The sequence below is a fragment of the Acinonyx jubatus genome, chromosome B1 (genome assembly GCF_027475565.1).
Source record: "Acinonyx jubatus isolate Ajub_Pintada_27869175 chromosome B1, VMU_Ajub_asm_v1.0, whole genome shotgun sequence".
Taxonomy (NCBI): Eukaryota; Metazoa; Chordata; class Mammalia; order Carnivora; family Felidae; genus Acinonyx; species Acinonyx jubatus.
The window spans coordinates 7,196,359-7,484,716 of record NC_069382.1 but is presented as its reverse complement, the minus strand read 5'-3'; the positions used below and the strand labels follow the sequence as shown (position 1 = coordinate 7,484,716).

The 288,358-nt window shown below is 40.6% G+C and overlaps 4 protein-coding genes and 2 long non-coding RNA genes across 18 annotated transcripts; 2 read left to right on the top strand and 4 right to left on the bottom strand.

Moving 5' to 3' along the window:
• Window positions 1–57,447: 57,447 nt before the first annotated feature.
• Window positions 57,448–69,770, bottom strand: SPCS3 (signal peptidase complex subunit 3). Its single transcript, XM_027077049.2, has 5 exons — window positions 69,488–69,770; window positions 67,949–68,022; window positions 65,592–65,668; window positions 61,983–62,098; window positions 57,448–61,043 (listed from the first exon to the last, which is right to left on the bottom strand). The coding sequence occupies exons 1-5, from the start codon at window positions 69,628–69,630 to the stop codon at window positions 60,911–60,913; spliced, it is 543 nt and encodes a 180-aa protein (XP_026932850.1). The 5' UTR covers window positions 69,631–69,770; the 3' UTR covers window positions 57,448–60,910.
• A 35,527-nt stretch (window positions 69,771–105,297) lies between these two features.
• On the top strand, window positions 105,298–161,227 carry ASB5 (ankyrin repeat and SOCS box containing 5). 5 transcript variants are annotated; one of them, XR_008295800.1, is made up of 9 exons: window positions 105,298–105,627; window positions 148,128–148,207; window positions 150,389–150,496; window positions 151,806–151,956; window positions 152,119–152,253; window positions 154,451–154,642; window positions 155,912–156,045; window positions 160,140–160,210; window positions 160,510–161,227. XR_008295800.1 is itself a non-coding variant. In XM_015074193.3 (7 exons), exons 1-7 carry the CDS (start codon window positions 105,432–105,434, stop codon window positions 156,037–156,039), a joined length of 990 nt encoding a protein of 329 aa, XP_014929679.1. In that variant the 5' UTR covers window positions 105,304–105,431; the 3' UTR covers window positions 156,040–156,076. The 5 variants fall into 5 exon arrangements, 4 of the variants coding, with proteins under 4 accessions (XP_014929679.1, XP_014929681.1, XP_014929680.1 ...); XM_015074193.3 differs by lacking the exons at window positions 160,140–160,210; window positions 160,510–161,227 and having other exon boundaries at window positions 105,304–105,627; window positions 155,912–156,076; XM_015074195.3 differs by lacking the exons at window positions 105,298–105,627; window positions 160,140–160,210; window positions 160,510–161,227 and adding an exon at window positions 126,745–130,472 and having other exon boundaries at window positions 155,912–156,076.
• On the bottom strand, window positions 109,450–116,632 carry LOC113604619 (uncharacterized). Its single transcript, XR_003426586.2, has 3 exons — window positions 116,434–116,632; window positions 113,067–113,165; window positions 109,450–111,153 (listed from the first exon to the last, which is right to left on the bottom strand). It is a non-coding gene; the product is annotated as an uncharacterized LOC113604619 (long non-coding RNA).
• Window positions 117,877–144,150, bottom strand: LOC113604618 (uncharacterized). 3 transcript variants are annotated; one of them, XR_008295802.1, is made up of 6 exons: window positions 143,563–144,150; window positions 141,837–141,900; window positions 140,337–140,405; window positions 137,506–137,767; window positions 132,762–132,804; window positions 117,877–120,682 (listed from the first exon to the last, which is right to left on the bottom strand). It is a non-coding gene; the product is annotated as an uncharacterized LOC113604618 (long non-coding RNA). The 3 variants fall into 3 exon arrangements; XR_008295801.1 differs by lacking the exons at window positions 117,877–120,682; window positions 132,762–132,804 and adding an exon at window positions 136,147–137,157 and having other exon boundaries at window positions 137,506–137,684; window positions 143,563–144,147; XR_003426584.2 differs by lacking the exons at window positions 117,877–120,682; window positions 132,762–132,804 and adding an exon at window positions 136,147–137,157 and having other exon boundaries at window positions 143,563–144,146.
• Window positions 161,228–163,611: 2,384 nt separating the features above from the next.
• On the top strand, window positions 163,612–176,015 carry SPATA4 (spermatogenesis associated 4). Of its 5 annotated transcripts, none has more exons than XM_053216252.1 (8): window positions 163,612–163,873; window positions 164,717–164,846; window positions 165,203–165,321; window positions 165,427–165,647; window positions 172,782–172,898; window positions 174,184–174,273; window positions 174,597–174,665; window positions 175,779–176,015. In XM_053216252.1, the coding sequence occupies exons 1-7, from the start codon at window positions 163,656–163,658 to the stop codon at window positions 174,617–174,619; spliced, it is 918 nt and encodes a 305-aa protein (XP_053072227.1). In that variant the 5' UTR covers window positions 163,612–163,655; the 3' UTR covers window positions 174,620–174,665; window positions 175,779–176,015. The 5 variants fall into 5 exon arrangements, with proteins under 5 accessions (XP_053072227.1, XP_014929665.3, XP_026932844.2 ...); XM_053216253.1 differs by having other exon boundaries at window positions 163,613–163,873; window positions 174,196–174,273; XM_015074179.3 differs by lacking the exon at window positions 174,597–174,665 and having other exon boundaries at window positions 174,196–174,273; window positions 175,777–176,015.
• A 995-nt stretch (window positions 176,016–177,010) lies between these two features.
• WDR17 (WD repeat domain 17) lies at window positions 177,011–287,488 on the bottom strand. 3 transcript variants are annotated; one of them, XM_027077033.2, is made up of 32 exons: window positions 287,437–287,488; window positions 263,531–263,616; window positions 261,102–261,224; window positions 248,382–248,510; window positions 240,294–240,477; window positions 235,917–236,147; window positions 230,556–230,807; window positions 228,496–228,618; window positions 225,710–225,894; window positions 223,520–223,688; window positions 220,842–220,933; window positions 218,526–218,608; window positions 216,815–216,901; window positions 211,409–211,573; window positions 209,278–209,480; window positions 208,146–208,295; window positions 207,928–208,058; window positions 207,500–207,625; window positions 206,329–206,484; window positions 203,464–203,528; window positions 200,630–200,762; window positions 199,759–199,850; window positions 198,604–198,703; window positions 197,647–197,786; window positions 195,179–195,199; window positions 192,718–192,829; window positions 189,432–189,573; window positions 189,052–189,154; window positions 187,906–188,007; window positions 183,875–183,973; window positions 183,362–183,557; window positions 177,011–181,239 (listed from the first exon to the last, which is right to left on the bottom strand). In XM_027077033.2, exons 3-32 carry the CDS (start codon window positions 261,165–261,167, stop codon window positions 181,120–181,122), a joined length of 3,957 nt encoding a protein of 1,318 aa, XP_026932834.2. In that variant the 5' UTR covers window positions 261,168–261,224; window positions 263,531–263,616; window positions 287,437–287,488; the 3' UTR covers window positions 177,011–181,119. The 3 variants fall into 3 exon arrangements, with proteins under 3 accessions (XP_026932834.2, XP_026932835.2, XP_026932837.2); XM_027077034.2 differs by having other exon boundaries at window positions 183,374–183,557; window positions 287,437–287,487; XM_027077036.2 differs by lacking the exon at window positions 195,179–195,199 and having other exon boundaries at window positions 183,374–183,557; window positions 287,437–287,486.
• Between the last annotated feature and the right edge of the window lie 870 nt (window positions 287,489–288,358).

Sequence of the window (288,358 nt, the reverse complement as noted above, 5' to 3'; positions counted from 1 at the left end):
ACACATATTTGGAGGTAAAAAAAAAAAAAAGTAAAAAAAAGTGTGTACTCAGGGGTTATTAAAAAAAATACTGACATGTCCTACAATCAAATAAAAGGATACATCTTACAAAATCATGTTCTGCTTTCCCTTATTTTATTCTGAAATAAGTATCTAAATGCCTTCCACATATTTCCATGGTGATTTTTAACTGTTTTTATAGTGTTTATCCTCAATCCTTTATCATTTTTTGTGACTAAGCTATTTAAAATCACTTTAGATGTGGCAAGTTAATCTGGCTATCAGACGAAAGCCCACCATGTCTCGTGTATCTTGAAAGTGAGATGTCAAGTAAGAATATCAGTCCTAAGTATTGTCAAGCCTAGAAAATTGGTGCCTCACTGTCTGTACCTTATGTCAACTCAGGCTGAACATAATGACCTTGATACATGGAGTGAGACAGAGATCCAGGGAAGAAGAAGGAGTTCCTGAGAAACAGAGCCATGTCCTTAATCAAAGCCCTTACAATACTGAAATACAGTAAGAGTCATGAAACCACACAGATATGTCCCTGGCATACCACATGACAGTAAGCCACTTTGGTGATGTTTTAAATTAGGGACTTCAAAGAAATCTACAAAATCTACAATCACAGCCAGTTTACCAAGCGTCACACTTTTAAATTGAAAGTTGCTAAGACTCCTTGTATTTTAGTGAAATCATGTGGGTTAAGAGCTTCATAAATTGTAAACGAAAGTATATTTTATAGTTATTTTTAATACTCTCCTTTGAGTTTTAAAGTTAAATTTGTATGTACATCTTTATATCCTGCAGCAGAAATACAGTTTATAGTATACTATAAATGGCATTCTAGAAGGTAATTAGTTGAAGACATGATCTATTTTAACCGTAATGAATAACAGTTCATTACATTTTTTTCCTTTGGAAAAAATACGTAAATCAACTACGATATTAATGATTGGCTACTTTTACCTGAGAATATATTTCAGTGGCAACTATATTCATATCAATCTAGCTTATTTTAGCTTAAGTTAAAACTAATTAAATTAATTTAGTTGGTGTGAATTAGGCTACGATCAGTTTGTGCTGGTGAAGTGCTGTCTCATGGGTGAAGACTTTCTCTTCCTAAATAATGGTTTGGGTTCAATGTCAACACACAGGAGTGAGTCACAGCATGCTAACCCACGAGAGATATGTCACATAATGTTAGACCATCATTTTACAGACAGCAAACACAAACCTGGAAATTAAACTCTTTCCCCAAAGCCACATCCAGTGAAAATAAACTGCCAGAGCTCCGTAGAGGGAAACCCGGAGATCAAGATCTTTCTGAGGGCCATCGGAGATTTCACCTAACGCTTCCTGCTAGGGCAGAGCATGCCAACTTTGGCTGAGAGTGACGACCGCATGGGGATTCTGGTCATCATGCAGATTCGAATTCAGTAGGTCCTAGAGGGGGCCAGTTCTTAAATGATGGAGGTGCCCCTGATCTGTGGAACACACTTTTTAAGGGCCAGGCCCAGGGTCAAAGACAAGGAAATTCTCTATCCTCTTTCCCGAATTTTCTGGATTCCCCCCAGCTCCCATACTTCTGAGCAGCAGGTCAGTAAAGGCACAACTTTTACAGCCTGAACACAGAAAACCTTTGAAAAGGAGGAATTGGATTGACTTTAAAGGGGTCGCCAAAAGAAGACTGGACATTTCCAATATTTGTCTTCTCTAGGAAGAGAATGTTTCTATTCTTTGATCTGCCAAGATTAAAAATTTACTCAGGCATGGAAGATGCTATGAGGATACATAGCTACAACTGAACAAATCCTTTCCCGTAGCTGTTTCCAAGTAGGAATGAACACCTGAAATATTTAATTCACACAATTCCATTGGATGGCCTTTTCAGAGTCTTGCTACTGTAAATACAAAAGTAATACCCATTAGGCTAATTCTTTAAAATGTGTCCTGAAAATCCGTTGTTAAACCCTCCTCAAGCCTGTACATACAGTTGTTCTGTTCCTAGAATCAAAGTGCTTATATAGTGAAGCTACTAAGGTAAATAATTTAATTTTAGATTAATGAAATGTGTGTATTTTCTCAAACAAGATACAAATCTGACGTTACAATGGCAGTAATATGGAAATACTTTAAGTAGTTATAGCAAAAATACCTTGTAACCCATGTAAAAGAAATTTTAACTGTACACATAATTTCACGAAAATTTGCTGCCCCTTTACCTTATCAAGTCTACATGTTCAACAGCGGGAAAGTCACATGAATGTCTCTGAATGTTGGCCTTTTCAATTTACATGAACAGTATTCAAAATGCAGAAGAATGGCAGGAAGTCCTCACAGATTCAGCATTTGGTGTCTATGAAAGCAGACACGTTTGGCAATCACTCCTTTGAGCCTTCATGTCTGAGCAACCATGAGGTGTTCCTTTTTCACTTAAGTCATTAAGAATCTATTACACTAGGGCATTTTAGAAATGGGAAATTAGGAATCATTTTCTTTGCAAGCGGCAATAAAAGGAAAATAGTTGATTGCTGTTGATTAAAGAATCCGTAATAAAAAAATGTTTTCCCCTTCTTTCAAAAAGTGGTATCTAGGGGCGCCTGGGTGGCGCAGTCGGTTAAGCGTCCGACTTCAGCCAGGTCACGATCTCGCGGTCCGGGAGTTCGAGCCCCGCGTCAGGCTCTGGGCTGATGGCTCAGAGCCTGGAGCCTGTTTCCGATTCTGTGTCTCCCTCTCTCTCTGCCCCTCCCCCGTTCATGCTCTGTCTCTCTCTGTCCCAAAAATAAAATAAACGTTGAAAAAAAATCATTTAAAAAAGTGGTATCTATCTCAAAGAGATACTGCAGGCAGGCAGCACGGGTAAAGAAGGTCACTTGCTAGGCTTTTGTTTAATGTTTATTTATTTTTGAGAGAGAAAGAGAGAGAGAGAGAGCACGCACAAGAGGAGAAGGGGCAGAGACAGAGAACGAGACACAGAATCCAAAGCAGGTTCCAGACTCCGAGCTGTCAGCACGGAGCCTGATGCAGGGCTCGAACTCACAAACAGTGAGATCATGACCTGAGTCAAAGTTGGACAGTTAACCGACTGAGCCACCCAGGCGCCCCTATTCTTCTTTTCATTTTTTTTAAATGTTTATTTATTTTTGAGAGAGACAGAGGGCACAAGTGGGGAAGGGGCAGAGAGAGAGAGGGAGACACAGAGTCCAAAGCATCGCTTGCTAGACTTTTACTTGAGACATGAATCCGATACAGTTACAGCCACCAGCTTTAAAAGTTACACACAACTGGGGCACCTGGGTGGCTCAGTCGGTTAAGTGTCTGACTTTGGCTCAGGTCATGATCTCTCAATTCGGTAGTTCAAGCCCCACATCAGGCTCTGCAGAGCCTGGAGCCTGTTTTGGATTCTGTGTCTCCCTCTCTCTCTCTACCCCTCCCCACACTGTGCTCTAGCTCTCTCTCTCTCAAAAATAAACAAACATTTAAAAAAAAATTTTTTTAAGTCACATGCAATCCCCTAAACATACACTGATTGCATTAAGTTCAACCTAACATGAAACTTGGTAAGTACAAATTGAAAAGAAAGGTATACACTTCTACCAAAAAAATAGCATACAAAAGCTAGACAAAATATCTATCAGAAAGTCTCTATTTTCTGATACCAGAAGGGCCCAAAAAACTTTGAAGGAGACTAAAAACACCACAGTGCCCGCTTTAAGATATTCTGTTGAGGTAGAACAATTTATGGAGGGACGCCTGGGTGGCTCCGTGAGTTAGGTGGCCAACTCTTGGTTTTGGCTCAGGTCACGAGCTCGTGGTTCCTGAGTTCGAGCCCCACATTGACCTCCACGCTGACAGTGTGGAGCCTGCTTGGGATTCTCTCTCTCTCCCTGTCTCTTTGCCCCTCCTTCTTTCATTCTCTCTCTCTCTCTCTCTCTCTCTCTCTTTCTCTCTCTCAAGAAATAAACTTATGGGGGGGGTAGGGGAGAGGGGAAAGTAGGTGATGGACATTGAGAAGGACAGCTGTAGGGATGAGCACTGGGTGTTGTATGGAAACCAATTTGACAATAAGTTATATTTAATATAAAAAGAGGGGAAAAATAAACTTAAAAAAACAATTTATGGAGAGAAAACATAAAATAAATATATTGTCTCAATTATCAATGACCACATAACAAACTACCACAAATTATGTGGCCTATAGCAACAGCTGTTTTATCCAATCCTCAGAATTATGTGAGTCGGGAATTTGGGTGGACTCAGATGGCAGGGGTTTTTTCCCCCAGGTTTACTGAAATATAATTGACATACGGCACTGTGTAGATTTCAGGGGTGCAGTATACTTCCTTGGGTGATATAGATCATGAAATAATCACCACGGTAAGTTTACTTAACATTCACCTTCTCATAAAGATACAAAAAAAAAAAGATTCCTTGTAATGAGATTCAGGATTTGCCGTCTCCTCCTCTTACATACCCTGCAGCACTGTGACCTGTGAGCATCATGCTGTGTGTTACACCCCCAGGGCCTACTTACTTTATAGCCCGTAGTCTGTGCCTTTTGGCCACCTTCCTCCTAGACCCCCTTCCCTAACCCACCACATCTAGTAACCACAAATCTGATCTTTTTTACATGAATTGGGGGGGGGGGTTGTGTGTAGATTTTTCTCCCTTTTGCTTTTTTCTGACATTCCACAAACAGGTGAGGTCATGAGGTGTTTCTCTGTCTGACTTACTTCACTTTGCATAATGTCCTCAAGGTCCATCCAAGTTGTTGCAAATGGCAGGATTTCCTCCTTTTTATGGCTGAATAGTATCCCATTGTGTATGTGTACCACATTTTCTTTCTGCATTCATCCATCAGTGGACACTTAGGCTGTTTCTAGGCCTTGGCTACTGTAAATAATGCTGCCCTGAACATGCGGGTGTAGACAGCTCTCTGACATAGTGTTTTCCCTGGCTTCAGATCTAATCCCAGAAGCAGAATTACTGGATAATACGGTCGTTCTTTTTTTAACGTTTTTGAGGAACCTCCATACTGCTTTCCATAGTGGCTGAAACAATTTACATTCCCACCAACAGAGCTCGGACGTTCCTTTTGTCCACAGCCTCGCCAATACTGGCCACCTGTTATCTTCTTGAGACTAGCCATCCTCACAGGTGCGAGGCAGTATGTCATTTTGGTTTTGACCTGCATTTCCCTGGTGACCGATGATGTCCAGCATCTTTTCATGTACCTGCTGACTGTTCACATACCTTCTTCAGCTGCCAGGTCCTCTCCTGGTCTCAGCCGAGGAGCTCCTGGAGATCTAGCTGCTCACGGGGTCGGAAACGGCCTACCCTACGTATGTGGCGGTGGATGGAGTCTGTGAGCTGGGCCTGTCACTCCACGTGGTGTCTCCTCCCCGAGAAAACCATTCGAGGCTTCTTCATACGGCTCTTCTCAGGATTTAAAGAAGTCAGAAGCAGCAGTCAGAGTTCTGCACCCTCAGCTTAAAAGTGACAGGATACTTCTGCCTCACTCTTCAGATGAGAGCAAGGCGCAGGGCGAGTGCAGAGCCAAAGGGCAGGAAAACAGGTTCCACCTCTTGACAGAAGGAGGGACGATGTCCTATTGCAAAGGGGCTTGTACCCAGGGATGGGGGCAACGACCACGTTCATCTTTTCAAGCATCTAGTAGTTACATGTTCAAGCAAATACGTCAGAAGAAAGCGTGACACCGGGTCGGACTACAAAGATGGCAAGAAGTCCCTGAAGCAGCCCCAGAAGTAGGCCAAAGAGGTGGATGAGGAAGATGAGGCACTCCAGCAGAAACAGAAAGAGGAGAAGAAGAAACTGGAGGAATTCAGAGCAAAGCCTCAGGGGAAGGGCCCCTGGCTCTGGGTGGAATTGAGAAATCTGGCAACTGCTAGCGGGAACGCAAACTGGGGCAGCCACTCTGGAAAACAGTATGGAGATTCCTCAAAACACTAAAAATAGAACTACCCTATGACCCAGCAACTGCACTACTAGGCACTTATCCACGGGATACAGGTGTGCTGTTTTGAAGGGACACATGCACCCCCCCCCATGTTTATAGCAGCACTATCAACAATAGCCAAAGTATGGAAAGACCCCCAATGTCCATCGATGGATGAATAAAGAAGACGTGGTATATATACACAATGGAGTATTACTCGGCAATCAAAAAGAATGAAATCTTGCCATTTGCAACTAGGTGGATGGAACTGGAGGGTATTATGCTAAGTGAAATTAGTCAGAGAAAGACAAGTATCATAGGACTTCACTCATATGAGGACGTTAAGAGACAAAACAGATGAACATAAGGGAAGGGAAACAAAAATAATATAAAAACGGGGAGGGGGACAAAACAGAAGAGGCTCACAAATATGGAGAACAAACAGAGGGTTACTGGAAGGGGTTGTGGGAGGGGGGACGGGCTAAATGGGTAAGGGGCATTAAGGAATCTACTCCTGAAATCACTGTTGCACCATATGCTAACTTGGATGTAAATTAAAAAATTAAATTAAATTAAGGTGCCTGGGTGGCTCAGTCGTTTAAGCATCGACTTTGGCTCAGGTCATGATCTTATGGTTTGTGGGTCTGAGCCCCACCTTGGGCTCTGTGCTGACAGCTTAGAGCCTGGAGCCTGCTTCGGATTCTGTGTCTCCCTCTCTCTCTGCTTCTCCCCTGCTCACGCTCTCTCTCTCTCTCAAAAATAAATAAATATTAAATTTAAAATATAAATTAAATTAAATTAAATTAAATTAAAAAAAGAAATCTGGTAAAAGGTAAGATGTTCCTTGTGCCTGGGGCAATGGTGACCCATAGTTCCTTTTTTTTTTTTAATGATTCTTTTTTTTTTTAATGTTTATTTTTGAAAGACAGAGACAGAGCACAAGCAGGGGAGAGGCAGAGAGAGAGGGAGACACAGAATCTGAAGCAGGCTCCAGGCTTTGAGCCGTCAGCACAGAGCCCAAGGCGGGGCTGGAACCCACAAGCCATGAGATCATTACCTGAGCCAAAGTCAGATGCTTAACCGACTGAGCCACCCAGGCTCCCGGATGCGTATTTCAACTCCTGTTTAAATATCTGGATTCCTGCCACCACACCTGTTGCCACCTAGAGCTAGAATGCAGTGCTGTCTTGGATCCTGTTGTACACTTAAGAATAAATTTTGTAAAAGATAAATACATTTTAAAAGGACAAGAAAAAAAGAAAGCATGATGCTATGATTTATTATAAGAAATATATATTTGGTCTTACAGATACAGAATTCCTGACACTCTTGGAATGTCTTCGGAGGAGCTTGATAAAGCTGTCTTTTGTTGCGTTAATGAGCTGATAGGGTGGGGGGAGTGCTTTAGGATGGGGGCTGGTTACCAGGGGAACCATCCCAGGGATCAGAGGGCTGGCACTTTCAGCCCTACCCCCGACCTCTGGAAAGGCAGAGGCACTAGAGATCGAGTTTAATCAGCAAGGAACATTTAATTAATCATGCCTAGGTAAGGAAGCCTCCAGAAAAAGGACGAGGCCCCAAGAGCTTGCCATTACTGAACACGTGGAGATTCAGGGAGAGGAGCCCACTCAAAGAGCAGGGAGCTCCTGACCCCTTCCCACTTAATTCGCCCCATGCACCTCTTCTGGGTGTTCCTGAGTTCTATCCCTTTGTCATAAGCCAGTGACCTAACACATAAGATGTTTTTCAAGTTCTGTGAGCCACTCAAGTTAACTATTCCCCAAGGAATGGGGAACCTCCCAAGTACAACCAGATGGTCAGAAGTACAGGTAACAACCTGGACTTGGGATTGGCATAGGAAGTCAGGGTAGGAGGCAGACAGAGTTGCCGGACACAGGCCCTAACCTGTGGCATCTGAGATTATCTCTGGGTGGAGAGTGCTAAAACTGAGTCAAATGGTAGGACCCCCAGCTAGTGCTGTGGAGAGTTCCTTCGTGATGTGGGAAACCACACACACACACACACACACACACACACTCACTCACTTACTCATGACCCTTGCTGTAACTGGGTCCAGAACCATAATTTACAAAGTATCAATGTTCACCTGTTATGGTATGTCCATGTGTACATATCTCTTATAAAGGATATTGTGAGGTATATGGATTGTATGATACAGTAGGCGTAAAAAACATACCTGATAGGAGACTAGCAAAGCAATACAGGACCACTCCACATCTCTAATTCAGACCATAGTTTTTTGTGTGTGTTAGAGAACCCAAGTGAGAACGGAATTCTATTGTACAATGTATTAGAGCATCATGTATTTCATTGTATTAAGGCAATAAATATCCTGCTACAAAATTATATTAGTATATAGTAACACACACACACACACACACACACACACACACACACACACAGCCTTTGAAAGACTTAAAGAAAAAAGATGCTATTGAATGATCACAGGCTAACCCCTCTTGCCACCATATACCCTCGCCCTTTCCAAACTCAAAGACTATTAATTTTGGGGTGTTTTTTCTCACATAGTAAAAGTAGATGTGGAGTGATGGCCAAGTAAGAAGAGGAGCAAATCCTTCCTTCAAAAAAGGAACATTACAGCTCGGCAAAACTTACCCAATTAAATATTCATATACTCTGGAAACTGACCAGAGGCATACAATAACCAGAAGCATTTTTGCTTGAAAAATTCCTGAACGGTAGGTCAAAACAGTAAAACTCCACGGCATCAACAACAACAAAACAGAACTTAGACCCATATCTCACGCCATCCACAAAAATTACCTCTAAATAAACTATAGACTTTAATGTAAGGGTCAAAACTATAAAAATTTAGGAATAAAACACAGAACACAATCTCCACAGTCTTTACTAAAGGAAAGACTTTTTCAACATGTACCAAAAGCACGAAACATTTTTTTTAACTTGTTAAATTGAACTGTATCAAAACTCTTAAAAGATGCTCAAAATAGAGTCCATATGTATGTCACTATTAGGACAGGAAAGGCTCCCGAGTAGGAAAAATATTTGCCAATTATATATCTGATTAAGAGCTAGTTTGAAAAATACATAAAAATACATCTCAATGATAAGAAGAGAAAAACAAACTATTAAAAATGGGCAAAGGGGGGCGCCTGGGTGACTCAGTCGGTTAAGCATCCGACTTTGGCTCAGGTTATGATCTCACAAGCCCTGAGTTTGAGCCCCGTGTTGGGCTCTGTGCTGACAGATTGGAGCCTGGGGCTGCTTCGGATTCCGTGTCTCCCTTTCTCTCTGCCCCTCCCCCACCCGCGCGCACTCTCTCTCTCTCTCTCTCTCTCTCTCTCTCTCTATCAAAACAAAACACTAATAAATTTGTTTTTAAATAGGGGCAAAAGATTTAAATAGGCATTTTAGCAAACAACACATACAAATGGCCAATAAGCACATGAAAAAAACTCAGCAACATTAGTCTTTGGGGAAATACAAATTAACACCATGAGACATCACTACGCACTCCCTAGAATGGAAACAAAGACAATAACAAGCATTGGCAATGATGTGGAGAATTTGGAACCTTCACACACCACCAGAGGGAATGTAAAATGCTGCAGCCACCTTGAGAAGTAACTTGGAAGTTGCTCAAAATGGTAACCCTACGTCCCATCACTCAGAAATTCCACTCCTATCTAGGAAAAGTGCGGACATATGTCCATTCCGTGCATGCGAACGCTGACTGGATCACTGTACATAATAGTGAAAACACCTGGAAACTTCCCAAATGTACAAGCAACGAGGGAACAGATGAGCAAATGTGGTCTACCCATGTAATGGAAACCGTGCAATGATGGAAAGGAACACACTAGCGGGACATGGTACAAAACGGAAGAACCCCGAAAACCCTGTGCTAAGTGAGAGAATCCAGACACATCGTATGACTGAAGCCTACATAGGATATGATTCCATTTATATGAAGGGTCTGGAAAAGGCAAATTTATAGAGAGAGAGAGGCAAAGCAGCACCAGCCTGGGGCTGGGTGTGGGTCTGAGGAGTCAGAGGTGAGGTTCCTAACAGGAGACTGGAGACTTGACCTGGTGATGGAAGCATAACGGTAACCGCTCTACGTGGGTTCGTTTACGGTAAATCAACTGCATGTCAATAAAGCTGTTTCAGAACTATTTTCAACGTAGGGTACAGTATTCATCTCGAGCACTTCCTCGGTTTTAGGATCTCTCTCTTCTCAGACACACACACGAGCACGCACGTATGTCTGTGTTCAGCCGTTGAGGGCTTTACCCAGCCTCCCTCTCAGATTTTTTACACCTCTTCTCATTCACATTATTCTCTACAGAGTTCACACGTAGCAGATGCTTTCCTAACTTCTTTCATTATGCCATTGCCTTTGAAGCAAGATCCTTCTCTTTTCGAGCACCTAAGACTTTCTTCGTGATGTTCTTCTCAAAGAAACCAGCTTTAAATAATCCACTTGACATCAAGCTTTTAAGAACAAAGAAGAATGTTCCGTATGACATTAACTTTATAGAACTGAATTCGTTGTTTCATGTTCCACAGCCTCTTCATGGATATATGTGACAAGTTTCAATTAAAGTGACAACAATTCCTTGTGTGCACCTTGGCAGTATGCAAAGGAAGTCTAATTTAAAAGCAGAAGCTAAAGTAATAATTAAATACTGTCTGAGGGACGCGTGGCAGCCTGGCCTGCACGGACTCAATCGTTTTGAAATGACTCTTTATTTTTTTAAGTTGATCAAACTTTTTCGTTAAAAGAGTGTCATTTGTGATCTTAATACAGTACTCGTCCAGAAATTATGTGCCCCCGGTTCACAATGGCAGCAAGTTGGTCCTATTCATGCAGTACAGTCTCATAAAGATAGCGATCCACCTGCTTTTAGCAAACGCAGGCAAATGGGAACTCAAAGTCCTAATTTTTAAAGGAAACATCAGCACTGGAGGAAATTTTAAAGTATCATTAATGTGTTCCTACAGAGAAAAAATACCGAATAGGAACTACGTGTTTAGGCATATATCTTCACAAGTTTGTCAGTCAGACAAAGGCAATCACAGTTCTCTGTACTCTATACCTTTCTCAAAAAATTGTAATAGCACTTAAAATATTGGTGAATTAAGCAATGAGAAATTATACAGTTTCCCACTCTGTCTAGTAAGTATCACCTAACTTCCAAACCAAAAACTTCCCAAGACAGTTACTGATTCTGGGTACACTGTTCTTCCCATTTTATCGTAAAAGGCGCCACGAACTGATGCATGGAAAACTAGTTCTCATCACAGAAACTCACGCAGGGTCAAGGAAATCTTTGTAGACACAACCATCTTCCTCTGCGCTTCCAAACAGATGCTTCAACGGGTTTCCACACTTGCCAAAAAGGTCAGATACGTCTCAGGAAATAAACTGGAAATGTTCCATCGTTGCAGTTTATTGAAACATAATACACCAAGCTGATGGGATCACGGCATATTTTCCAGTGTGTGTAAAATACACTGTTGTTTCATAATCATCGTTTCCATAGCTAGCAACAGAGCAGAAAGTATGAACTATGACCCTAGGTCTTAAGGCAAAAGCAGTTAGCTTACCATTAAGAAGACTGTATTCTCTTTGCAATGAATAACCAGCTGAGTACTACTGAAAACTTTTCAAAAGATCTCAACTTGGGATGTAACATTTGTACACTCCTGGATTCCGGGCAGGTTGGGTCTATATTTTCTTGGGTAGGAAGTCATTCTCCTCAAGCTACCATGTTTCACTGCTGTATGTCCACCATATCCCAGAGGAGCATTTTCAGGTAGTTTTATAATGCATGTAATACAGGTATTCTAATGATACATCAATTTCCTCATCACTTGCAGATAAATAGGTTACTCAATTTTGAGATCCACAAGTCTAAAAGTCTATGTAACCAGAATTTCTACTACCTTTTCTTTTTGTTTACGTAGAGTATATAAATATTCCCATTACCTTTCCTTCACTTGCTTAAAGATTTTCTCAGTGTTTTATCTTGTTGCCCACTGATATTTTCTATTTCAAATTAGAAGTAGGTAATTGTTCGTCACTGCTAAAAAAACAAAATTAATAGCAAAGTCACACGGTACTCCTCTGCAACTTGTTTGTTAATTGCAGAGGTGAGAGGTCATTAGGCCGGAAGAAAATATGAAGTACAAGAATGTCTCCGGTCTGCCTCCCATCACAGCACCCTGAACCTTAACTGCACCCGCCAACGGAGTGAGCAGGACTAAGCAGTATGTCTACAACTTTGTGGGGAAAACATAACCACGTTTTTGTACCACTCTGACTCACAAAGGCATTCCCACTTTCCCTTTTAGTGTCGTCGGGAGTTTCTATTCCTAAAAATGAAGCTCGTAGGCAGGCGTTACACGGAGAACCATGCCCTGGTCCATGGGGAGCCATGGAATGGTGGAACGTGAAGCGAAGCTGACAGATGATAAGGAAAGCGAGACTGATAAGCAGATGAACAGACAGGCAGGGTGTTTTGAGGGTTTGCTAGTGCTTGCGAATAGCAGTCCCATTGTACATATTTAACTTGGGCTGAAAGTAAATGAATCATCAACAGAGGTCGTGAGAAATCAGCTTCTTGGTCTATAGTCATGCTTAAAGAATAATAAATCAAAAAACCAGTGGCAGTGACGTGGTTTTCGAGTATCATAAAATTCCCTCACAGAAGGGGAAAAGAAATAAAAAAAAAAAAACAAAACAGATCTCAAAGGGACAGCATCCTCAACAAAACTAGTAACAAGCTGCCACCAAAGCCTCCAAAGGTTGAGTGGCTAGGAGGGATCCCAGGCCTGTGTGTGACGTATGTCCTATCATATGTGACATATTTATGATAAATACATATGATCACATACTGGGATCAGGAGCTACACAGAAGGAGAAAAAAGAAGAGGATTTCTGTTGATCCCATGAACCACATTTCAGAAACTGCTTTAAGATATTCATCTCTAAAAGAGGAAAACCACAATCTGAATAGAAACATCCGGGGGCGCCTGGGTGGCTCAGTCGGTTGAGTGTGTCCGACTTCGGCTCAGGTCGTGATCTCACAGTTCGTGGGTTTGAGCCCTGCATCAGGCTCTGTGCTGACTGCTTGCTCAGAGCCTGGAGCCTGCTTCAGATTCTGTGTCTCCTACTCTCTCTGCTCCTCCCCCGTTCATGCTTTGTCTCACTCTGTTTCTCAAAAATAAATAAATGTAAAAAAAAAAATTAAAAAAAAGAAAAGAAACATCCGCGAGCATTTGTCTGCCGACAAGTTTGAGGACAAAGGGTGAAGACAGTAGAAATTTGCACGGACTGTCACACTTACAGGCTGCAGCCCCGAAGATTCCAGGCAGTCTGCATTCTTAATAACTAGAAACTCACAAGCAAATCATCCTTTTATTAGTTCAGAGCCCACTCTGAGTAAATATTGCTAAAAACAGAGCCCAGATTGACGAGGCAGGAACACTGGTGATACAGAAGAGAGAGAAGGTCCACACACTCCTGAGGAGAGATCCTGAGGAACCAGATCTCAGAAAGCTTTTTCTTTTCTTTTGAATGTTTATCTTTGAAAGAGAGACAGACAGAGAGATAGAGAGACAGAGAGACGAGCACAAGCAGGGGAAGGGCAGAGAGAGTGGGGGGACACAGAATCCGAAGCAGGCTCCAGGCTCTGAGCTGTTAGCACAGAGCCTAACACGGGGCTTGAACTCTCAAACTATGAGATCATGACCTGAGCCAAAGTCCAATGCTTTACCAACTGAGCCACCCAGGGGCCCCTCAGAAAGCTTTCTTTAGAGCTAACTGCAAAGGCAGCTATACTTTTCATACCTCACAGCACAAACAATGAGGGAACTCCCAGTCATCGAGGGTAAAATGCCCCATGCTCAACTCACAGCCATCACCTTAAAACCTTTTTTCAAAAATATAGGAAAACCATCTCAATGAAACATGAACAACAGAAAGGGATGTCAATGATCACTATACTCAAAAAGCGAACCAATAGAGAAACCGTATAACTGTGTCTCAAAATTAGCTAAAAAGGCATTAAGAAAATGACCGAATTTATGACTGAGCTGTATAAGTCCTAAAAAGAAAATCCTAAGAATGACACAACTGGACAAGAAGAAGTTAAGGTACAACAGGGAGATCAGGAAAGGAAACAATTCAGAAATAAAAACTAATAAATAGAATATTAGAAACACACAAAGACAGACTGCAGAGAATATCGTAAGAAAAACAGAGGTTAAAAAGAAGGCAATTTTTCTAAAAATCAGAAGTATAAGATACAGAAAGAGGTTTGTGGGAAAAAAGGTAAATATGGAAGATGCCACAGATACTTCTGCCATTTATCTTGCAGAAGATACATCATCTGCAAGAAAGGAAATTAGAGAACAAAAAAGTGCAGAAGACAAGAAAAGGACACTGGGGGCACCTCGGTGGCTCAGTTGGTTAGGCATCCGACTCGATTTTGGCTCAGGTCATAGTCTCATGGTTTGTGAGATTGAGCCCCATGTCAGGTTCTGTGCTGACAGTGCGGAGCCTGCTTGGGATTCTGTCTCCCTGTGTCTCCTTCCCTCCCCTGATGGCTCTCTCTCTGTGTCTCTCTCAAAATAAATAAACATAAAAAAAAAAAAAAAACCAGAAAGGGACATTGCACTGGGGAGATCAACTAGGGACAGCCGACAGCCAACAGCCAAACATACCCACATCAATCAGCTGGGCCTTAGGAAAAGAAAAATTCAGGGGTCCCTGGGAGGCTCTGTTGGTTAAGCATCCGACTTCGGCTCAAGTCATGATCTCACAGCTCGTGAGTTCGAGCCCCATGTTGGGCTCTGTGCTGACAGCTCAGAGCCTGGAGTCTGCTTCGGATTCTGTGTCTCCCTCTCTCTCTGTTCCTCCCCCATGCGTTCTCTCTCTCTCTCTCTCTCTCTCTCTCTCTCTCTCTCTCTCTCTCAAAAATAAATAAACATTAAAGAAAAGAAAAGAAAAGAAAAAAGAAAAGAAAAGAAAAACTCTGTAGACATTCCAAACAAAAAGAATACATAATTTGTAAAAGAAAGAAAAATAAAATAGGCTCAGACTGTTTCACGTCAACATTTTGTGCCAAAAGACAATTTTTAAATTCTGAAGGTGGGGTGGGGAGGAAACCATGAGCCTAGGATTTTATACACAGCTAAGTGAACTTCAAATGTAAATGCCAAATAAAAATAGTTATAAACATTCAAGAACTAAGGGGTTATTGTTCTATATGGTCTCCCTGAGAAATCTGTAGAAAAGGAGACTCAGGCAATAAGTAATTATCAAGATTCCTCATAAAAATAGATAGCCCTGAACATATATAACTGTAGAACACAGTTAATAAGGGCAAAACGTTATAAAATTGTACATGCTTTAACCACGTGCATACAATAAAACTAACAAAAATGAAATTATGGGATTATACATGGAGAGTAGAATACACTTCACAATTGCCTCCTGAGAATTAGATGAATGTCTAAAAATCACGTATAAATCAGACGTTGCAAGAGAAAAAAAATGATGAGATGTCACAAATTTCAATACTGATCATTATAAAGGACAATAAATAGTCAGCGGAAGGTGATTCATGAGGCCAGGACTGCAATCAGGAGCTTCTCTGTTCAAGTATTTGGTTTGGTCGGGTGTGACTGCACTGTGACATAGTGCCTCGCTTTTAGGAGACAGTTACTTTTAACATTTTGTTATTTTAACTTCTGCTGTCTCTTTTGAACATAAATACGGAATGTCCCTCATCTGTACCAAGAAGATCCCATCAATGGCACTGATACCCGATTCTCCAATCAAAATGAAATGTGATTTGGGAAGCTCCTGGAAGAGATTATGGAGTTAGTTATCTTATTCAGCCATGCTGACTTAAAAAAAAAAAAAAGAAAAAGAAAAAAGAAGAGTTAGAAAGAAAAAGCATATTTGCATTACTTTTTTTTTCCCAATACGAATCCTGAAAGATTTTTTTTTAATTTTTTTTAAACATTTACTCATTTTTGAGAGTGAGACAGAGCATGAGTGGGGGAGGGGCAGAGAGAGAGGGAGACACAGAATCAAAAGCAGGCTCCAGGCTCCGAGCTGTCAGCACAGGGCCCGAGGTGGGGCTCGAACTCACAGACTGCGAGATCATGACCCGAGCCGAAGTCAGAACTCACAGACTGCGAGATCATGACCCGAGCCGAAGTCAGACGCTCAACCGACTGAGCCACCCAGGTGCCCCAAGATTTTCTTACTTTGGACAATCCTCCTTCCTGGTTCCACCTTCAATTAAATGGTGACAATTTCTACATGATGGACAACTGTTAAAATGCCGTCCTTGAAAAAGTTGACATACTCCAGGACAACGAGCAAGTCATTTTTATCAGCACTTAAATATTTCATTCAGTACCCAAGAGCCTCACAGGATCATTTCAGGACCATATGCAAACTTGAAACCCAGAGTTTGCTTTGAATATTACTTATCTACAGAAAAGAACTGTCAGTAAACTCTAAGGATACCTAAATCAACAAATACTTATCAACTGTGATAACTGGACACCCAGTCCTGTTCACGTCACAGGCATTATGAACAGACCATATGCCGCATTCACAGTCTTTCCCCGGAAACTTACTCCACAGCAAAAAAGCACAGGATCTCTTGCAAAGAATTTCTAAAACTCCCCAAGGGGCTATCGACAGAAAGGTTCATTAAATTTAGTCATCAACTTGCCTGTCGTTTACTCATGAGACTACTTAAATCTCTTCTTTTTCAGGCTCACTGAAAAATGGCTAATGACTATTCATGTGGTCCCAGAGAAAAATTTCATCTGGGAGAAAGAGAAGGCAACCTCTACTTGTCATAACTGAACAACACAACCTTCACCGGTAGGTGAAAAACACCAGCAGGGCTTCAAACCTTCAAGAATCAGCTCTTGAAATCAAAAATGCAGGAAGAGCTAAGTTTTACATTTGTATTTTTGAGCTTAGATTTCAAGCAACTTCAGGGCCCCTGGGTGGCTCAGTTGGTTTAGCGTCCAACTTCCTCTCAGGTCATGATCTCACGGTCCATGAGCTCGAGCTCCGCGTCGGGCTCTGCACTGACAGCTCAGAGCCTGGAGCCTGCTTCAGATTCTGTGTTTCCCTCTCTCTCTGCCCCTCCCCTGCTCACACTCTGTCTCTCTCTCAAAAATAAATAAAGATTAAAAAAAATTTTCTTTTTAATTTCAAGTTTTTTGGAAAACACTTTTGCCTAGTTAAAAAAATTATTTCTAAGAAAAAAATCTTAAGGTCTTCCAGGGCCAATCCTTAACAGCATGTTTATGGTCCTCACACTAAAATACTTTAACTACATCCTCTTCAGGCTGCCAATAATCACAGAACATTCAAATTGCTAGAAAGTCCTTATAAACACGTACATATGCTGGAAAAGTTCTGGTCTTATTTCTATCCAAATCGATTTCTATCCAAATACCTAATCAAGTCAATTATTTGCCATCTAGTACGTAATTCCTCTTCAAATTTGATTTAATCTGGGTTTTCTTTCACACAAAACCCAAGTAAAATTGTTCTTTTATACAAGGCAGTCTTTATCAAGCTCTTTTTATTGCTAAACCAGGGAACTAACTGCAAAATGAAGCAAGGTTTAAACATGTATTTCTTTGTTTACTCTTAGACATTGTGGTGGATCCCTCTGATAAATAATACTAGGAAAAAAAAGAGACTTCGGTCTGAAAATATTAATCAAAATTAATTAGCTGTCTAATATTAGGTTCAAAACAAACATTAAATAACATAAGACAATGTGAGAGCCATTTCAGGAAAAGCAAGCAAACTATCTATAATCTGGAGCCCCAGTAAAGAAGCCTTAGTAAAATAAGTCTTAGTAAGTTTTAACATTTTTTGTTCTTTTTACCAACTTATCTAACAGCATTATGGCCACAATGGTGGCCTTATAAACTGAGAATGGCTGATATATCATACCATAAATGGAAATATAACCAGATAAACAGATTACTTGTGCTTACACGTACACACATATATACATACATACCAAATGTACATTTTTAAATTTCTAGAGCTGATTTGGGGTCTCACGCATTGCTGTCCTTTTGTTTGGCCCTGCGAATACGTCTGCTGTGGCTCTCGTCGAGCACCAACAGCACGGTGGGTTCACAGGTGTAGGGACTGGCTGCTTTGGGCACACCTAGTAATTTTACATTTTTAAATCTCAAAACTATGAAAGATCTCAAAGATTAATTGTTTACCAGTTCTCTACAAATGCCAGTTACATTCAATTCTAACAATAGGCCACGAGAGAGCACATGTAGTGTCTGTTAGTTCTATGCATCCCCTTATTTTAGTCCATTGTTTAAGAAATTCAAGAACGCAGGTTTTCACAGACACAACTTTGCTTGGATCACTCTAATGTTATAACTTAGGCACTGACAGCAAGTTGGAAATAATCGATTTATGGCAAACAAACATGGTCTTCAAAGAAAACCAAATAATGTAGTTACCATCCCTATATTATTAACAATTTCAATGAACCAAATCAGTTACACTGCTATTCAATGGAGCTCTGGGCAAAAATACCATTTGCATAAAAATGTATTTGTACAAAGGAAAGACTTTTTAAATTAATTTTAAGGTATCACACTTAATTTTTTAAAACACCAGATTGATTCATTTCTTAAAATTATAGTGAAAAGAAATATTTTTTGGCAATGTCAGTTTAGTATCTGATGTCTCCCCTTTCCATTCCTTTGAACTTAAAAACATGTTGGGTTTTTTTTGTTTGTTTGTTGCTTTGTTTCGTTTGCAGGTTAGGCTAGATATATTGAAGCTAAAAATGAGAGTACGGCTGATTTGTGTTGAGTGTGTACATATACACAGACAAAAAGAAAGCAAATGGGAAAGAAATAAAAGAAATATTATACATGAACTCTTAGGTTAAGGATTTGGTTTTAGTTTTCATTCTGATAAAACAGTTTTATCTGTGGAGACTTTGGTCTGAAATAGATTTAATTATTACCATTCATTTTAAAAGATGGGTATAAGACTTATGAACATGTGTCATGCTCTCATTTTTTAATGTTTATTTGAGAGAGAGAGAGAGAAGGCAGAAGATGGGCAGCAGAGTGGGGGGGAGAGGGGGAGAGAGAGAAAGAGAGAGAGAGAGAATGGGTCCCAAGCAGGCTCCGCCCACTGCCAGTGCAAAGCCCAACGCAGGGCTCGATCTCATGAATTTTGAGATCACAACCTGAGCCAATATCAAGAATCAGATGCTGGGGCACCGGGGTGGCTCAGTCGGTTAAGCGTCCGACTTCGGCTCAGGTCATGATCTCACAGTTCGTGAGTTCGAGCCCCACGTCAGGCTCTGTGCTGACAGCTCGGAGCCTGGAGCCTGTTTCAGATTCTGTGTCTCCCTCTCTCTCTGCCCCTCCCCTGCTCATGCTCTGTCTCTCTCTGTCTCAAAAATAAATAAACATTAAAAAAAAGTTAAAAAAAAAAAAAAGAATCAGATGCTTAACTGACGGAGCCACCCAGGTGCCTCATCCTCTAGTTAACGGGGGAGTGATGGTGAGTGATCAACAGATACCAAGCGAAGACCGAATGGGTACTGCAGAGGTTAGCAACCTTTCTCTACCTAAGGACACACAGTAAATATTTTCTTTCGTGGGCCGTCTGGTCTCTGCCACAACCGCTCAGCTCTGTCACCCAAAAGCAGTGACAGATGAGACATAACCAACGAGCACAGCTGTGTCCCCATAAAGTTTGCTTATGGGCACCAAAACTTGAATTCCAAACAATTCTCACATATGATGAAATATTATCCTTTTAATTTATTTTCTGTAATTTAAAAATGTAACAACTGGGGCACCTGGGTGGCTCAGTCGGTTGAGCACCTGACTTTGGCTCAGGTCATGATCTCGCGGTCCATGAGTTCAAGCCCCGCGTCGGTCTCTGTGCTGACAGCTCAGAGCCAGGAGCCTGTTTCAGATTCTGTGTCTCCCTCTCTCTGACCCTCCCCCGTTCATGCTCTGTCTCTGTCTCAAAAATAAATAAACGTTAAAAAAAAATTTTTTTTAAAAATAAGAAAAAGAATAAAAAATAAAAATGTAACAACTGTTCTTAGCTAACAGCCTATCCAGAAGCAAGCTGCTGGCCTGGGGCAGTGCAAAGAACATTATGTAAACTGAACACCTGAGTCTGAGGTCTCCACTCTGCTACTGAGATTACCTCTCTGGGCCTCAGTGTCCTTATCTACAAAATGAGAGAGTTGAGGGGCACTGGGTGGCTCAGTCAGGTAAGCATCTGACTTGAGCTCAGGTTATGATCTCGCAGTTCATCAGCTCAAGCCCCATTTCAGGATCTGTGCTAATAGCTCGGAGCCTGGAGCCTGCTTTGAATTCTGTCTCCCTTTCTCTCTCTGTCCCTCCCCCACTCACCCTCTGCCTCTCTCTCAAAAATAAATAAAAACATTAAAAAAAATTTTTTTTAAATGAGAGAGCTGAAAAGTCCTTTTTCAGTTTTAACATTCCAGTGAGATCATCACCCCATAGTTGATATTTGGTAAAAATGATTGGTAAGATTTGTAATGGTTTTTATAGTTAACAAAATGCATTTGTGTCCTACCCGATCGCATCCTCAAAATGTCCTGCGATGTGCAGTTTTACCAACTTTTCAGAAAAGGAGATGGGCTGCTTAAGAAATGTCCCTAAAGTGGCACCGGGGTGGCTCAGTCGGTTGAGCATCCGACTTCGGCTCAGGTCATGAGGTCACAGTTCGCGGGTTCAAGCCCCGTGTCGGGCTCTGTGCTGACAGCTCACAGCCTGGAGCCTGCTTCGGATTCTGTGTCTCCCTCTCTCTCTGCTCCTCCCCCGCCCATGCTCTGTCTCTCTCTCTCCTCCAAAAATAAACAAAAACATTAAAAAACATTTTTTTTAATGTCCCTAAAGTCATACAACAGCTGGCAATAGCAAACTCTTGTCTTAAACCCAGGCCATATCAAATTCTCATCACATTCTGATACTCTGAGAAAATCATATTTAACACTCACGTTTTCAAATTTTTTTATCACCTTGGGAAACCAAATGAAAATCTTTCGACCGAAATTACTATACTTCTCTTACCTTTCCCAAGACACAGACTAGGATTCTGAGAAGAAGCTAATGAGGTCTAAAGAAAGAAAGGGGAAATTAGCTGCAATAGTAATCGAACATCTGTGTCTCATCAACATAGCTTGTAAAATTGAGACACTGGTAGCCGACACCCACATTTCAAGGTAGAAGTATTACATTTAATTTGATATCCCCGTAAATACAATGCTTATTTTCAATTCACCTACCAACATAATGGTTATATTCTTTATGTAAAGATGGTATCATCACTAAACAGAAACATCAAATCTCTAAAAATTTTGTACTGGGTTGGATGAAGAAAATCTTTATTTTAGACCTTTCCTCCATGCTTGACTCTTGACTTTCAAAAAGCTACAGGGGCGCCTGGGTGGTGCAGACGGTTAAGCGGCCGGCTTCGGCCCAGGTCATGATCTCGCGGTCCATGAGTTCGAGCCCCACGTCAGGCTCTGGGCTGATGGCTCGGAGTCTGGAGCCTGTTTCCGATTCTGTGTCTTCCTCTCTCTCTGCCCCTCCCCCTGTTCATGCTCTGTCTCTCTCTGTCCCAAAAATAAATAAAAAACATTGAAAAAAAAATTTAAAAAAAAAAAAAAAAAGCTACAAATACTCTGTGGGCCTGAGTTTAGCCACCAGATCCTGAGAATAAAAGACTGTATGAAGAAAGGGTTTATAACTACTTGGGGTGAGAATGTAAATTGAAAGAAACTAAGCTTGTAATATCTTAACTTTCTGATCTAAACCATGGATAATTTAAGTTTTTGTGAATTATGTACATTCATTCAGAAATTATTTTGAATGACTTGTTTATCAAGTATCGTTCTAGGTCTTTGGGATAAAACACAACTTTTTCCCTTGTGAAGCTTATTTTTTGTTTGTGGAGACAGATAAATAAATGAAACAAGATATTCCAAGTGGCAGTAAGGGCTATGGAGAAAAACAAAATAGGTTAAGGAGGAAAGAGCCAATGAAGATGGGGCTGGACAGACAGGCCAGGCAGAGAGAACAGCACATATAAAGGCCCTGAGGCACCACATGCTTATCAGATCAAGGCACACCCAAAAGGCTTACGTGGCTGGAGTAAACAGTGCAAAGGGGCAAGTGAGAGGAAATGAAGTCAGATAGGGTTCACTATGCTTGATGGAGATCCTTGAAATCTTTCTTGCAGAATAATATCATCATCTGACTTGGGTTTTGAAAGGATCATTCTGGTAGTATGTGAAGCATACCCTATAAAGAGGCAAGGCCTGTTATAGGGATAACAAGAAATGACTGCAAAGGTCCAAGTGAAAATTTATGGTGAACTGAGAAAAAGTCACAGCAGAAGTTATACGTGGTGGCCAGGTTGTCCTGGTCATATGTCAAAGGGAGAACTCTCATAATTTACCGAGAGTTTGGTTGTGGGAACTGAGGGGAGTCAAGAATAACTGAGTATTTTGGCCTGAGAAACTCAAAGATAAATATGACTTTCAAACACAATGAGAGAGTGTGAGTTTATCAGACTGGGGGGCAGGGAGATGTGTACAAATCAAGAATTCGATTTTGGGGATGCCTGGGTGGCTCAGTCTTTAAGCATCTGACTTTGGCTCAGTTCATGATCTCACAGTTCGTCCCTGCATTGGGCTCGAGCCCCGCGTTGGGCTCTGAGTCTGGAGCTCAGAGTCTGGAGCCTGCTTCGGATTCTGTGTCTCCCTCTCTCTCTGCCCCTCCCCCATTCGTTCTCTCTCTCTCTTTCTCTCTCAAAAATAAATAAACATTTAAAAAATTTTTAAAGAATTCGAGTTTGGACATGCTAAATTGGGGAAGCCTATTACACATCCAGATGGAAATGTCCAATAGGCAGTTGGATATGAGAGATCCAAGTTCAGGAGAAGTCCTCGAAAAATGAGTCCACCTAGGAAGAGAAAAGATAGACACGTTAAATCCTGTGGGATGCACAAATATTGAGAAGACAAGAGCAAGAGAGACTGAAGAGAAGCAGCCAATGAGGCAGGAGGAAGAGAGAAAACTGTTCTGGAAGCCAGGTGAAGGAAATATTTTAAGAAGGACATGTATCATATCCAACACCACTTAAAGGCTGCATACAATGAGAATTAAAAAACTGACCACCAGGCTGGCAGTGCAAAAGTCTCTGGCAACCTCAATACAAGTTGTTTTAATCCAGTACAGAGACAAGAACCTGATTGGAGTTGGTTCAAGAGAGAAGAGTACAGGAAGTGGAGACCGTAAGTATAGGTAACGTTTTGGAGGAGATTTGCTGCAAAGAACAGAGAATTAGGGTGGCAGGTTAAGAGTCTGGGGCATCAAGGGCAGGGGCAGTTTCTTTCAAGGCAGGAGCTATTCTAACATGGTTGCATAGGAAAAACAGTTAATGCAAGAGTGAAGGGGAGATATTTCAAGAGAGTGATGCTAGAGCAGGTAACGGGATGGGGTACAGTGCACAAGAAGGTCTGCCTTAGGAGGACAGAGTACAGTCAGGGTGATAAGAAGGAAGAGAATATGGTAGATGATAGACACAGAGGAACGGTGGTGGATACAGTCATGGGAGAGGTTTCCTGACTGCTTCAGTTTCCTTAGGAAAATACATAGCAAGATCATCAATTGAGAATAACGGAGGAGGAGGTTTGGGAGTTTGGGGGAAAGCTGTGGAATAATGGCCCAACACAACAGGAGAACAAAGGAACTGGGGAAATGTAGTATGTTTCCTGGCAACACTTAAGAGTCCACTGGGGACCTGTGGTCATTAATACATTTTTTAAGTTGTTGTGATAGTGTGCTTTCCTCCAGGCTCGGTCAAATTCTCAAGTACAAGGGCAGAGCATTCAGAGTAAGATTTAAGGAAGAGCGAGGGTTTCCTGGGATAGCACTATGCACGGGTCGAGGTCAACACGTTGGAGTTCCCCGGGAGGTCACTGAGTTGCTGGCGTCTTACACGTTTAGGGACAATGAATGGGAAAGATAAGAAGTACTGTTCAGAGGATGAGATCCTTGAAGTTAAGATTATGGAGGGGACAGAAATGTTGGTAATAACAAATTCTAGAGCGTAACCATGGAGGTGGGTGATTGAGGATAGAGACACAGCTGGCTGGAGAGCAAGGCAATGAGGGTGAGAAAGAGGCCATCGCTCTCCAGTGACCCAAACGGCGGCCCTGAGGCTGGCAGACGGGAGAGGACACCAAGAGCAAGGGAAGCCTGTGCAACCCTTTGGCTGTCCTGCCGATTGTGCAAGGACCCACAGAAAGTGTTGTATGGGAAACAGGCATAACTCTGTGGGGTTCCTCTTCTGTCATGTCAGTGGCACATTCCCACACATGGAATCCTGTGGACACCTCCTGGCAGCCATGAGAGAGGGAGTAAATCTATAGTAAAATCAGAAAAATACACTGTATCTAGTTATACGACAATTTTGTACTCTGAAGTTGGTCCAAAAGATTATCTCCTCTGACTCACTGGGAGGCCTTTGTCAGGGAAGAACCACAGTGAATTCATCATCGTCACCAAAGACATGCAGTAATATCAGGACAGGGTCAGCTTTCTCTTCTGCCTGATCAGTTACCTCCCTTGTCCTTCTTAGAAAGAAAAGAAAAGAAAAGAAAAGAAAAGAGAAGAGAAGAGAAGAGAAGAGAAGAGAAGAGAAGAGAAGAGAGAGAAAAAGAGAAAAAGAGAAAAAGAGAAAAAGAGAAAAAGAGAAAAAGAGAAAAAGAGAAAAAGGGAGGGGAGGGGAGGGGAGGGGAGGGGAGGGGAGGGGAGGGGAGGGGAGGGGAGAGGGAGGGGAGGAGAGGAGAGGAGAGGAGAGGAGAGGAGAGGAGAGGAGAGGAGAGGAGAGGAGAGGAGAGGAGAGGAGAGGAGAGGAGAGGAGAGGAGAGGAAAGGAAAGGAAAGGAAAGGAAAGGAAAGGAAAGGAAAGGAAAGGAAAGGAAAGGAAAGGAAAGGAAAGGAAAGGAAAGGAAAGGAAAGGAAAGGAAAGGAAAGGAACAGAAAGAAAAGTGGATCTGGGTCTTTTTTTCAGTTCTATCAACCTTCATTTCCAAAACGCTAAACAGAGAGAAGGTGAAATGTGGATGAAAAGCGGTATATGGACTGCTTAGCAAAAACCATGATCTATGCATTAAGGAATAGAGGTTTAAAAAAAAGTTCCTCCTGTGCCAACCAGCTCACAGGATAGAGAACCTAGCTGCAGTTAAAACTGAGATCTTATCTAATGTCTTTCACACCCCTCCATCTTTACTTAACATTACACCATGAATTATTTTGTCAAGACAAAATAACTTGCAAGAATATAATTTTTAATATAGTATGCCATAATTAGGACACACTGCAATGGCACAGCCAATTATCCTACTGCTGAGTGTTAAAGTTATAATTTCATAGTCATAAATGACACTAAAGAGAGAAATACTTTTATACAAGTCTGTGTCTGCATTTCTCATAATTTGCTTTAAATAAATTCTGGAAGTGAAGTATATAAAGCATTTTAATGAGCATTCTCATCTCTGACCCTCTCTGTTTCCCTCTCTCTCTCCTTCTGTCTCTCTCTCCATCTTTCTGTCTCTGTCTCTATAGAGAGAGGATGGATGGATATTCAAATTGCTCTCCAATAAGATCAGAGCTGTAGCGAAATCTCACCAGTAATATATAAGAATATCTTCTCACTATTCTGATACTCCCTCATAGAAACTAAATATTAAATTTAAAAACTGTCTCATTGTTTTAAGAGTACAGAATATTTTTAAAAAATGTGTTGGCTGAGAAGATAGAGGTTGTCAATAATTATGTACTCATTAGAAAGTGGTAAACTTACGGGAGAAAGAAAATTGTTAGAGCACATGTGGGTAGAGCTAAATGAAGGGAGAAGCAGACAATGAAGACGAAACGGAATTAATATAGCAGTGATGGGAAACTTCATCCATTCGGCAAGTTGACAATGACTCATTAGCTCAAAGCCAAACACCTATCAAGGTCTGACCTTGATGACATTCTTCATTGATCTGAAGTCAGAAGCAGCATGGAGAAGACTGTCATATCAGAATTAATTCTAATCAACAGGGAGAAATACATTAGCAATGGAAAAATTGCCATGAGACCAAAATAGGTAAGTCATTTCAGAGGAATGGAGAAAGCTTCCTTTGTGTAATTCTATGAGGCAGACCTCACACACAAAGGAGAGGATTTGATTCTTTGGTTCTTTCTTAAGAAAGATGGATTAATAGAGTTTGAAAGCTCTAAAAATGTAATTATCTAGGCATAACTAATTATTCCAATGAGGTACAAAACTGATGGGTAAATGAAAAAATACAGGAGTTCCACACGCTGTTCTCAGTAAATTAAGGTCTTAATAGATGCGTACATCAGGAAGATTGAGCACATTGCCAAGGACAAAGCCATCGTACAAGCCATGTAAGATTCTGGCTTGGACAAATCAAGAAGGTAAAATCCCCAAGCTAGCTGTGGGCTTATACTATGCAGTGTTAGAAAAAAAACAAGCACAAAAGGGATAAACCCTACTTGAGATTTGTGTTTTGAATGTTAATGGATAATGGAAAGAAATAAAAACACCTCTTGGATTTTTATTTTATTTGGTTGCTCTCTCACCTTTATAACGACCTTCAAAATGCAGAGAACAAAATATTACTAAGAAATAATCAATAATTTATTCCAGCAATGCCTGCTAAAACCATTAGGTTGCGGGATGTTGGGGAACAGGATATTTGCAAAGTGTTAAGTGCCCTCCACAGATTACTTACATAACCTTTACACTGGAGACACAGGCAGAGCTCACACTTTAACAAAAGGGCCAGTCTTCGCATTCTGGGACATCCTGATACTACGTACCTAGTTTTACGCTTCAATATATGCCAAAAATGCCTAATCTAAACATGAAGACGGTTTTAGAGATAATTTCCAGTTAACAGAAAATGTTAGAGTTAGAAGACCCAATTGTAGAGTTTAGGATATTTTACAAAAAAAATAAAATAAAATAAAATAACCCGATATCCCTCAAAATCAATGTTATAAAGGAATTTAAGGGGGGGGGGGGGTAAATGATCTCGACCAAAAGAAATAAAAATAAAATACACACACTTGATTGGACACGGGTTCAATTTTGACCATGACAAGGAACTAGAAAAAGAAAAGGAAACTACACCCAAAGTTAGCAGAAGGAAGGAAATAATAAAGATTAGAGCAGAAATAAATAAATAAAATAGAGACTAGAAAACAATAGAAAAATCAATGAACCTAAAAGGGGCTGAAGGATGGAGGGTGTGTGGAGATGCTGGCCAAAGAGTACAAAGTTCCTATTATGTGGGATGGAAAAGTTCTGGAAACATTTTAAATTTTCTGAGAGAGTAGACCTTAAGTGTTGTTAGGACAAAAAAAAAAAAAAAGGTAATTATGTGAAATGATGTAGATGTGAATTAGCTTCATCATGGTAACCATTTTACAATTTAGATATCAAAACATCACGTTGTACATCTTAAATACGGTTTTTAATTTGTCAATTTCATTTCAAAAAAGCTGTGAAAGAGGTTAGGAAAAAAGTAACTGAAATCTAAAACAGGTTAAGATGATACTATTCAATTTAGATGCTATAAATTATCAAGTCTTCTCATTCAAATGAATTAGACCCTAATATGTTCAAGGAACAACTAGTGTACTTTGTGTAATCAAAGAAAATGGCAAGGAAAAATAAAATATATAGTTTCAATTAGCCAAAAGTGAAGGGTGAAGTAGAAGTTCATGTCTGCAAATTAAGCATCAGTAAGCTTGACACTCATCTTGGTCACTTCACAAAACCAGTGGTAAAGGGTAAAATACAACTACTCTAAAAAGGAAATCATGATTATCAGGACTTAAGGTTTCACTACACAGAGAGGGGTCAAATCAATCATTTCTGATTTAGCAGATTAAAAGACTTGATCAAATGATCAAGGGGGTTTTGTAGACATACTATTATCTGGATTTAAGTAAGACAGTTTGTAAATTTATCACTTTGAAAAATTTTTAATTCGTTTAATGTTAACATTCAGCAATCCAACAGAAGAGGAGAAGCCAGCAAAGGAATCTAAGGAGTACTGCATGAACTAAAAGAAAAACTGAAGAAAATGGTGCCATGGGATCCCAAAGAAGAGAAGGATTTCAAGAAGGAAAGAGAGAACAGTTGTGCCAAATGCTTCTCAGAAGGCTGGCAAGATGAAAATCAAGTTAAATCTACTTTAAGATTGTAGTCACTGGTGACTACAATACAAACCATTTCACCAAGTGGTAAGGACAACTGGCCAAGGGAGTTGGGTCAAAGTGGTTCTAAAAAGAAAGATGGAAAAGTAGAGACAACAAACATAATTAACCCTTTCAAAGCATTTACCTAAAAACACAAAGAGTTGGAGAAGGATTTTTGGAGGGGTACTGGTTTTTTTTGCAAGACTGATCTTGAAGAATGTTTGAAAGTTAACAGAAATTATTGTGAGAGACAGTGAAATCAATGCTGTAACTTAAAAAGGGAATGAATTGAGCAGCAGGTTCCATATATACCAAGAGGAATGCAGATCAGAATGGAGCAGTCAATATACGTATCAAACGTATGAGAAAGAAGGCAGCATATGAGGGAAGAGATACATGCACGTTGGTGGATTTGGTAATTTATTTTTTAGATAACCTTGAAGTTAGGTCATTAGTTTAAAATTTGGAAAGAGGGCAGAAGTAACTGAATATAAACGGAAAGAGCTGTGAAACAATCATCTGAAAGGATGAGCAAAAGGCAAATTTTAAAAATCTCAAAAACACCCAAAAGTGGGGTTTGGAGCCAAGACATGTTGTAAACAGTGGAAAGACTACCTAAAATATGGCCAACTTCTCATCAGAAGCAATGGTGGACAGAAGACAGTGGTACAACATCACTACCATGTTGAAAACTCAAAACCACCAGCCCCAAAGTCTGGATCAAGCAATAATACCTTCAAATCCAGGTGAAAAATAAAGCATTTAGAGATAAGCAAAAGTTGAGCACATTTGTTACCAGCCAAACTACACTACAAAATACACTAAAAGTGGTTTTTCAGGCAGAGGGAAGCTGGTACCGGAAGGAAGACTGGAACTAGCCGCTGGAGAAAGGAATGAAAACCACAAGAAATGGTAAATCAGTAAGTAAATATCGATTTTTTCCCTTCTCAATCTCTCTAAAAGACAAGTCTGTTTACAACACAAGGCAGCATCTGGAGGGCAAGAAGACAGAGGATGATAAAGATTGATGACATTAACTTCAAAGAATCCTTAGTATGAAAGAAGAAGGACAAAGATGACCAGGGATCGGCAAGAGGGTGAAAGAAAAGGAGCTCCCTCTATTCGTTTTTCCAACAGAAAGCTTTTATTGGTAGGGGCTGTCACTTTCGCAATTATTATAAAAACATTACTATACCATGAAGCACCAAGCAAACATAATAGAATCCCCAATTTAGAACTGTTACAGATTACTCACCATACACAGTTCAATAAAACTAGGAACCTATGTCATATTTAAATAACAGACTCCAACTAAAGATTTTTAAATGATACAGGATCAGGAAAAATGGACATGAAAATAAAACACTTTTAAATTAAATATTACCTAGCATACTATGGATATTTTTTCTTCCTCAGATTCGGAAAGAATTCCTCTTAAATACCAGCCATAGAGCCATTTTGAGGGCCTTTTCCCCCTAAGTTTTCCAATTTCTTTCATAGCTGTTTACCATTTGACTCACATTTTTTGTCTTGATTCAATGTTTATAATTTATATTTTTGCTCTAAAATTATCTGTTGAATCCAGATTCTCATGTGTATTATATCCAACTTTATGTCACCTTATTTCAAAATTTGCTAGTTCATTTATTTTTGTTCTTTTTAATTTACTATTGAAAACACTTAAGCTGATGGATTTATTTCTTAACAGGCCTATGATCATAATTCATCCATTTTCCTATATAATACTGAAATCTCTATCTACTGCAAAGATGGATTGATAGGAGGTTGGGAAACAACAACAACAAAAAAAGGTTTCCAGGAGTTATTTCTATAAGTGAGACTATGGTCTCCTTTACCCCCAATTCACTTGAATGAAAGATCTACTTGGTCAAAAACATAATCTCATTTACAGCTATACTGCCAGTAGGAGTCTGATAAATATTTGTTGGTAAGTGAATGAAACAGTAGAAGAATACGATAAGATGTATTCGTGGAGGTACCAAAACAAATGAGAACCTTGAACTGATTCTTGAAAAAATTCACCATCTGTTTGGTGGGAGAGGAAATGAATGGGAAAGGGCAAAGAAGTAAAGAGAGCAATATTCCAGGGCAGAGGAAATCAGAAGGTCCAAAGGGAAGAGACAGCTGGGTGCTCTCCCCTGCAGGTACACGTGTACAGCTGATGTGCAGATGGGAAGACAGAGTTCATGGAAGACGAGTCTTCACCAGCAGGCAAGTCCTCATCCTGAGGGGCATTTAGGACACTAATGATTTGGGGTTTTAGGCAATAAGCAATAAAAATCTAATAAAGGGTTCAAAGGAGCTGTGCGGCATGAGATTCATCCCAATATATGCTCTCTTAGAGGTGTAGTATCCGTGGTGACACAAAGCTCAGACTCTGAAGTGAAACCAACCTATGTGCCAATTCCAGCCCTCGCAACTTATCCTGAGTAAGTCACTTAACTTACAGTAACTAGATTCCTCATCTAAATAATGTGGATAACAACTCTTGAGACAAACAGTGAATTCAAAGAGCTTAGCACAACGCCAGGCATATATACACTATATGTTTACAGTTTTTATTGGTATGAGATCTCATGTCAACAAAAGCTAAAGTGCACTGGGTTTGTCCAGCAAGATTTCCCCCACCTGAATTTATTCGCAGGTTGATTCTATACACAGACCCTTCCCAATGGTGACAATTGTCCTTCCTCCTTCAGTTCATGTCTCAACTCTTCTTTTTCTCTTACTCCTGGATCTTGAGCCACTCCCCAAACAAGGTTAAGAACTATGCTCTCATCAAAAGCCAATTCAATTCCTCCTTGAACCCCCTCTACCTGACCCACCTCTACCTTTTAGCCATTTCCACTCTGTTTTCCTTAACTCTGTTATACTGACCACAAAGGAAAATCCTTTCATTCTTAAGCTTGTGTTTACTGAAGGACAAACCTTTCTCCAGCTCATTTTTGGGAAACTTCACTTTCCCCTGTAGACTCTCCTTTTGTTTTCAAACTCTCTCAGAAGTCGCAAATTTACCCACATCCTCCAAAGCCTCAGCACTTTTCCTTATACTGTCTGCCATTTTCAGACTCTTGTTTCAGCACGTTGAATCAATAACCCTCCTTTGGAGCGACAGTAGGTTTCTTGGGGGCTAGGACTCCTGGTTTATGGTCTTCCCTTCCTAGGATCCCTCTTGGTGATTTCTGCACCTGTGGGAATGAATCACGCAAACCCTGGTGTGGTACTTCCCAGACATCTTCTATATCAGTTCTCATCACATCTGTGGCCCTCACACATCACGTGGTAAGCCAGGGTCGTCCTTGTCAGAACCTCCACCTACAATGGCATATTCTGGTATTACACCCTGTAAGAATAATTCCAGACGCTAATTCCTGCTCCCACTAAATCTACTCTTTAAAAAAATTTTTTTAATGCTTATTTATTATTGAGAGATGGAGAGACACAGAGCGTGAGCAGGGGAGGGATAAGAGAGAGGAGGAGACACAGAATCCGAAGCAGGCTCCAGGCTCTAAGCTGTCAGCACAGAGCCCAACCCGGGGCTTGAACTCTCAAACCCTGAGATCATGACCTGAGCCACAATCGGTTGCTTAACCAACTGAGCCACCCAGGCAGCCCAGCACTAAATCTACTCTTGAGCTTCCACTCTTGGATGCTTTCCTATCTTCTCAAGGGCTCAATCTCTAGTCTTCCTTCTTTCTTTAGCCTGGAAACACAGCCCATTATTTCAAATCTACACACAAATAACTTGTGAATGAGCCATCATCTTTTGACCTGACCAAATCACCATTTCATATTATTCATCTGAATGAAATATCTTTCTTCTTCATTTGGCAAGCACCACCTTGAGTTGGCTACAACTCAAGAAAAGTATGATTTGAGTATAAGTATAGGATTTTTAAAGTTTAGTTCTAACTAAATTTTGACAAGGATGTGTAAGATGTCAGGAGAAAAAGTTAAAGTAAATTGTGTGTTGCCTTTTTACTTGTCTTTCTATTTAACCTTTTTGAGAACTTTTTAGGGGCAATGTAGTATATTTGACTGTAAATATAGACTGGCATTCTCCATTCTTTCACTGAAGAGTTGATCAGAAAAATCAGAGAACTAAAAATCAGAGGGATTTTTAAGGAATGATAAGAAATTTAACCCCACGGTTGGGTAAATTCATCTGGAATATTAAATAAAACAACTCCAGGGGCACTTGGGTGGCTCAGCCGGTTAGGTGTCTGACTTCAGCTCAGATCATGATCTCACCATCCATGAGTTTGAGCCCCGCATCGGGCTCTGTGCTGACGGCTCAGAGCCCGGAGCCTGCTTCAGATTCTGTCTCCCTCTCTCTCTGACCCTCCCCCTCTCGCACTGTCTCTGTCTCTCTCTCTCTCAAAAATAAAATAAAAACATTTAAAATTTTTTTTCTAAATAAAAAATAAAAATAAAACAACTCAAAGTGAATTCCATCTTAAACCAAAGTGTTAGCTTTTATCAGTGTTTACCGAATATGTCCTTAGGTGAAACAGAACAATTAAATCTTAATCTTGGCATATTTGTAGAGTATATCTTATATTATTCATATAAATTTATGGCATCATATTTGGGGAGGGGAGGACAGTGGGTACCCATCACACTAGATATTAAAATAAAGGACTGCATTTATTTGGGGGTACTGTAAATCAGATCAGTCACACAGAGTATTAGGTCACATGAGCAAACCTAATTTAAAGATTACAGAAAACTAATAAGGCTCTTTTTGGTAGATGCACAAAAACGCTGAAACAAATTGTGCTAAAAGGATTTGATAAATTAATTAAAGCCGATTTGAGGATTACAAAATTTCAAGGCTGCTGAATTTCACAAAGACCTTAAAACAAAATATAATCTAACCTTTAAAGCCTTAGCAATAACAGTTTTCAGCATGGTTTTGATTAAACTATCCCTTTCCCTTCTTCCATTAAATAATCAAAATTAAGAAGTGACTCACTATAAGTCATGCAATGCCTTTTACGGATGCTTAATGTAATCAGCACTTGATCTTTGGATTTTACATAACGTTACCACATCCAGAGGTGACGATACAGCTAGCTTAATTTGGCTCCGTGGAAATAACACAGAATTAGGTCTCTAGTCGTGACTACTCAATTTGCCTTCAGAAGGGCACGTAGGCAACAGAGGGGATACAGGAGATGAGCATCTTTCATGGTGACCAAGTGGACATCAGCCATGTTAACTGACCTCTCTATGTCTCCATTTCCTCATATCTAAAACTGTTTCCAGATGACAAATTGTTTTGTGGATATAATGAGCTAATATATTATAAAGATCCTACTGGCATGTAGAAAGTGCTCTATAAAGGTTAGCTGAAAGAAATGACCTTGCACAAGGAAAACTACATCAGGTCACAAACCTGAGATTTTAACCTCATTGTTAGGCACAATTGCTCTGCAGTAAAACAGTTGTATGTTCACACTGATTTTGTCATTTACAGGCTGGGTGACCTTGAACATGACATCTAATCTTTCTGGGCCTCCTTTTTCTCGTGGAACTTGGAACATAACAAATTCTTGATCCATAAAAGTAACACTAGTAATAACAGCATTAACCCAAAGTCTCAGAAAGAAGCCATCAACATGACCAACTAAATTTATCAGCCACTGGAAATTTCTAAGCTTTAAAGACGTTAAGTCTGTCTTGGGTTCTAATTAAGTCCCATACCCATAAGACTTAGTCAACTGTCTGAAAACAAGACCCTGCAAAAGTGGTCTTGCTGAAAGAGTAAGAGAATATGATTACTAAGGGGAATATTAAGGAGTTATCTCGAGGCACCTGGGTGACTCAGTCGGTGACTGAGTCAGGTCGGACTTCAGCTCAGGTCACGATCTCACTGCTCATGGGTTCGAGCCCTACATCGGGCTCTATGCTGACAGCTCAGAGACTGAAGTCGGCTTCGGATTCTGTGTCTCCCTCTCTCTCTGCCCCTCCCCCATTCATGCTTGTTCTCTCTCTCGCTCTCTCTCTCAAAAATAAATAAATATTAAAAAATTTAAAAAAAAACAAAAAAAAAAGAAGTTATCTCATATAACGACCAGATCGGGGATATAGCTAGAGCACTGACAGGAAGAAAGACACAAGTCTGTCTAGCGGAGAGAAAACTTGTAAAGTCTAATACAGCACAGTTGTTAGGATGGTCGCAATAGGGCTTCCGTTGTCTCCACTCTCAACGTGAAGTACAAAGATATGCTACCACTGTTTCTTCACACTACAGTAATCAGTCAATGAAATCAATTCTGCCAAAGAATAATGACCTTCATAAGGAAGTTCAATCCAAGTTTTTAACAGGGCAAGTCAGCCAAAATTGCTCAAACAATGTTTCCACTCCACTACTGCTGTAGTCACACGTGTAAATGCATAGTGTACGTGCATATTGGGGCTACTAACTTTAATGTTTAAAGCACATAACTTTGGACTTACACTTTTTAAGTTTATTTCTGAGAGAGAGAGGGAGAGAGAGAGAGTTGGAGGGAGTAGAGAGAGAAGAGAGAGAGAGAGAGAGAAAGAATCCCCAAGCAGGCACACTGTCAACGTGGAGCCCGATGCAAAGCTCAAACCCACAAACCGTGAGATCATGACCCGAGCTGAAGGCAAGAAGAGCCGGCCACTTAAATGACTGAGCCACCCACGTGCCCCAATCTGGACTTTCAATTAGATGCATTTCAGTGAGAAATCCAACATGTAGAAATTTTTTAAAAATCATTCTTCGATATACCAAGATTTCTGTACTACAGTATTCTAAAAATCAAAACACGGACTTTAAAAATAGTAGCACTCTGCTGAGTCTGCCAAAATGTTCATGTTGCGATACATACCCTTAGGGAAACAGCTGGAACAGCCTTACGCCATTACACTAATCCACTGAATCCGCTCATAATTGTTAAATAAACAACTTAGCTTTACATTAGATATGGGAGATGGGGCAAGTAATAGATACTTTGAAAGACACGGAAATTATTTTTCAGGATTATTACAACAAGAAAGGGCCTGAGCTAAAGAGAAAATACAGTACGCAGGACCCATTTGAATTATAAAAATTGTGTAATTACGTGAAATGGCTATTTAACGTACAGTGTTTTATATTTATATCCCTTTTCCCCTCCATGATACTTAGCACACTAACTGGTGTTTACGGTACCCCTCAGAAATATTTGAGGAGGATGTGATATCAAGAAGTGCATTCTTGTGTCCTTAGACCAAGTCCCATAGAAGAATTACATGGAATTTATTTTAATGTATTTCAATACAGAAAAAGATAAAAATCCAAACAGTCATAAACATGGAAGTTCATCCTCAGGATACCATCTGAATTTGGAGGCTTCAATAAAAGAAGCCATGCATGGAGAAGGTCATCCCCAGGCAGCAAAAACGTGGCACATGTTGTTTACAGCCACTGGACCAGTGGAGATCCAGCCTCCATATTGGCTGAAAATCACTTTGTTTTCCTGCTAGTGGAAGCTCGGCTTCCAGACAGAAGCCACTACTTTCAACTCATGTATTACAATCGACTAAGTATAGTCAATAACAAGAATTCTAATACGACATACTGAGCTCTTACTGTGCATCAGGAAACGCACTTTTCCTTAGAAGGAAGACTAAGGTCATTATTTAAAAGCAGAGGCAAGAGAGTTAAACCACGCGGGTGGCCAGCCTGGCTCCATCATTTACTAGCTGTGCGACCTCTCCGTGCTTCGGTTTCTTCCTCTGTACAACGCGCCTAATCACAGTACCTACCTCGTAAGTCTGTTGTGATGCAGTCCTTAGTTACGTAGGAAGCTGAATGCATAGTAAGGACCGTCTGCAGAGCCTGGAGGTGATCAAGGGGCATCAGTTTGTCGCATGGGAAAGGAAGGTATGGATGGAGCTTAGAAATGTATCTGGGCTGAAGTATCCACACCTGTGCGTGTGAGGCCTCTCGTGGTGGGGGACAGAGCCGAACATGAGAAAAGAAGTCACAAGCCAGAGGCCGGCTCCAACACCTGCCGTCCCCTTTCCAGCCCAGAACCTGGAGTGGTCCAAGAAGTTTAAACTCAGACCTGCACGGCCAAGTCATAATGAAGGTGACTTGGTTAAGATGGGAGAATGGAACATGTTTCATGTAAGAGACCTTTGGCTTGGTTTATAGTTTCTAGATGTTCAGCCAAACATTATGTGGGCCTACCTGTACGCTTCTACTCAGACCCTGCTAATGTTAGGGGAGGCTAAATAATACAGATACAAAAAATAGTAATAAACAATAAATAATAGAGCCATAGCTGAAACTAGAACTTCTCTCTTCCTCTCAAAAGAACTAAAGAGCTCAGTACCACAGAGAGAATGCAGCGACACAGTAATAGGAAAACGTCAGGGGAGACACGCATCCTTCTTGACGGTGGGTTCAACCCAGGCAGACAGGCAGTCTCGCTCCTAAGTCTCTGTGATCACTATGAGATGATGAACCTGAGAAAGAGAACTTTTCAAAACTCTGCTTTCTGGTACGACAGCTACCATATTTACTAGAAAACAGATGTCTCCAATGCTAGGCTTTTTCCTAATGAGACCCGTATGCAGAAAGGAGAGAAGGTTGGCCACAGAAAAAAGAGCTCTGCTTGTCAAGGCACAGGCCCCCACGCAGAAAGCCTGTTTTCACTTTGCAGCCCAGTGGGATGTTGACTTTGTCATCAGTAGAAATGCTTGTGAGCCAGGCTGCGATCTCAGAGATCCGGGGTGGAGGACGCCGGCACACAGAGGGTGTAGCTTCGTCTCCACACCAACAAGGAAATCGCCAGCGTAGACGTGGGCTGCACTGTTTTCCAGCCTGGCAGCTTCTCTTATCAGAAGCAGGCAAGCTAAAAAGCAACGTGGGAGGTCTCCGAAGGCTACCTCTGTTCAGCAAAGCAAATGCCATATCAGTTTGGTTTGTGTTATAGGGATGGGCAGTGTGAATTATAATGAAGCTGAGGGCACTCTTGCTCCTTAGGAAAAGGAAAAGGAACTGGAACTCTGGGGCCTTTGTAGGAAAGGAAACTGCCAGTGAATCCAATCGGCACAGAAATCAATTTCTCACGGCCATAATTCAAGGAAACGGGGCAGTATGTAATGACGTGAACGCTCATTTTGCTTTTTAAGATTTGAACTTTCTTCTTGGCTACCATACTATGTTTCAAAACAGCTGGGATGTTTTCCTCTCTCATCTCCATCTACGAGCACTTTTGCTAACATGGGAACCTGTGAAACCCAGACTCACAGCATGACTCATTACTATTGTCCCCTTGACTTTTCTCAGCAACTCATCCTGCATCATTTCCCTTCTCTCAAGAAGCAAAATCAGTAAGGAGAAAAATCAATGGTTTAAAGCATACGCTGATCATACAATGAGAAATATACCAAGATACATTCGCTAATTTTGCTTTGACTTCCCACTAGCACATATTTGGAAATTCATACACAAAGCATGTTCAAGTACAGAACTATATTGTTCATGTAATAAAGCAATTAGTAAATTTCCATTACTTCCCCCCCACCACCAATACAGCTAGAAAAAGAAGTCTATGGATTTTGTTTTCTGATTTATATTTCCACCAAATGTGTGTCCTTGAGTCTTTTTGTAGATCTGCTATGAAGAGAACAGTTTAATGCATTTTAAGGACCAATGGCAATGTTATTAAACATTATTAAGTATTTTCAAAAATATGTTCAGAATTCGAAGAGATGGGAAACTCCATGTAACTTTTTTATTTGACTGGACAAAGTATGACAGCTCTGACTTTGGTCGGATCAGCAGATGAAGAGCAATGCTTAGGTTAACCCTTTAAATACAGATACCAATGATGTCATGGCACCTTTTCAGAGAAATTCAAGAGCAAAGATGTAGCACTTCACGTCACGTGATGGAAAAGAGGGGAAAACAGCATCACACTCTGGTCATCGGATCAAAATCTCTATGAGAAAGACGACACCATGACAGGATGTGGAGACACAGAGGGGATACTACAGAGGTAGGACTGAGGACTCTCTTCTAAACCAAACTCAACGCAGCAATGCAGAATAGTATGGAATCTAACCCATGGAATGGACTTAAGAAATCAGTGATGAGACCTTCTCATGTGACAAATGAGCAAACCGAGGACCAAAGGTTTTAGTACCTTCAGCAAAATGGCACGGAGTGGAGGAAGCCTCCAGCCTTTGGATTTCAAGGGCAAGAGCCCGTGCCTCCCTGTCCCACTGTCAATAGTGTTAATAACATACCATTAAGTATCCATTTTTTAGGTAACAAAATCTTAGAATGAATAACTTTATCAGCGATGCTTTTTCTTAGGGCAGAGAATTTATAAACACAAATCAGCATGAGTTCCCATCCATTTATTGCCACTTCTGCGTTTCCAGGACAGAGGCAGCGTCTCGCACAAGAAAAACGCCTGGACCGAGCAAGAAAGACCTCTGTACTGTCAATTAACCAGTCTTTCAGTCATGACAAAATTATTTGAACATTTTTTTTTTCATTTTAAGTTTCTTTGAGACAGAACGCAAGCAGGGAAGGGGCAGAGAGAGAGGAAGAGAGAAGGTCCCAAGCAGGCTCTGCACCATCAGCATGGAGCCCGAGGTGGGGCTCGAACTCATGAACCTGGAGACCGTGAACTGAACTGAAATCAAGAATCCCACGCTTAAGTGACTGAGCCACCCAGGCACCCATATTTGGACTTTCTGAGGTTCAGTTTTATCATGTATATAATCATGATAAAGATCACATGACCTGCAGACCTTTGTGAAAATTAAATTCGGTGACCAAAATGGAAATACCAAGCCCTGTGCCTGCCACCTAGGAGGCGCCCACATGTAACACAGAAGAGGAGGACATCACACCTGACATTTAAGTGGGGATATAATAAACTTTAAAAAAATAAACACCTAGAGGAAAATTCCAAACTGTTAAACAAACACTGGCATTTTAGTAGTGCGGTGATAAAAATGAAGAAAATAGAGACTGAAGACTTTTTGGACCAACGACAACAAAAAGAATGAGCGTGGGGCAAGGCACTGAGTCCGTGGAGAAGACGTCCTCAGCTGGAGAGAGAGTATGTCGGCTGGACTTGGCGGGCAAAGCTGTCCCAGGCGTGAGAGAAAGACCAGAGCTCAGAGGGGCAGACGTGGACAAGAGGAGACCGTCGCAGGCCCAGAAGGAATGAGGAGGACAGTAGTGGCAACCTGTGGATCTGCCCCAACAGTCTGCAGCCCGGTAAAGGCCTTGAGTGCCAACCTGAATGGTCTGTACTAGATCGAAGAGCGGAGGAATAACGGAACAAAACCAGCGATGTAGACACAAGCCGCCTGGCCATCAAGGGTGTGATGGATTATGTTAAGAAAACAATCTTCGGGCAGGTGGAGAGCAGGGACAAAGGCAGTTCAATAATCCCAGAAGAAGCGGATGCCAGCCTAAAATAGGATGATGGTGAAGAAGTCCAGCTTCTGGCCAAAAACCTACGTGCGATCTTTCGAGCCTGACCATAAGCAGTTGCAAATAAAGACCCTACCGGGCTGGCCTCAAGCAGAGAAGCCACCTTCCCTGCCCCAGGCTGGGGGGTGTGGCCAGTCTCCAAAGGGAGGTGCCCTCAAGGACTCAGCCCCCTGGCCAGACTTGCTTTGATGCATATCTGCAGTGTGAGCCCAGGGCCCTCCCTACAGAGGCCTCTTTGTGCAAGGCTTGCCACTGAGGCCTTCCCCTGGCACCTCTGGGGGCAAGGGGTGTGCCTGGAGATACATCGTTCAACGCTGACTCAGCAGCCAGAACTTTCCCCCCGGGTACCCCTGCCCTCCCCATGCACCCTCCCCATCCCTCCTCTCCTGGGCCCACAAAGAGGCAGGTGTCTTTGTTCGGGAGTTAGGACACAACCCCCCCTCCTGTCTGGGAGGGTACATCTGGTCCTCACCCAGCGCTGTTCCGTGGGGGGGAATTTTCCCAGTGCTTCTCCTACCTCAGAAAGTGATTAAAAGCTCGCCTGGTACTTTCATTTGGCTTGTTGTCTTAATTGACTACTCCAACACCTGGCAGCTCAGCTCTTGACAGGTGGCACGGGGAATTAAAAAAAAAAAATGTTCAACCTACAAGAGACCCTAGTTCTAATTGCCATTCTTGTTTTTAAGCAAATCTCCTACATTCTCAGTCACCACAAATGTAAACTATGTTTACAAAACATTAAGAAGGCTTATTAGAATATGAAAATTAGCTTTAAATTCTTGCAGCAATGATCAGAGCAGTATTTCAAATGAAATATAAATTGCTAATGTATCTGCAACGTACTAAAAACCAGTACTTCACGGTGGGGACTAATCTGAACAAAACTTTCACCTCACTGGCATCCGTGATGCAAACTGAGAAATCCAGAGATCTCTAACCTACCGCATTTCAGAAACGTTACTGAAAAATAATAAACTATGTGGACCTAACGTCTCATACAACTAGGACGATGATGAAGTAGCCGACATCTATTTAAGATCAGAGACGGGGGTAGAGGGTGAGAAGTGGATTTATTCCCCTGCACTGTGCCCATTGCTGGCATTGAATATTCAAGCGCATGCACAAATCAGGGCGCAGAGATACCTCGGCGCCTGTTGTGGCGTTTTGTGAAAATACTGCCTCAGAGCGATTGCCAGAGAAGCTCACGTCAGTGTTTCTGCAAGGCTAGCAGCTCATTTGCACATCCCCCTCCCCCCCCCCCCAAGCACGCCCCGCCCCTCCCCTGCTCCAACCCGCACTTTCATCCCGGCCTGGTCCCTCATCACCTGGTCCTCCGCCTGGCCTCGCTCCCCCTCTGTGATGGGCTGCTCGCTTCCCCTCGTGCCTGAGTCCCACGGCTGAGGACGCGGTCACTCCTACAGCGACCAGGTGTGAATGAAGGAGGGACAGGCTCGTGTTCTCTTCCACTTTGTGAATTCTGATGCGTGCATTAACATGTGACATTTAGGATGGAGACTCTGAGGAACAGGTCTTTTTGGTCATGTCGGATGTAAGCTTTTTACAATATAACCGTGTATTTTCCCAAACTATTGAACTGTACCACTTTTCAGAACGTGATCAAATCGTTGCTTCGTATCACGAAAGCAAATTGCAAAAAAAAAAGCAAAAAAGCAAATTGTTGCTTTTTTCCTAATGTGATTACTCGGGCACCTTTTTTGTCACTGATTGTTTCCTGCTGAATACTTATTTAATATACAGACCTTAAAACTGGCTTTTTGAATTTTAAAGCTATACTCAAAGCCATACTCAAATTATACTCAAAGCCAAAGAATCCGGAAGAAGTAAAACGAAGGAAATCTGGGTGAGCTTTGTTTTTCTGGTTGCAAAGGGCCCGTAGCCAGTGAGGATGTAGGTGAAGGGCAGAAGCGGGTTACACTGATCCCCTGGGAAGCTCACTGTACCTCCATCAGGAAGGGTCACCATTTATGAGCAGAGACAGAATAGAGCATTCACAAATCACTAATCCCTATGAAAAGGACAAAGTCGGATTTAAAACCCAACGTTTGAGAAACATCTAAGGACACGTGAACTTTTGCATGCAATGTGTTTTCTTTTACAGAAGCCATCTTTCACTTAGAAAAGGGAGAAAACCTCCCTCGTGTAAATTAAGCTTGTTTGACTCTGATTTTGTAAAATCTGCCCTAATCCAACAAGCCCTATGCCGGCACCAAGGGCTGGATATAACGAAGGCTTGCTGCTGTTGTAGGGATGATTTCAAAGCACGTTGTTAGACACACATCTGCACAAACATACACTGCCAACTGCATGACTTTCTTATTCTAAGCCACAGAATGAAACAGTAACCTCGCACTGACATCCAGGAGTGAACTGCCTTTCTCATGCATGTACAAATTATTTTACCACAAATTTAAATTCCCTGCCTGCCTTCTGTGTTTTCTCATTTATTGCCCAGCTATACATTTTGGAAACTGTGATGGAGATTTTTTTTTTTTAATTAAGTGAGAAAATAAAAATTCATCATTGCTTGAGTACAAAATGCCTCAAGTTCCTTGTAGGCTAATGGGGAGGATTATTATTGTTACAGTTCAACAAACTCGTCACTTTGACACAACTAGAGGTGATTTCTCCTCAGCTGGTCCTAGGCAGGCGAGAGGAAGCCCAGCCCAGCTACAGACAATGACTGACACCTGCTGGATTAGAAGAGCCATGAAAAGCAAAAAGTTCAAGTATGCAAACGCTGACAGTTAACCATTCTAGAATCCATCCATGTCTACAATCTGTAACACAACAAGGCTGGTATAAATCCTCAGGAATAAAAGGGTAACGCGGTGTCAGGGGAGGGAGACAACGCGTGCTTCTGTGGTGTTGCATTAGGGCAGGTCCAATCGAGGGAGACCCAGAGCATTAAAAACCTCTGTAAATACTGTGTTTCTGTTGCCTGCAACTTTCTATATCTTAGTGTTGATTTCTTTAAGCTAATGGATTCCCATCAGCTCGGCTCTGCCTGGTCTTTGCCAGCAATCAAATGATCTTTGCAAATCTAGGACCAAGAAATTAATCAGAATCAATCACTACAGGGCTCAAAGTACAGCGTGGTCCCCAGCTGGAGAAATCCCTGTCACCAGACTTTGTTCGTTCACTGCTTCAACTGGGCTTTCAAGCTTATTTTCCATCTTAAAAACGATTTCTTAATGAAGTGAGGGGATGGCTACTGAAAGCCTACCATGTCGTTTCATTTAGGCTGCACTACACTCCCAAGAAGTAGACATTTTTCATTTCTTTTATAGATAAGCCAAGCCAAAGATGTGAGGGAACTTGTCCGAGATGACACAGGTTGTAGGAGGAGTAATTAACGCTTCGGTTCTACCTTACCGCAAGATCGGAACTTTTCACTGTGCAGACTGGTTCAAGGGACACGATATTTTCGTATCTTCCGGTGCCGGTACCATTTCATGCCACCTTTTAACTGTGCAACTTTTATTAACGATAATAAGGATTGTCCATAAACACTAATGGGAGACCCTGATTCTTTATTCACAATGTGGTTCTGCATTTGGACACTGTCTATGAGCAAGTACTTTGTAAAGACCCGCAGACCATTAAGACTGTATTTAACAAGGAAACGAGAGGCTGTCTTGGGTACGCCTGGGTGGCTCAGTCGGTTAAGTGTCCACTATCGGCTCAGGGCCTGATCTCGTGGTTCATGAGTTCGAGACCCACATTGGGCTCTGTGCTGATGGCTCAGAGCCTGGAGCCTGCTTTGGATTCTGTCTCTCTCTCTCCCTCTCTCTCTCTCTTAAAAATAAATTTTAAAAGAGACACAGAGAGCCCTCCTTTCCTTCCTCTCCCAAGTACACATTTAACATGTACTCTGGATCTCCAGTTTCTTTGCTTGTACGATGACTGAGATGGATTAGGTAATCTCCTAAGATTTCTTCTGAATGTATATTCACCGCAAAGAAAAACAGGCTGAGCTGTCAGGTTCCTTATTATGCTGGAATAACACACTCAGAGAATCAATAGATACTATACTCCCCATTCGGTAATTGAAAGAAGTACTGTTTATTTTTCAGAATTTTTGTTTTTGTTTTAATGTCTTATGACAGTTGAAGTGAAACTAAGTACTCAGAGGTAGTCTATTTTTACATACAAACATAGCCACTCAGGATGTTTTCTCGCCTGGTATAAAATTTGGAAAATGGAGCCCCTAGTCTTTCAGTGGTTTGGAAATGCTTATTCCACCTGTACAGGAAAATAGCTATGATCAAAACCTAACAACACATGTAAAGATGACCAAAGAATTATGTTTTATAATACAGAGATAATTTCTATAAGTTACAATAAAAATATCAAATATAATACAAACATCCTATCAGCTCTTAAGAAATCAACTGTGTTTTCAAATTTCCAGGGGCTAAAAATTTTTATCATTTTACTTCCAAAATGGGAAACAGCGGTCTGGACATCGTTTTAAATATCAACGTAGAAGGGAAGAGTAACACAATATAAATGTGTTCTATAATTACTCAAATTCTTGCATTAAATATACAAGGGGTTGAATCTTGAACTCAGATAGTACCATCTAGTGGAAATCAACCAAAAATGCTAGCTTTCTTTTGCTATTCCTCCCAGTGCCTAGCAATAACTAATGCAGTGGTCAAGGATCGGAGGGGATCTCCATGCCATAGGTAACAAAAATGTTGGCAACGAAAATGTTACTTGCTTAAGAATAACTTAAACTGACTTACGAAATATGCTGAACAGAAAGTTCTAAAAACATAAAAATCTGTGAGCTTATCCTTAACAGTCTCTCATACAAGATGTTGATAAATGTTCTCACAAGAGGTGAAATATTATGTGTGTGACGTGTGTGCACACAAGTATAAATAAATGTTTATACACACATACATATATATGTATGTACATTTCACCCATTCATTGGCAATCATCCTTTATTTAGAGTTTCTTTTATTCTCTATTTCTGCCACTGTACATTTACCCAGAGCAGTCTTACGCAAACCCCTGTGCTTAGCTCAACCTTCTGTGCACTGACAGCCAACCAAGCCCAGGGTTACAACCACCTTTCTCTTTCTTGCTGCTGCTTATGTTGCTTCCTGAATCATCCAGGACACCCGGTTCACACTGCACTCGCTTCTCTATGGTTCCATGTGTGCTACCGTATTAAAAAGAGGCCCCCTCTGATGCAATGTGGCTCTCTAGTTCCCTTCAAAGCTAACTCTGGGTATTGGTAAGACCGTGTTTGGTGAAGATGAAAAATTGGCTTCTTGATAAAGTGGCACCAGAAAGAACAGCCCCTACAGGAGCGAGCAGACTCACTCTGTATCCCCGACAGCAGCCATGGTCAAGATTAAAGAGAATACAGGTCTATGGGAGTTTCAGACCTGAAAGTTGGCTGATAACTTCATACTGTTCTGCATATATAGGTTACAAATAATTCTCCGACTCTGATTACAGAACTCAGAGCCTCCTCTACCTCTCGGACTCTCTTGGATTATGAGTAAAAAATAAACTGGGCGTCTGGGTGGCTCAGTCAGTGAAGCATCAGACTTTGGCTCAGATCATGATCTCACAGTTCATGAGTTTGAGTCCTGCACAGGGTAAGCTCAAGCCTCCCTTCGGGTGAGCCCCATCTCTCTCTGCCCCTCATAAGATTCTCTCTCTCTCTCTCTCTCTCTCTCTCTCTCTCTCTCTCTGCTCCTCACTCACTTGTGCTCTCTCTCTCAAAAAAAAATTTTTTTAATAAATGTATATTGTTATTAAGCAACTGAAATTTCAGGGTAATTTGAATTTTGGCATAATCCAGACAACCCTGAGAGAAACAAATAGTTAAATATAAAATAAATAAAGCAACTCCTAAATCTACTTCACTGGGGAAACAAATATACCTTAACATGATGCAAGCGAGGGAGCCAGGTATTACCCAGTCTCTGTGCATCGGGCAAGTCGGACCTTTCCTGAGGAAGCTGTGTATGCTGAATATGCCTGCAACTTTCGGACACAGTGACTGAACAAGGGCCCCAGAGTGCATGGATATTTAACCTCTCTGACCTCTCATTCCTGTCTTGCTTCATCATGTACCTGCATCATATTTCTGCTTGATAATAAAGATAAATATCCTCAGTCAAGAGAGTAACTTCCTCCCAACATGTGGATCCCAAAAGGGCCAGGTTCCTGTTTCAATGTTCAGTTCAATAGAACCATCTTTGTTTCTTTTGGGGATGGCGGGGGCTGGGGGATGCTATTCTCTGGAGTGTAGGGCCTTTAGAGTAGAGCAGTGATGAGAAGGACAAGAAGCACCCCAGGGTCATTAGTGTAAACAGGAAAGACGGCCCCTTCTGCATTCCTAGACTCTGATGATGGCCACGAAACACAGCACCACCTGCTGGTTCCGAGTATGTATTGCATCCTACCAGAAAGTACCACCAGCTTGCAAATGTTGCAGGTCAGGTGACTCTATAAATTAGTCTTCATAAAGCCATTCCACCATTATAAATGACCAGCTATTCTGGATATGCTTATTTTATTGCACAAGAATCAGCCTTACTTCTTTTGCCCTAAAACAACTTCCTCATTCAGAAAGTGTGTCATAAATGGTACTAATACTGTGAATTAGGCACTCAGAAAATTCACAGCTGGTGTCAGAAAACACCAATCTGTATTCAAAATAAGTTTCCATTCCAGCAACGGCAAATCCCTGCGTTCTTCACCTTAGAAGGGGTCCAATATAACCAAGTGCCCCCTAGGCGACAGGACCGCCCCCCATTTTCCTTGGCATAACATGATATTACGGGTCGACCATCCGTTGGTCAGTGCCACTGGGACTCTGAGTAGTAAGCAGGGGTAGGAACCACTTCTCACGTGGCAAGCACGAGGCTCTTTGTGGTTGAACCCATGAAAACCCGCCATCTTTGCTAACACGGCCACTTTGTCCTGAACCCATTGAACAAGAACCAGAGGAGAGAAAAACAGAACCCAACATCTATAAGACACTCGGTCATTAAGACCTATGTCTTCAGTGAGAGCCCTTCAGTGAGCATTTACTTGAGTCACTAACGTTTTACATTCTTGGCACATTCGTGGACGTCCTTCCACACACTGTTCCCTAATCTTACCTGCCACCTACTTTCCAACTTTACTCCTTCCAGGAGCTGATCGAGCATCCAAGCCATGAGCAAGTCCCCAAGAACTGGTGTAGGTCCATACCTCTTGCACCCTCTCCATCCAGAGGAAGTACATCATGAGAGTCACTGAGATTTCCTCCTCCATCATCCCAAGGCCATCTCTGGGTACCCTAACGCTAAAAGCCTATCACTCCTAACTGATGCCAGAATGTCGTGTAGGACCATCTAGAAACCAAATCCAAAAAATTCTTCCCTCTGGTAACTCGGTATAGGTCACAGATGTGGACTGAAAAAGGGATGGATGGCAGGGACCTTATTAGTTCATCCAGAGCTTGTATGAGCCCATATAATCCCTTCGGTTTCATGTTGGAGAACTGCAATGGCTTAAGGCTTCACGGATCAGAAAAAAACGCATTTTATGATGTGCCTCTCAAGTCTTACAGTTACCTGGTATTTCAAAGCCTGATAGTAAGCCGGGAATTATTCTGAAAAGAGTATGTGCTTTCTGAAGAGAGCAGAGTTTTGCTCCAAAACCCCAAGGGCATTCACCCTAACTCACCTACCAGAGCCAACCACAGGCTCCACACAGCCCCCCGACCAGAGGCAGACCCTCACGGCCCCACCGGATCCACCAGGATGTGTGGCGGAACTGGTTGCATAGCAAACTGGGCAAACAGAAGGATCTTCTTTTCTTCTGGGCCACATTCAGAGCCATCAGCCCTGGAATTACTGGTTTATTGAGTATTTGGATTGGAGCAGCACCTAACTACGGTACATGTTGTCTCGTAAACCAAAGATGCCCAAGAAGAGAGGGTGCTTTCCCAGCGGCAGTGGATACAAGGGGCTACTATGTGCCTTTCACTTTAGAAGTGATATACTGGGGCACCTGGGTGGCTCAGTTGGTGGAGTGACTGACTTGATCTTGGCTCAGGTCATGATCTCATGGTTCGTGGGATCGAGCCCCGCGGCAGGCTCTGTGTCGACAGTGCAAAGCCTGCTTGGGATTCTCTCTCTCCCCCTCTCTCTCTCTCTCTCTCAAAATTAAAAACAGAAACAAACAAAAAAACTTTAAAAATGACACAGTATCATGACCCAGATTTCTGAACCCATGGACACTTCACCATAGTGGCAGTTCCCAGAAATTTGTGGGGGAAAAGCTCCCACCCTCTGATATGCATGTATATGAATAAGCTGGTTCACAAAACCCTATCAACATAATGTCACCAAAGTTCTAAAGGGGTATTATCCATCCTGTAAGATGGTGATGTAAGGAGGCTCCCTGCTGACTAAATCATAGCAGGAAAAACAGAAAACACCGATGCCCGGAAGCAAGACAGCAAAACTTACTTTAATGTAAAAGCAAACTTCTGGCTTATTGGGCACAAGAGAAAGAGAAAAATACACTTACCAGGTCAACAGCTCCATAAAAGTTGCCAAGGGCTGTTTTCATTCCAGCAAAGAGATTCCTGCAAACTTGATTTGCCACCGGGTTGAACCACATACCCTAGGAGGCTCTCCTGCCGCAGTACGACTAGATCCTACATAAAGTAAATAAATGCACTGTTTGCACTCACTGTTCATGAGTTCGAGCCCCGCGTCGGGCTCTGCGCTGACAGCTCAGAGCCCGGAGCCTGCTTTGGATTCTGGGTCTCCCTGTCTCTGCAGCTCCCCTGTTCATTCCCTCCCTCCCTATCTCCCAAAACCAAATAAACATTTAAAAAAATTAAGATTTGGAAAATAAACATTTAAACAAGAAATCTTCTTAAAAATTAAATACATGAATAGATAATGATGGACAGCAGCAGCATGTAGGTCACAAGCAGGTGAATAGCTAGTGTTCGTAGATCGCATACACCTGCCACTCTCGTAGATGCTGGGACTACAGCAGTAGACAAACACCCCACCTCTCCTGGAGCTTACGTTTTTTAGACCTTACATTCCTAAGTATTCATTTATGAATCCTAAGAATTTGTTACATATGCATGGTACTATTTCAAGGTTTACATAATTCTTTTAAAAATCAGTGAATTAGGGGTGCCTGGGTGGCTCAGTCGGTTAAGCATCCGACTTCAGCTCAGGTCACAATCTCGCAGTCCTTGAGTTCGAGCCCCGCGTCGGGCTCTGGGCTGATGGCTCAAAGCCTGGAGCCTGCTTCCGATTCTGTGTCTCCCTCTCTCTCTCTGCCCCTCCCCCGTTCATGCTCTGTCTCTCTCTGTCTCAAAAATAAATAAATGTTAAAAAAAAATCAGTGAATTAAAAAATTACGATCACCTGGGTGGTTCAGTCGGTTAAGCATCTCTTGATTTGGGCTCAGGTCATGATCTCGTGGTTTGTGAGACTGAGCCCTGAATCACTGGGCTCCACACGAAAGAGCAGAGCCTACTTGGGATTCTCTCTCTCCCTCTCGCGCTCTCTCTCTGTGTTCCTCCCGTGCTCACATGCACACGCTCTCTCAAAATAAACTTTAAAAAAAATCAATGAATTAAAAATTAAATAAAAATTAAATACAAGAAAAAGGCTCAATCAATTCAAAATAACACAAGAGAAAAAATAAGCAAAGAAATAGATTGTACTTACAGTACAAAGAGGAGAGAACAAGTCCAAATACACTGACATTCATATAATGACCAATGAAAATTGGATTTTAAAACCCGTCTTAATCTATTTAGCACCTGGGTGGCTCAGTTGGTTAAGCGTCTGACTTTGGCTCAGGTCATGATCTCTCGGTTTGTGAGTTCGAGCCCCACGCCGGGCTCTGTGCTGACAGCTCAGAGCCTGACGCCTGCTTTGGATTCTGTGTCTCATTCTCTACCCTCCCCCAGTTGTGCTCTGTCTCTCTCTGTCTCTCAAAAATAAATAAATGTAAAAACAAAAATTTTTTGAAGAGATCTCTCTAAAACATCAGGACCCAAAAAGGATGAAAGTAAAATGCTCGCATGCTATTTACTGTAGGGCCACACCATCCACTGTTCTAAGTTTGTTGTTCAGACTGCCCAGAAAATACCGTGTTTTTCATACTGTTAGTGGGTCTGTTTTTACTCGGATTTTCAGTGACTTCTTAAAACTTCCTTGTCTTAAAGAAGAATAAACAAAAGAAAATAAACAAAACTTCCTTGTCTTGTTTCAGCGAGGGGGGATTTAGTGGCAAGGTGCACACACATGCGATAAAAACAGATTTATTTCTGTTAGCCCCTCTGAAAGATGCATAATTCTTTTCTTTGACACTGGTTTTTGAGTCTGGGCTCAGTTCATGAGATTAGATACTGCTTTCCCTTACCTCAACACTCTCAAAGGCTTTATCAATTTCCATGTGAGGGAAAACTAAATGCACTGACAAGTGCCCTTTCTACAGGTAATTTTTCTTTACAAACTTGAACCTTGCGCAACTGTGAACCTGACACAGATCCCATACAGCGCGCTTGCTTTCCCCGACGACACCACCAGAGGGCACCAAAGCTCCAGCAATCAGCAGAAGACTAGCCTTTGCGAACAGGACCATCGCAAGGATTCGATTTTTCCACAGCCCTGCACCTGAACACAGCTGAGCATGGTGAAGAACTTCCACTTCATGAGAGTCATATGAAACGCCAGGGCATCAAGGCGCAGAGACGGCACCGAGCCCAGTGCCCTGAAGGCTCTTTGCGAAATGATTTGGCCCTACAACATTTTCCGGCAGAGAAGTTAAATTTTAAAACCAAGAAACTCGGAAAAGCGCCTTGGTGAAGATGACTTCCCTCGCTAGTGGTTTTACAGGTTCAAATGAATAAAAACCGTTTCACTTACGTAGAAAATTCTCCGCCTGTGCCGCCTCACTTAAAGAATTCACTGAAGCCCCGAGGCAGGGATACATTGCTTCTTTCTCCCATTAAACTTCTTAGAGCTTGTTGGGCCTGGGTTCCTCCCACTGCCAGTTGTGGAAGATGTTACCAGGAGGCAAACCCGGCCCCAGGAACCGTACAGGGGACCTCGTTGTGCTGGCACCCGGCCCAGTGTACGCAGTCCTCCCCAGTACATGCACACCCGGGGGGGAAGGGTACTTTATACATTACGCACAGTAAGAGACTAAGGACAATAGCTAATGATCACACAGGACAACGAGAACCATCCTGCAAAAGCTATGGGACCGTGACCTCTTTCTCGCACTCTCCAAATATCTTACTCCGCTCAGCAAGAAGGGAGGGAGTGACGTCAGCGCTTGACGTAAGACAGACGTCCTAAAGCTCAGCGAGAAGGCGGAGCCTCTGCCTTAAGACCAGGGTCCCCTCCCTCCTCCTCCAGCTGCGAAGGGGAGGGTTCCGATTTCCTAATTAGTAAGGGTGAGCACCCCGGGGGCGCTTTCACAACCTGTTAACAGTGTTGCTGCCGGTATAGGTCATTACCGATCGGAAAGGTCATCGAGGATTTTGAGTAGATACATGGCAGGTGGAGAGAAACACCATGAGGCCCTGACTTAAATAAAAATATTCAGAACCCGATGGAAACTATGTTAATACTGGTTTCATTGAATTTGTTATTGCTGTGATATAATCCAGGGTGAAGAGCTGGTGGTTTGTGAACTGTCAATCTTTAAGTTAAAAACTATAAATCTGGGGCGCCTGGGTGGCTCAATCAGTGAAGCGTCCGACTTCAGCTCAGGTCGTGATCTCACAGTTCGTGGGTTCGAGCCCCGTGTCGGGCTCTGTGCCGGCAGCTCGGAGCCTGGAGTCTGCTTCGGATTCTGTGTCTCCTTTCTCTACCCCTCCCCTGCTTGTTCTCTCTCTCTCTCTCTCAAAAATAAGTAGACGTTAAAGAAAATTTTTTAAGTGACAAACCACGTGGCATAGAAGTGTTTCATGCTCATCTTAGTCTCCTGATGAGGTTTGCAACGCGTTGCCTTGACGATGACCACTTCCTGGATACCTACCTATGGTGTTGCCAGACGATTCTGCGGTTTTCGTAGCGGTGCTGGTAGCAAGGACGCTGTTAAAATTTTCTGAGCCCTGTGCTCCCAGGAGGAGGCAGTGGTTGAGACATTTCGCTACCTTGGAAGGTCCGAGAAGCAACTCACTTCCAGGGATCACCTCCCCACACACTCCGAGAACCCAAGGCTGCCTCTTGATTGCCTTGTTTACCTCTATAAAATGCCAAGTCTTCTTCCTCTTTGAAACATCCTCGTGCAGAAACGAATGTTCTCCCAATCGCAATGGCCGGGAGAACATCATCTCCTTCATTGTCTGGCACATTTTGTCTTGCACACCTCCTTCCAGCCAAAGGTTTATTTCTTGATTTTTTTTTTTTTTAAGCTGGTCCTTATTTCGCATGGTTAAAATGAGGGTAAATGTTTCCATACTTTTCATGACCACTAATAAGCTAATCTGACTGAAGAAATTGGTCTTTTTCCATCTTTACTAGAAAACCACCGAAGCAAGACTCACCGTTTTGCATCAAGTGAAATAACGACATAACTTGTTCTGCAATTACATGTACGAGAGAGAGAAAAAAAACTACGTCTTTGCTGAGAGACTTTAAAGTCTGTGAACTGTTCGATTCTGTCCGTTCAACTCCCCCACATGCCCATTTCATAGAAATACTAAAATCCTGCTATACGCTCCAAATGCTAGAAGGTTCTTTTCCACACATAGTTATTTCTCACAGCAAGTCTGAAAGAAGGTTCGATCATTCCCGTGTTTCTGAGGAAACAGCTCAGCCTTCGTGGAAGATGATTCAAGCTCTCGTGTAGATGCCAGGGTGTGAATATTGGCTCTACCACCAAAGACCCTCATGGCCTCGGGCAGGCTGCTCGCCTATCTCTCAGTTTCCTTGTCCTTAAACTGGGAACGATAATCCCTCGTGGGGTTGTTGTGAGCTCATTTAACAAGAACTATATGCGAAGCACACATACTAATGCCAGGCACCTATAGCTCGGTCAATACCAAGCATTCTGCGTGGGCAAGTTGCTCTGTTACAAAACTAATTATGACTTGCCCCAGTTAGCAAAGCTAGAAAGTGACAGAACCCGAATCCAAACCCAGATACTTCTGACTTCAAAGCTGGGAACTCTTTGTTACACGGCACTCTGCCAAAGCTGACAGAATGCTTGGAAAGAGTCTGAAGGACTAAAAGAAACACTCAAAGATCCGACTCTATGAAGAATTTGTATTTACCAAGAGACACCATGCAAGGAGTGAGAGGGGAAGCCAGAGTGAAATACATGTGAGTAACAAGAGACTGGGACGGAGAATATCTAAAGAACTCTTTTAAGTCAATGAAGACAGACCAGAAGAGAGGTAAGGTTTGAACAGGCACTGTACAAAACACATCCAAGTGAGCAATGAATATGTGAGAAGAAATTCAAAACGATTACACTTTCATAATCAGGAAAACAGAAATCAAAACCCAAGTGAGGCACCACTGGACACCCATCAGCCCGGCAAGCACCAAAATCTGTAAGACCAAATGTAGGCGAAGTGTAAGCAAAGGGGTTTCACGCTTGAAAAAACCATCTGGGGAAAGCTGGGGGAGAGGTAGCAGAGACGAGGATGTGAATCCCCCAAGACCGAGAACATCCCAGTCTTAGGCATATATGTTAGAGCAGTGGTCTTCAATTGGAAGGAACATGAAACTCTGCACAGGACAGACTGCTCCATGCAAATCATCAGCTTTGCACTTTTCTAACCTGACCCGGCTGACAATGGGCCTGACCTTGAGGTCCTCCTTGACCAGCTTCCCTTCGCAGAGGAAACATGGACTTTACCCAGAATCTTACTGTGGTGCATTGCTGCAAGGTATAAAACCCTGGGGGAAAGAGAGAGAATCTGACAACTCTTTTAATAAAAGCACCATCAATCATGACGCCCCCATCTGAGCCGATTTCACTGAGTTATAATTATTTAGTAATGATTTATCAAAATTTCTAATATATCTATATTTTGATTGTGTACTGTTGGTAGATGGAATAGCTTTTAAACACTTAGGGGGCACCTGGATGGCTCAGTTGGTTAAGCGTCCAACTTAGGCTCAGGCCACGATCTTGTGGTTCATGGGTTCGAACCCCACGTTGGGCTCTGTGCTGACAGCTCAGAGCCTGGAGCCTGCTTCGGATTCTGCCTCCCTCACTCTATGCGCCTTCCCCACTCGTGCTCTCTCTCTGTCTCTCAAAGGTGAATAAATGTTATCAGTGAATAAATCAATAAACAAACACACACTTAGAACAATGGGGTTACAGAAAATTTTATGTACATATTTTGACTACGAAGAAGCGTGGTACAGTTACCAAAGATTTTTGAAAATATTGCTATCTGTACCGATACCCATTATGATAAATTTTATTGGGGAAAATGAATGTAAGTATGATTTTAAGCAGAAGAAAAAAGAATAAACATTTTACCATTAAGAAGAACTTGTTCATTAGAAATAAAATAAATGTGACTATCAATCATATTTCTATCCCATTTGATACATTTAGCTACATGTCTTACAGTAATACACCAGTTTGTACTTTAAAATGTTAATATTTACACGATGCCAAAAATTACAACCTTTATACTATTTTCACAAGACGAAAAATTTTAGATGTTTACTAATATTAGCAATTCTTTTTTTCACCCCATAAATCTTTGATGTGCAACCAAAAATGTCTAAAGACCTCTTTCCTAGAGAAACACAAACCCACCAGGCTACCTGTGTGAGAATACTCACAACTGTCCATCAGTAGAACAGGTGAAGAAATTATGCAGACTACGGATTGCTATGCATTACTATATTACAATTATTATTACACAATGAAAATTCAGCATAAACTATAGCTTCCCACAAAAACATTAATGAATCTCCCAAATTTACTGAGCCAAAGCAGCAAGACAAAAAAAAAAAAAAATCCTATGATAACATTCACTTATGCTCATAGCCAAGCAAAACTAAATTATGTCGCTTAGGGATGTGTGATAAATTATGTCATTACTCCCAAGAATTCCCTCCCCCTTCCTCTTAAGAGGATTACAAAGTGCTTCTTGAGACTTGCATTACTTCCTGATCGATTTTACATTTCCACCCTTTTGACTTTGGGTCAAAGGCTCTGCCATGTGACATGCCTGAGCTGATGAAATGAGTAGACACGAGGCTTGTCACATTCAATCAGAGGCTCCAGGAGGTACTGAGAAGTTCATGCAACGCGAGCCTGCTTGGCAAACCGAAAGATCAAGGTGGTCAATGGTGGCTGTGTGTGTAGATGTGTTATATGCTGGAGTGCTTTCAGTGAAACAACGTTTGCTTAGGCTCCTTGTATGGAAGCCATGGAGTCCCAGCAGCTTTGATGGGCTCTCAAGTGTTCAGAGTTACCCGCACTTAATAGTCTGACTCCCAGGAATCTCTTCCAAGTCCTAAAGGCATGGAGAACACGAGATCAAAGTTGGGCAAGAGCTGTGAACAGCATTCACTAAGAGATCTTTTGTGTATTCGAACAGCATTGAGTGATGCAAACAGCAGCAACCAGGGAAGAAGGAAATCAGTAAAAACTGGGTACCCCTTCACCGAAACTTAAAAAATAAAAATCCCTCTAAGGAGGGAGTACTAGGTAGAAAGATTACATTTGTCAGGGAATTCTAATGCCCGATAAGTGTTTTAAAACCTAACTCTTAAAACCTAATATGCTCACTTTCAGAAAACTCTGAATGCCTACACAATTTAAACAAAAAGAAACACAGAAAACGCTAAAACGTTATGTGACGCTTCTGGGCCAAGCTAATTAAGCAGCAAGATTTCTGCAGTTTCCCCCACCCCAGCCAGCCAGGTGGAAGGGCTGTGGACCTCCCTCCCTCCCCCACCCCGGGATGGCCGTCATGAGATGGGACACACCTGGGCCCTTCAATCACACCTTCTGGACAGCTGCCTGACCACCTCACCTCCTTCCCACTTTAGCTTCCTTAAGGCAGGAAACGAACTACTCAAATTGTGAGGTTTCTCTATGACAGCAGTTAGTGGGACCTGAATTAACGCAGAGTATTTGAGCGCTCGAATGCTGAGATGAGAGCAGCGAGCAGGTAGCCATCAGTCTCTCCCAACATCATAGCGTTGGTAACACATTACTTAGAGGTGAACGTGATTCCCAGAGGATCTCAGGCCCTCCTGGTCTCGGCAGACAGGGTAATACAACAGCGGGGGTCTTAGCAGCAGGGGCTGCAGCAATGGGACAGGCCCCCAACTTCTCAAACAAACGTGGGGGGCTCTTCTAACAGGATGCAGTGCCCTCTACGCCCAAATGCCCTTGTTTTCGGATTCGCATCTCAGAACCCTCCTCCTCCCCACTCCTCCAACTCCCACCCTTCAGATTTGTACTCCCCTCCTCTCCCAGGCAGGTTACAGCCCTTCGGAGCCTGCAAGGGAGCGGGGCGAGGGGCGCAGAAGTGGTGGCCCTTAGAAGAAAAGAGCAGAGGCTTTGTCTCACGGATCCCCTGCCAATCAGCACGCTTACTTTTCTCCTCCCAGATGCCTGCTGCCAGCTACACTCAACAGATGCACCAGCGGGATGTGCGGGAAGCACCCACGTTCCAGAAAGGAGATGCCTCGTTGCTACTCTCATGGGGGAGGGGAAGGCCCAGCTGGGAAGCTACTTTCTGCTCCAGGTCTCTTCAGGTAGAACAGGGCACACCTGCCAAAGCTATGCACTCTTCTCTCTGCAGGAAGAACTCAGGAATCAGGCAATGGTTTACTGAGCCCCGGACTCTTGCTTTAACCTATGACCTGGCGAGTACAACACAGATCTAAGCACTTAAGTTCTGATGCGGGGTTGCCCAGGTTTGAAGAAAACAAAGCCAAAAGCTGGCCTGACCTCTCATATCCTCCCAAATAACATACGCTTAGGCTTTAAAACACAAGTCCCCACTGAAATCAGCTGATTTTCTATCCTTGAGGGAGTTGCTTTGGCTGAGTTCCCTGGGAAACGTTCTGTTTTCTTCGAAACTCCTCTCTCTTCTGAGGTAGATAAAGGATAGATAAAAGGTGGAATTTTCTGGAAATGCATAGGTTCAGTGCAGCCCCGTGAGCCAGACGTGTGAGGGCTGGGGGCCAAACCCGTGCAGGCTCGGCAAACCAGAGCTTGACACGGAGGCACCCGCATTTCCCAGCAATTTCTTCAGGAGCTAAGCACGCATCTTGCAGATTTTGAGTCGGGTCTAGGTTGTGGTTTTCTCGTACTGGAGTAAAGCACTTTCCAGATCACTCCTCCTTCACTCACTACCCCTTGGCTCGCTCACGATCAAAAGTGAGGGCTGGGAGAACACTGGTCACAGAAGCAGGAGGAGCAGCATCCTGGCCTCCACTCAGCAGCCTAACGGGGCTGCAAGGAAACAAGACTCACCCCACGTCACCGGGAGCTCAAGAACGGAAGCCGGCGGCACTCACCAGGCAGGGAGAGTGTCGGCAACAAAGCGGCCCCCGCGGTTTGGCCACAAAGACAAAGGACTTCATTCATCATCCGTATTTATTAGGCGCCTGTTCCGTGCAAGGCACTGTGCTAGGCGCGGGGAAAGATACAAAGACAAATCCGACAGGCCTGCCCTCAAAGAGCTTACAGTCTAGGAAAGGAGCATACAGTGTCTGGAGAAGATATTTTAGATGTAAATAACCTCCCCCCACCACCCACCCCACAAAAAGAAAAAAAAAATAATAAAGAACTTAAGTTTACTCGACTTGGCTTCATTTTCTTCTAGTTCAGCAGCTTGACATAAAAAGCATGTATCTGAAAGTCTTTTAAAATGCACTTTTACTCGTAAACAAAATTCATCTTCATTAGAAAAAAAGGCTGTCTATTGCAATTACGAAAATCCTCAAACACATCTTCAGTATTTTCATGAATTTTTTTCTTACGAATCTGTTATTTGTAAACAATTTCCTAAATCGCTTCAAAACGTGCAACTTTTGAAAGAGACCTCTTTAAACCCACTGGCAGTCACACAGAACATACACGGGCTCTCTCCTAAAAGCAAAGTGTCTGAAACAAATAGGTGTTGTTTTACTACCAAAGTTCACAGCTTACGGTTTTTCTCCCTACACTCATCTCACGTCAATTCAAAATATTATAAAATAGCACCTCCAGTAACCTATACCTCAAAGACCCAGAGCTTTCAATCACGAAGCTTTAGATAGAATATTGGGGGAAAAATGTCTGATACAACCTTAAAGACCCATTTTCGTGCTATTACTAAGTCGGCCAGACCCACCAAAGAACTGTAAAACAATTCCAAAATAGGAAATTTACAATCACCCACTTTCCCATTACACCCTTAGTAATTTCTGAAGTGTCAGTGTTCCGTTATTTTCCTTTAAGCATCAAGAAACCAAATGTAATCAACTGGGGAAATAAAAAAGCACCGACAGAGCTTCTCCAGGCTAACCTGCTACAGAAAAGGACGATGTGAGCGAACTGCAAATTACTTGGCTTCTAACCAGAATTCTTTTAGGTACGTTTCTCGCAATCGTTCTCCTTTCCCAAGATCCTCTCTGGACTCAGACATTTCTAACACTTAGGTTTCTGTTCAATCTGAAGCCTTGGACTTCGTAAGACTTCTTGAAAACACAGACACTAAGGTAGATGATATGCTGATCAAACTGAACACAAGGCCATCTGTTTTCATGAAGAATCACGGTCAACCAACAAAGCCGTGCGACCCAAAAATGAGTTCCTGAGACAGAGGTTTCTTATTCCCACGTTGGAGCATTCTTGTCCTGAGCAGTTGCCCGAAGTTCAGTAAAAACCAAAACCTAACCATTGTGCTACTGGGATCTTTCTGCTCCTCTTCCTCACCCAACTCCAAAGAAGCAGGCGAACGGTCAAATAAACTTCAACTCAAGTGAACTTCAACATTCATCTCCGGCAACCTAACACGTGCGCCATCACAGAGGTGTAGGGAACCACCACACGGGCGCCTGCACCTGGTTGGAACCGCAGGCTTATTGTGGTGCCCGCCTTCACGGATGCACCCTGAGGTTCAGCCGAGACACCTACGGATACTACGCTTCCACGTGTAGTATCTGTACAAACTACAGAAAGTTAAATTTTCTGGGTATAAACTCTAACAGAAATAAAGTCAAATCAGGAGGAACAGTTGTGTGTTAGTCTTCTGGTCGCCTTCTTGTCGTCACATTACTAAAGGGCTTTTCTGTTCAGTCTCTGCTGAACAGATAAAACGCATTTCAGACTCCTGTGGTTATAAAAGAACCACTGTTTAAGTTAAGGACTCTCCAACTCCGTCTTACAGATAAAGAAACCGAGACCCTGAACAGCTGAATGAAGAAGCTGGGGGCCACACCCACTCTGGTATTGGTGATCAGACACCTGCAACCTTTGACACAAACCACGGGATCACACACAGTGACCGCTAAAACCAATGTAAGGAAACGGGGAGGTGTTTCATAGGAGGTAAATGGAACAACTGTTAGCTGAAACCTATTCTTAGAAAACACTAGCCCTTTTTGGTTACTGCTGAGAGTGTAACTACAGTGTCTGGTCTTGCTTTTAAGGGTAATTGATTTGTACTTGATTCCTTGAGGACATTTATTTGTTCACAGTAAGAAAAAAATCATGTTAAATATGGTCATATATTCAACCGTGTATTATTCTGCATTTAAATTATTTCTATATACATTTGGATTCTTCTACTTTTCACAAAGTAAAATTAATTTATGCAGAGAATGAAACGAGAGATCCTCTCTGTAGAAGTTGTTGGCAGCCTGAAAATTAGTCACTTCCATACAGGATGGGAAACCGCTTTAAGGAGAGGCCGAAAGAGGGTCCAGGGTCACAGAAAACATAATGAAAATTGTAAGTGAATTCTGATTAGCCGGTAATCAGAGCTACAGGAGAAAGGACAGGCTTAGAGAATTAATCTGAGGGAACTTTTAACTCCCTTCCTTGCTAGGTAACCGCAAAGCAATTCAATAAACTTCCGGGTGTCAGTTTCTTCATCTGCAAAGACCTCACATTCGAACTACTTACCTCATTAGATTATCGAGGAGAACACATAGTAAAACATATGAGAGTGCTTCTAAGTGGAAAAGCACACCAACAAATACTGATTATTATTACCGCAATAATTATTAAAATGGGGACCTACAAAAAATTTTAAATAATTACCACTCAGTGGCACGAGGCATGCTCACGAAAACAAACTTAACTCAGAAGGTAAACCATGCAAACGTTCTCAACTTTCAATGGCAATGCTAAAAATTCACACAAAGATATAATACAAAGGAACAATTTTAGAGAAAGCACTGAGACACACATATTTGGTTGACTTAAGAGACTTTAAAGTGAGTTAGAATGATTTCCAGCTTATAAAGAGGTATTTAGTCTTTAAGTGGAGAAGGTTGCTCGTCACCTGTAAGAAAACCAAGCATCATGGGGCATTCCTAAGACAAATGGAGCAAAATCCTGTCCCTCTTGGCTGTTTTATAAACCAGTGTCTCACAAATAACCATCTTAATGCTTCCAGTAATGAGACACACCCTCAAAGACAATGTCCGCTTCTGAATCACATCCGATGTGAACCTGCATGAATGCAAGGCATAAAATAGCATTCTCATAACTCCACAGGCGCCTAAAAGTTTTAACAACTCTTCATGCTCACTTTCTATTCCATAAAGAATCATGGACATACAGGGAATATCTCCAAGATAAATTTGTTACAAATCTTTATTATGTAGTTGTCTTATTTTTATAATACTCCACTCTGGTGGCCTTCTTTTGTGTGTGTTTTGTTTGTAAAATTGAGTCTAAATAGCACATTAACCTTTCAAATATGCCTTTTGATGTTAGTCTTATGCCCCCCCCCAAAAAAAGGAACAACCAAAAAACAAATGAAGATACAAGGGAAGAGAAAAATGAGATATGATTAAGTATAAAAATATGTTGCTTCAAATTCAGAATAATTTAATAACTCTTCGTTATTTCATATGTATCTGGAAATGGGACAGATACATGACCTGATCCTGTCACAAGAGGTAGAATTCCAGCATTTGGTACAACGTTCCAAGACAGGGTTAAAGTGACATTCCTGTTTCCCCTATAAAAAGATATAATAATAAACGGATGTCAGCAGAAACATTTTTAGTTCAAAGAAAACATTTTAATTCAAGCACTGAGGCTCAAATACTATAGAACTAGCTATTTGTAACTGGAACCCTCATCTATCAACAGAAGTTTTCTCGTCTTCTGAAATCCCAGGGACCCGCATTCTATCTGCAGGCATCCCATGATGACCTACCTAAATTCACTCAGTTACAGTTATTAGAACCACCAGCCAAAAAGCTTAAATGAGTAAAACACAGAGAATATAAAGAGATTTGAGCTAGATGCCAGCAGGCAATGATTTGCAATCTAATTCTATCCTTATCTAGATTGTGAACACATCACAATTTCTCACGGCTGGCAATTTTTCGTCTGCAAAACCAGAGCTTTGGTTAAAACAGCTCTCCCCTAAAATCCTTTCCAATGTTTACTCGCAGAGCTTAAGAGCTAAAAATGACCCCAAAAGACCAGCCATTCTAATTCCTTCACTGGGTGTGAAAGGAAACTGAGGTTCAGGGGAGTTCAGAGAAGCACAGCAAGAGCCCTCAGTGTCACCTCCTGGATGAATGCACTATTTCTCCATTAAGGGTCCCCGAGAACTTCCCTCCCCATGTTCCCTAAGGAGCCCCCTGCCAACCACAGTCCTACCGCAGGTGGGACAGCCCAGGCCCCCTGCGCACTTGGGACTAGAAGCATCTGAGGGCTTTCTGAGCGTGACTGGGGTTCACATACTGCAAGAAACTGTGTGCTTTTCCTAAACCCCAGTTACTATGACAGTATTTCTACCCAATCCTCTGGTTTGGATCCGTATACGTTTCTTCTTTCTCAACTGTCCTCTTTGTACCCTCTAATCTTTTTCTTTAAAATAAAAAATACTTTACATCATTCTCTCCCCCGCATAATTACAAGTAAAGAAGGACAAAGAATTGCTCACTTGAGGCCATTTCCATCGTCAAAGAAAAAATATTTTGTTTTCATATCTTTCAACAGCAGCTTTGGATTATCACCTCGCAGAACAATCTTGTCCCAAAGGACTACTTGGTTGAGAGCCTACATTAAAATGAAAATGAATTAGACAGCTCATCAGAAATTCATCTCTGTCACTTCAAATTCAAAGCAGTGCTAAGCAAATAGTTTATATTAATAATACAACTTTTGAGGGAATTGCTAAAATCTTAAAGCACACAAAACAATAACAAGAGGATACACATAAGAAGTCGAGCTTTGCTGGGACAAAAGATGATCTCCCAGGAAATCACTGCTTTTGCTAAGGCAACTGTCATTTAGGGCCCCCACAGCTTACTCCGAGGGTGTAGACCTACTCGCTCTCCAGAGAGGCCCTTGGAGACACAGAAGGGATTATTAGAATCCCTGGAAGGAAAGCATTCTCGTAAATCACCTCTCCTGCCCAGCTCAGCGTGGACTCTGCATAGTGTCAGGGAAACTGAGGCAACTATTCCTGGTCCGTCACACTGTTAACAGGGGTCACTGCAGCCAGATTAGATCATGAGTATTTACGTACCTCCAAGGTCTTTAAATTATCGAAGAATCACTAAAGAAATGAAGCCTTCTAAATATTTTTCCCTTAAATTAACCATAGGCACATCATTGTTTCATTTATGGCAACATTCTAGAAGCCAATTCTTTGAAACCGCTATTTTGACATATCAAAAGCAAGTTCTGTTTGGAAAATGAGGGGCATAAAATGAAGACAAAACACCTTTGTGATCACTACTAAATCCCAAGACATCTGTTCTTATAAAGCTATTATGCATTATTAGCCTGGGAGACCAACTGCTAGCATGTGGGGACTGTGCTCACGAAAAAGGAATGTGGAAGTAATTTCTAAGAGGTTTCAAATCTTCACCATAAAACCGCGAAGATTAAACAGAAACATCGAGACTGAGGAACATACAAAGATATGCCGAAGTGAAATGACATCTTCTATACATTTATTCATTCACCAAAGCAATGATGTGTCAAAGTTCCAAGTTGTATTAACTTACTAGTCACACTGGGGTAAACCAGAATTATGAATATGATTTAGGTACACCTGTCGCCAAGGTGACACAGAAATTTGGATAATTTGTTGAGACCTGTAGAATAGTATGTGTGTATACAGTCATTACTCTTACCTTCAGAGTAAGTTTTTCTAAATGACCCTTCTAACATTTTATTGATTCTCAAGGACAAGGACCAAAACTCCTCCAACCCAATAATCCGAGTGCCTAACAAATTTTGTGGTATAAAAGGTATGCTCAAAATAAATGTAAAATGAACTGAAATACTAAAAATTGCAGTTAACTAATCAAACCAATCAACAGATAAAGTTGATTAATTTTTCATCCCTTGAAAGGAAATATAGTCCAAATAACATACAGAAGTAGACTCATCTCTAAATACGAATTACCTCCAGACTGTATGGTAAGAAACACGAGAGTGACTTAGGTGAAATAACAAAGAAGCACATTTTAATTCCATGGATTTCACTTTTGTACTTTAATTCATTTATCACAATCATTCACTTGACACTTTCAGAGGATTTCTGTTTTAGTGACATTCCATACAAATATCTCAACCCTTACTCTTATCTGCAAAAAAAGCTCTAAATCAAAATGGACCAGTAAGTTTCAATCTACAAATTAACAATTTTAGTAGTGTTTTAACCTAATAGTTTAGTAGCTTTTCATTACAAAACTTCTGGTAAAGTCTAGTTTATGATTACAAAGACTACTTTTAAGTAAATAATTGGTGAATCCCATACAACTCCAAAGCAAAGGAAAATATTTCCCAGCAGACAAATGGTAAGTGGAGATATACGGCTTGGTAAGACTATCAAAATAGTTCACATGAGAAGAAAAATAGAAATATTTAGATGGATTTTAAACTAATCTGACATGATTTAAACATTTGTCACCTTTACAGTTTTTAATTACATACATGGGTAATGAGAGCTGTAAATACAGCTCACAGAGTTTGCTGATTCACAAACCTTTCTCCAATCAAAGCTGTGGAAAGAAAACTTTGGCCTGAAGAGTGTGACACCCGAGCAGCAATGCCTCACCCCCATTTCCTCGTACACCCAGCATTCAGCAACATCCTTTCTGACCTTATCATTGGAAATGGTCTCCAAAGATTTTCGATCACAAATTATTTTGAGCACAAACCCCAAAAGATGCATTTTTATTTACAAATGATGTGCACAGTACACGTTACTACTTTCGGACGATATCATCACTGATAGTCAAGGCAAATTTGCATTTCAAATAGTATTCCTGACCAATGTTGAATTTTCTCAGCCAACTTTTTTATTAGATCTAAGCTCTCTCTTTTTTTAATCCACTGTGGCTAAGCAGCTCCAAAGAGAAAGAAACCCACCAGCTCTGCCCCTTTCCTGTTGCTTACATGTGGTTGAACCATTCACATTTTCAACCTGTGATTCCTTTGCAGGAATCTTTTCAACCATTTTTTCCATTTTGTGAGGATTCGTTTATTTAAAAATAGGTAACATCAGAGGCACCTTGGCGGCTCAGTGGGTTAAGTGGCCAACTCTTGATCTTGGCTCAGGTCATGATCTCACGGTTCGTGGGCTCAAGCCCCATGTCGGGCTCTGTACTGACAGCATGGAGCTTGCTTGGGAGTCTCTCAGTCTCTCTCTCTTTCTCCCTCCCTCCCTCTTTCTGCTCCTCCCCTGCATGCTCTCTCTCAAAATAAAAGTAAACTTAAAAGAAATAGGTAATATCACCCACTTAATTGGATTATACTGCACAACCTTACAAAATGCTGAAAATGAATGAATGAAGAAATGCAGGCAGTGTGGTCAACCTCCTGCCCGCTGAATTCCTCTTCCTCCAGGGACGCTGCATGTTGTAGGAGACATGTAATCACCTGACTTAGGGACTGAGTGTGAATATTAACGTCAGCCCGTATTGCAAGTATTAGTAAAGCTTCTTTCCCTTTTATTTTAAACAGAAAAACATACAGATCAACTTCTTTCCAGTATGGCGCGTGAGGAGCTTGGAAGTGGCCACTCCATCCTAACAGCCAGTAAAAAGCTAATGAACTCTTCCTAGATCCGTAAGAGAGGAAAAAATAGCTCTGAACGGTTTTTCTTATGGATTGCCCCGTCTGCACCCCAACCAGGGGACAATACTAGAGAGCTACAGAAGCAGAAAAAAGACAGAGGCTACCAAAGGAGATGTTTTCTTAGTAGAATCACCTCTCCGGAGGCCAAACTCCTCAGGTCAGATACTCTGAATATATAAAATTTATATTCTTGGAGCACCTGGGTGGCTCAGTCAGTTGGGCGTCCCACTCTTGATTTCAGCTCAGGTCATGATCTCCCTTTTCGCAGGATTCTAGGGATTCTCTCTCTCCTCTCTGTCCCTCTCCCATGTGCTCACGAGCACACACACTCTCTCTCTCAAAATAAACATTTAAAATAAATTAATAAATAAATGAGGTTTTAATGATCTATTAACTAATGAGGTTTTAAAGACCTATTAAAACTTAGATATGTGTATATACATATATATATACTTACATTATTTTTTGTTGAATATTCTGCTGATAAATAAAGAAACAATTGCTTAACATTCCAATCAAATATGTTCTCTAGATGTAAATAAATTAAGGAATATATAAATCATGAGGCAGCATACCACTTTTAAACCACTCTTGTTTATAATTATCCACAACAATACTAATACTAAAACAGAAAAAAAGGAGAGGTGGGCCAGAAACATAGTGAGACACTAATTTAGTAAAAGTACATGATATATATATATATATATATACACATATATATATATATATATATACCGTAAAATCTAGCTCATTTCAAAGAAAAATATATCAGCAAGATTATTAGCATTATCACCCCATACCTCTAGGCATTACTAGCTGCGATTCTTTGGTTAATAATAACAGAGCAATACAAAATTTAGCTTTCTGTGACATCGACTAAGTCTAAAAGAAAGAGGATTTAATCCTTCAAGCACTTCGATTCCATGGATGTTCTAAAGGATAACCAGCCCTCGCCATTTAAATTTACTGATAAGCAAACATGAACTAGCTCATGTTAATTACACGAAGTATAATAAATTGTCCACGTTGCTTTTGGACACATGCCAGCAGAGATCAAAATGTCTCAATCCATGAAGTGCTTTGGTAAGAACATGCAGTTGAATAGCAATTTGATTTCATCAGCCTATCAGAGTGAAGGAAAAAAATTAATGAGGATTCAACACAAGAGCTGTGTCACTAGGAAATGAACGGAGTTAATGTTTGCATTTTTATTAAGTATTATATGTAAATGGTGAAGTCTTTTCATTATGTGCATTTTCATACCGACAGCAACACATCTATTTCATTCCACGTTTAGACATGTGTATCCGCTAAGAATCACACTACTGCAGAAGAATGGAGAAGTCTGGGATAGCTCTTTAGAAGAAAGGGCACAATTTCAAGTTTAGCAGCAGCATTAAGAGAAACTGACTTAACTACAAATGAGACTGAATATGCACAGTTGTTGAGAGATCAGGAAATTTCACTGTAATTCTCCAGGTACACAAAGCTACTACTTTCACAAGAGATCCAAGCTCCTTACTAGTTTTAAAATGACGTGAAGACTCAAAAGCAGACATACCAAGTTTACCATGGGACTGTTGTCACGGTGCACTCTATTTCCTGAAAAAGTGTCTAGAGAGCGAATTCTTAGTCTCCTTCTAAACTCAACATTTTATTTCTAAAAAGTCCAGTTAAAGTAATTCCATGGCAGTAAAGAGCCGTATCAGGTAAACTCTCCGGGAATGTTATCTGCTTCGACAGACAGGTGCTTTACCCAAGTTCAGACAGTGCCATCACCGGAACCAATTTTAATACTGCGGTCTTAAAGAGCCAGGTGACTGCACTGGAAGGGGCAGGGAACAATGCTACCAAGACCCTAGAAGACTGGATTGGCCAAAATGAACAGTTTCCAAAGGTAGAAACTCAAGATAAAGAGAAAATATTAAATCATCCTCATTTTAAATTAACTCCTTTAAATATTAAGATTTTTCTGACTCCTATGATAAAAGTACTTATAAAAAAATGATAATGGCAAAATGCTCATACAGTTTACCAATGACCATTCTGATAATGATCTTCTAAACCTTGAGATGCCAATTCACTTTTTTAACCTAGGTTTCTCTCTGCTACTGTAAAATATGGATATTTTACTTGGGACTGTACATAAAATATTCCATCTACGTATATCTGCTATCGTAAAATATGGATCTATACTTGGGATTGTACGCGAAAGATTCCATCTACATAGGCTGAGCACTGGTAACATCTTTCTTTCTGTAATCCAAACAACCTGGTTTTTTCTTTCTGAAATAGATTCAAACTCTCTTACAGCTTTCAATCTAGTTAATGTTTCTGTAAACAATTTAACGTAGGTTCATAAAATGATAACTGAAGAATCCAAAAATAATTTTTTTCAAAGTGTGAATGAAAAGGTATGAAAACTCTTACTAATAGAAACATAGATATGGAAACTAAAGGGTGCAGATGTTTATCTTGAGAAACTTAACAGAAAAAGACCATGGGGGAAGGGAAGGGGGGAAAAAAAGAGTTACAGAGAGGGAGGGAGGCAAACCATTAGAGACTCTTAAATACAGAGAACAAACTGAAGGTTGATGGGGGGTGGGGGAGAGGGGAAAATGGGTGATGGGCATTGAGGGCACTTGTTGGGATGAGCGCTGGGTGTTGTATGGGAGCCAGTTTGACAATAAATTATATTTTTTAAAAAAGAAACTAAAGTATGGCTGATTCAGGAGATAGTCAAAAATCACTAAGCAACATGTGTATCATTATACAACTATAGAGAAAGCAATAAAACATTTTCTTAAAGGATATCAGCCGTTATATCAAATGTAATGAATCCCAGATCACTTCTTTCTCTAGGTCCAGTGAAGTCTTCTACATTTTTTCTAAAAATAAAGACAAAAGTATCATCATCCTTGAAATACAACAGCACATACAATTCACATAATTCCATAAAGCTGGACGCACAGGTGGAACAGCAATCCCAGAGAGAAACAAGTAAAAATCAGAAAAACCTGTAAGTGTGAAAACAGGATAAAAATGTTAATCTGATGCAAAATGAGGTCTTTCGCCATATTCATATACCTTAACAAAGAATCCCTAGCGGGGTGTAAAAACTGCTCAAAATGTAAACACTTGCTGTAAAGCACTTTGATAGCATGGGTAGAAGGTTCCAGATGACTACAGGTGGTGTGGAAGAAGCTAAGATAAAGTGATAACCACTGTTGTTTATTGAGTGCTTATTATGTGTCTGGGCCAGGTGAAGAATGTATTTTCTTTACGATCTCAATCCTCGCGCAACAAGCCTACAAGTTGGGTATTATTTCCATTCTAGACAAAAGGAAATTAAGGTCCAGGACGGTACGAAACTTGCTCAAGATCAACACCAGCTAACAGTTCCTGTGTCTATTTGAATCTAAAACACAGTATCTAATAAACTGCAATAGAGAAAAAAAAGGGGGTGGTGGCGGGGGGTGGAGTCGGCGATTAGAGGACTGGCTTGCCTGCCACTCCGACAAAGAAATCAAGGAAACTGACGTTGAAGAACGAGAGTGAACTTGATGCAAGAAGGAACAGAGAAGAGGTGAGAACCAGGAGGAGAAAAAGCAACGTACCCAAGAAAAAAGTGCCAGAGAACCAACATTATGAAGGAAAAAAACCCAAAAGCATTCACGAAATGACAACGTCATTCTGGAATCCCATTTTTGGCATTTTCGCCGAATTATTCACGCGGCGGACTTAGACCATCTCCACCGCGCCGCATCGGGGAGCTGGGACGGCGACCGCGCTCGGCGCATCCCGACCCCTCCTGCCAACTTCAAAGCGGCAGCAGGCGTGCGCCGCCGGCAGAGGCAGGAAGGACAAAAGCGGCGGGGGGACGGCGGGGCCGGCCCCGCGCGCTCACCAGCGGCGGGGCGGACCGCACCGGAGCCCGGGCGAGCGGGCGGCGCACCGGGCGGGCTGCGCGCGGCCGGCGGCCGCGCCGCCGCTCTGCTGGTGTGTTGCTCCCTCATTGGCCAGGCGTGGGCGGGGGGAAGTGAGGAACAGGAAGGAAGCGGAGGCACTGGCCTGAGTAACACTCAAAATTAAAATTTAAGAGCAAGCCCGGGAATTTGCGGCGGAGGGGTGGGAGCTCGAGGGGAAGCCGGGAAGCCCGCGACGTCCACCTGGGCGTCCGCCCTCGGCGGCGACGGCCGCTCGGCAGCGGGGAGGGTGGGGGCGGCCCCGGGGCGGCGCGGACGCCCTGCCCCGCGGCGCCCCCCCGCCCCCGGCGCGGCGGCCCGGCCTCGACGCCCACCCCGGCCCGGTCCAGGCGCCCCGCCCCGCCGGCCGGGCCTCGGCCGCACTCACAGCATGATCCGCGAGACGTGCAGCCGCACCGGGACGCTCCGGTCTTTGAAGGCGGTGGTGATGAAGCAGCCGAAGGTGAGCGCCGCCATCACGCTCAGGGAGAAGGCGAACAGCGAGTTCGCCCGCGACAGCACCGTGTTCATCGCGACCGTCTGCCCCGAGCCCCGTTCCACACGCACACGGGGGACCCCGTTCCGGCCGCGGACCGGCTCCCTGCGATCCGCGCCGCCTGCGCCCGCGCGCGTTCCGGGAGCGCGCGCCGCCGCGGCCCCGCCTCCTTTCCGGTCCTCCGACGCGCGCGCGCGCGCCCGCCTCCCGGGACACACCCACCCTCGCGGCCTATCGCCTCCACCAATCAGCGACGAGCAAGGGTTTCGCCACGGAAGACCCGCCCCCTGTCCTGGCTTCCTCTCCTTTGGCCGCTAGGCTCGCCCACCCTTCTTTCCCGGTCCTTCGGTGAGGTGGTCAGAGTGCCTGTATTTCATTAATTTGCGCTTGAAACCAGCAGCAGAACAAGTTCGTTTGGAGTGTGTTCTGAGGCTGCGCGTTGGAAGCAGCACTTTACAAAACTCTTACCCTTTGTCACATCGGGTCAAAGTTACAACAGTTTTTTGGAGGGTATGGGACAGAAAGAGTGGCCGCCCGGTTCCCCAAAGCAGTGTGCCTTTACTTTACTTTCCACGTCAAACCTCAGTCCAGTTCCCAGTAATGCTTTGCCTTACAACTGCAGCTAAAGCTATTTCTGACGGTTAAGAGCTGCTGCTACCAATTTTAAATATTTGCATTTTAACGTGACATTTCCCATAACTAAAAGAATAACCTCACGGGGTTCTTAAGATCAAAGGAGATAATTACTGTGGGATTGCCATACAGCACAATGTATAAATATTTTATTTTGCTTTTTAATTTATTTTTGAGAGAGGAGAGAGAGAGAGAGACAGAGCACGAGCGGGGGAGGGGCAGAGGAGATAGATACAGAATCTGAAGGAGTCTCCAGGCTCCTAGCTGTCAGCACAGAGCCGGATGTGGGGCCCGAACCCACGAACTGCGGGATCATGACCTGAGCCGAAGTCTGACGCTCAACCGACTGAGCCACCCAGGCGCCCCTTAATGTGTAAATATTTTAAATTAGCAAGCCATCGATATGTAACGGCCCCGAGTCTTGGCTCTGCACTCCGGATCTTCATTCCCAGGCCCTCCTGTCTCACACTTGCTTTTTGAATCTGGCCATTCAGTCCACTGTGTTTGGTCTGCCTGTGTGCACTGGACTATATCCCTGCATGACACGTTAGCTCATTTGTTGACAGCAGCCTGCTCCTCTTGACATATCAGACTAGTTTCTTGAGTATCCTTGAGGGGCTATCAGAAATTATACCAGGGGCGCCTGGGGAGCTCAGACCTTTCAGCGTCTGACTCTTGATTTCAGCTCAGATCATGATCTCATGGTTGGTGAGTTCGAGTCCCTCGTGGGGTTCAGTACTGATAGTCCGAGCCTGTTTGAGATTCTCTGTCTCTTCCTCTCTCTCAGCCCCTCCCATGCACACTCACATGCACTCTCTCTCTCTCCCCCTCAAAATAAATAAATAAACTTAAAAAAAAAAAAAAAGGAAATTACACCACAGAACGTTGGTTTCTGAGGATCCATACCCCACCCTCCCAAGGAAAATGAAGATCCAAAAGCCCTTCCATGTTCCCTAGGCAGTCAAAGACATCCAAATTTGCTGGGTGTCATTGAATAGTCTATGCAATTAATATCCAACTTCTCTGCTCATGTCCCAGAGACACTACACTTTCAGGAAAGTGAGAGGCTGCTGGTGAAGCCTGTGGCATTTTCTTAGTTGAAGAACCTCATCAACTCTTTCTCTCTTTCTGGCCCCCTCTGACTTCACTCAGAAATGCACTGTTGAAACTATGTCTCTTACATGCCAGGGTGTACATCTGGTCACTGGAGAACCCACACACATCCCAGGGGAGCTAGTCCCAGCTGAGCAGTCCACCTCAAGGTCGGCTTTGGGGAATTACCCTGTTATAATATATTCAGACCCTTGAAACTCTAGAGTACGAGCTGAAAATTCAGACCATGCAAGGTAAGGTTCTTTAACTCATTTGAGTCACCTTTATCACAGACAGGTTTCTAGATAACCATTGGCAAACAAAGCCAGCCACATCTGGAATGGAAATAAAAGTGGGGAATGGTTATGGGAAGGGTCAATACAACAGGTCTGAGCCATCTCTCCTTAGAAGTACCGCCTGCGGGCTTGGCCCTGGGCTGGCATCGAGGAAATTGGCGGGCAAACAATTCTCCGCACTGATGTAAAACTTCCCCTAAATTATAAGTGACTCACTGCACATAAACTGTTGAAACAATGTGGTGATGCCAAACACCTGCTTTATTTGGGGGAGTCTGGAATTTTGGGACATGCCGGGCAGAGGGTGCCTAGATGACCATCCCCACGTGAAAACCCTGGGCACTGAGTCTAATGCTTCCCTAGTTGACAACATTTTGCCTGTGCTGTCCCAACCCATTATTGGAGGAGTTAAGCACATCCTCTGTGACTCCTCTGGAAGAGGACTTCTCCCCATGCACGTTTTCCCTTTTTTGTCTCTACTGTGTGATCCTTTTACTGCAATATGGTCTTTGGCTGTGAGTATGACTATGTAAGTCCTGTGAGTCCTTATGGCAAGTCAGCAAACCTGACGGGGTCGTGGACACCCCCAACACAAAGACTATCTCCTGCTTCATAAATTTCCATATGAAGGATGTTCTTAAGCATTTCTACCAAAATCCAAGAAAACTTAGCCCCATTCTATTCTGTAAGGGAAAGAGTCATAATTTTATTTATTTATTTATTTATTATTATTTTTTAATTTTTATCCTAAGCCTTTCTAACGTGCTCTATCCTTAGTTCGGGGCGCTAAACTGCCTAGTGTTTTGACAGATTGCACCTTGCATTTATTCGGCCTGCCCTTTGGATTCCTTGCCTTCTCCCTTCTGTCCCCTCTGTCCCCAATGCTGGTGGCAGGCCCTGTTCTGTTTACTCATGTGGACACGTTTCTCTGAGCTCTTGACCTTGAGTTACCCGCTTAATGTTGGTTTTCGCAACCCTCTGCTTTTACACGTGTCCACAGCACCGGATGGGAAGATGTTTTCACTACTTGTTCTTAATCATTGAGCCATTCAGTGTCTTCATCAGCTCAGCTGGCCTCCCTGGAAGGGGAACCAATCAGGCAAAAGCCATGATCTCAGTCAAGTATATTCTTTGTGTGGATCTGTTACTTTCATGCTCCTTATTTATGTATGTCAGCTGAAAAGAATTTTAAATCAATATATAGCAGAGGTTAGAAAACTCTGAGTAATACCTAAAATTACCTTTTTTTCCCTCTGACTCTTAACTACTGAGAATCCCTGATAAATTAAACATCCACATGCAACAATATTATTCCATCTTAGTAACTTACAAAAAAGAAGTAAGAAAATATCTGAATTCTTCATATCCTTACTTTGAAAGGTCTATTCTGAAAGAAAAAAAATTTCAAGAGAATGTACTAGATTTTAGCTCCTGAATGCTGGAATATGTTTAAATTTTTTGCACTCTTACACTTCTGTGAATCTTTCGAGTGGAAGGAAGTAAGAGGTACCATTCAAGCGATGTGAATATACTACTAAAACTGAAATTCTTGAAGCACAAATTCTGCTTCTGTGGCTTAATCATGTGTCACATTGCAGGAGTCAGTCGTAAGTGACTGGTATTCGAGAGCAGATGGGGAAGCAAAATACTTATGACCCAGCCTCAGATCTGTTAACAAATGCTGAGAAAACCATCTTGCCATTTACCCTGATTTTACCGCAGAGGCAGGCAAAACCCAGTGCCCCAAGGGTGTTCCCAGGACAGTGGTGATGCAGAAAACACGAGCATAGGAGATGTGAGTTACACATAAACTCTTAGGGGGTCTTTCTGCATTTAAGTTGCTAATTTGTTTAAGATATGCTTCACTCTAAGTTAGATAATTAACAGTCGGTAATTTTTGTGACAGTTTTCCTGGGAAAGATCCCAAGTGATTCCTGACACAAAGATCCTTAGAAGGAAGCAGTGAATAGATCGTGTCTTCCTTCTCTCAAACAAGATAAAGAGCCAAAACTTTAGCCAGGCTACAAGCTGTGTTTCTTCACTTTCTGTCTTCCTTGAGCTTTGTGATACAGATGTGGATACAGAGCCCTCTCTGTACTTGACCTTGCATTTCCCCTTCCTCCTTTCAGCTTAAGGTGAACTTACAATTCTTCTAGAATTATAAGCCTAAAATCAATGTTTTTAAAGTAAGAATTATTATGTGTGTAACATCTTGTAACAGTTATTTAACAGTTTGGGGAGAGTTGCTGGAATAAAACATAGATGACAGATATTGGGGGATCTATCTTGACCATTTACCTTAATTCTTTCAGAAATAATTCTTGGTAAATCTCTTCTCTAAAGTTGGGTTTTCTGGCCACGTAATCTTGACATATTACATGTACTCATTAGGCTTGATTCTGATTGTAAGAGAAGAACCCCCTGTTGGGGAACTTATAATAGAGGTAGAACTCAGGCACTGGGCAGGTAAGTGGTAATTGAACAAGGTGTGTCCGTGCAGGCTATAGAATGTTCGTAGGTATTCAGGGCAAGACTCCCAGGTAGTAAATTGGATAGTCAGGCTGAACTCAGAGGTAGAGACCATGGAGACTCTCAATCCTGTCTAGGATGGGGACGAGAGTGGAAAGGGGATATTGTAATTTGAGGCTACATCTGGCTGAGAAGCCACTAAGGGGGGGCCTAAGGAGCGAAGCTGCCATAGCTGGGTCCCAGATCCCAGTTGGGGATCTTGGATTAACTATGCCCCCCTCCAGGGCATAGGGGTATTCATACACTGATAATCTTTCTTACCGCCGTCAGGATTGTCTAAACACCTGCAGAGTTGACCCTGTAGGTTATAGGGAGGTGGGTGGGAGGGGCATGTGTCCCAGCCTCAAGGAGCTCGGAAACAGAAAACCAGAGGGAGAAGATGTGGTGAGACAGAGGGCTGATATTAAATGCCTGTTTTTATTTTCTGTTTTAAAACAAAATATCCACGATTCTGTGAGGCAAATGAATCACATCTCAAAAATTTTATAGAAGGATAATTACAAATCTAAAAGATAATCCTACAGGTAAAAAGTGAGTTGTTTTGGGGGCGCCTGGGTGGCTCAGGAGATTAAGTGTCTGACTTCGGCTCAGGTCATGATCTCACAGTTCGTAGGTTCGAGCACTACGTCAGGCTCTGTGCTGACAGCTGGGAGCCTGGAGCCTGCTTAGGATTCTGTCTCCCTCTCTCTCTGCCCCTCCCCTGCTCTCTCTCTCTCTCTCAAAAATAAATAAACATTTAAAAAAAATTTTTAAAAAGAATTGTTTTTAACTCAACTATTCTGTGGACTTTATCAAATGTTTGAAACTTCTTTTCAATTCATTTGCATCTGTAATGAGTTACTCATAATCATATGGTGAGTACTATCTTAATGCAAATGTTAATTCTGAAAATTTTCAAACTCAAATAATTTCCTATTATTGAACGATTCCAACTACTCATTCTGTAGAACATAGAGCAGCCTGTAGCACCAATCTTTTCCCATGGATTAAACACATGTTGCTGCTTGCATTGTATAAACTACCCGTCGTAACACCTGAATCACGTAGGCACTCCATAAAAGATAGCTACTCGCATTGGCCCTGCTAAAAGTCAATTTTCATCGAAACATCGATTTTGAAAGTAAAGACTACTTGCTTTCAGTTGTCGTGGTTACGCTTTTTCCCCGAGCTTCGGTGTAATAATCACATTTAACTAGAACAGAGCCTTGAGTTACATATTGTTTAAAAATTAATGCCACGGGTTATATGAAGAAACAATGAGTGTACGAGACAGAAGGATGTTAGACCTACATTTCCGAGTGGAATGTAAGTGACTTCAGAGATCACCTGTAAATATAAACATATCAAGTTCATCGTTTAATGTATTTGCTATTACCAGAAGTAAAAGAATGACACAAGGTTTGGGGAGGAGGGGAAGAGTAAGCAATAGAAAACTCGGCCAGAAACACGCCCTCAGGGGCAAAGCCCTGGGTCTGAGAGCTAGATGTGAATAGCCCTGCCACCTGCAGATAAGACATCCTGCCCTCTGGCGCCTGGGAAGGCATTGCTTCAAGGTTGCAAAGTGACAGCATCGGAGGTGGTTAGAAGCCCTCTGGTCCCATTTATGCACTGGAGACTCAATATTCAACCAATTCACTGCCAACCCTACAAAACAAATGTTGGCTGTAGCTGAAAAACTGGTTTATGGCAAAAAACCTAAGAATACAGGAAAGGCTGATTCCCCCACGCTGTCCTTCTGCATCACTTCACGTGGCTCTAGCTCTCTCTACCTTTAGAAACTCTCTCTGAACGTCTCTCTGAACGAGGCTCATTAGTGTCACTTTATGGCACATCTATTTACAAGCCTATTGTGTGCCTAGTGTTGTGCTAACCCACTTCACCTCATTTCCTAGAGCAAAACAATCCCAGTCCCATAGCTCCTGGCTTACCGCCCCGCCCCGCGGAGGAGAGTGACTTTAAACAACAAATAAATGATCGGAAATGAGTGTAAGTGCCATGAAGGCAAAGAAGAGGTTGCTGAGATTGTAAAAGAGGCTGGCTGTTTAGGAAGGCCTGTAGGGAATGCTTTCAAGCTGCCTTAACTACAAGAAAGGGACCGTGAACCAGAGTGGTTTCACAGTAAGGACATCTCTCCTCGGACCCATCTAACTCCTTCGAACCCACAAAGAGTTAGAGCTTCATGCTGGGGGGTTCGGTGCCCAACCGCGTCCTCAGGAGCTTGGTTCTTCTTTCTGCTCTGCTGCCCAAAGTGTCTGTTTCCTTCTAAACCCGGGTCTTCTTAGGATCATGTCTCAGACAACATAGAAATCTATCTTTCTCTCATTTAGCGATGGTTGCAACTTGAGGATTAGTTGCATTTCCTTGACATGAGAGGAAAAGAAAAATAAGCTTAGAGACTAACTTCTGCCCTTCAGGCTGAGCCACCTTGTAGAAAGACCGCTAGTTTTCCGGCAACATCCATCATGCTCAGGTTTCGGCAGGGCACCGGGCCACCGGGGAATAAAGATTACGTTTCTCATGTTCCCTTGTGACTGTGTGTGGCCTTGTGACTAGGGTTTAGCAGTGGCAGGTAAATGGGGGTAATTTGTGTAATTTCTGAGATCTACTCTTCCAGGGAGGGAGTACGCCTTTCCTGGTCCCGTCTTCCTTCCTGTGGCTTCAATGTGAATATGATGGCTGAGCATCTCCAGGCACGTGTTGAAGATGACCAGGCAGGGTGCATCCTGAGTGCCTGACACCCGTGGCAGTAGCGGCCGTGACCGTCCCCCCACCCCCTCACTGTTTAGCTTGCTCAAACCACCTCTGAGCATGTTTTGTGCTGCCTGCGTGCAGCGCCCAGGGAATGCACTGTCCCTAAGTCACTGGCCAGAGAGAGCAATGCCGTGTGCTGATGGGCTCATTCAGTCAGTGCTCTTCCCCGGACTAAGGATGTGGTCAAGAGTTTCCGAGCGCAGGGGTCTCATGAGGTAGGGGCAGGATGAAATCAAAGAGTGGTTAGGAGGGAGGAAGCAGGGAAGATTGCTGAGCAACTGACCAACAGTGACCACTACCGATTAGTGACCCAGGCCAAGAGAGAAGGGCTGGATCACGCGGCGTGAAAGTAGGTGGGGGGTCTCCGAAAAAGAGTCGGCTTGGATGTGGATGTGTTCACAGAACTGAAAGAAAGTCAGTATGATACATGAACGGGAGAAATGACGTAAGACAAGGCAGGACCCTACTGCAAAGCTGTATCCACGTTTGCCCAGGACTGTCCTGGCTTAACCTGTCGTACTAGAAAAATTGAAATAGTATTTCCTTTCACCTTCCAAAATGTCCTGGTTTGGGTAATAAATCCCAAGAGTATGCTGTAGATACAGCCCATGTGAAAGAACGTGGACTGCACTCTAAATACAGTGGGATGTGGTCTTTATCCTTGTTCTGTCTTAGTAGAGGCTTCAGGCTTTCACAGATGTCCCAAACTTTATCTTCTGGCTCCTCCCCAGGTCAAGCTGGAAAATGTTTCCCGAATTGGCTCCCAAGGCCATCTAGCCTCAGAGAACAGATAAAAGCCCCTCCCTGCCTCTTCTGAGCCACGTGACATTTCCTACAAGATTGCTTCTCTCAGCCTAGATTTCTTTTGTTTTTTAATACATTTTTAGAGTTTATTTATTTATTTTTGAAAGAGAGAGAGAGAGAGAGTGTGAACAGGGGAGGGGCAGAGAGAGAGGGAGAGAGAGAATCCCAAGAAGGCACCACACTCGGCACAGAGCCCCATGCGGACCCCCATCTCACGACCCTGGGATCGTGACCTGAGCCGAAACCAAGAGCCAGATGCCCAACCGACTGAGCCACCCATGCGCCCCATCTTAGCCTAGATTTCTAATCCAGCCATACGACTATTATATAAGGAGTCTCGCTGTGTTGTTGGAAAACCTGTTTCTAGGTTTGAAATATTTTTGCTTATCAGAATGGCACTACCAAACAGTCTAGCAATTCCAGCTCTAGGTATGTATCCCAAGAAAACAAAAACACCAGAATGTGCACTCCTATGTTTATTGCAGCATTATTTACAGTAGCCAAGATCTGGACGCAACCTAAGTGCATTCAGTAAATGAAGGCATAAAGCAGGTGTGGTATGTATATACAATGGAATATTACTCCGCCATAAAAAAGAGTGAGATCTTGCCATTTGTGACAACGAGGATGGACTGGAGGGTAGTAAGCTAAGTTACATAAGTCAGACCGAAAAAGATAAATACTGTAAGATCTCACTTATATGTGGAATCTAAAAAACATAATGAGGGGCGCCTGGGTGGCTCAGTCGGTTAAGCGTCTGACTTCCGCTCAGGTCACGATCTCGTGGTTTGTGAGTTCGAGCCCCACATCAGGCTCTGTGCTGACAGCTCAGGGCCTGGACCCTGCTTTAGATTCTGTGTGTCCTTCTCTCTCTGCCCCTCCCTCATTTGCGCGCTCTCTCTCTCTCTCAAAAATAAATAAACATTAAAAAATTAAAAATAAGTAACATAATGATAAACAAACAAAACAGAAAACAGATTCATAGATACAGGAAACTGCTGATTACCAGAGTGGGGAGGGGTTGGGGGGCGTGCAAAAGAGGTGAAAGGGATTGAGAAGCATAAACTTGCTTTTCTGAAATGAGTAAGTCAGGGGGATGTAATGCACAGCACAGGGAATATAGTCAATAATGTTCTAATAACGTGTGGCGACAGATGGTAACTAGATTTGTCATGGGGATCATTTCATAACGTAGAAAAACATCTAATCACTACGATGTACACCTGAAACTAGGAGGATCTCGAATGTCAACTACACTTTAACTTAAAAATAATGATAAATAAGTATTCTTGCCTCTGGCACTTCTTACCTTGAGACTGATCTTGTAGCCATCCAGTCTGCTGAAAATTCTTCTGTCTACTTTTTGACCTTGGACAGGTTATTATACATTCCCTGAGTCTCTCTTCTGTATCTGTTTCTACATTTACTTGTAAAATGGAGCTGTTACCCGATAGGGGCTGTATGAGTCCTATAGGGTTGCCATGACAAAACTGGATTTTCTTATGGCAACTGGGTCTCTCAAACAACCAACTGGGTGGCTCAAACAACACACATTTATTTTCTCACAGTGCTGACGTCTTTACGCCCAAGATCAATGTGTAGTCAAGGTTAGTTTCTGGGAAGGCCTCTCTTCCTGGCATGTAGATAGCTGCCTTTTTTTTTTTTTTTTTAATTTCTTTTTTGAGAGTGAGAGAGCACAAGCAGGGGAGGGGCAGACAGACAGGGAGAGAGAGAATCTCAAGCAGGCTCCATGCCCAATGTGGAGCCCAACACAGGGCTTGGTCTTGCAAACCATGAGATCATGACCTGAGCTGAAATCAAGAGTCAGGCACTCAACCAACGGAGTCATACAGGTGCCCCGAAGGCTGCCTTTTTGCTGTGTCCTCCCACGGCCTTTCCCTGTGTGCCAAGAGAGCGAGAGAGATCATGTCTCTTCCCCTCCTTGTAAGGACACTGTTCTTACCAGACTAAGGCCTCCCCCTTGTGACCTCTATTAATCTTTATTACCTCCTCACAGGCCATATCTCTCCAAATACAGTCTATTGGGGGTTAGGGCTTTGACATATGAATTTTGAGAGAGACATAATTCAGTTCATAACAGGGTTATTATGAGTAACAAATGAGATACTGCATGAAACAAGATACTTGGAATAAAGTTTTATATTCCATATTTTGATGTATTTTAGGATATAGAGAACCATAGAGATCTCTATGTATCCTAAATTTAAATTATAGTGCTCAATAAATGTTATCGGCTACCATTATGGTTATTATTTGGGTTTTTTCCCCACTAGGACTAAACTTTTTCATTTCATCCCTGCCCATCTCCTCAACTCAATCTTTGTGTCAAGCTTGTGTCCAAGCTCTTAGCCATTAGGATAACCATGTACCAAACGGACTTTGATGAGTCGTTCTTCATCCAAATCAATGATTCGGACATGTAAAATTTGGCATTGCAGGTTATGCAGTCTGGGGGAGAACAAAAACTTAGAATACGAATACGAGGTAGTTGCTTTATTGCGACCAAGGTAGAGTACAGCAATATATACAAAATTAACTGGGAAGGAAACGGTGTCTTTGACACAAGTCATACTGAGTTTTACTTGAAATAATAATCCAATACAAGCAGCAATAACACTCAGGATTATTGGCATGATCTGTAGATTCAGAAAAGGAAAAGGTCCTAACTTTATATCTGTGACTTTGGAAGAGCTGACACAATTATGATATATGCAATTTTGCTATTTTATTATAAACTATATTCATCTTATTCATCATCTCCGGGTTTTAAATAGTAACTTCCTGCAAAGTAGTTAAATACTATTTTAATTCCCATTAAATATATTGCAGATTCATTCCAAATGCTAGAGCAGATAATCTTGTGCCTCCAATGTAAAGTATAAGAGCCAAGATATTCTAGAGCTATGGTTCCCAAATGTTGCTTCATGAATTGGCTATATAAAAGAATCATCCAAGATATCTGTTTAAATATAGTTCTCTGGGCCCCACTGAATCAAATCTCTGAGGATGATATCCCGCAGACCTCTCCCTCAAACCAGGTCTGTTGGAGGGTCCTAGCTTTGTTAACAGCTAAAGCTCATGACCCAGTGTGAGGAGTTAGGTGATACCCTACCTACCATATTGAGTTGTAACTCCTGATTTTCTTGCGTTTTCTAAGTGTTTCATGGAAAATAATTTGAATCCTATCCATAATTCCAGTTTATACTTTTTTAAATATTTATTTTTGAGAGAGAGAGAGAGAGAGAGAGAGAGAGAGACAGAGCACGAGTGGGGGAGGGGGAGAGAGAGGGGGAGACACAGAATCTGAAGCAGACTCCAGGCTCCGAGGAGTCGGCACAGAGCCCGACATGGGGCTCAAACACATGAACCAGGAGACCATCGCCTAAGCCAAAGACAGACACTTAACCGACTGAGCCACCCAGGCACCCCAATGAAAGCCAACCCAGTGCCTGAAAGACTAAAATTGCTGGAGTTTATACCTATAGCTGGACACACGCACTAAACTTCTCTACAAATTAGGTAGGCACTCACTCACTCAGCGTTGCGGCTCACTGAAAAACAGCCATGATCAAAGCATGTTCAGCAATGTAAAACTGTAGTATCTCCATATGGAATATTTATTTGGGATCCAAAATACTCTGGAATGAGTAAGAGGTAGTGGGGATAGATGCTTATTCTCTAATTTGTTGCACGCTATTATCGGGCTTCTAAGAGAGTTTTTGGCTGCTTCAAATGTTTACCATTTTATGAGTCATTTTCCTGCTCACTTTCATAATGCATTTTCAGATGTGAACTAACCACTACTATTTTCAGTAGAGCTATATTTAGTATAGATCTCAAAATGAGAAATACCTCTTAGTGCCTGTCATAGTTGCCTAAGTAAAATCAAAATATTTAATGATATCAAATGATGGAAGGCAACTTTTTAGATAATGTGGTATAAGAAGAGCTAAATTGTCATTTTTATTTGTAGCCTACATTCAGCCTACATAATGCCTTTGTTCAGTCAATGTGTTATGAGAATTAAATAAGATAATGTGCCTTTAAATTATTTGGAAACTATTATATATGCATACATAGTTATAACATATAATATATTAATATATAAAATATATAATATCTATATATTCAAATGCAATACATATCTATCTATCTAAATGTAAGCTAACAGAAGTATTATTCCTTAAACATAATTGTATATTATTAGACTGGTCAAAACAAACCATAATAATTTTTCAGTTAAACCAACCATATTAAGAGTAGGAGTCTGTTTTATAGGCCATGAAACACTAGTTTGATGGTTGCATTGTGTGTTTTTAATATCTGACTATTACGCCAGGGAGATTTTGTCTCTATAGAAGTCTCTATAGAAGACTTGCTTTAATGTGTTATTGCTACCTAAAACAATAATGTTTGGTAACAAAGATAGCAGGCAAATTCCCCATTACAATTGAAAGGACTCACATAGAGCCTTCTACCAGAAACTATAGTAGATGGCGTCCCAAAAGCTGCTTTGGAAGATACTAGAATGACTGACGCCAGTCAGTTTGCATCTGCAAATTCATATGCACAGAGAACTCTAAGAGCAAAGAAAACAGGAATCTCTAATAACAGAGATATGCCAAGCTTTCCTACTAAGGGTGGTGCCCCAACGTCCCATGAAAAATACCTCACTGTTCCTGATTTCACTAGGAGTAAATTATTTGAAGACCAGAGGAATTACAAAAGAAGCATTTCACTAAACTATCAGTCATATTTAGAGCTGACACCCTATAAATAAATCTCTTGAGCAGAGACGCTCTCCAGTGAGCTTGAATGATCAATTATACTTTTATTGAGTGAAAGTAACTTTTTAATATATGACCTTGCCAAAAGGCAATTTATCAGCTAGTCCATTACTGAAGATGGGAGTGAAGATTCTCAAATAATCATTATTCATAAGGAACATTCTATCACAAGCATCTGCAATTCTTTGGTTCCTTTTTTTTTTATTATTAGTTTAGTGGTCAGTATTTATTATGCAGTGAAAAATTGAATACGTTGATGATGGAATCTTGAATGAAGATTTTGTAGTGTTAATTATGGTGGTTATCTGTCACTGATGTCTACCTAAATTTTTGTCAATGCTCTCTCCAAATGGTGATAGTTGTCCACATTGTGCATTCTGCCTCCCCAGTCCAAAACCTAAGAAACTACGTTTCCCGGCACTCCTTGTTGCCAGAGTACTGACATGTGACTTAGATTTCATTAATCAGATACGTTTTAATGAAGCTCTGATTTGATTGGCTACATAAGAAAACAGGGAACTGACATCCATGCTTTCAGGCATGAGTGTCCCTGAGTTTGAGGGTGAGTGAAGCCACTTCTGGAATCACGGCATAGACAGCGTAATTTTGGGTGGTCACTGATGGCCGCAGTACCTTCTAGATCACAGTAGAAACAGCATAGGTCTGAGGTTAGGTAAGGCAGCTGCCCCCTTGACAGTTCTTCCTGTGCTCTTTAATTTTTACTTTCTTTTATTCTATTCACTCACAAATGCTTACCTCATATAATTCCTATTTAAAGACGTCATTTTGTGGAATCAGGTTTATCAATACCAGTCTTTTTTGCTGGAATGTCAAGCCATCCCAGCCTATCCTGGTATATTATAGGCTGGGCCTATCCTGGTATATTATAATGAACATGAGCCATGTTTTCTTACTTTCTGGTAATTCAGTTTACAATATTGAAGCTCAGCTTAGTTTCAAAGTGCCAGATGGCAACTAATTGCCAATAATTTATTAAGCAAATACCATGTAATATACAGAACTAGAATATGGAAATCATAAACAGAACTAGAATGTGGAGATCATAATCTGGGGCCATGTTTTTAAATGTATACGGATTACATATTTCTATGGGGATAATTTTCTAAAATGATGCCCAAATATCTTGCAAGATGCTCAGCGCTGGAGTTTTTTCTCAGTACTTTTTTGTTTGTTTTACACAGTTATATCCAAGCTTCGGGAGGCAGTGTTGAATTCCGGTACCCTGAATTTTCTGCTCCTGCACATCCAAAATTTTGCTTTGCTATCGCTTTGGTGTTACTTTTGGATGCCTTCTTTTCTTTCCTGACCCAGTTAATCACCAAGTTCTCTCAGTTCTACCCCCAAAAGCCTATGGCGTTCATGGACTTTTCTCAATTTTTCCTTCCACTGCCCTCGCCACGGCCAACCCCATCTCCACCGGACTGCCCTCTGATTCCCCGCCTGCCCTGACTCTATACACACCGGCTGAAATTAACCTCCCTTGCTTTTGTTAAAGCCCCTCGATCGCTTTTGTGAGCGTCCGTCATGGGAAACCGCGCTAAGAGGGACTCGGGAGGTTTCGGCAGGGGGAGCTCTCAGGCCCCATCGCCCTAAGTCCACTGCAGACCCAACCGGAAGAGATGAACTTTACCTTCCACAGACCTTGCACGCGGAGGCGACTCCACTGCCTCGGAGGGATCCCCGCAGGACCACAGCTCCGCCGACGAGAAGCCACGGCACCTCGATCCCCCCGTAGTTTCCTGCCACGGACTTGGGGAGGCACCTAGCAGCCTTCCCGGTGTGCCCCCTTTCTCCCTAAAAAGGCAAGCCTCTCCTTCGTTCCCGCGACTTGCTAGGGTTTGGCCGCAGCTGGTCTGTCCGGGAATGCGATTCTCTTTTATTCCCGAATAAACCCATCTTCTGCTGGTAAGATAAGGGGCGGTTTTTCTTTTCAGGTTAGCACTTTTCATCCGGTTCAGAATAAGCTCCGTCGCCCTAAGATGTGGCACTTGGGGCTCCTCGAGCAGGAGTCTGGGAGCAGGGGGGTGTAGGAGGGAGCTCCAGGGCACGTGTCTGTCGGGAGGACTGACGGCTGCAGGTGGTGAGCAGGCCGCGGGGTTGCCCGGAGATCCCCACGGGCAATCGATGGCACGTGGCCGCGCCCACTGTCCGCGGCGCGGAACCAGTGGCCCTCCCACCGCCTTGGTGCCAACTCGTGCCGGACTTCCCCTCGGGCTGCAGGCACAGGTCCCAGAAGCCACAATATTCGTTGCCACAGGACCCGTCCCTTCCCGCCTGTGCCTGGAAGACTCCACGTGGCCGGCTCTCTCCCTGTCCGGGTCTCCGCTTCTATCACGCTCTCCAGCAGCTGTCCCCTCCCTTCCCTAATTATGGCTCACCCGTTATCACCGTTATTTATTTTTTGGTCGCATTTATGTCCCACATTGCACTCATCACAGTGTCTTTTAAATTGTTATTATTCCGCTTCTCCCCAGGAGTATAAGCTCCGTGACAAAAGGGACACCTGTTTTGCTCACACCTGTCTTGCTAATATGTCACATAGTGCTGGCACATAGCAAGCACTTAATACGTTTTTATTGAATGAATGAGTATAAGTCTTCAGCGCGTTTTTGCACTAGGGAAGCTTCCTGATCACCTAGCGCAGACTGATCAAACTGGCTGGCCTGTCTCAGTCAGAGGCTAAAAGCTGCGGTAACAATTTTAAAACGTCAGTGACTTAAAACTGCAAAGGATTGTTTCCTGCTCGCCCTGTTGGTCCCTGCCGGGGAGATGGGAGGTCCGTTTTGTATCGTCTTCGTTCAAGTTCGCAGGCTACACGAGGCTTATTTCTTTGCTTCTGTCTTCGCCCAGGCAAAAAAGAGAGAATGTGCTGAATGATGCACGGGCACCACAGCCACAGGCTTTTTGCTAGAAGGGACACACATGTGCTCACGTATCACTGATCAAAGCAAGTCACACGTTCGTGTTCAGCCCAAAGACGATGGCAAAGGTCAGCTTTGGTCTTACAGGGTAAGAAGATGATGTCAAAAGAAAATGTCTATTCAATCTGCTTGCAGCAATAAACTCAAGTTTTGCCCTTTGTGATGAGATTCTATTTTTATCTCTGGGAGGTCACATTAGGTATGACACCTCTGGGTATGTTACAGAAAATTATTCATGAGATGCCATCATGTGGCAAAAGTGAGCCTGCTTGACATAACCCATCATTGATGCTAAAATCTATGGAAAAAAATAAGGAACTTGAGAAAACCCACTGATAACTGAGAATCACTCCAACAGGAAAAAAGAAAACCTGCTTTGTGAAATACATTTGCAGGGGCACCTGGGTGGTTCAGTCGGTTAAACATCTGACTCTTGGTTTCGGCTCAAGTCATGATCTCGCAGTTTCGTGAGTTCAAACCCCACGTCAGGCTCTGTGCTGGCAGCATGGAGCCTGCTTGGGATTCTCTCTCTCCCTCTTTCTCTGCCCTTCCCCCACTTGCACTGTCTCTGTCCCTCTCAAAAATAAGTAAACTGAAATACATTTGCAAAATTACTCCAAGAATGCCTAATTTTGTCTCAAAGCTGGATTGTAATAAACAATGATTTTTAGCATTTGGATTGCCAGAAAATGTAGTTTGTGGCATTATTTCTTTTATGCCTCAATTGAGTTTAAGGAGTTTGTGGCAAGATTCTTTTCCAAGTTATCATCCATCGACTGTGTGTGTGTTTGTGTGTGTTTGCATGTGTACTGACAGGGATATGACATGCATTTCAGGGATGCTGTAGCGATGATTAACACTAATAATACATCAAAGCAACTTTATTAAAATTACAAGAATTATTACAGTACTGTCTTACTAGAAATGCACAATATTGTTGCCATTAATTATAACAATAAGTAAATTAACGATGGAGCTATCCCTATTAATGAGTTGTTCAAGGGCAGGACAGAAACATGAAAGAAACAGATTAAAAACAGAGTTTGATATGTAGGTGTGCAGTTACCGGAAAGCGTACTTGGCTGAAGGAAATTTAAATGATAATTACAAGGTCACCTCACACAATTATCCAAGGCCTATAACATAAATCTGATTATCACACTTCGCCAGACATTTATTGATGAAACAAATCAACACTCCACTAAAACTAAATGCATCTTGGCCCAGCTAGACATTAACTGATAAAGTCAGCATCATGAGATAAAGCTGAAGAAGTAAAAGGCCTCAAGACTTTATATATAAGACAGTTTCTAAAATGGAGTGTTGCGGGGTAATTAATTAATGCTCAGTACAATTAAACTATTGAGTAAAGTTGCTCCCTGTTTGGCAGAGGGACTTGATTATGGTAATTCTTTGCTGTCAATCTATGAGGATGTATTTTTAGATCTACATGCAGATGTGAAAGAGAAAAATGGGTCAGCAACTGACGATGGTCTTTATGACTCATAACCAGTCAATAAATATCTTTTTTTTGGTTTTACTAATCATAGCAGTTTTAAGAATTCAAAGGCTACTCTTCATCTTCTCGACTCTCTTCAAATAACGCTCATTTTTATGTTTATCCTTAGGAAACTATAAATCAAAATTGGGGCATCATTTCCATTGAGTAGTTTGAGCCTATTGAGTGTGTTTTGTCATAAGATAGAGGAACGTAGGTTCCATGAGGGCAAAGACCATCTTATTCAGCACTGTATTCTCAGTGATTATTGGGGGAAAAAATGCCTCAAGTATTTTTAACTAACTTTATGTCAGAGGACTTAGGCATAAATATTTTAATAAGTATTATTGGCTTATTGAGACACATAAGGCTTTTTGCTTCATAGTTTCATTCTGTTTGGAGAACGCCCTTAAAAAGTAAAAAGAAAATATTGGGCATAATTTCTCTGCTATCCTGCCAATCCTTTAAGAACTCCTAAATGTTCTTAACATTTAACATTGAATCTTTGGAAGGGAATACTTCTCCTGATGCCTTTTTTCCCAGGTGCAGGGACTCAAGGGATCTCTCTCTCCAAAGCTTTACTGACTTCCCCTCTTTACCATCCCTGCACTGAGTGACTAACCCGATTGTCAAGTGTGGGGAGAAGAATCTGGACATGCTCGTCTCCATTCGATGTTCTTCTACCTCTTAGGAACCAGCCTTCTACCAGAAGGAGGCAGTCTCTGCTATTCCCCCAGGAGCAAGCTCTTCCCTGCCTCGGGAGCAGTCTGCTTCGGTCCAGAACTGCCACCAACTAGGTGGATACATTTTCCGAGTTCTGATAGTAGAGACAAGACTCAAATGGATAGTATTCTGCAACCTAAGCTTTACTGGTAATAAAGGTGATATTTTGACCTCGTCTTTGCTATCATTTGTCGTCTTCCTGTGGGAGGGATAAAGGCGTTAATTATCGAACCCCCTCAGGACTTTACCATTGGTTACATTAGCCAGAATCACAGAGAAGTAAGTGAAAAGGAATAAAACCTAACATGGAGTCATCAGAGTCTGGGCTTGGGGTTTGGACTTGAACATGTTTTCATTTCTTTTAAAATCTAAAGAAAATAGAGACGATCCACCTTGTCTTTATACCAATGCAGTCGTAAAATCTAATTTTTGGTATTTTAAAATATTTTTTTCTTATTTCATAGAAGGGGGTCCCAGAAGGCAAAGTGCCCAGGGCACACAAAAGGCATAATCCAGCCCAGCTTGACGGACCAGAGAAGATTTTATTAAGCTGGGCAGACGTCTCCAGTGGTGCCGTCAGCTTTTCCTGCCCTGACCGAAGTCAAGCTGGCTGTGGAGAGGTTACCCCGATTGGCACATGCAGCGTGTGGCCTCTCTATTCTGTCCACGGATCGGTGCCTGCCCCTAATAGGGGCAGACTTGCGAGCGTGCCAGGCTCTAAGCAAACAGCCCTCGCACAGCGTCTTTCTGAAGCAACGGCACAGGGCCATCGGCAAAGGTGCCATCTCAGGGTAGAGGTTGCTACAGCTCGCCCTGGAGGTACATTTGCAGGTACATTTGTGGAGCGTGGGGCCTCGGGGGTTGCTAAGGGGCCAAGAGCTGGAATGAGGGTTCATTATAGAGAAATACATCTCACTGTGTACCGCCCTTTGATTTTATTATTTTTTCTCTTTTTAATGCTCATTTATTGTGAGAGAGAGAGAGAGAACTTGAGAGCATGTGCACAACTGGGGAAGGGGCAGAGACAGAGAGAGAAAGACTCTCAAGCAGGCTCCGCACTATCAGTACTGAACCCCACGTGGGGCTGTATCTCACCAACCATGAGATCATGACCTGAGCCAAAATCCAGAGTCAGACACTTAATCGACTGAGCCACCCAGGTGCCCCTGCGTATAGACCTCTTAGATCTTAGAAGGCAGAATATATCTATTGCATTTTGAATGCAGGGTAGCTGACTGCTTTGCTCCCACAAAACACTAGTAAGCTTCTAGAATTAAAATTGGGATGCCCCCAATTCTTTTTTTTCTTTTTCAGGTTTTTATTTAAATTCCATTAGTTAACATACAATGTAATATTAGTTTCAGGTGAATTTAGTGATTCAACACTTCCATACATCACCTGGTGCTCATCACAAGTGCCTCCTTAGTCCCCATCACCTATTTCACCCATCTCCCTTCCCCCCTCCCCTCCCCTCTGGTAACCATCAGTTTGTTCTTTCTAGGTAAGAGTTTGTGTCTCAGTTTCCTTTCTGTTCCCCCCATGTTCGTTTATTTTATTTCTTAAGTTCCACATATGAGTGAAATCATATGGTATTTGTCTTTCTCTGACTTATTTTGCTTCACATCATGCTCTCTAGCTCCATCTATGTGGAGTGACAACATTTCATTCTTTTTGATGGCTAAGTACTATTCCTGTGTGTGTGTGTGTGTGTGTGTGTGTGTGTGTATACATACATACATACATACCATACCTCCTTTATCCATTCATCAGTCAGTGGACACTTGGCTTGTTTCCATAATTTGGCAATTGTTGATAATGCCGCCATAAATATCAGGGTGCATGTATCCCTTCAAATTAGTATTTTTGTACATTTGGGTAAATACCTAGTAGTGCCATTGCTGGATTCTTGGCTGGTCCATTTTTAACTTTTTGAGGACCCTCCACCATGTTTTCCAGAGTGGCTGCCCCAGTCTGTATTCTCACCAACAGTGTAAGAGGGCTCCCCTTTCTCCAGGGATGCCCCAAATTCTCCACTTTGGTGCAAGCTGGACTGTGAAACAGTAACCTTGAATTCGTGTGGCTTGTCCACAGGATCAAGTATAAAAATATTCAAAGAATCAATGGATAAACTTCAAAATAATGTGGTAGAAATCAAAGTGGGGGAAAGAGAGTATCTAGAGAAATTTATATACACCTCCCTAAGCCTCTCAGGGAACAGGCATTAAAAATCCCAAAAGCAGCTTTTGGTTTGGGGATTTATTGATTTTCAGTCGGAACAAAATGTAGAGAACTTGGTTACTACTTTCTTTGAGATACAAGGTTCTTAAACTGTGGCGATCCTGCAAGAAAAGACAGTGACGGCAGCCTTTGAGGCGAAAGACTGAAAATACCTGCTTACGACGGAGCTTGGAGGCCCTATTAGCACAGAGAGCTCACACACAGCACTTTAAGGGCCAGAAATGTGACGCTGTAAAGGGAAATGCACATTAGTGTTCTACGAGATGGGAAGAAAAGCACCCCAAATAAGACGCGATGACTGGAGCTGTCTCCACTGCAAATTTCAAATCTTACAGAGAAACTTCAGTGTCACAGGTACCCCTCTCTGGGAGAGGAGATAGTATGCATGGGTGGGCTTTTCCCTGCAGATACAGTAAGTTCCTAGGTTCATGGCACCCAAATTGAGCTGCTACTGAGAAACCTCTTTAAGTTCACAGCTGTGGGTGCCGTACAATTGGTATTTTTTGATAGTCAATCTGGTGAAGATAAAACCCAGATTTTTTTTTCATCTACTCTCCTACACTCAAATATGATTGAGTTTCTGCCATGGCTTTTTGGCAATACTGATACTGGATTCTAGAAACCTAATTTTTCCCGGGATAATCGCCAGGAGCAGGGAATTGGTTTGTTTTCTGCATTTTGCTGGGCATGGGGCTAGAACTGTTGATAATCTTATCCGTGCCCTATCTCTTTGAACTTGTTGATCCGTGAGGAATATCAGAGACTTGGCATTGAGCTAATGGGACTTTTGATGCCCTGAAGGTATTCCAAGGGAGGACCCGGGTCAGGGCTGTCGCAGGAGTTCCAGCTGTACCCCGTTCCCGACAACTCCTCCGACTGGGCTGAGCAGAATGAGAAATTAGTAAAATCATGTTCGGATCTTAATTTATCTTGAGATCTTTCTTTCTCTTCTTTCTTTCTTTCCTTCTCTCTCTTTCTTTCCTTCCTTCCTTCCTTCCTTCCTTCCTTCCTTCCTTCCTTCCTTTTTTACTTTGAACTGCAAAGTCACAAGAGCTAATGATTTTAATTTTGGACTCCAGCTCCTTTACATGGACATGCTAAGGGGTCCAGTCCCTTTTTAAAACCTGTAAAGTCCAACAACGTATTGAAAACTGCGCCGAACAAATGTGCATCTTAACAAATTATTATGAAGTGGTAACCCAGATTCGAGAAACAGGACATTGCCCTTCCCATGTACATTTTTTTGTCAAGCCCCCTGCCCCAAAGCTAACTACTAACCTGGTAAACGCCGCCTGGCCATTCTTCATTACACGCTCACGACCTAAGTGTGTATCCCTAAAAACAATGGTCAATCTTGCCTGTTTGTGAACTTCCCATAAACGAAATTATACAGCACGTTTTTGGGGGTAGAGGGAATCACTACCTCGACATGATGTTCGTGGGAGTAATACAGGCACAGACTGCAGTTTATTTTCATAATGTACTAAAGGCCCGGTTCACTGATGATTTGACTGAGCGGAAACCAGATGGTGTCCATCGGGTGGCTGTAGCTGTTCAGCCTCAGTGTGCCCATCGCAGATGCCAAAATGGATGTGGTCTCTCCACTCAGTGGGTCAATTCAATCCCACTCTTGTTGTTCCGGCCAGCCCTCCCCTGGATGAGCCTCATTAGCTCCTTTATGGATTCTTGGGCCATGGCCACTGGCCTAGCCATGTGTTCTGCCACTTACGGGCCGGCATCCTGGCAAATTTGATGCTCCTCTTTGAGGCCGCAGATGATGGAAGCAAATCATGCTGGTAAATGAACCATCTGGGTCACGGATGTAGATGCCCGTCGTACAGGCTCATTCCGGTGAGCCCCACTCAGGCTGCCCGTCTCCAAACACTGCTGCCCGGATCCGTCATCGCCCCCAACGTGGCAACACGTGGACCATAACACAGTGGGTGAAAGTGAAATACTCTTGTCTTTCTGCAGAGGCTGACCCTCCATCGGACTTGTGACTCCTGTCCGAAGTTCACTCATTTGTCCCCCAGGTGGGGAGGCTGCATGGCCTGGGGCGTGCCCCACCCCCTCCCGCCAGACTGACCACATTAGGGCTTTGACCCCCTCCTGGAGCCATCAGGGGGGCTCCACCACTGGTCACATTTTTTTTTTTCTGTTGATGTTATTTTCTGTTTGTCTGGTCCGATCGGCAAATGACTGTGGCTCTTGAAGCTCCTCTGAGCCATGTGTTGGGCTTTCTGGGCCATTTTCAGTCAGTCTCTCAATGGTGTGCTTTTTATCACAAAAGCTACGCCACAATAGATGCGCAGTTGAAGTATTGGATGAAGCTTCCATGCCCCCCCCCCCCATCTACCCATATCTGATCCTGTTGGAACAGCTTCCTCAGAAATAAACTAATAAAGGGGCACCTGCGTGGCTGTGGTCTTAATATTGGCTCAGGTGGTGAGTTCGAGCCCCATGTCGGGCTCCATGGGGACAGCACAGAGCTGTCCCTCTCTGCCACTCCCCCGCTCCTTCTCTCTCTCTCTCCCTCTGTCTCTCAAAACAAATAAATAAACATCTAAAAAAGAAATAAATAAACTAAAAAAATTCTGACTTTACCTGTCACACTTCTTCCTGATCCACACACCTGGGTGAGGCAGACTGGTCACACGGCATGTGGCTGTCTCCAGAAAAGGGCCATCCTCTCCCAGCTGCTTCCTGGCTAATAACCAGAATGAAAGGAGTTGGTGGTTACACAGACACATTTCCCCCTGATCATTCCTAGGCATAACGCACCTTCCCCTCCACTAGCGATCAGCCTGGTGAGTACTCTGAGAGGAGAAGACAGGATTCAGTAGGCAGAGAGGGAAAGATTAGGGCTTGAGGTCCCTGGGTGGGGAAAAACGCCTATTTTGAAACAATGCTGGGAGTGTCTGACCACAGCAGGTCCCCTCCGGCATAAGGTTCCTCTTAAGACTGTAACAGACCCCACCTACTCCCCCCTCAGGTTCCCCTCTGGAATTTGACAAAAGACCTAAGTACGGCCATAGACCACCCCTCATACAATGGAAACGAGCCGATCAGAATGGGCAACCCAGCACCCAGAGCTATCAAGCCAATAAGGGTAGGACGTGAGCAGGAACAAGGGGGAAGGGAAGTGGGAGGGCCGACCAGAATCTTATAGAACAAGGACCCTTGCCTGTAGCCCTCCGGCATTCACCGCATTCACTTTCAAATACCCCCTCTCTGTAAAGAGAGCGTTCCCACTATTCTTCCTTTCTGATCTTATACTCTAATAAACTTCTGCCTGCTGCTCATTTTGTGCCCACCTCTTCATCCTTTGAAGCAGGGAGACAACGAATCCTGGCTATGGTGGTAAAAAATCCTGCAACAGTACTTCCTTCTGGTGGCAGCCCACCCAGAGCGGGCCCGTGGATATTCGAACTTAATTCCAGGTGAGCCACCCGCGTGCATTTCATTTTGTGGAGTGACAGGACCCTAGATCACGAGGACGGGGATGACTGGTTGTGGACAGTGCTCGCCACGTCCCCACTACAAGGCCCATGTAGGCTGCACTTTGAGATGGAACAGGTTACTCTGTGCTTTACAAAAACTCCCTCATCCCTATTGCATCTGATGCTTCTGGACAGAAGGTCTGAGGGTAAGCAGAGGATAATTGAAAAAAAAAAAAGGTGTGAAGTTTCAGCTATTAGAATGGAGTCAGACCAACGGTACGGCAGGGGAGGGGGAACACCTTACACCCTGGGAAGTGCAGGAAGAGAAGGACGTTGGTAATCTTTGCCCCAGAGCCTTCCTCACAAACAAAAATGGCCCGTTTCAACTTTCCCAAACTGTTGAAGGCACTTTCAGCTTCATGGATGGCTGGTCTGGTGCCTCCAGCCGCGTGTTTCTAAGCACAGTGTGATCACCATCCCCCTTAACCGTAAGTCTGCTGGAAACAGTAGGGGGGATGGCTTCGACTCCTGTACCTCCCTGTCAATACCTCTGATGTCTTTTGTATTCCCACGCCCCGTGGCCATCACTCAGTTTTCCATGGGGTGGGTGATTGCTAGCGGTTGTGGTACGGACAAACCGGACAGGTTTCATTGATCATTCTCAGACAGTCTCCTCAAAAGGAAGGACCAGACTCAATTATCAAACTAAACTGGGAACCCTAAGACTTGCTAGCCATTGGGAGGCCATGTTCAAGGCGCTGGCTACCTGAGTTCCCCTCCCCTCAAGTAGTGTAGGGATCACTCGGGGGCTGCCCAACAATTAGAAACAATGATTTCTTTCCAAGGGCACCATGGGAATCCTCAGGATGGTACAATTAGTGTAGAGGCCACACATTCACCTGGCTCCCTCCTCAAGTCAGAATGGGTCACACTTAAGGAATGAATTAGAAAACACCACCAGTGGATCACATAGCCCTCAAATTGTAAGCAGAATGGGTTAGGGGTCCCCGGAGAAAGCAAGATGAGATGTAGCTTTCTTCACTTAGGAAAAGTCATTTCAGGCCCTGGCCATCTTGTGATCTAAGTCTGACTGGCACTACATGCCCATGCCATGTTTCTCACAGAGCTTCCTGGGACTTGCATGGAAATTGTGGAGGAATAGATTTCAGTAGTTAATGATTTTAAGGGAACGAAAGAATATAAGAACAAACAGCCACTATCAGGCCAGGAGATAACCTAATCATAGCAGGGGCAATAAATCAGTGGTAAAACTCCGACTGCTGTTTTAAAAGCAAAGATTGACCTTACGTACATTCTTGAGTTTTCTTTGAGGGATTTAAATCCCTTTGAGCACTCAAACACCAGACCAGTTGGAGCCAGAGAACTGGTATTGACCCTCACTGACCCTCACGACTCCCATCAGCTAAGACCTGGACTCTGTCACCATAGGTGATTTTTGCCCCAATTCCACGCTGAAGTCCCCATTATGTAAGCCCCTTCGTGAATATGCATGTACTGTTAGCTTAAAATTTCCCCAGTTTCATTGTTTAAGGAAACACTGCTTTGGGAAATATTCCCAGTGTTCTCCTTTACTTATTACAAGTAAAACCCTTCTTTTTCCAACTCTTGGCTTGGTTGTGTCTTTTGCTTTGACAGCCACCAAGAGGCAAACCCAGTTTCGGGTAACAAGATGACTGCAGAGATCTCTCCAAAATGGGGCTACCCTTGATTACTTGGAGATGCTCCCACAAAAATGAGAGACTCCTTATTTATGCATAGTCTGAAGGTAATTTTCCCTACAACTGCTTTGAAAAAAGATGGTTCAAAATTTGTCTCTAACTTTAGCTAAAGCGATCAACAAAACTACCTCTGCACAAGAAGGCAGGCATTCATGGCTTACGGGAGTTTTTCAGCTGCTTGGGTCCAGGACTCTAGATGGAATGGTTGACATCGGTACTGCAAGATTTTCCGCATCCCACTGCTTGGGGTCTTGTAAATAGTAGCCTTATTTACATGTTGTGTGAGAGAAATTGGATGGATTTGGTCCCAGCCTTTGTCAAGGTTTCCGTTGAGTCTTCAGGTCAGTCACAGTGGCCGCAAGAGTGACGTACTCTTGGGAGAACCAGCCAGAAGCCAAGATGGTATAGAAATGAAGGGTGAAGATGTTGGCATACAATTTTCCATGGGTCTCTTGAGTCTGTGCTCTTCTTCCAAGCAGAGGTACTTGCTGCTTTTTCTCTAGACTCTCCTTTAAAGGACGTTTGCATAGTAAATAGCCTTGGGAAATAGAGATGAATGTCTTTTTTTTGGAGCAGAGGGCAAGTTTGTGCATAGCATGATATAATGATAATAGTCTCTCTTCAGGGCGAAGTTTAGTCCGGCTTACTGCCCATCACAAAAGATTTGGACTGCTAAAGCCTGGAGTTCCTCAGCTGTGACACAAATCCACTACACGTGCGGCGCATACCTGGGCCCCTCTGTGTTGTCCCTGAGGGCCTTGGAGGCAAGAGGAATTGATGCAAATACTCTATTCTTGTCCCCTGACCTGAAATACAGTCTTTGACCCAGGAGGCTCATGTGGTCATGTCAGCAGCCAAGAAACTACGGCAGGCTTACTTATTACATGGCAAGTCGAATAATATCTCAGATCCTTCATAGTTCTGGATGAGGAGGATTTTTTGTTTTTTTCAGTTAGCCTGCTTGGGAGCCATCGGGCTTCTGGAATTTGTGGATGGATATCTTTTATTAGTTTTGGGATACTCTCAGCTGTTATCGTTCCAAATTTCGCTTCTGATCATTCTCTCTTTCCTAACACCTTGATTAAATACATGTTAGATTTTCTAATTCCATTCGTCTTGTGTTTTCTTTTGCCCCTTTCATCCTGGATGGTTTGTACTGACTTGTCTTCAGATGTGCTAACTTTCTCTTGGTTGTATCTAATCTGCTGGAACACCACCTATTGAGTTCTTAATTTCAGGTACTGTGTTTTTTAGTTCCAAGACATCTATTTTTTTCTATTTTCTTTTTAAATCTGTGATGTCCTTTTTAAAGATCCCAGTTTCTTGCTGAGATGTTGAAGTTTGACTTCTATCTCTATCAGCTTAATATAATACCTGACACATACTACGTTTCTGGAAATTTCACTCTTCGAATATCTATGGGTCTGTTGTTTGTGCTGGTTTCCATTCATATTCATACATCTTTTCGTGCTCCCCTATTTTTGAGTGAGTGCTAGATACGTATGAAGGAAAATCTCATCTTGGCTTCACGGACCTCAGCGTTAGGCATGTTCACGTTTGTTTATCTTTGCGAAATACCTACAGAGCCCCCTACTGCCTTTGGAGACATTACCGTCTAAGGCCAGGTGGGGGAGCTCGCCAAAGCACATTACGTGGAAAGGTCACCAGGCCAAGCTGAGGCAATTTCCAAGGAAAATGAAGCCAAAATGTCAGGAAAAGCTGAGGCCTGAGAATGGTCAAGACAAGGAGGGAATAGAAAACGCTGAATTAATGCTGAGGTTGGTGGTCCAATGAAGGCTTCTCTTGACTTTTTGATGATTTCACATTCTGGGCATCTGACAAAGAAAAGAACAAAACAAATTGCATAATTTCGAGAAAATCTATTGTTAAAAACTGGATAGCTAATCGGTTCCAAGTCCAGACTGAGTCAGCTAATGTTTCACGCGTGACAGCAAGGACCTCATCTGCCCTGTTCAGCACTGTGTTCCAGTGCCCCACAGAGGCCGGTGCCCAGTGCACGCCCAGGCGGCGGGGGTTGAACAAAAGAGGCTTTTCTTGCCTTGCAAAACCGAGGAGGCGGCTGTGGATACTTAGCAGTGGGAAATTGGAATTCAGTTCTTGCCGGAGGGCGAGCTTGTTTATTATCTTAGAAAAGGCAGTGAAATCAGAGGCTCACTAGGCAAGACGTCGCCTTTCAAAGGAAATCAAAATCCTCATACACCTTGACCGGTCTGGGACGGATCTAGTGTCCTGTGTTACAGGTAAGAGGACAGGCTCGGGGGTCAAGGAACTTGCCCGAACGTGACGGCTTGCGACTAGAACCACCGGGCCTTCCCAGACCTCGCCCTGGCACTTTGCACCCACCGCCTTGCCCGGTTTATCCCCAGACGTACATAACGTCAGCTGTTAGACACTCATCACATGACATGGCTTTCAGTTGGCCAGAAAGCTTCCACTGTTTTCAAACCCCCACTTGGTCAACTTTAGTTAGTTCGTGGGGCCAGTCCAGGGTCCTAGTAACATATAACAAAATACGTTTTGCCTTTACTATTCTTACTATCATTGCCATCACATCACATCTTCAGGTAAGAGTTTACATTTCTGGTACCTTCGTTTCTTCACACAGGAACCATGGATTCCAATAGGAGATCAGCTTTATTTCTAAGACTCAAAGTACCTGCTCTCTTCCCTGTGTATCCAAAACTTTTTTTTTCCTCCAACTTCCTCAGTGTAATATTAATTGTCTTGAGACGTGTTATTTTGTAACTTGAACGTCTACATTACGCCTTGAAAACTCAAACCAAAAAATAAAATCCCACCGAAAGCCAGAAATGTCATCAGTATGTCAAAACTTCGTCACGAGCCTGGGAAAATATATAAATTATTACAAAATATTTGTGATGAACATATTTCTTAGGAAGTTATAGCTATCCTTCATACCTTGAAACAAAAATGTATCCTTTGTTTTGTATCTAACATTGGTTATGAATACCGGTTGCAGAAAAGGGCACACTGTCTAACACTGGGGGGAATCTGTTAGATTTATTTTGTATAAGGAGACGTCTATTGTTGGTAGACAGGATAGTACTACTGGAAGCTGGACATTCAGTTTAAAAAGCACACAGCAAAATTTTAGTGCCTATTAAGAGCGGCCACTTCGTCTCCGCTCATCATCTCGCGGTTCGTGAGTTCAAGCCCCACATTGGGCTCATTGCTGTCAACGCAGAGCCCGCTTTCGATCTTCTGTCTCCCTCTCTCTCTGCCCCTCCCCGCTCATGCTCCTTCCCCCCCCCCCACTTTCTATCTCAAAAACAAAGAGGTAAATAAATGAATAAAAGAAATCATAACAATGTAGTTAATATTTGCTGAGCTCTTATCATGCAGCATTTAAACCACACATCAAATGAGAGAGATGCTTTTATAATGGGGCTCATAACCGCAGGCAAAAAACAGATTTGAAAAGAGAGCAGATAAGGCAGTACCTATGCGGTCAAAGAAACTGGAATCTTAGGATCCTAAGGGTGTCATCCACAGACTCCAATTTTATTAGCCAAATTGGCCACAGCCCAGAGAAATCGATACACTTGACCTCTTTGAAGAAATGATACTTATTAATTCCCAAAAGCGCGTATATAGAGAAATGCTTGAGGCAACACTGGTACCTCATCGTACTTCTAATGTATCCCATGCTTTGGCTCTTCAAAACGAGGCCACGAGGCCACGGTGAAAGGCTTCTTTTTAAGTGGTCTTGAAATAGATGGTTTGTCCACATGAGACGGGGTAGAACAAAATCTTAGTACCAAAGAGTGGGTGAAGCCCATGAGCTCTAACTCGGCGAAATACGCAAGTATTTAGCCAAAGACTATTTATAACCCAAACATGGCACACATGTGTGCTGTTAATCACAAGATGGGATAGATGGGGGGGGGGGGGAACAGTGAGCCGATGGGACGACATGAACGTTTCAGCTCTAACCTGTGAACAGTGACACGAGAAGAACCGTAGCAAAAACAAAACAAAATGAAACACTGTTGGAATCCCAACACTTCACTTCAAGAGGTGTAATCTCGTGCCAATTACTTAGGCTCTTCAAGTTTCTGTGTCTTCGTTTGTTGCACAAAAGGAATAATGATACCAACGCCTCATCATTCTTTGTGATGCCTCCAGAACATAGAAGTGTATCAGGACTTTTTCAGTAAAAGCGAGGGAAACCTCAATTCAAATTGGTTTAATTAACAACAACCAATTTAGTTCATATTACCGTCATATTCAGCGGCTTCCGGTGCAGCTGGATCCAGGTACATATTCAAATGAAGGTGCCAGGATACCACCTCTCCAAATCTGGAGAATGCTTTCCTTTGAACTGGTTTATTTCCTAGATAGGCCACTTCCTTCCCAACAAGGTGCTATCCCCTAACATCTTTAGGTTTAGATCTTGCTCTCTTGACTTACCCTGCAGAGTTTGGCTATCTCTCCCCAAGCCCCTGCAGAAGTCCAGAAATACTCTTCACTGGCTTAGTTCAGTCAAGTGTTCTTTTCTGGAAGCAGGATATTAAGTGCATGGACGGATCCTCTAAAGAATGCTGGGTTTACAAAAAACAACAAACGAACAAAGCACAACAAAGAAAACTTCATTGGACTACATGAAATATCTAGAACAGTACACAGTAGGCATCAATAAGGGTACGGTACTTTAACGATAGACTCTACTTTTTAAGCCCTCACTATGTAGAGCTACCAGCTTCCGGCCAAGTTTTGCAGGGCCATGGACACACATGCACGACTAGAATCTGTTTGACCTAAGGCAGCCTCTAATCCGAGGTGACCACAATATGTGACCTTTACCATGACTCAATTTTTAGGATAGAGACTGTTCCAATTTTCCCCAACAAACCTGGGTAAAATCCAAGTCAATGATGACTTGATGAATGATATTTGGGTTTGTGTGTGTGTGTGTGTGTGTGTGTGTGTGTGTGTTATCTTAATGCTAACAGAAATTACTCTTTTGTTCCATTACCCTGGAAGTGTGGGTCAGGGCCAAAACCAAGAATTTATTCCTAAGTAGTACAATCATATAATAGGTCTCAACTAAACTGTTCCCAACTAAAAGTATAAATAATAATTAGTACACTAATTATAATCTCTATGACAGTTCATCCTTCACTGATATTTCTTCGCAAAGTGTCTATTTCCCTGAGTACAGCTTTTGGGTAACTGAAGATCAGCTGACTGAGCAGAACCTACTGAGGCGAGATAAAGCTCAAAGCAGGTATCAGTTCTCTTAAGGATTTCAACTTGGAGCACCGGGATGACTCAGACGGTCGAGCATCTGCCTCTCGATTTCCCCTCAGGTCATGATCCCAAGGGTCGTGGGATCGAGCCCCACGTTGGGCTCTGCGCTGAGCGTGGAGGCTGCTTAAAATTCTCCCTCTCCCTCTCTCTCTCTGTGTCCCTCTGCCCCTCCCTCTCTATGCCTCTCTCTCTCCCCCTCTGCTCCTCTCTCTCTCCCTCTCTCTCTCTCAAAAACAAAAAAAGATTTCAACTTAAAGTGTAAACATTTCTGGTTTTATTTCAATTTCCCATGTATTCTAAACATGTAAAACTCCAGTGTATTCTAAACATCGAAGAGATTCATTTGTCCTTACTTTTTCTCATGAGATTTCACAAAAATGAAAAAACGAAGGTTATATTTTCAGTGGTATTTTAAGCACACCAGGGAGCTTTTATCTCGCCAATATCAATTTGCATACTTTGATCCTTTTGTTTTATCAGCCACCATTGACTGTCACATCTATGGACAAAAGACTTTTCTCAGTTTGCATGTAACGTGTACAGATGCTCCTCAGAAACCCTCTCCTGCGGCTGGGAAGGTGCCTTGCTGTTGCACTGACTATTAGCAAACTCGCTGTTTGAATTTATCCCTGTAGTTCTGTTTTTTGGAATATTAAGAATAAAAAATGTCAATCAGAGCCTTCAGATTTCTACCAGAAAATAAGGGATCCGATTTTTTTTACATTAATGATCATTTCAATGGGATGACTGTATTTCTTCTACATAAAAATATTTATGCTGAAGTTTATCAACTGGAAAGCACTAGGAAGAGGCTTTTTGTGTGTGCGTCCCAATGACATTTTCAATCTAATAACTTGGATCATACTGCAGCTAAGTCAAAAGAGGTTAGTTCCAGAATCTCTGGAAATGAGATTGTTCTATGAGAATTTAAAGGGTGATGTGGTCACATTTGAAAGTCATTATCATATTCAGCATCCAAATGACATGAAATTGAGTCTCTGAAACACACCAAAAAAATATCAATTCATGTAGTTCCCTGAGATGCTAAGGGTTGGAGCAGGAGACATGACAGGAGAGAGGGAGGGGGGGTCCCAGGGGCGGGCCACAGAGATGACTCTCCTTAGACACCTACATGGGGGAGGGGCAGAGAGCCAGGGCCTTAGAAGGGTGACATGAGGGGGAAGCCAAGGAGCCTGCTTTGCTTTGGAAGTTGCTTTAAGGATTACTCCTTAACATGAGGTCCCCATTCCCAGCCCATTACCCTTGTTGAAACACTGAGTACAAAGTCTCCAGTGAACTTCTTGGCCAGACCTAAGATCCTTTTTTAAGCCTCATTCTTTTCGTTCTTAGTCATTTGACCCTGTTTTGAACACTCAGTATTTCTTTTTTTAAGTTTATTTACTTAGAGAGAAAGAGAGAGAGAGAGCACAGGGGAGGGGCCGAGAGTGACGGAGACAGAGAATCCCAAGCAGGCTCTGCGCTCACAGCGGGGCTCAAACCCAGGAACCGTGAGATCATGACCTGAGCTTAAATCATGAGTTGGACACTTAACCGACTGAGCCACGCAGGGGCCCCGAACACTCGATGTTTCTAATGTACTCACTCTGCACTACCCTACTCCTTGGCCTCTCTCTCTGCTACTTCTCTGTTATTTTTATTGGTTCCTGTAACCAATTCTTCACCTTGAATAATCCCCCCAATATTAGCCCAGTCGTGACACATTCTCCCTTTCCTTTATTCACGTTTGTTGAGCTCACACAAGATTCTGTCTCATATAATCATCAGAACATGTATCCCCTGCCCTACTAGCTCAGGTACTAATTTAAGCACCTGATTAAATACAATCACAGACTGATCTCTTCACTGTGTGTGTGAATCCGTGTGACTTTATCTCAGTCTCTGTGTGCGTAAATCGCATTGGCTCATTTCAGATTGGAAACGCCTAAAAACAGAAAATATGAGTGGTAACTTGAGCACATAGTTTAGGGTCAGATCTATGTTCAAACAGCGCTGTTACTCATAATGAATGTGTACAGGTCACCGAAGCTCTCTGAACCCAAGTTTCTTTATCTTAAAAAACATTTTTTTTTTTTTTAATTTTAGAGAGGTGGGGTGGGACAGAGAGGGAGGGAGACAGAATCTTAAGCAGATTCTGAGCTCAGCAAGGAGCCTGTTGTGGTGCTCAAACTCACAACTGTGAGATCATGACCTGAGCTAAAATCAAGAGTCAGGCGCTTAATCAACTTAGCCACCCAGGAGCCCTCCAATTTTCTTCATCTTTAAAATGTAAATAACAATAATAATGAGTGTGAGAGATAATAAAATAGTAAACAAGAAGATTTATATAAAACATGTAGCATATACTGGATTTTCAATAAATCACTTCCGCCTGCATTTTTATTATCTCTTGTATCGTCCATTCTAGAAACACATTTTGGTTTGATTGATTGACTGAAACTAAAAAGATGAAGACAGTCGGGATGTACTGGGCTAATCAACCAAATATCATCTCAATACCACATCATCTCAACATGGTCAATAGCAAAAGTATTTAGACACACAATACGTTTCATGTGTCTTCCAAATATTAATAAAGTTATTCATGGTTTATATAAAAGGGTCTAAAATGTGAAAGACACAACATTAGTTTCTATTTGATGAGTTCACTTACTGTGAGTTATTTTTATTTAGCCTTAATTTTTACTTGGTGGTTACTTAGGGATGGTAAACATTTCCAAAGGAGAGTATATTCCAATGCAAAAAATAGAGGTAGAGATCAAGAAAATCATTAAAATAAAACCTGGCATCTTGACAACAAATCCTACATACTGGTCAGTAATATTTTTCTCCTACTAAAACCATAGGAATCTAAATTCAGTGCCCCAGTGAGGGCAGCCTTATTTAAATAAACGTATTCCTCAACCCGAAAGAATCCAGGCCCCTGATTAGCTGATGTGGAGATAATTATTTATAATAGCACTTACTGGTAAAGAGGAAGGAGTGAAACCTTAGATGCACACTTGGATGTGGCTTAGGCGGGTTTTACTTCTGATTCTAAAGCACCGCGGTGGAAGTCAGTGCAGTGACTCAGAGCATTGTGATGGCCCAGCTGTCCGTGGGCGCGTCTCTCCGGGTGCGGTCACGCATGAGTCCCCATGCCAGAGGGAAAACTAACTGGAAGGTGATCGTCATGTAATGACTTAACTGACACTGTCTTACTACCAGTGAGAGAGAGGAACGTTTGGTTCCTTTCTCTTCCATACCTCGAAGTGTAATTTCATTGATTCCCAAAGTGCATGTGAAAGGGCACACCGGGTCCAAGGAACGGCCAAGAACGGTCTAGTTCTCTGCCTGTGAAAACAATACCAGCTCAGAGAGAGCTCAGTCGTTTCTTTCTAATGTGTTGACCTAATTTATTTTTCTGGGAGCCACTCGGTCACTGGGGAAAGAAGCCTGCTTCATTGGGCACCTTTATTTTACAGCAATGTCTCCTCTGTCTTAGGAATGTTTCATGGTAGTAACTCCAATCAGATAAGATAACCAGCATAAAAAGCATAGACGAAGGTAGATAAGCATGGAACACTTACCAATATGTGCAGGCATCCGTGTGCTCCTTTATCGTATCGATCCACTTCTATTCAGTCTGTATGTTAATACGTGTTATTCTGGAGCTTCTCAGAAGGATTGGGACGCATACAACACTGAACAATGACCAAACCTGGTCATAAAAATGTATGAATAGGGGCGCCCATATGGCTCATGCAGGTAAGCATCTGACTGTTGATTTCGGCTCGGGTCACGATCTCACCGTTCATGAGTTGGAGCCCCCGGATGGACTACTGCTGACAGCTCAGAGCGTGCTTAGGATTCTCTCTCCCTCTCTGCCTCTTCCCAGTCGTGCTTGCTCACTCTCTCTTTCTCTCTCTCTCAGAATAAATAAATAATTTTTTTTAAGTATGAATAAACTCCCTGTGTAATGTGTCATTTTTTATTTTGGTGTTTTCTTTTTGACTTAGGTGCCAAAAGGTTGCCACTCTACATTATTCTTCTTAATAATTTATTCTATTTGTCTTTCAAAAATATAGCTTGCCTAAGAATGCCCTTAGAGCTACTTGCAATTCATTCACAAATTAACTCAAGTTAGGGTTAAAGATTACAGGCCAAAAAAAAAAAAAAAAAAAAGAAAATGACAGGCCTATGTGGTTTTGCTTGTTTTCGGACTATATAAAACGCTTATGTTTATCTGATAGGTCTCTTCATATGCCACCTCCTCCAAGAAGTCTCCTCTGACTCTTCCCTAGGAGGATCAGGCCCTTCCTCTTTGGGCTCCCGTGATGTGATATTTATCCCATACCCCTGTGCTCCTCTAGACTACTGATCCTTATGGCCCCATCATTACATTCTTCTTTGTCTCCCCAGCGTCCAGCAAAATATCTGACACCTAAGTAGGTGCTTAAAAAGTGTTCTCGAGACGAATGAACAGTCTAAAATTATGACTCGATGGCCTTCCAATCTGTCCATTTATAAGAAAAAATGTTTTTTCTGATAAAGTGAAAGCGACATGGTTAGCTAATTGATGAGGAGTCCTTGAGATCACGCAGCCATGGCCTGGAATTCACGGACTCAATTTCATCTTCCTATGATGAAAATCGTCTACGTTAACAACGGGAACCGCACGCGCGAAGTCTTCGGAGCGTTCGTGACCATTCGAGGCCGAAAAAGGAAATCATCTGCAAGCGGATTTCGGCGCCTGGGTTTTGAAATCCGGAGCAGGGCGGCGGGGGGTCGTGCCACGCGGAGCACGGAAAGTCAGGAGCCGGGCGAGCGGGCGGAGCACGTGGTGCGTGCCCTGGCTTCCACCGAGCAGCGTCAGGCCAATCGCAGCGTGCGGAGAACTTTTACGGACGGTATAAATATTTTGAGCTCGGGGCATCGTGACCAGCTGACGCTTTCCTTCCTCAGGACCAGCTGTTCGGGAGCATCCGGAGGAGAGCCGGGCACGGTTGAGACTCGCAGCGCCGCCGACGGCCCCGCAGGGTTCAGGTGCGGCGATGTCGCTGTTAGAAGAGAGCCGGCCGTTTGCTCAGCAGCTCTCCAACGTCTACTTCACCATACTTTCGCTCTTCTGCTTCAAGCTCTTTGTGAAGATCAGCCTCGCCATCCTCAGCCACTTCTACATCGTCAAAGGCAACCGCAAGGAAGCGGCCAGGATAGCAGCTGAGTTTTATGGAGTCACCCAAGGCCAAGGTATGTTTACGATAACGCTCTGCCGTCTGGAGCCGAGGCTAGTTATGCTCCAGCCGCAGCCCGAGGAAACCTCGCGTGTTTGCTTTAGGGGCCGCTTCAAAGCCCACTGTGTCGTTAAATTCACCCCCCCCCCCCCCCCAGGCCCCTTACGAAAACATTCCTTAACCTCACGGCTCCAGGAAAAAGAAAATCATTTTGCCGTGCAAAGGCCTGGGTTCATAAAATCGGGGCATCCTGGCCAGAGAGATTAGTGGAAACCTACCATGGAGGATATATTTCTCTGTTAAAAAAAAAGAAAGAAGAAAGAAAACCCAACTCTTGAAAACCTTAAACATTGCATTGGCCGCGCTGTAATTCTAGAGGCTTCCATTACCGATCGTACTTCAGTTGTCCTTTAACACGTCCCCGGATTTTTATGATTTTTAAATCAACTCTTTAGTCGATTGTGAAAAAGGGAAAGGTGAAGGTTGTGTTTGTTTTTCACAGCGTTTACTTTGCCAAGATTAGAAAATAAAACACGGCCTGCGGAATACTAGGATTTACGGCGTGTGGTTTTCCGGAAGGAGCTGTCATTGCTTTGCCCCAGTGTGTAGAAACTTGATTATAAGGGGATAGGAACATGAATTAACAAGTTTTTTTGTGTGTAGCCAAGGACATCTACCCATGTTTCTCAGGAAGAAACTGAAGTATGAGACCAAACGAGAAAGTCATTTTAACCATAGACTTTAAAGGTTGTAAAACCATTTCTATTCTATTGGACTGATATCCTATACAGTAAAACAGGTGTTATGGTGAGCTTCGGGGTGACATTTTAATTTCCTTACAGCCTTTTGATTAATTTCTGGTTTGAACATCATCAGGCAAGTATGCACACTTCAGAGCCCAGATACCTCTGAAGTAGCTTAAATTTTCAAAATCCAAATGTACCATCAAGGAATGAGAAAACTTAGTTTTTTAAAAAAGAGCACTTAGAATGGAAAGTCTGCCTTCTTAAAATCTGCTTTTCTACCTTTTCCATTTGTGGAATACTTCATTTTAGAATCTAGGTTACTCTGTAGGTACGTGGAAAGCTGAATAAAGGTAGAAAATCTTTTTTGGTATGTGAGGTGGATACGAAGTCTTTTTTTTCCCGGGAAAGAGTGTTCTTATGCAAAGTGAGAAAGTTATGTACTCAGTTCAAAGCGTGGAAAATCTAAACGCCAGTATGAAACTCACACAAGAAGATGGGCTCCAGAGGGAACAGGCAGCACGTAATTCCTTGCCCAGCAGCCCAGCTTTGGACCGGCTGTAACTATTTAAATGTGGCGCACACTGTGTTGGTAAACGGAATATTTTGTTTAGAGAGCAGCAAACATAGGAAACTAGATTTGAAAACACAAACCGCATTTCTAGATACAAGATTAAATCGATCGTACACGATCGTAAGGTGATAAAAGTTCTTCTCATGGCGGCCTGGAGCCCATTACTTCCTAGTCAAATCTTGTCTACCTCTTAGGAGAATTGCCAGACATAACATAACGCGAAATATTGGCTAAACACCTACGCTTTTTGTGGAGTGACAAAAAGCGTAGATGTGTAGAGAAAGCTATGGTAGCTCCTTATGGTCCACAGTCATAAATAAGTGGAGACAATTGTCTCCTCTTTAATGTGATCTCAGTGTGCTTATGCCAGAAGGTCACAGGAATATAGGACAAGCCTTCCATGTTCCCGTCTAGTTTTATGAGCCTGCGTGAAGATCTATGAGAACTCTAGGATCATGTCCCCAAAAAAGAAAGAAAGAGGGGCACCTGGGTGGCTCAGTCAGTGAAGCGTCCAGCTCTTGATTTCAGCTCAGGTCACAATCTCATGGTCTGTGAGTTCTGACAGCACAGAGCCTGCTTGGCATTCTCTCTGTCCTTCTTCCTTCTCTGTCTCCCTCTCTCAAAAATGAATAACCTTTTTTTAAAAAAAGAAAGAAATCAACACTCATTAATGGAAAATCTTTTCCTGGGAATATTAATTGGAAAAGGTTTTGAAAAATTGTGCTTTGTGTTGTTTTAATATTATGTCGATTTAACAAAATTCTTCTTTCTCATATCTTGTATTAATCTATAAACAATAGAATATATCATTATAATTTTTATTCAGTGCAAGCATAATTCGTCTCCAATTTTATTGTAATATTAGGAGGATAGGCAGGTACCTAATGAACTTTTTTTTTTTTTAACTCTTGACCTCCTACCTCTAAGAGTTAATTTTTCTTTGCCTAGGAAATTATTTATTTCTCCATTTTAACATAGCTCTTCCTTTTATTTCCTACAATCAGACTATTTTCATTTTGTTTGTATTTTTATAATTAACTAATCAAGCTTAATTATCTTCATTTCATCTAGCAATTTCCTCCTGCCTAGGAAAGATTATCACCTTCATTCCACTTTGAATTAGGCTTCTCATTCCTACTTTCAAGACTTAGCCAGATTGTTCCCCAACATTTCTAACGGAGAGTTGCCAAATTCCATGAAACACGAGATGATGTATGTATTTTCATGTCTTTCACAACCACAGAGGACTCTGTTGACAACATTCTGGATGTCCTCCCCACGAGCCATAGTACTTTGGTATGAAGGAAAAAACTTGTGTCTTACTAGATGCTGTTGCAAATCAGCTCATTGTATTTGAGCAATGCAGGGTAGAGTTTTTTCTTCAAGTACTTTCCAGTCAGGCTTGGGACCAGGGTATGATTACACAACGAGAATGCCAAAGGCTCAATGGCAGATGAAATAGCTTAAGATTATTTCCTTCTTGATCTCTTTGCGATGCCAATGAAATTTACAAATCTGCCTCTTCATCTTTTATACTGGAGACTTTTATCAACTCCGCCATCGCATTGAAGGGACCTATTTATTGTACTTTTCTATATAGCCACCCCCCCCCCCCCCCCCGTATCATTGTAGCTGTTAAATGTCCTGGTTGCAATTTCTAAAATACGAGACGACTAGTCTATTTTTAAAGCTAGCCCTATACTTTGAGACTAACAGTGAGGCTAACAGGAGTTGACAGATGTTTTCAGCTATGGTATTAAACAATACAGACAGCCAATGCAGCCAGTGAGGGTGTGGGGGAGCACAGTGATTTTACGAAATCACTCCAAGGGCCTAGAAGAAGCCATGAACTACTAACGAATGCCCCAAGGACATGTCAAGAGACGGCATCTCTCTTCCGTTAAGGGTAATACTTTTCACATTCTATCTTAGGCTCTGAAGAAAGTTCAGAGGTTTTACCTACTAGCGGATAGGGCCAGTTCTAAGCACCTGTTTTTGAACACCTTTGGTAGCAAGGCACTGAGAAAGCAAGATATAAAAAAGGCAAAATGTGGAGCGCCTGGGTGGCTCAGTCAATTAAGCATCCAACTCTTACTTTTGGCTCAGGTCGTGATCTCACAGTTCGTGGGATCAAGCCCTGTGTGAGGCTCTGTGCTGACATCATGGAGCCTTCTTGGGATTCTCTCTCCCTCTCTGACCCTACCCCTACTTGTGTGCACACATTCTCACTCTCTCTCTCAAAATAAGTAAACTTAAAAAAATGCAAGATGTATTTTCTCCACCTGCTGGTAGTTTATTCTAATTGAGGAGGCTGATGTTGACTTGACCCCAGGAACAAGCGGAAACATGGATTAGGGGTGCTCATAGAATATTAAGAAACAGTAGACTTAACTAGAGCCAAGGTTCAAATAGTAGGAAAGTGATAATAAATTGGGCACAGATATGAAAGAATTTTTTAAAAATTTTTAAAAAATTTATTTACTTGAGAGAGAGAGGATGGGGGGGGTCAAGGGGCAGAGAGAAGGGGAGAGAGAGAGAGAGAAAGAGAGAATCCCAAGCAGGCTCTGCACCATCAGCACAGAGCCTGATGTGGGGTTCAGACTTGCAAACCATGAGATCATGACCTGAGCAGAAATCAAGAGTCAGACTCTTAACTGACTGAGCCACCCAGGTGCCCCACAGATACAAAAGAATGTGAATGGCAGGTTAAGCAGTTCAAACTTAACTTTGAAGGCACTAGGACTCACTGGGAGTTTCTGCTATGAGTGAAAGGGGGAAATGGGAAAACACATGTATAGAACCTTAACCTGAAGTACGTGTGCATGTAGTAGCGATCTTTGGAGTTGGACAATGAGACAGGCTTGAGGGACGTAAGCCAGTTAGGCTCCTGCCTTGGGGAGATGTGGGGCCAGACTTGCCTGGTGGTGGTGGCGTGAACAGAAAAGAAGAATGATGATACAAATAAATAAGAAGAAGAAAAAAGAAACGAATCCGATGACACCTTTAAATGGCACTGGCAGAGAGGGCAGAGGTTCCTTTAGGGTAACTGTTTGTCTCCCAGAGTTAGACATGGACACATCTAAAGGAAACGTCTGTCATTCAGCAGAGGGACTGATGAGCCACGGAGGTGAGCCTGCAGTTCCCAGCCAAAGCCACTGCAGGGGTGGGGGGTGGACCCCTCGCTGCTAGGTGAGTCTGCGGGGTCACTGCTCCCTCCTGTGAGACATCAGGGTAAATCAGGAAGTGGGGGAACTGGAATCTGAATCCTGGCCTTCCATTTGAGTTATGTAAGACTTCTGTTCCATTTTTTCATCACCAAGTGACCTTGCCATTATGATCTGGCTCTTCCGGGAGGTGTGTCTACAGAAAGAGAATGAGCTGGCTTGCCCCCACGGGTGTTGTGCTCTGACACTCTGCTTCTTGTTGTAAGTTAACATACTTGGATCTTGACAGCAGTCTTTGGCGTTTTGTGCTCTTTGAGTTCTAAGCCCGCCTCCGGCGTGTGCATTTCCTCCCACTTTGCTGATAGATCGGGCTGCTGAGGGTGCAAAGCCACGGACCGGATTTTGCACTGTGGAAAAATTCACCAAAGTAATGTCTCCCTGTGAGGCTGCTTGGAACACAGTCTCATGACATGCAGACTCTTCAGGGACTGCTTTGTGTTCTTATGATTTCGTGAATTTGGTTTTAGGGTGACCATTAAGCATGCAACCCTTTTTTTTTTTTTTGACGTATCTGTTGTTGAAAATAGGCTCCAGTGTCCATGTGCCACCAAAGGCCAAATGGCAAAAGTGCCGCAAATCTTGGAGAACAACGTCAGCTGGGTAGGAAAAGCAGCTAGAATTTTATGCAATGTAATGTCATGTTTTCCTCCATCAAAAAGTCCATCCTAGGTTTAAAAACAGCTTTAGGAATTTAACTATATGTCAGATGCCAACAACTCCAGCAGCAGTAATGTTCATCTTACCTGTACTCAAGGAGCAACTTATTCTATGTAGTTTTCGGTGCTGCCGTGTGGATTGTGTGTGGGGTTAGTTATGTTAGGAACTTCCTCAGAATCTCAGCAGTGAAAAATTTCAAGAGGCAAATCTGTAGGATGACTTCTTTCATGGTGTGCGTTATATAAAGGTGTAAAAATACCGTGAAGATGTGACAGCTTTGGGCACATTTTCTATACTTAGATGGAGCTCCAGGTAAGAATAACTTGAATCAATAGAACTGTTACCTGTGACAAAAGACACGGCATTATAATCAAAAGTGCTACAAAAAAATTTGAAGCAATTTTCATTTTGCCCAAGCTCTACTATTTTTTGGAAATGTCAGAGCACTTTTCTGGGAAGAGACCATTATAATACTGTGAATTAAAAACGGAATCTGGGAACAAAGTTCCAGGTTCACAAAGAGTGTCGTGTTTTTAATGTTAGTATCTTTGCTCTTCCTCTGTATTTGGAGAAATGAATGGAATTTTGGAATTAAAGAACTTGGCCTACTCATAACTTCGCGAGGGGTTGGTTTTCCTAGGAATATTCTTCTCGTACCTTTTGTTTCCCTCTCCCTTCCTTAGGTCATTCGATTACTTGCTCCTTTATTACTTACCGTGTTTACTGGGCTAGGCATTAAGGACAAACTGTACGAACGCACCACAGTCCCTTTCCTAAAGGTGTGTGTAGTCTACTGGGAGACAGATTGATAACCGAGTAGTTTAAAAACGTGGGATGTGCTATTTTACAAGGCTAAAGAAGAGCTTGGGGAGCAAAGAGGCAAGAGCGTAGGGATAAGAATAGTTCTGCCTGTATTATTATTATTATTATTATTATTATTATTATTATTATTTCTGACTCACATGTGTCTTGCCTAAATTTTTACCTAAAAGCCCTAAGTTTTATTGTTAAAAGAATGTGTTTTTGGGGCGCCTGGGTGGCTTGGTCGGTTAAGCGTCCGATTTCAGCTCAGGTCATGATCTCACGGTCCGCGAGTTCGAGCCCCGTGTCGGGCTCTGGGCTGACAGCTCAGAGCCTGGAGCCTGTTTCAGATTCTGTGTCTCCCTCTCTCTCTGCCCCTCCCCTGTTCATGCTCACTCTGTCTCAAAAATAAATGTTAAAAAAAAAATTTTTTTTTTAAATAAAAAAAAGAATGTGTTTTTAGGCAAGAATAAGTATGTTTATTATTTATCCACTAAGGCTTTTGAAAAATAACAGGTATTTTAGTAAAAAATTTCAAAATGAATTTTGCATATATTGATAGGAGGCACTGTTATAACCAGTTCTATAGTTTTTATATAATAAGGACAGTTGAAGAATAAAAAGTAGGTCTGGACCTTCTGTCTTTGAATTTACTCTGTCTTTTAGAAGATAGTAAGTTAATGAAGTAAGTTTTTTCTTGTTAATTGGCATAACTGATAACAGTTGTGAATTTAAATCAGTTCGATAAGTACTTGGACGCCTATTTCCGGCCCAGTGTCCTTGCTACACGCACATAGATGAATACATGTGTCTGTATATTAGGTATGTGCACCTACAGAGAGATTTATATATTTACCACATGTGCGGCATGACTTCCCTTATGAGCAAAAGGAGACTCGGTGATGTGGGGCCAAACGGCACATATATAACAGTCAAACAGCAAGTAAGTAGAAATCCATACGGTGCTAAGATAAAAACAGTTCAGTTCCGTAATGAGTGTTTTCTAAGGAAGTGCCCTGAGAGTATCAGGCCCTTCATCAAGAAGGTGGGGCTTGAGAGTCAATTTCAGAGGCAGACCGCATCTCGTTATGCACGAGTGGCGATGACACCCAGCTGGAGATAAGCGCAGAGAGGACGTTTAGAATGTGGAACTAAGCAAGCCTGGTTCATCTGGGGCAAAGCTTGATGGGTAAATGTTAGATAAGGATCCATAGAGGGGCGGTTGGTGCCAGTGTGAACAGTAAAGGCACGTCTTTTCAAATCAGACAGCCACAAGTAAATAGTTCTTAGCAAGAGCTTTCTGCTGCCTTGACTGGAGTCAGGCTACACAAAAAAGAGCCGTTCCCTAAGGATGGAAGTAATTACCACCGGAAGTATTTTACAGAATCCTTGGTGTAATGAGTTAATACGTCCCTATGTGTACTTCACAAACTCCATCTCAGAGAAGACAAAATACCTCCTCCTCGTGGAATCAGCAGGACACGTCTTCGGAGTGGCTCTCTGGCGGTTCTGTGGATTCCGGCAACAATTTAGCACATTAAGCTCATTTTCCAACCTAGGGAGAAGACAGGAAGGTTTGTCCCCAGTGATAGATGAACCATGGCATTGAGAGCAGGTGGGGTATTTGGAAAGCCTCTTCATTTGAAACCACCCTCACAAAGTTGTTTTTTTTTTTTTTTAAAGAAGAGTTTGCTTATGGAGTCCGTAGAACTTTTGGCATTTCTTCTCTACCAGCTGCATGAAGAACAAATCATTCATTCTTTCCAGCCTTTTCTCAGCAGCGCTACAAAGGAGACCGTTGGCTTTTAAGACTGCAGATGCCCACCGGATAGCAGATTAGGGAAGGAGAGTCTCACAAATTATTAAATTGCCAACCCTTCCAGGTGGCCTGTGATTAAACCAGTCCACTCTGTGAAATTTAGGTTTGGGGACAACATCTATTAGAATGATTTTTTTTCTGAATCTTCTAATTCTCCATCAGTTACTGTGGGACAGATTAAAAAAAAAAAAAAAAAAAAAATCTGCCCTCTAAGTAGATTTAGGAGTTTTCCAGAAGAGCCTGTGGGATGGAGAGGCTGTGTCAGCGTGCAGGGACAGGGTTCCCGGGGGGGCCCCTTCTTCTAAACGGGACAGCCCTACTTTTATGAAGTTTCAGAAGGTGGACTTTCAGAGGAATTTTTCTTTAAAGAAGGGATAAAATGGTGTTTACAAATAAACGGTGTCCGCTTGTTTAAAATAGGATGTAGGTCACATTCATCTTCAGGGAACCTAACCCCCTCATAAAATGAGTCACAACTGAGCAACCTTTCAGCATTCTTTCCTAAGGATCACAACAACGGTAAACATTTTGGGCGCGTCAGGAATGTGGGCAAGCATGGGAAGTGGCAGGCAGCCATCCTGTCTCCCTGAGGGCAGCTAAAATTTCCATGCCACCGTTACCTACTGAGCAAAATAGAAACATTCAGAAACACAGCCACTCTTTCCAGAAGGCTGAGAGTCTTAAACTATGGGCAGAGGACAAACAAACTGAAACGTGATACCGAAGTGCCATTCATGCTCTTAAATAGAAACGCTGGCTTAGTCTCAGTCATCAAGCGTGCAGCTTGGTTTAAATGAAGACGGACGGTGAGAGCCATGGAAGTTAAGGCCCGCGGAGCCTCTGCGCCCTCATAATGCCGCGCAATTCCTTGTCAGTTGGTAGAGTCGACTGCTACCAAAGCGTGGGAGGAAGCTATTCTAAAGAGTTCCCAACACACCACAGCGGCAGTCAATAAGGAGCACGTAAGTTGTGAGTCTGGGGCGAACGGAACCCCTTCGTAACAACCAAACACATCTCTGATGATCTGCTGAGGAGACCGATGAGCTCCGTCTGTTTTCCACACCACCTCATTCACTAGAGTAATGATGATTCCTATCATCCATCAAGGGCAAGTAATACAGAACGTTCAGCACAGTGTGGAGCACCAAATGAATTTCTGAATTTGGAAGCGTTGGGTCTGACTCCCCTCTCTATCCGGAATGGGGAATTAGGAAAAGGATAAAGCGCTAGTTCCTTCAGAGTTCAAACCCACAGGATCACACAGCTGTTGAATCTGGGAAGGAATGAATATTTCTTCATAGTGACTGTCCAAGAAGAAAAAGGACGCTAAACAAAAATGTGAGCTTTGTTCTCTCCATTCCGCCATTATGATGAAATTGCTCATCTGGTAAAATCTAGTCTAGAAGCCAAGTTTTACGGCTACTTACAGTCACTCAAAGAAAGCAACAAACTAAGAGTGATTTGGGTTGGAGAGACTATCTCCTGTATAGAGAATATTAAGTCCTGAAAAAATACTTTTATACCTAACTGGCGTGATGGTCTAGGAATGTGGAGGAAAGGGGAATCTGTCTAAATGCGCTCGATGTTTAGGGCCCGTTGGAAGTAATAATATTTTTTAAAGGAATTTTGATTTATGAAAATTAATTAGATGCAATATTAGAGATTTTTATAATCATTTCAAGGTTTGTTTTAAATAGCACACACAAATGACCACAAACCTGGTCCTACAGCATTGTAACAAAATATTTTGATTATTAAAAAAAAATTAGAGTTTTGAAGGACAAGGGATTTAACTAGAAGGAAAAGGAAAGAAGTTTGTAATTAACCTGAGGCTCAAGAGGCAAACATAATTCTTGCCAAATACTTGGATACTGAATTATAACAAGACTGCAGGGAAATACTGCAGGCAATTATACTTCTTTATTAAGCAAAAAGTCACTTGGTCTTTGAAATAACAGCCAGTGGCATATAAGAAAAACAATGCCTTGGATATTGAAGAAACTCGGCAAAGACTAATGGAATAAAGAAAATACCTTAAATCAGGGGGAAATGGAGTTTCAAATCCCATTACAGATAACAGTGATTTAGCCATACATAAATTATTCTGTCATGGTTCTAGCACCTTCCAGCTGTGAGATCTTAGGAAAGTTGTTTAAAGTCTGCAGCCTCAGTGTCTTCATTAGTAAAACAGACAGAATGATATTTATTTCAGAGGGTTATTGTACATTTTCTATGAGATATACTTTAATTAGTTAAACCATTCGTCACAGTGTTGTGGACTATAGTTACTCTGTAACAGTGAGCTCTTTGTACGCTACTTTACAGTTCTTCAAAAACGGTACAAAACTGCCCACAGTCTAGTAGCTCAGAGAGGCATCAATAAAAAAAGATAGTGAAATTATAAATTTTTTTAATGTTTATTTGTTTTTGAGAGAGAGAGAGACAGTGTGAACAGGGGAGGAGCAGAGAGAGAGGGAGACACAGAATCCGAAGCAGGCTCCAGGCTCAGAGCTGTCGGCACAGAGCCTGACGCTGGGCCTGAACTCACAGACTGTGGGTTATGACCTGAGCCGAAGTCAGATGCTTAATAAACTGAGTCACCCGGGCGCCCCATGGTGAAATTATAATAAATGGTGTTTGCTGAACAGTTGCTGTAAGCACACAGTAATGCTTGGGCAATCTGCCCACCGTCGCATTAGCTCTTCAGGTAGATGGTCTCAGAAACTTAAGTGGTTGGCTTTATTCACGTGTTTATTTAAGAATAACCAACGGAAGGGCGCCTGGGTGGCTCAGTCTGTTAAGCATCCAGGTCTTGATTTCGGCTCTGGTCATGACCTCACAGTTCATGAGTTTGAGCCCTGTATGGGACTCACTGCTATCAGCACAGAACCCGCTTTGGATCCTCTGGCCCCAGCCTCTTTCCGCCCCTCCTCCGCTCACTCGCTCACTCTCTCTCTCTCTCTCTCTCTCTCAAAAATGAATAAATATGAAAAAAATGAATTACTTGCAGACATTTCTTCTGCCATCTTACTCTGTCAAAGGAACTCTTGTTGACAGAAATCCTTCAGACGGGAATGTTCCTGGGCCAACCTGCTCACGGCTCTGCTGTAGGAAAACCTCACCTTTCCCGCAAAGGCATCGCTGTAAAAGCACAATGGCGTATCACAAATTTCTCTTTGTTTTTCTGGGGTGAGGGCCATGGAAGGAGCTGAAGCTGCTTCACCTCCAAAGTATCACAGCACCAGATACTAACTTCTCTGCCAAACTTTCTTGCCCTTTTATTTTCTTTCCTCTTAATCCCTGGCAGCTGAAAAGGGAGGACAAAAAACAATAATGACAACACGAGCCCTGAAGGGCTGAGTCAGCTTGTGGAGGGATCCGGCTTTTTCCCTTCATTTTCTGTTTCTCTTTGCCAGCCAGCCTCTCCAGGAAGCTAGCAAAACATAGGTTTTCACTGGACATATCTTATAAAAAGCATTTGTTTTTCTTTCTCATCAGAAGGGAGAAAAATAACCCTTTTATAAAAAAAACAAAGCAGATTATAACTGGAAATAAGGACGTAGGATTATTTCATAGACCCACTGAAAAAGCTCAGAGCCTATCAGTATTTTAAATTGTCTGGGGCCCTGTGCACAGGTTTGCAAAATATCCCTCCACGAGCTTCCTGGAACACTTGCTTCTTTATGAGGTTAGTGCAGAGGTTATCTGAAGGTGGCTATGCCTCTGTTGAGAAAATAATAAATCACAAATAATGATTTCGTCTTGCCTCTTGAGTAAGAGACCATTAAACTGTATGCGTTATAACCTGGGAACAAAGTAGTGATGTAAGCCGTAGGGATATGAAGGCTGTTAGTTGCAAGGTCTGAGGGACCAGTTGCTGTCCTGCAATATACATGGCCCGGCATGGACCTACAGTGTACATGGCCCGGTGTGGACCTCAACCTCAAATCAGAAATGAGGCCTTGCTACTGAAATGTGGCAGGAATATGATAATGGACAAAGAACTTTCTCAAAATGGAATGTCTAACCACGATATCCCTAACTGGAGAGCAGCATTTTTGAGTAACAGAGCAGTGTTTGACGACCCCGACATTTTCATGAGGCGTCTTGAGTCTAGCCTGGTTTGCCGTAGGCTGTTTAAGGAATAATGACACCGCCACGATACTGGCCTTCTGTTTCATGAGACGATAGACATCAGTTCCATGTTATAATACAGAATTGTAATATTCTAACACACATGCTATTTTTCCTAATAGCCATATCCTAGGTGCTTTTGAAGCTTTAAAACTTGGTAAAATACCGATCGATATATATATATATATATATATATATATACACACACACACACACACACACCTGTATATATATATATATATATATACACATATATATACCGATCAATATATATATACTTATGTGTGTGTGTGTATGTGTGTGTATATGTATATGTATATGTATATGTATATGTATATGTATACATGGAGAGAGAGGGGCACAGTTGTACTTTATAAGTTGGGTACAAAACAGCTCTTAGTAAATCACTGGATTTTGTCTCACCATGTAAACTTGTCACTTAAAGAGTTCCTTTGGAAAGAAACTATTTATTTTGTAAGTATAAATGTTTCATATACCACATTTTCTTAAATTGAGATGCTTTCCTAGTAGATATTATGTGGTTAATGTTGGAGAAGGAGGAGAAGATGAGAAATGGAAAAAAAGTGAATCTCTTGTTTCTCAAATTCCCTGTAATTGGACCTAATAGGGGTGGTTAGCACATCTCTTGACCTTTTCTGTTCCCAGCTTTGACTCTGCGTGACCTGTCTTACACTTTCTGATGATAATATGGTCTATTTTTCTTGTAATTCACCAAGTCTTTCCATACATTCTATCCCTTGTCATCCTCATAACTGTCCTCTACAAAGTCGATGGCGTTAATGCTTCTTTTGCAAAGAAGGAAACCGTTGAAAACGTAGAGGAACTCACTCAAGGTTCCTGATCTAGTTAGAGGAAAGTGAAAACACGAGCCCTGGTATTTTGATGTTGCTTCTGACATCACTCATCCTGACCATTCTGTGGGATTTTGTTTCTTTGGTTCATAGTATGAAGCAAGTAGTGTCCTTGTTCCGGAACTATCTCTGCTTCTGGTTTCAGCCTCTCTTTCAGGGTCTTTGAGATAATCCCGGCCAGACACAGAATCCCTTAGTGCCCTGTGCTGCTCCCCACCATGCCCCTGCCCTCACCGTCCATGGGATATCCTAAACAGATTCAACATTGACTTTGCCACCGGGTTGGTTCGTTACCAGCCTGTAAGCCTCTTGGAGACACAGATTCGTGTCATCCTCGGAGCCCAGAAAAGTGCCTAGCATGTGGCAGGGACTCAAATAATCAAGGAAGGAAGGAACAAATGAAGGAGGCAAAAAGGAAGGTAGAAAGCAGGAGGATTCACAATCACTCAAGCCCATGGATTTTATTACCACTTTCCACACAGGCTTTTGCGTGTTCTTGTCAGGCCTCGCCCAGTGGTGTGGACCCATATGGACACTACGTATATGTTCGTGGAGAGGCTCTGGGAGTTAATTCTCAAGGAAAAATGAAGACAGAAAATCAATACTGTCCAGAATCGAAATCTATAGTAATGCCCTCCACTCCTTGTCCTTCTGAATCAGACTTACTGTCCCTTTTCCCTGGTTCCTTTTTACCTCCTGGATTGCCACTAACTGTCCTCCTTGAACAAAACAAACCCTTTCCCTTGTCTCTTTTTGACTGACTCGTACAGCGTACCTATCTTCAGGTATCTTATTCATCATCGCCTACGAACCCAGACTGCTTCCCTTCTGGTGAGGGATGCTATCTGTTTACTCTTTGATTTTTCACCTTCAGGGAATGCATTTTTATTCTTAAAATTTTTAACTTTCTGAGCCAAACTTCAAATGTTACTAAATGTTCATCCTTTGTTCATTTTAAACCGGATGCTCCTTAGGGCACCGTGAAGCGTGTGTCACAAACAGAAAACACCCGAAACGCCATACGTCAGAACTATAACTGAGAGGAGATGACTGTCTTGTCTTCTCTTGTCAAGTGTCAGAAGGTATCACGAGAAGGGGTTTGGCTGACGTAAAACTTAGATCAGTATGTGCTGCAAACAATACCTCTGGATGTTAGCTCGTCACCCTTCAGGCCTGGGCCCCAAATTCTGTCGTGTCTGTTTTAGTTACCAAAGTGGTTGGAATGATACACATAAAACATTTTTTTTTTAAATCTTGCTTTTGCCCATCACGCAAGTGGCTTCTTTGTACCGGGGCGGCTGAAGGATTGCAGGGGGCAGGGGGATTGGTTTATGTCGGTGTCAGGACAAGGAAGCACAAGGGCAAAACGGAGCAGTGGCCCTTACGGCCAGGGGTAGACACAGATTGGACAGACACACAAGGACAGACCGGCCCCTGGGACACCGGAGCTGGCCAGCCCGAGTGTATGTGAGGCTGCCCGCTCACACCAAGCTCGAGTTGAGGCCAGCACACCTGGGACTCCTGACTTTCTGCGCTTCCTGCTCTAAGCCCTGCTCCTCCAAGTACGTTCAACATGACAGACACAGACGTCAGCACGCCTCTCCCTTCAATGTCAACGTAAAACCCGCAGCCGCTGCCGACGCCTGACCCTTCCGTGAACACACGGTTCGTGGGGGTAAAACCATTTGTGGCTAGAACTATGGGGAGGAGAAGGATTATGTGTAAAATTGTTCTTACGTTAAGTCCTTGTCCGTGGCGCATATCAGATTTTCTCCCCAGCAGCTGTCGGGCTCAGACTAGAGAACACGGGTTGCCCATTTCATTCCTTGTATGGGTTTGTGGACCTGTGTAAATTTCAGGCTGGCAGTCGGCAGGGACAGAACGTTGTAACCAAGCGGGGAAAGAGAAGGAAGGACGAGGAAAGTGTCGTTTTATGAGAATCCGAGAGTAAACACCAACTCCGGTCTCCGTCCGACGCCACGGGCTGTCCGGAGCCCTTGCAATCATGAGCTCATTTAGTCCTTACAGAAACCTTACGGCGTAGGGGCCAGAGGTCGTTAGATCTGTTTTTGCCTTCCTGGTTTTGTGCTCACCGGTTTAGTGTGTCTGCCCACGATGTCGAGGGCAGATGGAAAGAACACTGGTGGGGAGCGGACAATCCTGGCTGGTTCCGGTCTTGCTTCGCTGGTAATGTGCTGGATGACCTTGAGGACAGCACCTACCCTCTCTGAACTTCGGTTTCTGTACCTGCAAAATGAAGAAGTTAGACAAAATCAGTGGGTTTTGAAGGCTTTTTTTTTTTTTAAGCCACTGACTTTTTCTCTGATGCTCCAGAAGCTCAATTTAGCCGATAGAGTGGTCGCTGTGCCGTCTGAAGGCAGAGCCCCAGGCTTTGCCCGCACGCTCCACGGTGGGTCTGCTGGCCTCACGGGGCTCCTTTGAAACCATCCGTCAATCACTGAAGTCCGTGGGATCTGAGTCCTCTCCTCGCTCTGAAACACTATGATTCTTTCATGTTATTTTGCCTGTTGGTGAATCATTTTTGACCAGAGGAGTTTTCAGCACAGAGAACCTGAGTTACCTTTTGTGAATCTATCATACCCGTGACCTCACCTGCCCTATTCCAGAACATGGAGAATGTACTCAACTGAACTGCTCAGAACTGTCATGAGTCACCACAGAACACATAATGACAATTATTTTAGAACAGTCCCTGTGGTCTTACAGACAGACATGCTTTCAATGAGTCACTTCAGGGGTCCCCCAAAGTCCCCTGAAACGTATGGTTAGAGACTTTCCTCTGCAGCCACGCTGGGGTAGTGCTCTGTCCCGTGGTCCCCTTCCTCTCCCTGGCTGGCATGCACACTTGCGGTTCGAAGAGAAAGCCCATGGGTCATCTCGGGCACTCTGTCCCGGAGAGGCGAATGGCTAACGTTTCTGCACAAACGGGAGAAGAGCCTTACTGGCCTCATGCACGGAGCAGACGCTCAGCAGATTCAGGCAGGCGGGCGAGCAGGGGGGGGCCCCGGGTCCTGCTGCTCAGAGTGACGGGAGCCAAGTGCGACCCTTTCTCTTATTGGACCGTTAGGTTTGCTGCTAGCCCCCTCCTCTACTTAAAATCCTTTTGGCTGGCCTCCTTTTGTTGATTAGTATTTTTGTCACCATAAAATAAACTACCTCAGGAAAAAGAAGAAACAGAACACATTTATAGACATTTATAAATGACTGTAAAGCAGATGGGCACCTGAGTGGTCCAGGCAATTGAGCATCGAACTCTTGATTTCTGCTCAGGTCATGCATGATCTCTGAGTCGTGGGATCGAGCCCCGCATCAGGCTCCACACTGAGCATGGAACGTGCTAAGATTCTCTCTTTCTCTTGCTCTCACAAGAAATTTTTTAATAATAAAAAAGTAAAAGATTGTTTAGTAGACACCTGTTTAACCACCATCTACATCAAGAAATAGAACATCCTAGAACATCCTAGAACCTCAGAAGGCATCCAGGTGTCCCCTTTCCATTCAGAACATCCCGTTTTATTCTGACAGGGGGTGGGTGGACAGAGGGTGACTACTTTTCCGGTGATCGTCTTCTTGTCTTTCTTTAAGGGCTTCACTGCCCTGAATATACCTCAAGTAGAGACAGTTTGGTTTAGCCTGCTTTTAAATTGTATATAAATTTGAACCATTCTCTAAATATACGTTCCTGATTTACTTTCTTCACCGAACAGCATGAGAGAAGCATTTATCTGTGTGTATCTGGAGTTCATTCATCTCCAGCGCTGTAAATTCCAAATTTGGCTTAACTAGGAATCATACGGAGATAAACATCGGGTACACGCAAGTTTGTGCAGCGCTAGGAGGAGAATCGTCAGGTCCAGCATGTATAACTTTGGCTTTTTAGTTGGTGTTGCACTGTTTTCCAGCGTGCTTTTATCTACAGTGAAACCCGCAGTGTATGAGAATTCACAGTCCCTCCCATTACTGTTAACATGTGGTATTGTCCATATTCTTAATTTTTGCCAATCTAGCGGGCACGCAGATTATGTATGGTCTAATGCAACCGTATGGCCTAATTTTCATTCCCCTAATAATGCCATTTTCATATGCTTATTGGCCATCTGTGCTTCCACTATTGTGATGTGTGTACCAAATATTTTGCCATCTATTCTATTGGGTCTTCTGCCCTGTTTTTCTTGGATTTTAGAAGTTATTTATATATTCTAACAATTAAATCAAAAATGAAAAAAACTTAAAGATACTACTTACAAATTTCTTTTGTGGCTCAGCTTCCCACTTTTTATGGTTTTTCTTTTGGTGAATAGATGTTCTTTATTTAAAAATACTCAAATTTAGGGGTGCCTGGGTGGCTCAGTTGGCTGAGCGTCTGACTTCGGCTCATGTCATAATCTCGCGGTCTGTAGGTTCAAACCCCGCGTCAGGCTCCGTGCTGACAGCTCAGAGCCTGGAGCCTGCTTTACTCTCCCTCTCTCTCTCTGCCCCTTCCCTGCTCATGTTCTGTCTCTCTCTTTCAAAAATAAACATAAAACATTAAAAAAATTTTTTAAATAATCAAATTTATAAATATTTGCCATTTCGGTTAACACTTTTTATGTAATTTACTTTAAAAATTCCTGCCATACTTCAAGATAATGAAAATATTTTTTTCTTTTAAATTTATTTATTTTTGAGAGAGTGCCCTCAGCCATATGCACACATGCATGGGGGAGGGACAGAGAGAGAGAGGAAGAGAGAATCCAAGTAGGCTCTGAACTGTCAGTGCAGAGCCTGACGTGAGCATCCATATGGGGCTCGATCCCACAAACCATGAGATCATGACCCGAGCCGAAATCAAGAGCCCGACACTTAACCGAGCCATCCAGGCGCCCCCGAAAGTATTTTTCTGTATTTTCTTCTTAAAGCTTTCCTTTCAAATTATCCATTTGCAAATGACCTTTTGAGTGGTAAGCCCCTTTTTTCCAAGTGGATAGCCAATTATATTCCTCCCAGTTAGTAGGAGGTCAGTCACACGTTCTGTCAACCATGGTCACTGCCACAGCCCTTCTGTGTAAGTAGAGTGTCTGTTCATACAAAGGTCTGTTTATGGGCTCTCTTCCTGGGTACATCTCTCCAGACCTAAACCACACTACATTGGTTTCTACCGCTTTCAAATACCTTGATACCTGGTTGGACAAGCCTTCCTCTCCCCCCGCCATTTTGTTCTGTTTTCTCAGTGGCTTTGGCCATCCTCAGTAATTTGTAATTCCAAATTTTAGAAGCAACTTCTGTGGTTCACAAAACACCTGTCGGGTTTTTTGTTGTGATTCATTTAACCTGTCAATCATTTATTACAAGGATATTCATATCTTTGCAGTACTTGCCCTTCCAATGACTAAACATGATATATTTCCCCATTCATTCAGGTTTTCTTTAATGTCTCTCAGTAAGGTTTTATTATTATCCCCTGAGGAGGTCTTACATATTTTTGTTGAATTCATTCCTGGGTATTAAATTGTTCTATGGTACTGTGAAAAGTGTCTTGTTAAATTGTTTCATTTTCCATCTCTATACTGTAGGCGTAGAGAAATACAATTAATTTTGATATATTAATTTTATACTCAGCGAACCTGCCAAACTTTCATTAATTCTAATAGGAGTCTGTAGGTGCTGTGGGGGCTTTTCAGGTAGAAAATCGTATTATTTGTGACTAATGCCAGTAGTGTTTCTTCCTTTCTAATTGTTACGCCATTCTTTCTTTTTCCTCAGTTATTCTGTGGATTAAAACCTTCAGTACAGTGTTTGACGGAGCAGTGATAATTAGTGTCTGTTTTTAAATTTTTCCATTCAGAGGGAATGTTTTCAACATTTTGCCATTAAGTATAATGTTTCCTGAAGGTTTTTGTTTCTTTGGTTTTGTAGACAACCTTTACCATTTTTAAGGAAGTACCTTATTATTTCTGTTACGTTAGCTGAGTGTTGTTCTGTCTTTATTAACCCAGCAGTTTCTAACTGTGCATACATCTGGGCATCCTGTTTACTTAAGGAGCACTTACTTCTGCAAATGCATTTTTTTTTTTTTTAGCATTCCTCATATCCTCAATGATGGAGTTCACATTTTCGCCTAATTATCAGTACACGGGGCCCAGACTCACCTCGTAAGTGACACGCTGGCATGTGTTGCCCACACTGGCATTCTGTGGTTGTGTCTGGGGCAGTCATACTGGTTTAAACTATTTGATCTTTCAAAGCGTCCATTCCTTACTTCCTGGACCCATGGAATGCACCTGCCTGCTAGATGGTCTGGAGAATTATTCTTTTTTAAGATGAGTTTTTTTCAACTTTTAAAAATCTTGTCTCAGAAAAACCTGATTTAGCAGTATCATTCTTCCTTTCTCCTATTACATCCTGGCCCATCAACTGTCTTCAAAGTGTCCATAAAAGGTTTAAATAACCATTATTATTTTTTTTTCCTTTTTCAAGTTTTCATTTAAATCCAAGTTAGTTAACACACCGTGTAATATTAGTTTCAGGTATAGAATTGAGTGATTCATCACTCACATCCAACACTAAGTGCTCGTCACAAGTGCCCTCCTTATTAAATCTATGCCAAGGTCAACTTTGGGATCTTTCTGTGTTTTATTATGTTTGCATAGTTTTCTGTTAATATGCCTTATTGCTTCCAGGTAATGAACTGTGGAGTAATTAAGGTGATCTGGAAACTCCTGACAAGCCAGGTTCAGAGGACAAACTATAAGGAGGGTGGTGGCTGAAGCGAGGCATGGGTCATTTTCCCTGAAGTGACTGTTCAGTTTGGCTGTTTTCACTGGGTAGCAAGAGAAGGTTGAGGTGTATTAAAGAGCTAGCCAGTTTTCGGGAAAGACTTTTTCTCTGCACTGGATATGAGGTCTTGTTTCTAAAGAGAGGTTCTAGGTATGAGTCATATATAGTAATGTAGAGTGATAATTGGCAGATAATGATTAGCAATGTATGTATTTTGTGCTACAGATGTAAGTAGCTATGGATGTACATGTGGTTTACAGCTGGTACCCCCGGGGAACAAGGGAATTTGTGCTTTGGGGTATGAGACATGTGTCCCTCCAAACTTGTACTTGAAATATGTCACTTCTGCAGACAAGATTAGGTCTATAATTTTATTGCAGCTTTCTTTAGTGTTGGAGTTGGAATAAAATAATAGGCCCAGAGTTAAAAAAAAATACAGTATATAACTTTCAGAGGAGAATAGTTCGGGAAAATGGAATTATAAAATCAATCAAACCAAAATAACTAAAGAAAGAGAACAAAGGAACATAGAAAAGGTGGGGAAAAGACAAAGTACAGAACTAACATGGGAAAAATAAATCTAACTATAAGTAACTAAATGGATCAGTAATTTAAATAATGATTTTAAATGAATAAGTTGAGTTCTCTTGTTTAAAGATAACCATTTTCAGATTTTTTAGGTAATAGCCAGCAATATATATTTTTTAATGACTCGTCTAAAAAATAAGGATTCAGAAAAGTTGAATAGACCCAAGAGAAATATTACCTGCAAGTGTATCACCATATTAATGCGGGATAAGACTTACAGGCAGGGGCACCTGGGTGGCTCAGTCGGTTAAGCGTCTGACTCTTAATTGCGGCTCAGGTCATGATCTCACAGGATCTTCGTGGGATTGAGCCCCACATCAGGCTCCACACCGATAGGCTGGGATTCTCTCTCTCCGTCTCTCTACCCCTCCCCTACTTGCATGCTCTCTGTATCTTCCCTCCCCCACTCTTTCTCTCCCTCTCTCTCTCTCTCAAAACTAAACTTTTAAACAAAAAAAAACTTCCTCCAAAACACATCCAAGAGCAGAGGATATAACCTGGGATGTCTACCAAGCATTATAGGTAGAAATATTTCTAGTAGGTGAACCATGACAGCAGAGAAAGCCAAGGACAAGTCCCCAGCTCCTTTCATGGAGTTAGTAACCATTACGTCTAGTGGCTTTGTACCATGTCAACTTAGTTATGCCAAAACTGCTTCCCAGGATTCCCTTTCTAGTGTTGGTCTGGGTTGGGATTGGGCAGAGGAGAACTTTGTAGAACATCGGATGGCAGAGTAGAGGAGCTGCCGCTTTTACAGTCCACGTTTGTGCCACCCTGCTTGTACATGTCACTGGCCATCTGGCAATGTCAGATCTACAGCTAGTTCAGCTCCCTCCAGGTTGTCCACTTGGGTTCCGGAGTCCCAGGCCAGCTGTGTGTGCGTTCTGGGGTGAAAGGCACCAGTTCTCCAGGGATGTCTACCCCAGAGACAGACAAACTCTGTTCCAGGTTTTCCTCAAGGCTTCAAGTACACCTTTGCTCTCCCCAACTTCACATTCGGCTCTTGTTACCACGGTCAGCCAGACGGCCTATGGTAACTTCAAGCCCAGCACACCTGCAAAGACAGCAGCCTCACCGAGATTCTTAACCTGCAACTACAGAGGCAGGTTAACGAACTGCTACAAAAAATTCCTCATTCTAGAACATTCCGAGTGATCAGAGTTTAATGGATACGTTACTCAAACTTGAAAAAGTCAGTAAAGGAAAGGCAAATTAGAGGAAGTCAATCTTACTCATGAACATAGCTGCAAACATCTTAAATAAATATCAGCAAACCAAATCTAGCGTGAAGCATCAGCTTTCTAAGAAATTTTTATGATAAGGGTGCCTGTTTTAAATAACATCCTGGCCCATAGATTGAGCGGAAAGATAACACCCTGTTACGAGATACAACCTTGCTTTGGCAGAAGTACACAATCAAACCTGCAAAAATCACCCTGGGATTATTCTGAAGCAAACCCAGACATATCACTTAATCAGTAGAGATTGGACGATGCCAGAATGGATGTAGAGAGAACAGTTAGTATCTGTTACAGTACAGGAATATCCAGTAGTGTGGTCTAAGCCTTTGACCCAAGGATGATGGTATTGGAGATGAATGAATATGGACATAATCAAAGGAAACTGGGGAAGAAATTTGGCATGGTGAAGTAATGGATCAGCTTATGCATGTGAATGCCCTGGGCTAATGGCAATTAACTTTATCAAGGGATTTTCAGTGTAGACACTAAAGTGCATTATTGCACATCTAGGAATTGTCATTCATTTCTTTGTCCGTTAAACGGGCACTTACCTAGGGAAAAGAGGAAGTAAAATTCAACTGAACAAAGCTGTACTCAGGGACTGTCCAAATCATCCAGCTTCGTCACCCCTGGTAAAACCTTCCAGAACCTAAGGACTGTTGATAAGGATATTTGAGAGGCTTCTATGTTTCCAGAATAATGCTGCTTGCAATTACAGTAAAACCTTGGTTTGCGGGCATAATTCGTTCCAGAAACATGCTTGTAATTCAAATATCAAATATTCAAATATCAAAGTGAATTTCAAGGACCATTGGCTCAGCTGTGATCATGTGACATTGGGCGTCACGTACTACTCGTATTGCAAGACATCGCTTGTTTATCAAGTTAAAATTTATTAGAAATGTTTGCTCATCTTGTGGAACACGTGCAGAGCAAGTTACTTGCAATCCAAGGTTTTACTGTACTTCAAAATTTGTGGCTTCTTTCCTTCTCTTTTAAAAATTTTCTCATTTCTAATATTTTAAGTATTTTCTCATTTTTTTGTAATTTTTATGTGAAAATGGCTGATCAGTTATATATCAACCAGCATTTCTTTCTTTGTGACCATTAGACTCACCTCTGACACAGGACAGACATTTTTTGAGTCCGCAGCTGTTCTAGTCTGCATTTTTTGTTGCTTAATTTTTATTAGCTGATTTTCTTTGGTTGGTTGTTTTATTTTGTTTTGCTTACAAAGTACCAAAGTTATATCCATTAGACCAAGAACTGTTTTGTATACACCATAGACACTGAGCAACTAGTCAACCGTGAATATTTGTGGCGTTTACTAGTAAGTGAATGCTGGAGCATTGTGAGTTTTTAATTTGCTTTTTAACTTTACTACTAAATGGAAAGGCAAGATTTGATGAAAAAGGCATGAATGATGCATTTATATGTACAATTCTACATTAGCCAGGATGATACCATAAAAACTAACATTATTTAAGGGCTAACTGTATACCAGGCATGGTTCTGATTTATATATTAATTCATTTAATTCTTACAGAAATCCTGTGAGGTAGGACTGTTATCCCATTTTCCAGATGAGGAAATTGAGGCACAAAGAAATGAGGTAACTTTCTCAAGGTAACACGTTTATCGTTTGCCCCCTCTGGGGTATGGACCCAGATTTGGTCATTTGAGGGCAGTATTGAGGCCCCTAACTACTACTCTGTGTTGGAATGAATAGCTCTATTAGAAAGTGGATCTCCTGAGATCTGTTAAGCCAAGTGTAGATACGTTGCTGATGTATGTGGAGATGGGAAACAATAGTTACATCAGTGGGAGTTTTAAATACTTTAGTTCTGTTTATTATGGCTGAAAAACAAAATTAGAAGTGTATATACCTTCTTGCACAAATATGTTCAACAGAAGTCTGGAGAAATGTTGAATCCTGTTTTCAAAGACAGAATTCATGTCTTTGGCTAGATTCTCTGTATTTTTTTCCTTTCTCAATGACATCTTCTACTGTAATGTCATTTCTTCTTTATTGGGAATCACTACCGCTTACTATTTAGTTAACTTCAGTGAAAACTGTATGCAAATCAGATATTTTGTGGACACTTCTTGAAGTTAAGGGGCATCACTGCAACCTAGAGATGGGAACTTCCAAGATTGTCATGACTCTAGGAGTCCCTGATTCCTGGACATACAGAGGTTTCTTAGACAGTGAGTGAGGTTCATGTAATTCTGAAATGCTATCTAGAGTTTAAGGTTCAAGCGGTTGGCGACTGTCTTTTCATCTTTGTGTACCCAGGATACAGCATCTAGTAGACACCTAGGAGATACTGAGCGAATGAATGAATGAATGAATGAATGACATTTTATCAACTTACTCCTTCATTATGCAACTAGAAATTAATATACTTCAGTAGTTTGAGTTTATGCTAGCCTTTCATGGTTTAAAATCTTAGGGATTTTGAATTTAAATTGTTATTTTACTTTTTTCTCTCCACATATAGGGATTACTTGTGCCTTTAAGAAAATCATGTACATCTTTTGGTACAGTGAAAAATATCCCAAATCCAGGGACATCTTTTATTTTAGAATGTTGAAAATGATATTTTAAATATTTTGAGAAGATTTTACCTCTCAGTACTAATAAACATTTGAGTATGGTAGAAATCACCCGTAAGTGACAGCTAACAGAGAATTACTCTTCACTGTTAAGTTTCCTGGACGTTGGGGACAGGTACATTTTCCTCAATAGAAGCCCCTTCCATTTTGTTTCAGGATCTACAATAAAATGTTTTGCGCAAGGGTATAATTTAACCGGATTTTATATTTACGCTTATACTTAAAAAAATCATACCAAAACAAGTTGGTAATATTGAAAACACCTCCTTCCATAATATTGATTCTCAAAGTCTTGCACACCCAGGCTGATAAAGTATCCACTGTGGTTAGGCACTGTGTTATACGTGTGGCTGTGTCACCGTCCTAACCGTATATTCTCTAATTGCGATTTTTCAGACCCCTGGGGCCTTACCTAACCACTCAGTTGCAACTAAGAGAGAAGCTGTCCTGGACCACAAGATGTCACTCTAGGTCTCCCAGCAACCTTTAGAGGAGCAGCGAATGACCCTTGGACAAAGGTTAACTGTTAGATAACAATCACTCTGCTTTTCCCCAGGACACTCATGTCAGGTTTGCCCAGAGACCTCAACTGCCCTCACTCCCCATCACTAGGCCAACAGAGTTAGGTACTCATGTTTCAGTAAAACAGAAGAGAAAACAAAATGGAGCGACAAGAGGGGGGCTCAGAGACGATGTTTCTGAGACACATGTACGTGTGGCCTGGCAAAGACACCCCTGGCAAAACAGCCTCCCAGAACTGAACGATGCCCTGTTCCTGATGAGACTTTGCAAGGGTGGAAATTTGGCAGTAACAGGTACAAGGGAATCTAACGTATCTGTGTGATGATTTAAGAGGAAGACATTTTCTTGTACTTCACAAGCCATTGGTACTTTAGAGAAGACAAACATTTTCTTTTCAGGGATGGGAACCTGGACGTTTTTAAAAAGACGTTTAGCAAGCAGAGAGATCAGACTTCTGTCCTAAGAGAAAGGATGGAAACACGATCAATTGAGGTATTATTCTAGGAGGCAGTTTGTGAACTGAGCTGTTCTTCGAAAAATAAAGATTTCCAACATGTATTTGATGATATATCAGCATGACTGCGTTTTGTATGATTATGATACTGTAGTTCTGATTGCCAAGAGTCTTCATCTTTTAGAGGTGTGGACTGAAGTATTTATGGATCAAGTGGTATAATGAGGTTTGCTTCAAAGTGATGCTAGGAGTGGGGCAGGATGGGCGACAGAAGGAACAAGACTAATTGTGAGTTGCTAACTGTTGAATCGGCTGGTGGAGAGCGTCCGGGTTGAAAATAGTCCGTAGTCGTAAGTGGGGGAAACTGCCACCTGGATCCGAGCGGGCGTCTGTTCTTCCTGACCTGTTTCCCAAGATTCAGGTGGTAGCCCAGCACTGCCTTTTGGAACCAGTGAGGTCCTGCAGTTTGTGACTGGCTGTGCGAGCCAAAAAAAGTTTCCATTTGTGTCCCAAATAGAGTTTTAAAACTGTCAGAAGTTGATCCCACTATCTCGTTTTTCAGAATTTCTTGAAAAAGTTTATTCACTCCCAACGGTGTCTTGGATGATTGTATATAGTTCTAGCATAATCCCTCTTAGATTTCAACTTCTCATTTTGAAATTTCTAAGGTACTCAGATTGCTCTCTGGTAGAAGTGCCTTTAGCTTTTTGATGATTTCCAGTGCTCTTTGAAATTTTTCCAATCTTCACAGCACTTTTTCACTGAGGATTGGCAACCAGCCCAAACATAGGTCCCCGACTTTTCAGACACATCAGCGTTGGTTAAAATGGGAATAGAGTGGCCCTGTTTCGTTTCCTTTATCCTTCCTAAAAGATGTAGAATTTTACGTTAGCCTTTGTGGGGAGTAGTAGCATGTCATCTCTGATCCCTAGTGAACTCACATGCTTTTTCTGAGGCATAGTAATGCAGAATCTGGTATCTTACTTGGAATGTAATTTTTATTATTTCCAGCAGCGTTGTATCGAATACTAGTTTACTTTAAAACTTCTGCCCAGTGATATCCTGCTGCCTATCCAGTCCACTTTTACATGGACACAAGGAAAGATGCTAGATTCTTCTACATATCCAGATATTTCACAGTGCGCTCATGTTTGTATAATGACAGACATCCAGCATTCAAGTGATTTGGACCGAAACACATTCACTTCACTGTGCATTTTTTAAATGAAATCATACAGTTGAGCTACTCCATAGATTTAGCATTTTGTTCCTCATTTTTTCCACTAAATTAATTGTCACAACATTTTCCTTCCATTTCCTGCAGTCATTTCTCTTTTTTTTCTTTTTTTTTTTAATTTTTTTTTTAACGTTTATTTATTTTTGAGACAGAGAGAGACAGAGCATGAACAGGGGAGGGGCAGAGAGAGAGGGAGACACAGAATCTGAAACAGGCTCCAGGCTCTGAGCTGTCAGCACAGAGCCCGACATGGGGCTCAAACTCACGGACCGTGAGATCCTGACCTGAGCCGAAGTCGGACGCTTAACCGACCAAGCCACCCAGGCGCCCCTCCTGCAGTCATTTCTTAAAATTACTTTCGCTTTGGATGCACTGAAAATTTGTGAAAGAAGTGATTATTATTCCCTTAGTCCATTTGATTATATGTGTGAATTATTATATGTATTCTGCAGCCCAGCACACATCTGAGTTAACAACGTGTGTAGTTATGATGCGATCCGATGGCTTGTTTTCTCCCCACGGCACTGGAAATTTATTACCCCCCACGGACTACAGAAAGCCTTCTTGAAGTACTGAGGCATTCTTGTGAATGCCATTATTCAAATCACTCTTTAACTTTTTTTGTTTGCTTTGAACGCCCACTGTTCAAGAGGTACAGTGCTAGGTCTATGAAATAACAGAGGTATGCACTCTGATCACACAACCCAGAGGGGACAGCCATGGAAATGATGACAATATCTGGTGTCCAAAATTTTTCAAGAACAAAAATTATCCCAACTCTCACAATAAAGCCTCCTATATTTATCTTGCAACAATAAAAGTACAAAGCCAAAAAGTCAAAAGCGTAAAACTGAATTTTTTTTTAAACACAAAATTAGTATTTATTCTTACCGTGCGGCTTGTATAGATCAGCACACTCCCCTGTGGCCACCACCTGGGGACAAAGAACCTACAGTTAGTGACAACTGGACATGGAGAGAGAACGGACTGAATAAGCCCCTTCATCAACCACCCTTCAGCCTTCTCAGACCCCTAGGAATGTGCCCCCCATACAGACTGCCTCAGCTGAGTTGGCCCTGAGCTCATTTTCCTGGGAAGGTGTGGCCTCCTTTGTGGTAATGTAATATGCGTCCAGCTCATATACCCTTGCCCTTTGTATGTCAGTCATAGAATCCCAATCAAAGAATGGGATCAAAGAATGTTAGAGCCAGAAGACGGTCATCTTATCCAAGTTCTTCATTTTACAGAAGAAGTATCATTAAGCTGCTTGCCTCAGATCACATAGTTCGTAGGATTAAAGCTTAATTCAAGATAAGGGAAAGATATTGTTTATTAGTGATGACTTGGAGGTAAATACTGGCAAGGTAATCTGGCAGCAACTATTAACAGGGTAGCGCACGGGAAATAATTTTACGCATGAAATGTTTTTGTTCTTACCCATCTTGTTATGTAAAGGCAATACCCCAATAATTTTTTTTCTGTATATGCCAACAGAAGGTGGAGTCTAAAAAATAGTGATAAAAAAGTAAAGGCAGGTAACAGACTCTATGACCGTTTTTCATCAAGACAGATCTCAATATATTAATACTGTGTAACATGACCGCCAGCTCAGTTAATCCCTGGAGACCAACCATGGTTCAGTCGCTGCTCTTGACTCAGTCATGGACAGCGTACCCTGTTCTAACTTACATGCCAGCAAAAAATACGAGGCACAGGTGTGGTTTTTCCTCTCTGCTCTGCTCTGCCTTTTAGGGTGAAAGATCTGTTGTACTTAAATTGACCGCTGACGCCTTTTGGCCTAGAAATGACCTCCAAAAAAATCACAATAGTGAGCTGTGCCTATATAAATAATAACAGGACTGTGATTTTGTAGGAAAGCCAATTCTAAAGTTAGATTCTTACGAAACGAACATGAGCTACGTACCAGCTGACCCTAATGCACAAACACTGTTTACTCCCGAGGATGAAGAAGAAAGGCTAACCACTCACTGATCACAACAGAGCTTTCTGGCTCTACCGTTCTGTCTGTAGCTGTTTTCAAGGGACAATTTTACATGGGATTGACTTGTCAATAATTCAAATAGGCTTTCATATTTTAAACGTAGAATTCATTTCTGTTCTGTTTCCCAGTAGGAAATGCAGTTTTACACATTTTTCCTTTCTGTATCGTGCAAATAGTTAAATACTTCCGGCTGCTGCTGAGTCTCCACTTTAAAAATAGAAAATGCTACTGCGTTTCTGGCCCATCCCCCACCTGCTCCTTACTAACCCCCCTCCAAGTGTTTCTGAATAGAGCTCAGTATCCAGGCCATTCTCCAGTTAGCACACAGGAATCTTTGTGAAAGTCTCAAGGGAAGGAAAAAGTAGTTAGAAATCCAGTTGCTGGTATTTCTTCTGGCTAGAGCAATTACACTTATGATACCTGGTTGTCGCAGACAGAAACGTCTACGACACGATGCCCGCAGATATTGCTGTTGAAAGGGACTGCGTACAGCAGATCCTCACGAAAAGAAGGCTAGCGAGTGTAGAAGAACGTTCTACTAAACGAAAAGCTAGCTGGGCTATTCTGACCAGTCAAGGTTAGTATAGCGGCCATTGCAAATCCGTTGGTATCCTGCAGTAAACTATGTTGACCTGTTTTTCGCAAATACTAACTTTAAGCTGTGGGTGCTTTCCAGAACGCGGGTTCTGAAATGTAAATGTATGGCATGGCAGAGGACCGCACTGTTTTCACTTTTTAGTGTATGGAGAATGCATCTGTGGACCCATTTCTATGACTGTAGATTAAACACAACGGTAAACTCTTAGCCTCTGGGTTGTTTACCTCTCTGTTTCCGCAGGTGCTTCCAAGTTGGTATGGAAACAAAGAAAGATGCTGTTAAGCAGGAAAAGACTGTTCACAAGCCATCAAAGATGAACATTTTGAATCACTTAAATTGGACCAGAACGTAGGAGGGTGATGCACGCAAGAAAATGAATAGAATGGGTGACTTAGAATACGCTGACACAAAGTTATTAATTTTAGGAATAAAAAAATGTGAAACGTATAAAGGAGAATGAGCACAGTACCAGAGGGGAGCTTTGTGAGGAAATTAGTTTTAAAAAGAATACTCTAAATGTAAATTTTAGTGGAACACCAGTATGGTCAATAATACACCTAACTGTTGGGAATGCAGACTCGAAGGTGACCCTTGTTCCAGGAAACCTCTATTTCCAAAAACGCTGCAAGACTTGCATTTACTGTGTAACAGATGAAATCTGAGAATATTACTGATAAAGTATTACAAATTTTAAAAATCTAAAAGAATACTTTTAAATAGGATGAAATACTATCACTTCTTTAAAAGACTGAGAAAACTCCCTAATGCTTCCTCCCCAGCACAATTGCCTTTCAGTTACTTTTTTAACTGTACAATTATCAATAAAAATTAAGGATAGATTAGCATGAATAGAAAGTAGTTGACTACAAAGACGACAGTAGTCAGCAAGTGTTTATTGAGCGATTACTGTGTGCTAGGCATTGTGTTAGAGGTTGGAAAGCAGTAATAAATAGTCTTATCATTTGCACGGTCCTTAGACCCAGGAGGAATTTAGGCAATTATTGTAGAATAAAGAGCATTTTGTTCCTTCTTCAGTGAAGACTAAATTACCTAAATATGCACTTGGCCACAGGTACGAGCAGCATACAAGAGTTCGGCAAGGTGGCTAAAAACAAACAAAAAATATTAATTCAACTGGATGAGTCTCACACATTTTCACTTAAGACAGACTCCAGAGAAAGTTGAAAATAAGCTGTAAAATTATATTTTAAAATCTAATTTCATGTAGAGAAAATAGAGTTTTACACAATTTTCCTTGACATAGTTTAAATATATTAAAAATAAAAAGGAAATGTCCTATGCTTCAATAAAAAAAAAAAAGTCTTGGCAAACTTTCATTAGATTTAGCTTTAAATGTTTCCAGCACTGTTAATGAGAATGTAAACAGGCCCATTTTGCTGAAGATAATTTGATGACATATATCAGAATCTTAAGAATTTACTCTAAGCAGATAATTAGACACATTCACAAAAATAAGAAATAATATTAATTCCTCAAAACTAAAGGCCACCTAAACATTCAGTAGGAGATTAACTAAATAAATAATGGTATACCTATACAATGACATATGCATTATAGCCATTTAAAATGTTGTAGAATTATATCTATAAATGAAAACAAAAGGTTAAAAATAATCCGAGCAGTATGGTTGCATCTTGATTAAAAAGTATGCATTTAGAAAAACATTAGGAAGTATATACAACAAAAGGTTTGGTTATATTTGGAAAGCAGCATTGTGATTTTTGGTTTTTGATTACAATGTATTTTGATTTTGATTGACAATGTATTTATTGTCTTATTTAATGTCCCACTTTTATAATTGAATAAGAGAGTACAGCTATTGTTGCTACTACTGCAAATATACATATTATTATATGAGAATGTAGACAACAATTCCACGGTTCTTTTTCATTTTTAGAAGGTAACACTTCTTAGTGTGTTTAATAAGTTTGTTTTGTAGTATTTATTATGGATCCATTATGGATTAACAGCCTACTAAGTATACTGTATGCTCTGTGGTTGAAGAGAAAATATTATATGATAAAGTTTCACTGAACATTCAAAAGGACTGAGTTTGCTTCCTGGATTGATCAGGTACTGATTTTAACTGGAAGCAAAGCATTTAATCACTGTCTCAGTCTTCTTGGGCTGCCGTAACAAAATACCACAGGCTGGTGGCTTAAACAACAGAAATTAAGTTTCTCATAGTTCTGGAGGCTTAGAGTCTAAGCTCAAAGTGCCCACATAATCAGGTCTTGGTGAGAACTGTCTTCCTAGCTTATACTTGGCCACCTTCTCACCATATGCTCACATGGACTTTTCTTGGTGCATGTTTGTGGAGAGAAAGATCTCTCTCTTTTTATAAGTCCACCAACCCTATCAGATTAGGGCCCCATCCTCATGACCTTGCCTCCCCTTAATTACTTCCTAAAAGCTCTATCTCCAAATATAGTCAGCCACATTGGGTGTTAGGGCTTCAGTGTAGGAATTTGGTGGCAGACAAAATAATCCTGTCTTAGTCCACTTGTGCTGCTATAAAAAAAAATACCAGAGACTAAGTAGCTTATAATAGAATTTATTTCTCACAGCTCTGGAGTCTGGAAGTCCAAGATCAAGGTGCCTGCACAGTCATGTTACATGAGGACCCTCTTCCTGGTTCATTGCTGGCACCTTCTCACTGTGTCCTCCTGTGGTAGAAGGGCTCGGATGTCTCTGGAGCCATTTTTATAAGGGTACTAGTCCCCAATTCATGAGGGTTCCACCCTTATGGCTTAAATATTTCTCAAAGGCCCCACCTCCAAATACCATCACATTGGGCATCAGGATTTCAACATACGAATTTTAGGAGGACACGATTCAGTCCATAGCACTGAATCTCAGTACAATGGAAATAAGAGTCAGAGTTCTATTAAAGACACACTGAGGTTCAAACGCTTCTCACACAGGCCCATTTAACCCTTATAACAACTGGAAAATGCAGATACCGCTGTCCCCATTTTATAGATGAGGAAACCAATTTAGCAACTTAAACTCACCGACTTGCAGTAGCAAATACATGATGGTCAGATGTCCAATGTAGATACACCTTCCGTCCACAGCCCGGTTTGAAGCCCCCTCCACATCTCCACCTGACCTGTCAGGGTTCTTAGGAAGATCAACATGACTGTGTCTGAGGAAGCAGGAAGAGCCCACGGTGGAGCAGTGGCGAGGGAGACTGAGAAAATGCAAACGTGCAGAGTCGGTGCTGGGAACACAGGATGGCCACACCACTCACGCTCACTCTCAAGGAGCTGAGGTCTGTGGAAGAAAGAGGGCTTACACTCCTGCTGGAGCACTCCGAGGGTTTTCTGGACGAGAAAACTGTGGAGCCAGGCTCTGTGAGGAGGTCAGGGAGAAACCAGTCTAGTTTGGCGAGATAGAACCTTACTCTGAAAATTGGCATGGTCAAAAGACCACAGCCTGCTTTAACTTCCCCATTAAACCTAGCCTCAAGCTCCCATCCCTCAGGCTGAATGGGAACTTTATCTTTTCCTTCCCTTCCCTTTCCCTTCCCTTCCCTTCCCTTCCCTTCCCTTCCCTTCCCTTCCCTTTCCCTTCCCTTTCCCTTCCCTTTCCCTTCCCTTCCCTTTCCCTTCCCTTCCCATTCCCTTCCCTTCCCTTTCCTTCCTTCTTTCCTTTCCTTTCCTTTCCTTTCCTTTCCTTTCCTTTCCTTTCCTTTCCTTTCCTTTCCTTTCTTTCCTTTCCTTTCCATGTTTACTTATTTTTGAGAGAGAGAGACAGAATACGAGTTGGGGGGGGGGGTGTGGGGGAGAGACAGACAGGATCCAAAGCAGGCTCCAGTCTCTGAGCTGTGAGCACAGAGCCTGACGCGGGGCTCAAACCCACGAACTGTGAGATCATGACCTGAGTCGAGGTCGGATGCTTAATCGACTGAGCCCCCCAGGCACCCCAAGAACTTTATCATTTTAATAATGTCCCCGCCCATCCTTTTCTTTGGCTTTGTGCCGAGGTGGGAGCTGAATGCCAGTGCACTAGGGAGGTGCACTTGGCCTCCAGTCCCCAGGCTTCCTGCTGATGAGCCTGCTGGCCGAGCCATTAATCCCTTGAAACAAGTTCAGCAAATCTTAAAGCTTAAGATGTAAAGCATGCAACTTTGTCCTGAAGGTGGGGACACAAGGGCGAGGGCCCCTCTCTTCCTCTGCCTGTCACCTCTCAGGGGTGTGGCCAAGGCCTGGACACTGGCATCTGGTGCCTCAGGACCAGCATTAAAAACCATCTCTGTGGCTCTCTGCCTCTCCTTCCCTCCATTCCTTTGCCTCTCCCCTCTCACACCTCCCTCCTGCCTCTCTATCCTCCTTTCTCTTGGCTATCTTCTTCTCCCTCTACCCACCCTCTACCCTCTTCCCCCACCCAGTGTCTAACTCTCCACATAAGGGAAGCTACCACTTCTGCTTTTTGGACTTCTTAAGCCCCAAGGATCAGAGCAGGCAGACCAGCAAAGCAGACAGACAGCCACAAAAGAAGGAAAATTGAGCTGGGGGAGATGATCCAAAAAAAGAAAAAATTGGGGGAACGCACAAGAGTCCAGTTTAACATAAGCATGGGGCATGTGAAGGCAAGTAACAGAAGATAAAAACAGAAAGTCTAATCCACATGGCAGATAATCTTTTATTCTAGGATGGGCATGTGAGTGGCGAGCCATTCAAGGTTTTGAGCCTGAGAGCAACACGGTCCTAAAGGTGTTTTCGGGCTCACAACAGCCACTCGCTATTGTGTAGCCCGACCATGTGTGCCCAGCATGGGGTGTGACTGCCATGGAAACGGGGGCCTTTTCTAATTTTCCTCAAGGCACCTTGTGGGCTGGCTGGAACTCTAGGTGCTTTTGGAAGTTTAATTCAATGACAGTATTAAGGATGGTGGGAGAGAGATGGGCATCAGGAAGACCATCCAAACTGAATTCAAAAGGAAGTGGGCCATACTTAATTCATCTTTGTGTATCTCTGGCATCTAGAAGGGTGAAAATTGCTTAGAAGAGCACCATAAACGTTTAATAAATGAACAAATAGTGGGTGAATGTGAAGGGCAAGATTATTGCTTAAGGAAATACTCTTAGGACTCATTGATGGGGGGGTGGGGAGTGGCTTGGGGCAATGGAAGAACCAATGAATTTAGGAGTCAGGGCCCCCAGGCTCTAGAGCATCATGTGATTTTGAACATTTATTCATCAACGAACATTATTAATGGGCTAAGTATTGGGGGGGCATGGCAATGAATAAAATACATCAAGTCCTGCTTTCCAAGATCTTATATACTAGCAGCAATTATAAGAAGAAAAATAAAGCAGGGTAGAGAGACAGAATGAAGAACAGGACAGGGAGGACTTCTTCTTAGAAGATGGCCAAGGAAGGGCTCTCTGAGAAGGTGACGTGCCAGGGCAGAACAGAGGTCACAAAGAAAGCCATGTGCAAATTTCACAAAGAGGCACGGCAGGCAGAGTGAACAGAAGTCCATGAGGTGTGCTTGAGGGGAAACAGTGAGGCCAGTGTGGCCGATGGAAGGGGTCGGAGGTAGAACCTGAGATCAGAGAGGAGCCTGGGGACACTGGTGGCTCACAACGACGACATCAGATGTTACTTTGGGCAAGAAAGGAAGCCACTGGATTCTCCGTGACTTAAGAAGAATCATTTTGGCTCCTGTGGTTACAACAGACTATTGGAAGGTCACAAGTAGAAGCACACGGACCAGTCAGCAGGCTTTTGCGGCACATCAGGTGAGGGAAATCGTGGCCGGTAGTGGAGCAGCAGCAGTGAGGGTGATAACAGCCAAAGTCTGGATTACACTGGAAGGCGAGAGGCGGGAGACTTACTGGTATCTGCCTGTGGGATGTCAGGAATAGAAACGAAGGATTACACGGAAGCTTCTGGCCTCACAGCACCTGGATGAGTGGCATTGTCAGGAAGTGGATAGGAGATCTAGGAGGAGTCTGGCACGAGTTCAGTTTTCCATGTGAAGTGGAATTGCCCACTTAAATACCCAAGTGGAGAAGTTGGAAGAGCCAGCTGGAAATTTAAGTCTGGAATTTAGAGGCGAGAGCTGGTCTGGAGATGCAAATTTGGGCTCATCAACACGTGAATAATATTTATACTGATGGGACTAGAAGAGATTCCCCCTAAAAGCGAGTGTAGGCAGATGCTAGGGGTCCGCTTGGGTTGAAGAAAATTCACAAAAAAAGAAGTACTAAGCCAATAGTAACTAACTCCCTCCTTGCAGAGGAGCATATGAAACAGTGATCATGTATGAAGTTTCCTTGAAAATGGTTGTGCTTACGTTTCAGACCATATTATTAGGGCCAGGTGATGGGGGGACGGTATTGTTTAAAACCATACAGAAGCAAAAAAAAATAACTGATTTTGAGAGAAAGGTGACAAGTTTAGTTTTAGAAATGTATCGAGATGATTGACCTAGGTGAACATCCAGGAGGAAATTTCAGAATTGGCACAAAAATTTTTGGGAAGCCCAGGGAAGAGACTTGGGAGATAATTGTCCCTAAATTTTGACCATTCTCTATCTATTTATAGCCCCCTACAGATATCTAAGTAAGAGGAGCTAAAGCTTCATAACCTTAAGTAAGTTAAGTTGTTCTACCCTCCTGTTTAAAACAGGTTGCAAAAAGCTCATGGGGCGGATATTTGGAAATAATTGTTGAAAAGGGAATTTGGATTGTTTTTGACAGATTTCAAATGTGTTTGCTACTATGCTAAGTAGTTCACAGTGACTCCAACCCTGTGATGTATAGAGATTTATCCTTCCCATTATGGTTGAGAAAACTGACGTTCAAGAGGTTAATTACTACCAAGTTCACAAGTAGGATCTGTGCCAGAATTTGAACTCAGATCCACCTGAAGATGTCCAGCGTGCTCTGCCCACAGCCCCAGTGACCAGTGACAAGTAATTGGAACGACTAGATAGTCTTCTCCAAGAGCAGCACTGTTACCTGAGCAAGGCCTTACAGTCTCTTTCTCTCTTGATTTTGGATATTCGTGGGTATCATAGTGAAATCTCTGCCTTCACTTTGTTAGAAATCCAGTCTTTTTTTTTTTAATGTTACTTATTTTTTGAGAGAGAGACAGAGCATGAGGGGCAGTGGAGGGGCAGAGAGAGAGGCAGACACAGAATCTGAAGCAGTCCCCAGGCTCTGAGCTGTCAGCACAGAGTCCGACGCGGGGCTCGAACCCACAAACCACGAGATCATGACCTGAGCTGAAGTCAGATGCTTAACAGACTGATCCACCCAGGCGCCCCAAGTCTTTTTTTTTTTTTTTTTTTTTTTTAATTTGAGCTCAACCCCAGCACTTTTTTCATTTACCTGTTGTCTTTTTCTGTTCGGGACCAGACACTGTCTTCTTAGGAGATAATGACGGGATCCTAGACTGTGAACAAGAAACCAATTAGAGTAAGTTGCATACCCATGCAATTCACCACTTAGACCTAAAGTTTCCAAGGCACAGCTGTGGCTGGTGGTTTTCAGATCTGGACGAGATTTTTCTGAGGAAACTTTCAGAGAGGCAACAGTGATGGAAAAAGAGGACAGTCTCAAGCTTGGGAAGGACTGGTTTTAACAGCGTAATGCTTCCCTCCTTGTCAGGCGTGTTCTCATGGGTTTATGTAGCTCTATTTATGTGGTTAAACAGAAAAGTACACCATCAAGGTCAGTAAATGCATGGTGATTTTTTAATTATTTTGTAAACCCATGAGGAGGGATGGGCCAGATGTTGAGCCTGAAGCTTATCTGCATTTTGGGATCTTCTTTAAACACAATAATACAAAATTACAGAGTCTTAGAAAGTGTCTGTGCAATGGAGGGGTCCTGAACTTAAGTTTGCACTGGCTTCATGGTAAATCCACTGCCATTTTGAAGAAGATAGTTGATTTAATGCTTTATACCAAAGGGAGTTGTAAAATGCATTAACATTTGGTACCGATTCATATAGGAAGATGTCATTGCTTCCCATCTGTCCTTATAATTTCCTGTTTAAGTGTCCTGACTTTCCTATTTTGAGACCAACTGAGCAAAGTGGGAGTGACCCAAACACAGAGAGCCCTCTGCACCACTGCCAGTGCGAGGTTAGCTCTGGAATGAGGCTACGTCCTACTTCCGCACGTGGGACTAAGGAGAGCCAGGCACAGACTCTTTAAGAAGCAGATTGGTGTCATCATCGCTATGGGTAGAGCTCTCATTGTAATGCTTGGAGTTTATTGCAAGGCACATACTGTAAAGAAAAAATTAGGTAGGATAAGCAATTTGTCAAAGAGGAATGATCGGTAAGAAAAGGCAGTTTTGAAAAATAAATCCGATTTTAAAAGCCGTTTCGTTTTGGGTGGTGAAAGGTCATGTTACAAGGAGCTTAGAGGTCCTTAAGATGGCCGAACAGAGCTAGCAAACGACAAGCGAGTTTTGTTTTGTTTTTATGTTGATAAAAGAAAGATATGAGTCGGATTTACCTCAACAGTGGCTGGCTTGAAGTGCCGTGGGGAGATGGCGATTTAGGTACGGTATACACTCTTACCAAACCGTATTTATCTAAGAAAGAGAATGTTTTTGCTCTAGCTATGCGATGTTTACAGAACAGGGTAGGCTCTCTCCCTGTAAATTATATACCAGATGTCTGGGGACTGGTGGTGTTTCTAAATATAGTCAAGTTACCTCCGTGTGGCACAGCGCGGCCTTCACAGAAGGCACCCGATCAGCCTGGCGAAAGTTACAGGCGTTTTGTAAAACTAATTTTCACACTAATTCATCCTAAAGAGTTAAAGTGGACACTTAAAAAAATCTTAGCTACCCAGTTAAAGTCTGACAAGATTGTAAAGTTCCTGAACTGTTGTATATGAAGCTGTGTGTAATTTTGCTTGGTTTTGAGAGAAAATGTGTCAACCGTTCTAATATAAAGCATGTCCATGTTGAAAGGGACGATATTTTATATGCAACACAGCTGAATGGAAATTTGCAGTTGCCGAATTTCAGATTGTGAGGGCAGGAAATACAGAGGGGTGGAGGCTTAGGTCAAAACAGGAACCGGAATTTGATCTCGTACCTGTGATTCTCACACGTTATGGATTCATTTCAGAGATTCCTCTCCAGCATTACCGGGAATGAGGTGGGGTTGCTTGGAGTTAAGCAAGCAGAGTTCAAACAAACAAGGTGCCTCGAGTCCCATGCACGTGCTATAGGTCACTCCTTCGGTAGATGGACATACCTACACTTCAAAAAAACGTAGCATGAGGTGTTGTTTGTTGGCTTAAATACATTTATAAATCATTCAGTTGCTTTAGTTTATTAAACTGATAGCACTGAAAATTATTTTAATGCTCTTGTTTATGGTTCGAGTTTCTCTAGTTTTGGAAAACAATTATTTTTCCCTAAAATTCCTACTAGAAGCCCCCCTATTTACCAGTTTGTTTAGCAAAGACCACCAGGTTATTACTTATAGAGCAGGCTCTGTACTTGCTCATTCCCAGTCCCCCTCTCAACCCTGTCTGACTGTTGCTGGTGCTTGTCCCATTTTTGGTGGAAACCGAATCTTGGAAAAGTTAGATGACTTCATGGAAGCCACTGTCCTAAACTGGGATGCGAATCGTGGCCCGCCTGGCCCCTCCGTCTCTTTCCTCCTGAGCTTCTGTGCTCTAGCTTTATCTGTGTCTCGTTTAATTCTCCTGCTCCCCGCCCCTCCTCCAACCTTCCACCCACTCCCCCATCCCCAACCCAGTTCTTGTAGGAATAATGGCAGACAGCAGGGGGCCCATGCTTGATCTCTGCCTGATGGGCCAAGAGATTCCTCATCCAGCATATTTCCAGTGGTTTTGTAACTGACCTCCCACCACGCTGCCCTGTAGATTACGTTTCACTCCCTTGTCATGCCTTTGGAGGTCATGTAAATAGAAACAGTACCAAAGACACATAGGGAAAACCTGGCTCAGCTTTTTCTCTCCCCACCATAATAGACCTAAGTCTTGGTGAAAAAGAAATTGAAGGTGCCACAGAAAGCTGTGTGACAGTCTGGGGAACAAGTGGTGGTTGGGGTACAGGGCGGTACCTTCAAATACTTCCATTTCTTTATTTTGGTCCTTGTGTTGCCTGTTTTCTAAATGATCCTTTTCCTTTCTTCCCCCCACCGCCTTCTTTCATGAACACCAACAAGCAATGCTGAAATTGTTCAGAAGTATAATACAACGATTTTGATGGGCAAACACATTAGTTTGCAAAAGGGGGATATCAAATTGCCGTCAGCTACAAATATTGTTCGCTTTGCTGCCCCTTAAAGGTCTTCATAAATACACTAGATAGAAATGAGCCCAAAATGAACCCAAAAGGCTATTTCTCTAAACTTTTCCCAATCTCAACATCTGGTTAATTGCCATTTAGCTAGTGACAATGAAAGAATAGGCAGCAATAATGAAACGGCATCATGTAATTCAGCATATATCTTTTAGAGGTAAACTAAGGTAATGAATTTATTGAGCCAATATACAGGAGAGAAAACATGATCATTACAATCATTATAAATACTATAAATGATTATTTAAATTTATATATTTAAGCAAGGATTACTTAAAACTTTATTAATTTACTACTGCTCTTCTGAGCAAGCTGAACTTAGTGATTTCACATATGTGATCTCTTTGAAAAGTTGTTATAATTTCCTTATTTAAATCTTCACAATGAAATTGATATGTGTCCTTAAGTTCTCCAGGGTTTCACTCAGCAGTCAAGTTTACTTTAATGATAAAACAAATGTGTATGACTTTTATTTTTATTTTTAAAGTTTATTTATTTTGAGCAGGGGAGGGGCAGAGGGCAAGGGAGAGAGGAAATCCCAAGCAGGCTTCTCATTGCCAGCACGGAGCCCGATACAGGGCTCGATCTACTGAACCAGGAGATCATGACGTGAGCTGAAATCAAGAGTCGGATGCTTAACGGACTGAGCCACCCAGCTGCTCTGACGTGTACGATTTTTAAAGCATCAGGTTTCACCTCAGAAGCTGAAACTCAAAACATAGCCGTTTCCCCAAATAATATTATTTACGATGGCGACTTTGCACTTTGTTTAGCGAGAACATAACGTTCTAACTTCTTAGAAATGATTGCTTTGTCGCCAAATATTGTCCTATCAACAAATATTTATTGCTGTGCATTTCAATCCTACTTTTAATATATAATAGGAGTGTTGCACACGGGAAAGAAAGAATGCCCAAAAGCTAATAACGGTAAATCTTCTTTCAGTTGACAGCTCAAAGAATTGGATGTCTGGCTTGCTAATCTTCTGAATAAGCAAGAAATAATGCTGGCTGGAAACGGAGAACAGAGCAGTGTCATACCCAACTCCAGTTAGGTTATGTAGCTCTCTTTGAATGATGTTTCTCTTGGCTCTCATGTCTCAGCTTTAAAATAGAACTAATAGGGGTGCGTGGGTGGCTCATTAAGCATCTGACTCTTGGCTTCAGCTCAGGTCATGATCTCGGCGTCCATGAGATCGAGCCTTGTGTAGGGCTCCGCGCTGTCAGCGCAGAGCCTGCTTGGGATTCTCGCTGTCTGTCTCTCTCTGCCCCTTCCCCACTTGCACTCTCTCTCTCTCAAAAATAAATAATTTAAAGGAAAAATTTAAAAACTAGAACTAATAGTTGTCTATGCCTCGGCGAGTGTGAGGAGGAAGGGGGATCATGCACACGGTGCTGGCACAGGTGTCCCATGTCCCACCGCATGTCCCACGTGGCGCAGGCTGGGCATCGGCCACCATTACCGTTACTGGTACATCAGGGGTAACGGGAAGAGAAGCTGTGCCCCCTCGCCCTCGGGATTTGTGTCTTCCACAACATCCCATAATATCACTGGATATAAAAAAAACTGATGATGGGCAGTTGCCTTCTGCCCTCTCTACCACGTTCACTCGGTCATTTCATGAATCCTGTGATATGTGGCCCACATTTTATTCGGTGAAACCGTTTGGACCTCCCTTACGGTGTTCTGGCAGAGTTCTTCTGTGAGACCATAATTGAGGAAGCCTGGGTCCATGTGAGACTTCTTCAAAGGTATGAAATCATAGGAGCAATGACGTGTTTCTAAAGTACTACACCTTACCGCATTTCCCCTCATTTCCTGACCTATTCAGAAAGCTTCAGACATGCTTTTCATAAAATGTCTGTTTCTAACAGCTAAGTGACTTTATTTAAATTGTACCAGGACTGATCAGCAGGGTTTTTAAACATTATTTTTGTTTATTGCGTCCTGTGGATCCTCGAAAGGAGGAAGAGGGAGTAAACAAGAAGACAGATACTAGCGAACATAATCCCATTACATCAGGAAGGCTCTCCCTCTAGCTAGCAGTGCTTCAGCTTATCAGCCAATGAGACCCCTTAAAGGAATGTTTTCCTGATTGGCACGGTCAGCATGTTTAATCACTGAAAAACCTCCACGGGTGATCTCTCGTGTAGATTAAATAGAATCAACCATGCTGATCCTGTTTAAATTACAAGAAAATCACCAGGCACCAAGCCGGTATCATATAAAACCACCTGGGTGGACCACAAGGGTTGGAGAGACGGGGGTGGTTGGATGCCAGATGGCTCTGGGGGAGAGAAGGACATGGGGATTTCCACACGGGAGGGCACTGATTTTCTAATGGGAGGGGCGCATAGGCATGTAAGAAGGGGGAACTTGGGGGACAAGGTGGGTCAGTGCCTTTTTCTTCAGGATGTAGGGTTGGAGGGGTTGCCGACCATTGGTATGTGGAGAATCAGCGACCCCTGAGGGAGCCCTTGGCATTATCGGTACCATTTCAAACATCAATGATAGTCTGCTCCTCCCAACCCGCGACACCCCTTTCGAGGGCCCACTGGGCTTGTTCGAGGGTGCAGGACGTAGGGGTCAGCTACTCATTGTCCTTGGCAACCTGGCATAGCTCCTTTACACCTCAGGGCAAACTGTAAGGAGAGGACAGTCTGGGGGTGCAGAGAGAGGGGGGGCATGGCAGGGCGGGCGTAGAAAGTAGAGAGGTGGGGTGCTCCTGCTGCTAGCCTTCCTAAAAGTGCCCAAAAAAGATTTTTGGGGGCGGGGCACCCGGGTGGCTCAGTCTGTTAAGCGTCCGGCTTTGGCTCAGGTCACAATCTCACGGCTGGTGAGTTCAAGCCCCACATCGGGCTCTGTGCTGACAGCTCAGAGCCTGGAGCCTGCTTTGGATTCTCTCTCTCTCTCTCTCTCTCTCTCTCTCTCTCTCTCTCTCTCTCCCCCTCCTGTTTGCACTCTGTTTCTCTCTCTCAAAAATACACAAACATTAAAAAAAAAGTTTTTTGGAGTTCTGAGAAACCATGAAACAGGTACTTTTGGGGCATATCTAAGGGAACTTAATCCTCCCCTTCTTTGGAAGACAGTTCAAAAGGTACAGTAGTTCTGGGATTGGTCAGTTCCAGAACATGCTTTATAGCCCTTGGCATTCTGAAACTGCCAGGCTGGATCTTTTAGACAAGAATCAGACTTCCTGGTATATGGTCAGGTGTCTCAGTCACCTTGTTGAACACAGACTCTGAAGAGTGTGTATTTCACAGGAACTGAGTGTGTCCATCAGGATTCACTTCTACTCAGAGATCTCGTCTTCTTTTCCAACAGGTTCCTGGGCAGACCGGTCACCACTACATGAAGCAGCAAGTCAAGGTCGTCTTCTTGCTCTGCGAACACTGCTATCCCAGGTGACGTATTAGCTACGGCTGGAAATACATCCCTGTCCCATGACCGTAGAACATTAACTTTCAAAAGTAATCAAAGAAAAAAGAATAAAGCTGCTTAATAAATGCTACCAGTCTTTTTTTTTGTTTTAACCCCTATATCAGTCAGCTCTCTACTTTGCATTTAGCTTTGAGATTTCTTTATAAATATTTTGGTATAATCCTATGTCTTAATATACCGAGTTTCTCATACAGTATACTTGCTCACTGAAGCATATTTCAGCAAGAAGTCACTGGACGTATGTATTATTCATTTAGCACTTCAACTATGCTTTACTCTATACAATGTGTGCAGCTAATTGCAGAGAAAGTTTGGTCACAAAATATCCAAAAAGGGGTAATCAGAGCAGATGCCCAAACAAGCTTTTTTACATTAATCTGTCCTCTGTGATGGCGAATTACCCATGAATGCTACCGAGTGATCACTTCTCTCCCTGCCCACTCCTCAGACTCACCAGAGGAAAAATGAAAAGCATAGATTCCTTACAGAAACACAGAGCACTCTGGCTTAGCCTGTGCGTTGTTAAAATTGAACGACGTGATTCAGAAGCACACCCAGATCTGGAAGTCATTGTCCTGGTGCTCCCTGGTATCCGGGAGAAAGGGATGCTCTCGGGTGGCTGTGTGGGAAGGAAAGGCAGTGATGCCCGGGTTCCAGGACATGGCCCTGGGACTCAGGGCACCTGCATGCCAGGCGGGTTCTTAAAGTGGATCACAACCTTCCTGACCATCCTTTTTTCATCTATAAAGGGAACATGTAGGACAAGCTGCTCCTGTAGGGCTGTCCTGTGATAACAGAGTGACCATTTTGTTTGCTCATCACTTGATGGGGGGAAAAAAACCCCACCCTCAGAAAAGTCAGTAATTTTCTAAACGTAACCCACTCGGTCCCCCCAACCGCCTACAGAAACCCTCACGCAGTTCTTTGAGAGGAGAGCAGTCTCAGGATATTTTTCCGACATGTATCTCATACCACCCACACGCCAGCCAGTAAGAGTCCGAGGCTGCCCCCAGAGCCCGATGGGAAACAGAATCCAGACCTCTGCAGAGGCTCGGCCACCTGGTCACCCCGGCGGGTGGCAGTTAGGAATTGGCTCCTTCAAGTCTGACTGCTGGCTAGACAATTCGAAATCTGTGAAAAGATAACCTAAGGGATCTAAAAAGTTGCCACCTGCTAGCGACAAAGATTGGGGGTGAATCTTTTCTTGCCTTCATTTTAAGATTCATCCCAGTATTCCAGGCCATGGCAGTGCGTCATGTTATGGGGGTTTGGCCACGAAAATCTTCCTCTTACAGTGTTTAGTATGATGGTCAATAGACAGTGAGTTACCAAAAACAGCAGGAAAGCACAGAATCTCATGTCCTAATATTTAATTAGTTTAGTCCGACATCATGAGTTTAACTGGAATAAAGTGTTTTATTGGTTTTGATTTGATTTTTAAAGTGTGTACTTGGTTTTGATTGGATAATAAAATACGATGGAACTCTTGCCATATGCGGGGCCCTGTAACAATAATTGCTTTACATACGTGATGCTGTTTAATCCTCACGATGACCCTAAAACTTAGAGGTTAAGGTACTCACCCAAATTAAAATAATTACTGCATTCTGGAACAAGGCTTCAAGCCCAAGTGTGACTGACTTGATGATCAGAGCTCTCAACCACAAGAATAGAACCTAGTCACTCCTATCCAGTGACAAAAGTTCACAACATGGCTCACTACAGTTTAGAGTATTTTCCCCCAGTCTGGGCTAACCTGTAATTTCACAGCCCCAAATCGAAACAAGTGACCCAGCCTATCAACAGTCTCCACTTCTACAAAGTAAAAAAGAAAACAATAATAGTAATCAAACCAATTCATAAAGACCACAGAAAGTTAAGGAGGCGGAATTTTATGAAAATATTCAGAATCTACTAAACAAAACAATTTAGCCGCTACAGGGTTTAGATACGGTGGTGGTGTTACAGTATTGACGAGTTTTGACAACGGACTGCCTCTATGGTGTCTGAACTGGCCTTTCCTGCTGAACTTATACCTGCCTCCCTGAGTCTTTGGTCTTTTGTATCACTCACTAATGACCTTTATAAAGATGATTTCGTATACTTTCTTGCTCACCTTTCAAAATCATCCCTGTCATATTTAGGGTTACAACGTAAATGCAGTTACCATAGACCACATCACCCCGCTGCACGAAGCCTGCCTTGGAGACCATGTGGCATGTGCCAGAACTCTGCTGGAGGCTGGAGCTAATGTAGGTACCGGTTAAAACCATTAATCACTTCACGTCTACTGACCTTAGTCAATCACACAAAGTTCTCATGTGGCATTTCTTTCCTTAGTAGTTTTCAAAAATTGCAGAATAATAAGAAATCACTTTGCTTCAGTGTTCTCAGTGAGCTCCAAGAAGGATTTCTAGTCATTGCAAAAACGGGTAGCATGCTGACCTGAGTCGAAGTCGGACACTTAACTGACTGAACCACCCAGGCGCCCCAGGATGTTTTTCTTTAGATAAATTCTCAGAAACACAATTTCCCATTTCTCTGATTTACCACCAGCAAGGTGACCTCACCACAACGTTTGTCACCATCACATTTCTGGACTTTTTTCCTAGTTGAAAGGCACCCGACCGTTGAATTCATTTTTGTTTGACTCTTGAGCATGTATTGATTTCCATGACTTTTACTAGCTGCATGGCCACTCTTGTGACTGACTCATCTACCACATCATATTTCTGTTTATCTCTTGACTTTTAAAAGCTTTGCTTAATTGGTGCAGCCACTCTGGAAAACAGTGTGGAGGTTCCTCAAAAAATTAAAAATAGACCTACCCTGTGACCCAGCAGTAGCACTGCTAGGAATTTCCCCAAGGGATACAGGAGTAGTGATGCAGAGGGGCACTTGTACCCCAATGTTTATAGCAGCACTCTCAACAATAGCCAAATTGTGGAAAGAGCCTAAATGTCCATCAACTGATGAATGGATAAGAAATTGTGGTTTATATACACAATGGAGTACTACGTGGCAATGAGAAAGAACGAAATATGGCCCTTTGTAGCAACGTGGATGGAACTGGAGAGTGTGATGCTAAGCGAAGTAAGCCATACAGAGAAAGACAGATACCATATGGTTTCACTCTTATGTGGATCCTGAGAAACTTAACAGAAACCCATGGGGGAGGGGAAGGAAAACAAAATAAAAAAAGAGGTTAGAGTGGGAGAGAGCCAAAGCATAAGAGACTGTTAAAAGCGGAGAACAAACTGAGGGTTCATGGGGTGGGAGGGAGGGGAGGGTGGGTGATGGGTATTGAGGAGGGCACCTTTTGGGATGAGCACTGGGTGTTGTATGGAAACCAATTTGACAATAAATTTCATATATTGAAAAAAAATACATTAAAAAAAAAAAGCTTTGCTTGTTGATGCGTATGAGCTAAATATCCTCTGTCATATTTACTGCACACATTATCCCAGTGATTTCTGTCGGGTCGTAGAACTGTTTGAAATGCCTAGCGTTTAATCTCGTACGGCTCTGTGACTCTCGTTGCTGAACTCTGGCTTGGTTTAGGTAAACGCAATCACGATAGATGGCGTGACTCCATTATTCAATGCGTGCTCACAAGGCAGTGCCAGCTGTACAGAACTTCTTCTGGAATACGGTGCCAAACCCCAGCTGGAGTCCTGTCTTCCTTCTCCCACACATGAGGCCGCCAGCAAAGGTGACTTAGTTATGGGATTAGGTGACAAGGGGAGGAAATCCCTTTAGCAACGTGGAGTGCTGCATCTTGCTTTCAATGAGTAACTGCAGGGAACAGCATGAGGTGAGGCGCATGGAGGTGGGCAGTGTCGAGAGTAAGCTCCTCTCTACTTTGTGTTGGCAGGCCATCACGAGTGCCTAGAGATACTGATATCCTGGGGCATAGACGTTGACCAAGACATTCCTCATCTGGGAACTCCTCTGTACGTAGCTTGTATGTCACAGCAGTTCCGCTGCATCCGGAAGCTTCTTTATGCTGGTAATTTTCTTTAAAACCTCTCTCGTTCTGTCCGTGCACGTAAGCAATGATTCAGATCCATATTTATCTCTCTGAATAAACTGTGTAAAGATATCTCCCTGCTAAAAATGTTCTTATTCTAAGCATTGTTGCATGTAAATACATAACGCATAAAAAAAGGAATTGCCCCCTTGTAAAGATCATACAGCGTAAAACCTCAAGGTTGATATAGTGTTGCCAAATATGTATTTCTTCATGAATAAATCCATCACAAGGAATTTGAGGGGTAGTAACTGCTTAGCTACCTTGTCTTCTACCAATCATAAGAGCTCATGTGCTCGCCCAGACTTTGTCCTGTCCCATTTACCTACAAAGACTTAACGGCCTTTTCTTCTAACTTGAAACAAACCTATGCCTCAGCGTTCAGTGTTAGCCTCCTGAAAACTTGTCCTAATCTTTTGAGACCATAATGGTGTCTCCCCCTATAGGAACAGGAGCTTTTTTTAAAAAAATTTTTTTTCTTAATGTTTATTTGTTTTTGAGACAGAGACAGAGCATGAATGGGCGAGGGTCAGAGAGAGGGAGACACAGAATCTGAAGCAGGCTCCAGGCTCAGCTGTCAGCACAGAGCCCGATGCAGGGCTCGAACTCGCGGACTGTGAGATCATGACCCGAGCCGAAGTCAGATGCTTAACTAACTGAGCCACCCAGGCACCCCAGGAACAGGAGCTTTTGAGGATGTGGATTATGTCTTTTTCCCCATCATCTCCTTTCCCTACCACAGCGCCTCCCACGTGGTAGGTGCTGAAAATACACGTAAAATGAGTAAAAGGATTTCCATGCTTTTTACTGTTTCTGTCATCATTTGGCCTCTGATACGCTCATAATATCTTAGCTAAATTATAAGCTTCTTGCAGGCAGTTTCTACTTCATTAGTTCACTCCCATCTTATCTGTTAAGTCTTAAATATGACTTCTGCTAATAACCGTTGACACACTATTATTTTCCGGCTGTGATCACCCACGAATTTATAGAACTAGAAGAGTTTCTTCTTTGTTGCCTCTTTTCTTCTCTTTTCTTTTCTTTTCCTTTGCTAGGAATATTATTATTTCCACCAGACATTTTATATTGGGTAAGAAAGAGAATGCTGTTGGTAATTGTGGACTGATTGTTATTATCAGGCTCTGTCCTCCCATAAAACTAACATGACCAATAGAGTTTATGCTTTCTCCATGGAGATTTTGTCATGGACTGTCATTCTTTCACTGAACATTGTGTATTTGATGAAAGAATATGAAAACAATTACATTTATTGAAATGTGAAAGTAGCAGGAAGGCCTAAAGGGACCCTTAAAACGTAACTGCTTCTCGTAAACATCATTCGTTTTATTGATAGTATCGGAAAGCAGAGTTGAAAAGGACTTACACATTTTTACCGATAGATATTTCTTGGTGTCATAACCACTTAGGTACTGGGAAATGAGATTGCTCTTTCCAGTATTACACAGTATTGATTCATTGCACATGTATTGAATGATCACCATGTGCCATGACTCGTACTCAGATAAAATAACTAAGCAATAAATAATTTAATAGGTAGGGTGGTGTTTTTTTTTAATGTAAGATTTTTAAAAAATTTACTTTGCACATGGAAATACAATGTGTCTTTCTACTTAAGAGGCTCAGTGCCTTTATATATTTATCGACTTACGTCGTATGAGAGAGAAATGACAGGAAAGTCCGTGCACATTTTCCCCAAACAGCTCACACGTCTAGATTCATGAGTTTTCCAGGAAACACGAAGAGCTCTATTGCCTTAAAATAAATGAAAAGAATATGAGCAATAAACTCTTGAATAATCCTAAGGAATCTCAGTCATGATGAAAACAGGTATGAGTGGGCCTCATCATGCTCTATTTGTAATACCAGTTAATATGATTACTTTGGGGGCTTTAAAGCATTTAAAAATATTTTGTATTATGGGCTCTTTCAAGCACAGAGAAAAATATTAGAGAACATAACAAACGTGCACTCTCCATCTATGTGTGTCAAGTTTTAATGTGTACATTTGAAGTGTGTGTGTGTAAGGGGGGGGGAATAACTCATTACAGACAGAGGTGAGGTCCATTTGGCATCACCCTTTTCTGCGTGCATCGAGGTAAGTGACTGGTATAAGGGTTTTTGTTTAGATTTCTCATCATTCCTTATTTACACGTAGGTGCCGATGTACAAAAAGGCAAATACTGGGACACCCCACTGCATGCAGCTGCCCAGCAGTCCAGTACGGAAGTTGTAAACTTACTGCTGGAATTTGGAGCGGATATCAATGCCAAAAATACAGAGCTTCTTCGACCTGTAGATGTAGCGACTTCCAGCAGTTTGGTGGAAAGATTGTTACTTCAACATGAAGGTAGGAATACTTGTGGACACTTCAAAACACAGGGCGCCTGGGTGGCCCAGTATGTGGCCAGTATGTGGATCCTCTGACTCTGGATTTCAGCTCAGGCCGTGATCCCAGGGTCTTGGGATAGAGCCCTGCATCGGGCTCTGTGCTGAGGGTGCAGCCTGGTTAACATTCTCTTTCTCCCTCTGCCCCCACCCCCAGCTTGTGCTGTCTCTCTAAAAATAAAAGAAAAAACAACCAAAAAGAAAAAAAAAACCCACAAAAATACATTTGCCTGAAATCAATGCAAAGTAAAGACTTTTTGTTGACATGTAAAATGATACTGGCATAACATTTAAAATATTTTTTTGAAGCAGATGATTTTTTAACTTAGGTTCTATCTGTAAAGAAGATAGCGCAATGATCTCAATTTTCTTTTTTTTTTTTTTATCTTACCTAAAGTCTGTATTTGTTTGGTTAAGTTAAATGTATTCAGTTTGTTTGACAATATGCAAAATGTAATAAATATTTAGAAACATGCCCCCTTTTCTAAGGGCACATGGCTTCTATAATGTTATAGAAACAGAATCAGGAAATACTTTCATACCTAAGACTTTTGTTATTCAAAAAAATTGTTAATGTTTATTTTTTGAGAGAAAGAGAGAGATAGAATGTGAGCAGGGGAGAGGCAGAGAGAGAGAGAGAGGGAGACACAGAATCCGAAGCACGCTCCAGGCTCTGAGCTGTGAGCACAGAGCCCGACACGGGGCTCAAACCCGTGAGCTGTGAGATCATGTCCTGAGCCACAGTCAGATGCTTAACTAACTGACTGAGCCACCCAGGTTCCCCAAGACTTTTGGTATTTTAAAACAGAATTTCTTAAGCGTGGCTCAGACACTATAATAAAATTTGTTTTGGTTTAACTAGTAGACCTAATTTGAGAAAAAGATACAACTTAAAACTTTCCCCCTTTAGTGCCTAACATTATTGGGTCTTTTGATTCATATGTTCTTCAAAAAGCAGAATTTATTTCTGAGGCTTTACATGCAATAACAATTTCATAAGCCTCAGGATTATAATGTTTTAAAGAACCCATATGGAATATACCACAATTACAATAAGAGCTTATAAATAAAAGCCACTGAAATGCTTATGTAAATGTCTCTAGCATAGCGGTCGCACTACCCTATTTAATTTACCTCAAAGCACTGAAGCTTATGGTTTGTTTTGTGCATCTTACAACATATAAAAATCCATTTGGATTTTAATTAACAAATGCCTTCCTGTCTTTTGTAGCTACTCCAAGCAGCCTTTGCCAACTTTGCCGACTCTGTATCAGAAACTACATAGGGAGGCCGAGATTGCACCTCATCCCCCAGCTCCAGCTGCCAACGTTGTTGCAGAATTTCTTACAGTACCGATAAGGCAGGGAAGTAATGCTAAATACTTGCGAAATCAAAACATTTCTGTCTCATCTGCATAGTGTATATTTCATAGTAAAATATGCTAAACACAGTATATAAGGGATTGTGAGGCCCTGGGGAAGAAGTGAAATGTCAATTTAAATTTTAAGTGTACTAGTGAGTACTACTGTTTTATGCATTTTTACTGGTTTTTTTTTTTTGGACTATAGCATATTTAAAATATCTATATATTGTTAGCTATTCCCATGTACCCTTTTTGATGTAGAAAAAAAGAGAAATTTTCATTTCAATGTTTCTTTTTATGAAAAAAAAATGTGAACTCTTACTGAAACTACATACTTTAAAAGGCCTCCATTCTGCCAATAATGCATTAACTTTTAAATTTTAGCTGCTGTAATTGGTGATCTCTGTGGATTTTTTATATTAATGCAAACTACAAGTATGGTTTAGAAAAGAACTACTACCCTTTTTGAAATAAAGATGGCTGTCATTCACGAAACCTGCCGCGTCGAATGTGCGCTTGTCATTATAATCATCATTTCATCAAGAAAAGATAAACTGCCCCCTCCCTGCAAAGATCTCACTAGTCACTTTGCCACCTTAAATGTCCCCATTCCAGAAACGGGTTGGACTAAGGTTATGGCTCCTTCCATCTTTTCCTGGGATGGTTGGAACCTTACACCTTTGCTAAGACTATTTTAAGACTTCCTCCTTCTCCAGAGTAGCCTCACAAGGCCTCTCTACAGTGCTTTTGTATGAAGCACTCCAGCCTTCTTCCATCCAGAAACTGTCACTAGCTGGTGGTACCTGCAGACCGAAGACCATGAACTTCATACCCAGTTGCGAAAGAGGCCCTTCCTGGGCCATGCTTCAGGAATCAGGGAAGTCCAAGGCTGTGGAAAACAGAAGATAAAATCTCCTTCGATTGTGGGGTGTGCAAAGAAAAGAAAAAGGCTGCGCCACTTAGCAAACTTAGACACCTTACAAAATTTACCCCATACATACACCCTACTAGTGCTGTTTCCAATCCTTCTTCTGCAAAGCAACGGTTGAGGCTTAGACCGTGTTAGCAAGAGGGTATATAGCATTACAAAGTAGTGTCTTCGGCAAGGTTATTACTGTGTTCGTTTTCTTCTGTCTTAAACATACTTTAGCGTGGTATAAAACATAATAAAGCAAACGGTGTCTTCTTTGTAATTTAGACTAAGTTTGAGTCTATTGTGGACTGAGAAATAAGATAGGATACTTACTGTAGTGTAATGTAGAAAATGTTTTGATGAGTTTCATAAATTTATCAGAGTTTGATAAAGCGTTTTGACCACTATTTTAATAATAAGCCCAGGGGCCTAGTTTTTCCTTTCTTCTCGGTTCTTGGCTGAATTTTGGATACCTATGGGAAATAAACTATTCTTGAATGTAACCCCAAAGTCACTAAGATCACATCATGAAGTCGTGTTTAGATTTTCAAAAATAGAAATAAGGCTGTAGCATGTGTGTTAAAAAAATGTCTTCTGTGTGCCTAGAGACTTTTAAATGAGGCTCTTCTACTAAATAGCTCAGCCTAACAAATTTATAATGTCCTCATGAATAATGTGCATTTAATTGTTTAATTATAGAGTAACCTCATTACATATAATTGGGTATTCAGACTGCTTTTTTAGTAAAACAGGTGTTGACTAGTATTTTCCCTGAGCTAGACACATGTAGGCTTAGGGTGTAAGGTAATATAATCCGTCCCTTTTCACTGGGCTTGTGCCAATAAGTACACATCAATATTAAAATTAAAACGGATACTTTAAAATTTTAGTATGCTGATACCTTTTATCTTTGCTTGGGTATGACTGTCTTATCGAAGAAGTGTTCTAATTTAACTGTATCATGTGTTTGTTAATATGTTAAAGTGTGACTATTATCACTGGAATAAAACACTTTTTTTTTCTGTTCTAATTAGTATTTGGTTTTATAATTGAAGGTAATGGAGAATAAGATTCAGTTGCCCTAATTTTTTTCAACACTACTTTCAAATCACTGTATTATGGGCATTAGGAGAGTAGTGCAGACTGAAACAGATACTTTGAAGGCCTTCTAATCCAAATCTTACTGTGTGCGCACACACACACAAAGATCTAAGGACAAAATCCCACAAAGGCAAAGACCCAGTAACACCAAACTATTTGACATGAGATTAAAGTACCATGAAATTAATCACTGTAGTAAGGCACTGCTGAAACATTTATTTTGTAGGAAAAGGTATTTAATTTCTACTCTTGTTTTAGCCACAAAGTATATTTGATGTTTCCGAAGGAGTGAACAGAGACACTATGTGAAACATGGCCCCTTTGGAAAAGAAGGTCTGAATGTACTGTGTTCATTGCTCTGTGATGGTCTTGAACCCAAGTGACTGTGGCTATCTGTTTACAAAATAACTTTATAAATTATTCTCTCTCCTGGATTAGTCTCACTTTTTTACTCTAATTTTTCAACTTTCTTATTCTAACTATCATTTATAATTAGTTTAAGGCCTGCCTTCTCTCTTAAAAACCTAAACAATCATTATCAGATTTTTCAGTGTTGGTGGCAGGACATTTATTCAGAAAATTCAGGTGTAGGGCACCTGGGTGGCTCAGTTGGTTAAGTGTCAGACTCCTGATTTTGGTTCAGGTCATGATCTCAACGGTTCATGGGATTGAGCCCCACATCCGGCTCTGTGCTGACAGTGCAGAGTCTGCTTAGCATTCTCTCTCTCTCTCTCTCTCTCTCTCTCTCTCTCTCTCTCTCTCCTACTCATGCATGCTCCCTCTTCTCAAAATAAATAAATAAACATTTTTTAAAAAAGGAAAAAAGGGGAGCCTGGGTGGCTCAGTCGGCTGAGCAACCGACTTCGGCTCAGGTCATGATCTCACGGTTTTTGAGTTCGAGCCCCGCGTCAGGCTCTGTGCCGACAGCTCAGAGCCTGGAACCTGCTTCTGATTCTGTGTCTCCCTATCTCCCTGCCCCTCCCCCACTCATGCTGTGTCTCTGAAATAAACATTAAAAAAATTTTTTTAATAAAAAAAAGGAAAAAAAATTGAGTTACTACCCCTCCATCTGCTCTAGGACCTTAAACAATTCACTTCAGCTCTCGAGGTCTCAGTTTTCTCCTTTTTTAAATGATCGGTATCTTCCCATTTTGAGTAGTATGCTCAAATTCAAGGAGTCTTTTAATAAGTAACTTTTGAAATTCAGATACATTTTTTTTTAATGCTTATTTATTTTTGAGAGAGAGAGTGAGGGAGACACAAGCTGCAGCAGGCTCCAGGCTCTGAGCTATCAGTACAGAGCGTGATGTGGGCTCAAACTCAGGCACTGTGAGATCATGACCTGAGCCAAAGTCAGACGCTTAACCGACTGAGCCATGTAGGCACCCCTCAGATACATTTTTCAAAACATTTTTGGTGTCTAAGAGGCTTACCTTATAGATACAAATTTTACAAAGCACATATTCAGGCGTATAAAAGCCAACTTTATTCTTCTTGTAGAACTTCACGTTTATCGCGCGCTTCCCTTTCACCCAGTGAAATCTGGCCACTTTGGGGTAAACTCATTCAATTCAGTGCTTTCTCAGTCTCTCAGCTACACTCTTCAGATGGAGCCTGTTAATGCCAGTCTTTTTTCTTCCCTCCCCATTCTTTCTGGGGTAGCATCTGAATTCCAAAAGATTCTGTGAAACCCACTTTTCAGCGGGAGTGTTCACTGGCCAAGGTGTGCCCCCTGGAACACTCCTGTGTCAGAGGAACGAGTGTTTGCGTCAGGAGACAGATCACAAAGGGCCTTTTACAGGGAAGCTCCCAGTGGGAAAGTCAGAAAGCACACTTGATTCTCCCTCAAGTACTCTTGCCTCCTTGCCTCTGCCCCTGCTGTTCCTCTGCCTGGAACGCTCCGCCCGCTATCTTGTCATTGCTGTATAGGGGCACGCACTGGCTACAAAATTACTCCTCCCCTTTGAGTTGCAACTAATCTCCCTGTTTGAGAACGGTTTGCTCCTTGTTCAGCAAAACATCCTTGTGAAGTAAAGCTCTCTGAATTTTCTCTCGGCAGGCTCTGAATTTTCTCTCGGCAGGCGATCCATCAAAAACCACCACCGACTTTGATGGCTATCTGGCTGGTACAAAACTTAGGTGGATCTTACAGGGTGACTGTGGATTAATGCAAACTTCATCAGGCAGTAACTCCAATTATAGCCATCCCCCCCCCCTTTTGACATCTCTTTACTGGAATAAATCACCACAGTCCTAGCAACTGTGACGCCATTACCCATCTGGAAAGTACCTTTCCCCTCTGTCAGAATCTGCAAGAACCACCAAAAGTAGTTTGCTTTTATTTATCAGGACCCAGAGTGCACGCTCACGATCTTGCCGTAGGGTCAAATCTGTTTTCGTGCTTTCTGCCGGAAGATGAGCCAAGGTTTCTGAGTGTCTTCACGTTCCACAGAACATCACGTGTGCACTCTACGGATGATGCCATGCTGACTGGACCTGGATCTTGACGCCTTAGTAAGAAGCAGGTCAACCAGTGGAAGAGGGAAACCTCACTCCACCTATAAAGCAACGGATCCCTCAGCATCCAGTCGGGAAGACGGAAGTAACTACACAATTTAAACAAGAACTTAATCTAAGGAAGTGGCTAAACAGATGCCGGCAACTGAAAAACTAAAATGGGGCCATCAAATTAACAGAAATAGACGATTGAGGAAGCAATTGCTCGTGCTAGAGAACACAGTGAAGAAATGCGGGCTGTTAAGAGCCGAGAACTCGAAGGGAAACTTCTATGGACTGACTTTTTGCAGGGTGAGAGTACACAGCTGGAGCCAAGGCTTCGGAAGCTCAGAGTAAAATCCGGGACTCTTTAAGGAGGGCCGCTTCTCAGGGCCTGGTAAACGTCTGAACCATTAAGATGAAATCTGCTCCAGGAGAGCCAAAGAAAGTTGGAGATCCAACCACCTGCCCCTGCCAGGTTATGCTTTGTTGCTGCAGCAACACCCCTGCAAATTCACGTGGAAACAGCAAGCGCCTTTTCCCCCCTCCCTTTCCTTCCTGGCCTCCCTCTAGCTCCCCCTATTGGCAAAGTTGAATAAAGCTTTCAGCAAAGGAGAAATCACATTGTGGTGGTAAGACGGGCTAAATATAGAATGTGTTTGAAACAGAGATGTATCTGCTTATCAACTGGCACATTTATTACGGGAAGGCTTTAACCCTTAGCAAAACTTTGCTCAATTAAGCCCCAGTCCGTAGCCCTAATCTAGCTCCTAAGCTGTTACCACCTAAATCTTGGGTTAGCACTCATGCTAAAACCTAAACACTTTCTCTAACCCTAATGACTTCGTTATTTCCCAAAACTCATAAAAAACTCACATATCGGGATGCCTGGGTGGCTCAGTCGGTTAAGCCTCGGACTCTTGATTTTGGCTCAGGTCATGATCTCATGGTTTGTGGGTTTGAGCCCTGTGTTTGAGCCAGTGTGGAGCCTGCTTGGGATTCTCTCTTTCCCTCCCTCTCTCTGCCCTCCCCTGTGCTTTCTCTCTCAAAATAAATAAATAAACTTAACTTAAAAATCCTCACATATCACAGATTATATCATCTGTACTTTTGTTCACATTAGTCATTCCGTGTGGAATTGTCCCCATCCCCCCATCCCACAGATTTCCATGATCGTCTTAGAAACAACTTATTCTTACTAAGATCTTACTATGTACTGCACACCCTTCTAGGCTCTTTGCATATTTAACTTTATTTAATCATTAACACAACCCTGTGGGGTATAACTTACTTATTTCCACCTTTTAAACATTTTACAACTTGCCCAAAGTCACATAACTAATAAAAAGTAGAGCTGGTCCTCCAATGCCTGTCATAAACAATTTAAAATATCACCTCATAAAATCCAAATCAAATGTCACCTTCTCTGAAAAGACTCCTAGAGTCCCTCAATCCAAATTACATGCTTCCTCCCTGATATATTTTTACCATGGCGGAGCTTTTCAGTGTACATGATCTTTTCACTGGTATTTATATCTGTGCACCTTCTATAAATAATCTAGTGCCCAGCTGCCTAATAGAACCCCCTGCGGTGACAGCATTGTATCTGTGCTGTCCAACATGGGCAGCCAGCAGCCACACGTGGGTATTGAACAGATGAAACACAGCAAGTGTCACTCATGTTATTCTATTTTATTTAAATTTATATATAAATAGCCACAGGTGGCTAGGGGCCACCATATTGGATTGTGAAGATGGAGTGAGTAACACAGTACAGAACAGTTAGTCATTCGTGAAAAACTTCACTGGGCAAAAAGAAAATACTTCCATAGCTTCGTTCTTCTCTTTCAAACCATATACAGACTCACACTGACTTTATTATTAATTTTCTAATGTTTATTTATTTATTTATTAATGCTTTTTATTTGTGTTTGAAGGAGAGAGAGAGAGACAGAGCATTAGCGGGGGGGGGCGCAGAGAGACAGGGAGATAAAGAATCCGAACCAGGCTCCAAGCTCTGAGCTGTCAGCACAGAGCCTGATGCAGGGCTCAAACTCATGAACTGTGAGATCATGACCTGAGCTGAAGTCGGATGCTTAACCGGCTGAGCCACCCAGGTGCCCCTAATGTTTATTTATTTTTAAGAGAGAGGGAGAGAGAGACAGAATCCAAAGAGGCTCCAGGCTCGGAGCTGTCAGCACAGAGCCCAACTTGGGACTCGTACCCACGAACCTCGAGATCATGACCTGAGCCAAAGTCCCAGGCTTAACTGAGCCACCCAGGCGTCCCATGGTTTGCTTTATTAATAAATCTCTATATGAATAAACATGCCACAAAACATTATATAGCTTCACTATCAAACTCTATCCCATATTTTATCTTGCATAATATGTATCTACATGCCACACTGGTGTTTTTTTGCAAAACTTTTTGAAGGATTTTAACAAATCTGTTGCGTATTTAGTTTATAACTGTCGATGCTACACTTTTTTCCCCTCTGCATTGTTCACTGATAAATCCCAAGTAACTAGGTCAGTGCCTGGCACATACTAGGGACTCAAATAATTGTTGAATGAATGAATCATCTATACCAGGGCATCCTTGTGAAATGGGAAAACTTACAAATTTTTATAAACAACGTAATAATTAAGGAAAGAGGTTAAATCTGTAGATATTAGACATTTATTCACTTTAATTTCGAAAATTTTTTCTTTGGCGTTTTGGAGCAAATACTATACCATTTCCGATTTCTAAACAAAAACTGACCTTGTCTTCTGGAAGCTTCTCCCATCCTCAAAATGTTTGACCGACAATAGGCCTTTGGCTGGGCTGAATCCACAATATCTAAAAAGTAAATTTGGAAGGACAAAGGGTTGGGAGAAGAGAGGCTAACTACAACCAAGACTGGGGCCAGGAATCGCCCCAGACCAGAGCCTCAGCTCTGCAAACTCTGGAGCGCGCCAGGCCCAGCGCCCGCCACCTCCCCCGCCGAAGCCCCGCCCACCCACGGGCCCCGCCCCGCCCCGCCCCGCCGCGCTGAGACACCGCCCCCACGAGGCCCCGCCCCGCCGCGGATGCTGCCATAGAAACCCAGAAAGCGACATGGCTGCCGCCGGCCTGGGAGGAAGGCTTTTGACACTACCGGCGGCAGCCCTACCCAAGTCACCGTCACTTTCGCTACAGGCAGCAGCTCCCATCCGAGGGAAGCCTAAGAAGTATCTGGTCTATCCGCATCCACCGAAGAGCTCCCGCCTGTCCCCATCGGTTCTGCGCTGGCTCCAGGGCCTGGATCTCACCTTCTTTCCTAGGAACGTCAACAGGTGCAGGAGCAAGCCGCCTAGACGGGGCCTGAGCACCCCGGGGACCCGCCGACCACTCGGCTGCCCCGCCTGCCCCGCCGCGGCACTGGGCGCAGACGGCCTACTCCCCTGGTTTAGGTTTCAGACCCCGACCCCCACCCGCTCAGCGCGCGGCGCGCGCGCACGCGCACACACACACCCCTTCTTTTAGGGAGCGGGCCTGGAAAATACATGATGAAGCACTCACTTATTCATTTACCCATTCAATCATCACATTTTAGATTTAAGCTAATACAGAATGCCTTGGTGACTACAAAAAAATACTGATAGTCAGGGCTCTTTCTTTAGAGACACTGGACATTAATAATCGTGGGGATCAGTTTATCCTCTGGATGGCATCTAGTTTTTCCAATCAGGGACTGGAAAAAAGTTGCTGCTGAACTGCAGCCACCCTGAACGTAACGGGCGGTTAATATCTGCTCTGGGAATGCGAACTAATTTCCATAAATATGAAGACGATGACTTTTTTTGCAGACTCTGGTTTACTAATTTCAATATTCCTTAATAGAGACATGCCTGAAATTTTCAATGTGCATCGGAATCACCTAGGGATCTTGTTAAAATGAAGATTCAATACAAATTAATAGTTTGGGTTCATAAAAAGAACACGAAAGCCTTTAGTGTGTATCTAGTCTTATTAAAATTCTATTCCATAGCAGGTCTTCCTTAGAGCAATGATCCAACAAAACTAATTTTATAAGTTATTTGCTGTCAGTGTGGAATATTAAATTGGTGTTAATTGATTATAAAACAAACTGTAAAAGTAACCACATTTTATTTCATTTCTTTAATATTATGGATCAGGGATTTTTCAAATGGCTTCCTGATTGCAGAAATATTCACTATATATTACCCCAGGGACCTTAAATTGTCATCCTTTGAAAATGGAACTTCTTTGAAAGTCAAGTTGGATAACTGGGCACAGTTGGAGAAGGTAAATTAGCAGTCATCGACTTTAAGAAGTTTGTGTTTTAAATGGTGTACTCCTGATGTCGTGGATATCTACACACACGTGCGTGTGGCTGTGCCACGAAGCTGGCAGCTTGTTTCCGTGTATTAAAATGAATGTTATTAAAGTTTGTCAGGAGTCACTTATGAAACTCATTTCAAATTGGAGTAGGATAGAATGGTTGCTTTTCTTGCTGAACGATATTTTTTAATAATTAACATGTTAAAATTAAAAACTATTAGTTGACAGACAAAAAAAAAGGGGGTTAAGGTGAATACAAAGTAATCGAAGATTTTTACATAACTTCTTATAATGAAAATACCTTCTTTCTACTATTAAAGTTCCTGGCAAGAAAAAGACTTAAATTACCTAAAGAGCTAATCCATGGAACAATTCATTGCAAAGCTGGAGTACCTGAAATACTAATACAAGAGGTTTATACTTTGCTAACGCATCGAGAGTAAGTCATTTGGAATCTTCTAGCGATACAACTTAAAATGAAAATTTGATAATATAAATCTCATTACTAAAATATGGCTTGTCAACAGTATTTTTTTCTTTCCAGAATTAAAAGTATCCAGGATGACCTCGTGAATTTCACAGACTACAGTTACCAGATGCGTCTGCCCCTGGTTCCTAGCTCCACAGCTTCCAAGTCGATTAAAGATAACATTAGGTCATCAGAGATAAAAAGCAATCCCAACATGCTCAGCAATGAACTTAAAGTAGAGTTCCTCTTCCTTTTACAAATGTTGCAAAGAAAATTAAGGAGAAAATTGAATCCCAGTAAGTTTTCCTTGGAAATAGTCAACTGAATTCTTCCCAACGTAGTGAGGCTATGCTTGAGTACAGATGAAAGAAAAGTTGACCACTGTCTGTCCCACCTCTTCTTTTTCTATCCCTGGTTTAAAGGGAAAGTGGTTCTCTTATGCTTAGCAGTGGAATGATTTATCATCACTGGAGTGGTTTACGGCATATTTTTTTTAAATGAAAGCATAGGTTAACTTAGTATATTAACACTTTTCTTTTTAGAAAAGAGTGACTATGTTCACATAAAATTCTGTGGGAAGTAAGTTCAAATATCAAGTTACTAACGAGGATGAGAATATTTCAGACTTCATCAGGATGTAAGTACTTTAGGAAAAGCCTGGATTACCATGATTTGCTCTAGATGATTTCCAGACCATGGTCATGGTTGTCCTGTAGTAGCCTCGGTATGTAGACTGGGTACGTAAGGTAAGGCAGATGGAGGCAACCCATGGCAATCTTCCAGAGAGATCACTGAAATAATTCTCAAAGCATCCAAAGCATTTGCCATCAGAGTCCCAACAAATGACAAACAAAATAAGTGAACTTTCTTTCTTTCATTGTTGTTGCTTTACTAACACTTAACTTCTGACACCATTGGTCTCAGAATTCTATAGTCCTTGATTCCAGACATTTAGTGACTTCATCATGACCGTGGCACTAAAACCATTCAAGAATGAGGCAGCTGTAGGTCAGTAGGATTTCTCCCTCATTTGAACCCCCACTTTCTGAAGAAAAGAGCCATTTTCTCTCTAGTCTCTGGAAGGAAAGGAGAGCAGTAACTGTAACTTCCCCTCACAATGTGAGTTGGATATTTTGGTTTTCATCCTGTTGCTCTGTTCATCTTCCACTGCCTATCATTTTTTGTTTCTCTTCCTTCTTTGCTCTTACTCATGAATTTGTGAGTAGAAAAGAACTGAGGTCATTAATCCTGTTGTGGAATTATATAGTCAAATTCTTTTGTAGGTTTTTAAACACTGTAATTCTGCTGTGATTCATGCATGCATGTAACGTAGATGTACAACTTTAAAAAGACAATGAATAAATATTTGTGTATCACTGCATAATCTATGACGTGGAACATCACCCATAGCTTTATATTCTCCTGGTGTCCTGCTCTTACCGCCTTCTTCATACTTGCCTCTGAGAGTAACCATTGTCCTGCAGCCTTTGTCATTGCCTTGATTTAAAAAAGTTTGTTTATGCGCACGACTTATGTTCTTCTTAACTTCATTCACATGTATTTCTTAATTGAGAAGATTTTATCCAACTCTGTACTAGGTAGAATGTCTCCCATGTTGTTCATGCCCCAATCCCTGGAACCTGTGAATACGTTGTATTACATGGCAAAAGAGGCTTTGCAGAAGTCACAGACCTCGAAATAGGGAGTTTATGCTGGATTATTCAGGCGGATCCAGTCTAATCACACGAGCCCTTAAAAGCTGAATCGTTCTCCAAGTGGACTCAGAGGAGTGCAGCAGAAGCAGGAACGATTTGAAGTGTGGGAGGGCCTCAACCTGCCACTGCCACAGAGGCCACCTGGAGAGCACAAGGTGAGGGCATGGCCTCAAACAACTCTCAGGGACAGCCAGCAACAAGACAGATTTTGGACCTAGAATTGCAAGGAGCCAAATTCTGCCAAAAACATGAATGAGCATGGGAGAGGATTCATCCCCAGAGCTTCCAGAAGGAATGTGGCCCTGTTAACATCTCGATTTCAGCCTGGTGAGCCTCTAAAAAGAAGCCCACAGACTTCTGTACTGTGAGAGTAAAGATGGCTATTGTTCATAAGCCGCCAACTTTATGGTAATTTGTTATGGCAGAAATGAAAAACAAATACAAACTTCATAATTAATACTGTTGGCATCATGAGGTTATAAAAATATTCTCCTATCCTTACCTTGACTAAGGTTTAGCCTTTCCATTTTTTTTAAATTTTAATTCCAGTTAACACAACGTTCTATTAGTTTCAGGTGTACGATTTAGTGATTGCTTCCATACAACGCCCAGTGCTCATCGCAAGTGCATCCTTAACCGCATCACCTATTTCCCCATCCTCCACCCACCTCCCTTCTGGTGACCATCTGTTTGTAGTTAGGAGTCTCTTAGTTGTTTTTTCTTTTCTTCCCCTTTGCTCATTTTTTTTGTTTTTTAAATTCCACACATGAGTGAAATCATATAGTATTTATTTGCCTTTCTCTGGGTGACTTATTTTGCTTAGCATTGTACTATCGAGCTCCATCCATGTTGCAAACAGGATTTCGTTCTTTCTTATGGCTGAATGATAACTCATTGTATGTATGTATATATACATATATAGGTATGTATATATACGTACATATATACCTATATATGTATATATACACGTTATGTTTATATACATATAAACATACACACCATATCGTCTTTATCCATTCATCCATAGATGGAGGCTTTGGCTGCTTCCATCATTTGGCTATTGTAAATAATGCTGCTATAGACATCGGGGTGATGTATCCCTTTGAATTAGTATTTTTGTAGTCCTTGGGTAAATATCCAGTAGTGCAATTACTGGATTGTAGGGCAGTTCTACTTCTCACCTTTTGAGGAAACTCCGTATCATTTTCCAGAGTGACTGCACCAGTTTGCATTTCTACCAACGGTGCAAAAGGGTTCCTTTTTCTCCACATCCTCACCACCACTTGTTGTTTCTTGTGTTTTTTATTTTAGCCATTCTGACTAAAGGTGTGAGGTGGTATCTCATTGTAGTTTTGATTTGCATTTCCCTGGTGACGAGTGGTATTGAGCATCTTTTCATGTGTCCCTTGGCCATCTGGATGTCTTTGAAGAAACATCTGTTCATGTCTCTGCTCATTTTTTGATTGGATTGTTTTTTGGGTGTTGAGTTGTATCAGTTCTTTATATATTCTGAATACTAACCCTTTACTGGATATGTCATTTGCAAATATCCTCTCTCATTCAGCAGGCTGCCTTTTAGTTTCCTTTGCTATGCAGAAGCTTTTAATTTTGATGTAGTCCAAAGAGTTTTTGTTTTTATTTCCCTTGCCTCAGGAGACATACCTAGAAAAATGTTGCTATGTTAGCCTTTCACTTAAAATAATTTTTCAACTTTACTGAGGTATAAGTGACAAATAGAAATTACATATATTTAAGGTGTAAAACTTGGTGTTTCGATATACATATACATTGTTCAATGATCACTGCAATCAAACATATCCATGTTCAGAGCGCCTGGGTGGCTCAATCAGTTGAGCGTTTGACTTTGGCTCAGGCCATGATCTCACGGTTCCTGAGTTCAAGCTCTGAATTGGGCTTGCTGCTGTCAGCGCAGAGGCCGCTTTGGATCCTCTGTCTCCCCTCGCTCTGCCCCTCCCCTGCTCAGGCTCTCTCGCTCTCAAAAATAAACATTAAAATATCCATCTCCTCAGAAGGTTGCCATTTTCTTTCTTTCTTCCTTTTTCTTTTTTCCTTGCTTGCTTGCTCTGTGTAGTGAGTACACTTAAGGTCTACCCTCTTAGCAAATTTCAGGTACACAATACACAATTAGATGCAGTCACCATGCCACACATTAGACCTGCAGAACTTACCCATCCTGCATAACTGAGACTTTGCACCTCTGATCTGCATCTCCTCACGTGGCCCTCCACCCCATCCCTCGAAATTACCATTTCACTCTCTGCTTCGAAGAGCCTGTTTACATTCCACATAGAAGTGGAAATGCAGTATTTGTTTTTCCATGCCTGGCTTATTTCTCTTAGCATAACGTCCTCCAGTTTTATCTGTGTTGTTGCAAATGATAAATTTTCATTTTCATTTATTATTTATTCATTTTGAGAAAGAGACTGTGCCAGTGGGCAGGGGCAGAGAGAGGGGGAGAGAGAGAATCCTAAACAGGCTCCTCACTAACCATGAACCGTGAGATCATAACCTGAGCCCAAACCGAGAGTTGGAAGCTTAACAGACTGAGCCATCCAGGCACCCCCCAAATTTCCTTCTTTTTAAAGGCAGATTAATAATCCATTTTAAGTGTGTGCATGTGTGTATGTATACATGTACATATTCTCTATACGGTCATCCATTTTTGGACATTTAGGTTGTTTCTGTATCTTTGGCTAATGTGAATATTGCTGCAGTGAACATGGGGATGCAGATATTTCTCTGAGATACTGATTCTGTTTCCTTGGGACATATACCTAGAAGCGGGATTGCTGAATCATACGGTAGTTAATTTGGGAGAGAATCTCCATATTGCTTCCATGATGGCTATACCAATTTACATTCCAGCAACAGTGTAGAAGGGTTCTCTTTTCTCTCACATCCTCATGAACACTTTTTATCTTTTGTCTTTTTTGATAACAGCCATTTTGACAGATGTATGATGATATATTATTGTGGTTTTGGTTGCATGTCCCTGATTATTGGTCATCATTAGTGATGTCGGGCACCTTTCATACACTTGTTTGCCATTTGTATTTATTTTGAGAAACATCTACTTAGGTCCTTTGCCCCATTTTTAATTGGGTTATTTGCTTTGTTCAGTATTGAGTTGTATGAATTCCTTATACGTTTTGGATATTACTTCCTTATAAAGTATTGAACACTGATGAAGGAAAGAAGACACAGATAAATGGAAAGACATCTCATGTTCATGGATTAGAAGAATTAATATTGTTAAAATGTCCATACTACCAAATTGATCCATAGAGTCAATGCAAGCTCGCAAAACTGAATGGCAGTCTTTACAGAAATAGAAAAAACAATCCTGACTTCACATGGAATCACAAAAGAACCTGAAAACCCAAAGCAATTCTGTGAAAGAACAAAGCTGGAAGCATCACACTTCCTGATTTCAAACTAGATTAAAACAGTAAAGTACTGGCATAAAAAACAGACATGTAAACCAATGAAACAGAACAGTGAGCCCAGAAATAAACCCATGCATTTACAGTCACCTGATCTTGAATAAGGATGCCAAGAACACACAACAGGGAAAGGACAATCTATCTCCTCAATAATCATGCTGAGAAAATTGGATATCCACTTGAAGAATCTCACACCCCAAATCAAACCCAAATGGATTAAAAAACTTAAACATGAGACCTGAAACCATATAACTGCCAGAAGAAAACACAGGGAAAAAGCTTCTCGGTATTGGCAATGAATTCTTGGAAATGACATCCAAAACACAGGCAACAGAAGCAAAAATAAATACATGGGGTTGTATCAAACTAAAGTGCTTCCTGCATAGCAAAGGAAACAAGAGTGAAAAGGGAACTATAAAATGGGGAAAAAATGTTTGCAAAGCATGTATCTGATAAGGGGTTAGTCTCTTTTAAGATGTTAATTTGAAAAAAAAAAAGATCTTAATTTGTCTGCAGCTGAAATGGAGAACCAATGGTCTCAGAACCATTTTTTGAATAGTCTGTTCTTTCCCCACTGATTTGTAGTATCCTTATGTCTCAAACTTTCCAAGTTTCTGTGTATATCTGGGCCTGTTTCCTATATATATATATATATATCCTAGCTGATTTTGTCTAAATGTGTGCAACTTCATCACCCGTACGATCTTAGTTACTATGGCTTTATAGCAAGTGTTGGCACTTGGTAAACAAGTCCTGCCATTCTTCCCTCTATGAAGTATCCTGTTGCACGGACCTATTTATTTCACTCACCGTGACTTTTACTGTTAGGAATTCAGTAGTACTGCCTACTGCTATATTTGCATTCACGTCTATCGTGGTGTTTTGTGCTCTTTATTCTTTTTCTGTTTCTTGTTATTGTTTCACCTATCTTTTCTTCTTTTGCAATGATTGGATTGAGTTTTTGTAAAGACTGTCTCCCCCCACCCCCCAAACTGACTTGGAAAATTTTAAATTTCTACTCTTTGTAGTGCCATTCTAGAAATTTTACCATGCAGACTTATCCTCGTCTAAAATTAATGTCTTTACTCTTTCTCCAACTATAAGGACCCTAAAACACTGACAGCTCCTTGTCAGCCCCTTACCGCACTTCAGCATTTTAGTTTTGTCAAGTTACCTTATTTCTAACACCATAAATCAGATATGATTATTTTTCATACAGAATGTTTGCTTATATTTAGTCTCACCATCACTGTCACTCACTGGTTCTCACTGGGATTTCTAGAGCCAAACACAAGTATTCTATTTAATCTTCTAATTAAAAGTCCATCTTTGCACAAAGTTAACCTGTACCTCTCTTGTCCTCCCGTGAGCACACTTTCTCTTTAGCCATGGATCACCTCAACCCTTCAGATTCTGCAACAGTATTCTGTTATCACCCATCTTGATCTTTGAGGCTGCTGATTTGAAGCTCAAAGTCATGAACTGTGATAATTATAGTTCTGAGGATGCTGCTGACCAGAGCTGTATTTAGCATGAACAGGGTCTGGCTGATAAGTAGAAATAACCTTAGACTCTTCTTCAAGCTGCAGAGGAGCAGTAAGTGATCTTTAGAAGCACAGGGAAGTTGATATCCAAGTGTGATAGATAGAATTATAGAATTAGTTAATGAGAGATAGGGGAAACGAAGCAATAATTTTAAGTCACTATTTTTAAAGCATAAATAGGTTTGCAAAACAGATACTGCATGTTGTTCATATGAAATATAAATAATATTTAAGAAATCATTTAACCTGTGATGACAGAAGTCAATACAGTATTTTCTTTTTAGGATACTGTGTAGGAGAGACAAGCAGGGGATTTGGGGGGTACTTACTAGTAATATATGATCTCTTGACCTGGGTGATGGCTACCCCAAGTGTATTCATTCCAAAAATTCATCAAGCTGTAAACACATAATTTATTTACTTTTCTGTATACATATTATTACTGAATAAAAACTTATCAAAAAAACTAAGAACATAAAGATAGTCTTTAAAATACCGGGTTTTTTTTGAAATAACTTTTTTAAAGCCACTATCTTGTGCATCAAAGATGTGAAAAATGTGGGGAGAAGGTTAATCTTCATATTCACACCATTCTTAATATGATAAAACAGATGTCTAAAGAATTTGCCTGATTTTTAAATTACAGTGTCTTATTCTGGCCCTGGCCGTAGTGATTTTCTAACAGTTTTTGTGTTCCTATTTCATAGAATGGTTTGAGGTCAAACCAACAGTGGGAGAACTTACTCTTGACCACCTTCCGACGCATGGCTCTCGGTGCAAATATAATTCCATGATTTCAAGGGAAAGAGTTGCTCCTGTTTTACGTGAGTCTTTGTTACTGTGGTTTTATTCTTAACTTTTTACCTGTGAACTGAACCTTTTGCTGCTACTTGGTTCCTTAGAATTTTTTTAAACAGTGAAAATGTTGGTCTAGGCATTCAGTCTAAAACTGTGTATTAGGCTGGTGTCGGCATGCTCTGGGTAGGCGGAGGGGCCACACGGTCCGCTGAGTACCGGTCACATTGGGGAGGTTTCCAAGCCAGGTTCCCCCCACCCCACCCCAACTAAAGGACCCACTTCAGCTCTGATGTATCTTTAAAGAGGTGGGTCTGAAACAGGTGAAGGCCAGTGCAGAGCTCAAAGCTCAATTCTCTAGCAGCAGGTAAGGAATCAGCCCTAAGGCAGATACTCATACTTGCATACTTGTATTACAACAAGCCCCTAGTTTAAATCCTGGGAGTTCAGAAAGTGTTCCTAGCATAGCAATCTAGAGCCCATAAGCCAAAATCAGTCTCCCACCCTGTTTTTGTAGAGCCTGCAAGAATGGCTTTCACATTTTTAAATGGTTCAGTGTATCAGAAGAAAAATGGTATTTTCTGATGCATGGACATTGTATGAAGTTCAAATTTCTATGTTCATAAATAAAGTTGTACTGGAACACAGAGCCAGGACCGTTCCGCATGCCATGTCTATGGGCTGCTTTTACGCGACAAAAGCAGGGCTGAGTCGCTGCCCACAAAGTAGGTTCTAGATTGAGTGAATAAAAACAGATATAACCAATAAAACCAATAATTACGAGGACATGTTGAGACATACTTTCATTGAAAATTATTCATTGCTCATCTGAAATTCAAACTTAACTGAGTGTCCATATTTTGTTTTTACTGTCAGGGCTCTGATGGAAAATATTAGGGGACCTGTCCTACAAGGCAGGATTCCTAAAATGTTAAGGGTTTCATGGGGGGTGGGGGACACAGGCCTTTGTTTATATAGGGTCTGGAAAAGCAATGTTAACAGATTCCTCCTTTTAAACTTGTGATTTCTCAGAGCCTTTAGTATGCTAATACTCGTTGTAAACAGTGAAGAGGAGAGGTACCCAGGGAAGTGTTTTCCAAACTCTATTTGATCACACATCACTCTTATTTGGTTTTGTTTTGCTAATGGCCTGGTAGAACTACCATTTCTAAGAGCACACTTTGTAATATCTAGACATTAGAACAGTCCATTAAAAGGTCTAACTCATATGCTTGAGGCATGGTACTCAGCATGACTCAACTCGACAGAAGTGAATAGTGACATTTCTATGGAAAAAAAAATAAGTATCCATAGTTTCACCTTCAGATTCTGGGAACACATCCTCTCCTTCAACCTGCCTCAACCTTCTTCCAACAATGACGCCTGCAGGGAGAGCTCCAGCAGGTAGAAGCTGTGGCCCCAGGGCAGAGGCTGGGGGGCGTGGGGTGGGGGGGTGCTCTGCTGGTTCCCTTGCTTGCCTCTTTCCCCTTATGACTACTTGGACCTGCCTGGGGGTGGGAAAGCACAGGACCACTTGCTTCGGGACCTGCAATGAGAAGGCGGGAAAAGGAATGAGATGTTGCAAGGCCTCCTTCCTGCATCAGAAACAGATGCAAAGTGTCCATATATGTGTGTGTGTGTGTGTGTGTACACACACACACACACACACACACACACGATGGGTACTGATACTTGAAGAGCTGAAGAACATTCCTATATCTTTCCAGAAACATTTCAAGGTCACAAATGAGTTTTTAGAAAAATAATGCTCTCATTTCGGATCACAACTCCAAGGAGAGTGGAGTCCTGCTTTTACAACTGTAATGACGTAGCAGCTGCTGCACGTGACTTCTCCCCCATTTTATTCTCTCCATGCTCTTCTACGAGTCCCCCTCACTTCAGTGGGCTTTCTCCATCCTTTTCAAAGTGGGTGATGGGCTAAGCGAGACATCACCAGGACAGATCAGGATGGGAAGAAAAATGCTTTTATCTCTCTACTTCTCTCAATCCTATTCCAGAAACTTGGATCCTCTTAGTCTGGGCATACGGAAATTAATGAATGGTGTGCAGCTGACTTTGGTAATTACAAGGATGAGAGCTGTTTTGCTAGATTTTATTTTTTCCAAATTAACTCAAGGGATTCCATCTCAGTTGTTTCTACTGAAAGAGCAGAGTGTTTAGGTCAGGTCAGCTAACATAATCGGAGTGAGTGGAAGGAGGGAAGCAGAGCTAGGCCGCAGGTAAAACAGGATACTATTTTACCATCTAAGATTGCGTGGCATGTAACGGCACCAAATCCACAGGCTGTTCACCTGAAAAGCTTCTAATTCTCAAATAGGGTGGCAAAAATTAATTGTAAGATAGGTTGTTGCCTTTGTTTTCTCGTTAACACTGAAGTCCCTCCCTATGTTTACCTAAACCTAGCATCTAGTGACCTCGTGGGCCGAGGGAGAATACATTTCTTGGCTGCCACTGGTCCCTTACATGAGAACTGAGCGACCTGGAAAGTCAGCCAGTTTGGACGCTTCATTGCAATCAGAGTTCCAGAAACTAAACCGAATTATGTGTATTTGCCAAATCTCAGCACTGTTAGAATCGAGGCCTCAGCTGCTTTCTGAAACAACATCTAAAAATAGTTGAGTCATATTCAGTATCAGATACACCGAACTAAGCCCCGGGTATTTTAGGCACTGCTAATGGCTTTTGGAAGTGGGGGGCATTCCGATTTTTTATTTACGGCCACTACACTGCGTGCTTTAAATATTCTACTTACCAGGCATGTAGATGAACCTGTGTTCAGACTGTTGCTGATCCTTGTGCAAGTTCCGTATGTTAGAAACACTGATCATCGCGCAAATGTTTAATAACCACAGACTGATTTTAATGTTGTTTATTTAAATATGCCAGGAAATACAGGTACTGTTGGCAATCCACTTAGAAGAATTCATGTCAAACAAGCTGGAAAATATTCTTTTGAATCTGCTATGAACCCTATCACAAACACGAAAAAGTAACCTTGAAAAGCACGTGTCCAATGGCTTTGAAGATGTAATGCAGCGTCTCCTGCCATCCTAGAGGGTCTAATCGCCTGGTTGTGGGTATATAAGTAAATTAAAGCGATGTCTTATCCATAATTGGGCTCAAAACGTGTTGTGTTTTTTTTTTTTTCAATTCAACAACCACGTATTAAAACACCTGTGCCAGGTACTGTTGAAAACGCAAAATCAACAGAGAAGGAGCAAAAATCATTTTAAAAGGTACAGTTAAACATAATTCACCATGACAGGTAAAAGTTTTCTCTCATCAATTCTGTAGCAATGGTGGATCTGCTTTGTTATGTTTTCCTCATCAGAAATGAAAAGAGCAACCACTTTGCCTGATACATATCTACACATCACATGCACTCAGAAAGAATGCATTCCGAACGGTGATTATCACACATTGGCCCGGAAAGAATACTGCCCACCCCCATAAATGGCTAGACTTAAAACATTTTTAAAAAACAGGCATCGTCCTTCTTGCTGATAGGGAGTTGTGGGAGAGGAAAAATTGTGCCTCACTTGCAATTTGGTTCTGGTGTTTAGCAAACCATTTAGCTCAATTGAAACATTTCTACTGGTTGCTGCCACTCCCCAGAATTTTAGGGGAGGGAAACCAGAGTTGGCCGATATCTTGAAAGATGGATTATCTTTCATGCATTGTTATAATTTTACATTCACATTTGGAAAATTTTCTTCAACTGTAATTCGTCATGTTGTTACGCTCTCTCATTAACAGTCTCATCTGACTTCCAAGATGAGCATTACTAATGCTGGATCCTGAGACACACACGCCAATCTCCGGCTAAACTCTGTTCGTTGTTTTGCATTGCTGAAGGCTTGGCTTTATTAGAATTTCTATCTCCAAAAACTTCTGTGTTTAATTTCACATTTGGGGCAGGTAATATTTAGTGAAAGAAATTAAAGAGGGCCCACATAAAATAGGATGGCTTCTTGGGAGTGAGTGTACAATCTAGTTTTATCTGAGGTAAAGGGTATATAGTTTAAATGCGTACCTTAAGCAGCTACACGTTACCCATCTGTTACCTTGCATTCTTTTAAAAACAATTTTTTTTTACATTTATTTATTTTTGAAAGAGACAGAGAGAGACAGAGTGCGAGCAGGAGAAGGGCAGAGAGAGGGGGAGACAGAATCCGAAGCAGGCTCCAGGCTCTGAGCTGTTAATACAGAGCCCGACGCGGGGCTTGAACCCACAGACTGTGAGATCATGACCCGAGCTGAAGTCGGACACTCAACCGACTGAGCCACCCAGGCACCCCTGTTACCTTGCACTCTACTGGCACAAATCTAAAGTAGAAAATTATGAGACTAATTTTTAACCCATAAAATATAGTTCCTTAGGAAGGGGCTATAGAAGCAAGTCTTTGGAACCTCAGCTGGGGAAAAGATCCAGAGAAAAGGATTTAAATTTGGGTAGAGAGTCATACAAAATGTTTCTTTATTCTTCTCCTGACTGTATGTTCAATCTCCTGAAAAAGCTGATCACTCACCACTGCTTATGGTAAGTTCTCATGACTCCCATGGGGCCTCTGGAGAGCAGTGGAAAATACGAAATACACCGTATGCTTCATAGTGAGCAAATAAATGGAGGTAGCAGGTATGGTCAAAGTAGGTAACTTCAAGAGCTTCAGGAAGATGAGTTGTACTAAGAGAGGCCAACACTACAGGTGTATCTTAAGAAGGCCATTTACTTCACAAAGGATCTTTGGCAGAAGGAAGCAAGGAGCTTTTCTAGGAGCAACAGCAGCTCCTCTGGGAGCACAACCTTTTCAATCAATTGGCACAACACTCATCAGGGACCGGATGCCTCTGTGACACGCTGTTTGCATTATTAGTAAGCTTTTCCCCTTTTATGCTAATTGTGGGGTTTACTACAGTCAGTATTTCTTACAAGTTGGAGAATCATCTTCCTGAAAAGCCTAAAGAAGTGATTTTTCTAGGTTTCCAAGTAAAGTAATAACACAGATGAACAGCTCAGCCCTTCACACCTCTGATGATTCTGGCCCAGCATTTATGGAGAGACCGTGTTCTCTAAATGGCATATGTGGGGACAAGGCTGATGCTCATTTTAGCGGTTAACTCTGTCATATCTGGTTTTAACTGCAGTGTTTCCTGAAATTTAGGGGACCTGAAATACGTACATACAGACATACAAATCTCGATAACTACATGCCATATCATAGCACTGTCATCTGGCTAATTAAATTTACCGGAAGAGTACTTTTTTCAATTATTTAGGAATAAATGTTTCAAAGATATAGTGCAATAAGCACTTATTAAGAGTTGACCATAAAGATACCTTCTGTATTACTGCTACACTAAATATAAACCCAAAATTTTATAAACAATTAGGGAGGCTTTTACTATATTCAGAATGCCTTTTGACTTAAGACCAAAAAAGTGTCAATTTTCCTATTTTAAGGACAACAAAATACAAGTCATTGCTTTAATGCAACCATGTTCCTGAACACCTCTGGATGATTTCATGGAAAAATCTATGTGTGTGTGTATACATATACATACATACATATATGTATACACAGACATATATGTATACACACATATATGTCAATTCTGATTGACATAAAAATCGTATTTCCCAAGACGGAACTCATTTTGATGTTGCAATTTTGTTAACCACCTGGTACTTTCTATAGACAAAATATTTTTCCAATGCTTTCAAAACCATTATCTAAGGAGACTTCTTTCCTAAAAGCATATGTAACCTTGCAAAATAATTTGTCCATGTTATCAATAATATAGACATCTTCTTATAGTAAAATAAGCTAATATTATTTGTTTGGGTTTTCATGCATATGAAATGTAACAATGGAAAACCTTTTATAAATTTAAAAAATTGCTTTGTTTTTCATATTAAGGCACAATAGATGCAGACTGGCATGGTCAAATGACATAATTCTATGAAGAATTAATAGTTACAATTAATACTAAGTTACAGAACATTATAGAAGTCAAAGAGTAAAAGAATTATATTTGAATCAATTCAATTTAGATTTTAGACACAAATTTGGTTCCTCCTCTATTATGTTCATGTGCTAAAGAGTTATATTTTTTCAGTTTGCACATAAAATATCATTTTCCCGCATTCATTTAAAATACAGAAGAAGGAAATAATTGTTTATCTGTGTATAACTTAAACTCAATGGTATCTTTTCTTTCAAAGTAGTTAAAGCACAGAAGATAGGCTTCTTAATCTATTTTAAAACAAAGAGAATTATAGTAGGATTTCAACTGCCATTTTTAAGTGAATTTTACTACATATATGCTAATGAAAAATTCTCCCACCTAAAAAAATTTGAGTTACACATATAACCAAGGATTTAAAAAAATACTTCTATCAATGAGTCACATATATTCTCTTCTACAGTGTTAATTAAATCTTTTTAATAAAATAGAATTTAGGCCTTCTAATGTCTTTTTGAGGAGTTAGAAGTGGTTAATGCAATAGAGAGTACATGATATATATCTTATTTTCTGTTTTAGAAGTGGGTTTAAGAAAATTTTTAAAATACTTTCAATGCAACAGGTTTAAATATAATAAAAAACCACAATTATTCTATTTATATAAGCTCACTCTTTAGACAAAAACATCTACATTATGAATCTTATGAAACAGCTCGAGTACCAAAGTATTATTGTTCCTAGTCATACATTAATTTCATAGACCTCAAAATCAGAATTCTAATACAATTGAAATACTGGTAGTCATGCCTCAGACTTTTTTAAAAAATAGTTTTATTATTTTTTTTGTTTTGTTTTTAATATTTTGAGAGAGAAAGAGAGTGAGCAGGGGAAGGGAGGGGTAGGGAAGAGGCAGGGGGAATATTATGCAGGTTCCACGTCCAGCGCTGAGTTGGACACGGAACCGAACATAGAGTCTGAAGTGGGGCCTGATCTCACAACCGTGAGATCATGAACTGAGCCAAAATCAGGAGTTGGACGCCTAACCGACGGAGCCACCCAGGTGCCCCAATAGTTTTACTCTTTTATTTATTTATTTATTTATTTATTTATTTATTTTTTAATTTTTTTTCAACGTTTTTTATTTATTTTTGGGACAGAGAGAGACAGAGCATGAACGGGGGAGGGGCAGAGAGAGAGGGAGACAGAAAATCGGAAACAGGCTCCAGGCTCCGAGCCATCAGCCCAGAGCCCGACGCGGGGCTCGAACTCACGGACCGCGAGATCGTGACCTGGCTGAAGTCGGACGCTCAACCGATTGCGCCACCCAGGCGCCCCTAGTTTTACTCTTTTAATAAATATTTTAAAAACTTGAATTTATAATATACCCCAAATTTTAACTAATATCCTATTTACTCATAGAAATTTGAAACTAAATTTATCAAATAAATGTTATAGAAAGTTCATATAAATCAATTAGAGATTACTGTAAATATTAAATGCATAATCAAAACTAATATCCATACATATCAAATATCTTTTAAAATAGTCAATTATCATCAAATGTAAATTCTCAGACCAATTTAACTGCATTTGTGTTTTTCATGCGTCAATTTCTGTTATGCCTACATAACCTAGTCCTTTATACTTGCACATTTAATTTCAGTTAAAAAATTTGGTAATGCCTTCTTTTTTTAAAAAATAAAACTCGTAAGTATTTTGACTGTGTATCCATTTATTGACACGCAGCAAGCTCGTAACTGGAAACTTTTTATTAAATATGAACTAAAACTAGTGGTTTACTATATATTTTACAGAGGACAATATAGGTGTTTGTTAACTCGAAGATCAGTCATACATACCTTAGTTACATGTTGATATTCCAATATTCCTTAAGTACTTACTACATGTCAAGCACTATTCTATCTGTTGTGTTATTTTATATGTTTCAAAGTTTCAAAAATATAGTCTTTTGGTACCTTTTATGCTTTCTGAAACTTTAATATGCTCTTTTATATTTTTTGGTCTTTTATATAACTTAAATATTATCTTTCTCCCAAATATGGCTACTCTATTTTATAAAGAATACACCTATTTTTCCTTGAAATTACATAACTATTTTATTTTTTGAAGTTGATGAATTAAGTCAACTGTTATTCCCACCTCCCCTTCTCCCCTCAACCTTTGGTTGTGCACAACAAAAGTTAAGGTAATATTAACCCACAAAAGGTCTTTTTTAAAAAACAGTTAAACATGGAGAAAAACCTGTCAAAATGGGTTGAGTCGTATTCCAGTCCCTAAAGGTGAGAATGGGTTCACCTTTGCCCACATCAAAGCGTCATTCAATGAGATAGTAGATTTCCCGTCTTCAAGGAAAAATACAGGGCCCTGCACACAGAATTGAGGAGAGAGACGATGAGATTATAAATGTCTAACATGGTTTTCAACTTCCAGAAACAGAATCACTCTGATAAAAAACTACTGGCAATATTTAGGCACTGCTAATGGGAATTTTTAAAATATGAGAAAATCCGATTTTTTTGAACTGCTACAAATATCCCTAAATTTTAAAATATCTTAATATGCCCTGATGCCTTTCACAAGAGAATTTAGTTTTATAACTTAAGTTCTTTGAATACAGTAGTGCTACCAATAACGACAGGTAGTGCTAATCTATTAATACAAAGTAAACAGCTTATAAAGGCATACACGCCTAGCATAGACTTAAATATACTTTATTTTAATCAGATGGCCTGCATCAATACAGCTGGGGAAATTATTCAGACCAGAAGCTCTGAACCTGCTCTCTAGAAGACAAAGAACATGTTGCTGTAGATGTGTCTACATAATTTAAAATCATGTCAATCATACGATTTACTAGCATATTTATAATTTAGCTATGTCAGTTACTTTGCATGTCAAGGATAGTTCTGAAGCACCAAATGCAAAGAAATCTTTCAATCTGTTTCTCCTAGCTCTCAGAAGGAAAAGCATGATTTAAAAAAACACAAATTGGAATAAAAACTTATCTCCTTAATTATCTTCTAAAGTTATCAGATTTTTTATCACAATTTCAAATGGTACAGCTTGTTGTTAGTAAATTATTCGAGACACTGGAAAATCCATCACATGAAATAGAGAGCTTCCTACTCTCAAGTACCTACCTACTCTCAAGTACCTCTCAAGTACCTACCTACAGGCACTTGAAATTTCATAGTTCTAACCAGAATATTACTTTTCTGTTGAAACAGAAGTATCCTGGGAGAGGAGCACCCCATCTCCATTAGTCATCTGCACTTCACTGTGTATAAGATAATTAGTAGGTCTTTTCCTAATGCAGGTTTGGGTGCGGAGAGGTTAGGCAGCCTATGTGTTGGGCCACATGGCTACTGCAGATGGAGAAAAAGATCTTGAAGGTATCACGACAAATGGCACAGGGAGGGCCGCGACTAGCGCTGAAGATAAACTCTAAATATTGCATGATCTTTTTGCTCTTAATTATAAGTTACTGAATGTACTGCTTTGATTCTTGACCTCTGAATGGAAGTGGATAAAAACTATGCACGTCAGTGTCCTGTTTTTTCAGAAATATATTAGTTAAATATTACTTACATAAACTTATAGTGTCAAGTCAAGCTATGGTTAGGGTTTACATTAGCAGCAAGCTATTTAATTTAAATGGTTATTCCAAAAAAGCAGCTGTCCCCATTGACCTGGCATATCAGTATGAGAAATGTAATTAATCACATTCCATGAGAAATCTAAGAATCCACTGAGTAAAATGTGAACACTTCTGGGAGGTGGTGTTCTTTCAGTCCAGACTGTAGTTTCAATCCGCATTCTGTATGGATTCAGCTTTGTTGACTTCACGTGGACACCTACACCTGGCCCTGACTCTGAGATGATGAAGGCCTCTCCACTGTCTGGAGAAAACAGCACCCCTGGGTCACACTGGGAGGCTCTGGAATGATTCACCATCATTACTTTTGACTGTATGTTAGGGACCTTCCTCAGGAATTAGTCATCCCTTGTGACGGATCCCAGTAATTTGTAACTGTTGAAAATTCAGGAAGTCACTCTAAGAACATATACAGTATATCGATAACACACACCTGCCAGTTTTTAATGTCTTTGTGTTTATAAAACACAAATGGAGAATATAAAGTTAATTTTAATCTATTTAGCTATAATTTATAACTATGTTGATTTGTCTCCCTTATTTAATTTCCCAAAGGATATGATCTCTATGTATTTGTAAACATTTGTTACTAAGTATACCTATTACATGAATTGCTTTCATGATAATACAAGGAGCATCTCTCTGAATTTATTTTAAGGAGCAAACGACCATTCATACTAACTATATAGCATTAAGGGCAGTGTTTTCTCAGGGGTCACCAGTCTTATTTATAGGTACCGACTTTTATTCAGATTATGCTTATTCTAAGACCATATTGTTTTGAGTAACTGAACAAATGAAAATAATGGAAATGAACAATTTATGCCTTACATTAGGCTGTACCTGGATTTTTAATCCCGTAAGACAAGAGATGTGAATATCTGAATGACTGGGCAGATTTGATCCAGTCACATAATCTGGCCCAACAATTCCTTTGAGTGGTTCTTCTTGTAGTCTCTTTAGTAAAGTTGCATAAACCATTCTTTGTGAATCAGAAGGGGGTGTATATGGAGATTCTTCTGGTGATCTATATTTTCAACAGATATTACATTTTCATTTTCATACAACCACAGAATTATTAAGGTTTAAGTTAGAAACAGTCCCTGATGATTATTTAGTCCCCATTAGAGATGATGGCAAATTAACTTTAGGCTTAATTTATAGTAAAACGAAGTACTTTGAAAAGGCAGAAAACAATAGGATTGTAAATGATGACGGAATATACGCTGACCAAACCAAGATTCATTTTTCGGCAGATTAATAGTGAGCCAATCCACATTTTCAATAAATTTGTGTATAATATTAACACCTCCGTATCCCAATTTTTACACTGTCCTCACTCACCGGCTCGTGGACCGTGTGCAAGCTCTCCACGCATCCAATTCCTCAGAGAGGTGCTCAATTTTTAAAGGCACTGATACCACCCGACGTTTTAACAGCTGACTGAAATGTGGAACAGAAATTAACTGACTTCCAAGACTAAGATACGAAAGAAAGCAAATGAACTTTAAATAATTGCCATTTTGGATTTAACAACTACTGTTCAAAAACACGTGTATACATGAATGCGTGTCTGTGTGTGTGTGTGTGTGTGTGTGTGCACGCTTACTTGTATATCTGGCCTTCAAGTTCCCTGGAAAGTTAAAGACGTTCAATACTGTTGGTTGGATGACAGTCTGAGCGAGTGGATGAAAAAGGGACTAGCGAGGGAGGGGGTGGGGGGGTGAGGGAAACAGGTGACGGCTGTGTACACAGGATGTGTACACAGGATGTGTACACAGGATGTACTTGCTGTGATGAGCACCGGGTGATGTATGGAAGTGCTGAATCACTATATTGTACGCCTGAAACTAATATTACATTGTATGTTAACCAACTGGAATTTAAATAGAACTTTAAAAAAACTTAAAAAAATAAAATGTAAAACTAATAAATAAGGAGATAAACAAATGAAGAACCAAACAAACTATGGGGACGGGATAGTCCAGCCAAGAATGCTGAATAACAGCCACACACAGCAGGGGTGGGAGGTGGTGCATGTCTGAATTACAAATGAGTATCAAGAGTAAGAAAACAAGTGGGAGAATGGCTAGAGCAGAATGTCAACCAGCAGAAAGGAATGGAAATGCTCAATTCTTGAGAGACAGAGACTGGTGAGAAAAAGCAGGAAAACAGCCACAGTAGTGATCCATCACATCCGCATAAGGAAAACTGGAAACAGGTATATGTGGTATTAATTAGGAGGCTTTAGATAAAGAATTATTAGTCCTAGTTTCTATACTAAGTCACAGACTCCGTGTGCTTTTCAAGGAACTAGTTATGGGACATTTAAAAGCAAAAGCTGTTTGGGAGACAGAAAGAAACAGAACGTAAGACCTTACAGATGAACTTAAGAGTACAGGTAAGCCATTCTGTAATGTACATTTTACGGTTACTCGCTCTAATTGTCCTCACTGCTGGGACCTAATAAGATCTGGTGAGGAAAAAGGCACACATCTCCACCTACACACGCCTAACACTATAGTAATACTATCTCAAATCAGTAAGTTATCATTTTCTTCAACCCCAAATTACTCAACTTAAGATCATTTTTTGAGAGAGCGCAAGAAGGGGAGAGAGAACAGAGGAAGAGGGAGAGACAGAATCTCAAGCAGGCTTCACACCCAGTGTTGAGCCCCACGGTGGTGCTCAGTCTCACGATGGTGAAATCATGACCTGAGCCAAAATCAAGAGTCGGATGCTTAACTGAGTCACCCAGGCGACCCCCAAAATTACGGAACTTAAAATTTGTATTGACAACGTGGCTAGCTCCACAATGAATTCCCTCAACACTGTGCCTTCCGTGTCTACAATTTGGCACTTGACAAGACTTCCCACCAGTAGTGTTTGATGATCTACTATATGCAAAGCAGTGTTAAAGCGTGAGGAGAAAACAAGACACTGAGAAACTACCAGCGGGAAAGCTTCCATACATATGGGGTCACAAGTAATTCCGTTTGACCAAAGTGGAGAACGCAGAGAAGGCTAAGGTGGACGGCTTGGTCAGAACCCTATTTCTGTAGACCTTTAATGTCAGACTAAGAATCTGGAAGTTCTGTGATGGACACTGGGGAGCCCCGGAGGGCGCTGAGGAAGGGCAGTGCTTCAGGAAGGCAGAAGCCACAGTGGGGTCAGGCAGGCAGCAGGAGGAGGACAGTGATCCAGACAGCAGGTGACCAGATGCAGGGCTACAGTGGGAGGGAGTTACTGCAGACCCTTACTGCGGTCAGAGAAAACACCCGTGACCCTCACCATTAAATTCTGGGAGACAGAAATAGAACGCCATAGTCAAAAGAAGGGACACAGGAGAAGCAGCAGTTTGAGAAGGAAGAGAATGTTCATTTTGAGCACACAGAGTTGAAGCCAGGGTTCAGTGAGCCACAGAGCGATGTCACAATAACTGGCAAGGTAGAGCTACAGAAAGGGCCAGGTTTCTGAAGGACAGAGTACAGAGAGGGGAGCAGAGGGGAGGGGAGGGGAGGAAGAAGACCGAGAGGGAGCTGGGAAGCAGAGGAAGGAACAAGCCTGGGGACTCAGCCTGAGGGCAAGGTGGCAGTGTGAGCACAGGACAAGAGACACCATAATCAGGGAAGTTCTTTCCAATTAGGGCCTTAAGTTTCTCCTTCTCAACTGTTTCTCTCAGACACATTCTCCCAGGTCTCTTCTGCCTTACAAAAGCCTCCTTTCATTTCTGATATTATTTCAAGGGACCATTTTCTCTCTCTTTACTTTCATTAGCCAAGTCGTATTTATTAAATGAATATATTTCATTAAATAGATTTTAATTCCATGTGGTACATACACCCTATTGCTCCCAGATTTTCAAATTATTGAAAGCTGCTTTCACATCTGGGCCTGCTGCCTGCACAGAAGTAGGTTTTTCCCTGAGTGCCTAGCAGTGTCCCCTCTGCCCCCCTGCCCGGTCTGCTCTAGGTGGGGGCCCTACATGTAAGCAGGACCTTCTCTGCGACCAGAAGGAAGAGGAGGGAAGAGAAAGCTTTGTCTGTCTCAGAATCTCTGCCCGCGTGAAGGCACTCAGAACAACTGCTTAGTCTCACACTCAGCACTGTTGGGGGTTAGCTACTCTACCGCTTAGCAAACTGGTCAACTTGGAAATGCTGTGTGGGGAAGGCACTGTGGGGCTTTCTTTTTGATTATAACAAGTTTTAAGCACAATGGCCAACATTCAGCGAGCTGTCAGAAGATACAGGAGTCTGGCAGGAAGGGTACACCCAACTAGAAAATAGTGACTTACCCACTATTCACAAATCCTCTTTACTCTGCTTTTTCCTACTATAGAGATCGGAAAGGTAAAATACCCAGTTTTTGCTCTGTTTTTTTAAATTTTTAAATGTATTTTTTAAAGTTTATTTTATTTTTATTTTTTTTAATGTTTACTATTTTTGAGAGAGAGAGAGACAGAGGCAGACAGCAAGAACAGAAGGGGCAGGGAGAGAGGAAGACACAGAATCGGAAGCAGGCTCCAGGCTCTGAGTGACCAGCACAGAGCCTAATGCAAGACTCGAACTCACAGACTGAGAGATCATGACCTGAGATGAAGTCAGCTGCTTAACTGACTAAGCCACCCAGAAGGCGCCCCTTAAGTTTATTTTTATTTATCGAGAGAGAGAGAGAGAGAGAGAGAGAAAGCAGGGGAGGGACAGAGACAGAGGGAGAGAGAGAATCCCAAGCAGGCTCCACACTGTCAGCATCACAGCCTGACACAGGGCTCGAACCCACAAACTGTGAGATCATGACCTGAGCTGAGATCAAGAGTCTGCTTAACTGACTGAGCCATCCAGGGGCACCTTCCTCTTCTTTTAAAATTCGGGTTCCATAGATCCAGCCGGTAGGATGCCAGCCTAAGGGGACCTCTCCTTCCTGAGTCACATGGCCTCATCCTTTGGGGTCCCCATCCTGTCACCTTTCTCTCCTTCCCACTGAGACTGCAGACATAATACACAAGACCCTGTCACCAGGTAGTTCAAGCAAGTGGAAGGAAACCAGGGAGGTCAGTGTCAAAAGAAGGGAAGAATTCAGGTCCTCAATGGACTCTGGCTTCAGCTCTAATGGCCCTGGAATGTGGAGACCCCAAATGTCTCGACAGAAGACCAATAAACCCCACATGTTTAAGCTACAATTAGGATTTTGATTATTTATAGCCTAATTTACTTCTAATTCATATAGTTTGATTGCTGCTTTATTATAAAGTACATACTGGATGAATAACCGGATACATGCAGTATATATCTGGTGCCTTTTGGACACACTTAGAGACTAAAACCTTAGGGAAAGGAATGTCTCTCATTTCATACCAGAAGAGAAATCATTTTTACCTTGTGTACTCATAAAGTGCTGGAACAATGCTTTGGTACTGTCTTCTGATGGCCAATAATGCACCAATATAACCACATAAGATGAGCAATTCATTTCGAGCTCTAAAAGAGAATATAGTTTTTAAAATTCTTTTAACTTGAGGTATAGAACATTACTCACATATATAGTTACCGTACTTATATCTCTGTATTTTGATGGGTGACATTTATAGCAAAATATGTTTAGAAAATTTTCTCAACTTGAAGATGTTTTATTCATGAGTTGAGTCCCTTTCAGACATTTATGCTACAGCACAAGTAATGTTTTAACTTTTGGCTCCTTGTTTTCCTCTATCCCTTGGCCGTTTCTTCATGCAAATTTCTAAGGAACTCATTAGGCCTGATTTAGGAATTCCTGGCACATTACAGACTCTAAGCAAGGACAGGGCACACCCTCTCGATTTCCCGCTGGGGAAATGTCTAAGTTTCCCAGGCTGTGGCAACGTCTTTCCCGCACTGCCATTAAAACAGTAATAGCCCAAAGCCTCCATTGCAAACTATACACCACCTCTGGGGACTTTCGTTCTGTGGACGAGTGTCCTTCCATGATACCTGAATGCAGGGCTGGTAACTAGATGTCACTCCCTAGCACCTTCACTTTTCCCCCAGTAGTATGCTCTGTGCACAGTGGCTGTTTAACAGACATGACCACCAGCTTCTTGAGGACTTCGGGTCTAAGACCACCCCAACGCTCTGAATCAGCCCTATTTGAACCAGGTGTGCGTGTGTGTGTGTGTATCCATGTGTGTCTGTGTGTCTTGTCTTTGTGTCCATGTGTGTCTGTGTGTGTGTGTGTCCATGTGCATGTATGTTCATGAGTCCATGTGTGTCCGTGTGTGTCCGTGTGTGTGTCCATGTGTGTGTGTACACATAAATAAATATACACACTCTAGGTATTCGTAAATAGGACCATGAGAATTTATTTTTTCCGTTTCCAATTGACCTCTGTATTTTTTCTTAAGAATAGCAAATATAAATGTAATTTTTCTCCAAGGGCACTTCCCTATCCAAGATGATCTTATTTCTTGATATGAACACCGAAAACAATATAACCATTTTCAAGCATTACATAGATTCCCTTATGTATTTTGGAGTAAAAGCACTTACTTAGTACACGTATGCAAGACTAATTTTTCAGTACGGATATAACTCAATAGGTCAAGAACGGGGTAAACGGTATCCAACGTCCATTCTGAGCTACTGATGCATTCTGGCAAAACAAAACCAAATAAGAGATGATCTAAATAATCATACTAATCATGTTCATCCAATTTTTAACTTACATAATTAATTCTCTCCTGGCCATCTCATCTGGACAAGTATTGCACATCTACCCTCTCTCAAGTCCCCATAGCACACAATCAGCAATCTCTTCCTTTTTTAAATTTAGGATGGCTGGTGTCTGACTTTAAGGCTGCTTGTCAATACTAATGAAAGGCTAAAATCAGTGAGTAGATTTGAGTTGATACCACCAACGGAAAACTTACCTTTGATGAAGTCAATACCAATAGGAAGGGCTTTTTCAGGCTCTTGACTTAACAAGAAATACTTCACAGTTTCAAATATATTACCATCCGCAAGGGCAGCCTCTGCTAACTGCATACATTCTTCTACTGTGGGTAGCTTGCACTGAAAAGTAATCGGTTTAATGACGTTACTAAAACTTAGAGGGATACACGCAGCAGTATAAGTACTAAATATCTCCAATATGCCTACTATGCTCTTCCTAGTAAAGTTGCTCAAAACAGATGTCAGTGAAATAATTTTTATTAAAAGCACACATTTATGAAAATATCTTTAGGATCTAATAACAGTAAATATGATATTAATTACCTAAGTGCATCATTAGTTTTTCACCACACAAATACTTAATGAAAAAGGTAGAAGTAAATTATCCTGTGATATTGGAATTAGTATCCACACATGTAACTTAGAAAAACACATGCTGAGATTTATCACTTCAGAATATACTGACCACTGTCAGAAACTACATTAAATACAGAAAACATAAAAAATACACTCTGACATCTCACACACACTGTGGAGTTTAATTTTGCTTGGCCTTTGAGACAGAGCAACTTAATTTCAAGTAGAAAGGCGAAACATGTTACAAGCTCTCAAAGTTTTTAGCTCTGACATTCTGAAATGCCACAAAATGCAGATTTTGAGCCCAGGAAACTTCATTACTGGAAAATGAAAAGCACTACTCCCCAGTTTTTCAAATGATTTTTTTTTTCCTGTTGAAACTCAGTCTGCTCCTCCCTTAGGTACGTTCTCCTGCTTCCAGGGTGCAGGCGGGGGTTTCCTGCATTGTCCCCCTTCCAGCACCTATAAATAGTTAATGCTTCTTCTCACTGGGATTGGCAACCACTGACGTGGTGCTTCCACAAAGGTATTTTGTGTTACGACTCCAGAGGGCGCGGTTCGCGCACAGCAAGGTTGCCCATCTCCTCACCTCTGAGGTTTATCACTTTCTTCCCTCTCACTTTTATGTCCCCGTAAGTTACTAGATTGGTTTATTCAATAGTTTCTGTTTAAAGGGGGTTTGGAGATGAGGGACAGATGATGGGGATTAAGGAGTGCACCTGCTGTAATGAGTACCAAAGTGCTGAGTCACTATATTGCACACCTGAAACTGATATTACATTGTATGCTAACTACCTGGAATTTAAATTAAACTTAAAAATCAAATAAAAATTATGTAAATTGAATATTTTGGATTCCACAATCTCTCTTAAAAAATTACAATGAACTCAATTAAAGGAGCTCTCGTATATATAAGATTTCACATTGTTTCCCCAACTTCATTAACTAAATGCCAGTTATTGACTGAGCAACTACGTGCACTAGGTATTACAACTGGCTAAAGTTCTTCACTTTGACATATGCTCTAAGAGAGTAAAGGGAATAAAAAAAATGGTTTCTATTGAAATTTTATCCTCAAATAAAATATAATAAGAGTAAGATGATCATTGCTGTAATTCCCATCCTATCTTAAAATTCTAAGTTATATAAATTAACATAATATTTAAAAATATAATTTGTAGCATTACTTGTGAAACTGTCCACAGGTAGTAGTAACACCTTTATACCTAACTGACTAGTCTTTGTAAACAGTTATCAGTGAAGTCTGAGCAGAAAGTCTAATTATATCCTTTCAGATTGTGTGACAAAAAGGCGATGCGAATGCCATCCTGCCTGTGTCATTACGAGCGTGTAAACACAGACAAGTATTTCTCCTCTCTAAGCCCCAACATTAGTGCTTGCTGCTATCACCTCATACAGGGCATAGGGTGTATATTTAAAGCACCATGCAGCAAATGTAAGGTTCATACTTCCTTCCCTCTGCATTTTCATTTCAACACAGGAACAGCTTTTACTTGTCATGTTTGTAAAAGTGAAGCACAACTCACTTAGAAAATATTTCACAGAACACAAAGTGTGTAAAGAAGTCAGGCCACCCATAATCTCACAACCCACTGGTCACTGTGAATGATTACCATCTCATAAGTATTGTCCCTCATCTCACACACACAGTTACTCACACACATACACACTTGCTCAAACACTCACATATACACTCACTCATGCACACACATGCTCACTCTATCTGTGTTATCATAATACTTAGTAAGTATCCACTGTTGGATGAAAAGGGCCACTAAACACTGCATGGGGCGCCTGAGTGGCTCAGTCAGTTAAGCGTCCGACTTCGGCTCAGGTCATGATCTCACGGTTCGTGAGTTCGAGCCCTGAGTTGGGCTCTGTGCTGACAGCTCAGAGCCTGGAGCCTGTTTCAGATTCTGTATCTCTCTCTGTCTGCCCCTCCACTGCTTGCACTCTCTCGCATTGTCTCAAAAATAAACATTAAAAAGTAATTTTTAAACACTGCAGACAAATCAAGGGTCATGAAGTGGGGTCATTTAAGTGAAACAAAACACTGCTATTTTCATATTAAAGACAAAAAATATTTTACTGTAAGTTATATTTTTCTTAAAAGACCTGTATATATCTCCTTAAATATATAATAATTAACATAAATATGTGCAGTTATTTTCAAAATGAAAATCATATGGCATGTATTTCATATTCTGCTTTTTTACAGAACTGTTTTATAGCCTTATACCAATGTCAATAAAAAGAGAACTTCATGATCTTTTTAATGGGTGAAAAGCATTGAAATACATAAATGTACTGCAATTTATATACACAATCTCCCTATTGTTGAACATTTTGGTTATTTTTATACATAATCTTGGTTCATAAATTCCTATATTCTACAAAGGAGCATTTTTTAAAAGCACTTTAAAGCAATGCATGTGAATTTCATCATAATTAACTCTTTTAAAGATCCTAAACTGCCTATTTGTAAAAGTTGGCAAAAATGCACCTTAAGGTGCAGAGGGGCAGAGTGGGACGGATGTGGAGTCAGACATGCTAAAGCTCAAGTCTACACTCTGCCTTTAACTAACTAGAGGCAGTTGCTTAAGCTCCCCGAGCTCACTTTCGCTGTAAAATAGGAACAATGAGCCTTGCTTTTCGGGGTTTCCATGTGAATTCAGTAAAATACAAACATATGTGAAAATTCAGAACTGTCTCAAGCACACAGAAGCTCAACCAATGTCACTTACTGTTATCACTTCTGTTATATCTATAAAAGGGTTCGCGAGGGATCATATGTTTCTCTGCCTGAATCTTTATTTGCCCTAACCTAAAATTAGTTAAATCCTAGCACTGCATTCCAAATTAGAATATGTAATACCCTTAGAATACCTTCTCATGAAGATCATTTATCTCTTCAGTACACCCTGGGTAGAAAGCACAGAGTTTAACTAACTGTAGTTCATTGTCAGGAGTCATCAGGAGAAGATCAGCTGCCAAATTCCTATGCACATAACAAAGGGGGAAACTGATTCAACAAGGAAAAAATCTAAAAATAACATTTAGAACTATTTCAAAGGAAGAAAACTCTGATACTGCCTTTGGTTTTCTACTAACATAAAAAATACTAATTTTCTACTTAATTATGAAAGACCTCCAAACGTGGATGACAGATAAACCAAAGGGCATGAAGGAAAAATGTATTAGGAAATTTCTATAATTTTGTAAAAATCTTAAATCTGTATATATTTGCCATTAATTTTGCTATTACAGAATTATTCTCTAAGCAAACTAAGCAGTATTAGATATGTCCTGTGGAGTGAATTATGAAGCAAGCTTTGTGAAGGCTACTTTTCATCAGCTTTTGTTATGGCCGCAACCACAGCTGGATTAAGCCACTCTTTAAAACCAGGAGAATACTGACTGGGGCGCCTGGTGGCTCAGTTGGATGCATCCGACTTTGGCTCAGGTCATAAATCTCATGGTTTGTGAGGTTGAGCCCCATGTCAGGCTCAGAGCCTGGAGCCTGCTTCAGATTCTGTGTCTCCCTCTCTCTCTGCTCCTCCCCCACTCGTGCTCTGTCTCTGTCTCTCAAAAATGAATAAACAAACAAACAAACAAAAAAGAATACTGAGATATTTTAAGTTTCGAATTTCAGGTGTTTTGCATCTCTCTTAAACTTTACGTGGAAATCAAAGATAGAAATGCAGTTTCCTGATTTACTTTTTTAAAGATTCAATGAAAGGAATAAATCACTTAAAAATAAGGTATTTTAGGGACGCTTGGGTGGCTCAGTTGGTTGAGCGACTGACTCTTGATTTCGGCTCAAGTCATAATTCCAGGGTCATGGGATAGAGCTGCATGTCAAGCCCCAAGGTGGGGTGCCATGGTTGGCGTGGAGCCTGCTTAAGATTCTCTCTCCCTCTGCCCCTCCCGAGCTCATGCCCACTCTCGCTCATGGTCTCTCTCTAAAATAAAAATAATTTTAAAAATATAAAATAAAAAAGAAGGTATATTAAAGCATCATGTGTCATATTTAACGGCTTTACGTTAAAAATGTTCTGTATGATATCCTCTTTAAAAATCATTAGGTGAAGAGTTTTTCGTTGCATACTGTTGCACAACTGAGAAAACACTAATTTTTAATGATTCAAGATGTTATTATCCACTTTTCAAGAAACTGATATAAAACACATTCAGCATAACTTGAGAACAGGCAATATTTCAAATGTGAGTTTCTGAAAGGGTGGACTTCAGAGAGTAAAATCTTCCTTCACCTTCTTTGTGAAGCCTTCAGTAAAATGTACATTGATCATTTATGTGAATACATTATTTTTAAGACATTAAGAGGTGTGTAATCAAGAATATAGTGAGCATGGAACAGGAAGAGAGACAATTTATGTGTATCAAATACTCTATCATCATTGAACAGGTAAGTCTTTGAGTGTTTTTCCAAGTCTCAAATTAGGGTAATTCACCTGCTCTTTCTAAGAAGTTTCAATGCTTATGTTTCCTGATACTGACATTTAATAGCAGTATTTGATAATGTCCATGAGAATACAGAAATTACCATTTGTTTTTACAGTACATACACTAGATGTGTAAATTCTTTTTTTTTTTTTTAACGTTTATTTATTTTTGAGACAGAGAGAGACAGAGCATGAACGGGGGAGGGTCAGAGAGAGGGAGACACAGAATCTGAAACAGGCTCCAGGCTCTGAGCTGTCAGCACAGAGCCCCACGCGGGGCTCGAACTCACGGACCGCGAGGTCATGACCTGAGCCGAAGTCGGCCACTTAACCGACTGAGCCACCCAGGCGCCCCTAGATGTGTAAATTCTATTCAAACTTCTATGAACTACAGACAAAAGTCTGACCTTCTTGCTGTAGAATTATATCCTGATACACTGAAGTTTGCAGCAATGCTAATTTTCTTCTCCTTTTAGTGTAACTTACCATTTACTGAAACTTCCATTTACCAATCGGGGAAAATGTATATACGTGTAATGATACAGACCTACTAAATAATCTAAACTCTCACATTTCATTGTCAGAACAAGCATTTTCACTTGTTTAGCTGACTTATTGACTACTATTTTGTATTGTAGAAAGTCACAATTCATTTATGACACAGATTTTAATATAAAACTGTGAGAGATTTTGTACCTACACTACAAGAAGTGTTGTCACTTTGTAGTTAGGTTTTATATGTTATAAATTCTATAAATGAATTGTTATTCTGCAAAACAATGAAGCACGAACAAGTAATGATCATTTACTATAGAGTTAATATTCTAAAACTGAAATAAAATATGAATATTTTTATTAAATGTTTTTATAAAAATAGACAGTACCTGTATCCAACAGATGGAAAGCTAGAAAGAAAATTATTTTAAATATGAATACCATGTATATGCAGTGAGAACCAAGAAAAAGGAGACTTTTACCAGCAAATGTAAGACAGGGAAGGGCACTTGTCTTACAAAATTGTGAACATTCCTTCCAAATTATCAACTATGTTTTTATTTAAACTTTTGGAGGCTTATTCATAGGGCTTACGGATTTCCCCTGGAAATAAACCTGATGAGCATTACATATTTCAAAATTTGAACTTTATCCAAGTTTCTGTTGCATGTATCCATGGATATATAAAGGAAACTTCTTAGGGGCATTACGAGGAAATAGAAGTTTGTCTTATATTAAAAGCAACTAAGACATGTAGTCAGTTGAAAGATTATTTAAACCTCACCTAAATTTAATTTCTATTTGTTTTGCTACTTTTTACCTTTACCAAAAAAAAAAAAAACAAAAAACAAAAAACAACTTAATCACATTTTATTTAGATTACACGATGACCTCTAGCAGGGAGTCCGTCACCTTTGTGAATAAATAATCTACGTTAAACTCATGCTTTGGGATAAGGTCTAAGGCAAGTCACAGTATGCAACTGACCGTTACTGTTCCTGACGGACATAGACCTGGGTGCTAAGGATGGGGGGCATTACACACACATAAGTCATAAGTCTAAGGTCAATGGTGGGGTGCTGCCACGTTTGGGTTGGGGGAAGGACCTCTGTGGCTGTAAGATACGGGAATAAATGACCAAAACTCTGAGATTCCCGATTCCCTAGGAAGCCCCCAGATCCAGAAAGAAAGGGAAAACGGGAAGTGTTGCTGTCTTTCTGAGCTAGCCACAGACGAAGGGGGCCACATGGCTTGATAGCTGAAAAGACCGCAGACCTGTGTTGCTCCCCACGTTCACATATTGAAACTTAATCCCCAGTGCAATGGTATTTGGAAGTGGGGCCCCTGGGAGGTGATTAGGCCCTGAGGGCTGAGCCCTGAATGGTATTGGTGCCTTGTAAAAGAGGCCACAGAGAGCTAGCTCGACCCTTCCGCACACGAACAAAGGGAGAGGATGGCTGATGAGGACCCAGGAAGCCGGCTCTCATCAGACACCAAATCTGCCAGCGCCTTGATCTTGGACTTCTCAGCCTCCAGAACTGTGAGAAATACATTTCTGTCATTTGTAAGCCACCCAGTCTGTGACACTTTGTCACAGCAGCCTGAACCGACAAAGACAGTAGCTAAGTATAAACTTCGGAGCCAGTTTATAGAACGTTGAATCTTGGCTCCACCACTTATTGAGGCCAGAGGCAAAGCAGTATCTATCGTGAGTGAATCATTACATGTAAAGTGCTTACCACAGAGCTTGGCACACAGTACAGAAGGGTTAGTTAGCTGTCATTATTCTTAATGTTATTACTGTCTGTGGAATTCGACAGTAGAGTCTGTACAGCTCCATTTTACGAGTGGTGTGTGTGTGTGTGTGTGTGTGTGTGCATGCACGCACACACGTGAACTGGGCGTGCGGTGGGAAGAGGTGAAAGACCCGATTAACAAGTTTATTTAGAAACTCCTTAAGGTTTTAAGTGCTTTAGGGAAGGAGAAGATGAATGTCTGAAATCATCTTTATTCAACAAACATCTCTTGAGTGTCGGCCTCGTATCTTTGCTAAAGATGCTCCATAATGAAGGACTATCTGCCGAAGATCAGGGCTCTGCAGACGGGGGTGAGAACTGCTTGGACCTGGACTTCCAGGTCACCCCAGGGACTTTCCAGGGTCTATTTCTTAGAGGACTGCCCACGTCTGGGGAAATGGCCTGTTCCAAGTCTCCAGCTAAACTATGTTATTATGCTCCATTAGAAAAGTGACCTTATTTTGCAAACCTTAAACTAAGACACAAGGTCTGACAAGAATCAGTGTAGATATGCAGAATCTGAAATGTGGAAATATGTGGTCCTGATTATCTTAAGCAGTGCACATTTATTCACGATGTTCTGTGCACTCGAAATAATATCGAGTTACGAGGGGACTGCTTCAGAATGGGCCACGGTAGATTTCACTCCAAACCAGGGCAATTCCCATGATTACTTCATCATCATAGCCCTGTTTCCTCCCACAATCTTTCTCTTTCAATCAAAAAGGAGATGCTAGGCGCTTGGGTAGCTCAGTCAGTTGAGTCTGACTCTTGGTTTCGGCTCAGGTCATGACCTCATGGTTCATGAGTCTGAGCCCCACTTTGGGCTCTGTGTTGACAGCTTGTAACCTGCTTGGGATTCTCTCTCCTTCTCTCTCTCTCTGCCCTTCCCTGATCACACGCCCTCTCTCTCTCAAAAATAAATAAATATTAAGAAATTAAGTTAAAAAATTTGAAAAGGAGATGCTGTATTCTCTCAAAACACATCAAATGCAAGTTAAAATATTTTAAAAATGTATTCCATTCCTATAAAATTATTCTTCGAATTTAGAAATTCTTACCATGGTGGAATCATCATGCATTTTCTCGCCAGCAATTCCAGGGCATAGTGGGTTGCGGGTGCAGCAGGCTCTCCGAGCACTGTGCCCACACTGACGGCCAACTCCAGTTCATTTCCACGAATCAGGTATGCCATAGCAAGCTTACCCAATAAGAAAATAATTCCTTCAGTTTCATAGATGCTGGATTGGATCATCTTTCCCCGCCAAGCTCATAAAGTAGATAAAGCAGTATTAACCTATAATCAATTATTCTTAAAAATACTGAATGTAATATTCCTCTAAAGTACTTATGTAAGTATAAATGCAATTTCCAGATGGAAAAGCTTATCTGATAAAGGGACATACAGGGAATTTTTATAAGGTCAGAATTTAAGTTTAGAACCCTTGATAATAATTTTTTAATGAATTAATAACAGTTTGTCTGCTATATCCTCATGTCCTTCCATGTCTCTATCACAAAACAATGCCAATTCTTAGAAGATTCATCAACAGTGTGCAATGATTATCAACGATTCCGTAAATCTACTGTATCTAAGGATACATGCAAAACAGAATCCATCTTTACTATACATTTTTCTTACTAGATTAGAGGGTCAAATAGGAAATACCTTAAAAACATCACTTTTGAAGATTATACTAACGTATACTTAAAAATAAGCGCTTCCAGAGTCAAGTATTCTGAATCCCTGAGATTTTTCCCTTCACCACACTATTTCTTCTCCTATCAGATGAAATACTTGAAGTCAGGTTGTTACAAATATGTACCTTGTGATAAAAATGAATTGGAAATAAGATTTCATAGTCTGTAGAGTTTATGTGTGCTTCTGAGACACGGTAGCTCAGGCTTGGTAAGCACGCAAAATCAGATCTTGCACAGGAGTTGCCATATTTTTTCCACTCAAACACCATGACGCACCTTAAGAGCTTTCCATTTACATAAACCAATGTGAAATGTACCTCAGTATTATCTACGGCTAGCTGGCAACATGCGGCTAACACTGCGCGACCATCCTGAAAATACCATTCCGCTAGTTCTTCACTGACTTTGTGCAGGAGTCTAGAAAAGAGAAAGAGTATGTAGTCTATATAAACAGAAGGATTCCGTCATAAAATGAACTAACGCCCTTTTAGAACAAGCTTATTAAGGGATCACATAGGATTTAATTTGGTATCTTTGATTCAGGTATAAAGTCTGATCTTTGGGAAAGAAAAATCAGGAAAGCTACTTTTCTTAGCAAACAAATTAGTATGGATGGCATGCCCCCACCCCAAATGTCAGAATAAAAGTCTCATTTTCAAAATTTGCCATCCTACATTGAATAATTCACAACTCAGCTATAGGGACAGTTAACTGCAGAAGAATTACAGGCTGAACTGAAACTTTTCAAAATTTAGATGGTGACCACAATATGGGTAGGGTATGTTAGATCTTTAAAATGTCGAGTTTAGATATGGCAGAGAATAGCAGCAAAGAATCAGGAAGGAGTACACTGGTCCTAACACCTTATTTGCTTAACATTTTATGACCCTTTTTTACTTGAAAAGCATCATAAAAGTTTAGATATCCAATTTTTTAAAGCAATAATAGGAGCCAATAATGAGGCATGGGAAAGTAGATTATTAGATTTTAAAAAAGGGCAAAAGGCTGAAGAATTCTAACTTCCATTTCTTCTAAAAAATGTGTATTTGGATTTCTTCTTTAAAAGGAGTCTAAATTTTATTCCCAACACTAATTCTGGTGTCTTGGGATGATGTCATCTATAATGACTTTACAGTGAAACATTAATAAACAGCCCTCCTTATTTTTACTGCCTCTCCTCCCTAAACAAGGTTGATGTTTTGAACTATTTCGGTGCTTTATCTGCAATCTCTCTACTGAAATACATGCTGCCTCTCTGAAAGCCACACAAAAGGCTTGCAGGCTGCACGTGCATGCCTGACACTGTCCTGTTCACCCAGAGACCCTGGGATGGAGCAGGACTGAGGCGAGAATCAAAGTGAGACAGCCCAGCCCCTGTGCATGGAGAAGGGTGAAGCGCATGGGTCTTAAAACCCCCTAAGGGGAAGCCAACCCTGAAAATACTGATCCCACACAAAGGATAAAGCGCTCACTCATGACAGTCTTCCTTGTAGATATCATCAGGATATGAAGATCCTTTAGGTGTGGAAACATGTACGGTCTGCATGTTTCCCTCACAAGCAGCCTGGAATTTAATAAAATCTTTAATTAATTTTTAGCTAATTGTTGACAGCTGCCCAATTTCTAAGTATTATTTTGATCAAAGTGCAGTTGACCCTCTAACAATATGGGTTTGAACTGCACAGGTCCACTTATATGCAGATCTTTTCCAATAAATACAGGACTGTAAATGTATTTCCTCTTCCTCATGATTTCCTTAATAACACTTTCTTTTCGCTAGCTCACTTTAAGGTCAGAACACGATATAGAACACATGGAACGTGCAAAATACGTGTTAATCGACTGCTCATGTTATTGGTAAAGTTTCTGGTCAACAGTAGACTATTAGTACTTAAGTTTTGGGGGAGTCAAAAGTTATAGGAGGATCTCTGGGTGGGGGTTCAGTGTCCCTAAACCTGTGCTGTTCAAGGATCAACTGCTTATTTAAATCATGTTTAAAATTTATACAATCTGGAGGTACCCTCAGAATTCGAAAAAGAATGTGGACTCCATTTGTATCAACACAAAGCTTCAAGTGCATGGTTACTAGAAATAGTTGTTCACCCACATATGACATTCAGCAGCATACAAAAGTCCACGGATGCCTGAATGTCTAAAATACGTGCAGTGTGACCAGGGCATAGAAAGTGTGACCGTACTGCAGACAGAGAAGGTTGGGAGGTGGGCAGGAGCCAGGCCATCTGACTGTCGATCACGGGAAGGCAGGTGTGATCAGTCAGCACAGTCTTCCTTCCACAGGCCCTCCCGCCAGGGTAGCTGGCCTGTGTGATCATGTACTGGTACCTGTGCAACAAGCAGAGCTTCTGTAAGCTGACCTCTTGACATAAAAAAATTCACTAATTTTTTCACATCTCCAATGGCGATGCAGTATGGAATGACATCATCCTTATCTTCCTGGATTAACTGATCAGCTCTCCTAATAAAACAAGAACAGCTTTCTTTATAATATACCAATTTCAAGGTTCTCAGTTGGACTCAGATTTTCTGAAATATCTAAAGCAGCCAAATATCCAAAATATGTGGTAGATTTCCTAAAACCCTTCTGCATATCACTTTTCTAAAAGCTTCAGATTTTATAATCAAATCAGATATGGAAGACAAAAGTTTTCTGCAATAAATAAAATAGATAACTTATTTTCTCTTAAAACACTACATATTTTCATATTTTAAAAGCACTGAACATATTAGGTCTTAAAAATGAATACAGCTCATCTATTAAAGTGAGCAATATATTTTCTGAAAATAAGTTGTAAACTAGATGTGTGATGGGATATCTACTTTCAATTGGATTAATAAATACGTGCACGTCTACTGCATTAAAGACAGAATTTTAAACGTTTTAGGGAGCACAACAATGAATGCAAACCCTTTAAATGCAAGTAACTTAAAATCATTAAAAAAGAGAAGAGTATAAATACTGACAATAAAATATAGAATACTATGAGCACCCCAAGCAAGGTAGTTTAAAAAAACAAAAAGTTCCTGATATGTGAGGGGAAAACAGGATCCTGATCTTGGAGATTACCAAGAATCTACTTGCGTCTGCCTCTGTCTCTCTACATCCTGTCTGTGTTTCTCTTCTCCTAAAGAAGTCCCAAGTAGTTTCCCAGTGACCAACCAAATTAATTTAACTCTTATTATTTAGCCTCAGGTTTGTTGAAAACTAATCTGTGGGCACCTGGATGGCACAGCTGGTTAAGCGTCTGACCTGATTTTGGCTCAGGTCATGATCTTGCAGTTTCGTGAGTTCCAGCCCTGCATCGGGCGCTAGGCTGACAGTGCAGAGCCTGCCTGGGATTCTCTCTCTCTCTCTCTCTGCCTCTCCCTGATTCATGCTCTCTGTCTCAAAATAAATGAATTAAAAAAAAAAAAGAACACTAATCTGGCATATTTAATATATGCTGGCATTTGCATTAAACTACATTTCAATCGCCAATCTCTGGGTTGGTGTAGCACAGTTTTTGTTTGCCCAGCTCACTGTTAACAATCTCCAATCTACAGGGTCACTGGAATTCTCCCCAACACCTGTGTTTTCAACCATTGTGACACGGATTTCTTTGTTATAGGAATAATAATATCCCCTTCTAAGGAACTAGGACTGAGAAATGGCCAATCTCTCTGAATGGCTGCATCTATACAACATAAATTTAGGAGCCGTGAGGAGACCATTTTCTGGCCACCATGTGAATTAAGGAGTAGAGAAAAGCAGGTGTTGGTTTCCAAAGATATCTGAAACAGTTTTTGCTGAGGTTGAAACACAACTGTTTTGTGAAAGAAACAATGTCTGCTAACACGGCTTTATTAAAGATTTCGGGGGTTGGGGGGGAAGATAACATTCACAAGTGTGCAGTGAGGGTACAGGAACTTGGAATTATTTGGGATTTTTAGAACTTAAGACAGGGAGCCCACAGCCAGCCCGCTGATGCACTTATTGCTGGGAAAACAGGTGCCAGGGAACGGTCTACTTTCCAACGGCAAATGTGTTCATTAGTCCTTCTGCATTTCATGCGTAGCCTCAGGCAGATTTTTATTTATACATGTGAGTTGCAGTTGAATTTGCTTCTAAATCGTGTCTCGTGGAAGAAAAATCAAACTTTTTCATTTTTAAGGCCAGAATCAAGGGAATTAGTCATGAAACAGTAGTCTACAGGCCTAGCACAGTGCTAGACACATAGTGAGCACTAAAAAAATAAATATTCCCTGAATGACTAGAATAGGGAACAGTCTTATGCTGTGAGTTGAAATGTGTCTGCCCAAAACACGTTAACTGAAGGACCAACCACGGTCTCTACAAATGTAACCTTATTTGGAAAGAGGGTCTTTGCTAATGTAATCAGTAAAGAGGGAGTTAAACTGGTTGAGGGTAGACCTTCAATCTGCTATGACTGGTGTCCTCCAAGAAAGAAGGGAATGTGCACACAGACACACAGGGAGTAAGGCACTGTGAGAAGAAAGCAGGGGTTTGAGTGGTGCACCCATGACTCAGTGAAGGCCGACGACTGCCAGTAACCACCAGAAGCTGGAGAAAAAACGTGGAACAGATTCTTTCTCAAAGACCTCAGTAGGAACCAGTCCTCCCGACAAGTGGATATTGGCCTTCTAGCCTCCGGGCTGTGAGAATAAATTTCTGTGGGTCTAAAGCCAACCAGTTTATAATACTTTGTTACAGGGGCCATAGGAAACCAACACATCTCAGAAAGAGGCTTCACCGTGCCTCCCTCGTATTCACGGACGGGAGACGGCAGGGATTGGTGGCCAAAGAGAACTGAGATTATTTACAGAAGAAGTACTCTGTGAACTTTAGGAAACCTTCAGAAAATCTTACCACCTATATTTCAGTAGCAATATATTATCCAATAAGTATGTTTACTCATCTGTCAATCTCTCCATTGACATGGAGAATCTCCCTTCCACTGTCTTTCTCAGATGCCAGGTCAAACAGAAGAACACCAAGTGACTTGTAACCAATTCATTTTATTTACGGCATTAGCAGACATAAAACTCAGCTGTTTTTAAAGACAACCTAAGACTAGAAAATTTCAAAAGCTACTATTTATATATTGCTTCCATTTTAACATATTTTAAAACATCTATTTGGACACAGACTCTGTGCTTACCTCTGCATTAACTTCTTCCAGTATTTCACAGACACCCCCGGTGCGACTGACAAGGCCTTGTCCCACTAGAACAGAAAACAAGAAAGGCAAAGTGTATTTTGACTGTACTAACTCTTAACTTTTTTTTTTTTTTTTAACAAACCCACATTTTTAATAGGAGTTTTTCGTGTGTTTTTAGGGTGTTTAGATTTCCAGGAATATTTCTAAATTCTATCCCATTCCACAGAGTATAAATATTACATTTTAAAATAAAGTAAAATACGTAAATTGTATTATTCAGCAACGAAAATCCCAAGCCTGGACGGGGGGCAGTGGGAGGGGAGAGGAATAGTACTACCTAAGTGTGTAGTTTAAAAAACATAGTACCTCCCCTTCTGACACAACACCAGAGTAATCTGTTCTACGGTAATCTATGTCCTATGTTCAAAATAATACACACTGAAATTCTTCTGTTCAAAAATATGACATTTATTTCTGTTTTTATTCTTTGTTTTTTTATAAATTTTATTTATTGTCATATCTTTCTTTATAGTTGATAAACCGATCTTCGTATTTTATTTTAATTTTTTTTAACGTTTATTCATTTTTGAGAAACAGAGACAGAGCACGAGTGGATGAGAGGCAGAGAGAGAGGGAGACACAGACTCTGAAGCAGCCTCCAGGCTCTGAGCTGGCAGCACAGAGCCCATCACGGGGCTCTAGGTCACGAAGCTTGAGATTGTGACCTGAGCTGAAGTTGGACACTTAACCAACTGAGCCACCCAGGCATCCCTGATCTTCATATTTTAAAAATTAGACTGTTATTAAAGATCATAGTTCAATCAAGGCAAGTGAGACAATTATATGGAAAACATAGACTTCACTGAACTCATGTCTAGAAGGGAAGTGAGGGTGAAGAATTCTGAATATCACAACATGGATCTAAACTTCATTTTAATTAAGGCTCTCCCAAACAGTAGAATTCTACTACAATTATGGCTAGAAGATTGGTAATTAGCCTGAAAATAATAGGTTAAATTTTAAATAGGTAAATGTTTTTTGTTTTTATTTAAATTCCAGTTAGTTAACATAGAGTATAAAATTAGTTTTGGGTGTACAAAATAGCAACTTTTTAATACTACATTATTTGTAGTCATGTTTCCTTTTTATTTAAGTTTATTTTTATTTGAGAGAGAGAGAGAGCAAGCGGGGATGGACAGAGAGAGGAAGAGAGAGACAAAATACCAAGCAGGCTCCACACTATCAGTGCAGAGCCAGAATGGGGGGCTCAAAACTCATGAACCATGAGATCACGACCTGAGCTAAGTCAAGAGTCAGACGCTTAACTGACTGAGTCACCCAGGAACCCCTGTCGTCATGTTACCTTTTTAGAAAAATGTAACCTAAATTATGCTTTTAGGGAAAATTTGTCTTTATTATAGTAGAGGCAAATGCAAGAAACAAGTTAAAATGTAGATTAAATGAACTTTGAAATCATCAAGCCTTTTCTATAAAAACATGTCCTGTAAGTGTTTTCCTAATCTCACAGAATTAATCTCAAAGAATCAGAAACTACAGAGGGAGGATATCGTGAAGCGCTCCAGAGACGTCTGTATTTCTTAAGGATTGGAAGGACAGTGTTTTGGATCGTTAAGAACCCTGATGACCTTGCACAACAAAATTCTCAAGCTCCACAGTGGACACTGTGACAGTATCTTTAAATGTGAATTAAATATAGCTTTAAAAAATATATACCCAAATATAAAACTCAGGAAGATGAAGAATTTGTATTCTACCAAAATTTATTTATTCTTTTTCTTCTTGAATTTGATCAATACTCTAACAGTGTCTTGCTAGAAAGGTAACCTTTAAGCCAAACCTCTATTTCTTTAGAAGTAAAATTTTTATACTGCTCCTGAACACTTTATAGTTTGCAATGTGTTTTCAGTAACATTTTAAAATGACATTTTGTTTTAGGTCAAGCAGTAATTCATTATTTGTTTCTAGTGTATAGGGGAATAAAAAGGCGAGTTAAATTTAATTTTGATATATTTTAATGTAACTTTATTGTTCAGTTTTACTTTATATTATTTAATAGTACACTTGATAGTATTTTGTAATTATAAAATAACTAACTTAGAGCTTTTCATCAACTATGAAATGAATCCCTGCCGTTTTTTTGGGGGGAGGGGAGGGTTGGGAGAATTTTTGTTGAACAATGTAGACATTCAGAAAAACAAAAAGCTCCATAAATTTTCACAAACTGAAAACAATCAAGTAACCACATCCAGATCAAGACACAGAAACCCCTTCTCCTTCTTGTCTTAGTTTGTTTGCCACCCACTTTCCAAAAATAACCACTACCCTAACTTTAATAGGATAGATTTATCTTAACCTTTTTCTTGAAAACTCTGTTTTGCTGAATCAGTCCTCTAACTCAGGATGTGCCCTAGGACCATAATTCACCAGAAAATCCTCAGTGACAACCCTTCCTGTGGCCAGTGTGGGGTTTAGTCACAACAAATCGTATTAGTGAGGGGAGCCCAATGTGAGCAAATTAGCCAACATGGGTATTTTTTTAGATATCAAAGGGAATCAAAGATCCTACCCCAGGGCAGTGGTTCTCAGGCTTCAGGCATGTGAAGAACCTGAAGGGCTTATAAAAGCACAGGTCGTGGGGCTACATCCCTGGAGTTTCTGATTCTGTAGGTGTGGGCTGGGAAATACACGTCTAACCCGTTCCCGAGTAATGCTGATGCTGCTGGCCTGGGAAATCTCACTCTGGTAAGTACTGTTCTCAGGCACACTACCTGAGATAAGCTTAATATTTAGTCTTCCACCAATACTTAGAATACTTTGTTAAACTCATTGATTTTAGCACATTACCTCTCCAAGTTCAACCATAAGTTCACAGTATCTCTGAATTTGTCCTAATCTCAAATGTATCTCTGCAGCCTCCTTCAGTCTTTCCTCTTTAGTAGGCACACCAATACCACCACCAAATTTAGACATCTTGACTGTTGTTAATTCTTGGGCTTCAGACTGGTTAAAAAGAAAACAAAATGTTCTAAATTTTGTTACACAAGAGCTGGTGATAAAAGATGATTATAATAGCATTACATGGGCACATATTTTAAAAGCAGATAGCAATGGAAATTAGGTATTTTTAAAAATCAATACTTTTTCTCTATAAAACATGATACCTCTTTCACCTTAATATTTTGATGTGTGTGGGGAGTAAAGAGTAGATGTGTCTGGTATGGGGTAGAGAAAGGCTAAATCCCACTGTCCTTAAAACTTAGCAGCTGTTATGGTTAGATACAAGTCCAGGGGCCAAAAAGTAGTGAATGATAGAGTGATATGTAACTGGTGAAAACATATATGAAAAATCTCAAAAATTAAAAGTGACAGGCTCACTCTCTAGGCTCTCCTACTGTCAGGTGGTAAGAGTTGTAGTGGGTAGGTGTCATTTGTGATCAAGGCGCTCCTTTATGAAAATAACTGTTCCGTATGACCTTTCCATCCACATCTCTGGAATGGTTCTCCTCACCGACAGTTGAGTTAACCGCGGATATTTCATTGCAAATATAAAAGCTATTTCCTCTTTCAGGTCCCAGGAGTGGTCTGTTTGTATGGTATATCACTCCAGGGATAAGGTCACTGATAATTTCGAAATGAAATTCATTAAGAGCTATAATATGGCCAGTTTTGATAAAACGTATCCGAGAATACAGCGTATTCAGCCTCTGAGACTAAAATCAGAGGGGTCCACACATCATGGTCACCTGGTAATAGGGTAAGGGTAACACCACTTCAGGTGGTGCCAAGTGACTTTGAAGAATTACACGAGATTCAACCTATAGAAACCGTGGCTGCCTTAATCTGGTCTCAAATAATTCATAGTCTCATGATCGGTTTTTACTATTTATGTTCTCAGTGGTTACTCATTTTACTTTACTAACTCTATGTAAATTTTGAAAAATAATGTTTATATTTCAACAGTGAAAAGGCAAAAATAATTTGGGCTTGAGTACATGATCCTGACATACATACTTACCGTTCTAAATTTAATCAGATGTTTCAAATGCATTATTCCTTTACAGTAGTTCTGAGGGAGCAAGCTATCGTCCTGTCCTTTTACCACAGCAACTAAGTTCCATAAGTTGTCACTGCCACCTGGAGGCTAAAAGGTTGATACAGAAAAACCAAAGATACAAGGATGAATTAAAAACCACACGGAACTTTGCATCTTCACAAACACAACGAAGGCATATTTAAATTGAAAGATTAACAAAATTATAACTACGCTTTATCTCATTTATTGTTTCTGGTTTCCATTTGTTTTCTTATTCTGTACGAGGTATGTTCAGAGGGACCCACTGAGTTGGGATGATATGAGCAAATACGTGATAACTTGAGGACAATAGTTGTCATGACTCGTTTAGACTACAGGGAAAATGTTCACCTAATTCCTATAATACTCACTGATAAACACTCTGAAAACCATCTTAGCTTCTTTGCTCGAGGATTACCAGTTAGTTTCTCTATTTCGTGTTTAATATCTCTTGATACTTTACCACACAATAGAGGGGGAGTGCCTTGTTCCACAGCATGATCTAAAGAACAGACATAATTCAGTGAGAAAGAACTGCTTAGAAGATAGTATTGAAAAATAAAATCTAATGCATGCATATTGGCAATACCAATGTTCCCGATAATTTCTTCCCAAGATCTGTCTGCCAGAATATTTATTGGTAAAGGAGCGATTAAAGGTGTTAATGACCAGAGTCTCACTGTAGAGTCACGGGAACAAGATGCCATGGTGAAGGGGCGGCTGGGATGGCATGTTAACCCTGATGGAAAAAAAGAAACCTACTTTAACTAAAGTAAACATTGAAAAATACTTTTCATCTGTATGTATCTCATAAAACTTCTACAGAATTGAAGTTATAAAGGAGTGTTTTAAGACAGCATTTCTATTTTGGCTGAAAATGATACAAGAATATAAGAAATTATTTAGCATAGTCTATTAATATGGATACAAAATTGAATAATGATTAGCAAATGGTCCTGGATGAAAATGTTGAAATTACATTTCGGGTGGTTCAGCAGCAAGCATACTATCACGCCAATGGAATACATGGTAATGGTAATGGTAATGGTAATGGTAATGGTAATGGTAATGGTAGATGGACGGAAGTTCCAACTGCAAGAAGGAACAGTTGGGACCTTCCAGTTAATAACATCCAGAAACAGTATCTCTCCCACACTCAGCCCCACTGCTTCAACTAAAAGTCCACTGATATGACATATATGGACACAAGTGGCTAGAATTCGGTACCTTTCTCTAAGGAACCATTTTCTCATCAAAGTTTGGGTTTACAAATGAAAGTGACATGCAAAAGACAAGAAATCTGGTTTCCATACCCAGCTCAATTATATTTATTGACTTAGTATCACATTAAAAAAATAAAATATTGTCCTAAATAGCCAAGAGTAAAGGCAGAAGAATGGTTTGGTAAGTTCTATCTACTTTATCAATGATTCCCTGTTTCACAACTTCTTTATGAAGAGATGGTAAAGGAAGGGAGAAAAATCCAAGCCATATGTGTGTGCGTGTTTCTGTGTGCACAGAAACACAAACAATTTCTCATAATGTTTTGGATTATCTTGTGTATTCTGACATTTCAATAACAAACAAGTACAATTTCTAATAAGAAAAACGTTCTTTTAAAATGAAGCACTGTAAGCCTTATTCAAAAAATATTGCTTTTCTCAGAAATTATAACCATCAGTAATACAACAAAATTTGAAAGTACATGAAAAACACATTACCATATACATCTGCACCGTGATCATAAACGGTATCCAAACAAGTTCCTTCTCGAGTGTCCCATACTTTTATAGTGTAGTCCCAGCTGCCAGACAGGAGAAGGTAAGGGATTTCAGTATTCCACATTAATCCCCTCACAGGTGCAGTGTGGCCACTAAGAATGTTTATGCAAGCATCCTGAGTATAATCCCAGATTCGAACAGAACTGAAAACAGAATATTACGTATATGATACCATTCAAGTTATAACTTATCTAAAGTACTGACACATTCTTAGTGGAGTACAATTATTTCTCCGTAAACTGGAAAAGCTTTTTAGTTTCAAGTTCTACTACAATTCTTTTCATCATGGAAATGTACAAATAATTAGGCTAGAGCTAGCCTACTTCCACATATTTTGCCTTACTTTAACTGTTCCTTTACTGCTGATACTAAATATACTACTCCAGCTTATAAACTTAAAACATTTCTTTCTTCAAGAGAAATATCCAGAACAGATAGAGCCAAAAGAAAAATATGACTAATAATACATATAAAATAATCTAACAACCCTCACATTATTTGTACATCATGAAAATATAGCATGTTTGATGATGGGTATTATTTGAACAATCAATTCATCTTTATGCTCTTATCAAAGAGTAAATCATTCCTTCATGTTTTGGTCAATAAAATAAGTGGCTTAGTCAGTATGCAATCAGTCTAAAATCAAGTACAAAATTCAAATATAACTGAATTCATGACATTACTTGAATCTACCCATTGTACAAAGTAAAGAAGACACATTATATAATTTTATTTAAGGCTTATTTATTTCTGCTTTCTATAAAGACTTCCTTTTTCTTCCCCTTACCCTAGTACAGGACAATGTGTCCAGGCATATCATAACCTAACTTTGTGCTAATCTCTTATGCTACCATTTAAGTTATTTTTGGTTGATATCACTCTTTCATAAATAAGATTATGCTAAAGTGAGTTGTATCAAAATAATTTATTCTAAGAGGCATTCCCTAGAACAGGTATTGCTTTATGACATAATTTAGATTAGGCAAACATTAGGCTAACATAATTATATTTGGTAGCCAAACACAAAAAGAGTTTGATATACTGCACATAAGCATTATTTACAGGTGCCAACACCATGCTATCACCTATATGACTACTAACGAGATCAAAAACCTGAATTTACAAGACTTTCGAGTTTCATTGTCATAAATAAGCAAAATGCTTACTACTACCTTTCTGACAAATATTTCTTAGACAATGGTTGAAGATCATACTTTTTTCCATGTACCCACAGAATTCAGACACTGAAGTCTATCTTAACAGACTTACCATAAAGTCAACTCCTTCACTTTGACATTATAACCTTACTTTAAGTAACATTTCCAATGAAAACGCACAGAAACTTCACATTGTTTTTCTTATGAAATCTGGATGGATGCCAAAATTTCAAGATGAAAATAGCTAATTATTCAATATTAAACCTGTGGTGACTGTATACAGATTTCTATCTGCCTAAAGTAAGATTTTTTTTTTTACCCTAATTTATCTCGTATTAAAATAGGGACCAAGCTGTACTATGCAAATCTATCCCGTTTGAATATAAAACATAGAAAAGATTTCAGGAACTTTTTCACAAACCCCCCCAAAAAAATGTTAAATCACTCCCATTTCTAAACACATTCTGTTCACGCTAAAATACAAGATCATCTTTTTTTTTCTTTTCCTAATGAAAACAGAGTACAGCTGTTTTCCATATTAAATATTGGGTCATTATTTTAAAAAACTCTTGTGTTTTACAGAGATTTATTTGTTTTGGATCTTTTTTCTCTTTCCGAACTGATCCTTTAAAAATTTTGTTTCTGTTAACTTTGTCTCTAGTAAGATAGAAATAAGCATCTGTAGTAAACAAAACAAGTTAAAGAAATAGAAATCATGAATATGATGACAACTTAAGTGTGGCAAAATTTAATTTACTTTTGGCTAAATGCAATTAGGTAAGTGTTAACTGCCTGTGTGTACTTGTTACATATTTTCACCCAAAAGTTGGATCACATGAATGTGTACATTTCTAGAAAATTATAAGCTTATGATTTTAAGGACTAAAAAATTAAAATCCAAAACTACATACCCGTCATCAGAGCCACTGCAAAGAATTCCCTCCCGCAGAGGAGACCATCTAACATGGAACACTTTGGCAGTGTGCCCACTGAAGACTTTCAGCGGTTGATCAGAGCTGGTGGCTACGTAATAGACACGAACATTTTTATCTTCACAGCCAGTAGCTATCATGTCTCTGGAATATCATCAGTGGCACATTAAAATATGAAAAAAGTTGATATTATTTGTTACTGATAATTTTAAAATGTATTACAGTTCTAATTTCTGAAACCAGAATTTTTTGCTTCCTTAACGTAGTTAGAAAACTCACAGAAGTAAAACCATGATTTCCAGAAACTGCCAGAGTGTGAAGGGTTTCCTTATATTCCCTTTTAATTGGTTGAATTGCTATTTTTAGTCTTAGATCAGAGATCATGGAATCTGTATTTCTATAAGGTCCTTTTTTAAATGTCCAGGTTCATAACTTGGTGAATATTTCTCATACCTTTATATTTCATAGCTATTGGGTCTTAACGAGGGTCCGCAATGGTGAGTAACTGAGATTTGCCTCCTTGCTGGTAAGCAAATTATTAATCATAGAAATTTTTCTGTGGCATGAGTACAAATAGCAATGCTTCCCCTGAAGGATGCTGGGAAAGCTCCCTGCAGACAAGGCTGTCCCAGCCGACGGAAGTTACAGTCCTGGGTTCCCAATTCTCTTTGGTGGCTACTCCAGTAGGAGATACTTTAACTGTTCCCACTAAGGATCCTCTGGAAACATAATATGTGGATCTGATCTTTTCATGATATTCATTTGTTATTCTCAAGAGACTGAGAGTAAACTAAGAAACCATTTATACCCTTGTGTCATACTTGGAATACTGTTCCAAATGGAGTTAGGGCACTAACTCCAGCACTAACAGGGTGGAACTGTGGGAATCACTAATGATCACTAATGATCATTAATGATCATACAAACAGCCCCCACACTCTAAACGTAAAGAGAGGAAGTTACACATTTGGACCTAACTGTCATCACAACCTTCCTTCAAAGTGTTGATTTTTGTCATACGGGTCATAATACTTATATTTACTTAAGCCCACATGCAGAAATACACCAGTTTGCAACTGGCATGCCCATCTCTAAATGTGCATTATCACATCTGCCTAAGTCCCACTGATAAATGGGCCAGGTTCTACACATGGGGAAATACACTTTGCGTAATGCAAATATTTACATGTATACGTGAGTACGTCTTCGTGGCTATATGTATGTGGATACATAAATATAAAATCTTAAAAATTAAATAATAGACATTCAAGGAATGTACAGACATCCAAATTGTAAATTCAGAGATATCTTATGAATAAACTTTGTAAGTTCAAGGTATTTTTCACTTATCTCCTAAGGTGCTACCTAAAATATGGATACTCTATTAGAACATTTTTTAAAAAGTTTTTAAAAATAAAAATGAAATTTATTAGGTACACTTGGTAGTAAGCATGCAAGTTAAGTATAAAGGACTTTTTTTTTAACCAAGAAAACATATTGCGTTAATATCTAATTTTTATTTCAACTAGTCAAACGCTTACCAACCATATAAAGCAGAGAAATACGAATGTAGAACTAGTCTATCGGTCGGATACAAGGTAATCCTATCCATTTGTATACTGAAGAAATACTTTTTAAATAGTCACTTTGTTCAAGGCACAGTGAGGGCCAGCAGCACAGTGTTTTGCTGAGAATACGCTCCTAAAAATAGAGAACAGTTGCTGATCTCATGGAGCTTACATTTTAGAGGGTGAGACAGCCAATTTCCAACTAAAATTTAATTTTATTATGCTTTTTAAAAATTATATATGTATATATTTATTACTCACATGGCTAATATTTGTGTGTCAAGTAGTTCCTGGTTGATTTTTTTTCATCACGAGTGTACTCTTTAACCTCCATCTCCTATTTCCCCCATCCCTTCATCCACCTTCCCTCTGATAACCATCAGTTTGTTTTCCATAGTTAAGAGTCTGTTTCTCGGTTTGCCTCTTTTCTTTCCCTTTGCTCATTTGTTTTCTTAGATACCATATGAGTGAGATCCTATGGTATTTGTCTTTCCCTGACTGACTTCACTTAGCATAATACCCTGTAGATCCATCCGTGTCATTGCAAATGGCAAGATTTAATTCTTTTTTATGGCTGAACAATATTCCATTGTGTACATGCCACATCTTCTTTATCGTTCATTTTAACAGGACTTGTTCTTACAACCCATGAGCACAGAATGTCCTTCCATTTCTCTGTGTCATCTTCAATTTCTGTTAAAGTGTTTTACAGTTTTCAGAGTAGAGGTCTTTCCCCTTTGGTTAAATTTATTCCTAGAAATTTTTTTGGTTTTGGTGCAATTATAAGTTGGATTGTTTTCTTAATGTCACTTTTTTTTTTCATTAGAGAGAGAGAGAGAGAGAGAGAGAGAGAGAGAGAATGAGCACGGGAGAGTGGCAGAGGGAGAGAATCCCAAGCAGGTTCCACACTAAGCATGGAGCCCAACATGGGGCTCAATCCCATGAACTGTGAGATCATGACCTGAGCCAAAATCAAGAGTCGGATGCTCAACTGACTGAGCCACCCAGGCGGCCCCTTAAGTTCCCTTTCTGCTGCTTCATTATTAGTGTATAGGAATGCAACAGATTTCGGTATATTGATTTTTGTATCCTGCAATTTTACTGAATTCTTTTTTCAGTTCTAATAGTTTTTTGGTGGAGCCTTAAGTGTTTTCTTTATACAGTATCATGTCATCTGGAACTAGAGTTTTACTTCTTCCTTACCAATTAGGATGCCTTTTATTTCTTCATGTTGTCTAACTGCTGTGGCTAGGACTTCCAGTACTATGTTGAATGACAGTTGGGAGAGTGGACATTCCTGTCTTCTTCCTGACCTTAGGGGAGAAGCTCTCAGTTTTGACCACTGAGTATGATGTTAGCTGAGGGTTTTTCATATATGGACTTTATTATGTGGAGATATGTTCCCTCTAGGCCTACTTTGCACAGGGTTATCACGAATGGATGCTGTACTTTGTCAAATGGTTTTTCTGCATCTATTGAAATGATCATATGGTTTTTATCCTTTCTCTTATTGATATAACATATCGATAAATTTGCGAACACTGAACCACCCTTGCATTCCAGGAATAAATCCCACTTGATCGTGGTGTATGATTTTTCTTTTTTCTTTTTTTAGAGAGAGTGAGTACATAAGTGGGGGTGAGGGGTAGGGAGAGAGAGAGAAACTTAAGCAGGCTCCATGCCTAGCACAGAGCCTGACACAGGGCTCGATCATGCAACCCTGAGATCATGACCTAAGCCAAAATCAAGAGTTGCATGCTTAACAGACTGAGTCAGCCAGTTTCTCCTGATTTTCAAAAAATTTTTGGAAGTTTATTTATTCGGAGGGGGAAAGAAAGAAAGAGAGAGAGAGCGAGCAAGCAGGGGATGGACAGAGAGAGAGGGAGAATCCCAAGCAGGCTCTGCACTGACAGCCTGTAGCCTGATGCAGCATTTGAACGCACAAACCGTGAGATCGTGACCTGAGCTGAGATTGAGTCGGATACTTAACCAACTGAACCACCCAGGTGCCCCTGAATTTTTTTTTAATGTTTATTTTTGAGAGATAGAGAGAGACAATATGTGAGTAGGGGAGGGGCAGAGAGGGGTGGGGGAGGACAAAGGATCCAAAGCAGGCTCTGCACTGACAGCAGAGAGCCCAATGTAGGGCTCAATTCACTAGCCATGAGATCATGACCCGAGCACTTAACCAACTGAGCCACCCATGTGCTCCCAATTTTTAAAAAAAATATTGTTGGATTTCGTTTGCTAATAATATTTTGCTAGATTTTTGCATCTATATTCATGAGAGATATTGACCTGCAGTTCTGTCTCCTGTGGTGTCTTTACCTGATTTTGGTATCAGGGTGATACTGACCTCATAGAATGGATGTGAAAGTTTTCCTTTCTCTTGTATTTTTTTTGGAATAGTTTGAAGAAACAGGTACTAACTCTTTAAATGTTTGATAGAATTTGCCTGTGAAGCCGTCTGGTCCTGGACTTCTGTTTTGGGGTTTTTTGATTATTGATTCAACTTCATTGCTGGTAATTGGTCTGTTCAAATTTCATTTCTTCCTGCTTTAGTTTTGGTAGGTTATAGGTTTCTAGGAATTTATCCATTCCTTCTCAGTTGTCCAATTTGTTGGCACATAGGTTTTCATTATATTCTGTTGTAATTGTTGGTATTTCTGCGATGTTGGGTGTTATTTCTCCACTTTTGTTAATAATTTTATTTGGCATCTCTCTCTTTTTTTAATGAGTCTTGAATGAGGTTTACCAATTTTGTTCATCTTTTCAAAGAACCAGTTCCTGTTTTCACTGATCTGTTCTGTGGGGTTGTTTTTTTAGTTTCTATATCATTCTTTTCTTTTTTAAAGATTTTATTTTTAAGTAATCCCTACACCCAGTGTGGGATTCGAACTCACAACCCCGAGATCAAGAGTCACATGCTCCACTGACTCAACCAGCTAGGCAACCCTGTATCACTGATTTCTGCTCTAATATTTATTTAACTTTATTTGTTATAATTAATTTCATTACGTTAAGTGTTCCCAGGATATCACAGGAGAAATTTACCTAATACGGGGGTCAAAGAACACTTTTCTGTAGAAGTGGTTTGGACCTGAGAGCCAGAGCAGAGGTGGACATCACCTACATACAGTACAGATGAGCTGTATTGTATGGGTGTGGGGCTGGGAGCAAATCCTAGATAAAGGGAGACAGCATGAGGGAAAGCTGTGGTATGAAAATGAGCTGACTCATTTTTACATTATTTCACAATATCTAAAGAAAGTCTGAATTTCTATATATAATTTATATAGCCTAAGGAGAGGTTTGAAACACAAGATTCTTGGAACTGCGGTGACTTGAAGGATCGGTTTTACCAGGGGTTTGACTTAAAAATTGGATCAATTTTTAAATCTGAGCCGACGTTCATATGGTGAATACACTAGGGTCTTAAGCAAGGATGACCGTTCAGAACTCTGCATGTGGGTTCTACGTTTGAGGAAGTCCTCCAATGCCACAGCATAGGCATGAAGTGGGCAGCGATGGAAAGTCCTGGTGGGAGAAAACCACTGGAGAGATCGCTAAGTGGGTTTAGGGAAAGGGCTGCCTACACCTCTGTGGAGAAGCTACATGCAGATTAGACTTGCTTCTGCACTTCTTATTAGTTAGCCCTCTGCTTCTTCCTAGAGCATCAGCTCGAACAATCACAAGACCAGGCAAAACGACCATTACCTAAAAAGAGTGAGGAGTACCACCTATGGGAGTAACATTAAATTTCATGGTTATTTAAAAGCTACGAGGCTTTTACTTATCTCGAGAGCAGAATTCTTACTTGTTGTTCTGGCTCCAGTCACAACCGAACACCGCAGCGGGGTGCTTGTATCTGTGCAACACTTTACCGTCAACCGTTCGGATAATACTGAAAGCAAGTGTGACATATTAATAGAAGAAAAAACACCCTAAATACGTTATTCACAAAAACAAAGCCAGAATGGTTTAGTTCAAAAGGATAGAGACCTTGTCTGCAAAGCACAGGGAACATTTAAAAGCACGGTGTAATTACCAATCATAAGTATGTTTACATCGGACACTATTAATTATGGCGATCCACTTAATTTGGAGGTGATAAATTTTGATTTAGAAACTATTAGTTGAGGAAACACCTAGTTTAATACGTGTATTTGAAAACGAGGATCTAACTGACATAAGCATTTGACTTTTAGCTTCAAAATTCAGCAGTTCAAAATCCGTATTTACGGCAACCCATTTATAATGCCGGCTGCATGTACTATTACACCAAACCCGAGACACAGAACTTCTAACATTTTTCTGGCAAATTCTAATGCCAGAAAGAAGTTCTAACACCCGACTGTATCACTGCCAAAATACAATGGCTATTGATTCCATTAAAAAAAAAAAAAAGCTGTGTATAAATTAACGTATTACAGGTTTTTCTAAGTCTCTAGAAAAAACTGTCTCAAACATCATTAGGCCAATGAAAACTTCTGGAACTACCTGGGAGTGGTGGTGACCTATGCTTACAAACGTTTAGTCACTGCCTGTGGTATTGATCAAATAAGCGGGGTCCTGACAGTGCATGGGAAAGCTAAATGTGTATCAGCTAACCAAAAACCTCAGAGGCACATCTCTTGTATTTGGCTATTTACCGATTAGCAAATAGTTCTTTTCAGGGGGAAAAAGTCACTAATATTGTTATTTCTGAAAATTTTAACTTCCTGGTGAAAAGATCTTCGGTTTCCGTAACAACTATCTTTTTCACTGAAATTTAAAAATGAGGAAGAGAAAATTGGGCTGGGGATTGCAAACCCTAACAGGAGGCAATGCTCACTATATTCTCAACAGCCAGGTGTGTCTACACCACCTGTCAAAGATGACAATGCTTAGAGCTCCACGGTAGCATCATTTGCTAACAGACATTTGTTTAACTCAAAGGCAATTCTTCCCTTCCATACATTTCTTGGAAACCTACTTTTTCCTGGGACTTAACAGAATGAAGAAAGCACATACTTCTGAAACACAGGGTCAAAGATAGTAGTCACCTAAAAAAAGGCATCTCCCACATGTATTACTTTATGCCTCCTTGCAAAGGCTTTTCATCCTTTTATAAATAACAGCAGCTACAAAAGGTGAACAAGTTTCTAGAGCACTTGTTATCTCTTGAACCACTTGTAAAACTAGAATACCACTCCCTTAAAAATGTGGTGAGGATTATTTAGGCTCTTAGTGAGAAGTCCTTAAAGTTTCTTTGAGGCAATTCACAGTATTTTAGTTACATCTCAGGTGGTAGTTCCATTTAGAAAGGAATTATTGGTTTATGTGTTTCAAACATCACCGCACTCCTACTACCGATACAGTAAAGCAACACAGCATGTGCCTAGATGGGTTTATATATGTTTAGGATAGTTGCTAGCGCTGTACAAATGGGATCTCACCGACTGTTTTGATGTATGCGCTAACACGATACAATCAGTATTATCAAATGTATTTTTTATAAACAGGATAACTTCATACACAGTACTTACCAGAAACCGTCACCACTGCAGGTGGCTATTCTTTTGGAATCTTTATGACTCCAGGCAACGCAGAATATTCCGTTTTTTCCATGCTTCAAAAAATGCAAAATACCTATCAATAAAAAATAATTCACCCCTTTTTTCTCATATTTATTTACTTCTTGTATTGCTTTTCTATTAGGAAGTTACTCTAGATGACGCTAACAGAGGCATTATTGTCAACAGCAGAAAGCTGGGTATATGCTTTTAAAATGAATAAAGCTATCACACTTAAGAAACAAAACCTCTGTCTTGATGTATAAATTGAGTGGCTCTACTCATTTTTTGCAGACACTGGCATAGAGGCAGAATCTGCTTCCTCGGCCGTCTGTAGAATAAAGCTCTGCTTAATGCCTTTCCCCGAAGTGCCACTCGAGACGAAGACAGTTATCTATCTGCTTCCTAACCCAGGGCTACAACTACAGTGTACGAAATACTGCAAGAAATTGTTATTAGTGACTGTTCTTCTAAATTTCGAAGTTTTATTTTTATAGAAACAGAGGAGAATGGATTTAAGGTTATTCCTATAACAAATCACTCTATGTTGACCTGTTCCTCTACATTCTTGGACTGGGGAAGGGGAAGGGACAGAGTCACAGGTAGTATGATAAAGATTTTTAAAACCACAAGGAATATATTATTCATGGGAACGTCATTCATCAACAGGGATATGGGCGAATAAAAGTTGCAATCAATCCGTTTCCAACTTTTATTTAACTTTAAGTTCAATTGTGGCTGCTGCTAGGGAGAGACTAAAGTAACTTCTTACCCTGAGTTTTAAGATTCCTTTACTAAAATGGTCTCTAGTTGGCTCTTTTTTCCTCTTTGGGGGTTGAGGTAGGCAGCTGTGTAACGACAGGTACAAAAATGGAGGTGGTCTCTACACTCATGTAGTTGAAGGAGTGGAGGCCTTCCGTCAGCCTTGTTTGTCCCAAGGAAAGTGCACCTACGGCTTGAAGACCGTACCTAACTCGGTTAATTAAAGCTGGCATTGTCCCATATTTATCATCCTAGAGGCAGGCACTTTTTAGATCAGTCTCGACTATGCTACTGAATGCCTGGAGTCTTCCCGTAAGGACATGAGAGACGGCCCCGATGCCAGGATGCAGGGCTGCTGGAGGCCGGACGGGCCGCGGTGGCACTGATGGACACATATTTGAGGTCACAGATGCCAAGATGCTCTTAGAAGAGATCAACAGGACTGACACCTAAGGATAACATTTTTCAATTAAGGCCAAAAGTTTCTTTCTTGAGTTCTTCTTTTCTTTTTACATGACCACTATGGGATAGGTAGTGTTCTTGGTGGGAGGGAAGAGGGCAGGTTGGGGGCACAGCTGAAAGGGAAGTATTGTCATGCAGAGAAAGGGAGGGATGTAACTACATGGTCCTTTGTCAAGGCTTCGTCTTTGCTTACAGGTCGTGGGTAACCTTTCCCTAATATGCTGCATTTGCCACATTACTTTAGTGTCCCTTAGAACATCGAAGCTGCTTAACCCTTGTGGGAATATCAGATTTTGTATAAGTGGTTTGAAAGCCTGAAATATAAACCATTTTCAAATAAATTATATATTCAATAAACTTCAATAGCAATCATTTGAAATGACTGAAAATTTGAAATGGTGAGAGAGGCTGTTCCTATTTCCCTTGTTTCATACCTAACACATTCTAACAAGATCATGTGGTTTCCAAATATCAGCAGTACTCTGTAGAATACGGGCTGGCAATTTAACTCCAGGCAGAAGTCAAGTACGATCTGAGACACTGCAAGCAGGAAGAGGGGAGGTTTTCGTGCTTGCCGTGGAACAACAGAATTTGAGAAGTGGAAGGAAATCCAAGAAACTGTATAATCCAACTTCACCATCTCACAGGTGAAGAACCCAGTTCAAGACATTAAATGACTCTGCCGGTGTCAGAAGCTGGTCAGAAGCCGCATCAGGCTCTGTGCCGACAGCTCAGAGGATGGAGCCTGCTTCTGACTCTGTGTCTCCCTGTCTCTCTGCCCCTCCCCCACTCATGCTCTGTCCCTCTCTCAGAAATAAACATTAAAAAAAAAAGAAAAAAGAATTCCTTTGAATCTCTAATGCAATTTTAGGAGAATTTTTATATCTTAGACCCATCTACATTTTTCAGAGTTCATTTCAACATGTGTATGTTCTCTTGGATTTTTTTCTAAGGGACAGAACATAATGTCATCTGGTGATTATTAAATTAAGAGAGAAAAGCATTTACAAAACATGAGGCAGTATAAGCCATCATACTACTCAGCTAGCAAAAAATAAACCTTACCTCATTAAATCGCTGTACCATTTTGCCCCTTTTCACATCCCAAATAAAAGCACCATTTTGGGACGTTGCACCAGCAATGCAGTTTAAGTCACCTTAGGAAACAATTGGTTAGACATGATACGAAATGTTTGACACATACGTAATTCTTTTCAAAATGTAATTTTTGAAAAAGTAAGACTTGTACTTTGTATTAACAGTTCTTTTTAAATGTTTTATAATGGAAATTATGAACTATATGCCAACAGAGAAGAGTATAATGAATGTAACCATCCCAGAGTTTCAACAATTACCAAACCACAGTCAATCTTGTTTTGTCCATAGTCCCTCCTGGGTTGCATGGGAACAAATCTCTGACATTGTATCATTTCATCAGTAAATACCTCAGTATGGATGTCTAAGAGACTCTTTCGTTGACATGAACAAACTATCACAATCACAAATATAAAAACTATCAATAATTGCTGAATATTATCACATTTCCCATCAGTGCTTACAATTTTCTGTATCTTACACCTAGTTAATTTTGGGTGAGGGGTTAGGAAAGCACTTCTGTAGGCAGAATCATAGAAAAAATAAAAAAACATAAATTATGTTTTTAAGAAATAAAAAATCTGTGAAAATCAAACTGCTGCTAAGTTAGTAAATGGTCTAGGACTTAAGTGTTTTTTGCAAGGCAGACAAAGAGAGACTTTGTCCCATAAAAGAAAGGAAGAGTTGCCATGTGCTACCTAGGAGTAAAACATGGAGTAAAAACATGGAGGAAATGATAAATTATTAGAAACTTAAAAAAATATATAAGTCCTTACCACGTTTCTAGTATTTTCATTCTGCTCCCCCTTTGGGTTCTCAAATTACTGGGGAGAAGTTTCTACATAAATCTGCACTTTATTTTCTTTTCCTGCGGTAGCTACTCTAAAATTATGGCAAGTTACACAATCCTCTCTACTCTACTTCCTATCGACCTGCATTAGCCTTTTAAATTTTCTCCATACTTAACTAAAGAGCAATTCATCGGTAATCACATTTCAAAATATCAAAGAAAAAAAACTTAAGAATTTCCATTTTCCAACATGTTTACTTTCTTGAGGCAAATTCTCAGTGTAGAGTGAAATAATGCTTTTCAGTAATATTAGGTTCTGGGTTACGATTTCAAACAATGGTTTTTACACTTAGAATTTCTATTTAAGTTTTAGGGTTGAGACTTCTATAACATTCTGTAGGAGGAAGACTATCCAGCTACTAGCTGCCATAGTGCTATGTCACTGCATCGGCTGGCCCAGTTCCTGCCTCCCTAGCCAGGGGCCCTGCTAAGCAGAAGCATATGGCACTGACCGAGAACACAGGCTTCAAAGTCAAACTGACAGCTGTTCACACCTTGATTCCACCACCACCCACTACGCACATAACCTTGGGTAAGTTACTCAACCTCGCTGACCTCAGACCCTCTTTAATAAATGTTGGTCATCACAAAAGATAAAATTGAAATGAATGTGAATAAGGCAGCGGGTAAGAGACCTAGTTAGGTCTTTTAATCAGTGAAGTAACTTTTTGTTTTCAATTAGCCTTGTATGCATAATGGCACTAAGTATGTTCTTAAAAGAACAACTACTGTCATTAAGAGTTTGAAGTAAAATCGGCTTCTGGATCTTCTCCTGATTGTTAGAGATAAGGGCTAAGTAAAACAGCAGTAGGTTCCTAGCCTTTTTTGTATCACAGACCTCTACGAAAAATCTGATTCCTAAGATAATCTTTGACAGACATTGGCACATACACACATATGCTAAAACTTTTATGCATAAAATCCAAGAGACTCCCAGAATCTCTGAAGATGTCTAAAACCCTCGATAGCCCATAAATTCAAGGCTAATCATCCCTGTGCATGAAAAGATAATCTCACAAAAAGCTATATCCTGGTTATATGTGGATTTTAAATTCATATGTCACCGTTAGCACAAGTAAGGAAAACATTCTATATACTTTATAAAGTGAAGAATTCATTTAGGTGTGTAAACTGATTTATTATAGGGCAATAATGTTTTGAAAAAAAATGTCCGAAGTTTCAAGGACATCTCTTGTCTCCTTTATGTACAGGAAGGTATAAAGATAGCATCTTTCTGAGATCAAAACAAAAGACCCTATTCTGGCAATAACAGTTCCTCAATATTACAAAGGTGAACTTTATATAGAATTACATAGTCACAATGGAACTGTGATGATTATATAATCATTCATATTTACAAATAGCTGTATCAGGGAAAGATATGGATTATAATTTTTTATTATTATTTTTTTTACTTTCATGTGTTTGGCTCATATGAAAATTTTAAGGAAAACTTTTATCATATAAAATGTGTTGTACCTTTCAAGGCACAGCTATACAAATGCAACTAAAACCAGAAGGGTCAAGAGGACCCTTACTGACTGTGGTTTTCGTAAATGATTATGTCACATAGGAGGGCTCCGAAATCAACGGACCTGCAGGGGAAGTCTATTCCTAAACCCCACAAAAACAGAACCAACATACCTACTAGAACTTATTGGCCTCTACAATCATCTGGAGCACGATGGCATTGAGAGAAGAATATAACCCAAACGAAAACAGAAGTTAAGAAAGTCATTTAGCTGTATTTTTTTTTTTCATTTAATTGTATTCTCTATTTTAATGAGCTGAGTCTTACCTGGAGCCCACGAGAGGGAGTAAACAACGCCTTCATTCCCCGGGGACGTGTGCACGGCTGTCAACGTGTTTATGTCCCAGACTTTTATGGTGCCATCAAAGGAAGCTGTCGCCAAAAGATTGGGGTCGTCGGGCTTGAATTTGCAGTCAAAGATTGTTTCCACATGCCCCTGAGAATGCAGCACAAAGAAGTAAGAACTACTGGGGACAATTCATGTGATTCATGAACAAATGACAATGTCTAATCAGGTGACACATGGACCACGGTTTCACACATTCATGTTAAAATAGATAATATATACTAACAGAGTAATACAAAATGGGAATCGCTGCTGTGGTTGAATGTTCTCTGTGCTGTTATTACTATACTCTTTCATACAGATATAGATTTTATTCAACCACAATACCTCAAATCAGCAACAAAATACAAAAAAATTCCCAGGTGTCCTTTGTCAACTTCAATTCAAAAACACAAAACATGTCTTTTCTGATTATTATATTCCAGAGATGTATAAAGTGGGCGCCTGGGTGGCTCAGTCAGTTAAGTGTCGGACTTTAGCTCAGGTCATGAGCTCACAGTCAAGAGTTCAAGTCCTGTATCGGGCTCTCTGCTGTCAGCACAGAGACTGGAGACTGCTTCAGATCCTCTGTACCCCCTTTCTCTGTCCCTCCCCAGCTTGTGCGCTATGTGTCTCAAAAAATAAATAAAAATACTAAAAGAAAAGAAATGTATAAAGTAATTAACTATTAACAGTTACCGTGTCTTTCCGGTAGCATAATAAAAGACGAAGATAAAACTGAAACTATAGGTCCTTAAATGCAACCATTCTCTTTTAAACCATGACGTACGCCAAAAGAACGTCATGATTTCGGGAGAATTGAAAAGTATCCAGCATAGCTTTGGTTTTTAATTAGTCTGGTTCCAAATTTTCTAACAACTTTATTCTTTAAAAATTGTAAGGAAAAAAAAATCACTGTCTCTTCAGACTGGCACACATTATCAAAATGAAAGGAGCCACTGCAATAATTTATAATCAAGGACTGTTTTTTTAGAACTATAAAACGTTTTCTAAACAAAACATTTCGAAATGAAGACACATACTCAATAGAAACTCTACTGAACTTCGATTGCATGACTACTCCTTTGCTAATAGAAGTTGTTACAAATTTAAATGTAGTTTTGTATTTTTCTCTCTTCCCTTTCATAAATTATTTTGTAAGCAAATGGTAATCTGAAGTATAAGAAGAGTTCACCGCACTGGGAAATAATTTACATGGAAAGAAAATTAAATAGTCTAGAAAAAATCTACAGATGCAATATTTAAAAATAACTAAGCTACACATTGTTACAACATTTTTTTTGGTTACCTTTCCATTTTTTTGGAAGATGAAATTAAACATGTCCTAAAATGATACAGGATTAGCGATTGTTTCCCTCAAATTTTTTTTTTTTTTAACCAGGGCAATTATAGCTCTAGATCCCTTTTCTAAGTTTTTCTACAGAAAAACAACCAACACTTCAAGGTTTCTTAAGTATCTGGATCAGTCTAATGCAACACAATATGATTATATGCTTTCATTCAACTAAATTTAATAAAGTCTGGATGTATGGCAGGCATGATTTCATGTCATGGGGATAAAAAATCAGACAAAAACGTGAGTCCACAGCGAGTGTGTATTCTATTTTACACGGGGGCTTAATGATCACAAGAACAGAAGTTCACAGAATCAACAGATTTATTGTACTGATTCGATAACAATAAATCTTAGGAGAACACTGAACTCAACCTTATTCATTTCACAGATATGAACAACAAAGCTTGGACTTGTCCTTCCTTCTGAAAGAATACTGGTTTCTTATTTTGCTTCCAACATACAGTACAGAAATGTAATTTCCCAATACTACATGAAGGATCCACAGGGTGTACACAAAAATGGGAACACTACCAACCATGTGCAGTAATCATGATAAAACTAAATAGTAATGAAGTTTAATGTTTAGAATTTTAAGAAACATAATAGTTTTCTTATCATTCTATATAAAATTCTAAAATGTTGCAGCCAACCAAGATAAGGTCCTAACATACAATTCTTTGCAAAAATAATTTTAACAATATTAATATGCAAGTAAAAGTAATTATCATATGCTACCACAAAATAAGTGTTGTGTATAAAGGAAGGAATGACTTACCAAGTCCCTAAGAAAATCCCACTTCTTGGCTCCTAGGTCATAAAGCCCAACCCCACCATCCAAGAAACAGCACACAACGTGACCGGGAGGAAGAGAAAATGCTTGATTCTGTGTCAAAGTTGGGGGAGGAACTGCTTCACTCGTTGAGGACGTATAATGATTTTTAGTTGGAGACTGGGTTGAAACTAAAAATGAAAAGAATAAACAAGTAAGGATTTATACCAACGGCTTCCCATAGTTTATAAAGATGTCCCTTTGTTTCCTTTTATCCAGAATTTATATCAATAAACGGTTAGACGATAACCGTATTTTCTGCCACAGGAGTAATTCAGCAGCACTGTCAAAAACCATACGTACACCTATGTAGAGGTGGAGATGATTTTGCAAGGATATGTATAAACGTGCAGGTGGAAAAAAACGGATGAAAATTAGTTGAGTGAGGAACCACAATATGTGGTGAATACTTGGTTTCTTATCTCCCCAGAAATTAAAGCACAGCATGATTATTTTTTAATTAGAATCTTCTCTCAAAATGCTGACTAACACAAACATGCATGAATGTTTTTATTTTAAGGCTAATAACGCTCTTCCACTAATTTCCAATCCAATGAAAATATTTTTGACATTATTTACAATTCAAATTTAGCACCCAAATTAAGAATCACAACTCTGACGTACATTTACATCGCAATTTTTCTTTCTTCTTCCTTAGGTTTATTTTTACTGTTCATATATTTCCATTTCTCAACTTTTGATTATATTCTTTGCCTCATATTTTGTCTTCTTTCAAGAAGTTTTGCCTTAGAATGTGAATATTTTCTTGCAAACACAAATCAAAGTAATGACACTGCTGTAAATGATCAGACCAATCTATATTAGTTAAATAGTGGAATATAAATAAATATTTTCCAGTAAGTTCTTTTTGATCCAAATAAAGCCTTCCTTACTACATTCAATTTGATAATATTCATTTCTCAGAATCTGAGAATTACAGGAAGCCCAAACTAGCATAAACCATGAATAACAAAAAAGGCATTTGGTTCAACAAAATTCTGCTGACAGTTTGGTTAAAATTAGTATGTTCCATGGCTGGTTATTCTAATATTTTAATTTGTTGACATTATGGGTGATTGTGACATTTAAAAAAATTGTTTTTAATGTTTATTTTTGAAGGAGAGAGAGACAGAGTGTGAGGGGGGTGGGCAGAGAAACAGGGAGACACAGAATCTGAAGCAGGCTCCAGGCTCTGAGCAGTCAGCACAGAGCCGGATGCAGGGCTCGAACCCACAAAGCGCGAGATCATGACCTGAGCCGAAGTCGGATGCTTAAACGACTGAGCCACCCAGGTGCCCACTGTGACATCTTTTATGTACCTATGTATCTATAACTTACCTTTTTGAAGAATTTGGTGACTATGTCTATGTTTGAAAGTTTTCATTTTCACATATTTTTTTTTATTTCACATTTTGTTACATTAAAAAATTGAGGAGGGGAGAGGAATGAGATAGATATCTAACAACAAGTAGCCTGAAGTGATCTACTAAAAAATCACAAGATGGCTATGCGCTTCTTTTTATTTTTGGTATTATCTCTAATGGGCAGGGGCAACCCTTGTAATAATAAAAAAATATGAAAGAAGAGAAACTGTAATAGTTCAGTCATCCCATGGTAGCAACTAAACACAAATAACTTCAAAAAAAATACAGGATGCATGGATATGCTGGCCTCCAGCACAGGACTTGTCTGGCCCTAATGTTTCTGTCCCCTCCAGTTTCCAGGATCCAGGAGTGTTAGGCCTGCACAGCAAAGCTTAAATGTATGGAAAGCCTGGAAATGTATGAAAGCTCTGCCAACACAGAGACCTTCCCCTACTTGCGTCACCCACTAAATTCGATACCAAATTTGCAACCAAAACCATAGGACTTTGATTAGGTCGTGCTAATTTTTTATTGTATTCTAAAGAGGGACAGCAGTAAGGAGGCGTCACGAACTCTTGAACGCTCGATCATTAAATTCCCTTCCCCATGTTTTTCTCCGATCCACACAAAAATGAAAGCACTACGAACCACATGGAGCAATCATGATGGACTTAACAGGAAGTCAATCTCTTTTCCCTCCCTTAATTTGAATTAAGAAAAATTCTAAACCTCCCCCACATGCCAGACGGTTTCCTTTAGAGCTTAAGTGTATTTTATTATTTCTCTTCATTAAAAAAGTAACAAAAGATAATCGAGAAAAAAAGTAGACAAAAATAAATAATATCCTAAATAGCAGCTATGAGTCCAGTGACAACTGGTATTCACACATGTAACATATGTTGCAGAGCCTAGGTTTCAAGCATTTGGGTTCTTTCAACTTTCTTATAAACCCTACAGATTGTAAAGGAGCCACAGGTAAGACACAAAATGTCCTAGTTCAGACCAATTTTATTTGATCCCATTACTCTCGATATTTGCTATTTTCACAATGATCATTGCTTCATTTTCCCCATGTAGATAATTTGAGATTATCTTAACATTCTCATTAGCATTTTTTCCTCTTTTTAAATTCATTAGCATTTAAAAAATGTAACTTGGCTCTAAATATTTTCAACTTAGTAATATTAGATATTATGTGGCCTTAACGGGTCCTTTAGTACATACATTGTCAAAGGCTATTTTTAAAAATCTGCTTTCCAGGAGCATATAGTATTTGGTATGTCTATATGTCATTATATCAGTCACTTCATTTGATAGCAACAAATCTGACATTTTAAAATAGTACATTTTGATGATATTTTTACTTACATTTTTTTCTTGGAGGAGAATTAAGTACATGTAAGCAGTGAAACCCTGTTTTCTTTAGCTTAAAATTATCTATAGGTGTTGTTCGTGAAACATTCCAAATACGCAAAACACCCACTTGAGAATCTAGTCGGATGAAGAAAACAGCATTGTATTAACGAATATTATTTGAAATATAAAATGCCCAGACATAAAAGAAATAACAAAAACCTCAACTTGTAGATTCTTAGCACCACTTATCAACATTCTTCAAACAATATTGCACAATAACACAGAGAAACAAGTGAAACAGTATTCATCCTTTACATTTTTGGCTCGTTTTGCTTTCATTTTCTGTTCCAAATCCTCTCCTAGGGTGAAAGACTGCCTACCTTGGCAGTATCCCCTGAAAAGGTTATTATCAGAGTCTGATCACAAAAAAGGCAGCCCACTGCCACAGTTGCTTCAGAAAAGCCATCTAAAGAAACTGTCCACCGCTAACACTAAGTAATATTTTGTCTTTTCAAATGCTGGTAAAATGCTCCCTCGCCCACTTGTCAGCAAACAAGGACTACCTAAGGACCAATGAGAAAGCTCCCTCCCTTCCAAAAAATCCCACCTATTATATACAAGCTACTTTGGAAAATATTCTGGCAGTGCCTCACATGATTAATGAAAGCCAGCATATGACTCGCCAGCTGCACTCCCACACATACACCCAACAGAACGATAAACACGCCCCCACAAAAATCTGTAGGCAAACGTTCATCACAGCATTATTTACGACAGCAAAAAAAAAAAGTGGAAAGAAGGTAAATGTCTGCCAACTGATACATGGCAAACCAAGTGTGGCATGGCCACACAATGGAGTAGTATCCTTGCACCAAAAGGAATGAAGTACAGACACGCACTGCAACATGGATGAACCTTGAACACTTTACGGGTAAGTCAAAGAAGCCAGACACACGCACTGAATCATTCCAGTTCTCGGAAATGTCTGGAGTAGGTAAATCCAGAGAGAGAGAGAGCAGTTTAGCAGTGCCCTTGGGGCTGTGGACAGCGGCTGACGGAGAGGGCCTGCTAATGGTTACAGAGTCTACCGGGGCAACGGCAAAATGTTGCGGCAGGAGGTGGTGGGAACGGACGTACAACTTTGCGCCTACAGAAGTCGCTGAAGTCTACACTTCAAAATGCTGTTTTATTGTATGTGAATTTTCACTCCGTAATAATGAAAGCATACTGCCAATGTTCACGTCTGTCATCAATTATATCCTAGGAAGTGAAAGGCCATTTCGATATTTAAGTAAGACTCCATGCACTTCCATGTGTGACGTAAGTACTTAAGGATGTAAAGAATTTCTTTAAGACGGTGGGCAGCATGAAAACTCTCTTATCCCACATGAAGCAAATGTGGGAGGTAGTCACACAGTAGCTCAAAGTACTCAGCCTTTCAGAGACTTCTCTCTTGGACCCTAAGTAAACAACAGAAGTAGTTATTTAATCCTTAATTACCATTTTGAATGCCCTCATTTTCCCTTCCCATCACTTCTTAGCTTTACTAATTCTCTCACAACTAGGCAACCACGAAGGGGCTTCTGTTCTTGCCATGGTAATAAATTCCACTTCCATTTCCGACCTACGTTGAAAATGCCTTGGTCTCTCTCGGTACCCGTGGTCCCCGACAACCAAAATCATCGGTGAGGAAACAAGCTCCCAGCCCGGTCAACCGTTTTTCTAGTCAGTACTTTTCCTGTCATCCTTCCATGCCTGAAACTGTACTGTCTGTGTGTTCTGTATGCACGTGAACACAAAAACACGAGCGCACGTGTGTGTACATGTGTGCTCATACAGACTATATTCCAGTTTATTATCAAAAACCTGGAAAACTGGGCCTTAATTTCATTTTTATCATTATGTTAATGACACACAATATAAAGGAAAGTAAACTAGGCATTTACTGTAATAAATAATACTGGGATATTAATTCATTTTACACAAAATTAACCAATAAAAGGGTATCATTTCCCTGACTCCATTAAAGAATAAACATATATTTAAAACTCTGGGGACCAGGGGAGACTTACCTCCAGTGACAAACATCCCGGGAGCACTGGGAACCCAGGCCAAGCACTGGACAGAAGCCGTGGCACTGGGAAAATTAAATGTTGTGATGCAATAAAGGGATTCCGAATCTAGCAGGCGAATTCCAAAGTGCAAATTAGCCACAAGGAGATAATCGGTAGACAGCGGGTCCCATTCCAGGGCTGTCACTGGATCTTCTTCATCTGTCCCTTCAAGAGAGTCAGGTCTCAGAACATGTTTCTGACTTTTACTACCTATTAAAATATAAAGAAGAAAGATTTTACACACAATGCTCAAAAGAAAATTATTGAGGGGCGCCTGGGTGGCTAAGGCGGTTAAGCACCCGACTTCAGCTCAGGTCGTGATCTCGCGGTCTGTGGGTTCAAGCCCCGTGTCAGGCTCTGTGCTGACAGCTCAGAGCCCAGAGCCTGCTTTGGCTTCTCTGTGTACCTCTCTCTGCCCCTCCCCGGTGCGTGCGTGCCCTCTTTCTCCCTCAAAAATAAATAAAAACATTTAAAAAGAAAAGAAAATCAGTAACTGCGATCCTATTAATTTTCTCTCTGCATAGTGCTGAAGTCTGGCATCTGTGTGCAGAAGTCACCATGGACACTTGAGCGCAGGAGGACGTGGAAGCCTCAGCTGCAATCCCTAGAGCCCAAATGCTTCTCTTTGTTCCCAAAACGCCAAAGGAAAAAGACGCAGATAAAGAATACCAATGCTCTTGTCATCAACTGCAGTTTGCACGGAGTGACAACAGTGTAGGGGCGGGGATGTGCTTACCAAGAGGAGCACCCTGGAGTGATTAAAAGCACAGACTTGGCAGTGGACTGCCTGGGGGCAAAGCCTGGTTCCACCACGGACTAGCTGCGTTCTCGGACAGGACACCGAGTCTCTGTGTACTCGGGTTCCTCATTTGTATGATAGAGAACAGAACAATCCTTAGCTTGCAGAGTTTTGTTAAAGATTAAGGGAGTTAGCTGCTTACAGGGCTAAGAACGGGAGGGCCTCTTAGAAGCAGCGTATCGGTATTTACTGTCCCTCCTCGTGCATCAGAGCATCTGTCGTGACCATAACTCACTCCTGACATCAGGTACAAATAAGGCAGCCAGAAAAACAGGGACATAAAACGTGTGGAACCGAATGAAGCAAAGAACGATCAAACAATCCTCTTGTGCCGTCCCAACTGAGATACAACTGGCAAGAGGGAAAACATGCTTCTGCTGATACACCACACAGGGCTCCAATTAGCCGGCCTCGGTTCCCAGAAGAACGGCAGTGAAACAACAGAATTCAGAGGCCATGATGTTAACACAAAGAACCCACTCCTCCTGAGTATTATAAACCCTGCAAAGCGTGTTTACTAAACCATAACCCACTGACAGACACCAGAGCCCTTTCTGTAATCTCATCATTACACATTGTTTTTCAACGTACCAGATTATAAAAGCAGAAAAAATAAATTTCCTTGGATATATCTGTCAAGTGAACTGAACACCTTACAGTTTCTGGCCTGGGAGTAAATTTGGCAGAATACACTAATCTTCATAATGCTCATCTTACAAGGGCAGAATTTTATTTAGAATTTTTACACATAAAATCATAGAAGGCACATGTGATGTTTCATCAAAATTTATCAAGTTTTTGCAATCATCACTAAGAAAAGTTTGGTTCTTCTTGCCCCAAATAAGCACCTTGCTAAAGTGCTATTTGATATAAAAAACAGTAATGAATATTAAAATAGCTATTCACTATAAGCCAGAGAGAGGAAGAAAAATGATTCACCTAAGTTGTACTAGTTATTTCTTAAGTAATTTTTAGGTATTTGCATATGACAGTTAATATCAATGGCTTATTAAAAATATTCCAGCATGCAAAAAAAAAAAAAAAAAGTAAATGCTAAATATTGAAATTGGGTTGCTTCAAAGCCCCATACAGTCAAAATGATTATGAGTTATGGCCATTGTTTCCTATTCTGTCTAGTACCAACATTTTTATTATTAAAAAATAGAAAGCTAAAGCTGTAAAATTTTACAGCCAGGCATTAGAACAAGAGCTGATAATACTTTCATTATTTTATATGTATTTATGTTACTATTATTTATGTTCCATTTTATTATACAAATATCAGACAACTTGTGTTGTCAGATGAGGACAGGAGTGTATGACAAGACTCAGTAAGAAGATAAGGTTGACAATTTCTGTATGAAAAACAAAAACTGGGGCAAAGGAAAACTAGGGCCGAAAAATAAAATAATGAGGATAATGTATAATACACATATCTGTTCAAATTTTCATTTTGAGACCAGCAGCCCAAGCAAAGTGGAAAGAAATCAAGAAAGGTTACATAATTCAGGGTCCACAGGATAAAAATAAAACAAAAAGACACAAAAAAAATGTGCTCAGGAGAAGCACAACTTTTCCCAGAAATGAGACCAGCAATACATGTGTCCCGTGTGTTTTCAAAAAGGGAACACAGCATTACATAGGGACAATGTCATCAACGTTCCTAAAATAAAACCATGCAAATTTGATTAATGCACATCCTTGGAATAACACCAAAGTCAATTCAATGAAAACATTCCTATTATGAGGATAAAAAAAAAATCCAATGACCTGGCTTTGTCCAAAACTATTTAAAATAGCTAAAGCAGTTTTCTAATGTTTTTGGCCCTAGATTCCTCTGCTCATATGTGGATCTGTACATGATCCAATACATTATTTAACAGAATAAAGTGGTGCTTTTCAGACTGAAAGGGAGAAAGCATAAAAGAGAGATAAAGACAGGAAAGCAGAGAGCCTGAGGTCTTAGCCTCCTGTAAGAACCGGGGAGGACATTAATTTCATCTTGTTGCACAGAGATAGAACCACCTGTTGTGCCAAAAAATCATTAAGAAAGTGACCCTTCCTTAGGAAAGGACAATACCAGTATGAATACTAACAGCCTCAAAGCTTCAAACTCACAGTGCAGAATGCAGTATTAGAACAAAAAGTAGTATTTCCTTCACAACCATCAGCTCATATATGTGCAAGAGGAAAATACATAGCAGGATTATACCTTTTCTGATGTTGTGTACATATTCATTGCTATATATCCTATGGAATAAATGAGTTCAACAAGTCTGTTCGGGGTGGTTACCCATACAGGGAATTGTGTTCCCCTAAAAGATGTTGAAGTCCCAACCTCCAAGAATCTGTGAATGTGATTTTACTTGGAAATGGGGTATTTGCAGATGATAAATTAAAACGAGGCCATTAGGACAAACAATAATCCAACATGACTGTGTCCTTATAAAAAAGAGAAATTTGGACACAGAGACCTGCATGCACACAGGGAGAACACCATGTGAACAGCGATGTTATGTTGTCACAAGCTAAGGAACCAGAAACGAAGAGACAGGCTAGAACAAAAAGCTTTCCCTGGTGCCTTCAGGGGGCCTGCTGACACCTTGATTTTGTGTCTCTGGTCTCTAGAATTACGTCACAATAAATGTGTTGCTCTAAGCCATCCCGTGTGTGGAACTTGGTTAGGGCAGCCCTTGCAAGTAAACACATGGGTGGACCCAGAAAAATCATTTGATGACACGGGTAAAATGCACAAATTACTTTAATAACTTGAAGATGAGTTATGGGAAAATCTGGGCCCTTCTAGAAGTGACATGGGTTGGAATGCTGAAATATTATACATCCTAGCCTGACTGAAATCCACAAAAGGGAAATAAGGGAAAGGAAGTCTTTATCCATCCCTATCCTTTCTATGCCAGAATGAGCATACATCGTCTCAGTGTTTTAGGTCTTAGACACATAATACAATGTTTCAATGTCTTAAGAGTTAAAACCTCCAAAAATGCCTACTAGCAACAACAGACTAGTAACAATAATAAAGCAAGAAAAGAAAGCCACGGTCAAGGAAAAAGGAGATGGCCACAATGACAAATTATAAAACATGAATAATATCTAGAATGAAATTTGGACCAAAGTAAGCACACCCTCCTCAGGATCCTCTTTAGAGCTCAAAAAGATTCTCAAAAAGAAAGTGTAACAATCCAGGGTGCCTGGGTGGCTCAGTCGGTTAAGCGTGTGACTTCAGCTCAGGTCATGATCTCACAGTTCGTGGGTTCAAGCCCCGCGTCGAGCTCTGTGCTGACAGCTCAGAACCTGGAGCCTGCTTCGGATTTTGTGTCTTCCTCCCTCTCTGCTTCTCCCCTGCTCGTGGTCTGTCTCTCTCTCTCTCAAAAATAAACACTTAAAAAAAAATTTTAAGTGAATATCAGATCCTGTTTGAAATATATTTGAGATAAGATGACCCCAATATACCAATGTTTAATGTAACATTTTTTAACTTTAGAAAGATTGTTCCTTTAAGAAATATTTATTTGAATTTTCATGATTTCTTTGGTTCAATTTCAATTTTTTTCTTCCATTAATTTCAGGTAAGTTGAATGTAATCTGTTTTGTGAAAGTAGCGATCCTAACCCTAAAAAGCGCTTTTACCCATCTATCTAATGAATCAGGAGTCACATTTATTAACAGAGGTACCAGATGGCTAAAAGGATGTTTCTCAAATGGTAGCCATCCTTATTTATGAGTGGAGAGCTATTTAGGCAATTTTAAAATTTTTCATTGCACAACTTCTCATTGTTTAAATTAAAAAAATAAACATAATTACTCAGACCCTTTCATTGAGCCAGATTGGTTAACTAGTGGGGGGCTCCACAGAATTATTATTCCTTTTTATCTCAGGTTCAAAGTCTTTGCTAAGGGGTTGCAGCATCACAATGGTATTGTACAGGCAGGTAGGAAAGTATTTTTGAGTCCTATTAGTAAGTCATCATATATATATTTTTCTAATTTTTTTATTTTTTAAAACTTTTTTTTTTTTAATTTATTTTGAGAGAGAGCAGAGGAGGGGCAGAGGGAGAGGGAGTGAGAACCCAAGCAGGCTCCACCCTGTCAGTGCAGAGCCTGATGCGGGGCTTGAACTCACACACCATGAGAAAATGACCTGAGCTGAAACCAGGAGTCAGACACCCAATCAACTGAGCCACCCAGGCGCCCCAAGTCATCATATAGTTCTTCTGTGTGTCCTTATTCATTCAGGCCACTTTCTAGGTAAATGTGCAAAAATGAACAGACTTAGAACAATAAAATTATGGGGCAAGTGACAAGATTTAGGCTAATGCCAAGTCCAAACTGCACAGAGGAGTTACATCTATTACAACAACACTTCATGGTGCTGGATTATATTTGCACAACTATTATTTTACAATTAAAATATTGTTGACTTTGGCTGTATGTCGTGGAGAAAAGAAATTGTAAGTTAAGAAAAATAAACTTCAAGAGATCTTGACTAATTAAATTCTTACCTGGTTGAAAAATTGACAGACTTCCATCAATATGACCAAATACAACTTTCCCCCTTTTTTGGCTATGCCATCTGAATATACAGATATCAGACAAGAAGCTGTGAGCTTCCCTGTGAACAGTCACCCCACTCTCTGGTCCTGAGATGGTCCAAATGAACAGCGGGCCTCTGTGGGAAACAAATGCCACCGTATCACCTGCATTCCAGCACCAGCTGAGAGAGGCAGGCACCCCTAGAATAAACAAAATATAGACACGTAATAGACACATGTGGAGGAAGACCAGACCATGAAATACTATTTACGTTGCACACTGCTGAAACAACTTAAAATATAACAATAGTCTTGTTATTAAAATAATATTTACCTTCTAAGTTGGGAATTGGACTTATAAAGTAACCCCAAAGACTATAGGCCACCTGTGTAGGGTGCTTCCAAAACGGAAAAATACCTAGTTAGGGTTAAAACTACTAATATGAGAATATGCTTCATATATTCAGGCATTTATAGAGGTTTTTTTTTCTTTCAGAAACTATGTAATCAAGCATTAAATTCTTACTGAGTTTTTGTATAGAAGACCTGCTATAGGCATTCTAGGTATAAACGTATGGGATACGATTCCTGCTTTATAGGACCTTAAACACAAGATAAAAATATAAAGTCCTGGGAAGATAAGGATCCACTGTATGAAAAGTTGAATGCTGCTATAAGAGTTTAAAAACAATAAAATTAATGCTATAGGACTGCCTGGGTGGCTCAATGAGTTGAGCATCCAACTCCTATTTTAGCTCAGGTCATGATCACAGGATCATGGGACTGAGCCCTGCATGGGGCTCCACGCTGAACATGGAGCCTACTTAAGATTCTCACACTCTCTCCCTCTGTCCCTCTCCCATGCTTGCACTCTCTCTCTCTAAAATAAAGAACAAATAAATAAAATTTCAAATTAATGCCACGGTCTATGTTTTATCAGGGCTTAGATTCACATCTTAGCACTGCTTCAGATGAACTAAACAAATAACCACCTCTTAAACCTCTGTCTTCTCATCTATAAAACGGATATAAGTAAAAACAGCTGAACACCTATTCCACATGAATGTTAAGAAAGGATATATAATAATGTATGTAAAAGTCCCTTTTAAACTATAAAAGACATACTAAAGTTCATTGTATTCTCTTCACCATTACAGTGATCAAATAAATCATATATAAAGTAAGTGTTATGGTAAATTTCTAACTCAAGACAGAAATTATAAACGTGCCAACACAGATACTTTAAGCAACTGCGCCAGAATCAGCAAACTGAATATGCGTATCAGATCATTTGGAATTAGGGCCCAGGAATCTATCTGTAACAAGGTTCTCCAAATGATTTTGATATGTAGAAAGGTGTGTAAACCACTGGGCTACTGTCCTGAAAAGAAACTGGATTTGAATTATACCTTGAGAGACAGCAGCAGAGTTTAATATGTGGGATGAGTGGTATTTCCGAGGAAAAGGAAATGGTATGAATAAAGACACAGTCGGAAGCTGTTCATGCAGAGTAAACTCAGTTTGTGTCACAGTCCTTACCACCCCACGGGCAGCAACTGCACACCTAATGCCTACCTTGGGGCCTGCCATCAAATGGGAACTCCATAAATGCTTATAGAAGGAATGAAAGAGCACATGAATAAGGCCAATAAAAAGCTGATGTGGTTTAGCATCCATTAACAGAAGGAGAACTTCCCAGTAAGGAGTAAGAGAATGGGTCAAACCACCACAGCACACATGGAGAAAGCCAGAAAGCTGGTTCTCCGAATTGGGTTTCAGGAAATGCAGCGAGGAAGAGAAGGGACCAGCAACAGTGTCACATAGTTAAGACGGAAAACACTTCTGTAGTGGCTTAGTATGTGTAAGCACTTCGAAGAGCTCTACAGAATATCAACTCATTTAATTCTCTCCCAAATACTCTGAGATGGGCAGGTAGTACTATTATCCACTGTTAACGTGTTTTGGGTTGTTTTTTTTTTCCTGGATGGATATTACCAAGTATGATTTTTTCCAAGTTGATGATAATTTTAACATTTTACATTTAAACAAACTAATACTTGTTTCCCTTTAAGTGTATTTTTTGATTATTGTGGAATACAGAATGATGAAATGAAAATACAGAGGCAACATCAAGTTCAACTGCCGTACGTGCAAATTCTAATAGAATTTTTTTTTAAGCTGATTTAATGGAAACTTCTATTTTGCGTAAGCCGAATTCTGAAAAGAAGAAACAGAGTCTAATGCATTTCAAAGTGAAATATTTACAATGAAAATGACCAAAAATATTCATAATTTTTTTTGTAAATAAATCACAAACTTTCAACCTTCAAATTAAGAAGATATTTAGGGGCGCCTGGGTGGCTCCGTTGGTTGGGCGTCCGACTTCGGCTCAGGTCATGATCTCACGGTCCGTGGGTTCGAGCCCTGCGTCGGGCTCTGTGCTGACAGCTCAGAGCCTGAAGCCTGCTTCGGATTCTGTGTCTCCCTCTCTCTCTGACCCTCCCCCGTTCATGCTGTGTCTCTCTCTCTCTCAAAAATAAATAAAACATTAAAAAAAAAATTTAAGAAGATATTTAAATATAGCAAGAGGAATTTATTGTTAAGGCTCTGAAAATTTTCAAAAGAAGGAAAATGTGTAAGGAAAGGAAAAATATGTAGAAGTAATCAAAACTCTTACCACAACCATTTAATAACTGTACCATGTTAATGAAAAAGTCTTATTTAATTGTATGCTCACTGGCAAAAGAAGCCTGGTGTACACAGTAATGAATAAAAAACTCTTCCATTGTGAATGGAGGTGATGCATATGGTGTTTCATGACAAATCGGCAGATAAACTAGGTGATAATACATCAACTAATACGTACCTGTGCATAACATTTAGAAATGTTATTATGCAGGTATCGCCTGGTATAGATTTTGTGCGACAGCCTCAGAAGAACAATGACATCGTATAGCATTTTAGGAGTATTTACTGTGTTATTTAAAATTAATCTCATCTAAAGCTGAATTTATAGTATTGAGAAAATGCACTACTGACCAATATAAACAATACTGGAAAAAACTGTAGGAGGTATGATAGGGAGACAAACAGGTATGAACAGGTATAACCAGAAAAATATAAAAAATCTTATTTGGAGGCTATCAATCGCTGTTTATACATCACAAAGCCTGCACCAAAAGTATTTTGGTTTTTCCTCATTGATGTATTGAAAACCTTATGGTAAACTGTTAACTGTTACAATAATGGAAGCTCACTGAATAGCTGACTTAAAAAAAAAAAAAAACTGCTCAGAGATTGGAGCAAAGTACACACTATCTAGTACCGAAGCTCAAGTGAAAATAATAAGCAGGTTATGTGAACTTGGGAATGAGATTTGCATTTTCTAGATGAAAAATTAACCCTGTTTGGCAAATATTTTCTTAAGATGAAAGTTATATAACAAAACTCGTTTATTTTACTGGTATTTTCAGCATTCCTAATGACCTAAATTTGAAAAGACAAGGAAAAAGCCACATACTAAATACACTGACCATAACCTTTGGCATTATTATTACTCTTGGAAGCATGATTTAAATATAACAGCCTATGAATTCTCTAATATTGATGCTACACACTGAAGACTGTTCTAAAGAAATCGAACTGTCACGTCCAGACTTTCTACTTCAAAGTGATAACCGGTCATTGTTAGAGAAACAACTGAATATAAAGAACATAACCCAGCAGTTCTCAAAACCGTAATTAATAAGTAAACTTCCTTCAGTATTCAAAAAGAGACTGAATTATTGTAACATCTAACAGAAAAATGGTTACTTCGCATCATCATTATTATGGGGTAAGATGCTAGCCAGAAAGGGTGTAATAATATTCAATTCACTAAGACCTACTTATGTGAACTAGGACTTTCCACCATGACCCAATTAAAAATAAGGGAAAGAAACCAGCTCATCAGGGCAGTGACTACATGGGTAACATGGTGTTTGTATGTTTCAGATTGGGATAGAATAATGACCCGGCTAGGATAACTGTCTCATTAAGAAAATCTTACCAATTACTACTTTTATATTTATCGGGGGAATTTTTGTCATATTTAAATATTAATGAAATCATTTGGTATTGACTATGGTTTAACTGGTGTACTAAGCAAAAATATTTCATGAGATTTTGCTTCAGTTTTATACACATGTACACACACGAGTCATGATGTGAAGTGTAGTTCTTACATAGACGAGCAGTAGAAAGTTTGAAAAACAATACTTTAAAACCTAAGCTAATTTAAATAAAATATTTTTCTTACTGAAGTAAAAATAATTCACTCAATAAAATAAATCCCAGTTATAAATATACCTTTTGTATTGTCGAGCTTAGCAATGACTTTTTGTTCTGCAACATTCCAAATGATCACTAAGTTATCGGTACCGCCACTTGCAAACAGATCAGGGTTATGTGGACACCAAGAGAGAGCTGTGATTGTTTTTTTATGTTCAGACATAATTGCGTGAAGTTTGAATTCATTATAACGGTGATCCAACTAAAAAAAATATATAAATAAAACATTTCAGTGCTTCTTTTTAAGTTATACACTTTTCATTAATCATCACATTGTTTTTTGTTTTTAAAAAGCTACATACGTGAAAATTAGTACACCTACTACCATGATATGAACACATTTCAAGCCTTGGTCTACTTTCAAACGTGAACAGTATTCAATCAGAAGTAAATCATTTTTTTAAAGTTTTTAATTCCAGTTAGCTGACATAGTTATATTAGTTTCAGGTGTACGATATAGTGATTCGACACTTCCATACACCCCCTGGTGCTCATCATGAAAGTGCATCCTGAATCCCCATCACCTATTTATCCCATCCCCTCACCCTCCTCTCCTCCATTAGTTTATTCTCTATAATTAAGATTGTTTCTTGATTTGTCTCCCTCTCTCTTATATTTTCCCTTTGCTTGTTTTGTTTCTTAAATCCCACATACGAGTGGAATCCTGTGTCATTTGTCTTTCTCTGAGTTATTTCACCTAGCATTATACTCTCTAGCTCCATCCATGTTGTTGCAAATGGCAAGATTTCATTTTTTTTTTTTATGGCTGAGTAACATTCCATTGTATATATATATTCTACTTCTTTATCCATTCATCAATCAATGGACACTCGGTCAGCTTCCATATCTTGCCTAATGTAAATAATGCTACTATAAACAAAGGGGTGCATGTATCCCTTGGAATTAGTGTTCTTATGATCTTTGGGTAAATACCCAACAGTGCAATTGCTGGCTGGATCACAGGGTAGTCCTATTTTTAACTTTCTGAGGAACCTCCATACTGTTTTCCACAGTGGCTGCACCAGTTTGCATTCCCACAAACAAGGCACGACTGTTCCTTTTTCTCCATATCCTCACCAACACTTATTGTTTCTTGAGTTTTTTATTTTAGCCATCCTGACAGGTGTAACGTAATATCTCATTGTGGTTTTAATGTGCATCTTCCTGATAAGTTACGATGTCTAGAAAAAAATCAGTTTTTAAAAAATAAGAGCACTGACATTAAATATAATTTATAAAAGGTAAAAATAACTGTACACTTAAATATGCATAATAATTCAGAGCTTTATATTTTCTATAGCTATATGTATTTATGAGGGAAAAACACTTGGTTTAGAATATTTTTTCTGTATTTTTTTAATTAGATGTGAATGAAAAAATTTAGGTTAGAAAAATTAACTATTGGGACTACACCAAAACAAGCTTTTGCAGAGTGAAGGAAACCACCACAAAATGAAAAGGCAACCTACTGAATGGAAGAAGGTATTTGCAAATGATATATCCAGTAAGGAGTTAATACACAAAACATATAAAGGACTTCTACAACTCAACACCAAAAAACCAAATAATCCGATTTAAAATGGGCAGTGGACCTGAATAAACATCTTCCAACATACAGATGTCCAACAGACACAGAAAAAAAAAAAAATGCTGAACGTCACTCATCATCAGGGAAATGCAAATCAAAACCAGAATGAGTTATCACCTTATACCTGTCAGAATGGCTAAAATCAAAGACACAAGAAATAACAAGAGTTGAGAATGTGGAAAAAAAGAACCGCGGGTGGGAATGTAAATTGATACAGCCACCATGAAAACAGTATGGAAGTACCTCAAAAAATTAAAAAAGAAATACCACATGATGTAGTAATTCCACTACTGGGTATTTACTCAAAGAAAATGAAAACGGCCCTATTTTTATTGTAGCATTATTTACAATAGCCAAGATATGGAAGCAACACAAGCATCTGTCTATAGATGAATGAATGGACAGGGGGCACCTGGATGTTCAGTCAGTTAAGCGTTGGGACTCCTGATCTGGGCTCAGGTCATGATCTCACAGTTTGTGAGATGCACTGACAGTGTGCAGCCTGCTTGGGATTCTCTCTCTCCCACTCTCTCTGCGACCCTCTCCTACACACACACACTCTCTCTTAAAAAAATAAGCAAACTTTGAAAAAACAGATGAATGGATAAAGAAGATGTGGAATATTACCCAGTCATAAAAAAGAATGAAATCTTGCCATTTGTAATGACACGGCTGCAGACAGAGGGTATGATGCTAAGTGAAATAAGTCAGAGAAAGACAAGTATCATGTGATTTCACTTATATGTGGAATCTAAAATCAAAACAAACAACAAACAGAAAAACAGGCTCCTAAATACAGAGCAAACTGGTGGCTGCCAGAGGGGAGGTGGGTGGGGTCATGGGTGAAATAGATAAAGGGGATTAAGAGGTACAAACTTCCAGTTACAAAATAACTCATGGAGATGAAAAGTACAGCAGAGTGAATACAGTAATACTGTAATAACATTGTATGGTGACAGATGTTGACTACACTTACAATCATGATCAATGAGTAACGTGAAAAACTGTTGCATCGGTATGTTGTACACCTGAAACTAATATAACATTGAATGTTAATTATACTTCAACAAAAAATCAGGTGAAACAAACCACCTGCTCATTATTACATTAAGATGTCTGAAGTCTGCAGAACAATGGTATCACTGGACCTGTTTTATGTTATTGCTTTTTGGATGGGGCATTTCGTTGTGTTCTTATATGGAAGTGGACAAAAGAAATAGCCTAATTTTCCTCTTTCCTTTGTAAATGCGCCATCAGCCAGTGTCTTTTCCTTTGTTACCTTTTTCAACATGTTTGGGATTACACCATATAGCCATTTGGTTGTACCTGGCTTTTTCTTTTAACACAATAATGAACCTTTCACACTGCTACTGGAGAGTGTTTCAAATCATTATTACATTAATTACTGATTACACCAATCTTTCTTCAACCTTATACCTGCAGTAAAATCCTGACTGCAACATGGCCTTCAATGCCCTACAACATAATGAACCTCAGCTATTTTGCAAGGCTCATTGGGTATCACATTCTTGCTTGTTCACTCTGACCTTCCTGTTTCTCTATTACAGCAAAATCACATCTGCTTTAACGCCTGTTTGCTGTTCCCTTGGCCTTCAATGTTCTCCCCGTCTGTCTGCTCCTGGTTATTCATTCTTTCCTGTTCAGGTCTCAGTTCAAAACTGCCTCTTCACAGAGGTATTTTCTGACCACACTATCTAAATAAATTTATACACCCCTTCCCATGCGAAAACCTGTCCCCTAGCTGTATCCTTTTTTTAGTTGAGATACAGTTGACATGTAATATTAGTTTCAGGCCTACAACATAGTGATTCAACATTTGTATATACTGCTAAATGGTCACTTAAGTCTAGCTGACTATCACCACACATAGTTATAATTTCTTTTTGTGCGACGATAAATGTTAAGATCCACTCTCGGAGCAACTTTCAAATATACAACAGAGTGCCATCAACTACATTCAACATGCTGTACAATGCATCCTCATGCCTTATTTAGTTTCTAAAGTTTTGCCTTTTGACCACCCTCACCCATTTCTCCCTCACCGCACCCCCACCTCTGGCAACCACCAATCGATTCTCTGTATCTATGAGTTCAGTTTCATTTTGTTTTTTGTTTCAGACTCCACGTATAAGTGAGATCACACAGTATTTGTCTTTCTCTGACATATTTCACTGAGCATAATGCCCTCAAGTTTCATCCATACGGTAGCAAAGAGGGTTTCCTTCTTTTTAATGGCTAACTACACACACATTTTCTTTATTATCCGTCCATTCATCAATGGACACTTTGGTGCCTTCCAAGTCTCAGCTATTGTAAATAATGCTGCAGTGAAAATGGGAGTGCATACATCTTTTCATTTCCTTCACATAAATGCTCAGAAGCAGAATTGCTAGGTCACACGGTAGTTCAGTTTTCAATTTTTTGAGAAACCCCCACAGAGTTTTCCACAGTGGCTGCACCAATTTACATTCCCATCAACAGGGCATGAGGGTTCCCTTTTCTCCACAGCCTCACCAACACTTGTTACTTCTTGTCTTTTTGAAAACAGCCATCCTAACAGGTGTGAGGTCATATCTCAGTGTAGTTTTGATTTGCATTTCCCTGGTGGTGAGGGATACTGAGATTTCTTTTCATGTGTCAGTTGGCAATCTGGAATCCCTCTTTGGAAAAATGTCTATTCAGATCCTCTGCCCATTTTTTAATCAGATCGCTTGCTTAATTTGCTATGGAGTCATACAAGTTCTATATATGTTTTGGATGTTAACCCCTTATCAGATATATGATCTGCAAATATTTTCTCCCACTCAGTGGGCTGCCTTTGTATGTTGTTGGTTTCCTTTGCTTTGCAGAAGGATTTTAGTTTGGTGTCGTTCCACTTGTTAACTTTTGGTTTTGTTGCCTTTGATTTTGGTGTCAATGACTCTAGCATATTACCTATTTTTACATCTTTTGTAGAACGCATTTCGTCCTGAAACATTTACTTATTTATTCATAAAATGACATATTTCACAGATTTCTCCCTGTCCCCTGTCCTTACTAAGAACATGAATTCAATGAGAAGAATGTGACTGGTTTGTTCAGAGCTGCATTCCTAATGCCTAGTAATACTTGGCCAAAAGAAGTTCAGTTAATATTATTGAAAAAAGGACGCATTATGCTTTTGTTTATCATTTAAGCAACTTTTAACTTTTGCTATCACAAATAATGCTATAGTGAACACCTCTGTATCTAAAATTTTGACTAATGACCTAATTATCTCCAAAGGTTTTGTCTTCTATAATTTCTGTATCTCTTGCTACCTGAACTTCAGCTATTCCTGAACAACTCTGGATGAAAATATTATTAGAGATAACCAAGTACCAGTAGAGTTTTCATCTGATTAGTATTGCAGTTACAATAATCTTCAATTGTCCTGTTTAAATATTTAAGAATATTTCCTGTACATTTAAGAATGAACAGTTTTGTAAGTTTGATGTTATTCAGTGATTTATGTTACCTGTGGTAAATACTGTGAAAGTGTCTAATGTATCTAATAGAAAGACTGCTCTATAAGCTAGAAATCCTGTGGAGGAGTCTATAAATACAAACACATATGAAGAAGCTACAATGCACATCAATGATCTTTCCTGGATTTAGTACACAATTATCCAAGTAGTATCTTAAGCATGATATAGAATACTTACAGGGATTAATTTATTAATACATTCCTATTCTATTTACAATTGAGAGCCTGTACCATTACAATGAGCTAGGCCATAAATTATTTTTAGAGTAGTTAATACAATATATTATTGCATCATAATCCAATGGTTAAAGCAAAAATTCTTATGGCATTTACAAGTATCATTTAATAGTTCTGAAAAATCTGATAAAACCTCAGCATCATTATAGAGAGTGTAACAGACAATCAGACTTTGTACATTGACCCTGGGTGTGATTTAGTAAATATTCATGTAGCATAATTTTCAAAGCATTTTGATTTAGATAATGACATTTAAAACAATACTGATTAATGGAAGTTGAATGTTAATGCCACCATTTAATATAAATGTAATTTTCTATTATACTTTGCAACAAGGTTTTACACTGAACTCTGTAATCAACTGTCACGTGAGTTTGTTTTAACTTCTAAATCAGAGTGATTTTTAGTTTGTTTCAGTCTTTAACGATACATAAACTTTCTTCATAGGGTTTTTATATTAATAATTTTAGCTTAATCTTCCTAAATATTCAAGTCATAAGATGTCATCACAAAACTTAAGACACTTGCAAACAGGAAAAAAATTGAGTTCTGCCTTCATCCACTTTCTGACCTTCTTTACTCCTTAGAGGAATAGTTTGCCTTGTCTAATACATTCTTCTTCTCTAAAAGGAAATAAGACAAGAAGATAGGGACTTAAGACTAAGGGAGGCATTTTGTAGATCTTTGGGAAGGAGAAGCTTGGGAGGACATGGAAAGTGTGAAGGAGGCAGACGGGAGGAAAGGGGGGGGTCAGTCAGCAGGCTTCTGCTGTCTTCTGTATGGGAAGCGAAAATTGTGAGTTATATGGAAATTGCAGTTTGGTGTGTATTTCTACAACCTTGAGTAATGGACTACATAAAATTGATATTGTGGAAAACTGGTTTATAGATTAATGCTGTTGTTTATTAAATTTTCAATAAACCTACAACACTGTTAGTAGTTAAAAGGATTTTTACTCCAGAATAATACGATCATTTTTTTCACTCTTAACTGAAAATATGTTGGTGTTTCAAAATAACAAAAAAATGTATCACAAGGAAAATATTTAATGAGTCTTTATTAAATACCAGAGAGTGGGGCTCCTGGGTGGTTCGATCGGTTAAGCGTCCAGCTTTGGCTCAGGTCATGATCTCACAGTTGGTGAGTTCGAGCCCCGCATTGGGCTCTGTGCTGACAGCTCAGAGCCTGGAGCCTGCTTTGGGTTCTGTGTCTCCCTCTCTGTCTGCCCCTCCCCTGCTCATGCTCTCTCTCAAAAATAAATAAACAATAAAAAATACTTTTAAAAAATACCAGAGAGTATGCATAACTTGAGAGTTCAAAGGTGAGGAAGTCTCATTCTGGTAAAGGGAAGCACTGAGACGGGCAGTCTGTTTTATAAGATCCTTTGCTAATAAGAAAGAGGAAAAAGCAGAATATGGAGAAGAGTTTATACTTCAACTGAGATCTGAAAGACGAGAAAATACTTTCTAAACAGGCAACACAGGCAAATGGAAAGAAATTAGTGTAAGCAAAGGCAAGATACACAAGAGTCTGAGATGTTTTGGAAAATACAATTACCATGGTATGCCTGGAACACAGGGTGAGAGGAGAGAGACAGAATGCTGGTAACACGATGTCATACTATGAAGTTAGGATTTCATAAAGGGAATGAGGAAGAGCTGAAGACTGAAAATTTCAGATTTGCATTAAAGATGATTAATTACAATGAAGAATAAACTAGAGAGAGTCAAAGTAGAGGCAAAGAGGATATTGAGAGAGACTATTCGCAAAGTGTAGGTGACACAGTATAAAGAAGACAGTAACGGGTACAAAACACTACGATGGCCCCTGCTCACCTTCAGCGAAAGAGGTGAGCAGAAGAGGGAGCCAAAGACAGCTGGCTCTCCCGGCTGTGGTTCAGATGAAGGGCGCAGTGCTAACACCAAAATGTGGGCTCCGAGTCTGAGGAGGGAGACTGACTTGGACTGAAGAGGCATAAGGCACCTCTGCCTGGGGAAACTCAGAAGGCCACTAGCTCTGTAGATTGGGAACTGATAAGAGATGTCTGGATAGAGCTAGTTAACGGAAAAAAGGAGTTATAAAGGCTTGTATCCCAAGGATATCTCAAAATATATCTGCACTGTTTTTAATATAATGATCTCTAATGGATGATGCCTATTCTTCACCTGGTAAGATTTTATCATATGAAAGTTACTAAGCAAGGTCTGAAACTAATGAATACACGAATTCCAATTATTTATATGGGAATATATTTTGAAAGAATTAAATTCTACTTGCCATTCATAAATGGGGAGCTCTTGGGGCACCTGGATGGCTCAGTCAATTAACCATCCGACTTTGACTCAGGTCATGATCTCACAGTTCGTGAATTCAAGCCCCACGTCAGGCTCTGTGCTGTCAGCTGGGAGCCTGGAGCCTGCTTTGGATTCTGTGCCTCCCTCTCTCTCTGGCCCTCCCCCGCTTGCACTGTGTGTCCTTCTCTCAAAAATAAATAAACCTTAAAAAAATTAAAAAATAAATGGGGAGCTTTTAATTCTTGAAGAAATTCTTGCTGATGAAACTGCATGAATGATTGTGAAATCAATTAAGATTCTTATAATTTAAAACTAGGAGATGAGCATTTTCTAAAAGCTTGACTTGTAAAACCAAAAAGCACTCAGCTTTTCATACCACAGGGATTTAAAAATACGTACTACTTAAATATTAACTTTACCTAATAAAATTCGGAAATCAGAAAGAATCCACAGAATCTGACCTGATAAATATAGATGGCCAGGGTAGCACAGTACGCAAACCTGTCTCCATGGGCAGCGCAAACATCTTTGTTCCAAGGCTGACATCCAGCAGCTAGGAGTCCCACTTGCCTTACCTGGGACATGTTTGCCTTGAAAAACAAATTTGGAGAAATATCAGTCATTTCCATTATGCAACCAACTTAATTATTTTCCATCTATCTTCCTCAATCTTCATCTTTTTTAAAGAAATTTCTACGAGAACGATTCATCTCAGTGCATACTTTCAGAGAACAAGAGTTGAAATCCCCCGATGTCTAGAGACACCAAGGCAGGTCATTTCAGTTTGAAAAGCAAGAGATTATAAATGATAAATGACAAATGGCACCTGGCCAAGGAATGGGAACCCTACAGGACCCATGGGGACTACAGTGGAATACAGGTGCATGTTATATCTAAAGGGCTTGAGGGCCCCTGGAGAAAGGTCCTCCTCCCATGTGGCCATATTTATGAAACTCTCCAGGGAAATGGAAGAATCTAGATTTTTGTGTAAAACCTAATGATTTCTAAACACTGGCAATACATTCAAGGCAGCAAATTCAAACGTAAAACACCGTGAGCCACTACTGGGGGGACTGCGTGACCTCTGCCACAGAGCATCACTATTGTTACAGTGACTCAGCACCTTCACAAAAGCCACTTGAGGCGCACAGGGCAGGTAGACAAGCTGCACTACCAATACTGCTCATTGCGAACAGGTGACAGAAGGAAGCTGGAAACCACCGGTTACAAGTTGTTGATGTGGCAGGACAGAGGCTGGTGGAGTCAACAGCCTGGAGATGCAGAATCAGCCTGGCTGGGACACAGGGACGGAGACCCGACTCCAAGCCAGTGGATGGCATGAGCTGGACTCAAGCATCTAAGCTCAGGTCTCTGCTTCTTCTAACAGAAACCCTATGAACTAGGTTTTCCCTACCATCCCTCTCAGCCCAAAGGATTCTGTGAATCTACGCGTAAACTCTCTGGGATTCCGGAGAAGAGCAAACCAAGAGGGAGGCTGCTTCTAAGTCTACAATCGTTATGAAAATCCAAATACAGTAAAAACACGAAGACAAAAAAAAAAAACAACCAAAAAACCTATTCTGAGTATTGCACTATATAGTTACCTAACGAATGGCATTCAAGAATAGATTAATTGGCCAAAAACAACTTTTTAAAGACAGAACCCAGACTATTATTAGATGTCTTTTCTAATATGGTAAAAAAATATTGGTCTAAAAATGAGGTTTCTTAGTATAAGACAACCTTCACTAATACCACAAAGTTATACCATGCAAATATCAATTTTTCACTACTGTCAATTTCATATCTGGTTAAAGTAAGGAAAAAATACAGCTAGCAATTATAATCTTAAAATAGTTTTGAAAAAATAATATCTGGGAAATATGATAAATTTGGTTCGTGTTGATGAGTCTATCCCAGAGTCAGCATTTCATCACTATTTTGTTTATGTTCTTCAAAGGCTTTACATCATTTCAGCAGCGAAATGTTATTGCCTTAACACCACACCTGAACTATCACATATATGAAAGATAAACACCGAAAGACATATACGTCTGACCTATGCCACAATTCTTATAGGTACGGGTTCAGTCTAGCCCCGGGAACCCTCCACCCCAACCTGCCTCTTCACTCTATCCTGCCGCCTAGTGGGTTAAAGCCAGCTACTCTGAACCAGTGACGCCTGGTACCATCACGGAAAAATAAAACACTGTCTCTTTACCACCTGCTTCCTTTTCAGTACAGGTGGAATGATGTCCTGACCCTAACCCTGTAATTCTCCTTTATTTTAGTGCTCAGCAATTAATAAGTTCTAGTCACTTCTATTATCTCCATTTTTATAAAGTTACTTTCTTCTTTATATCTTTTCTATTTCATATTCCCACTTTCTAGAAAAGATCTCTTAATTTCCTCTTTCTTCCTCAAACCTATCTTCATCCCATCAAATCCCCTCATCAGGGTGGAACTAGTGGCTTTTAAAAAAAAAAAAGCAAAACATTATCTGAAGTGAAAAATGGCATGACAAACAAACTGGGCCTTCAGTCTTCTGAGTGCTTAACTATACAAATCTTCGTTCCTCCTCCCCTGGCACCTGTATTTCCTCAAGCACTAACAGTCAGGACAAATGTTTTAAAATATACTTTACCTAACTAGTAATGTTACCGCATTACTTTTCACTGAAAATATATATTATTTCAACCGCAGGGTGAATTAAGTAGGCTTTTGTATTTTATCTTCGGGATCCAAGATTAATATTAATAATGTTTGTGTGCAAATAAAAATGGTTTCTGATTTATGTTTAAACAAATCTTGAATTTATATCTGGAAAAGAAACATAAGATTTAAACTAGTGGGTAAAATAGAATCATTTAAACATTTTTCACTTTCTGCTCTTTTTTACTTTTTTTTAAATTAATAAACCGTTTTTAGAGCAGTTTTAGTTTCACAACAAAACAGAAGATTATAGAGCGTTCCCACTCGCTCCCTGACCCCCAATATGTACAAGGTCCCCCACCCATCTATCCCTCATCAGATCGGTGCATTTGTTACAATGGTGAACCTGCACTGACACAACGTCATCACCCAAAGTCCACGGTTTACATTAGGGCTCACTTCTGGTGTTATACACTGTATGCAGTTTGACAAATGCAGAAGGACATGTACCCACCCTTTTAGTATATTGTAGAGAAGAGACTCACTGTCCTAGAACTCCTCTATGTTCTGCCTATTCAGCTCTCCCTCTCTCAATAACTCCTGGCAAGCACAGATATCTCCGCTCTCTCTGTAGTTTTGCCTTTTCCAGAGTGTCATATTGTTGTAAACATACAGTATGTAATCTTTTCAAATTGGCTTCTTTAACTTAGTAATATGCATTTAAGTTTCTGCCATGTCTTTTCATGGCCTGAAAGCTCATCTCTTTTTAGCAATGAAAAATATTCCCTGTTCTGGATGAACCACTTATTTATCCAATCACCTCCTGAAAGACATCTTGGTTGCTTTCAAGTTTTAACAGTTACGAATAAAGCTACTATGGAGGTGCCTGGGTGGCTCAGTCGGTTAAGCGTCTGACTTCGACTCAGGTCATGATCTCACCACTCATGAGTTCGAGCCCTGCGTCAGGCTCTGCGCTGACAGCTCAGAGCCTGGAGCCTGCTTCGGATTCTGTGTCTCCCTCTCTCTCTCTCTGCCCCTCCCCTGCTCATGCTTTCTCTCTCTCTCTCCCTCTCTCTGTGAAATAAACATTTAAAAAAACTTTTTTAAGCTGCTATAAAGCTGCATATATCCATGTGCAGTTTTCTGTGTAAACTAAAGTTTTCAACTCATTTAGGCAAATAACAAGGGGTGCAAAAGGAGGTGACTGCTACATCCTGGTAAGAGCATGTTTACTTTATGGGGCACCTGGATGACTTTTGATTTTGGCTCAGGTTGTAATCTCACAGTTCCTGAGTTCTAGCCTCGTGTCATGCTCTGTGCTAACAGAAGCCTGCTTGGGCTTCTCTCTCTCTGCCCCTTCCTCTCCCTCTCAAAATAAACAAACATCTTTCAAAGACAGTATGTACATCTTGTAAGAAACCATCAACCATGTGCACTCCCGCCAGAAGTAAGTGAAAGCAGCTACTGCTCTCCATCCTCAGTGGCCTGAATGTTGTCAGCAGTCCAGATATGCGATCCTAGTAGGTATGTAGCAGTAATTCACTGTGGTTTTAATTTGCAATTCCCTGTGCTGGTCATCTTTCCATACACTTACATGTCATCTACCTTCTGAAGTGAAGTATCTGTGCAAGTCTTTGAATTTGCTAGAATGGCTCAGAGAACTCAGAGAAACATGTTACTTACTAGACTACTGGTTTATTATAAAAGGATGTAACTCAGGGAGAGCCAGATGGAAGAGATGTATACGGCACGGCACGGAATGAGGGGAAAGGCAAGGAAGTCCCACAGTCTCAGGGTGGGCCACATGTTTATCAAGTTGGGAAGGAAAACCCTTCCTTTGGAGTTTTCATGGAGGCTTCATTACAGAGGCAAGACCGATTAAATCATTGCCCAGGGGCAATCACTCAACCTCCAGGCCCTCTCCCCTCCTGGAGGTCAAGGGGATAGGACTAAAAGTTCCAAGCCTCTAACCTTATGGTTGGCTCCACCAGCGATCAGCCTCCACAGGCTTTTAAAGTCACCTAATTAACATAACAAGACACATTAATGGAAAGGCTTGGGAAATCAGGTCATGTAATGACCCAAAGTATTTTCTTATAAATCATGATACCGCAACACATTATTATTGATTCAATTTCTTTAAAATGTAGGCCTACTCACAAAATGAACAAATCAGGAGACTATAGATGCTGGAGAGGATGTGGAGAAACGGGAACCCTCTTGCACTGTTGGTGGGAATGCAAATTGGTGCAGCCTCTCTGGAAAGCAGTGTGGAGGTTCCTCAGAAAATTAAAAATAGACCTACCCTATGACCCAGCAATAGCACTGCTAGGAATTTACCCAAGGGATACAGGAGTACTGTTGCATAGGGGCACTTGTACCCCAATGTTTATAGCAGCACCCTCAACAATAGCCAAATTATGGAAAGAGCCTAAATGTCCATCAAATGATGAATGGATAAAGAAATTGTGGTTTATATACACAATGGAATACTACGTGGCAATGAGAAAAAATGAAATATGGCCTTTTGTAGCAACGTGGATGGAACTGGAGAGTGTGATGCTAAGTGAAATAAGCCATGCAGAGAAAGACAGATACCATATGGTTTCACTCTTATGTGGATCCTGAGAAACTTAACAGAAACCCATGGGGGAGGGGAAGGAAAAAAAAATAAAAAAAGAGGTTAGAGTGGGAGAGAGCCAAAGCATAAGAGACTGTTAAAAGCGGAGAACAAACTGAGGGTTGATGGGGGGTGGGAGGGAGGGGAGGGTGGGTGATGGGTATTGAGGAGGGCACCTTTTGGGATGAGCACTGGGTGTTGTATGGAAACCAATTTGACAATAAATTTCATATATTTAAAATAAAATAAATAAAATAAAATAAAATAAATAAAATAAATAAAATAAAATAAAATAAATAAAATAAAATAAATAAAATAAATAAAATAAAATAAAATATAAAATAAAATAAAAAATAAATAAAATAAAATATAAAATAAAATAAAAAATAAATAAAATAAAATAAAATAAAATAAAATAAAATAAAATAAAATGTAGGCCTACTCAGATTGCATAGTTTTCCTCTGTGAGTTTTGGCAAATTGTGTCTTCAAAGAATTGGTCCATTTCATCCAGGTTATCAAATTTGTGGGTATAGAATCCTTTGTAGTATTCCTTTAGCACTTTTAATGTCCATAGGCCTATAGATTTTGCTGATCTTTTCAAAGAAGATGTTACTTTTCCTGATTTTCTCTACTAATTTTCTACTTTTAATTTCACTGATTTCTGTTCCAATTTTTATTATTTCTTTTCCTCAGCTTACTTGAATTTAATTTGTTCGAGTTTTCTAAAGTAGAAGTTTAGGTGATTAATTTTAGATCTTCCTTCTTTTCTAATTATGCATTAACTGCTATAAATTTCCCTCTAGGCACTGCTTTGGCTGTTTCCCACAAATTACATTAAGTCATATTTTCAATTTCATTCAGTTTAAAATACTTTTTAAATTTACGAATTCTTCTCTGGGGTGCCTGGGTGGCTCAATCAGTTAAATGTCTGACTCTTGGTTTCGGCTCAGGTTGTGACCTCAAGGTTCGTGAGTTCCAGCCCGACATCGGGCTCTGTGCTGACAGCACACAGTCTGCTTGGGATTCTCTCTCTCGTTCTGCCTCTTACCTGCTTGTGCTCCCTCTCTCAAGATAAATGAACTTAAAAAAAATCTTTGATTATGTGTTATTTAGTTATTTAAAAGACCATGGCTTAGTGTCTAAGCATTTGGGGATTTTCAAGTTATGTTTCTGTTACCGATTTCTAGTCTAACTCCACTCATGTCTGAGAGTAGACCTCATATTATCTCCATACTTTTAAGCTGCTGAGATGTGTTTTATGGCCCAAAATACAGTCTATCTCGGTGAATGCTCCATGGGAGCTTGGGAAGAATGTACAATCTGGTTTGGGGTGAAGTGCCTTATAGACGGAAATTATATCCAGTTTACTGAAGATGCTAGAGTCCAACTACATTCTTACTGATTTTCTGTTGCTAGATCTGTTCAGTCTGACAAAGCATTAAAGTCTCCAGCCATAATAGCGCACTCATCGATTTTTCTTTGCATTTCTATAGATTTTTTGCCTCATATATTACAGTACTGTTATTAGACGCATACACATTAAGGATTATTATGTCTTCTTGGAGGAGTGACCCCTTCTTGGAGAGTGACTATGTACTGTCCCTCTTTATCCCTGCTGTGAATTCTGCTCTGTCTGAAATTAACAGACACACCCACTTCTTTTAATTAGTGCTAACATGGTGTATCTTTCTTCATTCCTTTACTCTTTATATATGTCTTTATATTTAATGCAAGTTACTTATAGATAACATATAGTTGGGTCTCTGTCTTTTAATTAGTGGATTAGAGCATTAATGTCCAAAATAATTCTTCATGTACTTGGATCAGTATCTTCCATATTTTTACTGCTTCAATTTGCTCCTCTTGTTCTTTGTTCCTGTTTTTGTCTTCCACACTTTTTCTTCCTTTTGTGGTTTCAACTGAACACTTTATATGATTCATTTTTTTTCTTAGCATATCAATTGTGCCTCATTTAAACATTTTTTGTGTGTGACTGTCCTAGAGTTTCTAATATACAACTAATCCAAGTCTACTTCCAAGGTAGTACTTCTCAGGTAGTATGGGTACCTTCTAATAACAAAATATCCCTAATTCCTCTCTCCATCCCTGTATGATCATTGTCATTCATTTCATTTATACATAAGCAACATAGCATATATACGTGTGTTTGTATAAAAGTATAACCAAATACACTGTTGCTATTTTATTTTGAACACACTGGTATTTGTTAACAAGATCAATTAAGAGTAAGAAAGATAAACGTTTTTATTTTACCTTTAATTATACACTCTCCAATATTCTCCCTTTGTTTATACAGACCTGAGCTTCAAACCTTTATCACTAATTTTCTCCAAAGAACTTCTTTTGGGGCGCCTGGGTGGCTCAGTCGGTTGAGGATCTGACTCTTGGTTTCGGCTCAGGTCACGATCTCATGGTTCGTGAGTTCAGGCCCCACATCAGGCTCCGCGCTGACAGCACGGAGCCTGCCTGGGATTCTCTCTTTCCCTCTTTCTTTGCCCCTCCTCTGCTTGCTCTGTCTCTCAAAATAAAGAAACTTCAAAAAAATTAAAAAAAAAAAAAAGAACTTCTTTTAACATTTGTTGCAACTAATTCCCTAATGGCAACAAATTCCCAAATTTTTGCCTGAGAGTCTTTATTTCTCCTTCATTCATGAAAGAGAACTGCAGTGTTATCAGTCCAGATTTCTAGGCTGGTATTTTATTTCTTGAACACTCTAAATATTTCATTCCATTCTCTTCTTGCTGTCATGGTTTCTGAAAAGTTCAATTTAATTCTTATCCTTGCTTCTTTGGCTTTTTTCAAGATTTTCTTTTTTTTCTTTTTTCTTTTTTTTTTTTTGCAGTTTGAATAGGATATATGATTTGTAGGTGTAGTTTTTTCTTTGTTTGTTTGTTTTTGCACTTACCAGGTTTTGTATCTTCTGTGCTTCCTGGATATGGAGTTTGCTGTCTGACATTAATTTGGGGAAATTCTAAGTCACTATTGCTTCGATTGTTGCTTCTGCTCCTTTCTCTTCTTGTTCTGGTATTTCTAGTATGTACATGGTATGCCTTTTGTAGTGGCCCCACAGTTCTTGGTACTCTGTTCTGTTTTTTCCCATTCTTTTTTCTCTTTTCAGATTTGGAAGTCCCTACGGTCATATCCTCAAGCTTAGAAATTCTTTCTTCAGCCATATCCAGTCTGCTAATGAATTCACTATAGGACTTCTTCATTTGTTACAGTGTTCTGACTCTAGCATTTCTTTTTGATTCTTTTAGAATTTCCATCTCTCTGCTTAAATTATCCATCTGTTCTTGTATGTTGTCTATTTTTTTTAATTAAAGCCCTTGGCATATAACCACAGTTTCTTTAAATTCTTGGTCCGATTATTCCAACATTCCTGCCATATCTGACTCTTGTTCTGATTTTTTTTTTTACTCCCTTCCAATAAATTGCTTCTGGTTTTTTGCTTGTTTGTTGGGTTTTGATTTTGTTTTGGGGGGTTTTGGGGGTTCTTTTGTTTTGTTTTTGCCTTTTAGTATGCCCTGTAATCTTTGAGAGGAGAACATGAATGTAGTGGTAAAAGGAACTGTGGTACGCAGACCTTTATAATGCAATAGTACGTTGAGGGTGGAGAGGAAACATGAGGAAGCATTTGAAAGTGCTAAGATTAGGTCTCTGTCTTTTGGTGAGTCTATGCCTGCGGAATGTGAATTTTGCCTCTGATTCTTGGGGGTTTTTTATTTCCCAGGAGGGACATGAGGGGTACAGTGGGCTTGAGACAGCTATTTCCCTTCTGCCACATAGGGTAGGTTCTGAAATAACCAGCAAGTTAGGCTCTGGTAAAAGAGTTTCCCCTGAGAACACCCTTGCTAAGAACAAAATGCCTGGACATATTTCACAATACTTCCTTTTCCCCTCCCCCAGCCAGGAGCATGCAGGGATTTTCCCTGATTTTCATGGTGAAGGCCTAGTAGAGATCCTGGAGGTAAAAGCACATAAGTATGGCAGCCTCCCTGGAACTTTTAACTCTCAGACTTGTCACAGGAGCCTCACAGCAATTCATCAATTAGTTCAGTTTTTCCTACCCTGGTTCTGCTTCCTGCAGAGGCTTTAGCTGGTAGGTCTCTGCTCCAGTAGGTTGTGAATTTCTGTAACTGCCTGTCAGTGTCTCCAGTGGTGTGAGAAGCAATCTGCCTTGTGATCTCACTTCTCTTAGAGATCTAAAAAGAGTTCTTGATTTTTCAGTTCGTTCAGCTTTGTATCATTTTAAGGATGAAATGAAGACTTCTAAGCTCCTTACCTGGCAGACTAGAAACCTAAAGTCCCTCTGCTAACTATTTATTAAAAATAAGTTACTTCAAAATCCATTTCATCAATACACTCTTACTTTAACTATCAGTATATCTTGAATTTACTACTTTTGAATTTCCAAACTTAGATAATCTAAAAATATCATTGTTGTCATCCAATATGGTATGACCTTGTTCATAAGCAGCTTTTATAAGTCTTACAGTCTAACAACTTAAATCCTTTTTAAATTCAGAGTTGAATAACGTGTCCAAACCAGCCATTAATAATAAACAGGATAAAACAAAATAGTGACTTATTTTAAAAATCTAGGATTTTGGATGAAATTTGAAAAAAGTTATACATCATTAAACATATAAATACTACTGCATTTATACATCTTAATTATAGGTAGTATTTTATTTTATTTTTATTTTTATTTTATTTTTCAAAAGTATTATTAAAAATATATGTAATACTATGTACCTCCTATAAAGTGGTATCTGCAATCACTAAAGACATAAAAAGAAATGTCCAGAAACTTGTGTTATCTTTGTAGTCCGCATGAATATTACACAATTAATGACTCTGCATTATTGAAAATGGCAAATGTTCAACTGAAGGTCTATTCTAACATATGTGTCTGTACCTTAAATATAAATCCTATAAAATGTCATATATTTAGGAAAATAAACATATGTTAACTGAATGTAAGCTCATTACATATTTCAGATAAATATGATGTACCCTTTTGCATCCTTACTTTAGAATGTTTTGTGTGTGTGTGTGTGTGTGTGTGTGAGAGAGAGAGAGAGAGACAGAGAGAGACAGAGAGAGAGAGACAGAGAGAGACAGAGAGAGAGAGAATGACTTAATCTCCTGTTCATTCCAAAGATTTGTTGCTTTAGAAAATACCATCTTTCTGGCCCAGAAACAACATGCACACTTTAAAGATGAAGTACTAACCCTTTTTCGGTAAACTGAATAATGGAGATTTATAAAGGATTCAGGAAGACAGTCGGAGCATTGGGACACCCCACATGCAACTGACATTGTCAGTAGCCTGGCAACAGCCTACTTGCAAAGATATTACTTTATTTTCTTAACCTAAATTCAATTTTTTGTTTCAATCTCCTATGAAATGCACCTACATACGTATAATTACAGTAGAGATGCTCTACACATTAAGTGCATGAAATGCAAAAAAATTAAAGTGGTAAGAGTATATTTACATTAGGTTTGTATAATATTAAAGCTCATTTTTGAATATGCGAGAGTATGCAGGTATGAAATAATCACAATGAAATTTAAAATACAGGGGCGCCTGGGTGGCTCAGTCGGTTAAGCAGCCAACTTCAGCTCAGGTCATGATCTTGCAGTCTGTGGGTTCAAGCCCCATGTCGGGCTCTTTGCTGGCAGTTCAGAGCCTGGAGCCTGCTTCCATTCTGTGTCTCCCTCTCTCTCTGCCCCTCCCCTGCTTGCTCTCTCTCTCTCTCTTTCTCTGTGTCTCTCTCTCTCTCACGTAATAAACATTAAAAAAAAATTTTTAATTATAGTTACAACTGCCAAAAATAAAACTATAAAACTAAGTGAAAATTAAGTTCATATATATGTGTCTGTGTATCTGTAGAAATATGTACATATGCCATCAATATTATTCCTATCAAAATTAATTCTATCATAATTTTGTACTAAAGATCAAACTCACTTGTATGTAATTTTTCAAAGACTCCATTTTTAAACCACAATTTTAACTAAAAAAAAAATCCAACTTATCTTTTCCTGTGAACAGTTAAAAAATATTATATTGAAAAATGTACTAGGCTGAATGCTGATTATATAGGATATATATGCACAGACACATCATCTGAAAAATAGTAAGCTGGATTTTTAAAGAAAGTAGTCAATATTCATGTGCCAATTCTCATTATTTAGAACAGGATCTTTCATTCCCATTTAAGTCTATGTAAGAACTGATCAAAACCTGAGCCAGAAGAACCTCAAGCCCATGAAGACGATGTGGTCATTTCAGGGTCAAACTTTATCCATATGTAATAACGGCAACTCTCGTAAAACGTCTCAGAGCCAGGAATTCATTTATAAAGGCCAATGGTAGTTTTAAAGGGTGTCAGGATGGTGTCAGGACAGAGGAAAAGAATTTGAATTCTCATAATCTCTAAACTACCCTAAAGTCACTATATAAAGGAACACCCAATTTTAGTAAAAAGCATTTTAGCAAGCTAGACTACCATCCCTATGCTTTCCCACTGAGAAATACACGGACTACACTGGGAAAAAAGCCTCTGGATCCACATCAGAAATGCGCGTATTATTCCATTAAAAATGCGCACGCACAATACGGAGATGCTGTGGGGTGTCTGTGTCCTGTGGCACGTGGTAAACCCACAAGCTGGAACAATTGCATCATTTATGGATAAGACTGGAGTCCAGAATGCAAAGCTACCCATGGATCTCCACCTGTGTCCTGAAGAATGCTTTAGGGTCCACAATATGAGGATTATTCCCCAGGGTTTGCTATTAACTGGCTCCAGAGATGTTCACCGGCTTGTTTCACAGTTGAAAAAACAAATCTCAAGAAAAGCCCAAAGGGCAGGAGGCTTTAAACTGCCGAGCAATTACAACAAAAGAGATAATTAAAAGGAAGTAAAATACTGGGAAAACGTCTTTCATTGATGTGCTGAGAAAGGGACCCGAGGAAGTGAGGGGGAGAAGGCAGTGCTGTCTATCTCCAGGCTTGTCTGCCCTCGAACAAGACGAGGACCAGCTGGTGAGACTGTGTGAAGATACTCTGGCTCTTTTGTTCCAGTCACTAATAAAAGGAAAAATCCAGGCTGTGTAAGAAGAAAAAAAGAGAGAGAGAGAGAGAGAGAGAGAGAAAGGAGAGAGAAAGGAAAAAAGAAAGAAAAATCCACAAAGTGCCTTCATCTAAATGATTAAGAAAACTTCCATTAAAAAAGTGAAAATAATCAAAGACGTCATACAATTTTACACAAAATCCATCTTGATTAGATGCACTTTTAAATAGCACTTTTCTACTATTGCAATAACAGATCAGAATAGCTGTTTTCAAAATACTATGCAAAAGTTGCCATAGTAACAATGCCAAGTCCTTTTGAAACATAATTAATTGCCTAAAAATTCATCAAATAGAATATGGCACTCTTCTTCAGAAAATTTCTGCATTTTCTTTTACAGTATTATTATATATGTAGTATTATCATGCACATCTTCTATTTCATCAAGTTTTTCTCTATGTAAAATGATTTTGTTAAAAGTATTACTACTTTCATCCATCGGTCTCATTAAAAAGAATTCTGTTTTATATTTAAAGCTTAAAGATAATCTGAAAAAATTAAGAATTCATCTGAAACCAGGACGGACAAAAAAAATGCCTTTTCCTCAATATACAACTATATTTACATATTCTATTCTTACCTCTGCTTTTGAATCGATCAAGTGATTATCTTATTTACCCTCAGAATATTTCAATGAAAAAATGTCCTCAACATAAATGACAAAGAAACACAGCTGCATGAGTAGTAAAGCAGAAAACAAAACCCACAGAATATCATAATTACAACATAAATGTATCTTACTCTTTGTAGTCCTTCATACCAATCATCTTGATCAAACCAATTTGAAATGTAAGTCATCCAAGCCATAGAATGTTTCTACTTTAATCAAGGCAATTGGAAAGTCGGCATCAGAATAGTCAGCACCTAAAGTAACAATAACGTGTTTCAACCAAAAAGCTTTACCAAATTCTGCCTTGTGAAATGTTGCTCAGTACAAGAAGCTAGAAGCACAGCAACATTTCAGCTGAAACAGCTTTAATAATTTACAAAGAACAGCATCTGTAAAAAATAATGCTAACCCAGAAAATGTAAGCCTATAGTCAAACAGGAAAGAAAAACCAAATAATCATCACATTGTTGTAAAGTACCAACAAATGCTTCATCAAATATTAGGCTTTCAATTTTCATTCTAAAAAGCATGTGATTCAATTTTTTCAAGAAGGCAAATTAGTTCCAAAAGTGACCCAGTTATAAATAAGGAATGCGAAGAAAGCACAAAGCAACAGGAAGGAGAACATTAGTTCCATTCTCAACCTTAGCAGTTGGAGATAAAGCCGGAAGAAAGCCTCTGCGTTAAAAGGTCTATGACAAGACCAATTCTGTATTTCTATTTGCTTCTGTCTCCGTACTTGAGAGTTAAGTCATTTTAGAGTCAGCTGACTGCTCATTACCTAGGTGCCTCAAAAAGTCAAAGGCCACACCTCACTTAATAGAGTGCTCATATGCTTGACAGAGAATCACAATCACGTGAATTTGATTTCTTTTTAGTTTCAATCACTTCTGGAAGAAATTTATTAGCCATGCTCAATAAGAGATTCCCTGGGACACTGGAGAGCACGTGGACTTCAAGACGCCCTCCGTAATGGTGACATGCTTCTCCCAACGTAACAAGTCCTGACTGATCTTTTCCTCACCAAAGAATTACACCTCAGTGGAGAAAAAAGGAAAGGGGGGGGTGGCGCAGAAAGAAAAAGAAAACATCTGGGTGACTTGAGTGTTTCATTATTCGTATCCCAAAAGTAGCACGGCATCTGTGCTGGCATAAAAAGGTACGCATGTAGGACACATGAGTATCACCAGGGCCGACTGAGAAGAGCCTTCAAAATTTATCAGATGGAACATGGGACTCTTCTTCAGGGGACCTCTTCCTCCTTTTCCTCTAAGGCCTATTTTCAAATACCTGCTTGAAGCCTCAGGTCACAAGGCTTGGGAATAGGCTTTTCCTTGCGAAGGAAGTTGTAGGACTGATGTAATCTCTTGTTTAACTTGTTTACCTCTTGCTGGACTCCTTTCAACCACCTCTAAGCATTCCTTACTTTCTCCTGCATTCCCCGTTTCAATGACTGTCATTATGCTCTCGGCAGTAACCTGAGACAAACACCTCACGCCACCTGTGATTCTTCACCACCCTCCTCCGCCCGTTCCACTACATGTGATCACCAAGTCCTATCAAACTATCTTCAAAATCTCTCTTCAAAAGGCCCTTCTCTCCAGCCATAATGCTACTGTTCTAGTGAAACCCCTCATCATGTCTTGTAAAAACTAATAAAATAATTCACCTATTCATTTTCTGCTTGCACTGCAATTGCTAAACACGTTCTATACCATCATGATCTGACGCCTGCATGTTTTTAAATGCTTTTGCCTGAGCCGTCCTTCCCCTGCCCCTGTGAATAATGAGCTCTTCGATATTTAAGGTCTTCTAAGACCCAACCTAAAAACTCTTCCTCCTTGAAGACTTTCTCAAATGCACCACATCCCTCATCTGTGCGCCTTTATTCGTGTATTTGCATGCATTGGATAGTGATTACTTGTGTAGACAAAAATTGTGAGTTCTCCAAGGCAAAGGAACTTGCCTTATTCGTATTTGTATAGAATATACAGAATGTTTGTTGAGTGAACTGACACTCCCAGGGCTACAACAGTTTGTCAGCTAATGGCAGGTCACATGAACTGAAGTTACTTACTTACTACTGAAACTTGGAAAGGGTCTGAAGAAATGCATCCAAGTGACAGGTGATGTACTTACCAACAAATGAAATAGGATTACAATTCAGATCCTTATAGGGAGATGGCTAGCCAAACCATTTAAGAAATGTTTTTTAAGTGTAAAATTAAAGGCCAACTTGAATCGGTAAAATTATTTTAAAGTCATATCAGCACAAGTATATTTATTACACCATTGTAAAGACAATGCAGTTAAAATGAATACCTTGTTTATAGGCACACAATAGTTCGGATGTTTTATTTTATGATATTTTTCCACAAGCACTATTTACCATATTTACAAGAATTAAGAAAAGTAAAATATTTCACATCATGTAATCCCTGATGAAATATTATCTTGCGTAAGATACGTAGTTCCCAATTGTAGTTCAGGTATTTTGATGATCTGAGAGTGACTAGAATCTCACTCATTTAGTGTAAGAACGGCAGTTTTCGACTCTCACCTCTCCTCGGTGGGTTAGGACTGTGTGGAGTGCAGAGCTGAAACCTGGCCTCACAGGGGAACCATGTCACCATCACTCAGCTGTCACTGCGACACAAAGGACAGAGTCAAGCTGGCACTTCTCCCACAGAATTATTTATGTCTGTGGATTGGTCTGTGGGTCTGACTGATTACTGTTAAAATCACAAATTTAACGGGGCGCCTGGGTGGCTCAGTCAGTTAAGCGGCCGACTTCGGCTCAGGTCATGATCTCGCGGTCCGTGAGTTCGAGCCCCACGTCGGGCTCTGTGCTGACAGCTCGGAGCCTGGAGCCTGTTTCAGATTCTGTGTCTCCCTCTCTCTGACCCTCCCCCGCTCATGCTCTGTCTCTCTCTGTCTCAAAAATAAACGCTAAAAATAAAAATAAAAAACAATCACAAATTTAACTTAATTCATAGTTAGAAAATTCTTAGTACCTCCTATGACTAGTGCTGGAAGGAAATGATAATAATCAAAGACTAAATATCATGCTAAAGAAAATGAGAATGAAGTAAAATTTCTTCTAATGTGAGGAAACGTACTGTAAGCATTCATGTCCAAACATACAAGTAACTTGAGGTTTGAGTACTGCTTCTGTTTCATATCCCTCTCTGTATCTTTGCCATGACCCCCACCATGGGCAGACTGTATGCCACTGCCCGTTGGCTTTGGACTTGCCATATGACCAGTTTTTCTCAGCGATACATGCATGGAAATCAGAGTGCTCCGGTTCCAAGCTTTGGAGATAGGGCCCGCTTCATGCCTTTGTGGCTCTGCCCTAAACGCAAGAACGTTCCATGGCTACCCTACTGGTCCAGGAAGGAGGAGAGACACAAGGGCAGGGCTGCCACAGACAAATCGCACACACCCGCTCGGCCAAGCCAAACCTGTCGTAAACCCCAGGATCGTACTTGTGAGTGTTATAAATGTTTAACGTCGTATTTTGCTGAGTTTTGGAGTGGCGTGTAGGAAGTATTTTTGTGGCATCACTAACTGACACATTACCTCCTGTGGGAGACACACGCCCACGGAGATTAATCAAATCAATACTCTCATCTGATTTACACTAGGAAACCGGGGTCTACTGCCTGTGGGAAATAAGCAAGATTCATAGTTATGACTATCTACGTCCTTGGCAAAGTTTTAAACGCGAGGACTTTTTTAAATTAACTGCATATAGCAAGAAATAATTACTTATCTAAGGAATCTGAATTACCTCATGTTATTTTCTTTCAACCTTTAGGAACCATGAGAACATGGCATCTTGTGTGATCCATCCATACACATGCAACGTCTCCACTTTGCTATGCCTCTCGTGCGTGTAGAAGTGCTTTGTAATTCTAGGAGCAACTAAGGGATATAGCAATTTGAACTAAATAAAGTAGGGCCCTGTTCTCATTCTGAGAAGCTGATCCTATGCGGCAGGCATCAACATCCTACTGTAATATGGAGATTAAATCAAGATACACATCAGCAGTCCCTAGCCTAGAAATCAAAGGACTTACAGTTCTCTGGTTGTGATTTCACACGAACCTCTGGTACCACGTCCTGTAACGTTCATTTCTGCCCTCCTCTGTCTAAACTTGACAGTGTTTTCATTTCCTTGTGCCTGTTTAAAATCCTAAAGGGAGTAAAGTGACCTGTTTTGCCTATCTACAGTTTGGTCTCCATCATGGCTGTTCTGATCGAACGTTTCAATTCCGTCATCCAGTTTTACCTCCGACCAACATACTGGCTTCACCCTCTGAAATTCTGTTTGCAGGTGATTCCTTCTGTACTAAATCCATCCCTCCAAGTGATGTCCTCTTACCTACCTGCACCACAGTTCCTGTACTCTCTTAGTGAGCCCCCGTCTGCCATCTCACAAGACAGAAACGGTAATTATTTTGAACTTCCTAACAAACCAAGTAAGCACGTGCCATTGCTTGTTCACCAAAACAGAGCAGAGTCAAGTGTAAAGTAAACGGCACTATTCACAACTATTCTCTTGCCTGCCTGTATCTGTCTAGAATCACGGCAGGTGGGTTAGGGGAGAGGACAGTGGCTGGCAAGTGCACACGAGCCTCATGCTGAAGGTGCTGCACCAAATGACAGAGACCTGGGATCACCTGTCTGCTTCCCCTTCCTATGCACAGACACTCCCTGTGAGGAATCAGCAGAAGGCAGATGACAAAAGCATTGTATCGTACGATTTGGGGGAGTTGTCGACCCCAACTCGATCAACACTCTACCTGAGAATCTCAAGAGGGGGCTCCTGGGTGGCTCAGTCGATTAAGCATTCAACTCTTAGTTTTGGCTCAGGTCACGATCTCATGGTTCCTGAGTTCGAGCCCCAGGCTGGGCTTGGTGTTGACAGTGCCGAGCCTGCTTGGGATTCTCTTTCTCTCCGTCTCTCTGCCCTTCCCCTATGCTCACTCTCTCCCTCAAAAGTAAATACACATTTTTTAAAATGTGAAGAGGAAGTCTGAGTTAGAGATCAGATACACAATTTATTCAGTAAGCTCCAAACAGAATGATTCTATATATTTATTTTTTTAGAATGATTCTATATGATTAAAAGAAGGTTACTTATAAGACCTTGAATCCCAGCCATGGCAGACAAGTGTGTATATACATACGTACGTACAGACACACAGACACACACACACAGGCATATATATATGCCTGTGTGTGTGTGTGTGTGTGTGTGTACACATATCTCTAATGCTCCTACCAAAGACAACTAGAAAAGCTGGATGAAAATAGGTAAAATCCAAACTAAAAAGGGGAACCCCAAGAGAAGTCCACAGGGTCTAGCCAGGCACTCTTTGGTGGGGAAGGGGCAGGGAACGCTACTGTTTCCCCAGTAAGATTTGTCTATAAAAGTAATGGCTAAACTACTAAGAAGTTATGGGGAACTTCTGGTACTCTCACACGGCCTGAAGAGCAAACCTGGAGTTCAGATGCTGCCAAGGGAAAGTGATCTAATAACGGTGTTCCTTTAGTAACAACTGCCTGGGTCTACCTCTGAAGACTAAGAACGAAGTGGAACTAGCCCATCCCCTACAAAGACTGAGGCTCAGCTTCAAATAAACTCATTCCATAATCACACCAAGTTGACCATCCCTACCCTACTTCTCTCCAAAAGCAAAAGTGTGTATTCTCTGGAGGAAGAGGACATTAAATTGTCAGGCTAGAAAGCAGGCAAGAAAAGTGCAAAGAATAACAAGCCCCTCTCCAAAGAGAAAGGACATACTAATGGTTCCACTTTTGACAAGGCATGGGAGAAAGAGATGACTGCCACAAAAGCAGGTAAGAAAAAAAAATCTGATAAAATGGTAATTAATTCCTAAAGGCCAATGTGAACTACAGCATCAGTTTAAATTTTTTTAATGTTTATTTATTTTTGAGAGAGAGAAAGAGCGCGTGCGCGCGCGCGCGCGCGCGCGCACCAGAGGGGGAGGGGCAAGGAGAGAAGGAGACACAGAATCCAAGGCAGGCTCCAGGCTCTGGGCCATCAGCACAGAGCCCGATGTGGGGCTTGAACTCACGGACTGCAGTATCATGACCCGAGCCAAAGTAGGACGCTTAACCGACTGAGTCACCCAGGCACCCTTTTTTAAAAAAAATTTTTAATGTTTATTTTTGAGAGAGACAGTGCATCAGTTTTTAAAAAAAATAGAGGTTTCACGGGGTGTCTGGGTGGCTCAGTCAGTTAAGTATCTGACTCTTGATTTCGGCTCAGGTCATGATCTCACAGTTCATGAGTTCGAGCCCTGCATCAGGCTTGGCGCTGGGAGCTAGGGGCCTGCTTGGGATCCTCTCTTTCTGCGCCTCCCCTGCTCTCTCTCTCTCTCTCTCAAAATAAACAAACATTAAACAAACAAACAAACAGAGGTCCCAGATGCAAGCTGAGTTTGTACTCATTTCTAAGAACTTCTCTGCTAGCCTCAGCTGGGTGCTTAGGAGAAAGATGGGGCAAATCAGGACCGTCCCCCTGGTGGCTCAGTCTTGCAGGAAGCTTGGGGCTGTAGACAGGTGACAGGCATGAAACATGGTGTATCCCTGAATCCTGCTCTCTCATGAAACAAATCCTTCGGCTACTAGAAACGAGGGAACAAACACCCTCACTCCGGGGACACTGCAGGGAGAGAAAACGCAAACCTTATCTGCCTCCAGGAAGGCACAGAGAATCCCCCTTCCCAACCCCAGGAAGGAGGTGTTTCCCCCAGAAGAGGGAAGGGAGGCAGCAAAAGCTGTGTGTGCTGGGGTGCCCCAAAACAAAGCACGGATCTGCCACTGTTTGAGGGGGCGCGAAGCAGTTCGCTCCTGCTCAACACCCACCATGGATGCACAGCCGTTTGGCCGCCAGGGTGCGGTCGGGGAGGGGGAGACACAGAAGTGTCCCCAGGAACCAGATTCCCCCGGTCTGAGAGGTAAAACTGTAAGACAGTGACACACTGGGGTACTAGACAATAAGTAAAATGCATTATACATGACACAACGGATACACCCTACAATGTAAGGACAACTGAAGGTCAAACGTACTGCCTGAGTCCCTTTAGAAAAAGCTGGAACACAAGCAAAGCCAATCGATGCTACGAGGAGTTATGAGAGAGTTTTCTTCGGGGAGACAGAAGTGACAGGAAGGAGCCAGGAGGGGGATTTCCTGAAAGCTTACGATGTTTCTTTTATGCTAATTATGCTAATAAGCACATTTTGTCGGTACAAAACACTAAACTGCACATTTCTGCTGTCAGACATATAATCTAAATTTTAAAAATTATACACTAAGAACTCACAGCATTGCTTTCCAATACTAACAAAAAAGGGGGGGAAAACTCCGAAATGAACTTGTCCACACAAAGATATTGTAGAATTGGATTATATTTTCTAATTTCACTTGGACTCTTCATCTCCTAGAGCTTCCTGCCTCACTTACCACTTCCAGCCACGGTATCTCGGAACATGTTAACTTCAGTCTCTGTCCCTGGGATCCAGCACTAACACTTCTTTAATCCCCAAGTCTTTTTAGAAGCAGTGCCCGGGACAAGCAGATGAGGAAGGAGACAAAGAATGATCCCACAAGAAGGGAGGAAACACCGAAGCCTCCCTTTACAGGCTGAAAGGGACTGGGCTGGGCTGGATCAGGACCTGTGCTTGGGGGTCCAGAGGAACACCAACGGGTTATCTGACGACTGCCATCAAAGTCACATCCCTGAGGGACCCCTACCTCCTTAATCCCTGCTATCCCGGGAATGTGGCCGTGCGCAGGTCTCCACGAGCACACCCCCACGCGCCTGAAGTCTGCCGAAGTTCCCACCTGAGCATTTCAGGCTTTGACCAGACCTTCAAAGTATTAAACAGCCACATCCAAAGAGCCATCCGAAAGCTCAAATTTCAAAACAACTTCAAAGCTCAGCCTTGAACCACAACAAATTGGTACTGCTGACAACACTCCAGTGTTTGGTGATTCTAGTTAGTAACAGGGATAAAGTCTACAGTATTCTTCTCCTTAGTTTCAGTCACGTGATATGTTTAATGTGTGGTCACAAACAAAATAGACGAAAGGTGATGTATTTTTACCAGAGGATAGAATATATACAAAGTAAATATAAGATGGCTACTCAAACTGAAAGACACAATATCTGAAATTCAGATCTCAATAGATGAGTTCATTGGCAGACTAGATACAGCAGAAGTCCGGATTAGTGCCACGGAGTCAAACTGACTCGCATACACCAAAACTAATGCAGAGGAAAAAGAGAGAGAGAAATAGAATCTAAGAAGTAGAAACGGTATGGTGAAAAGCTAAATACAGATGTAATGGGAGTCTTTAAGGGGGAGGAAACATAACAACAAATATTTAGGGGCACCTGGGTGGCTCAGTCAGTTAAGCATCTGACTTTCACTCAGGTCATGACCTTGAGGTTTGTGGGTTCGAGTCCCGTGTCGGGCTCTGTGCTGACAGCTCAGAGCCTGGAGCCTGCTTCAGAGTCTGTGTCTCCCTCTCTCTCTGCCCCTTCCTAGCTCTCTAATATAAACATTTTTAAAAAAGCTATTTAAAGAGAAAAAGAGTGAGAAGTTTCCAAAACTGATTTAAAAAAATCAAGTTCCTCGAGCTCACCAAATCTCAAGCAGGATAAGCGAAAGTACAACTTTATCTAGGCATGCCAGCAGGACGCTGAAAATCACAGCCAAAGAAAAAAATCTTTAATACGGTCAGAATGTTGTCAAAGATCAATTGACATAACAGAGTCAAAAGATAATGGGATAACACTTTTAAAGTTAGGAGAAGAAAATAACCACACACCTAGAATGCTACACCCAGTGAAAATAAACATGGAAGCAAGAATTATGATATTTTCACGATGCAAAAACTACGAAGTTTATTGTCAGCCAGCCGTACCTAGGAAACATTAAAGGGAGTTCTTCAGGCAGGAGGAAAATGAACCCAGGCAGGAAGATGAAAACGTTAGAGCTAACAAAGATCATCAGAAAGAGGAAACATACGGCTGAACAGAAACAGATGCTAACTACACAAGACAATAACTAATGTCTTCTGAAAGTTGAAACACCTATAGCACTAAATTCTATGAAAACAGTAACACAAAAGGCGAGAGCAAGTTAAATGGAGTTAGGATCAATGAAGAGGTAAAATTAATCACTGCTATTAAACTGTAACGAGTCAAAGTTACACCTTAGAATCTCTGGTCTAACCACAAAAAGAATAATAAACATACTATTGAGTGAATCAAAGGAAAATATAATAAAAAATTTGTGGACCAGAGAAAAAAAGGTTTGATTGTACGTGTAAATCAAATTGTAACAGTTATACATTAGTGTTTTTTTTTTTTAATGTTTATTTATTTTTGAGAAAGAAGATCAGCTTAACCGACTGAGCCACCTGGGCACCCTTCACACATTAAATGAGAGTGGATTAAATGTACAAGTAAAATTGGCACACTATGTAAAAAAAACTCAACCATATACTCTTCACAAGAGTCATACTTTATTAAAAGGGAATATAGAATGGTTGAAAGTCAAAAACAGAAAATTATATGCTAGAATATTATTAACCAAAAGACAGCTATTATAGTTACATAAATAAAAGATAAAATAAATTTTAAGGCAAGATACAGTAGTAGAGAGGCAGAGGGACATTACTTAAGAATAAAGGGGGTAGATTCGACCAAATGACAGAACGGTCCTAAAACTGTCTGCACTCAAACTACAGGACTCTCAAACATAAAAAGCAAGAATAATGGAATTAAAGGATACAGATACAGATCCATCATCATAATGGCAAGCTTTGAGTAATAAACCTCAATAGCTGATGAAATAGAGAAAATTCTGTAGAAGTGTAAAAGATCTGACCATATTTAATAAAACTGGCCAAATGACATATATAGATAAAATACTGTATCTAACAGTGATAGAGTTCACATTCTTTTCTAGTGAACATGGAGTAATAACAAAAATAAACAATGTGCTGAGCTATGAGGAAAACCTGACCAATTTCCAAAATATTGGAATTCTTTGACTGTATTTTCCAGTTGGAATGAAGTCTGAGATCAATAAAAGAAAGATAACTAGAAAATTCACAACTGTCTGGTAATTAAACAGTGTGCTTCTAAATAATCCTTGATTCAAAGAAGAAGTAAAAATGGAAGTTAGAAAAAACTTAGTACTACATGGCAAAGCCACAACAAATAGAATTTGGGGGTTACAGCTCAAGCAATGCTTGGAGGTAGAGGGTTACCGACTTATGTTTTTCTAACAGAAAATAAAAAAGAAGGATTTAATTTTCTATCTCAGAAAGTCAGAAGAAAGCAAAATAAATCTTTAAAAATGTTGCAAAAGGAAATAATTCTGAAAAGAGAAAGCACATTTATATTTACAAACGTATAATAGAAAAAAAATCAACTAAACCAAATGCTGGTTCCTTCAGGTCAACTTTGAGAAGACTTAAAAAAAAAAAAAACAGAAAAAGTACAAATATAAATACCAGGAATAAAAAAAAGACATCATTATTGGAACTACTGACAATCAAAAAAGAATAAGAGAATGTATTAACACATTTGCAGGAATTTAACAGATAACTTGGATGAATGTACAAATTCCTCAAAAAAAAAAAAACACAAGTTACCAAAGTTGAAGAAAGAATGAGAAAATCTAAGTGGTATTAATATAAGGCTACAATTAAAACTCTCCCACAGACAATCTCCCAGGCCCAAATGGTTTCACTGGTCCATTTTTGCAAATGTTTAAAGAAAAACTTTTACACAAATTTTGAGAGTTACAGTGAAAGGAATCACATCAATTCTTTACGCCCTGCCAAAACCTGGAGAAGACTTTGAGAGAGGGAATTATAGAGCAATCTCTCTCCTAAACTAAGTGTAAAAATCCTAAACAAAAGAGTAGAGACACGTGTTAATGGATATTAAGATTTAATACTGTGAAGATGTAAAGTGCCTCAAATTTATCTACAGATTTAATACAGTGTAATTAGCAAGTTAACCTAAAATTTAGATGGATATGTCAATGGCCAAGAATAGTCAAGGCACTCTTGAAGGTGACAAAGCTGAAAGTTTACACTATCAGCTATCATTACTTCTTATAAAGCTGCAATAATTAAGACAGTGTAGTACTGATATAAAGATACAAAAACCCACTAATGGAACACAATGAATCCAGAATAAACTCCTTCATGGGCTGTTAACTGATTTATGATGAAGGTGATAATGCTGTATGGTGAGCAAAGAACAGACCTCTAAATAACTACTTGTGGGTCAACTGAATACCCTCAGAGAAAAATACAAAGAAATCTTCACCTCAATCTTATAGAATACCAGGAAAAAAGCACCAATACCAGAGAGACTGGAAATCTAAATATGTAAAGTAGAACAATAAAGCTTTCCAAAATAACTAATAAGAATATATAGTCTTTGGAGTAGAAAAAGATTTAGTAAACAAGACACACCCAAAAAGCACAAAACCACAAAGGAAAACAATTGACATATTTGATTATGTTAAAATCACAAACTTATGGGGGCGCCTGGGTGGCTCAGTCAGTTAAGCGTCCGACTTCAGCTCAGGTCGTGATCTCACTAATGGTGAGTTTGAGCCCCGCGTCAGGCTCTGTGCTGACAGCTTGCTTCAGATTCTGAGTCTCCCTTTCTCTCTCTGCCCTTCCTCTGCTCGCATGCTGTCTCTCCCTCTCAAAAATAAACATTAAAAAAAAATTTAAATAAAATAAAATTACAAACATATTCACCAGACATCAATAAAAGAGTGAAAATCAAGCCACAGAGTGGGAGAAAATATTAATAATACATATATTCAACAAAAACCAATCTACAAAAAAAGAAAAAAGACTGGTAAGCCAACAGAAAAATGGGCATAAGACTTGGACAAAAGACAAAAGAACTCCATCATCACAAAAACAAGACTATGAACATATGAAAAGCTGTCCATTATTATTGCAAATTAAAACCACAATGAGATACTGCTACATTTCCAACACAAGGGCTACAATGCACAATACCACAGGTTGGCAAGAATGCAGGGTAATTGAAACTCATATACTACTCATGGGAATGTAAACTGAAACAAACAATTTGGACAACTCATTGGCAGGATCCTCTAAAGCTGAACACAAACACACCATACGACCCAGCATTTCACTCCCGCTCATTAGCCAACAGCAGTGGGTATTATGGGTATTTATGCTCACCAAAGACATGTATTGTAATGTTCAGAGCACTTCTATAGCAGCACCAGAGTGGAAGCTTCTCAGATCTGTACTAACAGCAGAATGGGTAAATAACTGGGACATATTCATACAATGGAATGGTTTACAGTAATGAGAATGAATGGGTAACAATTCCATGTAACCTATACAGATGAATCTCACACTGTTGACTGAAAGAAGCTAGACACAAAGATAATACATTATCCTATTATTTCATTTACATAAAGCACAAAAACAGACAATATTAACCTATTCTGCAAGAGGTCAGGATAGTGGTTATCCTTGGTGGGGGTGATGAATGCTGAGAACATTCTGTGTATCCTTAAAAAAAAAACAAAAACCTAAGAGAAGAACGGTCTCTGGATGATATGCTCCTTTGTATCACAGCTATCATACCCAGTAAGTTCTTTTTAATGAATCCTCACCTCTTGAAAGTTTGACCCAAGTTCCTAACTGGAATCTCCACATTGACCTAGTCTAAAAATTAAAAATGACGTGCACTAAGGTAATTTAATAAGTCTAAAATTTCCAGCACATTTTATGCTGTATCATAAATCAAATATTTTGCATTTTTAGACTATAAAATGGAGTTCCAAGTTAACCACTACTTAATAATTTGATTTTCTAAGGAAGTCATTTTTGAGCAGTTTCTTAAATATACTGTATTTTTAAGGTACATAAATGTAGTTTTGATCAAAATTCAAAGAAAAATATCTTCCTGTTTAAGAAAGCAATTCTTTTTATGAAAGTGGACACAGCAAAAAGAGTATAATCAACTGTTCAAAATATCTGTATTTTTAGATAAGCTTATATTTCTCCATATAAACATCTCTGTCTTTGCTATTTCATAAAACCTAGAAGAATAAATTAATTCAAAATGTCCTCTGAAAAGCATTTTTATAAAATGGTGATGAATCAACATTAGACAAAATAATTTTAGAAACAGAGGAAAGTGTATTGCTAAACTCTGTACTGCCTAAATTGTTGACAATAAAAAGCATTAGGATGTATGGGCTACATTAAGAGCAGGGACATGCCATTTTCAGCCCACCCTTTCTCTCTCACCTGTACCTGGACGAGGAAGACCCAGGTCCCAGTAGATATCCCAGGTCATAAGATGAGAGTTACACCCAAGAATTGGTACAACAGAGAACTGGAAGAAGCTAGATCTCTGAAAACTTCTTAGACTTCGAACCTCCAGACCTTTTTCTTTTTAATGGGAGAGAAATGAACTTCGATTTCGTTTAAGCTGCTATTATTTTGCATTCCTTTATTGTATTTATTTATTTTATTTTTTTAATGTTTATTTATTTTTGAGACAGGGAGAGACAGAGCATGAACAGGGGAGGGTCAGAGAGAGGGAGACACAGAATCCGAAGCAGGCTCCAGGCTCTGAGCTGTCAGCCCAGAGCCCGATGTGGGGCTAGAACTCACAGACCGCGAGATCATGACCTGAGCCGAAGTCGGTCGCTTAACCGACTGAGCCACCCAGGCGCCCCTCCTTTATTGTATTTAATCAAATCTGAGGTATTGTATAATTTCAGAAGTCATATATTAGAAAGTAGAATTAATTAGTCAATAATGTCAATTAGCTAAACCCTTAATTCTTTGTCTTTAAATATATTTAACTATCATGCCTTCATCACCACAGGTAAACACCATTACTAAAATCCAACCATTATTTCCTACGATAATACAATAAGCAGGGCTGGGTTACCCTACTGTGCTTTACCAAATATACTCACCTTGTGACTACCTCACCTTCGGTGAAAAACACCTTTATCCATGTACATATCTCTGCCATTATCATTTTATTTATTCGTTTCGGTAAATATTTAGCAAGTGTGTATCATAGCTAAGCACTGATTCTAGTTACTAAAGATCCACAGGTGAACAAGAAACAAACAGGAAAAAAAAGCCCTCCTTCAAGAAACTTACAGCATCAGCAGAGCTAGACGTGGCACAACCACTGTCTGGTGTCTAACCAACAGCATTCTCACCCGTGTCCGCCCCTGCCAACAGAAACTCAACGTATTCGGGTACAGGCAGAATTACAGTGATCTCAGGGAGGATGGACTTTTCCTATCACCTAGGAGGTGATGCTTGGCCTAAACCATAAGCCAGTTGTACTAATACCGTCCTCCTTGGACAATTATTAGGCTTAGTGTGGGCGCGTGACTCAGTTTCAGCTGATGGAATGTCGGCAGAAATCTCAGACACCCTTCTCTCGCTGCTTCTTCTGTCTTGGGTGCTGACGTGAAAGTGTTGCTGCAGGAGCTATCTGGAATCCATGAAACCAAGGCCAAGAAAACACCAGAAAGGTTGCAATTCTAACATTTTGATGCGCTATCTTCAGTTACTTGTTATGTATTTTTTTTGATGTCTCTTTAAGTTACTGGTCTGGTGTTATTTACATTTCATTTCTTTTCTGATCGACACAAATTTATGAAACAATTTTCAATAGCAGCTTTAATAGCAAATGAGCAGAAGGGTAAGAGGAGCAGAAAGACAAATGAACCCAAATCCGCGTTAAGTGTTCAAGAGGCTGTAACAAAACAAAGGGGGAGGTGTGAACTTCTAGGCAGAAATTATTTCTCTATGCCCAAAATATGATGATACATGAGGAGAAAGAGTGAGTTGTCTGACGGACAAATAGGCAGAAGAGAAAATGATGGAAAGTCACGCAGCTCGCATTAAGGATTGTGGATTTTATTTTACATGTGACGGGGAGTCATTGAAGCAGTTTAAGCATGGTAATTATGCTATCAGATTTTCTGATTTACAAATACTATCCTGGCACTCCCGGGAGAAGGCTGGTGGGCGACAGGGCAACAAAACATGATGAAGGAGGTGAGAAACGATCAGGGTGAACTAATAACCTAATAGCAAGTGAAGATACAGGAGGACTCCCAGGAAGACTAGGTTTCTCAGCTGCCTTACTCACTGATCTGGCAGCATTTACTGAAAGGGGAAGTCAGGAACAGGACAGGTCCAGGGTAGAGCTCTACTGAGATACATTGTGCAGTGTGCATAGGACATGTGGGTACTCATGCCTGAAAGTCACTGAGAAATTAACATCAGGACCCCAAAAATAAAAACCAGCCACAGATAAGCAAAGGGCATAATTACATTACTAATAATTCATTACTGGGTTCTATTTTTCCTATATGGAGGCATTTCTTAATTACTTTGCATTCTGTTACTTACATGGCACTAAGTCCACAACGATTAATATGTGAGCCAAACTAGAGAAATAGCTAAATATAATTTAACTGAAAATTTGTTACACTTTCAGATTCCAACTGAGAAGTTCTGCACACCCCCATGTTTCCAGGTACAAAGCCCTGTTTTGTTCACAGGCTCAACCTGCCTGCAGTCTCCTGCGTGAGGCAGGTGTTAACAGGTGCTCTGGCTTCTACAGCAGCCCCTCTCAGGGCCTCTCACAACTTCCCACTGAAACACAGCAGTGAACTTTTGCTGACTGCCTCCCCATCATGTTCCTTCTGTTCTTTCAGAAACAGTTCTACAGGTTGGTTTTCGGGTCCCTGCTCTGCTTGGGTCAAGGCTGAAGTGGAAGACCAGTTTGAACTAGAGCAGGTGATTCAGATTGATGCTCATCACTTCCCTAGCCATAGAGATGTGATGGGAACACAACGATGGGAACACAGGTTCAAGGTGTCTCGGCGGGAAACTCAGGGCTTTGATAAGAACTGCTGGAAAGAGGCTCTATTTTACATCCACTTAAGCCGTAGTCACTCTGAAATCTGAGTTCGTGCAACCATCCTGCTATCCTGAGAAGATACCAGGAATTGCCGGGGGCTCCTACCTACTTTGAGAAAGCGCCAGCACGGTAGAGAGGGGCTGAGTCACAATGATAGTAATTGAGCATTGAAGTTAGCTACGATACTTGCACTCTAACTTTAGACTTTTTATTTATATGAAGAGTAATACACATTGTATTTTCTGTTGCTGGAACCAGAACTGGCTCCCATAAGATCATGGAAAACACACAGGCACACACATGCGTACACACAAACTTTCCTAGTAGCACTCAAAACACAGTCTCAGCATCATTCTTGTGAGGAATCCCCACTAAATACATAGGTTCTTTCATTGCTGTCTTGGGTCTTAGTGTTCTAGTGGATCATCCACAACATTGCTAGAAATTTTAAAAGGCTTTCTCCCAAGAAGTATGTATAAATTTACATTATCACTGCCTCACTAGCTGTCCCCGTTTAAAACAACATCTATGTCAATCAGAAAAATTCCACTATGTCGTGGGAGATACAGTGCTGCCACTGTCATTCCCTTCAGGCACCTCTTCTCTGTCCTGTCCACTCAATTCATGATTTTTACGTATACATCCTCAGTGACTACAGAAAAACTCAGTGAGGGGCTCCTGGGTGGCTCAGTCAGTTGAGCATCTCACTATTGATTTCAGTTCAGTCATGATCCCAGGGTTGTGAGATCGAGCCCCGCACTGGGCTCCATGCTGGGTGTGCAGCCTGCTTAAGATTCTCTCTCCCTCCCCACCTCTGCCCCTCCCCCACTCGTGCTCACTCTCAAAAATTAAAGTAAAAATAAATGAAAACTCAGCAACTAGAAAAAAATGGGACAAATGAGAGATAAGACAGAATACTGTACTCAAAGAAGTATAACTCTTTAGTGATATAATACAAAGGAAGGAAAAAGCAACAAGGTACTTGTATTTTTTATGTATTTTCTCCAACCATTTGGCCAAGGTAGAGGGGAGAAAATTCTATCTCAGCACAACAGAACCATACTCGGTAATGAAAAGCATGACAGATGATGGCAATTAGGCCAGGATATTGGCAAACATTTTTATCAATCTTGAGATTTTTATACCGATCAGATAGTGACGTAACTGATCCATTGTCCCAGAACACAGCGTTTGGGCCCTGCAGGCAGCAATCTGCATATTGTCTTTGGATGTCCTTTATGAGTCTCCTCCCATTCCAGAATGAGAATGAAGATACTAGATACCACCAGCTATGATCAAAAGGCTGTGGGATGAGATAGTCAAAACAATAATCCTGAAGAAAATAAAAAGCAACAGAAGATCCATACCAAAGAGCAATAAAAGGCACAATTCAAACTGGAAAAACAAAACAAAACAAAAAAACAAACCCCAAAATCTATTAGTGATTTCAGAAAACAAGTAAAAAAAAATTCAAAACCATTGAGGGAAAACAAAAAGATTTTTTTTTTAGAGACGAAATGAAATATACAGTGTACAGGGGATGAAACCCCAACCTACATATTATAAACATGTTTAGAGAAAACAGAAGCACAAGTAACAGAAATAAAAGCAACAACCCAAGAGGTAGCCAAAATAACATTATCTGGGCTGAAAAAGACCCTGATTAGGACCCTGAAAGTAGTCCTCTTGTTTCAAGCAAAATATATATTACGGCAAAGTCAGGGCACTCCATTTAATTTTTTGTACGACCCTATGAGCATGTAAGTAGAATTTTTTTAAATGTTATGTACAAGTGCAGAAAATGCAGATTAACACATCTCACCACTGCACCAAATTCCAAAAATCAGCAGTACAATAACTATGTTAAATTCAGCCACTGTGATCTCACTATTCTATAAATGGACAAAATATAATTCATGTGTGAAGGGAAAATGAACCAACAGAAACGCACTGTCATACACACAAGGATTTAGAAGGCAATTTATCCATGAAAAATTCCTTTGAAAATTACTTGAATAAAAATTAGAGGCTTTTGGAGAGAGGCAAACCATAAAATGGATCCAACTGCAAAGAACAAACTGAGGGGGGCTGGAGAGGAGGTGAGTGGGTGGGGGATGGTGTAAGTGGGTGATGGGCCGTAAGGGGGGCACTCGTTGGGATGAGCACTGCTGTATTTAAGTGATGCGTCACTACATTCTACACCTGAAACCAGTATTACATAGTATGTTAACTAACTGAAATTTAAATGAAAACATCAAACTGAAAAAATAAAGTCTAGCTTGTCCGATATTTAAAAAAAAATTTACAGGCTTTTAAAAAATTAAAACAACTCAAATATGGACGTTCATGCAATTTTAAAAATATATTAAGCAAATAAATCTGAATATTTAAGTTCAATGGTTACAAAAATTCATATATCAAGAGTAATTACTGAAAGAGAAGACCAGAGAAGAGTTAGTTATAAAAATCTGAACATCTTGGTTTTCCCAAGTACTGAAGTTTTGGAAAAGAAGGAAACAAAGTATACTAAATTTCTCATTTCACAAAGGTAATCAATAAACACAATTTGTGTCTTGATATTTAGGGAGAAATTAACTCAAAGTATTTTTATAACTTAAAAATCATCATGAAATATTAAATTTTGTTATTTTTATGTTAAAATAGACTATAAATTAAGTTCAAAGAAAATAATCAGACAAAAATGTATAAACATATACATAACATCTTAATATGCAAACACTGGTACCCAGCAGGTTTGAGAAACAGTAATAAAAATTAATAAAAGGGATTGAAAGTGTATTCAAAGGTCAGAGATATATCAGGATGCAGATATTCAAGGTAGTTTTGTTTAACTCACCTTTATACTCCCTAGAATTTTGCAAATTTTCTTAACTGCATTGATTATATTAATAAAAAAACAACAACATAAAAACACCTTGCTGAAAATCAGTGTTTAAAATTTTAATACAGGGGCATCCGGGTGGTTCAGTCTGTTGAGCATATGACTCTTGATTTTGGCCCAGGTCACAAACTCATGGTTCACGGGTTTGAGCCCTGCACCAGGCTCTGTACCGACAGTGCAGAAACCTGCTTGGGATTCTCTCTCTCTCTCTGCCTCTCCCCAGCTCGAGTGCTCGCTGTCTCTCTCTCTCAACATAAATAAATAAACTTTAAGAATAAATAAATAAAAATTTTAATACATTATACAGAGTTATGCAAAAATATTTTTATAATCATATATCAATATGTGCTTATTCGAAAACATTTAGAAACTGCCCAAAAATGGGAAGGATTTTTTTTTTTAATCGGCCACTGGCCCACTCATTTGAGATCTTTCTCCTCTGTCTAGTATCCATAATTCTAAATGACCGCTATTCTCACTGATAGGTAGAGCCACGGATTATCAAGGACGAATGAAATTTTAAAAGACCTCTAAATCATCTCAGAGTGTGTGTCTCCGATCTCCTGCATCAGAATTAACTGAGAAACTTGCGAAAACATGCAGATTCCTGGATCACACCCCAAAGCTAGTGGATCAAAATCTTCGGGTAAAGCCTGGAAACTTGCTTTTTAACATTACTACCAGATGACTTAATATGCACAGTAAAGGTGGAGAACTACTTACTTAGTTTAATGGCGCAAAGATAATTTAGCCGAAAAGCTGCCTCTGGTGTCTTGTACTGATCAAGATTCATCTCTCAAATTTCTATCATTCCTAGGTTTACCTTTCATGTGCTTGGCGGGGCAGTTTATCCAAGTATGCCCGACATATGTCAAATCATGATGTTCTTAAAAGCTTACACGGTAAAATAGGTCACAACAAGCACAGTATTGACCTGCATTAATATCCTGGATTAGGTAGCAAATAGAAAAGACCAAGGTCATTATGGTAGTTGTGGTTTGCACGCAAAATGACCACTACGCCAGTATGGATTCCAATCTGATCAGTAATACACAGGAATTACAAGTAAGATCGAGACACAGATTCAAAGACGCAGCCTAAGTGAATGGAGTTATTCTATCATCTGCCTACATACTTATTTTATCACCCATCTGCATATTTATTTTTATACTTTCCTACATTTTATCCAGCAAAAGGAAAATGCCATGAATTATGGAATTAGATCTCTCTAGGTGCTTGGAGGATTACAGAATCTCCTGAGCGGCAATGTGGGGCGATTTTTAATTTGACTAAAGTAATCCGCTTTTCTTAAACAATATGATCATTTATATACCTTCAGTGTGACCATTCTGAGTCAGCGGAAGAAAAGTAGAGGAGTGAAATCATAGGTTTTCATCCATAAACTAGTAAGTTTGAAGTCAATATTCCACTGAGAGAGACATTTGATATACACATGTATTTATCGTAAAAAAAAAAAAAAAGGATTATTTCCATATAGGGTATGGCAAGAATGTGTAACCTTAGTTCTATAAACAGGATCATTCCTGCTGAAGAAAGACTTGAGAAGCTATACCATGAATCATTCTGTAAACCTGAGGATCCCCGCCCCCTTCTAATTAATCTGTCCTGTGGGTTGGATTATTCATATGAGTTTTTAAGGTAGGGTGGCCTTTATCTGTCTGTGAAAATCATGATTCCCATTTGGCAGAAGCTGTTATTCGGACTGGCATTTTCTTGTTCTAGACAAGGTGTGTTAGAAAATTATTTTGATGGAGCACCTGGGTGGCTCAGTCAGTTAAGCTTCCGACTATTGATTTCAGCTCAGATCATGATCTCACAATTCCTGAGACGGAGCCCCACATTGGGCTCCAAGCTGACAGGGCAGAATCTGCTTGGGATTCTCTATCTTTCCTTCTCTCTCTGTCCCACCCCCACTCATGCGCTCACATGTGCATGCTCTCTCTCAAAATAAATACATAAATATATTTTGGCAAGTCAATTTAGAAAAACTAGCAAAGGAAATCCAATGGTTTTAAAGCTTAAAAGCTTTAAAATGAAAAGAAATAGTCCGTATAATGGCACTAAATCCAAAAATGTCTTCAACGTATGCATGCCTGAGTTGCATTGATAGAAGGCCTGAGATGAATCCTAAAGTTTGAGAAGTGAAGGGTTGTATAGGCTAAGGCAGGGCCAATGCAGATCAGGTAAATTGTTAATCTACTTAGTAGCCCATCTGTCAAAAATTATGCCCCTGGCCAACATAAAATTCCCCTTAAAGATGGATAGTGAAGGTGATACATTATGTCCAAAAAGATACTATCCCATGTTTATGAAATGTAGCCACTATTGTATTTTCAGGTGGATTCATTTACTTAGCAGTTCCTGGTGCTCCCAAGTAAAGTTTCAAAAGGGGAAGCATACGTGGCCATTAGCAGCTCATGAGGGGACTGGGTCCAAAGGCATAACGCACCTTATATCAATCAGTACTTCCCAAACTCTACTTGGTTAAGAATCACTTGAGGCTTATTAAAACACAGATTCTGGTTTGCTAGGGGTGTGGCCTGAGGATGTGCATTTCCATCCAGCTCCAAGGAGATGCAGTTGCTGCTGGTGCAAGGCACACCTGGACTAACACTGCTCTAGACGGCTCTGGTATCAAAGTGGCACGAGGTCTAGAAAATAAACATCTAACTTCAAACTGTTGCCCAATGGTAACCACCATCCAGGCTGCACATGTGACTTCTCAAAGCGTCTTAGTTCTAGTCTTCTTAACACCCAATTGTAGGTGTGATGGCTCTGTACACTTATGTACCACTGAGATTCATTAGGATAAAGAATTTCTAAGGTAACTGGATCCCAAAAAATCACAAAGGACTTTACAGCAAAACTCAACTTGTATTAACGAGAAAATTAAAAAATGGCACAAACTGTGGGAAAACACTTCTTAACCAGTATTTTAAGTAAACTTTCTAGGAGACCAAACCCATGTACGATGTTCATTTTGTACAGTTATTATTTTAACAATATAGAATAAATATAAGCCATCTAAATCCTTGACTACTCAAACTTTTGAATTAGTCATTTGAAAAAATACAATGGAAGAGAAAATGATGCTGGTGATCACCTCTTCCACAGATTCACTCTGAGCAACACATCATTGTGTGTGTTGTGATCTCATCCAAAATAAGTGTTAGATTAACTGGTCTCTAAGGACCCTGCTGGCCAAAATTCTGAAATGAACCCTTCAAAACCATTACCATGTTTACCTTAAAAATAAAATGTTGCTTAACTCTTCATTAAAACTCATTCATACTGTTTTATTTCAAAGGACCAAGCTTAAATATTATCTATTTCATATTACCAACCATCAATTCTCAAGGCTCCACGTGGGGCTGTTATATATTGGAAAATGAAGGTTTTCCTACAGCACATCAACATGAGTGCTCGGTGTGATGAGAATTATCTTCCCCTTTCCAATTTGAGAGTAAATTGTGTGTGTGTGTGTGTGTGTGTGTGTGTGTGTGTGTGTGTTTGGTAAGAAACTGAACTTATTACACATAATTGCAAATGAGGATGCCGGGGATACTGGTTGATGCTCACAACCTAACGTGTCAACACTGTGGAAGATAATGACGAACCTAAGAATAAGGGAAACTACTGAACTCCTCTCCTGTGAGTTCTCAATGTCTGAGCATTCCGATCTACGAACCAAGTGTTGAATGTTGTGACATCCCCACCAAAGCATGAAAAATCATTTCCTACATCTTTTGATAGTTTTTCTGAACATGACAACTATCAGTCATCCCTATAATAGCAAATAACAGTGACAAATTATCTCCCATATGATCTTAGTGTAGATTTATATGACTTACTGTTGTTACTATAGATAGATAATTAAAATGCAGAATTCCAGAGTTTTAGGAGGTCATCAGGCTAGAAAATCACACTTTGGAAGTACATGTAAAGTAATAAAAAGTAAGACTTCTGTCATTGTTTTTTTAAATTATCTCACTCAAGTAGCCAATAATGTCACATCTGGATCACAAGTGCCACCAACGGCTTCAATTGCAGGTCCCCCCCCCTTTTTTTTTTTTTTTTTTACAAAGTCTAGCCTATTTCAAATGTTTGAATTTCTCTCCAGTTATGTACAGATATCTATATAAAATATAGATATTTTTTCTAGGCATTGAAATCAAGTAACAACAATCTGAACCCTCTATCCTAATGTTTTACCACCAGAACTTTTGAAATCCTTCTAATCAATCATGACGGGATTATTTTCTTTAGCTATACAAAGGCATAGGTCAAAGCTGGTCATTTTACATTTCCCTACCAATATTTGTAACCAAAGTCACAAATCCTTTTTGAACATTTTAAGTAACCTCAGGTAAGACAAAAGATTTTCCTTTGGGTTTTGTTTCTGTATAGAGTAAATTCTTTGGGGAATTTCTCAAATTCTCTTTAGGCATCCACATCTCATTTCTTGCTCACAAATCTCCAGGAATAGTGTCATCAACAGTGAGAGAATAATTACCATGTAATTATCACAGAACACAGCAGATCTTGGATGTTGAAAAGTGCCAAGCAATTCTTAGTTTAATGTATCTTTCTGATACAAAAGAAGTCAGAGTTAATAAGAAACTCCTCCCAAATTCCTAACATGATTTTTATGGATTAAAATACTCTCAGTAAAATACTCTATTCCTGAAAACACACTAAAAGCTGTATGCCTTCACTCTAATATTTCAATCTGCTAAATGGAATAGACATACAAAAGATAAAATGACAGAACTCATCAATTGCACAAAGTTGTATATACCTCGTTATACCATGAAGAGCTGAGTAAACTGCTTATTCAGTCATCTGATAAACTTACCTTTCTGGCATGTATTAGATTTCAAATACACTCTAGAATATAGGAAGGAAATGTAAATCCTTCGCCATTGTTTGAATTTCACCTTAGTCTTCATTACAGAGTTCAGGCAAACAAAATTAGGTAATCTGGAGAATTTGAACAAATTTTATTGATCATGATAATCTAATCACTTATGTTGGACTTCTAGGATCTATCAGGGTGAAAAAACCAAAACTATAGCTGTTCCTAATCTTCTCTGAGTGATTTCAAAACCGCCACTGGCTTCTCCAAGCCCAGGCTGAGGGTATACCTACAGGCAAGAGAGAACAACAAAAACATTCTAGCCCTCACAGTCCCTCTACTGGGAGAAGATTTAAAAACATTTTTTTTCCAGGGGTGCCTGGGTGGCTCAGTTGGTTAAGCGACCAACTTTGGCTCAGGTCATGATCTCACAGTTCATGTGCTTGAGCCCCACGTCGGAGCTGTGCTGAGCCCCATGTCTGTGTTGACAGCTCAGAGCCTGGAGCCTGCCTCAGATTCTGTCTCCCTCTCTCTCTACCCCTTCCCCCCTCATGTTCTGCCTCTCTCTCTCAAAAATAAACAGACGTTTAAAAGTTTTTTCAACATTTTTTTCCAAAGCTAAATTTGTGGTAAATTCATTACTATGCTAAATTACTATGCTAAACTACTAAGCTAAATTCATTACTATGTAATGAATAAGAGTCAAAAAATTTTAGGACACCAATATTAGGAATAACAAATAAAAAGAATGAAGAATTTTTAAACTTTCCAGTAAATATATTTGCTTCCCCCCCCCCCCGAGATACCCACAGTTCTTTATGTACTTCTATAAATATTAACGCAGGAGAAATTCAGATCAATATAAATAATAATATTCAACTAGCCATTTTAATATAAAGTTTAAAGACCTCACTTAAGAAAATATGATTTTTTATATTGCACATAAAAAATAAATACAGTGCCCATTATATTTTGGGCTGTTAAGGAAGGAAGGAAGGAAGGAAGGAAGGAAGGAAGGAAGGAAAGAAGGAGGTTTTTCTTTCCACGCATGCCCTTTTAAATAGGCCCCTGGTTTATTCCAATTGAGAAGACTTCCCAAAAACTCAATGTAATGACCTAAAACTAGCATTGGTAACATTAATCTCTAATCCACTAAAGAATGTTTCCCCAAATTTTGAGTTAATGGACCATTTTTCATAGTCACTTAATTACTGTTTCAATGTTAGATCACAGAACAGTGAAAGACGGTCAGATTTCCTCCTTCACACAGGTAAGACACAACTATGCCCATCTCCTTGCACACCTAGGCCAGTGACGCAGAATCCCAAAAGGATGGAACAGGGTGCTTTTTCCCCAGGGGCTGCATCACCAGAGGCCCCGCACGGGCTCCTCTACAGCACAGCAGTGCAAATACCCAACACCTGCGGTGTTCTAGCATAATCACCTGGAGATTATTCTCTCACTGGGGAGGAGATTATTCCCGGAGATCTGTGAGCAAGAGATACAGACACCTAAAGAGAATTTTAGAAATTCCCCCCCCAAAGAATTTACTCTATAAAGAAAATGTAGAGGAAAACCTTTTTCTTACCTGAGGTTCCTTAAAATGTTCAAGAAGGACTTGCAACTTTGGTTATAAAAATTGGTAGGGAGGGGAACCTGGGTGGCTCAGCCGGTTAAGCACGAGACTGTCCATTTCAGCTCCGATCATGATCTCATGGTTCGTGGGTTCCGCCCTGGGTCTGGCTCTGTGCTGACAGCGAGGAGCCTGCTTGGGATTCTCTCTCCCTCTTTCTGCCCCTCCCCTGCTCGCTCTCTGTCTCTCTCTCAAAATAAATAAACCTAAAAAAAAAAATTGGTAGGGAAAATAAGTTTCTCTGGGGGATATTTCCGAAACACTCAGGGAAACATTCAGAAATGTAATCTCTCCGTTCAAACCCTTGTGAAAGGCTCCATCAATCCATCAAAAGAAGTTACAAAAACAAGTGGGTTAGATTTGGTACATAATCAAACTTCACTAAATTTCACTTAAATCAATGGCTTTTAATGTAGTAAAAATTAAAAAGTCAGCTTAAATTTGCTCCTTTTAATATGTGTATGCAAAATACAAATATGTGTACTTAATATTTGTATGCACAACTCTGGGGACCTGTGGGTGGAAAAGCAGGAAAACATTGTATTTTTATGATTTACCACAGGCTATGCCTCTCACACTTAATACCATCTTTTTTTTTTTCCTTTTCACTCAGTAAAACCTGAATATTAAGACCATCTTCCAAAGGGCTGGTAGTCAGTACAGAAGCGCCTGGCGGGCACAGATGTGAACAACAACCTGGCTCCGGTAGTACAAATACTTAATAACCTTAAGAATTAGAATGGTGTCCCTCGTCGTGGTCGCTTTACACCCCAGACGCAGCTCAGATAAACCCACGCTGGCTGCGCGTTGTGCCTCGTGATAATCAGGTGCGCGACCCGAAAACTCCGAAGCTTCGCCCGCCAGCAACGTCGTGTGCAAATCCCAGGAGGGCGCGCTCAGCCCCGGTGTGCGGTCCCCACGGGCGCGCTCGCACGCCGGATCCTGCGACGCCACCGCGGTTCGAAGACCACCGTTCACGCCCGCGCCCGCCCCGCTCTCACCCTGCGCCCCGGGGGCTCCTTACCCGGAGGAGGCGGCGACCGCAGCGGCGGACAGCGGAAGGTGCTGAAGCGGGAGCGGCGGCGGCGGCGGCGCAAGATCAGCCCGCGTGCGCCCCGCCCTCCCCGCCTGCGCGCCGCGGGCTCGCGGGGCGGGGCGGCCGGGCCGCGGGTTGCGGGGGGTGGGGGGGAGGGGGCGGGGAGGGCGGGGCTCGTCGCGCCGGACCGCGCGCCCCGCTCTCCTGGGCCCTCCAGGAAGGCCACGTGACGGCCACGCTGGTCCCTGATTGGAGCGCCAGGCGGAGAGGCGGCAGCGGCGCCTGACCCGGGAGAGGGTGGGTGGGGGAGGCTGGTTACCTGGCAACGGGGAGTCTGCGCGGAGGACGCCGTTCCTGGCATTGGCGGAGCTGCTGCAGAGTTTACAGCGAGGCTGAAAGTGGAGGAAAGCAGTGAGCCCCCGGCGTTCTCACAACCTAACATATTCCGCATACCGCGTCCGCACTTTCTAGGGAAATGAGTCAAATATGCAATAAATGACTCACCCCGTCTTCTTGAGGGGCGTGGAGGACGGCGTTGAGCCTCCTTCAGCGGCGAGGCTGCACTGGCCATGAACTGTCATCACCTGGAATGGGAATGCGTGCAAAATGCTGTCTCTCCTGCGCTTCATTACTGTCTCATTGGGCTCAGGTAGCTCAGTAGGAGACCACTTTGGAGGCGATTATTTGTCTTTGTTAGTGGAGTGCTAGGTAGATAATACACCTGCCATCAATGTGCGCAAAGCTGACATTTTCCTTGTGGAAATCTGGTTCAGTGGAAATGCTTGGTACTGTCATTCGTAATTTCTTCCTATCTCTGAAACATCTTCACTATTTACAGCCCTTATCAAACACACTGAAGAAAATAAGGCTCGGGATAAAGGATATTTAACAACAATTATTGAACTCGAAT

Excerpts from the sequence above, each read along its gene's own strand:
- SPCS3 (XM_027077049.2), bottom strand. The coding sequence starts at position 69,630 with ATGAACACGGTGCTGTCGCGGGCGAACTCGCTGTTCGCCTTCTCCCTG. Across the intron at positions 65,669-67,948 it reads TACATTTGATATAACGGCTG|ATCTAGAGAACATATTTGAT; the intron begins ATATCCTTTAAG and ends TAATTTATTTAC. Across the intron at positions 62,099-65,591 it reads AATATTCAACAAAAAATAAT|GCTCTCAACCAAGTAGTCCT; the intron begins GTAAGTATATAT and ends ATTTTAATGTAG.
- WDR17 (XM_027077033.2), bottom strand. The coding sequence starts at position 261,167 with ATGGCTTGGATGACTTACATTTCAAATTGGTTTGATCAAGATGATTGG. Across the intron at positions 248,511-261,101 it reads GGTATGAAGGACTACAAAGA|GCAAACATGTCCCAGGTAAG; the intron begins GTAAGATACATT and ends TTGTTTTTCAAG. Across the intron at positions 223,689-225,709 it reads GGGATTTTCTTAGGGACTTG|GGGCATGTGGAAACAATCTT; the intron begins GTAAGTCATTCC and ends CTGCATTCTCAG.
- SPATA4 (XM_027077043.2), top strand. The coding sequence starts at position 163,656 with ATGGCTGCCGCCGGCCTGGGAGGAAGGCTTTTGACACTACCGGCGGCA. Across the intron at positions 165,322-165,426 it reads ACTTTGCTAACGCATCGAGA|AATTAAAAGTATCCAGGATG; the intron begins GTAAGTCATTTG and ends TTTTCTTTCCAG. Across the intron at positions 172,899-174,183 it reads AAGAGTTGCTCCTGTTTTAC|TTTCACCTTCAGATTCTGGG; the intron begins GTGAGTCTTTGT and ends AAGTATCCATAG.
- ASB5 (XM_015074193.3), top strand. The coding sequence starts at position 105,432 with ATGTCGCTGTTAGAAGAGAGCCGGCCGTTTGCTCAGCAGCTCTCCAAC. Across the intron at positions 150,497-151,805 it reads TGCTGGAGGCTGGAGCTAAT|GTAAACGCAATCACGATAGA; the intron begins GTAGGTACCGGT and ends GGCTTGGTTTAG. Across the intron at positions 154,643-155,911 it reads ATTGTTACTTCAACATGAAG|CTACTCCAAGCAGCCTTTGC; the intron begins GTAGGAATACTT and ends TGTCTTTTGTAG.